At 43.3% G+C, this 288,358-nt stretch overlaps 3 protein-coding genes across 4 annotated transcripts; 1 reads left to right on the top strand and 2 right to left on the bottom strand.

Moving 5' to 3' along the window:
* Positions 1-99,041: 99,041 nt before the first annotated feature.
* On the bottom strand, positions 99,042-215,039 carry LOC128136180 (uncharacterized). Of its 2 annotated transcripts, none has more exons than XM_052775361.1 (2): positions 213,067-215,039; positions 99,042-99,105 (listed from the first exon to the last, which is right to left on the bottom strand). In XM_052775361.1, exon 1 carries the CDS (start codon positions 214,091-214,093, stop codon positions 213,230-213,232), a length of 864 nt encoding a protein of 287 aa, XP_052631321.1. In that variant the 5' UTR covers positions 214,094-215,039; the 3' UTR covers positions 99,042-99,105; positions 213,067-213,229. The 2 variants fall into 2 exon arrangements, with proteins under 2 accessions (XP_052631321.1, XP_052631320.1); XM_052775360.1 differs by lacking the exon at positions 99,042-99,105 and adding an exon at positions 212,280-212,482.
* LOC128136177 (endogenous retrovirus group K member 9 Gag polyprotein-like) lies at positions 167,113-182,838 on the bottom strand. Its single transcript, XM_052775357.1, has 2 exons — positions 181,432-182,838; positions 167,113-167,182 (listed from the first exon to the last, which is right to left on the bottom strand). The coding sequence occupies exon 1, from the start codon at positions 182,785-182,787 to the stop codon at positions 181,756-181,758; it is 1,032 nt and encodes a 343-aa protein (XP_052631317.1). The 5' UTR covers positions 182,788-182,838; the 3' UTR covers positions 167,113-167,182; positions 181,432-181,755.
* Positions 215,040-250,234: 35,195 nt separating the features above from the next.
* On the top strand, positions 250,235-261,641 carry LOC128136183 (regulator of G-protein signaling 7-binding protein-like). Its single transcript, XM_052775366.1, has 2 exons — positions 250,235-250,904; positions 261,412-261,641. Exons 1-2 carry the CDS (start codon positions 250,746-250,748, stop codon positions 261,580-261,582), a joined length of 330 nt encoding a protein of 109 aa, XP_052631326.1. The 5' UTR covers positions 250,235-250,745; the 3' UTR covers positions 261,583-261,641.
* Positions 261,642-288,358: the final 26,717 nt, after the last annotated feature.

Genomic DNA, 288,358 nt, shown 5'->3' with positions numbered 1-288,358 from the left:
CTAGCTGACACATTTCCCATCCTGCTGCACAGGTGATCAGTGATTTTCTGGCCAGTGTTGAAGGGCAGTGTAGACACCAGACAGCAGAGAAGAATTCTGTATGCCTTCGTCTCTGTTCTGAATTCAAGTTGGTATATGCTTTATACTCCCCAAATTTGTCTTTTCTTTCCTTATTTCCACCATGCTCCTTTCTTCTAGGCTAGGCACAGACTTTATAGCATTTTTCCAGTGTCTGTAATGGCACATCTGTATCATAAGCAATTTCCTTTCTCCTTTCAAATAGTTTTCTATCAAGCCATCCTGCCATAAACTCTTACTTGTATAATGAATTCATCCATTCTATATTCATCTTTTAACATATTATGATGAATGTTAGACTGCTTAGTTACTTGGGACAAGATCTAGGACACATTAGGCATACTTCATCAGCTGCCAGTGTGCAAAGACTACACAGCATTTAAGAAATACACATTATCAAGAAGAAACAAAAAAGGAAAACAATTATCTTTTTAATGTTGCTCACATGAAGAGAGTCCCTGTAGATGTGGAGTATTTAAGGCTGCTGGGCCACAAAATGAAGGCCCATTGCTAAATACACTCATAGGGTGGAGATCCTGTCCCCTGTGCATTTGTACAGGGTGCCTCATAGCTGTCTACTGGGAAAAGCAAGCTGTTAAGTAGTCTCAAGGCAAGTATCTCTTCTGCATAGGGTCAGTGTCATATCACAGAATCTACAAGCCTTGCAGGGGTAAAGCAAACCGCATCACTCAGCAGGATCCCTATCATAGTCCGTGCAATTTACACCTTCATCACCTTTTAAAAAGAAAGCCTCCTGACACAGGGAATTAGTTGTGCTGCTGCCTTCATGCCACCAGGAAAAGTCTATTATTTTTATCTATAGATATCATATCCACAAACTTCCAGAATACCTTATGTGAAACTCAAGAGGACAAAGTTCTCATATTAAATTCTGGCTCCACTGAATCAATAGGGAAGGGACTTGTGAGAGACTGAAAGAGTTAATGTCTCAAACATTGTGGTGGGGCAAGTTCTGCTTAAAGACAAACCCTGCACAGCAAGGAACCAAGGTGAAAAGCCCATCAGCTCAGACATCAGCAACAGGAGGGGGAGGGCGTGCTGGAGGGTGCACAGCTCCCTGTTCTGATAAGCTGTTCTGATACAAAGATCAAACAATGGCCATGTCTGCAGGGAAGGAGAAGTTACTCCACAAAGGAGCCCCAAGCCCAAAGGCTCACAAACTGTTCATTAACCTGACAAGTTCGGGTGCCCGCCCGAAGGAGGGGCAAGGATGATAAAAGGACACAAACTGAAGCCCTGGGTGTGCAAGCCCACCCGGGACTGAACCCACGCTGGACTGTATTGGCTTTGTGTGGCAAGGTTTTGGTAGCAGGGGGGGTTACAGGGGTGGCTTCTGTAAGAAGCTGCTGGAAGCTTCCCCTGTGTCCGACAGAGCCAATACCAGCCGGCTCCAAGACGGACCCGCCGCCGGCCAAGGCCGAGCCAATCAGCGATAGTTGTAACGCCTCTGTGATAACATTTTTAAGAAGGGAAAAAAGTTGGGACAGATGGAAACGGCAGCCGGAGAGAGGAGTGAGAACATGTAAGAGAAACAACCCTGCAGACACCAAGGTCAGTGAAGAAGGAGGGGGAGGAGATGCTCCAGGTGCCGGAGCAGAGATCCCCCTGCAGCCTGTGGTGAAGACCATGGTGAGGCAGGCTGTCCCCCTGCAGTCCATGGAGGTCCACGGTGGAGCAGATATCCACCTGCAGCCTGTGGAGGACCCCACGCCGGAGCAGGTGGATGCCCGAAGGAGGCTGTGACCTCGTGGGAACCCCGTGCTGGAGCAGGCTCCTGGCAGGACCTGCGGATCTGTGGAGAGAGGAGCCCACGTTGGAGCAGGTTTTCTGGCAGGACTTGTGACCCCGTGGGGGACCCATGCTGGAGCAGTGTGCTCCTGAAGGACTGCATGCCATGGAAAGGACCCATGCTGGAGCAGTTCGTGAAGAACTGCAGCCCGTGGGAAGGACCCACGTTGGAGAAGTTTGTGGAGGACTGTCTCCCGTGGGAGGGACCCCACGCTGGAGCAGGGGAAGAGTGTGATGAGTCCTCCCCCTGAGGAGGATGAAGCAGCAGAAAATAACGTGTGATGAACTGACCGTAAACCCCATTCCCTGACCCCTGTGCCGCTGGGGGGGGTTGGTAGAGAATCCGGGAGTGAAGCTGTGCCCGGGAAGAAGGGAGGGGTGGAGGGAAGGTGTTCTGAGATTTGGTTTTATTTCTCATTACCCTACTCCTGTTGATTTGTAATAAATCGAGCTAATTTTCCCCAAGCTGAGTCTGTTTTGCCCATGACGGTAATTGGTTGAGTGATCTCTCCTGTCCTTATCTCGACCCACAAGCTCTGAGATGGGGGGGCTAGAAATTTTAGGAGAAATATATCAGCATGGTTACTTATTTTAGATATAGGTAAGGGTTTAATGATTATGGTAAAGAATGGATTTGGGTAGGAGCTGTTTAATGACTATCTAACTTGTAATAGAGTTTTAATGGCAATAGACATAGTTCAAAGGGATGAGGGACAATGATTAACGTATATGTTGTTGTAATCAACTGAAGCAAGGGATAGTTCCTGATGAGAAGCAGGAGTCGACCCCAAGAACCAGCCAAGATTGGCCACGCGATTTGAACAAAAGCCAAAGGGCGACTGAGCCTGGGCAGGAGCAAGAGGTAAAGAGTTCATCGCGAGGAAGACATACAGCCTTCATCTTTACGACCACCACAAGGAGGCATTGCGCGGACTCAGTTAGGAGGGACTTAGGGAAATGACTTCTTGGAACTAATTTTAATATGAAGCGGGGATAGGTCATGCCTATGTATAGGCGTATTAGAAAATCTTATGTATATGTATCACTTGACTGTTTAAATTTGAAGTAAGTTGCCATGTCAGGCACGCACGACTTTGGTGGGACTACCCCCCGTGCTGCCCAGCGCTGAATAAACATACCTACTTTACAATCTCACTGATTGTAGAGTCTGTTTCCGCACGTCACGGGGGGTTGGAGTTCTATCTGCGTCTGCATCCTGTTTCTGTGGTCGAGGGGGAGGCTTAAACAAATTAATTAGATCTTGTTCTGGTGCCTGATGGATTTTATTTGTCTTTGTACATCTTTGTCCAATACTACATGCCGAACAGCACCGCCTCAGTTTACCTCTAAGCTCCTTGTTGTTCTCTCGCTCAAGTGCAAGCACCATGGGGTCCTGTGGGGGTACCATTCCACAGTTCCTTTGCCACTCCGGATGGTTTCGGAGGGTGAAAAACATGTCTGCATATGAAACCTCATCCCATTTTCCTTCTCTCCTTAAAAACAGCATTAGTTGTAATAGAGTATTATAATCTATTGACCCATTAAGTGGCCACTTAGCATCACCTTCTAACTTATACAACGGCCACCATTGATTGCAGTATTTAATAAGGTTCTTTTTACTTTCCGTACCTCCGGTCCCAACAATATCTTTCCAGTGGGCAATTACACAACCCAGAGGACTCTTCCTCAGTACTCATCCTTGATTGTTTCCCATTTTAATACTTCTCCTTTTAATAAGCTTCCATGCAAATCGTTTCTTACACTTCTTTATAGTCTTCTCCCAGTTTTCCTCCCACACGTCCCGAATTTCCGGGATTAAATTTTCCTTTCCACACACCAATTTCACTATTTCAGCTACCTTTCCAACCACAAACAATCTCAACTGTGTACGTAGCCCTTCCCCTCTTATCCCAGGGAGTCCAAACCCGACACTCAGGGCATTCAATATCCCCTCCACAATCTATTTGCAACCTCTGTTTACACCACACACATTCCAGGACATATGAGGGCATACACTCATTTCCTGGATGTAAAAGACACCATTCAAATACCCACATTTATACGATGCACCATACAGGGACTTTCTTATACCAACACCACAAAATGATTAAGATAATCAAACTCAAACTTACAATTACAACGCTAACATATAAATTCAAGTTCCAAATCATCAGGGAGTCGCACTTTGTTCGTCTCCAGCCGTACCCCTTGTGGAGTTACGAAACTGCGGATCAGAACTCCACACACGCTCCGCAGCTGAGCTGCGTCTCTTTTACTCAAACATTCAATTCACAGTTTTAGACATTTACACATTAACAAGCATATATACACATATAAATCTCAACATAACATTTCCACATACTCACACAAAATCTTTAACATTAAATTTCCAAACATTCACGTCATACAATCATCACTCCAGTTGACAACCTTTCAGCAGCTGCAAAAATGTACCAAGCGCAATTGCAAGAGGGTCCGCTTACCCCAAAAATGTACCAAGCGCAATTGCGAGGGGGTGCGCTTACCCTTCTCCTGCCTCTTATATACCAGTCATCGACAGGTCCGTCCTGGCTCCCGATACCGGGGTGCAGCAGTCACCCCGGATTTGCTCGATCTACCCCCAAGATCGCTGGCAGCCGCTCTATCGGTCAGCAAATCCCCCCCTTGTTACCATACAGGGTACCCTCCTCCCATATGGGGACTATGCTGCATGCCAGACGTCTCTGCGCTATTTACCAGCTGCCCCGGCCCGTACTTTTACAGGCTCCCTTTGTGAAACATACCGTTTGGTCTGCGGCTTCAGGAGGTTGTTGTCTGCTCCCGCGGTGAGCAGCTGGCAGTGGAGGCTCCACCGAGGAAAGTGCTCGGGGCGCGCCTAGGGACGTCCGCTCTGCAGTCGGTCCCGCAGCCGAGCAGAGAGTCTCCTGCCTGGCTCGCCAAAACTGACGTGCGGAAACAGACTCTACAATCAGTGAGATTGTAAAGTAGGTATGTTCATTCAGCGCTGGGCAGCACGGGGGGTAGTCCCACCAAAGTCGTGCGTGCCTGACATGGCAACTTACTTCAAATTTAAACAGTCAAGTGATACATATACATAAGATTTTCTAATACGCCTATACATAGGCATGACCTATCCCCGCTTCATATTAAAATTAGTTCCAAGAAGTCATTTCCCTAAGTTCCTCCTAACTGAGTCCGCGCAATGCCTCCTTGTGGTGGTCGTAAAGATGAAGGCTGTATGTCTTCCTCGCGATGAACTCTTTACCTCTTGCTCCTGCCCAGGCTCAGTCGCCCTTTGGCTTTTGTTCAAATCGCGTGGCCAATCTTGGCTGGTTCTTGGGGTCGACTCCTGCTTCTCATCAGGAACTATCCCTTGCTTCAGTTGATTACAACAACATATATGTTAATCATTGTCCCTCATCCCTTTGAACTATGTCTATTGCCATTAAAACTCTATTACAAGTTAGATAGTCATTAAACAGCTCCTACCCAAATCCATTCTTTACCATAATCATTAAACCCTTACCTATATCTAAAATAAGTAACCATGCTGATATATTTCTCCTAAAATTTCTAGCCCCCCATCTCACCCGGACAGCCCTGTATCTTCCCATACTAGGAAGAAAACTACCTCAACAGCTTTACAAGTACCTCTCCGAGAGGCGGTGGGGCCAGATGGTGGGACGATGTTAATCAAAGTACCCTTTTCTACTGCTGACCTAGGGGAATGGAAAAAGGTTGCAAAAGATTATAGGAGTGATCTGGTAAGCGTAACTAAGCATTTCCAATTTATTGTAAAACAGCATAACCCTGATTGGAAGGATATACAGCTATTATTGGAATATATGACTGAGACAGAGAAACAGCTGATTTTAAAAACAGCAGGGAACTTAGCTGAAGATCATTATAAGATTACAGGAGGGGACATTAAGGAATATTTCCCTCTCCAAGACCCAAAGTGGGATGTTAATAGATCTGCACATATGGAAAGATTGCAGGGGTATCAGGATTGGATTACAAAAGGAATGGAGAGGGCAATCCCCAAAATTATAAATTGGTCAGCTTTATATGCAGTCAAACAGAGTCCTTCTGAGTCTCCATCCGAATTCCTGGATCGACTGAGGGATGTAATGCGCCACAGCACACCGCTGGATCCTGGGTCAGAGGTAGGAGTACAACAATTGGTCTCCCTGTTTTTGGGTCAATCTACAGGGGCTATAAGGCGCAAACTTCAGAAATTACGGCCTACAGAGAGTAGGAATTTAGAAATATTGTTGGATGAAGCATGGAGAGTATTTAGTAACAGAGAGGAAGGATATAGGCAAGGGCAAAGGAAATTGATGGCTGTTATCCAGGAAGAAAGAGGAAGAGGGCCTAGACGAGACTTGCCCCGACTGGGCAAGGATCAATGTGCTTTGTGTAAGAAATTCGGTCATTGGAAAAAGGAATGCCCAAGGAACAAGGAGGATCAGAGGGCTCAAACAGGAAGAACGGTAGCCCATGTGAAGGGAGATTGACGGGAACCTGGGGAATCTACCCTAGCGGATCCACTGGTTATAATTAAGCTAGGGAAAACACAACAAGAGGTAGAATTTTTGGTAGATACAGGAGCAACATACTCGGTTCTGAACCAAGCTTTGATGCCCCTGGGAGATGATTATGTCATGGTGAAGGGAGCGACTGGCCAAAGTGAAAAGGCATATTTTTGTAAACCTTTAGAATATAAATTAGGAAAACAGTGGGGCATTCATAAATTTTTATATATGCCCAACTCCCCAAAGGCACTTTTGGGAAGGGACTTGTTGGAACAATTGGGAGCAAAAATTGTATTTGAAAAGGGAGAAATTACTCTGGAGGTAAAAGATCAGCAATATATTCAAATATTGGGCCTAACCTTAACCAGTCTCCCCCTAGAAGGAAGCATTAACGAGGAAATCTTAAACCAAGTGTACCCAGGGGTATGGGCTACCAATGCACCTGGAAGAGCAAAAAGTGCTCTACCTGTTGAAGTTAGGATCAAGGAAGGCCGAAAGCTGGTAAGAATTAAACAGCATCCCCTAAAGAAGGAAGACAGAGAAGGAATCCGGCCGGTGATAGAAAAATTTTTGCAGTTGGGATTATTAAAAGAGTGTGAGTCTGAATTCAATACCCCTATATTACCTGTTCGGAAGCCCGATGGGTCATATCAGGTGGTCCAAGACTTACGGGCGGTGAATAAGATAACTGAAGATCTTTACCCAGTAGTGGCGAACCCATATACCCTGTTGACTGTATTAACACCTGAATTGACTTGGTTTACTGTTTTAGATTTGAAGGATGCTTTCTTTTGCCTCCCTCTCCATGAAGCCAGCCAAAAATTATTTGCATTTGAATGGGAAAACCCCAAGAGTGGTCGAAAGACCCAGCTCACTTGGATGGTGTTGCCACAAGGATTTAAGAATAGTCCTACCATTTTTGGCAATCAGCTTGCGAAAGACTTAAAATCCTGGGAAACCCCGTCTGAGGAGGGAAAGCTGTTGCAGTATGTGGATGATATCCTGATCGCCACCAAGACAGAGAAAGATTGTATAATATGGACGGTGAGTCTGCTGAATTTCCTGGGACTTCAAGGGTACCGGGTATCCAAGAAGGCGGCACAGGTAATGCAACGCAAAGTGAATTATTTGGGCTATGAAATTAGTGCGGGACAAAGAACTTTGGGACAGGCCCATAAAGAGGCAATATGTCAAACTCGGAGACCTCAGACAGTAAAAGAGTTACGGACTTTTCTGGGAATGACGGGGTGGTGCCGATTGTGGATCTATAATTATGGATTGCTTGTTAAACCACTGTATGCGTTGACAGCCACTGAGCAGAAACACCTTGAGTGGAACAAGGAGACCGAACGAGCCTTTGAGCTACTGAAAAAGGCTTTGATGTCGGCCCTGGCCTTACGACTCCCAGATGTGAGTAAGCCGTTTCTTCTTTACTCCCACGAGAAGCAGGGCATTGCCCTGGGAATATTAGCACAAAACCTGGGTCCATATCGACGGGCAGTTGTCTACCTCTCTAAGCAGTTAGACACGACTGCAAAAGGTTGGCCTGGATGCCTGCGGGCGGTTGCAGCTGTAATACTGAACATACAGGAAGCCCGAAAGTTTACTCTGGGCCAGAAAATGACTGTTTTGGTGCCTCACACAGTATCAGCAGTACTGGAAGCAAAGGGTGGACATTGGCTCTCTCCACAAAGATTCCTGAGATATCAAGCTATATTGGTAGAGCAGGATGATGTGGAGATTGTAGTCACTAACATTGTCAACCCAGCTTCTTTTCTCAGCGGGAACACAGGAGAACCGGTACATCATGACTGTTTGGAAACCATCGAAGCAACATATGCCAGTTGCCCAGACCTGAAAGACAGCCCCATGGAAAATGGGGAAACTTGGTTCACCGACGGAAGCAGTTATGTCCTAAATGGTAATCAACATGCGGGATACGCCATTACCACCAGCCAAGAGTCTCTTACAGAAAAAACCCTGGAGCCGCAGTGGGAAGGACCATTCCAAGTACTACTCACCTCCTTTACTGCAATCAGACTCAAGGAACAGGACGCTTGGATTCATCACACCAGAGTGAAAAAGACACCCAAAACTCCATGGAAAGTCACCACAAAACCCGATGGACATTTAGTTTTTACGCGGTAATATGGGGAGTTGTGGGGACTCTGTGTAAGGCGTGGGATGAAAACCTGTCAGATATAACCAGGAGCTAGCAAAGGATATTAATGTATCAAGCTGTTGGATGTGTACCTTAATACCCAGACAAGGAGAAACCTTCCCGTTTATTGGTGTCCCCCTCAGAACAAACAGCACTAAACCACTATTGAATAGAACTGCCAACTATACTTGTTTATATGGAAATTGTTCCAGAACTATAGTGAAGTATAAACTTGATCTGGATAGCAGAGACCCACATGATAATGATCGATACAATTGGTCTTGGAGATTAAAAGACATGGAAAGAGGCAGAGGGGGAGACCCCGTAATGATGCGCCCCCATTATGCCAACACTTCTAGTTTTCTTGGGACACTGAATGGAACTTGCTTTCGATGTAATGAATCACACTCTACAGGGATAGCTAATACAGGATGGGGAAATCTAACGCGGAGTTGTTATCTTCCTCCTCCTCGGGAGCCGTCCAATTGTAATCTCCCTGACGGGCGTTGGTACCTTTGTGCAAACGGGGAGGCACATAAGAGTTTACCTATCGATTGGTGGGGAGAATGCACAGAGGGAATAATAATCCCACAAACACTCCCTATCTTAGGAAAATTACAGGGTATATTCCGATCCCCATGGCACCACATGAGGACTAAAAGAACCTCCAACCCTCTTATAGAACGAGGCACCACATTCCGCAGTGCGGTATGATGGCTTTTCCCAATGCTTGGAGTATCTGAATTGTAAAAAGCAATAGTCAACGTATCAGCGGTGGTCGAGACTTTAGCCAATACTACTGCTGACGCTCTAGGAAAATTACAAGCCGAAATTGACTCCTTGGCAAAGATAACGATACAAAATCGCCTTGCATTAGATATGTTAACCGCAAAGGAAGGGGGGGTGTGCGTATGTATAAATCAAAGCTGTTGTGCTTATTTAAATGAAAGACAGCAAGTAGAGACAGATATTGAAAAGATTTGGGAAATTTCTAAGGAGTTACATCTTATCACTATGGATGACACATCATGGGGATTTTCTGAGGTATGGGAAAAACTAACTTCCTGGTTGCCAAATTTAACATGGCCAAAACAACTGTTTGTGACAGCAATAGTAATCATTTTTCTGCTCATAATCCTTTGTACAACAATTCGATGCAGCTTATGGTGTTTCCAAAGCGCAGGAGATTCCTACAGCGAATGGAAAAAGAATCAGTTGCAACGAAAACTCGAGTCCAATAAATATTTTGAGAGAATGCTAGATAGGGAAACAATGCATTAGAAGTACTAGAGTTGGATATAGTAAAAGAATTTACTATTTTCTAGAAAAGGGGGGACTGAAACGGGGAGCCAAAGGAACCTTAGGAGATATAGTAGATATATGGATGTAGATAAGAACTGTTTAATAATTATCTAGCTTATAATGAAGTTAAAGAAATTTCAATAGAGGTAGACATGGCCCAAGAGGATCAGAAGTGGTGCTTAACGTTTGCATTGTTGGCCCAAGAGGATGAGAAGTGATGCTTAACGTTTGCATTGTTGAGGCTGGCTGGGGCAGGAGATAGTCCCTGATAAGAAGCAGCAGTCGACCCCAAAAACCAGCCAAGACCGGCCTTGTGACTTTTTGGAACTAATTTTAATATGAAGCGGGGATAGATCATGCCTATGTATAGGCGTATTGCGAAACTCCATGTATATGTAACACTTGACTGTATAAATTTGAAGCGAACTGCCGAGTCAGGCGCGCACGACTTTGGTGGGACTGTAATGAACTGGTTAACTTTGTTCATGAAATCGCATGTGGGGGTAGAGACATTCTTCGCTTATCTAAAACCACAGTATCCGGTTAAGTAAACAATTGCATACTGATGATTAACGGAGGTAAAAAGACGTTTTACAGAGCATGAGTGAGACTCAGGTCACCTAAAGGACAGCTGAGGAAGACTTCGGCCTTCATCCCCAGCGACCACCAGAAGGCAGATTACGACCACCTAGCAACTGACGGCGCAAGCGCACACACAATGCAGAAGATACCAGCCGCCACGTAGACAGGAACTAGAAACTGTATAAATAAAGGGACTCTTCCCCATTTTCGGCACGAGCCTTTGGCGGAGCACTGTCTCCCCGGCCGCCCAGCGCTGTTTTGCTCTCTTATCGCTTGCTAATAAATTCAATCTTGTTATTTAATACAAATTGGCTCCTCCAATTTGTCACGAGCGTCTATAACAGGACTACCCCCCGTGCTGCCCAGCGCTGAATGAACACACCTACTTTACAATCTCACTGATTGTGGAGTCTGTTTCCGCACGTCAGTATGAGGAGTTGAGTAGGAAATGTTTTTTGATCTCACAATTTTTGCAATTTGATAAATTTTCACATCAGGACAAACCTGAGTACTTCCTGTAAGGTTTGACAAAGAACAGTAAGAACAAGAACAGCTAATAGAATAGTGGTTATTTAGCCGATTTTTCTGGGACACTAGTGACTAAGGTTGCAGACCATGCTATATTTCTCTTCCATATCACAACTAAGTATCCCAGCTATCAGGCTTGTAACCTGTTGTGGTTTTTTTAAAACTAGAAATTCCTGGATCTTAAGAAACTCTTTTTGGGCAGGTTCTCTAAACTGTTGTATTCTGGTAAATTATTCTTTTGTTAAAAAAAATATTTCTTAGCTACTTGTCTGAAATGTCAAATAGAGATTACTTGCACTACAGAGGATATTTGCTTAATGTTTTCATTATCCTTTAAAGTCAGTAGGAAGCCCTTTTCCCTGCTTCCCCCCCACTAAGTCATCTAACTATGATTCCAAGAGATTGCATGACCCAACATAACAAGTTTATCATCTAAAAAAGAATGATGTCCTGTGTCCTTTCTCTGCTGCTTACTTTACTTTGGCATTGTGGTGGTGCAGCCCCCCCCAGGCCACCCTGATATTTCAGGATAAGCTATGCATGCTTTGGAAAAACTCCCATTGTGCTGTTATCTTGGTTGCAGATGCAGAGACTTATGGGTGCCAGGCACCCCCTGGCCACACCTGGGCCATCTGCTGCCTGAATTGTATATCAGAATGACTCAGCACGAATTGTGGCCAGAATATAAAATAATGACCAAAGCCAATCATCTTGAGACCTGATAGTTCTCAGGGAGTGCAGTGGGCTGTGTGACCCAGTATCTCCCCCTGAGCTGGGACGCCTCTCAGGGTAGATTTCGCGAGGATTGAAAGATTGTCTGTCAACAGTTTCGCGAGGACTTAAAGGCCTGATTTCGCAAGGTTCACTGCCCATCAGTTAATGAATGCCAGCACATAAAAGTAATTCATGAAACTCACAAAAGGGAAATTTTAATCATAGGTTAACCTCTGTGTGTATGGTTATCTGTGCATGTGCATTTGCAGTTTGGTTCGGAACTATTTGCCTGTCTCTGTGTGATTTTGTTCGGAACTATTTTGCCTGTCTGTGTGTGGTTCAGAACTGTTTTCTCTGTGCGTGTGTGTGATTTGATTTAACCTCCGTCTGTGTACAACTGTGCTGTAAGTTTTAGGTGATCCTTGCCATTTTCGAATCTTTAACTAAGTCACAAATTTAATTGTAACAAATTCCACTGAATTGCTCTGTTAAATTGGCTCATAATTAAGTACTGTTAAAGTTTTACAACCTAATCTTGTGATCTATCTCAAAAATATTAATAAATCCTAAATTGCTGCTAAACCAAAGCCGTGTAACAAAATCTCATTCGCGACAGGCATCCACTGATAACTTATGCTTTGCCAGATCCCTCTGTGAGTCACTTTAACCCATCAAATAGATTACCCCAACAAAAGGAAAAATAAAAGGTGAATAGTTTCCTGATGTTGCAGTGATTTAAGTCAGGTCAGTAAAGAACCTAGCATGTTCCAGAGCACGTGCCAGAGAAGGAGGTTGACCATATGGCCAGAAGCAGCGGAAGGGAGGAAGAAGTGAAGGCAAGATGGGGGGGGGGGTGGAGATAGAAAAGAAGGGATCAAGACCTGTCTGGTGGTAACAAGCTTTTATGCTGACTCAATTGCTTGTGTGTTGCCTCAAGCCTTCAAAAGACTGATTAACAAATAAGAAGGTGGTGATAGTTTAAAGAAAAAAAACCTAAAACACAGAAGTGTGGTATGTTTTCTATTCAAGGACTGTTTAGATTATGTGTACTCAAGGTTAAGCTTATCTAGTTTAAGATTCTACTTACAATACAGGATGCTTAAAGAGTCACAGACTTGCTAATTAAGGACATACATCCTCCTTTGGCATTGAGAAACGAGGGGGTGGCAAGAGAAACAAAGACCCTGGTGTCTTCAGATGACGCATGACCATAAAAGGACAAAAGGAGTAGGGGTATTCTTCCCCAAACAACCACCGAAGACCACCAGAGACCCCCGTGCAGGCGTAGAAGATTCTGGGATGATTGCTCAAGAGAACACCACGTCATGCTTGCTCAACATAATGAATATGCAATAGTTAGGCGGAACATATGTATTAGATAGGTGTGGTGTTTTAACTGTAGTGTATAAGTATGAACTGAAAACCTGAGTAGGTGTGCTCGATTTGTGGAAATCTTCCACCTTGCACCCTGTGTAGAATAAAGCAATGTCTCCTCTCTAAACATACTGTGTGTGTTTCAGCAGTTACTTTCTGATCAGGTAACAGTTTTGGTGACCCAGATGGGACTTTAAAAGTGGATTTTGATCAATGCTTGCTACCACCGGAGCAATCACAAGCCGGACTCCACTGCGCACCAGAGGATTTTTCCGGAGACTCCTCTTGTGATTCCCTGTTGGGTGGTAAGTGATCAATTGGAACCAGGGTGCTATTTGCTGGTTTGATATTATAAAGCGTATCTGTTTAAGGTACGAATTAGTGGATTAATTGCAGCTGCTGGTTGGAGGTATTTTATCTCTCCTGCATTAGTATGGTGACAACCGGAGCAGGTAGAGAGTTTGGTTTGGTTTGTTTCGGTGTACTTGTATTTTTGGTACTACTGGTTGTTTTAAATTGTTGTATTAGGTTATATTGGGAAACTCAGCTTCCTCTGAGGAAGCGGGAATAATTAAAGCTTCCCCATTGGGTTGTATTTTGAAACATTGGAACAAGTTTGGTGGGGATCCCCTAACAAGGAGGAAATTAAGAGTACTGTACTCAATGGTGGCTGGTGCATAAATTAGATGATGAAGAAAAATGGCCGGAAATGGGAACTTTGAATTATAATACCATTTTACAGCTAATGTTGTTTTTTAGAAGGCAAGATAAGTGGGATGAAATCCCATATGTGGATATGTTCTTTGCTTTAACAAATGATTATGAAACTAGAAAGAAATGCAAATTGTCATTATTTGATTCAAATGTGTTAATGAATGACAATATCTCAACTGATTGAGATTGCTTATAAGGTGTATAATAACAGAGAAGAGTTGAAAAAAAAATGAGAAAAACAAAAGGAGAAACTAAAAGATCAGAAGCAAAAGGCTGCTATTTTAGCAGCAGCATTTACTCAAGCACATCCTCCAGGGGAAGGGGTTTCCCGAGAGGATGGGGATGTGGAAGGGAATGGGGAGGAGGGGGAAACGTACTTGGTCTCCCCCTTCTGCCCCTATCTCTGAGGCTGATTTACTAATGATTGGTACAGAGGATTCTGATTGATGGGGACCGGGGGCTCAGCCCCAGCCGAGCCCCTGGTTCCAGGCAAGCTGGGGAATGAAATTGTTAAATTTTTGGTAGATACAGGGGCAACTTATTCTGTGTTAAATAGCTGTAAGGTGACGGGGGTGACTCAATCTCTCTTAAAAGGACTCCTAGTGAGTTTCAACTGATAAGGAAGGATGTGCTAGACCTTGCAAGCCGAGAGTTGCACAAGATATGAACAACTCAGCATAAAAGGCTCTGTACTGATAAGGGACAAGGCCAGCGAGCCCTTGTCAGTTGCACAGTAACAGGATGCAGTGGCCAAGGGATACGCGGAAGGGGCCGAGAGAAAGGGGAAGTAGTAATAAATCTTGTTGCTTAACTGCTAACCAATCATGAGCTCAGCTTTTGTAATATGTATTAGGTGATTAGCTGTTGTACCAATCAACTTAAGACACATACTGCTCATTGTTCGTCTAAAGATATAAAAATGATTGTTGTAATCAATAAAACAGATCCTGACTTGCATCAAGCCGGGTCTCCGTCTCTCAATCGCGGCAGTAAGGGACCTGTGAGTAAGTTCTCTATGTCGGTGGTTGGTGCCACGGGAAAGTGAGAGGTTAGGCCCTTTCTCTAACATATTATGTGTGAAATTGGAAACAGAACATTGACACATGAATTTTTGTATATGCCAGAATGTCCATTACCTCTTATGGGATGGGATTTGCTAAAGAAATTGGGAGCACAGATAACTTTTGAAAAAAAAAAACCAAACCACAAAATTCAAGCGCATATTCCTCAGAGTAATGCCTGGGGAGCACAAGTTTATATGTTACAGGAATCAATGGGAATCAAGGACATGAAGAATGCACAAGTTGAAATCCCCTCCGAAATTATGGATGCGGTGGTCCCCTTTGTGTGGGCAACAGAGGGGCCTGGAAGAGCTAAATCATCCGAACTGGTGAAAGTGGAATTAAAACAGGGAGCGAAGCCATTCTGGACCTAAATGAGGCCTTTTTCTTATTCCTCTGGAAGAACAGAGTCAAAAACTGTTTGCCTTTGAGTGGGAGAGTCCTACAACAGGATGCAAGATGCAGCTATGTTGGACAGTACTTCCCCAAGGATTTAAGAATAGCCCTACCATTTTTGGTAATGTACTAGAGAAGGAATTGGAACAATGGCAAGGTAAGAACTCGTTAATTACCTTGCTACAATATGTGGATGACATCCTGTTGGGGGCAAATACCGTTGAGGAGTGTAAAGAAGCAAATAGTAGTTTATTGAACTTTTAGGGCTAGCTGGATATCGAGTGTCTCAGAAAAAGGCGCAGATTGCACAGAAAAATGTGACCTATCTTGGTTTTGAAATTTCTCAAGGAGAAAGAAAACTGGGGATTGAGAGGAGGGAAGTGATTTCGTCAGATTGCCCCACCCAAACCAAAAAGAGTTAAGAGGATTTCTTGGAATGGCCGGGTGGTGTCACCTTTGGATACCTAACTTTGGATTGATGGCTAAACCTTTGTATGAGAGCATTAAAGGACCAGGAGAAGTGTTGGAATGGACTCTGGAATGTCAGAAAGGGTTTGATGATATAAAGGTTTCTCTTATGAGGGCCCCTGCACTAGGCCTCCCCAATTTGACAAAGCCTTTTGAGCTTTATGTGCATGAACGAGGACATCAAGTGATGGGAGTGCTTGTGCAAACTTTAGGGGACTGGAAAAGACCAGTAGCTTACTTTTCGAAACGACTGGATAGCGTAAGCTCTGGATGGCCAGGATGCTTGAAGGCAGTGGCTGCAGCAGTGATGTTAATACAGGAGGCACAAAAGTTAACAATGGGAGAGAGAATCACTGTTTATGTGCCACATGCAGTTATAGCTGTTTTGGAACAAAAAGGACATCATTGGCTGTCTCCAAGCAGGATAGTACAGTATCAAGCCATATTGCTTGAACAAGAGGACAGACTATTGAGCAAGTATATTCTAGCCGTCCAGATTTAAAGGACTCCCCTTTACAACATCCTGATTGGGAGCTATTCACTGATGGAAGTAGCTTTGTAAATAAAGGGGAACGGAAGGCCAAGTATGCTGTTATGACTTTGGAGAAGGAAATAGAAGTGGAACCATTGCCTGTCCTATAATGAAGGAGCTAATGGGAGTTGAAGCTTTGCTTGAGGCAACCAGACGATATGCTGTGGGAATTAATATGTTGTTAGTAGCTAAAAGGATTGTACAGAAATGTGAAGTTTGTTTAAAGAATAATCCTAAAATTCAGAAAAGGCCCCCCCTAGGAGAGGTAAGAAAAGGTTATACACCTGGAGATTACTGGCAAATCGATTTTTTTGAACTACCTAATTGTAAAGGATATAAATATCTACTGCTGATTGTGGATACTTTTTCGGGATGGCCTGAAGCTTTCCCATGTCGCACCAACAAGGCAAGGGAAGTAGTAAAGGTTTTATTGAAAGAAATCATTCCAAGATTCAGGGTACCGGGAGGGTTCTCCTCAGATTGAGGACCGCACTTTGTAGCAGAAATAGTCCAAGGGGTATCCAAATTTTTACAAATCAAATGGGACTTGCATATCCCATGGAGGCCGCAGTCTAGTGGGAAAGTAGAAAGAATGAACCAAACAATTAAGAGACAATTGAATAAAATTTGTCAGGAAACTCAGCTGAAATGGCCAGAAGCTCTCCCTTTAACATTGTTGAGAGTGAGAATTACACCAAGTGTCCTGGTTTCAGCTGGGATAGAGTTAACTGTCTTCCTAGTAGCTGGTACAGTGCTATGTTTTGAGTTCAGTATGCGAAGAATGTTGATAACACTGATGTTTTCAGTTGTTGCTCAGTAGTGTTTAGACTAATGTCAAGGATTTTTCAGCTTCTCATGCCCAGCCAGCGAGAAAGCTGGAGAGGCACAAGAAGTTGGCACAGGACACAGCCAGGGCAGCTGACCCAAACTGGCCAACGGGGTATTCCATACCATGTGACGTCCCATCCGGTATAGGAATGGGGAAGGGGGGGGCAGGGAATCGCCGCTCGGGGGACTGGCTGGGTGTCGGTCGGCGGGTGGTGAGCAATTGCACTGCGCATCATTTGTACATTCCAATCCTTTCATTATTGCTGTTGTCATTTTATTAGTGTTATCATTATCATTATTAGTTTCTTCTTTTCTGTTCTATTAAACCGTTCTTATCTCAACCCACGGGTTTTGCTTCTTTTCCCGATTTTCTCCCCCATCCCACTGGGTGGGGGGGGAGTGAGTGAGCGGCTGCGTGGTGTTTAGTTGCTGGCTGGGGTTAAACCACAACACCAAGATCTAAGGAAAAGGTTAGCCCTTTTGAGATATTATATGGGAAACCTTATCAAAGCATGAATCATGAGCCAGGATCTATAGAATTAATAGGGAAACAATATCTTAAAGAATATGTGATTTCTCTAGGGAAATTCTGTCTTCTCTTAACAGGTATCTACAATTAAAGATGCCTTTGGGCCTGGATACTGCGGTTCATGAATTTCAGCCAGGAGATTGGGTTTATTTAAAAACCTGGAACAATGAACCTCTGAAGGCATCTAAAATTTAAAAGGGTTAATCCATAAATTGTACTCGGGAGCAGGGCATAGTACATTTTTGTTTACTATTGTGATAATCTGTTCATGATTTTGATAGGAATATGGAATATGTTTCAGGAGTTACTTTCTGATCAGGTAACATGTGGAACAGCAGCCTAAGCCTACTTCCCAGATTATATGTTTTACTGTGTATCACCCTGTAAGTATAACTTCCAAATTCTATCTAGTTGTTAACTGCAGCTTATACTGTTATTTTAAGGTAGTTCATATTGTACAATTTTAATTGTTCATTTGTGTAAGCTTCATTATTCATTACTTTTCCCATTACAAGAAGCCCATAACACAATATGCTGTTACCAATATCTCACTTACCACTTTGTAAAAGAGGGTTGCCCCAGGGAAACCATCTAATTTGCCACTGATAGCACAAGATGTTATTGCTGGAACTGGGTATTAGTTAATTCTCCCATTATTTTGAAGTGTTATGTTGGAACTTCGACCTGACCTTTGGTGACATCCTGTGAAGAACAACCCTGTCTATAGATGTATCCTTCAAGGATGTGAAAAGTGATTAAATGGAAACAATAACAATACTAGATGAAATAACAGTAAAGGATCTTTTTCCCAACTTGAGAACAGAAGCACTGAGACTAACATTCTTTTTGTTAGCACAAAGGCAAGCTCTTGCAGATTTAGCAGAATGAATGGCACAGATTTCTTTTCAACTGAAAAGAGCTCTTTACCAGTAATTCTGTTGTATTGTGAACAATTCATGAAGCCTTCCTTGAATTTCAGAGCATCTGCTCAATCACCTGAAAACAGTTAAAGAGTCAGCTAAAAATAAAGGCTTTGCTTGAATAATGTATATGACTCAGGCTTAACATTTCTACTACATGGCACAGACTGTAGAGAAACAAAAGCTCTTTAATCTTCTCATCCTTGTAGTGGGGGTAAGGATATCTTTTGTATTACACATTCTTAAAATAGGGATATGAACCCTAAATTTTACTTTCAATTTATTCAGTGGAAAGACTTTCATTAATTTCAGTTGGAGTTTGATCATGCACACAGTGTTTTCAGAGGTGTCCACATTCAGTTGCTGTTCTTGCCAGTTGACTAGACAGAGGCTCTTTTTACTGTGAAATTTTAATGTAAAACTTGATGTATTCTTTGTCTTCTAGCCTCTAATTCAGCATATCTTTTTATTTTAAGAAGTGGAAAATGCCTTTGGTATGAAATTAAATTCATTGAATTAAATAATGCTGAAGATCCAACTTGAGTGACGATAAATAAGAGGGTAGAAAATGATCAATTCAGTAAGGCTGCATACATCACCTATGATCACTGTGCTTTATGTTCCCCACCTGTTGTGCTCCTTACTGCTTCTGTGGTGATCTCTGTATTTGCTTCTGTCATGCTACGCTATGCACCTACTCTTAATCATCACCTGCTTCCCAGAGAAACTTACATAATGAAAAAAAAAATCTATTATAGGTCCCTCAGAGCTAGTTAGATTTCACTGCAGATGAATTGGAAAGATCTTTGAGGGGAAAATTTAACAAAGCTGAGAGAACCCATCTCAAAAAGAAGGCAGCATTTGTATCAGACTTCTGGCAATTAAGGATAAATGCACAGCTAAAGTAAATGAAGAGGAGAACATAAAAAGGGGAATAGGAAAGAATCATGTAGAAAGTGAAAAAGAAACGTGGCAAATATGGCTAACAGTCTGATGAACTTCATTCCTGACTTACACTTGGGATCTGCAGAACTCAGATATTGTCTCATTGGAAGTATTATTATCAAGGAAAATGAAATGGGAACAAGAGTCTCCGGTGGAAATTGTGTTTTCCTCCTTCCATGCCTGTTTTTGTTCTATTCATTTTGGCCTCTTAGTGTCCACATGAGAATGGGTAATCCTCTAGATTTTTTAAGTGCTTGTTTCTCCACACCTGTGTGCTGCTTTTCTCTCTCACATCTTATCCCTCTTACTTACACATATCTACCAGTATTTAAATAGAATGCTGAGATTGTAGCACATCAGTTAAACAATCCTTCCTTTCTCCTTCAAAACTCTAAATAGTATGTAATTTAAACAAAGCCAAATAAAATAAAAATCCTTTCACTGAATTGAGGGTTTCTTTTTGTAATCTGTAATATAAGCTATCACAAGCTTTTAGGTACTATTTTAAGGAAATATACATTGTTTTCACAAAACGCATACTAGAAAAACAACAGTTATACTATGAACTTCTTGTATGGTATATGACACACAGTTATCTGTGATTTGATCATTCTGATGTACCAACAATGCAGGAATTAGTTCAGTCTGAATTTACATCACAAAAGCTTAATGTTTTCTGTCCACCTTATGTACACATGATTTTCCCATAAGACTCAATTCTTCCCTTTTTTACCTAAGTATTCAGGTACCTACCACTCTGGTTAATGCTGGTATCCGTCTGCCCTCTGCTATGTTTATACAAGTCAGATGGAGCCCACACATCTCAATTACAGTGATAGAACTGTAATTTTTTCTTCAAGGCTTCCAAATAGACTTGTGGTAAGAATAAACAATATGTAGGTTACAAGCATTAAAGTATTTTGCATCTTATTCTGAGAAATTATTCATGTATAAACACATCATTTAGAAAAAGACAGGAAAAAATAAAACTTTGAGACCATTTCATACAAAAAACCTGTAAGATTCCGGGAATCTAATATATCTTGGACTCAGTTTTTCCCATAGATATTCAAATTCTTTTAAAATGAGTAGAGCTATGTGTAAATAACTGAAAGCAGGAATTACCTCTCCTTGGTTGTACACTTCTTTTTTCAACAAGTTAGAAACAATATAGTAGGTTCACCTGATTCTGGACCATAAGAATAATATATTCTTATAACTGTACATGAGCAGTGACTTATTTTGTTCAAATTCAGCATAAATGGCTACCAGCTTCAATCCTTGTACTTCTTTGACAAGGTAGCTTTAACTATTTTTACAGCATGTTTTGAACTCTGGAAAACACCTCCAGTTCATTTTAACCTTCAAAATTTCTGTCCCCTCTTTTCTTTGATTTGTTATATGGGCTTCCTCCCTTAATTAGAAAAATGAGTGCCTTGCTCAAATGCTGCATAACTAGCTAATAGAATGATTACAATCTGCAATTTAGGGTTTTAAAAAACATTTTCTAATATATGTAATTATATAACCAAACAAGTCAATTATATCTATAGATGATCCTAAGAAATTAATGGTTTCTATGTAAACATGTATGGGCATTAAACTTCAGTAATGTGCACTTCCACAGTGACATGCTATAATGATCCAATGATAATAGTAATATTTTACAGTTCCTTACAATGAAAGGAATATATTATTATTGTGGATATATGAATCAGCAAAGCTCTTTTATCTGTTATGTTTACACATTCAAATGAAATGAAGTCCTTTATAAGGTATCAACTTTGACCCAGAAATATTTGTGATTGAATACAGCAATGTATGCTGAAGTGTACTTAAGAACTTTGAGGTAATTTTGGGTTTTCTCAGATCTTGAAAACCTCAGTATTAATTTGGAAAAAAAGGGTAATCACATCCAGCAGCTTCCATCGACAGAAATTATGTCAACTACTTCTTCTAATACTCTCCTGGGGAGGAGTGAGCGAGCAGCCACGTGGTGCTTAGTTGCCGGCTGGGTTTAAACCACGACAGTCCTTTATGGTACCCAATGTGGGGCTCGAAGGGTTGAGATAATGACAGATCTGACCAGAGTGTGTTAAAACAAATTTGTTATATGCATTTCTTATATTAGTTAAATAGTCGCTGGTCACAATGTTGGTTCATTTGTTCACATGGTGGCGTTGTTTAAGTTCTTATATGCTCTATGTATACCCTGCGGTTACGTTTATCACCTCTGGGAGAGGGATCAGGACTATCATTTTGCTATACTGGGTAATGTCGATTTATGATATGATTACATCACTGGTCCTGAGGTTAAACTGGTATTTGTATGTGGCATTGCTGTCATGTCGGTACCTCGGGCGCCCTCTCTCGGAATTTATTAGTAATCGCACCCAATCTATGGGGAAGATGGAGGGGGGGATACTTAATCCTGCTCTTTCACCTCCCCTTTCTCCTTCAGGCTAATTACAACAGCTTTTGAGAATTTTGAATATCCTTGGGACGTTCAAGCCAGCATGCTGTTATTGCTAAGTCTCCTGAATGCGTTTCAGGTCTTGTTTAGGGTTACACAAAATTTTTTTAAAAACGCCACCTAGAGATCTGCCCCAAGGCTGGATAGTCATGGGTGGCATGGTATGTGGGAGAATATGGGCAAGTATCTAGAGAACTTCTCACCTCCAATGGTTTGGAACTTAATTCCCAAACAACTACAGGACCCTGATGAAGTGAAAGAGTATTTGAAAGGAAAATGCTGTGGCTATTCCAAAGAGGCACAACTTACCGCACTGTGCTGGGCCCTGGCCAGTATCTACCAAACACTGCTCGATATTATGTAGCACCCTCATGGGGAAGGGAGGGAAAACAGACCGACAGGCACTGCAGCTATTCCAACCCTTGTGACAAGCACTGGGCCTACTCAAACCCCAGCAACAGACGCTGCAGCTGAACCAGAGAACCAACCTGTGCCGGTATCAGTCGCCCCCATACAGAAGAAAAATACAAAAAAATCAGTTTGCTTAGTGAGGGTTGAAGGTGAACCAGAGTCATCATGAGAACAGGAGGAAGAGGCAGAACCTGAAATAATCACCCGATCCCTATCCCTGAGTGAGCTGCGAGATATGCGAAAAGATTTTGGCCACCATCCAGGCAAGCACATTGTTACCTGGCTGCTCCGATGCTGGGACAATGGGGCTAATAGCCTAGAATTAGAGGATAGGGAAGCTAAGCAGCTGGGATGCCAGTCTAGGGAAGGGGGCATTGACAAAGTGATTGGGAAAAAGACACAAGTCCTCAGCCTCTAGAGGTGACTCCTATAAAGTGTGAAGGAAAGGTACCCCTTCAAGGAAGATGTTATATGTCACCAAGGCAAGTGGACCACCATGGAGAGAGGTATCCAGTACCTGAGGGAATTAGCCGTGCTAGAGATGATTTATAATGATCTGGATAATGAGCAGTTACCCACAGATTCAGACAAAGTCCAAAGCAAATGACCCATGTGGCAGAGGTTTCTACGAAGTGCACCACTGTTGTATGCCAACTCATTGGCAGTAATGAACTGGAAAAAAGGTGAGGGACAAACAGTGGATGAAGTGGCTGGCCAACTCGGGCAATATGAAGAAAGTCTTTCTTACTCCCTACAGGCCTCTGTCTCAGCTGTGGACAAACTGTCCTGGGAGTTCCAGCAATTCAAAGAGGATATGTCCTACTCCCTGCCTGTACGGGCCCGTATCTCAGGTATTAGGAGTAAGCGTTCTTCTACGCAAGACAGAGGATATAGAAGGTACACACCACAGGGTACCCTGTGGTTTTACCTACATGACCACGGAGAGGACATAAGTGTTACGGATGCACGACTAACCAACTTCAACAGGTGTTAAAGCTCAGATTTATTCTTCAGCAAAGTTAGTTAGAGGTCCGGTAACATTCTATAAAATCACAGGCTCAATGATGTAAAGAGAATTAATACTACACGGCCGACTTAAGAATTCCCAAGATTTAAAGTGATGGCTCAAAACGCGCGTATCACTCACCTAAAAGCTGAGGGCTCTCTCCCTCGAGGAGTTACCTCGGGCAGTGCCCCGACCCGAGGGGGAGTCCCCGACTGCAGACCCGCTGCTCCGAGGAGGACTGCCAACGTGTCCTCCGGCGGGACCCTGTTTATACCCCTGTCGAATCTGACCTGTGGTCATTTAATTCTATTGGCCAAGAGGGTCACCTCGACGTACCTGGCGCATCTCGATTGGCCAGTTCAAATTTCAACCTGCAGCCTCCAGGGTTTCCTTCCCCTTCTCCCTTCCTGGAGAAGTTTCATTTCCTGCTGGCAGGATGGGGGGGGCGGGATGTACTGCCACAATAAGGAAGTGGGATGGAAAACCTACCTTGAACCTAGAGGCACGGGTAGATGAGTTGCAAGGAAAACCAATCACAAAAGGGGATTCTTACTGGAAAAATGCCACTCCGGTATCCAATGAGCAGTTCCCCAGACAGAGTAGAAGGGCTGATCTTATTTCTGATCTTAATAAAGGGACTTCTGATTCGTATTTACAACAAGTGAGCAACAAATATTATAACCAGGATTAGAGGGGCCCTGCCTCCAGCCAGGTGGAGGAAGAGGACAACCGGGTTTATTGGACTGTGTGGATTCGATGGCCTGGCACATGAGACCCACAGGAGTATAAGGCTCTAGTAGACACCAGTGCACAGTGTACTCTAATGCCATCAAGTTATAAAGGGGCAGAACCCATCTGCATTTCTGGAGTGAAAGGGGGATCCCAACAGTTAACTGCACTGGATGCTGAAGTAAGCCTAACTGGGAATGAATGGCAGAAACACCCCATTGTGACTGGTCCAGAGGTTACATGCATCCTTGGCATTTGGTATAGCTGCCTTGGAGACGGAGGGCACGGAACAGCTGTCTACCCTGCCTGGTCTCTCTCAAGACCCTTCGATTGTGGGGTTGCTGAGGGTTGAAGAACAACAGGTACCAATTGCTACCACGACGGGGCACTGGTGGCAATATCGCACCAACCAAGACTCCCTGATTCCCATCCACAAGTTGATTCATCAACTGGAGAGCCAAGGGGTGATTAGCAAAACTCGCACACCCTTTAACAGCCCCATATGGCCCGTGCGAAAGTCTAATGGGGAGTGGAGACTAACAGTTGACTATTGTGGCCTGAATAAAGTCATGCTGCCGCTGAGTGCTGCCGTTCCAGATATGCTAGAACTTCAATACGAACTAGAGTCAAAGGCAGCCAAGTGGTCTGCCACAATTGACATTGCTAATGCATTTTTCTCAATCCCTCTGGCAGCAGACTGCCAGCCACAGTTTGCTTGTACTTGTAGGGGCATCCAGTACACTTGGAATCGACTGCCCCAGGGGTGGAAACACAGCCCCACCATTTGCCATGGACTGATCCAGGCTGCACTGGAACAGGGTGAAACTCTGGAACACCTGCAATACATTGATGACATCATCATATGGGGCAACATGGCAGAAGAAGTTTTTGAGAAAGGGAAGAAAATAATCCAAATCCTTCTGAAGGACGGTTTTGCCATAAAAGAAAGTAAGGTCAAGGGACCTGCACATGAGATCCAGTTTTTAGGAATAAAATGTCAAGATGGACGTCGTCAGATCCCAATGGATGAGATCAACAAAATAGCAGCTATGTCTACACTGACTAGCAAAAAGGAAACACAAGCTTTCTTAGGCATTTTGGGGTTTTTGGAGAATGCATATTCCAAATTACAGTCTGATTGTAAGCCCTCTCTACCAAGTGACCTGAAAGAAGAACGATTTTAAATGGGGCCCTGAGCAACAACAAGCCTTTGAACAAATTAAGTGGGAGATTGTTCATGCAGTAGCCCTTGGACCAGTCCAAGCAGGACAAGATGTTAAAAATGTGCTCTACACCACAGCCGGAGAGAATGGCCCTACCTGGAGCCTCTGGCAGAAAGCACCTGGGGAGACCCGAGGCCGACCCCTGGGGTTTTGGAGCCGGGGATACAGAGGTACCGAGGCTCGCTATACTCCAACTGAAAAAGAGATATTGGCAGCATATGAAGGAGTTCAAGCTGCCTCAGAAGTGGTTGGTACTGAAACACAGCTCCTCTTAGCACCCCGACTGCCAGTGCTGGGCTGGATGTTCAAAGGGAGGGTCTCCTCTACACATCACGCGACTGATGCCACGTGGAGTAAGTGGATTGCACTGATCACACAACGGGCTCGCATAGGAAACCCCAGTCGCCCAGGAATTTTGGAAGTGATCACGGACTGGGCAGAAGGCAAAGATTTTGGAATGTCGCCAGAGGAGGAGGTGACACGGGCTGAAGAGGCCCCACTGTATAATAAACTGTCAGAAAACTGCCAGAAAATGAGAGGCAATATGCCCTGTTCACTGATGGGTCCTGTCGCATTGTGGGAAAGCATCGGAGATGGACAGCTGCTGTATGGAGTCCTATACGACAAGTCACAGAAATTGCTGAAGGAGAAGGTGAATCGAGTCAGTTTGCAGAGGTGAAAGCCATCCATCTAGTGTTAGACATTGCTGAAGGAGAGAAGTGGCCAGTGCTTTATCTCTATACTGACTCATGGATGGTGGCAAATGCCCTGTGGGGGTGGCTACAGCAATGGAAGCAGAGCAACTGGCAGCGCAGAGGCAAACCCATCTGGCCTGCTGCGTTGTTGCAAGATATTGCATCCCAGCTAGAGAACCTGGTTGAAAAAGTACATCATGTAGATGCTCATGTACCCAGGAGTCGGGCCACTGAAGAACATCAAAACAACCAGCAGGTGGATCAGGCTGCCAAGATTGAAGTGTCTCAGGTGGACCTGGACTGGCAACATAAGGGTGAGCTATTTATAGCTCTGTGGGCCCATGATACTTCAGGCCATCAGGGAAGAGATGCAACATATAGATGAGATCGTGATTGAGGGGTGTACTTGACCATGGACACTATTGCACAGGTTATCCATGAATGTGAAACCTGTGCTGCAATTAAGCAAGCCAAGCGGTTAAAGCCCCTGTGGTATGGAGGGCGATGGCTGAAATATAAATATGGGGAAGCCTGGCAGATTGACTATATCACGCTCCCACAAACCCGCCAAGGCAAGCGCCATGCGCTTACAATGGTGGAAGCAACCACTGGATGGCTGGAAACATATTCTGTGCCCCATGCCACTGCCCGGAACACTATTCTGGGCCTTGAAAAGCAGGTCTTGTGGCGACATGGCACCCCAGAAAGAACTGAGTCAGACAACGGGACTGTCATGGTTTAACCCCAGCCAGCAACCAAACACCACGCAGCCACTCACTCACTTCCCCTCCACCCAGTGGGATGGGGGAGAGAACTGGGAAAAAAAAGTAAAAATTGTGGATTGAGATAAGAACAGTTTAATAGATCAGAAAGGAAGAAACTAATAATGATAATAGTAACAATACTAAAATGACAATAATAAAAGGATCAGACTATACGAAATCAGTGATGCACAATGCAATTGCTCACCACTTGTTGATGGATGCCCAGTTAGTTCCCGAGCAGCAACCCCCCCAGGCCAACTCCCCCCAGTTTATATAGTAGGCATGATGTCACATGGTACAGAATACCCCTTTGGCCAATTTGGGTCTGGTGCCCTGGCTGTGTCCCCTCCCAACTCCTTGTGCCCCTCTAGCCTTCTTGCTGGCTGGGCATGAGAAGCTGAAAAATCCTTGACTTAGTCTAAACACTACTTAGCAACAACTGAAAACATCAGTGTGTATACGGACGGGTTAAAAGATGGCATTTTGGTCCGTGGATGAACACTGGGGGAGAGGTAGATAGCCGAGGAAAACGCAGTCAGCACAGAAAATGGATGGTTTGTTGCCCATTGCTGCCGCACTTTCTCCGCTGCGACAATCTAGGGAAAACAACGCATCGCCAGGGACTCGCCCTGGGGAGAAAACGGACCAACACAGATACTGTGGATCAAACGGTTTCTCCGTTTATTAACTGCGCAACACTCGGTTATATATGTTTCTAATATCTACTCACACATAAGCCATTTGTTGATTGGTTAACATGTGCCATTCACACGCTTAAACAATAGTCTAATTGGATAAAGTCTTCTGATCACGCGAATAGTTCCTCCACCTGCATGCTGTCTTGCACCCTGTCTTCGGTCACGTTGCCCTCCCGTTATCAGTCACGTACGCCCGACCTTGTTCTACTTTTTGTGCTTACTTCAACAAACTTATAACAAAGAACAGTAGTGTCTTTTTCTAGCAAACAGAGAATAACAGTTGTGCCTTATGCAGTTTCCCTCGTTCTCCCACAAGTTCTCCCACACATTGCTTGGAATGCTGACCACGGAGATAAGAAAGCTGAGCAATACTGGGGGAGGATGTGCAGCAGGCTGTTGCACAGCACAGCTGTGTGCATGATTGGCGCATGACTGCTGGATTATGACAATATGCCGCATGTACAAAGCCCATGAACCAATTGACAGGGTGGCTATGGCTCGTGCAGCACGCCTGGCCAGCGAGCGCATGCATCATAGGCTCCCTATGTTACAACCGAGGCATGTTTTGGCACCCGCTGGCCACGTGTGCCAAAACCCATTCCTCCGCAAATGTATAAATACTGGGATTTTTCCAAAGAGCATCAGGCTGGTGTATGGCGAGGCCACCGTTGCCTCCGTGGGGACGCCCATGTAAAGCTGGCACCTACCGATTGCTGGGCTGAGCTCGTGACGCAAGACGGCACAAGAATGTACGGATGGTCCATCTTCCTCACGGTCCTCAGGTCGGTATGTTAATTTGCTTTACAAGATACCCTTAGCATTAACGCACATCTGTAGTTAATAAATGCTTGCTTTTTCCCCTTATAGTCAGTGTGTGTGTGTTCGCCTTCTCGGGAATCCTCGAAACCACCCTAAAACATAGTGTTATCAACATTCTTCTCATACTGAACCCAAAACATAACACTATACCAGCTACTACAAAGATAATTAACTATCCCAGCTGAAACCAGGACAGGGACTCATTTCCGAAACAACCTCATAGACACCTGGGCCAAAGAGCATGGCATTGAGTGGGTGTATCACATCCCCTATTGTGTGCCAGCCTCCGGGAAAATCAAACAATACAATGGACTGCTAAAAACTACACTGAGAGCAATGGGGGTCGTTGGACCTTCAAACATTGGGATACACATTTTGCAAAAGGTACCTGGTTAGTTAACACTAGAGGATCTACCAATCAAGCTGGTCCTGCCCAATCAAAACTTTTATGTACTGTAGAAAGGGATAAAGTCCCTGTAGTGCTCATAAAAAATATGTTAGGGAAGACAGTCTGGGTTACTCCTGCCTCAGGCATATGCAAACCCATTCGTGGGATTGCTTTTGCTCAAGGACCTGGGTGCACTTGGCGGGTGATGTGGAAGGATGGGGAAGTTCGATGTATACCTCTAAGTTGCTTAAACCCAGCTCCTCAAAATAATTGTTGACAAAGTATTTCTAATTCTCTGATTGCTCAACCCAAAGACTCTTTGCACTCAGCTACAACTGGAGCTACTGAGAAATTACTCTATAAACACATAAAGTACTGCATAAAGTACACTGCAATCTCAGATTCTAAATTAGCACTCTTTAGCTTAATCTCTCTTTGTTCCTTCTTTACAGTGGGCAAGATTGCAGTTTTGAAGACACTGTCATCAGTGTATGAGTTACTGAGAAAGGTCTGAGGAACAGAAGGATTCTGCCTTTAGAACAGAATTGTGTGCAATAAATACAACATATGACACTGAACAATTAGGATAAAAGAAAGATGAATGCCCAAGCAAATATTAACATGTGTAGTAATTAGCCAGGACTCTTGGGACTGTGGAAAGGAGGAGTAATAAGGTATATGATCAGGTAACCAAAGACTTAATATATACAAAAAACTTGAATTAAGGCTACTTGGGCATGTTTCATTCTGTCCTTTGCAAACTTTCTGAATGTTAAACTTTGCAATCATAATGTATTTTCAACACTGGGCTTTTTTGGTCTATGTATCTTTCTTAGAAACAAATTTATTAGAGAGCACTTACCTTAGTTTACTTACTGCATAACGCAGCTGGAAATATTTATGGCTTTTGGCCCCACTGTGACTGTTACATCTCAAATAACAGACTGACTGACTTTTCTAGCAGAGGTTGTATGACAGTAGTATATTAATCTGAAGTACTTTAATTATGCAAGAAATTTCTGTACAGGAAGCTTGATATATACTATACAGTATATGTAGGAATGTTTGTTCAGTAGAACAAACTGATAAGGAGATATGAGAAGGAGACATGAGAAGATCAGTGCTGTGAAAGACAGTGAAAATACCCAGAGCTCAGCCCTTCAAACTGTAATGTGGTGTTTCATAAAAGAGCATCTGTTTTCCAGTAGGGAGCATTGGCCGAGGTACTCTTGGGAAAAGAGCATCAGCATCAGCTCACTGCCTTAGCTTTATCAGTTCTGTAGTTTATTTGATAATGTCTGGTCAATATACCAGTACCCACATTATTATTTATTAGCTGTATGTTGGTGAGAACAGCCTGCATGTTATTCTACTTGAATCTCTGCTGGCTCCAAAGTAAGAACATAAATTGGTGAAATCTCATGGGAGATTTAAAAACTCAACAAACCACTTATCCAACAGGCAAGAGGACAAGAAAATGGAAAATATTACATCCAAATGAAAAAATATTACCTTCAAAAATTAACTTCAAGACACAGCAAGAAATTACATGCAGGGAATAACATCAGACATGCGCATTTATGAATTAAGCAAAGTTAATACATATTGGAAATGTTCACTGTTTCTAAGGTAGTACTCTTCGTAGACAAGGAAAACAATTTTTTTTTTTTAAATATCGTCACTCAGTGAAAAACTAAACAGTTAAAAAAAGTAAAAAAACTATATACTAGCAACAGCACAATATATTTTATAATGGTGAACTTACTGGCTCTTTCATGCCTAGAGATAAATTTATGCACTTTGCCTACACTGCAGTACCATTCTCCGTAAGTAGAGGAATTAAAGAAATGTATGGGTTCATTCTGCTCCTTGGAATATGTTCTGGCAGATATAGAATCATAGAATAAATTAGGTTGCAAGGTCATGTCGTCTAACCCTGTACTGAAAGCAGGGCCAACTTGCATCAGATTGCTCAGGGCTTTGTCCATTCCAGTTATGAATATCTCCAAGTACGAAGATTTCACAGCCTCTTTGGGTGTCTGTTCCAGTATTTGACTACCTTCACTGTGAAAAAATACTTAACATGTAACTGGAATTTCCCTTGTTGCATGATGCCTTTAAAATACTTCTAGGTGTTGTAAATATCCAAGTATTTAATATATAAGAACAATGCTCTATTGGCTAAGTTCCAAAATTCAATTTATTCAAATCCCTGTGATTATATAATTTTTGCCTATTATGAATTTTTCTCAAAGAATGTCGCAGAAACTTGGAGCCAAGTTACTGTGGTTATCTCTATATGGACAGAGGACAAAAATTATTCTATTTAGCAATGGCAGAATAGCTACCATGACTTTCTATGGTGAGATGAGGAACCAATGTATATCAAAAGTACTGCCAGATAGGAACTAAGTTGGCCCATACTATAATGCTGTAATTCATCTTATCCAATATTAGAAATCTAATAGTTTGATGTTTAGTTTAAGTTAATCATGTAGATTCCATCCAGAGGCAAAAAAGAGAGACAGACACATTGGGGTTACTCAGGTCACCTCAAGCTACTTTTTTTCCGCAATTACAGACAGTGGTTTGACAACTGTAGCCAATACTAGGAAATGTAGTACAGTCTGTCTTAAAAAATGATGATTCATTTTAGCAGCTACTGGTATCTTGGTATAAACAGCTCTATTAATTCTGTCTCTTCATATTTTATATATTTCTTTTCAGCTTGAGAAAATCACTGAGAAGCTCAATTGAGCAGTTATAAATCTCTAATTCTTAATTAAAAAGTATCACTGGCTGTAGCTGTATCCTCGGGAGAGAGGCTGACGCGGCGTGGGCTTTGCCAGGAGCAACCACGGGAGATTTAAACGGCCCTGGGGAGCGTCGGCGACCAGGGCGTGGTGCGGCAGTTCACGCAGGCAGGGAGTGCAGGCAGGGCGCGGCCCCCCCCTCTTCCTCTTCCAAGCTCGAGAAGGCTACTCAAGTGGTGGGCATCAGCCCAGAGGGAGACCCAGGTATGGTTGCCACTCGGGTGAAAGCCATTGTTAGGAAAAATGTGTCAACGCAGACAGAGCTCCCATGTAAACATGCAGCTGTCCAGGTCTCTGGCTGCAGGGAGTGCCTGAGTCTATCACTGATGACGGAGGGCAGCGGGGACACCTCTTGTGTGAGGTGTGACCAGGTGGATGATCTGCTCAGCCTGGTGGTAGAGCTGAAGGAGGAAGTGGAAAGGTTGAGGAGTATCAGGGAGTGTGAGAGGGAGATAGATTGGTGGGCCCACACCCTACCATCCCTGAGGCAGAGGCGGCAGATGGAGGCTCCGCAAGAATCGGAGGTTCCCCTGCCCTCTTGCCACCAGGCAGGAGGGGACCTAAGAGATGGAGGGGAGTGGATACAGGTCCCTGCTCAGGGAGGTAGGCGAATCCCCTCCTGGTCTCCCTCACCTTCCCAGTTGCCCCTACACAACAGGTATGGGGCTCTGGAACTTGAGGACCAGGTCAATGAAGATCAGGGTGTAGATGAAGCCCTATCTAGGGAGGTGCCTAGGCTCAGTCGGGCAGCCCCATGCTTTTTGACAGCCTCTGAAAAAAGAAAAAGGAGGGTAATTGTTGTAGGCGACTCCCTTTTGAGGGGGACAGAGGGCCCAATATGCAGACCTGACCCATCCCACAGGGAAGTCTGCTGCCTCCCTGGGGCCCAGGTAAAAGACATTACCAGGGAACTCCCTGGTCTGGTTCGGACCTCTGATTATTACCCATTGCTGGTTGTGCAGGTTGGCAGTGATGAGATTGCAGAGAGAAATCCAAAGGCAATCAAAAGGGATTTCAGGGCACTGGGACGATTAGTAGAAAGATCGGGAGCACAGGTAGTGTTTTCCTCAATCCCTTCAGTGGCAGGGAAATACACTGAAAGGAACAGGAAAACACACCTGGTTAATATATGGCTCAGAGGCTGGTGCCATCGGTGGAATTTTGGGTTTTTTGATCATGGGGAGGTTTACACAGCACCGGGCTTGCTAGTGACAGATGGCATCCAGCTGTCTCAAAGGGGTAAAAGAATCCTCGCTCGTGAGATGGCAGGGCTCATAGAGAGGGCTTTAAACTAGGTTTGAAGGGGGTAAGGGATAAAACTAGGTGCACCAGAGATGAGCCTGGGGGCAGCGTGCCAATGTTAGGGGTGGATTCGATAGGCCAGCTCAAGTGCATCTATGCCAATGCAGCAAGGGCAATAAACAGGAGGAGCTGGAAGCCATCGTGCAGCAGGATAGATATGACTTAGTCGCCATCACGGAAACATGGTGGGACGACTCCCGTGACTGGAGTGCTGCAATGGATGGCTACAAGCTCTTCAGAAGGGATAGGCAAGGTAGAAGAGGTGGTGGGGTGGCTCTTTATGTTAGGGAATGTTTTGACTGTTCAGAGCTACACGATTCTGATGACAAGGTGGAATGCTTATGGGTGAGGATGACAGGGAAAGCCAATAAGACAGATATTGTGCTGGGAGTCTGTTATAGACCACCCAACCAGGTTGAAGAGACGGATGAATCGTTCTACAAGTGGCTGGCAGTAGCCTCAGAATCGTGTGCCCTTGTCCTCGTGGGGGACTTCAACTTTCCGGATGTCTGCTGGAAATACAACACAGCAGTGAGTAAACAATCTAGGAGGTTCCTGGAGTGTGTGGAAGATAACTTCTTGACACAGCTGGTGGGTGAGCCAACCAGGGGAGGAGCCTCGCTAGATCTGTTGTTTACGAACAGGGAAGGACTGGTGGGAGGTGTGATGGTCGGAGGCCATCTTGGGCTTAGCGACCATGAAATGATAGAATTCTCTATTCTTGGTGAGGCAAGGAAGGTGGTCAGCAAAACCACCACTATGGACTTCCGGAGGGCTAACTTTGGCCTCTTCAAGGCACTGGTTGAGAGAGTCCCTTGGGAGACGGTCCTGAAGGGCAAAGGGGTCCAGGAGGGATGGACATTCTTTAAGAAGGAAATCTTAATGGCTCAGGACCAGGCTATTCCCATGTGCCGCAAGTCGAACTGCCGAGGAAAACGACCGGCCTGGCTGAACGGGGAGCTTTTGCTGGGAGTCAAGAAAAAAAGGAGAGTTTATCATCTCTGGAAGAAAGGGCGGGCAACTTGGGAGGAGTACAGGGATCTTGTTAGATCATACAGAGAGAAAATTAGAAAGGCAAAAGCTCAGTGTCCTGGTTTCAGCTGGGATAGAGTTAACTGTCTTCCTAGTAGCTGGTACAGTGCTATGTTTTGAGTTCAGTATGTGAAGAATGTTGATAACACTGATGTTTTCAGTTGTTGCTCAGTAGTGTTTAGACTAATGTCAAGGATTTTTCAGCTTCTCATGCCCAGCCAGTGAGAAAGCTGGAGGGGCACAAGAAGTTGGCACAGGACACAGCCAGGGCACCTGACCCAAACTGGCCAACGGGGTATTCCATACCATGTGATGTCCCATCCAGTTTAGGAACGGGGAAGTGGGGGGGGGCAGGGATTCACCGCTCAGGGACTGGCTGGGTGTCGGTCGGCGGGTGGTGAGCAATTGCACTGTGCATCATTTGTACATTCCAATCCTTTCATTATTGCTGTTGTCATTTTATTAGTGTTATCATTATCATTATTAGTTTCTTCTTTTCTGTTCTATTAAACCGTTCTTATCTCAACCCACGGGTTTTGCTTCTTTTCCCGATTTTCTCCCCCATCCCACTGAGTGGGGGGGAGTGAGTGAGCGGCTGCGTGGTGTTTAGTTGCTGGCTGGGGTTAAACCACGACAGTCCTTTTTGGCGCCCAACGTGGGGCACGAAGGGTTGAGATAACGACAAACCTGACCAGAGCTTGTTAAAACAAATTTGTTATAAGCATTCATTATATCGGTCTAATAGTCGCTGGTCATTATGTTGATTTATGTGTTCTTAGAGTTGTTGCTCTGGTTTTTAAAGTTCTGTTATGTATCACCTCGCTTGCTGTATGTAGTCCCTCTTCTGCTGCTTATCATCCGTGGGAGGTAGATTAAGGTTTTCGCTTTGATGTATTGTATAACACTGGTTTATGGTATGATAAAGTTGTCAGCTGTGGGATTAATCCGGTACTTGCACCCAGCATTGTCACCTTTATACTGTGGAAGCCATCTGTGGGAAACTATTAATAATTATACCATTTACCTTTCCTCCTTGGAAAAGCAGTCTATGGGTGGGGTACCTTTCTTCCCCTCTCCTTTCTCCTTCAGTCCAGTTACAATGGTGTTTGAGAATTTTGAAAAATTTGAATACTCTTGGGATGTTGGGACCAGCACGGTCCTAGCCCTACTGCTAGGAATTAGCATGCTTCTGAATGTGGTCCAGCTCTCGTTTAAGGTTAAACAACTATTTAAGAAAATCACCCAGAGATCTGCCCCAAGGCTGGATAATTATGAGTGGCAGGGTGTGTGGGGTAGTATGGGCAAGTACCTAGAAAAGTGGGCACCTCCAATGTTTTGGAAATTCACCCCTGAACAAGTGCAGAATCCAGAAGAACTAGTAAAATATTTGGAAAAGGTATGCTGTCACCCCGGCAGCTCCAGAGAGATACAAATTACTGCAACGTGCTGGGGCCTGGCCCATGCCTATCGAGCCCTGTTCGACACCACTCAGTACCCTCAAGGGGAAGAGAAGGTCTCTGGACCTAACAACAAAACGATGAGCACTGCGGTCACTCAAACCTCGGCAACGGGCACTGCGGCCCCTCCAGCCCCGGCGACGAGCACGGCAGCTACCCAAACCTTGGCAACAGACACTGCGGTTATCCAAGACCCAGCGAGCGGTACTGCAACTGAACCAGGGGACCAACCTGCACCAGTATCAGTTGCCCCAGGGGTGGAAACACAGCCCCACTATTTGCCATGGACTAATCCAGACTGCACTGGAAAAAGGTGAAGCTCCGGAACACCTGCAATACATTGATGACATCATCGTATGGGGCAACACGGCAGAAGAAGTCTTTGAGAAAGGGAAGAAAATAATCCAAATCCTTCTGAAAGCCGGTTTTGCCATAAAAGAAAGTAAGGTCAAGGGACCTGCACGGGAGATCCAGTTTTTAGGAATAAAATGGCAAGATGGGCGTCGTCAGATCCCAATGGATGTGATTAACAAAATAGCAGCTATGTCTCCACCAACTAATAAAAAGGAAACACAGGTCTTCTTAGGTGTCGTGGGCTTTTGGAGAATGCATATTCCAAATTACAGTCTGATTGTAAGCCCTCTCTATCAAGTGACCTGAAAGAAGAATGATTTTCAATGGGGCCCTGAGCAACAACAAGCCTTTGAACAAATTAAGAGGGAGATTGTTCACGCAGTAGCCCTTGGACCAGTCCGGACAGGACAAGATGTTAAAAATGTGCTCTATACTGCAGCTGGGGAGAATGGCCCTACCTGGAGCCTCTGGCAGAAAGCACCTGGGGAGACCCGAGGCCGACCCCTGGGGTTTTGGAGTCGAGGATATCGGGGATCCGAAGCTCGCTATACTCCAACTGAAAAAGAGATATTGGCAGCATATGAAGGAGTTCAAGCTGCCTCAGAAGTTGTTGGTACTGAAACACAGCTCCTCTTAGCACCCCGACTGCCAGTGCTGGGCTGGATGTTCAAAGGGAGGGTCTCCTCTACACATCACACGACTGATGCCACGTGGAGTAAGTGGATTGCACTGATCACACAACGGGCTCGCATAGGAAACCCCAGTCGCCCAGGAATTGTGGAAGTGATCACGGACTGGCCAGAAGGCAAAGATTTTGGAATGTCGCCAGAGGAGGAGGTGGCACGTTCTGAAGAGGCCCCGCTGTATAATAAACTGCCAGAAAATGAGAGGCAACATGCCCTGTTCACTGACGGATCCTGTCGCATCGTGGGAAAGCATCGGAGGTGGAAAGCTGCCGTATGGAGTCCTACACGACAAGTTGCAGAAACTGCTGAAGGAGAAGGTGAATCGAGTCAGTTTGCAGAGGTGAAAGCCATCCAGCTAGCATTAGATATTGCTGAAAGAGAGAAGTGGCCAGTGCTCTATCTCTATACTGACTCATGGATGGTGGCAAATGCCCTGTGGGGGTGGCTACAGCAATGGAAGCAGAGCAACTGGCAGCGCAGAGGTAAACCCATTTGGGCTGCCACACTGTGGCAAGATATTGCATCCCGGCTAGAGAATCTGGTTGTAAAAGTACGTCATGTAGATGCTCACATACCCAAGAGTCGGGCCACTGAAGAACATCAAAACAACCAACAGGTGGATCAGGCTGCCAAGATTGAAGTGGCTCAGGTGGACCTGGACTGGCAACATAAGGGTGAGCTATTTATGGCTTGGTGGGCCCATGATGCTTCAGGCCATCAGGGAAGAGATGCAACATATAGATGGGCTCGTGACCGAGGGGTGGACTTGACCATGGACACTATTGCACAGGTTATCCATGAATGTGAAACATGTGCTGCAATTAAGCAAGCCAAGCGGTTAAAGCCCCTGTGGTATGGAGGGCGATGGCTGAAATATAAATATGGAGAAGCCTGGCAGATTGACTATATCACACTCCCACAAACTCGCCAAGGCAAGCGCTATGTGCTCACGATGGTGGAAGCAACCACTGGGTGGCTGGAAACATATTCTGTGCCCCATGCCACCGCCCGGAACACTATCCTGGGTCTAGAAAAGCAAGTCTTGTGGCGACATGGCACCCCAGAATGAATTGAGTCAGACAACGGGACTCATTTCCGAAACAACCTCATAGACACCTGGGCCAAAGAGCATGGCATTGAGTGGGTGTATCATATCCCCTATCATGCACCAGCCTCTGGGAAAATTGAGCGATACAATGGACTGTTAAAGACTACATTGAGAGCAATGGGGGGTGGAACTTTCAAACATTGGGATACACATTTAGCAAAAGCCACTTGGTTAGTCAACACCAGAGGATCTGCCAATCGGGGTGGCCCTGCCCAGTCAGAATTTTTACATACTGTAGAAGGGGATAAAGTCCCTGTAGTGCACATAAAAAATATGTTAGGGAAGACAGTCTGGGTTACTCCTGCCTCAGGCAAAGGTAAACCCATTCGTGGGATTGCTTTTGCTCAAGGGCCTGGGTGCACTTGGTGGGTGATGCGAAAAGATGGGGAAGTCCGATGTGTGCCTCAAGGGGATTTAATTTTAGGTGAGAACAGCCAGAATTAAACTGTATATTAGTTGCTATATAACCCTGCTACTGTATGTTATCCTTACTATAATTATGTGCTATATCCATAGTACTATAGTAAGAATCACTTAGATCAAGCAAGAAAAGAACTGTGATAAAACTGAGCAAAGCGCAGTAGTGATGGAACCAGAACTGACTCCAGCATGCAACAATCCAATGGTACACACCATCCTCCTGCTGCGCCAAATGTCACCTGCTTGTCACACTGCACTGAAGCCCAATTCTGCTCTACCGACTGAGAGGACTTTGCACCATCCCTCCTGCCCAGAAAAGACTGGTATGACAGATGGAGCCCAGAGTCGGAAACTAAATGAACTCAATGAACATTTTATGAACATGACCCATGAACTAAAGGAATGATATCTCTGTGTGTGTATACATATATATATATCATTGCTCATATGTCTTAAAGGAATGGAAAGGTGATGATTGATCAGGATGTAACTAAAGGTATGGGAACTGTGCATGACGTCAATGGTATAGAATAAGGGGTGGATACTGTCCTGGTTTCAGCTGGGATAGAGTTAACTGTCTTCCTAGTAGCTGGTACAGTGCTATGTTTTGAGTTCAGTATGTGAAGAATGTTGATAACACTGATGTTTTCAGTTGTTGCTCAGTAGTGTTTAGACTAATGTCAAGGATTTTTCAGCTTCTCATGCCCAGCCAGTGAGAAAGCTGGAGGGGCACAAGAAGTTGGCACAGGACACAGCCAGGGCACCTGACCCAAACTGGCCAACGGGGTATTCCATACCATGTGACGTCCCATCCAGTTTAGGAACGGGGAAGTGGGGGGGGGCAGGGATTCACCGCTCAGGGACTGGCTGGGTGTCGGTCGGCGGGTGGTGAGCAATTGCACTGCGCATCATTTGTACATTCCAATCCTTTCATTATTGCTGTTGTCATTTTATTAGTGTTATCATTATCATTATTAGTTTCTTCTTTTCTGTTCTATTAAACCGTTCTTATCTCAACCCACGGGTTTTGCTTCTTTTCCCGATTTTCTCCCCCATCCCACTGAGTGGGGGGGAGTGAGTGAGCGGCTGCGTGGTGTTTAGTTGCTGGCTGGGGTTAAACCACGACACTCAGGTAGAACTAAATCTGGCCACTATTGTAAGGGACAACAAAAAATGTTTTTATAAATATGTTAACAGTAAAAAGAATCCCAAGGAGAATATCTATCCTTTAATGGATACAGAAGGGAACATAGCCACCAGAGATTAGGAAAAGGCTGAGGTACTTAATGCCTTCTTTGCCTCAGTCTTTAATAGTGAGACCAGTTATCCTCAGGGTACTCTGCCCCCTGAGCTGGAAGGTGAGGATGAAGAGCAGAATATACCCCCCCTTAATCCAGGAGGAAATAGTGACCTACTACGCCATCTGGACACTCACAAATCTATGGGACCTGATGGGATCCATCCAAGAGTACTGAGGGAACTGGCGGAGGTCCTTGCCAAGCCACTCTCCATCATCTATCAGCGATCCTGGTCAACAGGGGAGGTCCCAGAGGACTGGAGGCTTGCCAATGTGACGCCGATTTACAAGAAGGGTCGGAGGGAGGATCCGGGGAACTGCAGGCCTGTCAGCCTGACCTCGGTACCGGGAAAGATTATGGAACAGTTTGTCTTGAGAGCACTCACATGGCAAGTCCAGGATAAGCGGGGGATCAGGCCCAGCCAGCATGGGTTTACAAAAGGCAGGTCCTGCTTGACCAACCTGATCTCCTTCTATGACCAGGTGACCCGCCTAGTGGATGAGGGAAAGGCTGTCGATGTTATCTACCTTAACTTCAGCAAGGCCTTTGACACTGTCTCTCATGGCATACTCCTTGAGAAGCTGGCGTCTCATGGCTTGGACGAGTGTACTCTTCGCTGGGTGAAAAACTGGCTGGATGGATGAGCCCAGAGGGTTGTGGTGAATGGGGTGAAATCCAGTTGGCGGCCGGTCACAAGTGGTGTTCCCCAGGGCTCGGTGTTGGGCCCTGTTCTGTTTAATATCTTTATCGATGATTTGGATGAGGGGATTGAGTGCACCCTCAGCAAGTTTGCAGACGACACCAATTTGGGAGGGAGGCAGGGTCGATCTGCTTGAGGGTAGGAAGGGTCTACAGAGAGATCTGGACAGGCTGGATTGATGGGCCGAGGCCAATTGTATGAAGTTTAACAAGGCCAAGTGCCAGGTCCTGCACTTGGGTCACAGCAACCCCATGCAGCGCTACAGGCTTGGGGAAGAGTGGCTGGAAAGCTGCCCGGCAGAGAAAGACCTGGGGGTGCTGGTTGACAGCCGGCTGAATATGAGCCAGCAGTGTGCCCAGGTGGCCAAGAAGGCCAATGGCATCCTAGCCTGTACCAGAAATAGTGTGGCCAGCAGGAACAGGGAGGTGGTTGTTCCCCTGTATTTGGCACTGGTGAGGCCGCACCTTGAGTGCTGTGTTCAGTTTTGGGCCCCTCACTACAGGAAAGACATTGAGGTGCTGGAACGTGTCCAGAGAAGGGCAACCAAGTTGGTGAGGGGCCTGGAGCATAAGTCTTATGAGGAGCGGCTGAGGGAGCTGGGGCTGTTTAGTCTGGAGAAGAGGAGGCTGAGGGGAGACCTTATCGCTCTCTACAACTACCTGAAGGGGGGTTGTAGTGAGGTGGGTGCTGGTCTCTTCTGTCAGGTGGCTGGTGATAGGACGAGAGGAAATGGCCTCAAGTTGTGGCAAGGGAGATTTAGGTTGGATATTAGGAAAAATTTCTTTACTGAGAGGGTTGTTAGACATTGGAATAGGCTGCCCAGGGAAGTGGTTGAGTCACCATCCCTGGAGGTATTCAAAAAGCGCATAGATGGGGTACTCCAGAACATGGTTTAGTGGGCATGGATGATGGTTGGACTTGATGATCTTGAAGGTCTTTTCCAACCTAAATGATTCTATGATTCTATAGCTACATGTGAAAAATACATTATGGGATCTTTCAGCATGACAGAAAATACATAAGGTTAATTACAAGATCTTCATTACAGTTCATTACAGAACTTTGTCTTGTCTTTACCTGGTATATTATGCTGAGATATTATTTGGGAAAAGAGTAGTTACAATTAGCACAGATACAGTCCCAATCAGTGCGTGCCATCACAGAGTAATGAGGTTACTGAGTAACCTGTTCAGTAAATTATCTGCATTTCTACATCTTCCTTTCAGTAGATGGCTAATCAAACATGAAATTATTAGAGATGCATTTTCACTAAAGAAAGGCCATCTCCTTTGTGTGTAAACATACTCTGTGGGGTAGATTTCAGTTCTGAATCTAGTGTCTAGTTTTATAAAGGTGGGTAGCTTTTTAACCATAAGATGCTCTTAATATTTATTCGTCTATAAGCTGGAATTGCCGGATAAATAACAACAGGGATAGTAAGGAATCAGTTTAGTACTAAAACCCTGCCATATTGCTCCACCAAACACTTGCCCTCAAATATCTTACCCAACAAATAACCTCAGTATGGTCATTATGCTTAAAGTAATCAGTTTCTGCTAACTTAGCTGTTTCTTTCCTAGACTGAAAATGTTCACACCAATAGTTATCAGTGTGATCAGAATTGCTCTGTTTGCTCTGCTTATTTTAAAGAACTCTGCAAGTTATACCAGTTACTCCTTTTGTTCATCAGTAGCTTATTACATGTGGGCCTGTGAGAGACTGAAAGAGTTAATGTCTCAAACATTGTGGTGGGGCAAGTTCTGCATAATGATGAAATCTGCATAACAACGAACTCTGCATAGCAACAAATCACAGGTGAAAAGAAGCCGGATCAGCACAGGACAGGGAGGGTGTGCTGGAGGGTGCACAGCTCAGTGGTCTGATATGCGGAGCAGGGCAGCTCACCATATATGGCCAAAGATCAAACAATGTCTGCTGGGAGGGAGAAGTTACTCCCCAAAAGACCCCGAAGCCCACCGACCCATTTCCTGAAGGTTCTGAAAGCACAAACTGCGCATGACACCTAATTAGCCTAATGAGTTTGAGTGCCTACCTGAAGGAGGGGCAAGAATGATAAAAGGACATGAATTGAAGCCCCACATGTGCGTGCCCTCTGGAACTGGACCCTTAGAGTGGCTGGACCAACACTGGACCCAGGACTGGTGAAATCTCTCTCTTTTCTCTTCCCATAACCCCTACACTACATCCCTTTAGACACAAAACTGTTGACCAAGTCTGGGACTAGGAGTGGATCTAGCTGCCCCTAGGCTCCTCTCTGAGGAGTCTAGAAAGCAAGGGGGTCCACTCTGAACCTCGTGACTAAATGGGAGGGCTCTCCTTATTTTTGTCCCTGAATTGATATATATGTTTCCTGATTTCAGCTGGGATAGAGTTAATTGTCTTCCTAGTACCTGGTATAGTGCTATGTTTTGGGTTCAGTATGCGAAGAATGTTGATAACACTGATGTTTTCAGTTGTTGCTAAGTAATGTTTAGTCTCAAGTCAAGGATTTTTCAGCTTCTCATGCCCAGCCAGCAAGAAAGCTGGAGGGGCACAAGAAGTTGGCACAGGACACAGCCAGGGCAGCTGACCCAAAGTGGCCAACAGTTTATCCCATACCATGTGACATCATGTCTAGTATATAAACTGGGGGCAGTGGGGCTGGGGGGAATCGCCGCTTGGGAACTAACGGGGCGTCGGTCAGTGGGTGGTGAGCAATTGCATTGTTCATCATTTGTACATTCCAATCCTTTTATTATTTCTATTGTCATTTTATTAGTGTTATTATCATTATTAGTTTCTTCTTTTCTGTTCTATTAAACCATTCTTATCTCAACCCACGAGTTTTACTTCTTTTCCCGATTCTCTCCCCCATCCCACTGGGGGAGGGGGAGTGAGTGAGCAGCTGCGTGGTGCTTAGTTGCTGGCTGGGGTTAAACCACGACAATGTGGTTACCATGTGTTATACGGTTTACTGAAGTAGTTTCATGCCAATTCCTGTTGTGAGAAACCCCGCCACCTACTGTTATGCCTTCCAAGTTCAGGCTGCTGCTGCCATGAATAAAGGGTTCAACTGATCGTTTGGTGTTGCTTCACCTTAATTTAGCCCAAGGGAATTCGAACTCACCATGACCCCTCCCTGGTGTGTCCAGCACGGGTTGTGACAGGGCCAACCATTAAAAAAGGCAAAACGTACATACTGTGTGTTAAGGACAGTTGAGAAGCAGGATTTTTACGATACAGCTATGGTAGTTTCAGCCAGAAAGGCAGTGTGGCTAAAGCAGCTGAAATACTGACATCACAGTGCTGGAAACACAGCACCAGAGTCAGTTGCGTCAGAGATCACCTTACAGATTTCCTAGGAGCCCACTTGGGAAATGACACTTTACAGTCATCCAAAATATTTGAGAGACTCATTAGTATGAAATGTGAGGTGAACTTCCTTGCTACCATAAGTCACCTGTGTGTCCTCACACTTTCTTTGTCAGAATAGGAGGAGCAAATGCTGTGTCTGTAGTATACTCTGAGACTTCAGAGCACTTGAATTTGTGTAAAGTAAATGGCAAGCACAGTGACTTGATTAGACAGCCCCTAAAATGGTTCATTCAGGATATGCAAGTAATTTTTGGAAGCATAAATACATAATAATGGAACAAAACAAACTCTTATGCTGCAAAGAGAACAGTAAAAAAGAAAACTTTAGTTTGAGTAACAGTTATTTAACAATGATGTATCAAACAGAAGATAGGGACTTTTAAAGGGTTTTTAAATCTTTAGGCAGCCTGTGTTATAAGTCAAGCTCCTTGTTACCTTTTATTTTAATTACCGTCCTACCGACATCCTCTGACTACTGATCATGACTGGAATTACAGTCTGGCTAGACAGATTCTCCTATGAAGAAAAACATGGACATAGGGCATCCTGGCTGTAACTCCTATAAAGCTCATAACAAAGCAAACACATGTTAGTGTTGAAACCTGACCTAAAACAAAACACCACGATATGCATGAACTGAAATTTTTCAAAACCTTTCATTTTGCAGTAGTTACTCTAATAAAATGACTAAGATAGCTTGCTCACTGATCTGACTAATGACAGCTAAAACTTTTGGTTTGGGAACACTTTTAAAAAAAATTTCAGCCTTCTAAAATACAAGGACATTAGTGATACACGCCTAATATGACACACTTCTGTAAGAATGATGAGAATGGAATAGAAATACAACTTTTTTTCAGTAGCTGAAAAGCTTCGGTGGTATAGTTCATTTTACAGTTTGGTGCTTTGTCTTTCATGAATATCCATGCATGCTCCAAAAGACTCTTCTTTTTTTTAAATCAGCATCTGTATATTTGTGCAATTCAATACCTTTCTGATGAAACTGCAGCGATCCTAGCAGATATATGGACTTAAGCATTTCTGTTGTGTACATTTCTAAGCAACACTGCAACTGGATGTATAATCTACAGATTTCAGGATGAATTTCACCATCTTCTGGGCTGCAATAAAAGAGAAAAATTGTAGTTAGGAATGGGACTGGGAGGACCTGAGGGTCATCAAACCCACTTCCCTACTGTTTCAAGCAATCTAATCAGAAACAAGTCAGTTGTAGTCTTTTGGTTCTATAGTTTCTGCCTGAATTTCCTTTTCCCCCCTGTGTTTAAATTATTAGTCATGTGATACTGCACTGTGAGGAGAATGGAAGGTTCAAGAATTTTTTCAGAACAGTAATAACAATTTTGAAAATAAAAATTGAAATCAAGAGTGTTATGGGTTTGTGTGGCACAGGTTTTTTTTTGGTAGCAAGGGAGGGGCCGCAGGGACGGCTCCTGTGGGAAGCTGCTAGAAGCTCCCCCAGCTCCAAGTCGGACCGGCCTCTGGCCCAGGCCGACCCAATCAGTGACAGTGGTAGCACCTCTGGGATAACATATTTAAGAAGGGGAACCGGTAGTGAGTAGTGAGATTGGAATGTGAGAGGAACACCTATGCAGATACCGAGGTCAGTGAGGAAGGAGGGGGAGGAGGGGTGCCTGAGGAGGTGGATGCCCCTGCAGCTTGTGGTGAGACGGCAGGCTGTCCCTCTGCAGCCCATGGAGGTGAAGGGTGGAGTGGAGGCTCCTGAAGATGGCCGTGACTCCATGGGAAAGCCCGCGCTGGAGCAGTTTGTGACTGAAGATCAGCCCGCAGAAAGGACCCACGCCAGGGAAGTTTGGGAAGAACTGAAACCCGCGGAAAGGACCCACGCCAGGGAAGTTTGTGAGGAACTGCAGCCCACGGAAAGGACTCACATTGGAGAAGTTCTTGAAGGACTGTCTCCTGTGGGAGGGACCCCACGGTGGAGCAGGGGACAAGTGAGGAGTCCTCCCCCTGAGGAGGAAGGAGCGGCGGAGACAATGTGTGGCTAGCTGACCCCAAGCCCCATCCCCTGTTCCCCTGCACCGCCAGGGGGAGGAGGTAGAGAAAACCGGGAGTGGAGTTGAGCCAGGAAGGAGGGAGGGGTGGGGGGAAGGTGTTCTAAGGTTTGGTTTTACTTCCTAATATCCTTGGTTTGTTTTGATTTGTAGTAAAGTAAATTGATTTTGTTTCTTCCCCAAGTTGAGCCTGTCTTTTGCCCATGACCATAAGTGGTGAGTGATCCCTCCCAGTCCTTATCTTGACCCACGAGCCTGCCTTTATATTTTCTCCTCATCCCACCGTGGCCAGGGGGGTGTGGGGGAGGAGTGAGCGAGCGGCTGCGTGGTGCTTTGTTACCCGCTGGGCTTAAACCACGACAAAGAGTAATCTTACATCTCCAATTAATTGCTTAGGACACTAAGAAAATAATGTACCCAGATCCAGGAACCAATTCTCATGCCTGGTTGTAACATTGGACATCAAATCTCACTTCTGTAGGCTGAGAATGCTGCATGGGAATAAACATACTATTTTATAAACTTAAATGTTTCTGTGAGTGCTGAAGTGATTTACTCAGTCCTACCTGAGAATTAAGTTTTCAATGCCCCTTCCAAAGGTACTTTCAATAGGCAGTAAGTGGCAAGATTGAAGAGTTAAGATTTCAGCCATTTCATGTTCAGACATTCTTGCTATTGGTTTGCTACGTAATGATCTTAAATGGTAAGACAACCCCCAAAACTGGGTTTTATAACAACTAGAGAAACTTGCTTTTCTAAATAACCTGAACCTAATGGCATTTCTGAATACTACTGCTAAGAAACAAAACAAAAAAAATTTCAGCACACTTTCAGATTTCTAGCCTATGAATAATATAAATGAAGCTTTCACAGTAAAAGGTTGCTAGCATTCTTTACAGTGATCGAATTTCCTGTGGTTAAACTGATACTTCAAACGACCCTCCTGTATATGAAATAAAATTAGACTTGTGGATTTCCTCACAGGCACCAAAGCAACTTACCTGATAAATTATTTGCAGCAACACTAGATTGGGCTGCTATGCTCAAATAATTTCTTAATACCAATCTAGGCCAAACACTGCAAGACAATGTCTATTTAAACTAGTAAAATAGGTTCTTTCTGACCTAAGGTAAGAGGTCATTACTTATACCTAGATCCAGGGTCCAGTCAAAATATTAAGTCCAGCTCTTTTGTCAAGAACAAAGCTTAAACACTCTATTTTAAGGAAAATCCTATCAGTTTGTGCTAATATAATTTTACTGAAGTTCAGTTCAAATGAATACTGCATACTAAAACCTGTTAATTCTTGTATTTGAGATTCGCCATTATTTCTAACAAAGGAGACCATCCATTGCCTAGAAAGCATGTACCTTCTGCCACTGATTTCAGTGACACCAAGGAAGAATATGCTCAGTCATATCCTGGGGTAAGAAAACAGACAGGGCCAGTATAAGATAGGCCCTGGTTTATTTCTGTATGTGTTGCCAAAATCCGGAATAAAACTCCTTAACAGCAATGAGAAGTTAAGAAGCAGGCACTCCTTTATTGCAGCGCTGGGCACACGGGGGATCGCTCCACCTATCGTGTGCCCCTGTCTTGTCTAACGATACAGTTAAATACACACCTGTTATACATATTCACTAGATTTCTAAACAAAATGTTAATTCCTTTTCAATGATTGGTCTTTTAATCATACCACCTTATTAATATTCTTATGTTAAAACAATCATTGGTCAATTTCACTTAACTCTACTGATTGGAATCCTCGATACTCAAATCGAGATGGAGGAAGGGTAAGGGGGTTTCCAAGCAGCAAACTGGTGTCCATGACGGTTTCCTTAGTTTTTGAAACAAAACATAGAAAGACCAGTATCTTCCTGGTGAGGTTTCTATGGTTTGCTTATTTCAAACTTAACAATACTAAGGTTCCTATGGTCACACATAACACAGTTCCTAAAGTTTCTATGACTACATTTCAAACTTAACACTGCTATACATTATGCTTCACAATTTTCTACTTCTTAATCAAACCAAACTCTTATATATAATTGGATTTTAATTTCTTTATCAAAATATTTTCAACATATGTGTGGCTCAGTGGGCATGAAAAGGGAGCAATCTCAAAGGAATATTTGATGCAAGGACTTGCCATAATCTGTCTCCAATGAGGGAGAAACTGTGTGGTTTTCCAAGGTCCTCAAGGGTTCCTGTCCCTCCAAGTGACATCAGAAATCAAATGGGACCATGAAGGTTTCACAGAATTGGCCAGAACCTTCCTAAAAGGAAAGAACAACCTTAGCACTTCCACGGCATATCAAGGAAGGCTACTGATGTTTGTACGTGCCAATGAAAACCGGTAAGAATCACAGTAGTGGTAAGCTGTACAATCAAGAATGCTTAAAGAAGCAAAAAATGCAGCCAAAAAGGAAAAGAGACAGTTGGAAAAGACTGAAGATTGAAAAGAAATCATGCTGGACTTAGAAGGGACAAAGGAAGATCGATCTCACCTGCCAATCCATTGCAAAGTAGAACTCATTGAAAAGGCAGGAAATGACTGGAGTACAAATTGCAATTGCTGTGGTCTGTGTTACTTCAGGAGCAATACCATACACATGATAATAAACCTGCCTATCCTGGGAGCTCTATTTCTTTTAGCTAGGCTATTATATATTCATTTCTCTTAAGCCACATCTAGTTTCACTTTTAAAGTGAAGTCTGTATTTGTTGAAAAATTATATCATACATGATATGGTCTTTCCTGCATCTTAGTGTAAATACAGAATAAAGCTATGGTGGCAGAACAAAAAGGGTTCCCTCCCCAATACCTTAAAGATGTCTTTTTAGGCACTTGCTATAATATTTCTTCCTATTCTCAGTGATTCCAACTCTGAAAACATTTGATAGCCTTAAGTCCCTGCATATTTTTCCTGAAAAATTAGCTACCTGACAATTTTTTTTTATTCAGTCAAATCCTTAACTGCATATGAAAACACATATTTGCTGGAAATGGATCAAATCTCACATTCTTTTCAAAGGATATTTTTAGTGACTGCATAAGCAGCAGTATAACAGAATAAAGAACTCTAATTCTGAAACACTGAAAATTATGCTTAGAAGATACAACACAGCGATATAACACACATACATGCACACAAAATTACTTTGGGATAAACTAAATTTGAATTTTTAAAAATGTCCTGGTTTCAGCTGGGATAGAGTTAACTGTCTTCCTAGTAGCTGGTACAGTGCTATGTTTTGAGTTCAGAGCGAAGAATGTTGATAACACTGATGTTTTCAGTTGTTGCTCAGTAGTGTTTAGACTAATGTCAAGGATTTTTCAGCTTCTCATGCCCAGCCAGTGAGAAAGCTGGAGGGGCACAAGAAGTTGGCACAGGACACAGCCAGGGCACCTGACCCAAACTGGCCAACGGTGTATTCCATACCATGTGACGTCCCATCCAGTATAGGAACGGGGAAGTGGGGGGCAGGGATTTGCCGCTCAGGGACTGGCTGGGTGTCGGTCGGCGGGTGGTGAGCAATTGCACTGTGCATCATTTGTACATTCCAATCCTTTCATTATTGCTGTTGTCATTTTATTAGTGTTATCATTATCATTATTAGTTTCTTCTTTTCTGTTCTATTAAACCGTTCTTATCTCAACCCACGGGTTTTGCTTCTTTTTCCCGATTTTCTCCCCCATCCCACTGGGTGGGGGGGAGTGAGTGAGCGGCTGCGTGGTGTTTAGTTGCTGGCTGGGGTTAAACCACGACAAAAAACTGTACCTAATTGCAGACTCCTCAGATACTTAGAGGTTCTACTTTGTATATTACAATATTTTATACTTTTTTATCTTGCATTAAGTATCTAGTGCTTTTTATCTTGCTTTAATCCATAGTATCTAGTACTGGTTTAACAAGAGTTAAATCTTAACATTCTCTGCAGTTGTGTGAGACAAGGGGAGTCAAAAGAATCTCAGTAGACATCATAAAGGGGGATGAAAGATGATGTTTAGCGTTTACATTGTTGAAATTAGCTGAGGCAGAGACAGTCTTTGATAAGAAGAGCTGGTCCCAAGGACCAGCCAATGAGGTAGAGACAGTTCCTGATAAGAAGCAGGAGCTGGCCCCAAGAGCCAGCTAAGACTGGTCTTGCAGCTTGGGTGAATACCAAGAAACCACTGAGCCTGCGCAAGAAAAAAGGTTACTAGCGGTGACGAAGAGGAGTCATCTATCTTCATCTCTGCGACCACCAGACGACCACCATAAAGAGGCACTGCGCAAGTGCAGTTGAGAGGAGACTATGGAAATGACCTCTCGGAGCTAATTTTAATATGAAGCGGGGATAGGTCATGCATATGTATAGGCGTATTGTGAATATGTAACACTTGACTGTATAAACTTGAGACAAACTGCCGAGTCGGGCGCGCACGACTTTGGTGGGACTACCCCCCGTGCTGCCCAGCGCTGAATGAACATACCTACTTTACAATCTCACTGATTGTGGAGTCTGTTTCCGCACGTCATGTGTTTGCTGTTTCTTTCATTTTTAACCAATCTATTTGTTATATGAATTACAGCTGTTAGATCTGATTGCTTAGTTATTTAGAAATTGACTGTTCTCTGCATAAACAATAACCATAAATTTAACAGCATTTCTTTTCAAATTGGCAGATGGCAAGAAGGGTTTTTAATGTAATCATATTGGTATTAATCAAAGATAAAACACATATAGCTCAGATTTAAATTTAATTTGTTTTAATATAAATCAGGAGCAGGTCTTCAGAAGTAGACTGTTATTTCTAAATCTTACCAGCATATTCAAGACCAGCATCTAGTCCTTCATTTTGTATGTACTGCTCCTAATGATTTCAACATTTTCTGTAAAAGAATTCCTACAAAATTGGATTAATCTTAGAGCAGAATAGGATGCTGATTTTTGATGCAAGAGGCAGTCTCAGGAGTAGATGTAACCTTACAGAACTCATCTAACTAAATACAGCAAAAGTACAACACACCACATTTTCTTTGGAATAGTATTTTAACTTTCTGAACTTTGGATCTTATATACATCTTTTTATTTCTCTGATAACTAAATTTAAGAACCATGTGATACATATTTAGATAATACATGGCCTCTTGGAGGCTTTTGCCATCCTGATTTGTCTTACCTTTTAGCTTACAGATGAGATCTTTTTATACCCCTTAGTGTCACATATTCTTACATGTGCATTGAACACTATTCCCTAGTTCAGAACCATGGAATTACTGCAGTAGATGGGGATACAGCTTTTTTTTTTCCCCATCATCTACATCACTTACTGTTGCAGCTCTTGTTTCCCCATGAGCACACATACAGTAATTTCCTTTGAGCTATCCTTACCAATAAAGGGATTACAAAAAGATTTAAGAGTGTAGAATTCCATTTACTTTCCATATTTAGCACCCAGCTCCAAAATTTAGCTCTTAAAAATCATTACTCATTTCATGTAATACTTAAGTCCTTGAGCCCCACCAACATACACACAAGCACATTCAGTTTCTGCTTGATTTTCCTAGATGCCTAAACTTTTCTTTCTGAGCAGGGTTTCCTCTGTCCTTAAGACAAGCAGTTACACAACTAGTAATGGATGAGTCATTCATTTCCCTATTCCACCTGCAGGGCATTGCGCCATTAACATTCATGTGCAAAATGGAACCTGTACAAAATAAAGCCACCACAGATGGCAACAATGACCTTTTTCTGCTCAGTGATGAGAGCACTCTCTGACAGGGAGATACAGATCTACTCCACTTTCTTATCCGAGTATGAATCTGTCTGTTTCTTCTGAAAGCTAGGATTCTTTAACCACAAAACTCTCACTAACAAGAGTATGGAAACTTACATCATGAAAACATAATTTCCTTGTAGCAGATTTAGATAAAACTGGATTATTGTTGTCCTATTTTTCTTTGCATTGTTTCATATGTTAGAAATCCTTAGATTTTTTAAGAGTCATGGTCATTACAGGAACTTTATTTACAATGTTGAATGTATTTCTTCCTTTCTAGCTGTCACTGGCAAAAAGATTGAGGGTCTGCACACAGGTGTAAGAAAACATTATGTTCCTCATACAGCTATTTCATTTCTAAGAAGCAAAAATGGTGAAAACTTTTCTTTAAAACTTTTTTGGTCTTACTGACAGAATTTTTAATTGTGCAGACTAAGAAAGCAGCAATTATATACAAGAAGATTGGCTCATAAGCCAATTTGAATTTATCAGTGGGTTTCTATTCACAGATGAGCTGGAAGAGTATTAGAAAGCACAGTAAGAGGTATTTTAATTGACTTTTTTTGCTGTCGTAAATCTAATATATTTTTCTTGTAAACTCATATTTCTGAATAGCATGAGAATAAGAACTAAAGGAATCTCTGATATATGCATGTTCTGACCCATTCTTGGTTTTTTTTCAAGAATATGGAGCATCTGTAATTGTACTGTAGGCAAAATTTTTCTCTCATTTGCAAATCCAGAGTAACAGCAGTGACATCCAAGAAAAATATTTTTAATTATCCAAAGGTTGTCCAATGAGAATTATTTCCAGGCCACTACCCTCACTGATTGTCTCAAACTGTTTAATTAGTGTTTACTTGCAATAATGACCACAAGAATTCCATTAGCTTCCAACCAAACAATTTTCTCCTATGCATGTATATAGGCCTCATTTTCATCTCTGAAAGCCACATGCTCCGATGCCAACACACATAAAGATTTCTTTTATAATCCCTGATGTACATTCTGTGTGGTGGGCTTAAAATTTCCCTTCAAAGAATCATCAGTTTCACTTCTCTCTAATTTTCTATTCCTATATGTTCAGTGTCATGCCATGAGAAATGTTAAACAGGGGACTAGTACAGACATAACTTTCGGAATGCTGATTATGATATGTTTATTATTAAATAACTATATACCAAATTGGTATTTATTTACATAGAAAAGTTCATGCAAACTTGTATTATTACCCCCTAAAATCAGCTACCTCTGTTTCAGTTAGTTCAGCTGATTTCTTTATGAAGACCACTTAGATATTTAAGATAAATCTCATACAACTACTGTGATAAATCGTGTTGTCAGAGTTGTTTAATAGCTTAAATGCAGCTGAACATACAAGAGCTAGCACAGCACCAAGCACCTGCCCATGAGCCAAAGACCTCATCCCTGGCTTCTGAGCACAGCTGCCACAAGGCTGTGTGAATAGGAATTGTGCTCACTTCCTGCATCCATTGTGGAACAGAAATTTTCTTGCTTCTCCCTATCCGCTCAGGTAAGATAAAGAGGTACTGATAACCTTTAGAGGATTTGGATACATAGGTTGTGGCTTCTTGGGGATACTTCATCTGACAGGAGAGCACTACTGCCTTTCACAAGATGAATGCAATGAATGGCCCATGTAGGGGGGGACCAAAGATAGAATTTATGGAATTCTACTGCTCTGAAAAAGTCTCTTGATTTGCCAGTGAAGCTGCAAGACACACGTGTTCCCATACATGAGGAAGGGGAAATGGTAAGATGGGTGTACACATGCTTAAGCAAATATTTTGCATGTAGGGTAAAGTTTATAGGTCCATACAAGCTGGCATATTGCTTAATAACTATCAGGCTTCACTCCTGCCTGATCTTCAATAGAAAACTATACTTTGATTTTCAAATAGAATTAAGAGAATGGGTTCCTTCATACAGAGATTTTTTTGGTTTTGTTTTTAATGATAAAAACTCTGTATGAAAGAAAGCCAAATGGTTAGCTTATTACTACCAACAACCACATTTCCCATCATGAGGTCTGTAGGATTACTTGTTTGACCTAGAAACACTTGCTGATGTCTAGGGAAAACTGGAAGATCATTTGGCTCTGCTTTTCCTTTTTTCTCTCCCTGCTAAATTATGCCGATAGCTGCATATTAAATACTTTCAAATATCCTGTCTCTCCCTTACTAGGAATTTCTGTAGTTCTCACATGAATACTATACCACCAGGGTGCCATAAAGGGTAGAAGTCCTTATTCAAAGATGTGAATACTAATAAGTTGATGAGAAACTTGTACTGCTATGTGAGCCATACTTCTGCAGTTTGAGAGCTCTGATATCTACATGTATTAAAAGTAGTTACGAAAGAGAAAATGCTGGTTTGTTTCTTTATATAACGGTAGCTTAAGTCACACAGTTTATCAGGCTGCTATTAAAAGTAAAAGTATAAATTTTTGTAAATACAACTTAAATCTATAACATTATTATATTTTTTTCATACTTTAACCATTGGTAAAATTGATGGTTTTCTTTCCATAAAATCCTGCTTTTTAAAAATCAGGTAATGTTGGTCAACTGAATATGTTTATGAAGCACTGACAAGAGGTGGAATTTACTTTCCTTATATTATCCTAAGCTGATATTTAAAATAAAACCTATAGAGGGAGCTCTTATACCAACCATATACTACCTGCTATAAGTAAGAAAGGTGAATGCAGCACTTCGGATAATCATTTTAAAATAAAAGAATAAACATGATTAAAATGTCCCTCCTTAACATGAAAAGGTAGAGTGAAAACTCCATCAAAAATTTTTGATTTTTTTTCCAAAATAGTTGACAGATTATTTTATTGTACTGCCAAAATTTTGTTTAAAACTAAAAAACACCTTCAGGTTTTCCTGAATTCCCACCGGTGTCCAGCATTCATAGTTCCACTGAAATTAGTGAAACTTAAGGCTGCTAAAACTGAACAAAGCTTCTGGTTTAATTCTGAATTTAACTTAAAAATTTTAGTCACACATTTACAACAGAGAAGTATTTTACTATTACTGTCAACAACATTTAAAAATACATGTTGGTGTATTATCTATGGTTAAAAGAATGGCTAAGTTATATAAAAAGGGTTTGATATACCTTTTTGTAAAAGTACTTTTTTGACAAATTCTATGCTTAACTCTAAGGAAAAGTATCATTTTTATGAACAGCATCAATAGTTCTAAAATATTATGAGATAAAAGAACTATCTAAACATATAATGAAGACTGTTTATTTTAGATATCAGCTAAAGGAAAATAAACCTTTGGCAAATCAGAAGTGAAAATGAATTAATCAAATTCTGCTTTACGGCCCATATATGTACTTCCCATGAAAACTAATTGGAAATTGGCTTGATAAGTGGTGGAAAATCACTGTCCACAAATATTACCCTGTAGGTTGTCTTTTAATTTAGTATCAGAAACACTGCAGTTTAGAAATATATAGCAGCTACAAAAATACCACAAAAAGGATCTGGATACAAGACCTACCTCAGAGATTATGGTTCTTCTGCTAGAATGAAAAATGTGACAAATACTGCAGAGGAGATATGCTTAATCCCCTTAGATACTAAGGGCAAGAGGCCCCTCTGATTATGGCTCGGGTGCAACAGCCTAATAAACTTGCTTCTGCTTTTGTATCTTAAACACATCGTTTATTTCTTTATCACTTAATCTTTCATCTTTAAAGGTAACAAAAGACTTGCTGATTTATTTTGACCATAAGTAGAAAAGTCATCCAACTACACTGTTTTCTTCTAAACAGATCTTGAGAAAACATTCTTATTTGTGTTCCTCCCATCTGCTGGGTTGTGTTGTTTTATTCTAAAATATATGTTTCACACAAACTGCTGTCAGTTTCAGTATCATATGTTGGTTTTTTGTTCTCTACTAATGCACTGTAATACGGTGATACAACTGCTACACAACATCCCAGTCCAGCCAGAGGAAAAGCAGGGCTAGTTCTTTCTAGTAGACCTATAAATGGTTGCAATGTTGTTTTTATTAAATCAGATTGTTGTTTCAAAGCAGCTACAACAGCACTCTCAATAACAGAAGACGTGATCAGATTTTGTTTAGTTAGACCAGTGTAAATCTCCAAGTACTCTCATAAGGCTGATGGAGTCACTCTGGATATATGATAATACAAGTAGAATAAAACCACAATGCATTGACTCATATTTGTGATGGTCTGACAAATTCAATGTCTCAAACATCCGTTAAAGAGCTTTGCTGGAGAAAACGGCCTCTGTAAAAATGCTGGAGTTTTGTGAACACGACAATGTGGCCAGAGGAGAGGGCCCCACGGAGGGTGGGAACGCACTTCTCCAAAGCCCCAATTCCTTATCTTAAGTGACCAGGAGAAGGAAGACAATTTATGCCTTCCTGGAGGAAGAAGGCCCCACGGAAGTTGGGACTGTGCTTCTATCTTAAGCGGTCATGCCAGCAGGAAAAGAGAGGCAACTCTGCAATGAACCCCCCCCCCCAAAGCTCGCTGACCGATTCCAGTGAACCCCAGGTGTGGGAACTGCACATGTTGAGATCATCAACTAACACACTATAAAAGAAGAGAGAACGAGTCCTCAGTGCGCGCCCTCCGGAACTGGATCTCTACGCTGGCTGGACCAACGCTGGACCCAGGACTGGTGAAACCCTTCTCTTCTCTCTTTCTTTCTTTCTTTCTTTCTCTCATTCTCTCTCTCCCTCTTTTCCTTCTCTCTTTTCCACAGTCCCTACACCTCATCCTTTTAAACATAAACCATTAACCAAGTCTGAGAGTAGGAGTGGATCTAGCCGCCCCTGAGCTCCTCTTTGAGAAGGAGTCCAGAAAGCAAGGGGGTCTGCTCTGAACCTCGTGATTCAACGGGAGGGCTCTCCTTCTGACACAGTTTCATGTTCCTTTTTCCATTTCATTTTTCTATACTTCCCTCCTCTTCTCAAACAGCGGCTTAACGACATGTTGCAAGGTTCATATTGATAAGTTCACGTGTACTTGGGCAAGGTTAGCTAGGTTGAATAAATGTTGATTGTTGTTTGAACTCCCCTGGTGTCGTTTCACCTTAATTCTGACAAAGGAAATCCACGAACCTGAGTCGCTCCAACTTTGGGACGCGACAATATTGTAGAAACTTTTCTAACTCCCAAGTTGATGGCAGTTTAGATATTTCCATGCTAGAACAGTTTAGCTAGAACTATAACAGTAGGAAATATACTTTTCTTATCCATTCAAGAAAATCTCACGGACATCCATAGAAGGTATCTGATAATCCAAGGGCCATGTATGGTCTGCAAATTACAGTCATTTTGAATATACTGCTGCTTCCTTTTTCTGGCTGGCTCCCTCTTTCAGAAATACCTCTAAAGTTAAAAAAAAATAGCATAACTTATTTTATTGAAATCTTTGACCTTTTTTTCTGTTGAAGTTCTAAAATTCTTTTGGAAACTCACTATATATATGACAAAAACTCATATATATACAACAAAGTAACCTGCTCGGTTGATGTGGGGCGAGCGGTGGACATTGTCTACCTGGATTTCTCCAAGGCTTTCGATATGGTTTCCCACAGCCTCCTCCTAGAGAAACTGATGCGTTACAGTCTAGACAAGCGGTCCGTGCAGTGGGTGGGGAACTGGCTGACAGGCCGCACCCAGAGGGTGGTGGTAAATAGCTCCTTTGGAAACTGGCAATCTGTCACAAGTGGGGTCCCCCAGGGATCGATATTGGACCCAACGCTGTTTAATATCTACATAAGTGATCTGGATGATGGGATCAAGTGTACCCTGAAGAAGTTTGCCAATTATACCAAACTGAGTGGGGAAGTGGACACTTCAGAAGGGAGAGCCACCCTGCAGGAAGACCTGGATAGGTTGGAAGAGTGGGCTAACAAGAACCTTATGAAGTTCAACAAGGACAAGTGTAAGGTCTTGCACCTGGGAAAACATAACCCAGGAGTGCAGCACAGGCTGGGATCTACCCTGCTGGGGAGCAGCTCTGTGGAAAGGGACCTGGGGGTCCTGGTGGACAAGCAGCTCAATATGAGCGAACAGTGTGCTGCTGTGGCAAAGCAAGCCAACAGGATGCTGGACTGCATCAACAAGGGCATCACCAGCAGAGATAAAGTCGTCATTATTCCACTCTACTCAGTGCTTGTCAGGCCACACCTGGACTACTGTGTTCCAGTTTGGTCCCTGCTATGCAAAAGAGATGTGGACAGGCTGGAGAGGGTTCAGAGAAGGGCCACAAAGATGATCAAAGGACTGGGAAGCCTGCCATATGAGGAAAGGCTGAGAGAACTGAGTTTGTTCAGCCTTGAGAAAAGAAGGCTTAGGGAAGACCTTATCACCATATTCCAGTATTTAAAGGGTGGCTACAAAGAAGATGGAGACTCCCTTTTTACAAGGAATCACATGGAAAAGAGGAGGGGTAATGGGTACAAGTTACTCCTGGGGAGATTCCGATTGGACACAAGAGGAAAATTTTTCACAATGAGAACAATCAGCTATTGGAATAATCTCCCCAGGGAAGCGGTGGATTCCTCAACATTGGACACTTTTAAGATTTGGCTGGACAGGGTGCTGGGCCATCTTGTCTAGACCGTGCTTTTGCCAAGAAAGGTTGGACCGGATGATCCTTGAGCTCCCTTCCAACCTGGTATTCTATGATTCTATAATATGAGATAATTACTACAGATGCAGTAAGCTTGCCTTTAAAATGGATTAATTAATTACTAACTAATTAATACTGTGATTCTTCCACACCCCTGACTTCATGTTATCAGGAGAACAAGTACACTGTTTTTAAGAGCTGTACATGTACTTTGCAGCATATCCAGTAGTTGCAGGTGCTATTCAGAAAACGTTTTTTTGAAACGATCAGAATCACAGACTGGAATTTGCTAGATTTGTTCCCTCAGAAGCGAATTTTACTTGCTGAATTAACTCAAGCATGGGCAAGAAGTAAATTACCAGAGGATTATCCAAACTATTCCATTAGAGGACAAACCGATTACCACCACTTGGTAAAACTTCTTGAACTTGAGTCAAACAGCACTAATATAGGAAATTTTATTCAAACCCACTCCACTTTAGGTAAGACTAGGTGTATTGGGTGTAGGTGGTGTTGGGGAATTTTTATGGTACCCCTTGAGGTGAATTAATCACATGTTTGTGCTTAAATATAAAAGAAAAATTTAATGAACAATGCATTGGGCAGAGTCCTACTGCAATAAGTGGACTCTGCAAAGATGCATCACAAGCACATTCCTTATATACACTGGCACCAGCACCGATCCCCTGAGCAGTTGCATGGGGCACCTCAGCCTGGCCCTGGGTCCATCCCCCAGCTCAGCTCTGCTGCCCAAAGGTGGCCCCTGAGCACTCTGTCATTCTGTCTCTGGCATTCCTGCATCCAGCCAGTTTAACCCCTTCTGCAGTTGGGCCTTCTTGCCCTCGGTGCCAGATCATTTCTTGGTCACAAATTACCACTGCTGAGCAGTTACAATTTGAATTTCCCCTTCAGTGGCAAGGTTTTGGTAGTGGTGGGAGCTAGAGGGTGGCCTCTGTGAGAGGAGGTGAGGGGCTGCCCTGTGCTGGATGCAGCCAGTTCCAGCCAGCTCCGAAATGGACACATGGCAGAACACAGCTGAGCCCATCAGCCAAGTGTGTGGCACCTCTTTGAAAACTTATTTAAAAAAGGGCAGAAAACGTCACAGGGAGAGAGGAAGAGGGAACAAAATGAGTGAGAAACAAGAGAGGGAACATCAAGGTCAGAGAAAGGAGGAGGTTCTCCATGGCAGAGCAGATACTCCCTGCAGCCCATGGAGAGGAACACACCAGAGCAGATGGATATTCCCAAAAGAACTGCCACCTGTGGAGAGCCCATGCTGGAGCAGATTTTCCTGACAGGACTGCAGCCTGTGAAGGAGCTCACGCTAGAGCAGAGGAAAAGTGTGAGGAGGAAGAAGAGGCAGATAGGAGCTGTTATGAACTGATTGTAACCTCCCATTCCCCATCTTCCCTGCACTGCTCTGGGGGTAGGTAGAGGAGTCTGGAGTGAAGTTGAGCATGGGAAAGGGGGAGAAAAGGTGTTGTTTTAGTGTTTGTCTTCCTACTACCTGAATTAGTAATTATTTTAATTGGCAATAAATTAGGTTAATCTTCTCCAAGTCAAGCCTGTTTTGCCTGTGACAGTAGTTGGTAAGCAATATCCCTGTCTTTATCCTGACCCACAAGCTTTCTCATTCCTGTTCTTCTTATTTTCTCCCCAAGTCCCACTCAGGGGGGAGTGAGCAAGCAGTTGGGTGGGAGTTTGGCTGTTGGCCAAGGCTAACCCTCCACACTAGCTAAGCTTAAAATCCCTGACAGGATACTTCTAAGCACTCTGAATTTCAAGTGAAACTGCACATGTGTCTAATTATGCTTTTGAGTTACTATAACATTTTCAAAAAATAAATGCAGGGCTTGACCACCACACGTTTGCAGAAACTCTAAATCCACTTTCCATCATTCTTTTCTTCAGCTGACTGTCCCTTGCCTTTACTTTAGGGAAATCCATAAGACCTCTGCACTAGCCAAAGATGAGCTGAACAGGACCTTTCTCTCTGCACATTATCAGGCTCCCTATTGAGAAGAGGTGGTGTCAAGTTAGATGAAAGAAAACTTTGGGTGAGCTCTCAAGTTAGCCTTGCTTAGGTCTAGCCTCAGCTGGACAAAAAATCTGACTCACAGCCTCACTGCCTCAAATATGATAGGCAGTACTAAATAATAGATAAACCCAAACCACAGCACAGACCGTCCAGAAAAGATCTGTGCTAACCAAGAAGGAGGCAGTCAGATTAGTTGGATATGCAACAATTTTTAAGTTTCCCAAAGAAATTCCTGTTCAGCACCCTGCCTTGTCAGCATCTGCAAGTTGTTCTCAAATGAGTTTCTTTGATAAACAAGGAGTGAGAACACAGCCAACAGGCTGAAGCCCAGTATACCTCCATATTGCTTCTTAACTTGACTGCAGACATCAAAAACTCATGCTGCCTATGGATTTCCCCTTGGATTTTAATTAAGCTTCTAAGTTCTTTAAAATGTCCCTTAATTACTTACTACTCACTAATAAATTATTTATAAAATCTATCTTTCAAAAGTCTGCAAAATTTAAATGGTAAGAATTCATATCTACACTCCTGTATAGTTCCTTTGGTTAATAGTTGGAAAGAGAATGTTTGAAAACTATCAAAACAAGTATCTCGTGCAGGATAATCTATGAAATTTGTTCTGATCTGTGTGGACAAATAGGGTCAGACTTCCCAGAAAGGCTTGAAAATGAATTAAATACTTTGGGTATTTGCTGTTGTAGGATCTAGATCATAACAAACTACTAACATATGGGGTTTGGAAGGAACCCTGCTGCAGGCAAGTGATGCCATCTGCTGTTGACTATCCACAGAGTTGTCTTGGTTTAACCCCAGCCAGCAACTAAGCACCACGCAGCCGCTCACTCACTCCCCACCCATCCTGTGGGATGGAGAGAAAATTGGGAAAAGAAGTAAAACTCATGGGTTGAGATAAGAACGGTTTAATAGAACAGAAAAGAAGAAACTAATAATGATAATGATAACATGTAGACACATATTTAGCTAATGGTCGCAAGAGCATTCCAGATGCCTTTAGAAGACCTTGAACAGAATAAACAAGAAGACAAAAAAAGAAAGATGCCAATTAGAAGAACACAGGTGCGCATTCCACGATAAAGGGAACTTGGCACAAAGAACCTCAATTCGGCAGTTTATCTTGACCAATTAGACTGAGACAAGTTTCGCATGTTTTAGTATAACCAATTGTGTCCTATGTTTATGCGTGTGTACAGTGTTAGTATAACCAATTATATCTTATGTTTATGCGCGTGTACAGTGTTGATATAACCAATCATATTTTATGCTTGTGCGCGTGTACAGTGACTTTGCAGAATATGTGACTATAAGTATGTGTGTGTTTTAGCAATAAAGGGTCGTCTGTTGTCTGCTCTCAAGATTACAGGCGTCCGTCTACTTCAATCTCCTCAAATGGTGACCCCGACGTGATTGCGGGCCGAGAAAACGCTGGAATTGCTGGAAGTGTGTCCGGAGGAGACTCTAGCCGAACGATCATCTAGCCAGCTGGACTGAGCAGACAACCTTCTCCCGGGAGATCAATCACCCTGCTCGTTTGGAAGTAAGGTGAGTGGCTAGAAGGATTAAAATGGGTGCCCAGATGTCTGCAGAAGAAGGGGCAATTGTACGAATGCTTTCGCATATCCTTTCCGTGAGAGGGATTAAGTATGATTCAAATACTTTACGTATGATGCTGAAGTGGCTTAAGGACCATGGTGCCCCCACTTCAAATGTAGAAGTCTTTGAAGTTAAAAATTGGGAAGAAATGGGAAAAAGTAATTTGGGACTTTGTATTGCGTGGGGACATGAAGGCTCAGAAAATCTCCGCTACGTGGAGATTGGTGCTGGAAACGTTGAAAGCCCTTAAGGCAGAAAAGGAGGTGGCTGCCGCTGCAAAAATTTCAATTGAAGATACCCCGGAAAAAAAGAGAAGTGTGTGTGGCAAGGTGGTAAATAATTCAGACAGTGATGAGGAATTAAACACCGAGGGAGATGTCATTAATGGAGGCAACGATCAACCTTTAAGTAACCTGCCTCTCGAGCAGAGACCTATCCCCTCTGCACCTCCCTATGAGGCAGATACATCCCCAGGAGAAGCTATAAAAAAGCGATGGAAGGACATAAATGATAAAATGTTAACCAAAGGTCTAAATCCTGTGGCTTTTCCAGTTATAGTCAGGCAGAATGCCCCAAATGTGTGGCAACCTTTCAATTGGGATTTAATAAAAGAAGTACGGAAAACAGTAATGGCTAATGGACTGTCTGCTCCATTTAGTCAGGCGTTATTGGAGAATATATTTTCTGGTCAAATTTTAACGGGCTTTGACTGTACACAATTGGCTACAATGATTTTAACCCTGACTCAGCGTCTATTATGGAAGGCGAAATGGGCAGAATTATGTGATTTAGCGGCACTAAGAAATTTGGACCGCCCAGAAGGAGATCCGCAGTATATGATCACTTCTGCACAAATGATAGGGACTGGTGACTTTGCAGATGTTAATAGGCAAGCGAGGCTACCGGTGGAAGCATTACAAGAATCAGCTTCCTTAGCTCTGAAGGCAATGGTAACCTTGCCTGAAGCTGGAAAGCCACAACAATCATTTACAAGTATAAGGCAGGGTAATACGGAACCTTATATGTCCTTCATTGATTGTCTGCGAGATGCTATTGAAAAGCAAATAGATAATGCTGATGCCAAAGAAGCATTGATAATAAAATTGGCTGTGGAAAATGCAAATGCGGACTGTAAAAAAATACTACAATCGATGCCAGGAAGAGTGACGCTAGTAGATATGATAGAGGCCTGTAACAAAGTTGGGTCTTTGGAGCATAAAACTACATTAATGGCCAATGCTTTTGCTGTAGCCATGCGAATGGATACAAAAAATGTTAAGAAATGCTATAAATGTGGACAACCGGGACATTTGCAATTTCAGTGTAAAGAGGGGCAAAACAAAGTGGAAGCTGGGCCTAATATATGCCCTCGTTGTCATAAAGGGAGACATTATGCTAACCACTGTAGATCTCGTTTCACAAATGAAGGTGTAGCTCTGCCACCTCGAGGTACCCCATCTCCGGGAAACTACAAGAAGAGTGCGAGGAGCGGTGCGATGACCCCAACAGCTCCGAAAGGATCCCAGAACGGCGCCAAGAAGGATGTCTGGCAGAATTGCCAGCCCGAACAGCTGGAAGTGCCGGAGTGGATGTCTCAACAATAGAAACCATTCTACTATGGAACTCTCAGGTACACCGTGTGCCAGTAAACGCACAAGGACCATCAGGTAATGGGCTTAGTGCCCTGTTGTTGGGACAGTCTAGTATAACATTACAAGGAATTTTTGTGCTTCCCGGGGTGATTGATGCGGACTACACAGGTCGCATTTATGCTATGATTTGGACGCCGTCTCCACCAGTATCGATACAGGAAGGAAGCAGAATTGCACAGCTAGTCCCTTTTAAAGCAAATGTACCATGTAAGGTTAATCAACAGCGTGGCAATGCAGGGTTTGGATCTACGGGATTAGAAGCTCAAATTATGTGGTCAATGGAGATCAATAAAACAAAACCTAGTATATCAGCAGAGTTACAAAATGCAAAGAACAGGCCAGAAAAAATAAAATTACAAGCATTAGTGGATACTGGAGCAGATGTAACAGTTCTGTCGTGGGAGGACTGGCCTGTTACTTGGGAGCTTTCTGAGGTGGATTCGAAACTGTTCGGTGTGGGAGAATTATCAAAAACTCGACAAAGCAAATATATGATTCAATTGATTTGTCAAAATTCAGTTTCTTATATCAAACCTTATGTAACCAATATCCCTATGAACCTGATAGGCAGGGATGCATTAAGTCAAATGGGATGTGTGCTTAGTACAGGAGACAATTTTGTGGCGCGGCCATTGACGGGCAACCATGCCTAAAACTGAAATGGAAAACAGAGGAACCGATTTGGGTAGATCAATGGCCGCTGACTGAATCTAAGGTCGCCATCTTGAAACAGTTAGTACAGGAGCAATTGGAACAAGGGCACTTGGTGAATACCACGAGCCCTTGGAATACACCAGTTTTTGTCATTCCAAAAAAATCTGGGAAATGGAGACTGTTGCATGATTTAAGAAGTAATGGAAAATATGGGAGCCCTTCAATTAGGGTTACCCACGCCTACCATGATTCCACAAGGATGGAACATTTTGATTATTGATTTAAAGGATTGTTTCTTTACAATATATTTGGACCCGAAAGATGCGGAAAAAATTGCCTTTTCTATCCCCACCATAAACAAACAGGAACCCATGGAACATTATCATTAGGTAGTTCTGCCACAAGGAATGAAAAATTCTCCAACCATATGCCAATCCTATGTATCCCAAGCTCTAAAAGGGTTTAGACAACAAAATCCAGACTTGATTACTTATCACTATATGGATGATATCTTGATAGCAGGGAAAAGAGAGTTATCCGAAAAGCTCAAAGAATTGACTACACAATTGTCTGATTTTGGTTTAAAAATAGCACCAGAAAAGGTACAAAAAATGCAACCATGGAAATATTTAGGCTGGAAGATTTTAGAAAAAACTATAGTTCCACAAAAACTGGAAATTACAGACAAGATTGAAACATTGAATGATGTGCAAAAATTACTGGGGACAATCAATTGGGTTCGAACTCTGTTGGGAATAGATAATGAGCTTCTGACCCCTTTATTTGAAATGTTACAAGGCGACACTACCTTAATGGCACCTCGACAATTGACCCCTCAAGGTAAACAAGCATTACAAAAGATAGCAGATATAATATCCCAGAGTCAGGCTTTTAGGATTAAAGAAAATCTTGACATTAATCTTAGCATTTTAAAGCGAGAAAAACAACCCCTCGGGATCATATATCAATGGGAGGGGAGTCACAAAGACTTGTTAATAATAGAATGGATCTTTTTAGCTCACCAGGCCCGAAAAACCATATTTTCTTGAATTGAAATGATTTCAGAATTAATTATAAAGGGGAGACGTCAGATTATTGAGATTTGTGGACAAGAACCACACACGATTGTCGTTCCTTTGACTCAAGGATATTTACAATGGTGTCTACAGAATAGTCTAACTTTACAAATTGCTTTTGCAGATTTCGAAGGAAAGATAGATATTCATCTTCCTGCACACAAAATGTTTACCTTGCTACAAAATATACAACTAGAAGAAAAAGAATTGTGTGCAGAGTTACCTACTGATGGTCCTACAGTATTTACGGATGGCAGTGGAAAAACAGGAAAGGCAGTAGTAGTTTGGAAAGAAGGTCAGGTATGGAAAAATCACATTGTCACATGTGAAGGCTCCCCCCAAGTGGTGGAACTTCAAGCTGTAATAGAAGTATTTAAAAAGTGGCAGCATGTTGAGGTCAATATTATTGCTGATTCTTTATACGTGGTAGGTGTAGTAAAACGCTTGAGACGGGCTTATTTGAAAGAAATTGATAACATCACATTGTTTGAAAAATTTAAGATGTTGCTATTTCTGTTAAACCAACGGACAAAGTGTTATTATATAATGCATGTGCGAAGTCACACCAGTTTGCCTGGATGGATCACAGAAGGGAATAAACGAGCTGATTTACTAGCTAATCCTGTATGGACTGGGCCACCCCCCAATAAACTTCTACAGGCACGTGGAGCTCATAGTTTTTTCCACCAACCAGCAAAAGTATTAGCCAAACAGTTTCAAATTTCTATAGCAGATGCCAAAGCCATCATTCAATCCTGTGCTGAGTGCCAGAAATTATCTGGGCACGGAGATGGCGCTGTAAATCCTAGGGGTCTGCAATCCTTGCAATTGTGGCAGACTGATGTGACTCATGTACCAGCTTTTGGAAAATTGTGTTATGTTCATGTTTCTGTTGATACATATTCCTTGATGATATGGGCCACAGCACTTGCGGGCGAAACAAGTCGACATCTACAAACACACTTACGACAAGCATTTGCAGTAATGGGTGTCCCGGCCCAGATAAAAACAGATAATGGACCATGTTTTATAGCACAACGGACTCAGGAATTTTTTCAGCAATGGGGAGTTACTCATATTACCGGCATTCCTCATTCTCCCACAGGTCAAGCTATAATTGAGCGTACTCATAAAGTATTAAAAGATTTTTTGGAAAAACAAAAAACGGGGGAATTAGGGGAACCTCCTTCAAATAGACTCATGAAAGCAATATATGTGATGAATTTTTTGACCCTGCGTGGAGAGTCAGTTGTTCCCCCTGTAGTTCGGCATTTTCAAACAATGAATAGTGGGATTCAAAATATTGATAATGGGTGGAAAGTCTGGGTTAAAAATATTGAGCGTCAGCAATGGGAGGGACCTTTTAAGGTAATAACGTGGGGCCGAGGTTATGCTTGTGTCATTACAGAAAATGGGCTGAAGTGGATTCCAACTAAATGGATGAAACCTTATGCTGAGATTGATATGGAACACGCTGACAGTAGTAAGCAGCATGACAGTGGCACCGGTGATTGATCCACATCGTTTAACACCATGGGACAGTAAGAATGTTTGGGTGTGTGATGGGTTAACCCTGGCTGGACGCCAGGTGCCCACCAAAGCCATTCTATCACTCCCCCTCCTCCTCAGTTGGACAGGGGAGAGAAAATATAACAAAGAGCTTGTGGGTTGAGATAAGGACAGGAGAGATCACTCACCAATTACTGTCACAGGCAAAACAGACTCAGCTTGGGGAAAATTAACTCAATTTATTACAAATCAACCAGAGTAGGGTAATGAGAAATAAAACCAAATCTCAGAACACCTTCCCTCCACCCCTCCCTTCTTCCCGGGCACAACTTCACTCCCGGATTCTCTACCAACCCCCCAGTGGCACAGGGGGACGGGGATGGGGTTTACGGTCAGTTCATCACACGTTATTTTCTGCCGCTTCATCCTCCTCAGGGGGAGGACTCATCACACTCTTCCCCTGCTCATTTATTTTGGAAATGAGTCCCATTGATTCAATTCTTTCTGGGATACCATGTCACCACAAAATTTGCCTTTCAAGGCCTGAGATGGTGTTTTGGGCAGTGGCATGGTTTACAGGTTATGTTTCTAGCCAACCAGTAGTTGCTTCCACCATCGTGAGTATGCCTTGCCGTGTTCGTGGCAGTGGTCCTGTCCTGATCCAATGTCGGGGAAGGTTTCGATATGATCCCAAGAGTGAGATTAAGACACAAACGAGGTCAAATGCCATATACCCAAAAGAGTTTTTATTATCAAAAGTATCAAAAGTAGAAAATAGTAGCGATAGGATAGAATGGAAGAAAAGGCAGAAATCAAGCAAGCAGTCAGGATAGAGTTGCAAGGATAGTCACCACCATGGATCCAGCAGCGTCCCGTTGGTCCTCAGTCTTCAATTCTTCGGTGGTGGGTGCACACCATGGCTTGTCTCCACAGTTTTTTATAGGGCATATTTCGATGAGGTATACACATATGTATTGTTCATGCACTGTTCACACGTTGCAGGTTTTGTCTATCACACGACCTTCGCGTGATCAACACCAGAAACCAGTATCTTATCTCAAAGACTACAGTTTCCGTGAGAATGGTAGCCTCCACATTCTTGCATGCTTGTCGGCTTCAGCCCTTTCCTCTCCTGGATGCCTCAGTGGCCTAGTAATCGTCCTTATGGACAGAGGAATGTCCTGCTTAGACAGGCCATCTCAGAGACAAAGGGCTTGAGATAAACAGTTCACAGTTCCTTGAGGTGAATGGCTTGAGATGACAGTCCAGTCCCTCACACCAAACAATCTTTGAGACAAACAGCTCGAGATAACAATTCAGTCTCTCACAGGTATATATTTATGGACTTTTAGTTAAACCTCTATACGTACTGCTGAAGAATAGCCAGATACAATTAATATGGACTGATGAAGCTAAGAAAGCGTTCAAAGAATTGAAATTGGAGCTAATGAGGTCTCCAGCTTTGGGCTTGCCCGATGTAACAAAGCCCTTCTGGCTGTTCTCGTATGAAAGGCAAGGAGTGGCTTTGGGAATTTTGGCTCAGAAGCTGGGTCCTTATAAACGAGCTGTAGCTTACTTCTCCAAACAATTAGATGAAGTAAGTAAAGGATGGCCAGGATGCCTTCGGGCAGTGGCTGCTCTTGTTTTGATTAACCAAGAAGTGTGAAAACTCACTACGGGACAAAAATTGATTGTGTATACTTCCCATACTGTAACCTCTGTCTTGGAACATAAAGGAGGACACTGGCTTTTGCCATCAAGATTCTTAAAGTGTCAAGCAGTTCTGATGGAGCAAGATGATATAGAAATTGTCACATCTACTATTATTAACCCTGCTTCCTTTTTAAGTGATAAACAAGAAATGGAGACTGTTGTGCATGATTTTATAGAAACTATTGAGACTTTGTATGCAAGTAGACCAGATCTAAAGGAGGAATTGCTGGAGGAAGCCAATCACACATGGTATACCGATGGGAGCAGTTTTGTGAAGGATGGAGTTTGGATGGCAGGATATGCTGTGACCACTGCACACCAGCTGGTGGAAGCAAAGTCACTCCCTAAGGGCACATCTGCACAGTGGGCTGAAATAATTGCTCTAGTGAGGGAGGGCATTAGAGCTTACCAAAGGACTGCGAGTGAATATTTGGACAGATTCAAAATACGCCTTTGGTGTAGTCCATGCCCATGGAGCGATTTGGAAAGAATGAGGACTTTTAACTGCTTAAGGGAAAGGTATAAAACATGCTGATGTAATTTTGCGTCTTTTAGATGTGGTACAACTCCTGTCAGCAGTGGCAATCATGCACTGCAAAGGACATCAGAAAGGTAACACTGACAGGGAAGTGGGAAATAGATTGGCTGATCGTGAGGCAAGGCAAGCGGCGGAACAAGGTGAGGTATTAATTCCTGAAAAATCTTTGCCACTACCTGAGATAATTGAATATGATGAAAAAGATCAGAAGTTAATAGCTAACTTAGAAGCTGAAATTGACCCATCAGGATGGGCAGTGTTAAAAAACAACAGAATAATAATTCCCTTTAAAATATTATGGAAATTTATAAGAACAGAACATGATAAAACTCATTGGGGAACTGAAGCTATGTATAACTCTCTTATCAAACAAATAGCAGCTAGAAGTTTGTATCAAACTATAAAAACTGTAGTTAAGAGATGTGAAACATGTCTAAGGAATAATCCCAAGGGGGAAAATCATGTAAAATTCGGGAGTATCAATAAAGGAAAGGTTCCAGGTCAAAATTGGCAGATAGACTTTTCAGAACTCCCAAGAAAAGGGGGGTATAGATATTTATTAGTATTAACTGATACCTTTTCCAGATGGTCTGAAGCTTTTCCTTGCAGAACAAATAAAACCCGAGAAGTAACAAAAATTTTACTGAAGGAAATTATTCCCAGATTCGGAGCATCTTGTGTGGACAACAATCTCAATTGTATGAACCCTGCTTATTAGAACACTCTGTTAATACTTGTAAATGGATGATCCTATCTCCTAGTATGTTCGAAATGTTTGTAGAAGTTAATGTTAGATATGTGTGTTTGGTGACTAACAATCAATCAGTAGTTGAAGAATATAATGTAACCACCCTGTTTATAGGATGTCTCAAGAATATAACCCACCTAACTTGGCATGGACGAACATATTCATTTTTCGCATATATGGAGGAACAAATAGCAATGTTTTGGCACTATGAGAGCTTAAATCTAAGCCATGCAAGTTTATCTCTGAGAAGATTAAACAAGATCTTGAATCAATCTCAGGAACTTTGAAAGCATTTAAAAAGGTGGAATAAAATGCTAGCTGAGTCTATTATTAAGACAGTGATAACTAAGAACAAACTCATTGGATTGTCTAGTCAAATTGAATCCGATACTGCTCATCATTGGTGGGATATATTCTCAGGATACTCACCCTCTGCAGAGAAAACTTTGAATGTTTTAGTTCACCCACTCTTAATATTATTGGTGTTTGTTATGGTGCTAACAATTGGCAATTGCCTTCTGTGGTATAAACTAAAGAAACTAGACATGAGAGTTTGGGCTTTGCCTAAGGTGATAAAATATGAAAACTTAGAATCTTTGTAAAGGAATTTACAAAGTTTAAAGAAAAGGGGGGAATGAAAGGATTAAAGCTCCAAGGACAAGGGAGATGTTGTAAATACCTTAGCCACTCAACCCAAACATATGTTCCTCTCTGTTCCCTGAGAAGATGATAACCTTAAGACCTTTTCTCAGATAACTTAGCTTAGTTGCTAATATGGTTGATGCCAAAAGGATGTAAATCAAGGAAGAGTAGTCAGTAGAATAGCTAGCGAACATTACTCAGGATAAGCTGTCCCAAAACATGTAAAATGTGCCACTGCGCAGAATCATCAGAAAAAGGTCAACTAGCGGACAAGTGATGAAGACTATCGAAAACCACCAGAGGACCCCCAAAGACTACTAAAGAGGACAACTGCGCATGCGGATCAGACGTTTACATATATTAATGAGTTCTCTGAAATCTCATGTTTATGTAAATTAGTTCTCGGAAATTCTATGAATATGTGACGTGCGGAAAACAGACTCCACAATCAGTGAGATTGTAAAGTAGGTATGTTCATTCAGCGCTGGGCAGCACGGGGGGTAGTCCCACCAAAGTCGTGCGCGCCCGACTCGGCAGTTCGCCTCAAGTTTATACAGTCAAGTGTTACATATTCACAATACGCCTATACATATGCATGACCTATCCCCGCTTCATATTAAAATTAGCTCCGAGAGGTCACTTCCATAGTCTCCTCTCAACTGCGCTTGCGCAGTGCCTCTTTATGGTGGTCGTCTGGTGGTCGCAGAGATGAAGATAGATGACTCCTCTTTGTCACCGCTAGTAACCTTTTTTCTTGCGCAGGCTCAGTGGTTTCTTGGTATTCACCCAAGCCGCAAGACCAGTCTTAGCTGGCTCTTGGGGCCAGCTCCTGCTTCTTATCAGGAACTGTCTCTGCCTCATTGGCTGGTCCTTGGGACCAGCTCTTCTTATCAAAGACTGTCTCTGCCTCAGCTAATTTCAACAATGTAAGCACTAAACATCATCTTTCATCCCCCTTTATGATGTCTACTGAGATTCTTTTGACTCCCCTTGTCTCAGTCCCCCCTTTTCTAGAAAATAGTAAATTCTTTTACTATATCTAATCCTAGTACTTCTAATACATTGTTTCCCTATCTAGCATCCTCTCAAAGTATTTGTTGGTCTCGAGTTTTCGTCGTAACTGATTCTTTTTCCATTCACTGTAAGAGTCTCCTGTACTCTTACAGCACAAAAAGCCACATCGAACCACTATGCAAAGGACCACAGACAGGAGAATGATGATTATTATAGTGACAAACAATTGCTTCAACCATGCCAAATTTGGCAACCAGGAGGTTAATTTTTCTAATATGCCTGTCAAGCCCCAAGAAGTGTCATCTTGGGAAGCTTCATGTAGTATTTTAGTCTTTTCCCATATCTCTTCAAGATCTGTTTCAATTCGTTGGTTTTGATTGATATAGGTACAGCAAGTTTGGTTTATAACTACACATAAGCCCCCTTGTTTTGCTAAAAGCATGTCCAATCCCATTCTATTTTGGAGTACTACTTTACTTAGGGATTGTATTTCCAGTTGCAGCCCTCGAATTGCATCAATTGTAGCATTTTCTATAACCTCTAATGTAGCAGATATATTCACAATAGCTTTCTCCAACTCACTTACCCCTAAAGAGGGGATTAACCATCAGACAAAACTATGGTACCCAGTACCTCGAATAATTAGCGGGTTTTCAGTCCGTTTTACATGGAGCCAAGGTGTTCTCAAAAACCCTCGGGGAGGCGAAGCTCCCTCGAATATACTGATCTGAGGTGCAAGGTACCCCCGAACACAGTGTCCCTTCCAGTTCTGGGGTAAACTCTTTCTGGCCCTGCCATCCCCACAGAGCCACCAGTATCCAGGCCCTGTGTTGCATCTTGGACCGAGATGTGTCTCCCTTCTGTCTTGTTCTCGCCCCTCCTTTCCTGGCCCCCTCTTTGGTTTCCGGATATAATAGAAACTGATAGTTAAGTTCAGTCCAAGACGTTCTAATTTTCCTTTATCAAAAGTTCCCAGATTTTCTGCAAGGCTACAATTATCCATGTTTCCCCAAATATTATCAGTAATATTTAAGCAACAGCCAGTAATTAAGACCTCTTTAGGGTCAGGTACCTCCAGATCAAAGCTGGGTCCCCGCTGGGTATTTCCCTTTCCATAAAGGCATGATCCATTCCTGTCTGGCCCGTCCTTACTAAGAGATGTCCAATTTGTGGTTGGGACTCCTAAAAAGGGGAGTTCCATGTTCCCCCGAGGAAGGGGATTACATACCCAACAATCTGATAAATTTAGTACTTTCGAGATACTCTCTGTCATATTTAAATAAGTATTTCGATCCCAAGCCTGCCCCTTAGGCAAGGTCCAACTCAGGAGCATGACAATCAATGTCTCACAAATTTGAGCTTCAAAGGTCCCTTTTCTTGTGAAGTCCATTGTCCTTTGGGTGCCTTCTTCACCCTAGTGTGATGGATCCAGGCGCTCTGTTCCTTGATCCTAATCGCGGTGAAGTAGGTAAGTAATACTTGAAATGGTCCTTCCCACTGCGGCTCCAGAGTTTTTCTGTAAGAGACTTTATATACACATAATCTCCTGGTTGTATATTATGTACAGGCCCATCCAAACCTCTCCCTCGAGTCCCTACCACATGCTTCCTGATTTTATTAAGTTGCTTACCTAATGCTACCATGTAAGAAGTCATAATTTCATCCCCCGCTTGTACAGACACCCCTCTCTGTATCCCATAGGGTTGTCCATACAGAATTTCAAAGGGGCTCAGTCCTTCTTTCGCCCTTGGTCTTGTTCGTATACGCAGAAGGGCTAAAGGGAGAGACTGAGGCCATGTCAAATTTGCTTCTTGTCCTAATTTCACAATTTGCTGTTTGATTAAGTGGTTCATTTTTTCCACTTGACCACTCGACTGGGGGTGATATGGAGTATGAAGCTGCCAAGCTATACCCAAATGGCGGCTAATTTGTTGTACTATTTTTGAGACAAAATGTGATCCTCTGTCAGAGGATATGGTTGCTGGAACCCCAAAACGTGGTATTATCTCTTGTACCAGTATTTTAGTTAGCTCCCGAGCTTTAGCCGTTCTTGTTGGGAATGCTTCTGGCCAACCTGAAAAGGTATCAGTTAATACCAATAAATATCGATACCCCCCTTTTCTTGGAAGTGCTGTAAAATCAATTTGTCATTGTTGTCCAGGCCCATTGCCTTTTCCAATCTGGCCCATTTCCGCCTTGGGGGTATTCTTAGGATTAGTCTGGAGGCAAAGATCACACTGTTGTGTCATCTGTCTCACCGTGGTGTATAAATTTCTAGCCACAATTTCCCTTATCAAATGATTATACAGAGCCTCTGTTCCCCAATGTCTTTTCCTATGTTCCTCCCGTATCAAATGCCATAATAAGCAAGAGGGAACGATTAGCTTTCCCTGTGGGTATGAGCCCACCCCTCTTCATTATATGACCCTTCTAAATCTCTAATGAGCTTCTGATCTTCCTTGGTGCATTCTGGCTTACCTTCTAGGGAGATCTGCCTATCAGGAATTAAGGCCCCTTCTGTTTTTACCTTTGTTTTGGCCACTTGTTTTGCCCCTCTGTCCGCCAGCTCATTCCCTCTTTCCAAATCTGAGCTCACTTTCTGGTGTGCCTTAATATGCATAATTGCTACTTTCTTAGGGAGCTGGACAGCTTCCAGTAACTTCAGAATTTCTTCTGCGTGTTTGATATTTTTCCCTTGGGAATTCAATAGTCCTCTCTCCTTCCAGATTGCTCCATGTGCATGTACAACTCCAAAGGCATATTTTGAGTCTGTATAAATGTTCACAACTTTGCCCTGGGCCAATTCCAGGGCATGGGTCAGAGCAATTATTTCTGCCTTCTGTGCGGAGGTGTTCATGGGCAAAGCCCCTGATTCTATTACCTCTTGGCTGGTGGTGACGGCGTATCCCACATGTCGATTACCATTTAGGACATAACTGCTTCCGTCTGTGAACCAAGTTTCCCCGTTTTCCATGGGGCTGTCTTTCAGGTCTGGGCGGCTTGCGTATGTTGCATCGATGGTGTCCTGGTTTCAGCTGGGATAGAGTTAACTGTCTTCCTAGTAGCTGGTACAGTGCTATGTTTTGAGTTCAGAGCGAAGAATGTTGATAACACTGATGTTTTCAGTTGTTGCTCAGTAGTGTTTAGACTAATGTCAAGGATTTTTCAGCTTCTCATGCCCAGCCAGCGAGAAAGCTGGAGGGGCACAAGAAGTTGGCACAGGACACAGCCAGGGCACCTGACCCAAACTGGCCAACGGTGTATTCCATACCATGTGACATCCCATCCAGTATAGGAACGGGGAAGTGGGGAGCAGGGATTTGCCGCTCGGGGACTGGCTGGGTGTCGGTCGGCGGGTGGTGAGCAATTGCACTGCGCATCATTTGTACATTCTAATCCTTTCATTATTGCTGTTGTCATTTTATTAGTGTTATCATTATCATTATTAGTTTCTTCTTTTCTGTTCTATTAAACCGTTCTTATCTCAACCCACGGGTTTTGCTTCTTTTCCCGATTTTCTCCCCCATCCCACTGGGTGGGGGGGAGTGAGTGAGCGGCTGCGTGGTGTTTAGTTGCTGGCTGGGGTTAAACCACGACAGATGGTTTCCAAACAGTCATGATGTACCGGTTCTCCTGTGTTCCCGCTGAGAAAAGAAGCTGGGTTGACAATGTTAGTGACTACAATCTCCACATCATCCTGCTCTACCAATATAGCTTGATATCTCAGGAATCTTTGCAGAGAGAGCCAATGTCCACCTTTCGCTTCCAGTACTGCTGATACTGTGTGAGACACCAAAACAGTCATTTTCTGGCCCAGAGTAAACTTTCGGGCTTCCTGTATATTCAGTATCACAGCTGCAACCGCCCGCAGGCATCCAGGCCAACCTTTTGCAGTCGTGTCTAACTGCTTAGAGAGGTAGGCAACTGCCCGTCGATATGGACCCAGGTTTTGTGCTAATATTCCCAGGGCAATGCCCTGCTTCTCGTGGCAGTAAAGAAGAAACGGCTTACTCACATCTGGGAGTCCTAAGGCCGGGGCCGACATCAAAGCCTTTTTCAGTAGCTCAAAGGCTCATTCGGTCTCCTTGTTCCACTCAAGGTGTTTCTGCTCAGTGGCTGTCAGCGCATACAGTGGTTTAACAAGCAATCCATAATTATAGATCCACAATCGGCACCACCCCGTCATTCCCAGAAAAGTCCGTAACTCTTTTACTGTCTGAGGTCTCTGAGTTTGACATATTGCCTCTTTACGGGCCTGTCTCAAAGTTCTTTGTCCCGCACTAATTTCATAGCCCAAATAATTCACTTTGCGTTGCATTACCTGTGCCTTTTTCTTGGATACCCGATACCCCTGGAGTCCCAGAAAATTCAGCAGACTCACCGTCCATGTCATACAATCTTTCTCTGTCTTGGTGGCGATCAGGATATCATCCACATACTGCAACAGCTTCCCTTCCTCAGACGGGGCTTCCCAGGATTTTAAGTCTTTCGCAAGCTGATTGCCAAAAATTGTAGGACTATTCTTAAATCCTTGTGGCAACACCGTCCAAGTGAGCTGGGTCTTTCGACCACTCTTGGGGTTTTCCCATTCAAATGCAAATAATTTTTGGCTGGCTTCATGGAGAGGGAGGCAAAAGAAAGCATCCTTCAAATCTAAAACAGTAAACCAAGTCAATTCAGGTGTTAATACAGTCAACAGGGTATATGGGTTCGCCACTACTGGGTAAAGATCTTCAGTTATCCTATTTACCGCCTGTAAGTCTTGGACCACCCGATATGACCCATCGGGCTTCCGAACAGGTAATATAGGGGTATTGAATTCAGACTCACACTCTTTTAATAATCCCAACTGCAAAAATTTTTCTATCACTGGCCGGATTCCTTCTCTGTCTTCCTTCTTTAGGGGATACTGTTTAATTCTTACCAGCTTTCGGCCTTCCTTGATCCTAACTTCAACAGGTGGAGCACTTTTCGCTCTCCCAGGTGCATTGGTAGCCCATACCCCTGGGTACACTTGGTTTAAGATTTCCTCGTTAATGCTTCCTTCTAGGGGGAGACTGGTTAAGGTTAGGCTCAATATTTGAATATATTGCTGATCTTTTACCTCCAGAGTAATTTCTCCCTTTTCAAATACAATTTTTGCTCCCAATTGTTCCAACAAGTCCCTTCCCAAAAGTGCCTTTGGGGAGTTGGGCATATATAAAAATTTATGAATGCCCCACTGTTTTCCTAATTTATATTCTAAAGGTTTACAAAAATATGCCTTTTCACTTTGGCCAGTCGCTCCCTTCACCATGACATAATCATCTCCCAGGGGCATCAAAGCTTGGTTCAGAACCGAGTATGTTGCTCCTGTATCTACCAAAAATTCTACCTCTTGTTGTGTTTTCCCTAGCTTAATTATAACCAGTGGATCCGCTAGGGTAGATTCCCCAGGTTCCCATCAATCTCCCTTCACATGGGCTACCGTTCTTCCTGTTTGAGCCCTCTGATCCTCCTTCTTGTTCCTTGGGCATTCCTTTTTCCAATGACCGAATTTCTTACACAAAGCACATTGATCCTTGCCCAGTCGGGGCAAGTCTCGTCTAGGCCCTCTTCCTCTTTCTTCCTGGATAACAGACATCAATTTCCTTTGCCCTTGCCTATATCCTTCCTCTCTGTTACTAAATACTCTCCATGCTTCATCCAACAGTATTTCTAAATTCCTACTCTCTGTAGGCCGTAATTTCTGAAGTTTGCGCCTTATAGCCCCTGTAGATTGACCCAAAACCAGGGAGACCAATTGTTGTACTCCTACCTCTGACCCAGGATCCAGCGGTGTGCTGCGGCGCATTACATCCCTCAGTCGATCCAGGAATTCGGATGGAGACTCGGAAGGACTCTGACTGCATATAAAGCTGACCAATTTATAGTTTTGGGGATTGCTCTCTCTATTCCTTTTGTAATCCAATCCTGATACCCCTGCAATCTTTCCATATGTGCAGATCTATTAACATCCCACTTTGGGTCTTGGAGAGGGAAATATTCCTTAATGTCCCCTCCTGTAATCTTATAATGATCTTCAGCAAGGTTCCCTGCTGTTTTTAAAATCAGCTGTTTCTCTGTCTCAGTCATATATTCCAATAATAGCTGTATATCCTTCCAATCAGGGTTATGCTGTTTTACAATAAATTGGAAATGCTTAGTTACACTTATCAGATCACTCCTATAATCTTTTGCAACCTTTTTCCATTCCCCTAGGTCAGCAGTAGAAAAGGGTACTTTGATTAACATCGTCCCACCATCCGGCCCCACTGCCTCTCGGAGAGGTACTTGTAAAGCTGTTGAGGTAGTTTTCTTCCTAGTATGGGAAGATACAGGGCTGTTCGGGGGGGTCGGAGTTCTATCCGAGTCTGCATCCTGTTCCTGTGGTCGAGGGGGAGGCTTAAACAAATCAATTAGATCTTGTTCTGGTGCCTGATGGATTTTATTGGTCTTTGTACATCTTTGTCCAATACTACATGCCGAACAGCACCGCCTCAGTTTACCTCTAAGCTCCTTGCCATTCTCTCGCTCAAGTGCAAGCACCATGGGGTCCTGTGGGGGTATCATTCCACAGTCCCTTTGCCACTCCGGATGATTTCGGAGGGTGAAAAACATGTCTGCATACGAAACCTCATCCCATTTTCCTTCTCTCCTTAAAAACAGCATTAGTTGTAATAGAGTATTATAATCTATTGACCCATTAAGTGGCCACTTAGCATCACCTTCTAACTTATACAACGGCCACCATTGATTGCAGTATTTAATAAGGTTCTTTTTACTTTCCGTACCTCCGGTCCCAACAATATCTTTCCAGTGGGCAATTACACAACCCAGAGGACTCTTCCTCAATACTCCTCCTTGATTGTTTCCCATTTTAATACTCTTCCTAATGATTGTTAAGTTTGATTTTGGCTTCTCCTTTTAATAAGCTTCCATGCAAATCATTTCTTACACTTCTTTATAGTCTTCCCCCAGTTTCCCTCCCACACGTCCCAAATTTCTGGAATTAAATTTTCCTTTACACACCAATCTCACTATTTCGGATTCTTAGTGAGCTCTTTCCCAATCATAAAAGTGTGGAATTTGGGGAAAACACTCAAGGCAGTCTGGTTTCCGTCTGCTAGATGTACAGTACCACCTTCTCCCACAAGATTTACACTTCAACAAAACCCAGGCCAGATGCTAATTACTATATAGTCCAGTTACAAGCCCACATACAAAGCAGGGAATCACCCCTATTAATACGGAAAGACATTCACACATTAACAAACATACATACACCTATAGATTTCAACATATCATTTCCACACACCCACACAAAATCTTTAACATAAATTTCCAAACATTCACATCATACAATCATCACTCCACTTGACAACCTTTCAGCAGCTGCAAAAATAAACCAAGCGCAATTGCGAGGGGGTCCGCTTACCCCATAAACCAAGCGCAATTGCGAGGGGGTGCGCTTACCCTTCTCCTGCCTCTTATATACCAGTCATCGACAGGTCCGTCCTGGCTCCCGATACTGGGATGTAGCGGTCACCCCGGATTTGCTCGATCTACCCCCAAGATCGCTAGCGGCCGCTCTATCTGTCAGCAAATCCCCCCTTACCATACAGGGTACCCTCCTCCCATACGGGGACTACGCTGCACGCCAGACGTCTCTGCGCGATTTACCAGCTGTCCCGGCCCGTACGATTTACAGGCTCCCTTTGACTGACCTGGGTTCAGCTAGGATAGAGTTAATTTTTACAGGAACCTGGGAGGTGGGGGGGGGGCATAGTCGGGGCAGCTGACCTGAACTAGCCAAGGAGCTATTCCATACCATGTGACATCATGCTCAGTATATAAATGGGGAGCGGGCCGGGGGGAGGCCTCTCGGCTTTCGGTGGGGGAAGTGGCGGAGCGTCGGGTTCCGGGTGGTGAGCAGTTGCACTGTGCATCACTCTTTTTGTATTTTCTTTCATTAGTACCGTTGTTGTTGTTGTTGTAACCTTTTTTTGTGTTGTCCCAGTAAACTGCCCTTATCTCAACCCTCGAGGTTCCAGGGTTTTTTTCTTTTCTCTCCTCCATCTCCTCCCTATCCCGCCGGAGGGGGGCGGGAGGAGTGAGCGAGCGGCTGCGTGGTCCTTTGTTACCGGCTGGGCTGAAACCACGACAGTGACACATACCGTTTAGTCCGCGGCTTCAGGAGGTTGTTGTCTGCTCCCGCGGTGAGCGGCTGGCAGCGGAGGCTCCTCCGAGGAAAGTGCTCGGGGCGCACCTAGGGACGTCTGCTCCGCAGTCGGTCCCGCAGCTGAGCAGAGAGTCTCCTGGCTGGCTCGCCAAAACTGACGTGCGGAAACAGACTCCACAATCAGTGAGATTGTAAAGTAGGTATGTTCATTCAGCGCTGGGCAGCACGGGGGGTAGTCCCACCAAAGTCGTGCACGCCCGACTCGGCAGTTCGCCTCAATTTTATACAGTCAAGTGTTACATATTCACAATACGCCTATACATATGCATGACCTATCCCCGCTTCATATTAAAATTAGCTCCGAGAGGTCATTTCCATAGTCTCCTCTCAACTGCGCTTGCGCAGTGCCTCTTTATGGTGGTCGTCTGGTGGTCGCAGAGATGAAGATAGATGACTCCTCTTTGTCACCGCTAGTAACCTTTTTTCTTGCGCAGGCTCAGTGGTTTCTTGGTATTCACCCAAGCCGCAAGACCAGTCTTAGCTGGCTCTTGGGGCCAGCTCCTGCTTCTTATCAGGAACTGTCTCTGCCTCATTGGCTGGTCCTTGGGACCAGCTCTTCTTATCAAAGACTGTCTCTGCCTCAGCTAATTTCAACAATGTAAGCACTAAACATCATCTTTCATCCCCCTTTATGATGTCTACTGAGATTCTTTTGACTCCCCTTGTCTCATATGTATGAGCCTAATGTACATAATCTCTAAGAGTTTGTCAAATTGCTGGAGCACTCGTGGTGGACTCATCCCCAGTGCTGCGCAGTGCTGTAAAAAAGGATGCCTGCTTAATAGTAACTTTGTTGCTATTGAGTTTTATTTCAGGGAACTCTCTGATAACTCCGTTTCCCTTACGGGGAGATTCGGACCTGAAGGAGAGATATCCGTGAATTTTTGTTTCATAGGCTCTTCTCTGAGAAGGAGTGTAGAAAGCAAGGGGGTCCGCTCTGAACCTCGTGACTCAATGGGAGGGATCTCCTTATTCCCTGAATTGATGTATATGGTTGCCACGGGTTACACAGTTTACTGAGGTAGTTCCATGCCAATTCCTGTTGTGAGAAACCACGCCACCTACCGTTATGCCTCCCAAGTTCAGTCTGCTTCTGTCATGAATAAAATCTTTAACTGATCGTTTGTTGTCGTTTCACCTTAATTTAGCCCAAGGGAATGCCAAATTCAACACGACTCCCTGGTCTGTGCAGCCCGGGTCATGATAGTACCTCATCCCATTTTTCAGACCTATGACAAAACAACATTAATTGTAATATCATATTATATTTCAAAGATCCATTTTCTGGCCACTTCTCACCATCCTCTAATTGGTATTGTGGCCATCACTGATTACAATAATGTTTTAATTTATCTTTTGTCAGGGGATCCCCACCAAATTTATTCCAATTCTTTAGGATGCATCCTAAGGGAGAGCAGGAGGGTACTTCCTCGGAAGCAATAGCACCCATTTCAGTACTGAAAAGAATTTACGAGGTGTTGTGGACACATATTTAGCTAACGGTCACAAGAGCATTCCAGATGCCTTTAGAAGGCCTTGAACAGAATAAACAAGAAGACAAAAAAAAAGAAAGATGCCAATTAGAAGAACACAGGTGCGCATTCCACGATAAAGGGAACTTGGCACGAAGAACCTCAATTCGGCAGTTTATCTTGACCAATTAGACTGAGATAAGTTTCGCATGTTTTAGTTAATATAACCAATTATGTCTTATGTTTATGCGCGTGTACAGTGTTGATATAACCAATCATTAGGTGTAACTAGGCGTGTGGACAACACATGCTAACCAATCTTTAATCAGCTTATGCGTGAACAGGAACCAGAATGAGTATATAAACCGAACTATTTGGGCAATAAAGTGGCATCTGCTTGATCATATTGATTGTGTGCAGTGTCCGTGACTTCCGCGTCAATAACGAGGGACATCTCCCTTCGTCTTCTGCTGTGTATCCTACTTGATACATCTTATGCAGGATCTAAATGCTCACTGCTTTTCAGTACTATTCCTCTCCCCCCTTTTTCTAAAAAAATACCTCTTTTAAATAGCATTGCACTGTTGTGTCACTTACTGCCTGACCGCAGGACAGGAGCTGATGGAATCCCCGATCAACAGGTCAGTGCGCACTGGAGTCCACTCAGTTCTTTTCTCCCCATCGGATGCAGCAAGATGAATCAGGCAAGGCTGTCAGCGCTGTCCCATCTGGGTCGCCAGAAAACTGTTGTCCCACAAATGGGGTTCATTTACCTGGTGTGCAAGCCAATAACACACAGAGTCAAGGTATTTTCAAAATAATTTCATTGATGCGCATGAATGGGTGCCTGTCTCAAGACAGCACACCCTTGTCTCAAAAATTCTCACATTTATACACTTAACTAATACATATTCATTGTTATTTTCCTTGATGATTGGTTCTTTCTTCTTTGCTCCTCATGTAAATTAGTGCACAGACTCTGTCTTCTTCCTTCATTGTCTTCTTTTGAGTAGGTGGTATCATTTGAGTAGGTGGTCAATGAGTCGGTGGTCGCGTTCTCCCCCTGTAGGAATTACCTTTTGCCTACTTCTTCCCTAATCTTGGCAGTTCCAAGTGGTTCTTCAAGGTTTACTGACCAGCCCACAATCCATTACCTTTTCTGACATAAGCATTCTACCTATTTACAAAGCCCTATTGTCTAATAGTTAGTTCCTAAACCCTAAATCACGTCTAGTTACTGTTTCCCTATTTTAAATATTAACTGATGGGGGGGCTGTACACAGGACTTCAGCAGCTCCCTGGTTATTTCAATCATATTATACATATTAATTGGTAACAATTTTATGTTAGAAAAATAAAGCTTCAATGTCCTATCTCTGTTTTGTTTTTGTTATGCCATCAAATTGTAAATCCCAAGCACAACATAGCATTTGCCAGACCACAATTCTCAACTCAGAAACTGTGAAATATAAATAATCAACATAATTTTCCAAGAAGTAAAGCTAGAAATTACCTTAAAATTATTTATGTCCTCAAATGAAATTGATATCTGAATGAGGATATCATGCTCTGAGTGTAAGACAAGTAAGTTTTTCATAATTGAACATTTAAATTATGTAACTTAAACTGGAACATGTATGTAAACAAGCCAACTCCAAAGTAATTTATAGATTAATTTATTGCCCATTGATTTCTTCTTATATACTAGTTTTTTAGTTGATAAATTCCAGCAATTTAACAGGCTAAAAAGAGTTCAGAATGTCTTTAATAGAATATAAAAAAGATTTTAATACAACTGCAAAATCTGTGTAAATCATTATTTATGCAAAAATATTGTGTTCACAGTATATGTCCACTTAAACATGTTTTATAAAATTAATATTATTGATCTGTTCTCAAGGAGAATGCGATACCTTAACCTAGGGTGTCTTCTAAAATGAAAAACAGATTATACTGTTTTCTTCAGCAGTCAGATAACTTGCTTATTCTCTCTACTTCCTCTCTATTTAATATTTGCAAGATATAATATTAAATATATCAGGCATACATACATTTATATATAAGAAAAACACTGCTTAAAAGCTAAACTGATTTAATGATCCTATACACTAAAAATGATTTTCAGTTTAACAGGATAATTAATTTATTTGTAACTCAGCCTGAGAAGAAGCCTGTTACATGCAGGCATTAGTACTAACAAGTGAAAGAAACTTTCACTGCTTTCTACCAATTCCTACTTAAAAAGGGAAATTGATAATTCTAGAAAGGGAGTAAATTTCAGGCTGCTCTCATAAACTGTAACACTGGAATAAAAAAAATATCTGCAAAGATTTAATTTTGACAATTCTAAAAGCAGATGATGCTGGTGTGTCATGAAAGCTAAAACTTCACTAAATAGAAATTACTGTGCACAGCTGTTCAGAATGTTTGAATGACAGCAGCACTGAAAAAACCAAACCTCTTTATACCCCTTCTGAAGGATATACAAGATATTTTTACAGTTCTTAGGAAATTTTATTTTTGTATACATATTAAGCACTGACAAGGCATTGCCTCGCATAGGACTGGAAAATCAGGGCTAAGCACAGAGACACACTCAGTCAAGAGATAGCAAATTACCAAGGATAATATCCTTTTCCCAGAGGGTGTAAGATTTAAAAAAAAACAGCCAGAAGTGTAATAAGACAGGACTGGTGTCACGGTCCACTCGGTGGACTCGTGATGGTTCGTTTGCTACGATCTCGAAAGTGCAAAATTAAGGTGACCAACACCAAAGGGGATAGCAATAATCACACAGTAAAACTTTATTGTATTGCCTGTGAAGAGGCACACGATAGTTAGGGATGGGTGAAAGAAAGGAGAAAAGTAAAGTTAAGTTTAGAGAGAGGAGAAAGAGAAGTTATAGCTACCACCGCTGATCTCAAGACGTCCTAACGGTCCCGGGTCCAGCTAATGCTGCGTCGTCGATCGTCGTGGTCCTTGGTGGGGAAGCTTCAAATTTCCGTTGTTCAGAAGTCATCTTTTATGCTTAGTAACACACCTTGCTCCACCTCTGCCTCAGGAGTCTCCGCCCTTCTCGAGCGAGGCTATCACGCAGGCGCAGGGTCAGTGTCCGAGGCGTGGTAAGTCTTGGAGGCGGGTAGCCTTCGACCAGGAGGTGTGTTTTGGTATTATAATGAAGCAAAGTTCGTCTAAAGTTCATGATTTCTTCATCGATGTTATGGTAACAGTTGCAATCCATCCTTTTTGACAGTAGCTATGCGGTTATCTCTAACGGAGCCTTGTACCGCGCGTTCCGTTCTTGGGATCGGCCGCTGCGCTCCAAACAGGCCGTTGTCAGATAACGTACTGTTCGTGTTCCTGATGATGATGTTGAGACAATGCTGATTTTCTGACCGTACTGTTCATGTTCCTGATGATGATGTTGAGACAATGCTGATTTTCTGACCGACTCCTACAACTGGAAAGAACCTTCCAGATCTTCAAGTCCCACCACCAACTGCTGTAAGCTTCATATCATGCAGCTGTACTTCACCTTCGGGTTAGTTGGTGTTTTTCTCTAATACTTTTCTTAGGAAGGTCTTCCAGTAATCTCCCTGGTGGAACAGCTACAACCTTTTAATTTCCACCCTAAATTTCTTAATAGCCAATTCATACCTACTTTTTTACATACATCTTCTAGGCTATATAAGGCTGTTGTAATCTTTTATTTCCTCACTGATGACCTATCAAGAAAAAACTTTTCTCAACATTTGTTTTGCTGAACTGAGTAAGCAAAGCTCTTTCTGTCTTCCCATAAGATAGGCTCTATCCATTTTGATCATCCTACTATTACTTCTTTGTGTCTATTCTAGCCCCAATTTCTTTCTTGATAATGGGTGATTACAACTATCTGTATGTACTAGTTTTGGCTGGGATAGAGTTAAATTTATTCATAGTAACTTGTATGGGGCTATATTTTGGATTTGTGCTGAAAATAGTGTTGATAACACACTGATGTTTTAGTTACTGCTGAGCAGTGCTTACACAGCATCAAGGCCTTTTCTGCTCCTCTCACTGCCCCGCCAACGAGTAGGTTGGAGGTGCACAAAAAGTTGAGAGGGGACACAGTTGGGACAGCTGACCCCAACTGACCAAAGGGATATTCCAGACCATATGACATCATGGTCAGCAATAAAACTGGGGGTGGAGGTTGGCAGGGGGGCCACTGCTTGGGGACTGGCTGGGCATTGGTTGGTTGGTTGGTTGGTTGGTGGTGAGCAATTGTTTTCATTTGCATCACTTGTCTTTCTGGGGTTTTATTTCTCTCTCTCTGTTATTTTTTTTTCTCTTTTCCTTACAATTTTATTATTATTATTATCTCTTCTTAATTATTAAACTGGTTTTTATCTCAACCCATGAGTTTCCTTCTCACTTTTACCCTTCTGATTCTCCCCCCATCCTGCTGGGGGGGGGGGGAAGTGAGCGAGCGGCTGTGTGGTGCTTAGTTGTCGGCCGGTGTTAAACCACGACACTGTATTATTTCAAATAAAGAATTATCAGAGCATTGATATTCCCCTATATGTACTGGAAATACACCCACAGTCCAGGTCACAATTTGCCTTTTCAGGGCTACATCACACTGCTAATGCACAGACATCCTGTGACCAATTAGTATACTCCAATACTTCTTCTCTTTATTGCTTCCATTTGATGAGTCCTCAGCTGTGTCGTGGTTTAACCCCAGCCAGCAACTAAGCACCACGCAGCCGCTCACTCACTCCCCGCCCACCCAGTGGGATGGGGGAGAAAATCGGGAAAAAAAGTAAAGCTCGTGGGTTGAGATAAGAACAGTTTAATAGAACAGAAAAGAAGAAACTAATAATGATAATGATAACACTAATAAAGTGACAGCAGTAATGATAAAAGGATTGGAATGTACAAATGATGCGCAGTGCAATTGCTCATCACCCGCTGATCGACACCCAGCTAGTCCCCGAGCGGCGATTCCCCCCTCCCCCACTCCCCCCAGTTTCTATACTAGACATGATGCCACATGGTATGGAATACCCCATTGGCCACTTTAGGTCAGATGCCCTGGCTGTGTCCTGTGCCAACTTCTTGTGCCCCTCCAGCTTTCTCGCTGGCTGGGCATGAGAAGCTGAAAAATCCTTGACTTTAGCCTAAACACTACTTAGCAACAACTGAAAACATCAGTGTTATCAACATTCTTCTCATACTGAACTCAAAACATAGCACTGTACCAGCTACTAGGAAGACAATCAACTCTATCCTGGCTGAAACCAGGACAAGCTGATATCAGAAATTCTTATTAGCAGTCTCCAAGTGCATAACCTTGCACATTATTCACCTGAATCTCATTCGTTTTCCGTTTCTCTAATACCCAAGGTCATCCAGTTCTTTCTTAATATTCTTTGCAAGTTCAAATTCAGCTTCGATTTAAACAGTTTTTATTCTTGCTCTACATTCTAAGAAATAACTTTATTTGCTGATCAGTATTTTTTAATTCCTTTCTGTTCTTTTCTATTCCTTGTAGGTGTTCGTATATTTCTAAAATCTTTCTTTGAGTAACTATCAATTTAGATCTGGCATTATTTCTGAAAGTCTTTTCCTTGCTTGGATATAAATTCTTGGTATTTTAAATAAATTTAACTTCAACTCCAGATATCCTCTCCATTCAAATTCCTGGCCATTTAGACTAGCTGATTTATCACTGCAGTTTCTTTAGCTTATCTAAGCTCACTCTTCAAGTCATGCACCTGACTTTGTCTTTCCATTGAATATAAACTGAATCAACTTAATCAAAAGCCCTGATCAAAATTTACAATGACTGGCTTATCTGTAATGTCCTTATTATTTACCCAAACTAAATATAAAATAGTTCAAAACCTTCTTCAAAGTGTTGTTAATGTATTTTTACATGTCTGCTTAGTGTAAAACACTTAAGTTGGTCCTTAAAGATCCCTAAAATTCCCTTTCCCATGTGAGTACTATAATTCTTTGGGCACAGGCATGTTCTTTTACATCCCTTATAGTCCCACAGATCATCAATACTTTGAAGCTGTGCCACTGTGGAGCAAAAGAAAAAGTACTTTTATCTTTAGCTGGGTAACTAGTATGTTCTCCCAGGGTATGGGAAAAGTGGGATGAATAAGCAAGTTGTGGAGCGAAGTGACCTTAGGTCTCTTTTCTGTATGAGTACTTTCACTTCTAGGAACTAGTTCCCAACAGGTGATAAACAGAACACAAACTAATAAACTTCACTGATCTTACTCATTTGTAGAACATGTCTTCTTAATGGCATTTTCGTTTCCCTACCTCAAGATAACAGGATTCCTTGATCAGCAGGATTCTGAAGCATGGAGACGATCCTTGCATTTAACACGGTTCTGGATTCCATTCCAGGGAACAAATGACCACAAGCTAAGAAAATGGTATTAAGAATTACTTTATTAGATCCAGTCCTAAGTGACTTAAAAAAAGTTTACCCTAGCTCTAACACGGCCTATGACCATACACAGAAATTTTAGACTGATCTAATTGATTGTTTTTTGAAGAGAAGCAAAGGGAAAGCAAATGATTTGTTAAATGATGGATTTTCTGTATAGGCTTCAGATTTCTTATAGGAGTATGACAAGCTTCACAAATCAGATTTGAAAACTTAACTGCAAATATCTTCAAGGGAAAGGGGAAGAAATTTCATTTTCTTACAATTTACTTTGTAATAGGAAAAGTTCTCCAATGGTAAGTCATATTGAAAATCAGGGTGTATTTCTGAAAGGACAATAAAATGCAAGAAGATTATAATCTCCATGCAGTGAGATGTTATGCTTTATGATTACTGTAATGCCTAGTGTCACCAAAGTTTTTCCAACAATGAATCCTATAGTGAAGAGTGAAACAGGGCAGTGTTGCTCATTGGGCTTCTCCTAATACAATGCTGTTCAAGTATGCAAGCTGCTTTGAAAAAAAAAGGTAAAAGCAACAATAAATTTCCTCCTGTGCTCAGTATCAAGTCCTGGAAGTTCTGCCCAACAGCTTCTATTTCTTCATTCATTTCTCCTAATGTTCCCTCTCTGGCCATTTTATAATATACTTTCCTCCAGCGCAGATGACCCCAGCTGATGGGGACAGCCTAATGGGTCAAAGGACCAGGGATTACAGAACTGGGTTAATGCCTAGGGTAGTCATTAGTGCACTATTGAATATCTGGAGAAAATGTAATTTCTTCTATTGGAGAAGATGTATTTTGGTAAGGAAAGGAACTCTACATGAGTGAAAGTCAGGTCATCCTTTTTCCTAGGCAACTAAGAATTATTTTTTCCAGCTTCATCAACACTATTGGCAAGGAGAACGACGCATCCCTGCTTTGGCTATTGGAATACACCACCACTTGTTAGAAGTGTTCATAGAGCATCTATGAACTGGATACACTATCCACATGCCATGGATATGAAAAATATATGTGCCACTATCTATGCACTAATCACTACACCACTGCAGTGTGTTTCAGTGTTCCAATAATGCACTGCATACAGCCTTCACTATAGCCTTCTTGCTATCCCCCCTGTTTAGGGGCCTGGTTGACAGAGTCCCTTGGGATGCAGTCCTGAAGGGCAAAAGAGTCTAGGAAGGCTGGACATTCTTCAAGAAGGAAATCTTAAAGGCGCAGGAGCAGGCCATCCCTGTGTGCCAAAAGATGAGCCAGTGGGGAAGAAGACTGGCCTGGCTGAACAGAGAGCTTTGGCTGGAACTCAGGAAAAAAAAGGAGTTTATGACCTTTGGAAGAAGGGGCAGGCAACTCAGGAGGACTACAAAGATGTTGTGAGGTTATGCAGGGAGAAAATTAGAAGGGCCAAAGCCCAACTAGAACTTAATCTGACTACTAAGGTAAAAGACAATAAAAAATGTTTTCTATAATTACATTAGCAACAAAAGGAGGGCTAAGGACAAGCTCCATTTTTTATTGGATGCGGGGGGAAACATAGTGACAAAGGATGAGGAAAAGGCTGAGGTACTTAATGCCTTCTTTGCCTCAGTCTTTAATAATAAGACCAGTTGTTCTTGGGTGTCGTGGTTTAACCCCAGCCAGCAACTAAACACCACGCAGCCGCTCACTCACTCCCCCCCACCCAGTGGGATGGGGGAGAAAATCGGGAAAAGAAGCAAAACCCGTGGGTTGAGATAAGAACGGTTTAATAGAACAGAAAAGAAGAAACTAATAATGATAATGATAACACTAATAAAATGACAACAGTAATAATGAAAGGATTGGAATGTACAAATGATGCGCAGTACAATTGCTCACCACCCGCCGAACGACACCCAGCCAGTCCCCCGAGTGGTGATTCCCCGCCCCCACTTCCCCGTTCCTATACTAGATGGGATGTCACATGGTATGGAATACACCGTTGGCCAGTTTGGGTCAGGTGCCCTGGCTGTGTCCTGTGCCAACTTCTTGTGCCCCTCCAGCTTTCTCGCTGGCTGGGCATGAGAAGCTGAAAAATCCTTGACTTTAGCCTAAACACTACTGAGCAACAACTGAAAACATCAGTGTTATCAACATTCTTCTCATACTGAACTCAAAACATAGCACTGTACCAGCTACTAGGAAGACAGGTAACTCTATCCTAGCTGAAACCAGGACATTGGGGTACCCAGACTCCTGAGCTGGAAGACAGAGACAGGAGCAAAATGAAGCCCCTATAATCCAAGAGGAAATGGTTAGCGAACTGCTACACCATTTGGACATACACAAGTCTATGGGGCCAGATGGAATCCACCCAAGGGTGCTGAGGGAGCTGGCAGAAGTGTTCACCAAGCCACTTTCAATCATTTATCAGCAATCCTGGCTAAACAAGGAGGTCCCAGTTGACTGGAAGTTAGCAAATGTGATGCCCATCTACAAGAGGGGCTGGAAGGAGGATCCGGGGAACTACAGGCCTGTCAGTCTGACCTCGGTGCTGGGGGAGGTTATGGAGCAGATCATCTTGAGTGGCATCATGCGGCATGTATGGGACAACCAGGGGATCAGGCCCAGTCAGCATGGGTTTATGAAAGGCAGGTCCTGCCTGGCTAACCTGATCTCCTTCTATGACAAGGTGACCTGCCTAGTGGATGAGGGAAAGGCTGTGGATGTTTACCTAGACTTTAGTAAAGCATCCTTCTGTTCTCTCCATGACCCCTGCTGGGTTGGACCACTTCTCCTTTGCCCATTCCAGACCTGGGGGAGAAGGGCTGCAGCCGTGCTTCCATCATAATTCCTCTATTAACACCATCCTGCCAACTACACCAATTTAAAATGTTACAGAGGCACACACAATCAAATCCAACAGGTGTTAAAAGTCAGATTTATTCTTCAGTAAAAAGTTAGTTAGAACTCCCATAACATTAGTGAACTACAGGCTCAATGATGTAAGGGGAATTAGTACTACACAGCCAACTTAAGAATCCTTAAGATTTAAAAGTGATAACTCAAAATGCACGTATCACTCACCTAAAAGATGAGGGCTCTCTCCCTTGAGGGGTTACCTCAGGCGGTGCCCCGACCCAAGGGGGAGTCCCCGACTGCAGACCCGCTGCTCCGAGGAGGACTGATTCCCACATGTCCTCCAGCGGGACCCCATTTATACCCTTGTCGAATCTGATCTGTGGTCATTTAATCCCTATTGGCCAAGAAGGTCACCTCAGTGTACCTGGCACAGCTTGATTGGTCTGTTCAACTTTCAACCTGTGGCCTCTAGGGTTTGGGGTTTTTTTTCCTCTTCTCCCTGCCTGGAGAAGTTTTGTTTCCTACTGGGGAGAATGTACTGCCACAGCCTTTGACAGCATTCCCTACAGCATTCTCCTGGGCAAACTGGCTGCTTATGGCCTGGATGGGCATAGTCTTCGCTGGGTAAAAAACTGACTGGATGGACAAGCCCAAAGAGTTGTGGTGAATGGAGTTAAATCCAGTTGGCGAACAGTCATAAGTGGTATTCCCCAGGGCTCAGTATTGGGGCTGATAGCATATTTCCATACATTCTGTATGGTATGTCTAAATATTTTGATGGTTTTAATATTTTGTACCAGCCATGGAAACTGGTTTGCTGCTAGGTGACTGTAAAAGTGAGATTTGGTAAATAATTATTAGAAATCTTATACTAACACTATGATTGAAACAATAGACAAAAGTATAGCCAAGCAATTAACTAGCAGAGGTAGTTACTCATAAGTTTTGCAGTTCTTGGCTCTTGTGACTAGATGTTCCTGTACACTAGATGAGAACAATGTTGAAACTGACCACGTGTGATTGAAGCTGCATTAAGCTTCAAGATCAAAGAACAAGGACAAGAATAAAGACTTCAAGGACAGCCAACAAGAACTTCAAATGGGTCGGTGGTCGCAAAAGCAGCCCTTCAACTCAAATGGATCCTTCATTGCGCATGATTAGATGTAGGCAGTACTAAGGTAATAAGTTGCAATCATTTTTATGTATATGTATACTACTCTGATTAATATGCAATTAGTTATTCTATATAACCTGTTAGTGCTAAAGCTGTGGTATGCACGCTAGGTGGAACTATCCCCCGTGCATCCAGCGCTGCAATAAAGAATGCCTGCTTTCTAAAACTCCAAAACGAGTCTTAGAGAGTTTCTTCGACCGGCTTTTCAGTATCATTTTGGTGACCCAGATGGGACAAGGCTTCTGAGACTCGACGGACGTGGGATTGCAGGACCTCCAGCCGGCACCGAGATTTCTTGGGGAGACCCTTGATCCCCGTTCCCCGGGCTCACAAGCCAAGACCACTGGTAAGATTTTATTTAAAGGCATTCTTTTGATTAACCTGGTTCTGGTATTCTGGTCTGGTACTCTTACCTGTAAGCCTGACTAAGAGAGGTCAGCAAGGAAGAGATATAAAAGGATCCTTAAAAATCTGGTATTCTGGTAGAAGTACTTCTCTGGTAAAGGGTATTCGTCTTGCTGGTTGAAGGTGAAAATACTCATTTGGTTTAGTCTCGGTACTTTGATTAAGGCTTTGGGATTTGACTATTGATTTTGGATATGACCTTGGATCTCTGATTGATTCTGTTTGGTATTTTGACTTAGGCTCTGATATTTGACTTTCCGATTTCTGATTTTTGTATACTGAAGGTGTTGATAATGGGAACAGGACAGTCAAGTGAACTCCCTAAAAAATCACCTCTGGGGTGTGTTTTAAAGCACTGGAAACAGCTGGGGGGTGTCCCGGGTGGTAACATGCGGAGAGAAGATTTGATTAAATATTGTAATCATTGGTGGCCTCTGTATAAGCTTGATGAAGGGGAAAAGTGGCCTGTGAATGGGACACTAAATTATAACACCATGCTATAACTTATGTTATTTTTGAGACATGAGCAGAAATAGGATGAAGTTATGTATTGTGATTTGTTCTTTACCTTAAAGAAATCATCCTGACTGACAAAAGGATTGTGGAATTAATATGCCACCCAGTGATCCTTTTGTGCTATCTTTAGAAAAAGAAGGAAACAAAAAAGGTGACAATAAACTCAAAAAGTGTTGTTCTGCATGTAGTATTGGGCAAAGATGTTTCTATTGTGGATTTAAATAATTGGAAAGTAGCAGCTGGGAGCTATTGGGAAAACCCTGATCAAACAGCCCACGCTTTTGAAACAATGATTCAGACTCAGGATCCTGACTGGAAAGATATACAAGTAATAATGGATGTACTTTTTGATAGTGCAGAAAGAGATATGATCCAGAGGGTTGCTAAAACCCAGGTAAAAGCACAAGTGGCTTCTGGAGTATTATAGGGAACAGTGGAACAAAATTTTCCATCTACTGATCCCAAATGAGATCCTAATAATTTGGCTCAGAGAAGACTGCTGGATCAATATCAAAAATGGGTTCTATTCGGAATCAGAACTGCTATGCCTAAGGCAATTAACATGTCTAAATTATATGAAATTAAACAAGATAGAAAAGAGTCTCCCACTGAATTTCTAAGCAGATTAAAAGATGCTGCTAGGAAATATACTAATATGGATCCTGAGTCTGAAGAAGGAAAAGCTCAATTGGCTCCTTTATTTATAGGACAATCCTCTGATGATATCAGAAGGAAATTACAAAAATTACGAGGAGCAGATTCTCGAGATTGGGGAAAATTATTAGAAGTTGCTTGGGTGGCATATAGAAATAGAGATGAATTACAGAGTAAAATGAATGCAAGGTTAGTAGCTGCTCTGGAAGTAGGAGCTGGCATGGGACGAGGCAGAGGAGTTATTCCTCGATGAAGGGGATGTGGTCGAAGAATGGGACAAGGGAGAGGAACTGGATTGGGGTCACCAGTGGGATTAAACCAGCCCCTGGGACCGAATCAGTGTGCATACTGTAAACAAGAAGGACACTGGAAAGGGGAATGTCCCCTGAGACCTACAAGGTCACAAGTGATCCCAATTTCGACCGCACAATCTCAGCAAGTTCCCCCTTTCTTGGGAAAGTTGAGTGAAAGTATCTGACAGGGACCGGAGGGGAGTCTCCCAGCAGAACCTCTGGTTACAGCTAACCTGGGAGAACAGAAAATTGAATTTTTAGTTGACACTGGAGCCACCTTTTCAGTTTTAAACACCTAAAAGAGGGAATTAAGTTCTGAAGAAATTAGTGGTGTTGGTGCGACAGGTGAACGAGAGACTAGACCCTTCTTTAAACCTTTGGCAATGAAATTAGGAAAGCAATGGGTCACTCTTCAGTTTCTATATTTGCCAAATTCTCCTAAACCCCTGTTAGGGAGAGACCTACTTGAGAAATTGGAAGCAGAAATTAAATTTAAAAATGGAGAGATTAAAATTCTAATTCCAGAAACTAAACATATCGAAGCAGTGGCTTTGTTGTTACAGGACGGTCACCGAAAGCATAGGATCATACCAGTCGAAGTAAATAATGCTGTAATTCCAATCGTCTGGGCTGGGGAAGTTCCTGGTAAATCCAAAAGAGCAGAGCCTGTGAGAATTGATTTAAAGCCAGGATCGAGTCTGGTAAGAATTAAACAATACCCCCTAAAACTGGAAAGTCGGAAAGGGTTAGTACTGATAATACAAAAATTTCTAAAGTACTGTATTGGCTTTGTGTGGCAAGGTTTTGGTAGCGGGGGGGGTTACAGGGAGTGGGGAATTTTTATTGTTGTAATTGTGGTGAAGGGACGAGGGGTGGATTGTGTGTAAATTGTCCACTTTTTTGTCGGTTTTGTGATGATATTTTTTTGATTTCGGTGTGGGGAATTCTTTTTTGTTGATGTGAGTGAAGATTTTGTGTGATGAATGTAGATTTTAATGATAGTTCTTAAAAATGTGATGCACATAGGCGAGGGGTGGAATGTATTGGCTTTGTGTGGCAAGGTTTTGGTAGCGGGGGGGGTTACAGGGGTGGCTTCTGTAAGAAGCTGCTGGAAGCTTCCCCTGTGTTCGAGAAAAGCCTATACCAGCCGGCTCTAAGATGGACCCGCCGTCGGCCAAGGCCGAGCCAATCAGCGATAGTGGTAACAACGCCTCTGTGATAACATTTTTAAGAAGGAAAAAAGTTGGGACGGAGGTATTCGGCAGCCGGAGAGAGGAGTGAGAACATGTAAGAGAAACAACCCTGCGGACACCAAGGTCAGTGAAGAAGGAGGGGGAGGAGATGCTCCAGGCGCTGGAGCAGAGATTCCCCTGCAGCCCGTGGTGAAGACCATGGTGAGGCAGGCTGTCCCCCTGCAGTCCATGGAGGTCCACGGTGGAGCAGATATCCACCTGCAGCCCGTGGAGGACCCCACGCCGGAGCAGGTGGGTTCCTGAAGGAGGCTGTGACCCCGTGGGAACCCCGCGCTGGAGCAGGCTCCTGGCAGGACCTGCGGATCTGTGGAGAGAGGAGCCCACGGAGCAGGTTTTCTGGCAGGACTTGTGACGCCGTGGGGGATCCACGCTGGAGCAGTCTGTGCCTGAAGGACTGCACACCGTGGAAAGGACCCATGCTGGAGCAGTTCGTGAAGAACTGCAGCCCGTGGGAAGGACCCACGTTGGAGAAGTTTGTGGAGGACTGTCTCCCGTGGGTGGGACCCCACGCTGGAGCAGGGGAAGAGTGTGATGAGTCCTCCCCCTGAGGAGGATGAAGCGGCAGAAAATAACGTGTGATGAACTGATCGTAAACCCCATCCCCGTCCCCCTGTGCCACTGGGGGGTTGGTAGAGAATCCAGGAGTGAAGTTGTGCCCGGGAAGAAGGGAGGGGTGGAGGGAAGGTGTTCTGAGATTTGGTTTTATTTCTCATTACCCTACTCTGGTTGATTTGTAATAAATTGAGTTAATTTTCCCCAAGCTGAGTCTGTTTTGCCCGTGACGGTAATTGGTGAGTGATCTCTCCTATCCTTATCTCAACCCACAAGCTCTTTGTTATATTTTCTCTCCCCTGTCCAGCTGAGAAGGAGGGGGAGTGATAGAACGGCTCTGGTGGGCACCTGGCGTCCAGCCAGGGTTAACCCATCACAGTCCCACAATGAAGGGATCTTCCGAGAGGCCAGGCAGGGTAGATAGCTGTTTGATCTTCTCTGCGTTTACAGTGGCTACACCAAAAGCCCATCGGTACCCCTTTGAGTCCTTGAAGTACCCTCTCTTGAGGTAGTCTATGCCAAGGATACAAGGGGCCTCTGGGCCAGTCACAATGGGGTGCTTTTCCCACTTGTCCCCTGTCAAGCTCACTTCAGCCTCCAATACAGTCAATTCCTGGCATCCCCCTGTCACTCCAGAGATCCAGATGGGTTCTGTGCCCCTGTACACTGATGGTACCAGCGTACACTGTGCACCAGTGTCTACCAAAGCCTTATACTTCTGTGGGTCTGATGTGCCAGGCCATCGAATCCACACAGTCCAGTATATCCGGTCATCCCTTTCCTCCTCCTGGCCGAAGGCAGAGATTTTGGAGCATCGCCTGAGGAGGTGGCTCGTGCCCAAGAGGCACCACCATATAATGAGTTATCAGAAGATGAAAGGTGTTATGCTTTGTTTACTGATGGATCCTGTCGTGTGGTAGGGAACCATCAGAAGTGGAAAGCTGCTGTGTGGAGTCCCACACGACAAGTCGTTGAGGCCACTGAAGGAGAAGGCGAGTCAAGTCAGTTTGCAGAAGTGAAAGCCATCCAACTAGCCCTAGACATTGCTGAACGAGAAAAGTGGCCGGTACTCTACCTCTATACTGACTCCTGGATGGTGGCTAATGCCCTATGGGGGTGGCTACAGCAGTGGAAGAAGACCAATTGGCAAAGCAGGGGTAAACCCATCTGGGCAGCAGCATTGTGGCAGGACATTGCTGCCCGTGTAGAACACATGACTTTAAAGGTACGTCATGTAGATGCTCACATGACCAAAAGCCGTGCCACTGAAGAACATCGAAATAAAGAACAGGTAGACAAGGCTGCCAAAATAGAAGTAGCTCAGGTGGACCTGGACTGGGAGCGTAAGGGTGAGCTATTTGTAGCTCGCTGGGCCCATGAGACATCGGGACATCTAGGGAGAGATGCAACATATAGGTGGGCTCGTGATCGAGGGGTGGACCTGACCATGGAGGCCATCACACAGGTCACTCATGAATGTGAAACGTGCTGCAATCAAACGAGCCACCAGAGTAAAGTCTCCCTGGAACAGAGGGCGGTGGCTGGGCTTTCGATATGGCGAGGCCTGGCAAATTGACTACATTGGACCACTGCCACGAACACGCCAAGGCAAGCGCTACATACTCACGATGGTGGAAGCAACTACTGGTTGGCTAGAAACATATCCTGTAAACCATGCCACTGCCCGAAACACCATCTTAGGCCTCAAAAGGCAAATTTTATGGCGACATGGTACCCCGGAAAGAATTGAATCAGACAATGGGACTCATTTCTAAAATAACCTCATAAGCTCCTGGGCAAAGAAACACGGCATCGAGTGGGTGTACCACATCCCCTATCACCCGCAAGCATCTGGAAAAATTGAGAGATATAATGGACTGTTGAAGACTATGTTGAGAGCGCTAGGCAGTGGGACATGGAAGCATTGGGATACAAATTTAGCAGAAGCCACTTGGCTGGTTAACACCAGAGGATCTGCTAACCATCCTGGTCCTGCCCAAACAAAACCCCTACATACTGTGGGAGGAGATAAGGTCCCCGTAGTGCACATGGGGAAGTGGCTGGGGAAGGCAGTGTGGATTTCTCCTCCCATGGGAAAAGGCAAACCCATTCGTGGGATTGTCTTTGCTCAGGGACCTGGGTGTACTTGGTGGGTAATGCGGAAGGATGGGGAGACCCAGTCCTCAAGGACATTTAACCTTGGGGGAAAAATAATCTGTGATGTGAGTTGTATGTTGTAGGAAGTAATGTAGCAGGAATGACCTGAACTGCAGAGGAGTGAACTTCGTAAGGAACCAGACAAGTGCATCGGTGACCCAAACCAAGCCAGTGTTGGTGCCCAACGATCGAACATACTGCTTCTCCTGTCCTGACCACTCATCTTGACGGATGGGGCCCAAGTCATAACCTGTGTGTGAACATCTGGAGGAGTGGAAGAAGCCCATGGAATATCTATCTCTTAAAGGACAGGGGATAGTAATTAATAAGAATGTATAAATCTGTATGTTGGGTATAAAAGTGGTTTAAGTATGTAGTTTCAGTTGTAAGTGTTGGTAAGAAGGGATTTCAGTAATGAGAATTAAATACAATGGCATGGTTAGAAGATATCTGTATTAAATTATGTGGGACCTGAGCATGATGCAAATGGTATGGAATAAGGGGTGGAGATTGTATTGGGTCTGGCTGAGATGGAGTTAATACTCCCCATAGCAGCCCTCATAGCACTGTGCTCTGCATCAGTAGCTAGAAAGGTGTTGATAACACACCAGTGTTTTGGCCACTGCTGAGCAGTGCTGGCACAGCATCAAGGCTGTCTCTCCAACATTTTTGCCCCCCCCTCAATGGCAGGCTGGGGCAGGGTGAGATCTCGGGAGGGGACATAACCAGGACAGCTGACCTAAACTAACCAAACAGATATTCCATACCATATGACGTCAGCTCAGATATAAAAGCTAAGTAAAGGGAGACGGAAGGGGGGCATTTTTGTCTTCCGGAGCAACCACTACGCGTTCTGAAGCCCTGCTTCCCAGGAAGTGGCCAGACATCGCCTGCTGATGGGAAGTAGAGAATAATATCATTTGTTTTTCTTTGCTTTCGCGCGCAACCTTGGCTTTCAGTTTATTAAACTGTCCTTATCTTGACCCACGAGCCTTTTGTTATATTTTCTTCCCCCTGTCCAGCTGAGAAGGGGGAGTGATAGAGCGGCTTTGGTGGGTGTAATGAACTGGTTAACTTTGTTCATGAAATCGCATGTGGGGGTAGAGACATTCCTCGCTTATCTAAAACCACAGTATCCAGTTAAGTACCGATGATTAACGAAAGACGTTCCACCGAACAAACAAATGACGGCGCAAACACACACACAATGCAGAAGATACCAGCCGCCACCTGAAGACAGATTACAACCACCTAGCAACTGACGGCACAAGCCGTCACGTAAACAGAAACTAGAAACTATAAATAAAGGGACTCTTCCCCATTTTCGGCGCGAGCCTTTGGCGGAGCACTGTCTCCCCGGCCGCCCAGTGCTGTTTTGCTCTCTTATCGCTTGCTAATAAATTCGATCTTGTCATTTAATACAAATTGGCTCCTCCAATTTGTCACGAGCGTCTATAACAGTGGGCACCTGGCATCCAGCCAGAGTCAACCCACTACAATGTGTTAGCTCCTGATCAAGTCAGAGAATCATAAAAAAGGCCAAAATATTGAGGTGGAAACACAGTCCATCTGGTTTACCAGCTCTTATTCAGTACTGAAGTATAAACATTCACCAGTGATGGCCCATGATGCTGGTCTCTGCTCTTTGTTGCCCACAGTCTTCAGAGCAGTATGCCTGGATTTTCTCCCATGCTGCCCTGCAAGATTTACAGCAATTCCCTACAAAGGTTCACAAGTTCACTTCATTTTTCTCCATATTTCATGTAAAGCTGCTTCTTTGCTTTTGCTGCTGTCGTGGTTTCAGCCCAGCCGGTAACAAAGGACCACGCAGCCGCTCGCTCACTCCTCCCGCCCCCCTCCGGTGGGATAGGGAGGAGACGGAGGAGAGAAAAGAAAAAAAACTGGAACCTCGAGGGTTGAGATAAGGGCAGTTTACTGGGACAACACAAAAAAAGGTTACAACAACAACAACGGTACTAATGAAAGAATATACAAAAAGAGTGATGCACAGTGCAACTGCTCACCACCCGGAACCCGATGCTCCGCCACCGAAAGTCGAGAGCCCTCCCCCCGGCCCGCTCCCCATTTATATACTGAGCATGATGTCACATGGTATGGAATAGCTCCTTGGCTAGTTCAGGTCGGCTGCCCCGGCTATGCCCCCCCACCTCCCAGGTTCCTGTAAAAATTAACTCTATCCCAGCTGAACCCAGGACAGCTGCCTATTAAAAAAGTCAGGGGCTACTGGTGAGCTGATACCCTCCCTGCCCAGTATGTGATTGCTTGCCGGTGCTTGTCAGTCCCTCTGATGTCCCTGGCCCCACTCTTTGACTGTAAATTCTCTGGGTCAGGGCTTGTTCCTCAGGTCTGGAGAAACATATTTTTTTTTCTTCCCCAATTTTTATTGAAAACTTTTCATTCAGTTCTCTGTAATTCACTACCACAACTCTTCACCCTTGTCACAGCCTGCTGCCGGGGCTGACCTCACCCCGGCTCCATCTCTGCTAGGCAGGATGTTACCTGATCAGAAAGTAACTGCTGAAACATACAAAGTATGTTTAGAGGAGACATTGCTTTATTCTGCGCAGGGTGCAAGGTGGAAGATTTCCACAAATCGAGCACACCTACTCAGGTTTTCAGTTCATACTTATACACTACAGTTAAAACACCACACCTATCTAATACATATGTTCCGCCTAACTATTGCATATTCATTATGTTGAGCAAGCATGACACGTTGTTCTCTTGAGCAATCATCCCAGAGTCTTCTACACCTGGGCAGGGGTCTCTGGTGGTCTTCGGTGGTCATTTGGGGAAGAATACCCCTACTCCTTTTGTCCTTTTATGGTCATGCGTCTTCTGAGGACACCAGGGTCTTTGTTTCTCTTGCCACCCCCTCGTTTCTCAATGCCAAAGGAGGATGTATGTCCTTAATTAGCAAGTCTGTGACTCCTTAAGCATCCTCTATTGTAAGCAGAATCTTAAACTAGATAAGCTTTACCTTGAGTACACATAATCTAAACAGTCCTTGAATAGAAAACATACCATACTTCTCGTGTTTTAGTTTTTTTCTTTAAACTATCACCACCTTCTATTTGTTAATCAGTCTTTTGAAGGCTTGAGGCAACAAGGAGACGAGAGGACTTGTCACCCTCAGGCTTCGGCAGGGCGTAGGCTGGCGAGGCCGCTGCCCTCTTCCCCGGCGACAGCAGGGCTGTCCCTGCAGCCGGCGATGTGCCCAGCCTCCCGCCGCCCTCCCGCGGAGAAGAGGGACGCAGCAGCCACCTGAGAGCACTAGTCTGCCCTAGCGTGACTTCCACGGGAGGCCGGATTGGGCCGCAGGGGCGGTTGGGCGCCGCGCTAGCTGAGCGATTTCCGCAGCCGTTTGTCTCCCGTCTCTTCCCGTTCACAGGAGCAGCTGCTGCTGCGCAACCCCTTCACTACCCGCCCGCTTGCTCCAGTGGCGTTGCCTTCTCCTCTCAGCCTCGCACAGCGCGGCCTGGTAAGCGGAGCGGGAGGAGGCGCCGCCGCCGCCCGTTGTGCTGAGCCGGGCCCTGGGCGTGGGGGCCGTCGGGCAGCTGGGCGTTGGAGACGCGGAGTGAGCACTGAGGTGCGGACATCTGCCTGGAGCTAGGGGGGGCGGCGGGGCTGCCCGCCCCGGGGTGAGCCCAGCGTCTTCCTGAGGGGGTGCTGAAGCGCGGCGGCGAGAGCCCCGACTTCTCAGAGTTAACTTAGCGGTGCCGCCGTCGCCGGCTGTCAGCACCCGAAATGCCCCGGGAGCCGACCAGCGTCCGGGGCTGCCAGCCCAGCCCTCCTTGCGCCGCTCTGGGGGTGGCTGCCGGACCCGCCGTGGGCCCCTCCCGCCCAGCCGGAGGTGCGGTCAGGAGGCTGTCAGTGCCCGGCCGTGGAGCAGACTCGCCTCAGGCGCCGCTGCCCTGCGGCGGGGCCTTGGGGAGCGCAGGAGGTGTCTGGGAACCAGTGGAGCCGACCGGCCGGGGGCACGTGCTTGTTTAGTCCTTCATTTTGTGCAACAGCTAATGTTTGTTTGTACGTGCCAGAGCATGAAACAGGCAGTACTGGTCTGCGGGATGTCATGCAAGGAAGAGGTTATGCGCCGATCCATGCTTTTCCATTGACCTGTTATGTGTGTTCCCTGTCAAAGCGATTTAAACATTCGACATTCTCTTGCTGTATCTTGTAGACCTGTTGACTTCGGCAGCATGCAGTAGGATTTTTTAGCAAGTTAAGTGTATTGGGTTTGTGTGGCAATGTTTTGGTAGTGGGGGGGGTTACAGGGGTGGCTTCTGTGAGAAGCTGCTGGAAGCTTCCCCTATGTCCGACAGAGCCAATGCCAGCCAGCTCTAAGATGGACTCGCCACCAGCCAAGGCCGAGCCAATCAGCGATAGTGGTAGCACCTCTGTGATAACATATTTAAGAAGGGAAAAAAGTTGCAGGAGGCACAGAAATGGGAGCCAGAGAGAGGAGTGAGAACATGTAAGAGAAACAACCCTACAGAAACCAAGGTCAGTCACTTACCTCCCTCACAGTGAGATGGGGGAGAGAATCAGAAGGGTAAAAGTGAGAAAACTCGTGGGCTGAGATAAAGACAGTTTAATAGGTAAAGCAAAAGCCGCGCATGCAAGCAAAGCAAAACAAGGAATTCATTCACTACTTTCCATCGGCAGGCAGGTGTTCAGCCATCTCCAGGAAAGCAGGGCTCCATCACGCGTAACGGTTACTTGGGAAGACAAATGCCATAACTCCAAATGTCCCCCCCTTCCTTCTTCTTCCCCCAGCTTTTAATTGCTGACCATGACGTCATATGGTATGGAATATCCCTTTGGTCAGTTGGGGTCAGCTGTCCCAGCTGTGTCCTCTCCCAACTTCTTGTGCACCCCCAGCCTACTCGCTGGTGGGGTGAGGTGGGAAGCAGAAAAGGCCTTGACTCTGTGTAAGCACTGCTCAGCAATAACTAAAACATCCCTGTGTTATCAACACTGTTTTCAGCCCAAATCCAAAACATAGCCCCATACTAGCTACTGTGAAGAAAATTAACTCTATCCCAGCCAAAACCAGCACAATTTATCACAGCGAAGTGATACACACTGCTTGTAAAAATCTTTCAGTGTGAATTTGCTTTTTTTTTTAAGTCATTCATTCATAGAGAGGTCTAGCGTTTTTATACGTTCCACTTTCAAAATGTGTCTGGTACAGAAAATATCAGCACTGACAGAGGGAGGTTAATAAAAATTTGAGAGAGATTCTGCTTAAGTTGAGGCGTTTGAATCCTCAATTTTTTGTCACGAACAAGACAGACTTCTAGTGTAAATTCTGCCTTTTCTGTAAGTGTCTCTTCCATGATCTTTTCCTTGGCCATCTTAACTTACATTAGCTACTTCTGTTCGTTTATCTAGAAATGAAGAAAAATGGAATCTTTACAAAAAATCATTTTAATTTATTGTGACATTGCAAGAAAAGATTTAATGTTTGTCTTAATTTCACTTTCTAAGCTTACACTTGAGTTAGGAGTCTAATGTTGCTTTAGTTCTTCCTTGTCAAACTATATTTCAGACTCTTTACATATTTAGAAAAAGTAGGAAATCTGCTGAAAGATGACCTCAGATATAAATGAAAAAAACAATGAATAACCGATGTGTGTGTGTCTTTCATTCATTCAGAAAACAAGGCAGAAGAGGGAAAGGTTGAAAAGGGGAAAATGCAAAGGTCTGTGGCTCAATAAGCCAAACTGCTGTACAGATGACCTATGTTGAGGACCTCAGCGTATCTTTAGTTAATGAAAACTAAATAAAAATGAAGTTGTTGCAAGAACTGCAAAATCAGATGTTTGGACTGTGGAAGAACAGAGATTCTTTTAATACTGGTTTTAAGTTTTGTGCCCCAGCTTCCCTGTCAGTAAGTGCTGTGCACATTAGCACTGTTAGTAGGCATAACCCTAGCATAATGATTGAGTTGAGTGTGTAGATGTAAAAGATCATCTTAGTTTTCTCATGTAGCTAGCACAAGGGGGTAAAAACAAGCAGGTAGAAAGAGGAGTTGGAGGACCTTTGGAGAAAGCATGGTGAAAAGGGAAGGCTTTGGAAACAGATTAGAGAAGAACAGAGAGACATTGGAACATGGTTGATGGTTGGACTCGATGATCTTGAAGGTCTTTTCCAACCTAAATGATTCTATGATTCTATGATTCTATAGCAAGGCACAAAGAGAAAAAAATATTTGTCTTGTCCTTCTGGTTGTCTTAATTTAGGTCTCTGTTTTACAAGGAGGTCGATTTTCCCCTGTATTTGGCACTGGTGAGGCCGCACCTCGAGTACTGTGTTCAGTTTTGGGCCCCTCACTACAGGAAAGACATTGAGGTGCTGGAACGTGTCCAGAGAAGGGCAACCAGGTTGGTGAGGGGCCTGGAGCATAAGTCTTATGAGGAGCGGCTGAGGGAGCTGGGGCTGTTTAGTCTGGAGAAGAGGAGGCTGAGGGGAGACCTTATCGCTCTCTACAACTACCTGAAGGGGGGTTGTAGTGAGGTGGGTGCTGGTCTCTTCTGTCAGGTGGCTGGTGATAGGACGAGAGGAAATGGCCTCAAGTTGTGGCAAGGGAGATTTAGGTTGGATATTAGGAAAAATTTCTTTACTGAGAGGGTTGTCAAACATTGGAATAGGCTGCCCAGGGAAGTAGTTGAGTCACCATCCCTGGAGGTATTCAAAAAGCGCATAGATGGGGTACTCCAGAACATGGTTTAGTGGGCATGGATGATGGTTGGACTCAATGATCTTGAAGGTCTTTTCCAACCTAAATGATTCTATGATGCTATGATTCTATGATTCAGGTCTGTGAAAAGCTCTGTTGCGCCAGTAGCACTGATCCTCCCACACAAAATAATTTAAGGGAGCACACCTCCAGGAGCACGTTGAGAAAACAGTCTTTGTTTTCTTTGGGTTTATGTCGGCGTTCATTTTTGTTATGTGGCATTGCATATATATGTGTGTGTGTATTTAATGTGTAGGATAACGATGACTTATTTTTATGGACATATTCTGGGAAAACTGGAGTTCTCTTGTCTTTTGTCTAAACATTGAGGAAGTTGGTTTATTTTTTTTATTTGTATTTTTTTTTGTTGTTGCTTTCTAGTTCTGTATGCAACCTGGAAATAAAAACAGACGTTTCGCTTTGCTATTTAAAATGTCTAGGTGGCATGCTATAAAAGATCAGAGAACGTTTGTAAATAAAGTGTTAGTCTCCTCTATAGTGAAGAGACTACTGATAGACTTTGGAGTCACAAGAGGAAAGCATGTGTAATTTCAGCAGGTAACTGAATTGTATGTTTTTGTGGTCCTTACAGATAGACTTATACAGAGCTGAAGAATCACAAGTTGAAATGAGTTACCAAGAGGCTGATGTGCTATGTTGCTGGAGATGTAGAAAATATATAGCAAATTCTGTTTGTCTTGCAAAATGTCATAGAAAAGAACCATCCGAAGTAAGTATAGTGTCTGGAGGGGGTCTGTAACTTTTTCTGGTGTCATTGGTTTTAAATAAGGGAGAAGTATTAGACTTACCTTTACTTAGTAATTTATATCCTGTGGAGATAAGTACTAAAATACAGACAATTCCACAGAGAGTAATGTAAGCAATAATGCTGCTGAAGCCAAGTAGGCAGCGATCACCTTTATGTTGTGCAACATGAAGGCTGGGATTCATGATACATTTGTCTACTAGCTTGTGTAAAGTATATAGTGTTACCATTCTTTATATAAAAATGTGTTCTATTTTTGACAGTTTTAATACAGTCATTTTTTGTTTTAATGTCTCTTAACAGAGAACTCTTGTTTCTAAGGTGTGTTTTAAATACTGATACTAATTTCCACTGTGGTGGTTAACCGTATCAAATATTCCTACATCAGATACTTTTGTTCTTAATTTTGAAAAAGTGGGGGATAGTCTGTGCACAAAAATAGTTCAGAAGATTAGCCTGCCCTGAGGGGGATGATGCCCTGCCAGGTTAAAATACCACTTAGTAATTTACATCATCTTCATTAATATAAACAGAAAAATAATCATATGGAATAAAACAATGACAGAGTATTTCCTGCTGCTTTATAATGGCAGTCAGTCATCATAAAGAGTTAGAGTCTTTCCAAATATGCCAAGAAGACTGTGCTTACATCCTATGATGTTAAATCAAAGTGAAAAAGCAAATAGAAGGAAAGGTGTTCTTTTTTCTTTTTTTTTTTTAATGCACTAGAAATGCAACAACATTCTTTTTGGCACTGGTGAAGGGTATGACCAATAGAGGTAGAAATAAAGTTGTTATTTTTTAAGATCCTGATATAATTAGCATTATTAATAAACCCCATTTTAATAATCTGTATTTATTTAGTTCAGTAGTCGGAAATCAAATGTTTTCAACATGTTTGCAGAAGAGCAGGACATGCCCCTCGCCTGATGTACATCTGTAACATGGAGCATTTTCAGTAGGCTACCTTTTAACAGCAGTATCTTTTTTTTACCATGGGCTATGACTTTCTCTCATTAAGCTTCTGGAGTCTTAATGGAGTTTGTTAGCTGAATATGAGCTTTAGACTACCAGGTACATCCATCTTGGGACTCAGCAAGAAGAAAATCTTTTCCTCATCTTTTTGTTTGGCTTTTTTCTAATGTTACCTTAGTTTTCTTGGGGATGTAAAGAAGTGAAAGAAAGCCTATCTCACTTAACTTAAAAACCATTTCTAGTAGAAGACTAAATATTAATATGAAAAACAATAGAAAACCTATTTTTGCATTGGTTTTAGGATCTGCATTTGGGGTTTATTTCAAAGTTAAAAAGATCCATTTTCTTTAAGTGTATTCTGCCCCTACTCATGATGTACTTCTCCTACAACATGAAAGTTTTAAAATGGCTTTATAAAATTTCTGGAACAAAAGCGTATGTGGTGGGTTGACCTTGGCTGGCCCTAAAATTGAAAAATACTCATATGAAAATGAGTACAGCAGGACAAGCGGTTCTCAATGCCTTTTTGTTCAAAAGTCATCTGTGACCCCTTCAGGACACTGCAGCCATGAAGATTACAATAATAATTAGGTTGCAGCAAGAAATTAGAGCACAGAAACTTGAACATTATTTACTGGGAGTCTTGAAAAAATAGTAGATGAGTAGCAGCTTTGAAGGAGGATGACAGAGAGAAGCTAGATAAGCTGTCCTAGCCAACAAGTGTCCATACCAGAAGTTCCTGCTCCTAGAAAGGGAGGAACTGACACTGCTGGACAGAGAAACAATCATGGAAGGTATTCAGATACACATAAAAACTTGCTGCTAGCTTCTCATCTCCAAAGTATTTCTGCTTAGAGACACTTGTAAAAGCATACTTAACCACCATTTCTCAATAAAGTAGCACTTAGATGGGGAGACAGAAAAGAAAGTTTAAAGATCTGCCTCCAGGCTGCCAGAGAAGCTGTTAGGAAAATCTCACTCCCTAACTACTGTACCAGTTAGTCTTTATAGTATGAAACTGTATGAACTTTCTTAAGAGATATATATATATAGTTTACATTGTATACTGCAGGGAGACAGGGAATGGGGGTTGTGGTCAGTTCATCACATATTGTCTCTGCCGCTCCTTCCTCCTCACTCTCTTCCCCTGCTCCAGCGTGGGGTCCCTCCTGTGGGAGACAGTCCTTCATGAACTTCTCCAACATGGGTCTTTCCCATGGGCTGCAGTTCTTCACAAACTGCTCCAGCATGGGTTCTTTCCACGCGGTGCAGTCCTTCAGGAGACCACTGCTCCAGAATGGGAACCCCACAGGGTCACAAGTTCTGCCAGAAAACCTGCTCCAACGTGGGGTGCTCTCTCCACGCGTCTACAGGTCCTGCCAGGAGCCTGCTCCAGCATGGGTTTCCCACGGGGTCACAGCCTCCTTCAGGGCACATCCACCTGCTCTGGCGTGGGATCCTCCACGGGCTGCAGGTGGATACCTGCTCCACCGTGGACCTCCATGGGCTGCAGGGGGACAGCCTGCCTCACCATGGTCTTCCCCACGGGCTGCAGGGGAATCTCTGCTCCAGCGCCAGGAGCACCTCCTTCCCCTCCTTCTTCACTGACCTTGTGTCTGCAGGGTTGTTTCTCTGACATATTCTCACTCCTTTCTTCTGGTTGCTGTTGTGCAGCAGTTTTTCCCCCTTCTTAAATATGTTATCACTGAGGCACTACCACTATCGCTGATTGGCTCGGCCTTGGCCAGCGGTGGGTCCATCTTGGAGCCGGCTAGCACTGGCTTTATTGGATATGGGAGAAGCTTCTAGCATCTTCTCACAGAAGCCACCCCTGTAGCTCCCACACTACCAAAACCTTTCCACGCAAACCCAGTACAGTGTATCAGTAATGTTATTCCTTTTTGATAAATAATGAAATCAATGTGTTTCCAAAGTCAGCAGTATTTGGACCCAAGAAATACTAAGTCTTAGATACTACCTGAAAACTTAAATATCTAAAAATGTTGATATTTCTTTACAAGAATAATGAGAAGCTTTTCATCTTTAATCCATTTAAATCAGTTGTTTGATCTTGTTCTTAAATATTGTATTTCTAGTGCCTTATTAGTGGACTTATTCCATTTGAAATTCAAAGCCCAGATTATGGACAACATGGAGACTTACAAATTTAGAAGGAACAGCTCAGTTGCAGTGTATCATTGTTCTTTCAGGGATCGTACATGTCTGTGGTTGACATACTTGCCTGTTATTACAAGAAGGCAAAGTTTGTCCTCTCCCTTACATATTAGAAATCTCTCCTTTCCTATACAAGTTTTGAGGATGTGTTGTTAAATTAGCTGAATATATTCTTGTCTTTCTCACAATGCAAAGTGCACAAATATTTTTTTCATTTTCAATTATTGTTTCAAATGATTTTTTTACATGCCATTTTGTTTTGTAGAAGGGGTCATCTTTGTGAAATCAAGCCTAATGCAGATTTCCTAAGCCAGCATAGGTCTGCTGACACATTCAGTTGGGTCTAGCAGCAGTACAAATGTATCCATGCGGTCTGTGACACTGCATCCAACTAGTAAGACCCACCTTTCAAGCAGAGGTGTAAATTCAGTACAAACATGCCTTTAATACTTCTAGGTCCAAGTTGACTTTGTTTTCACTGAACTGTGCTCTCCTGTATTTCAGAATCTAGGGTTAACATGGATGGAGTTAGCTACCCATAGTACAGGTGTGATCTTGATCTCCTAACATATTGTGGTGGGTTGACCCTGGCTGGGTGCCAGGTGCCCACTAAAGCCGCTCTATCACTCCCCCTCCTCAGCTGGACAGGGGAGAGAAAATATAACGAAAGGCTTATGGGTTGAGATAAGGACAGTTTAATAAAGCAAAAGCAAAGGTCGCACGCAAAAGCAAAGGAAAACAAAAGATTTTATTCTCTACTTCCCATCAGCAGGCGATGTCTGGCCACTTCCTGGGAAGCAGGGCTTCAGTATGCATAGCGGTTGCTCCAGAAGACAAACAGCGTAATAACCAATGCCCCCCCTCCTCCTCCTTTCTCTTAGCTTTTATTGCTGAGCAGACATCATATGGTATGGAATATCTGTTTGGTTAGTTTGGGTCAGCTGTCCTGGCTATGTCCCCTCCCGAGATCTTGCCCAGCCCCAGCCTGCCGGTGAAGGGGGGGAAATGTTGGAGAGACAGCCTTGATGCTGTGCCAGCACTGCTCAGCAGTAGCCAAAACACTGGTGTGTTATCAACACCTTTCTAGCTACTGATGCAAAGCACAGCACTACGAGGGCTGCTATGGGGAGAATTAAGTCCATCTCAGCCAGACCTAATACACATATATATACTGTTAGAAAGGAGATGAATTCCTTGGTAGTATTTTTTACCTTTTTTTTTTTACGATTAGTTTTCTAACAGTGCAATCCGCTTAGAGAGCTTGAGGTTCTGGAATATTTTTCATGCTTTATACTTGAGGGGTTTTTATTTTGTGCATGGTTTAAAGGTTTTTTTAGTGTGTGCATGTAGAAAATTTCAACTTCTTTCATGGAAAAACTGTAGGAGTTATCTTTGTCCATTACATGAATGCCCCATGGTGGAGCTTTCAATTGCTAGTGGCGGTCCAACTTCATTGCGCACAAGAGTGAAAGAGCTCCTTCTCTAATTATGTAGGTAGCAGATAATTAAAAAAAAACTTAATTGAACGCTACTTTCCGAGACACTGGGAGGCAAAGATTGTACTAAGATGAGAAGAGCAATGTTTTCAGTATGTCTGCTTTCCCTGTTGAATTTTAGACCTTCAGTCAAAGACATAGCTGAAATGTAAGTAAAAGAGAAAAATCTTAGAACAAATCTTAAAACCAAACGTTGAAGTTACGAATGCAGTATAAACACTTTAAATCAGAATTATATCCAAGTTGAAGTACGGGTACTCTCCACAGATAGGAGGAAGACGATAGCATAGACATGGCAAACACATCTATCTGTCTGGTGTCATTACTTGGAGAACTTCTAAAAGCTTCTATCTTCTGTGTATAGCCCCACTTTCAATTTTCAGCATAATAAAACTTTTATTCCCATGAGTTTCATAGCATAAGAGTCAGTGATTTTCCATGTTCATAACTTTTATAACTGATTTTAAGACTTTTATCACTCACCAGAATTTCCTCATATTTTAGCCATTTTTATAACTTTACTGACATTCTAAACCATATTAAAAGATTTAATTACACTTATATCACTTCTGTGCTAAAGGGTAGTTAGGTAATTGTATTTTAGTATCAGTTAGTGAAATGCTACAATTTTGAAACTCAGCTAAAATCCAACGCTATTCTTAATTATGAAATATTTTTTTAGATTTTATTTTCTCTTCAGTTGGTCACATCATTGCAGTAAAAACTCAGAAGTTACTACGAGTCCTTGGTTTCTCAGCTAGTTATTCTAACAAGCATTGGAAAATGAATTTAAAACTATTTGTGGCATAGTTGTGCAATATTGACCACAGTCTTCATATGAATTAGAACTTAAATTTGTCCTGTCTTTACTGGAATATTGTGCTAGCTGATAGTGCTTGTGAAATCAGTTTCCTAATATACTTAGAAGATCAGCAAACTTTCTGTTCTTGTAAACAAAACAAAACCACCTCCAAATGCCTCCATCTCCACAGTGGAGTCTGTCCAATGTCCTTTGATTCAGAAATAGAGCATTATTGACAGCATCTACCTGATTTTTAGCTTAAAGAATGTACCAACATCTCTGAGTTTTATCATTTGTTAATAAAATATTTACTGAATTTGGTAACTGACTTCTGGCTGTATTCAAACAAAAAAAGCTTACATGAATGTTGAATATTGATATAATATTTCTTTTTTTAACAGCCATCACAAACTTCAGCTGCTGCTCAAGACTCTTGCAACATATGGCATGTTAACTTAGAAGCCATTCCAGAGTGGGTGAAATGCACCATTGAAAAGGTAGATCTTTTTTCTTGTATCTTTATCATTCAACAAAATGTGAAATAAGGGGAACAAATTTCAAGGGTACTTTTCTGACAAGGTCCATATATATCACAGAGACCTTCTAATTTCTCAGTAACTTCTATCATTACCATTTGCAGAGGCTTTTTTTCCTCTTAAATGGTTTTTTTTTATGTATGCACAAAACCTAGAAGTGATAAATTCTGTTCCTGCCCATTTATAGATGGATGTATTTACATTTCTCCAAATAACTGTCATGGGCACCTCTGCATATTTTGTCAATGCTTAAAATTATATTAATTATCTAGGCTTTGGGTTTGGGTTTGTCTTGATCATCGTATCTTGCAGTATCAACGCATATGTTGACAGTAACTCTAAGGAGAATGTTTATCCATAAAACTGGACTGAGGGTTTATTACAGATCAGTTGTTGGAATATGATGTGATGTCTTTTACATTTCATGTCCTATTTTGTCATACGAAGTTGCCTTCCTGCAAATTCAAAGGTCTGATGACAAGCCAGTGTCACTGCTTTTGAGTTTTAACTGCCCATTTGAAATTACAAACCATCTCACAACTTTCCTGTTGTAATGATTGCTTCAGTTGAGTATTTTCTTTAAGTTATTTTAGGTCTAGAAGTTAATGTTATTGCATAGATATATTAAGCAGAAACAGTGGTTTTCTTTTGCCCTGCAGTTTTTCTCTGATTAGTCTTTGATTTTGAGAGGCAAATGCTATCTGCATTCCTTTCTGCTCAGACTTCAGTGTCTAAGTTTTACTATATTGCAAGTAACAACTTCTGATCTAAGCAAATACACCCTGAAAATGATGCAGAAAAAATTGTTCTGACTGTAAAACTAAGCATTCAAATATTAAGAAAAATTGTTTCATTTTCCTTCATTGTTTTGCTCTATGTTTTATTTTGTTAAGCAGTAATTAAACTCTTCTTAAAATTAATGATCTCTTATACTTCAATAGTGCATTCATTTTGTCCTTTAATATCTTGGGAACTCTTGCCTCATTCACTTCTGACTTCTCTGGAATATCCTGTGGGTTTATGGATAAATGTGTGGGTTTTTTAAACAATTCTGACTTATCCCCAGATCCTCCTGGGCTCCTGAATCAAAGGCTAAATCATTTTACATAAGCACAAAGTCTATTTGCAGGCTGTAACAACCCATTTCTTCCCAGCCAGTTTTTTTTTGCCATCTGTCCCTTTTCTTAACCAGTCTCATTGGGTTTCATGCACACATTAGTGTATAGATAATCTTCAATAATTATAAATATCTAGTTAGTGCTTTTAGTGACCTTTATTGACCTGCATTTTCTTTTCCTCATCACTTGGTTTAGCTTCTTTGGCTAACCCTTCCCAGTTTTTCCTCTTTATGCAGGCCATCATTAAATCTGTGTACCCTCAGCTCCTTTTCAGATCTTGCTGATTTTCCCCCTACCACCTCCTCCACTAGTAGGCTGTTACTTCTGAGTCAATGCTTCTACAGTCCATTGCCAAGCTCATGCTAAATCACTCCCAGACTCCCTTGTACTGCACCTCATCCCCCAGTCTCTGTGCACATAGGACATAGAGATGTCCTTTTTCTTCCCTACCATCTCTTGCTTTCCCATTTTTGTCAGGCTCCTAGCCTTCTTCCCTAACCTTCATGGATCATTCCTTGTCTCCATTTGGAGATCCAGGTTAGTATTCCATAGTGCCTGAGTGCCAGCAAGACTCACTAAAGGCACTAGAAAGTGCTTTTCCTGAATTTAGTGCCTAGCCCATGGCATCTAGGAAATGGAGTGTGGGAAGCATAGTAAATTTCTGAACCAGCTTAATTATTCTTTGGGAATGGCATATGCACAAGTTGATCAGCCTTGTAAACTGAGAGAGACTCTGCATGTGTCACAACCTGTGCTGGACAGGCCAGGGAGGGGTCATGGTGAGTTCAGAATTCCCTCGGGCTAAATTAAGGTGAAGTGACACCCAAATGATCAGTTGAACGTTTTATTCATGGCAGAAGCAACCTGAATTTGGAAGGCGTAACAGTAGGTGGCAGGGTTTCTCACAACAGGAATTGGCATGAAGCTATGTCAGTAAACCATATAACACGTGCTAACTATATGTATCAATTCAGGGAATAAGGAGAGCCCTCCCATTGGGTCACGAGGTTCAGAGTGGACCCCCTCGCTTTCTGGACTCCTTCTCAGAGAGGAGCCTAGGGGTTGCTAGATCCACTCCTAGTCCCAGACTTGGTCAATGGTTTTATGTCTAAAGGGATGAGGTGTAGGGATTATGAAAAAGAGAAAGACAGAGAGAAAGAGAGAGACAGAAAGAGAAAGAGGAAAAGAAAAGAGAAAGATTTCACTGGTCCTGGGTCCAGCGTTGGTCTAGTCAGTCTAGAGGTCCAGTTCCGGAGGGCACGCACACATGGGGCTTCAGTTTGTGTCCTTTTATAATCTCCTTGACCCTCCTTCGGGTGTGCACTTGAACTCATTAGGCTAATTAGGTGTCATGCGCAGTTTGTGCTTTCAGAACCTTCTGGAAATGGGTTGGTGGGCTTGGTGGTCGTTTGGGGAGTAACTTCTCCTTCCCTGCAGGCATGACCATTGTTTGCCCTCCGGCCATATATGGTGAGCTGCCCTGCTCAGCATATCAGAACACGGAATTGCGCATCCTTCAGCAGGTCCCATTGCTGATGTCCTGTGCTGATTGGCTTCTCACCTGTGGTTCGTTGTTATGCAGAACTTGCGCCACCACAATGTTTGAGACATTAACTCTTTCAGTCTCTCACAGCATGTGATGGGTTAACCCTGGCTGGACGCCAGGTGCCCACCAGAGCCGTTCTATCACTCCCCCTCCTTCTCAGCTGGACAGGGGAGAGAAAATATAACAAAGAGCTTGTGGGTTGAGATAAGGACAGGAGAGATCACTCACCAATTACCGTCACAGGCAAAACAGACTCAGCTTGGGGAAAATTAACTCGATTTATTACAAATCAACCAGAGTAGGGTAATGAGAAATAAAACCAAATCTCAGAACACCTTCCCTCCACCCCTCCCTTCTTCCCGGGCACAACTTCACTCCCGGATTCTCTACCAACCCCCCAGCGGCACAGGGGGACGGGGATGGGGTTTACGATCAGTTCATCACACGTTATTTTCTGCCGCTTCATCCTCCTCAGGGGGAGGACTCATCACACTCTTCCCCTGCTCCAGCGTGGGGTCCCACCCATGGGAGACAGTCCTCCACGAACTTCTCCAACGTGGGTCCTTCCCACGGGCTGCAGTTCTTCACGAACTGCTCCAGCATGGGTCCTTTCCACAGTGTGCAGTCCTTCAGGCACAGACTGCTCCAGCGTGGGTCCCCCACGGGGTCACAAGTCCTGCCAGAAAACCTGCTCCAGCGTGGGCTCCTCTCTCCACAGATCCGCAGGTCCTGCCAGGAGCCTGCTCCAGCGCGGGGTTCCCACGGGGTCACAGCCTCCTTCGGGAACCCACCTGCTCCGGCATGGGGTCCTCCACGGGCTGCAGGTGGATATCTGCTCCACCGTGGACCTCCATGGACTGCAGGGGGACAGCCTGCCTCACCATGGTCTTCACCACGGGCTGCAGGGGAATCTCTGCTCCGGCGCCTGGAGCATCTCCTCCCCCTCCTTCTTCACTGACCTTGGTGTCCGCAGGGTTGTTTCTCTTACATGTTCTCACTCTTCTCTCCGGCTGCCAAATACTGCCGTCCCAACTTTTTTCCCTTCTTAAAAATGTTATCACAGAGGCGTTACCACTATCACTGATTGGCTCGGCCTTGGCCGGCGGCGGGTCCGTCTTAGAGCCGGCTGGTATGGGCTCTCTCGAACACAGGGGAAGCTTCCAGCAGCTTCTTACAGAAGCCACCCCTGTAACCCCCCCCGCTACCAAAACCTTGCCACACAAAACCAATACACAGCATTTCATTTTTATCTTTAATTAAAGCTTTTCTGGGGAGCAGTCTGAGAGAACAGACCTGTTCAGACTTTGGACTTTCTTTGCAAATGCATAGGCTGCTGTTCTAAGTTTATTTTGTAGCGTGATAACTTTATTTGTCAAGTTGTTTTCTGTTTTTCAGTAAGCCAAAGTATGTCCATAAATGTTGTGTTGTGGCAGAATGCACACTATTATTAAGTTGAAGTATATAAACCTTGGATTGTAAATAGGAGCAATTCTGTGAGCTCCTGGCCTGCACTTGCCCCTGGAGGCCTGCACTGATGCAGGCTCTGTGGAGTAGGTGTGGGACTGAGCTATCCTGCTAACAGCAGAGGGACCCAAGCTTCCTCTGTCTGTTCTGCAAGGGAAAGCTCTTAATGCCTGTGAAGAGGATACCTGCATTTTGTGTATTTGTGTGTGTATGCACGTTTGTGTTCGTGGGGGATTTTTAGGTTTCTGGTTTATTGTTAGGGTATGATAATAACTACTTAAGTCTAGGAATTGCCAGTGTTAATAATGGTTCTTGTTATTGTTGCTGTAGCTAAGAAGAAGTATTTCTGTTACAAATTCCCTTTTGTATATATGTTGTTATACATTTGCATTGTTTGCTAACATCTGAAGCTGATGTACTTAAGCCACCTTTAAAAAGGCCACAAAGGTCTTGTGAAACAGGATACCCTTTGTATAACCAATGCATGCCTTGCTAACAACTGTGCCCCTGAAGAGGAACTAAAAGACTGATAAGAAGGGAACATCCTACCCCAGGAGGCACCAAAAGTTGAATAATTTCTAATTGGCATGAAGTCAGCAAAGGTCTTCGATAACTGGAGGAAAGGTAAAGGCGGCAGGGGGAGATCATGACCACCGACTCAATTCAAGACCAAAAAGACTTACCCCCCACTCTCCTTGAGCATGTGCTGTAGAATAAAAGAACACTGTACCTTTAATTCAAAGCAGGGAAAACTTTAGCCCAATAGAAACTATGGTAGATAAGCAACTAGCAGTAGTTTTGGGGAAGAACTTTGGAAAGTAAATAACTGAGCTGTATAAATTGCTTGCCCGTTTAGGTATAAGGTGTGCTAGCTTTGTGGATTACCACCTAGCCCCCATCTTTGTGAAACATGAATTGGAATAAAATACCTCTGCTCTGTGTGTACATTGATGTTTCACACACCAGGTAAACGACCCCACTTTTGGGACAACAAAGCTTGTAATAATTTTCTGAAAGATCTCAGACAGAAATACCATATGTTGCTCCTCCTGATACTGAAAAGCCGGTCAAAGAAACTCTCTAAGACTCATTTTGGAGTTTTAGAAAGCAGGCATTCTTTATTGCAGCACTGGATGCACGGGGGATAGTTCCACCTAGCATGCATGCCACAGCTTCAGCACTAACAGGTTATATAGAATAACTAATTGCATATTAATCAGATTAGTATACTGTCGTGGTTTAACCCCAGCCAGCAACTAACCACCACGCAGCCGCTCACTCACTCCCCCTCCACCCAGTGGGATGGGGGAGAAAATCGGGAAAAGAAGCAAAACCCGTGGGTTGAGATAAGAACGGTTTAATAGAACAGAAAAGAAGAAACTAATAATGATAATGATAACACTAATAAAATGACAACAGCAATAATGAAAGGATTGGAATGTACAAATGATGCGCAGTGCAATTGCTCACCACCCGCCAACCGACACCCAGCTAGTCCCCCGAGTGGCGATTCCCCGCCCCCACTTCCCAGTTCCTATACTAAATGGGATGTCACATGGTATGGAATACCCCGTTGGCCAGTTTGGGTCAGCTGCCCTGGCTGTGTCCTGTGCCAACTTCTTGTGCCCCCCCAGCTTTCTCACTGGCTGGGCATGAGAAGCTGAAAAATCCTTGACTTTAGTCTAAACACTACTTAGCAACAACTGAAAACATCAGTGTTATCAACATTCTTCGCATACTGAACTCAAAACATAGCACTGTACCAGCTACTAGGAAGACAATTAACTCTATCCCAGCTGAAACCAGGACATATACATATACATAAATATTATTGTAACTGATTATCATAGTACTGCCTACATCCGATCATGCGCAATGAAGAATTCATTTGAGTCAAAGGGCTGCTTTTACGACCACCGACCCATTTTAGATTGTTGGCTGTCCTTGAAGTCTTTGTTCTTGTCCTTGTTCTTTGATCTTGAAGCTTAACGCAGTTTCAATCACATGTGATCAGTTTCAACATTGTTCTCATCTAGCGTACAGGAACATCTAGTCATAAGAGCCAAGAACTGCAAAACTTATGAGTAACTACCTCTGCTAGTTAATTGCTTGGCTATACTTTTGTCTATTGTTTCAATCATAGTGTTAGTATAAGATTTCTAATAATTATTTACCAAATCTCACTTTTTACAGTCATCTAGCAGCAAACCAGTTTCCACGGCTGGTAAAAAATATTAAAACCATCAAAATATTTAGACATACCTTACAGAATGTATGGACATATGCTATCACTCCAGTTTTATTTTATTTCTGTTCATAATCATTTTACATAGAGGGAGACTATATAGCTAGCTTCAAAACTGCAGTATCCTCTTGGAAATGATCCTGATCCACCTGAAAAAAAATATTATTGACCTTTTTGCTTCATTTTATAACTTGACACATCACCAGTTGTTTTGTATCTTTTCTAAAACATGAAAGCGTCTGTTTTACAAAGGTGACTAGTGGTCGGTTTCCATGAAGTGAGTTTGCTTTCATGCTCCCAGTGTTAATCTCAACTCAGGATAAACAGGGGGGTGAGATACTGCATTGTTTATCCACACTGTCTGGTGCTGTTTTCTTGCCCTGCAGCTTTTTTCAAGTCCATACTGATGTTCTCTAGCAACTGACAGTCTTGTAGTGAAGGCACTAGGATTCAAAGGTTTAACTTGTGATGTTGGTCAGTTCACTTAATCTATGTTTGTCTCTTTTTCATGTGCACATTGGTTTATAATTATTTTTCTTGCACTGTCATATTTGTATTTAAAAGAGTAAACACAAAGGAAGAGGGAAAATCCTAATCCCATACTCTGAGATCTGTACCAAAAGATAGTGGATTTAATATAAAGTAATATTCAGTTGTAGTGACTGACTTGCTGTGAATCCCCAGGATTAAGATTGAGGGATGCAATACTGGAAGAGCATTTTGACTACCTGATATAGTAAAAGTTGAAAGATCAAGAAAATGAGAATGAGCAAGAGGGAGCCATGAGCAATCACAAAGCTTAATTAAATGTTTGATGAATTTACAGTCTTGCTGAGAAGGCACAAGCAGAGGCCTTGCTTGAGAGATAGGGCCGGAAAAGATAAGAACTCCTGCCTTTGTTCCCGTCCTTGTAGATAATTTAGCTTAAACTAGCCATATGGTTTTACATCACTAATGAAAACTTAGATAAGAGCACTAACAAGCATTTTTTAGGGACTAACGAGCATTCTTTAGGATAAGATGTACCAAAACATGTTAAGGACCATACTGCGCAGAATCACCTGAGGAGGGTCAAGTAGCGGACAAGTGAGGAAGACTATGGAAGACCACCAGAGGACTCCTGAAGACCACCAGAGACCTTCAATGCACCTGCGTAAAGGACATTTGCATATGCTAATAGTTTCCTGCAAAACTAATGAATATGTATAACATTTCTCGGAAATCTAGTGAATATGTATGTAGAACGTGTACTTAACCTGCACAATTAGGCCTGACGGTGTGCACAATAGGTGGAGCAATCCCCTGTGCACCCAGGACTGCAATAAAGAATACCTGCTTTCTAAAACTCCAAAATCGAGTCTTAGAGAGTTTCTTCGACTGGCTTTTTCAGTATCAGTTTTGGTGACCCAGGTGGGACTTTGCTTCTGAACCTTGACAGATCCTGGGATCACAGGAACCTCAGCCGGCACCGGGATTTCTCGGAGAGGGGCCTTGATCCCCAGACTGAAGAGCTCGAAGCAAGAACTACACTTTGTGAGTAAGGCATTCTTTTTGGGTTTTTGGTATTGGTATCTATCTGTAAGTCGCAGGCGTTTTGACCGTGCAAGACAGACGTGGGGAAAGGACCCTACGGAAAAGGGATATGTCTCCCTAATTGGATATGAAAAGGATATGAATCCTTTATAGGTACTTATTTCTTGGACTAATGAATGTAACTGCTATTGTGTATATATGCTTGATTGTTTTAGTAGTGATTTTATTTATAGTTATATTAAGTTGTAAGAAAGTCAGTATTCTGTGTATAGTGTAATGTATTGGGTCTGACAGGGGGATGCCAGGAATTGACTATATTGGAGGCTGAAGTGAGCTTGACGGGACAAGTGGGAAAAGCACCCCATTGTGACCAGCCCAGAGGCCCCTTGTATCCTTGGCATAGACTACCTCAAGAGAGGGTACTTCAAGGACCCAAAGGGGTACCGATGGGCTTTTGGTGTAGCCACTGTAAATGCAGAGAAGATCAAACAGCTATCTACCCTGCCTGGCCTCTCGGAAGATCCCTTCATTGTGGGATTGCTGCAAGTTGAAGAACAGCAGGTGCCAATCGCTACCAGGACAGTGCACCTGCAGCAATATTGCACAAACCGAGACTCCCTGGCTCCCATCCATGAGCTGATTCATCAACTAGAGAGCCAAGGAGTCATCAGCAAGACTCATTCACCTTTTAATAGTCCTATATGGCCAGTGAAAAAGTCTGATGGAGGCTGGAGGTTAACAGTAGATTATCGCGGCCTGAACGAAATGACACCGCCACTGAGTGCTGCTGTACCAGACATGTTAGAGCTCCAATATGAACTGGCATCAAAGGCAGCCACGTGGTATGCTACAACTGATATTGCCAATGCGTTTTTCTCCATTCCTTTGGCATCAGAGTGCAGGCCACAGTTTGCTTTCACGTGGAGAGGTGTCCAATACACCTGGAATCGACTGCCCCAGGGGTGGAAGCACAGCCCTACCATTTGTCACGGACTAATCCAAACAGCACTGGAACAAGGCGATGCCCCTGAACATTTACAATACATAGATGACATCATCGTGTGGGGCAACGAGGCAGAAGTGGTGTTTGAGAAGGGAAAAAGAATAATTCGGATTCTTCTGAAAGCTGGTTTCACCATAAAGAAAAGCAAGGTCAAGGGACCTGCACAGGAGATTCAGTTCTTGGGAATAAAATGGCAGGATGGACGCCGTCATGTCCCTATGGATGTGGTTAACAAGATAGCAACTATGTCTCCACCAGCTAACAAGAAAGAAACACAAGCTTTCCTAGGCCTTGTGGGGTTCTGGAGAATGCATATTCCAGGTTATAGTCAGCTTGTGAGCCCTCTCTATCGAGTAACGCGGAAAAAGAACTATTTTGAATGGGGCCCTGAACAACAACAAGCCTTTGAGCATATCAGACAGGAAATAGCTCGTGCAGTAGCTCTTGGGCCTGTCCAGACAGGACCAGATGTACAAAATGTACTCTACACTGCAGCTGGGGAGCATGGTCTCACCTGGAGCCTCTGGCAGAAAACACCAGGAGAAACCCGAGGTTGACCATTAGGGTTTTGGAGCCGGGGTTACCGAGGATCAGAAGCCCACTACACCCTGACTGAAAAAGAGATACTAGCAGCATATGAGGGGGTTCGAGCCGCTTCAGAAGTTGTTGGTACAGAAGCATATCTTCTCTTGGCACCACGACTGCCCGTGCTACACTGAATGTTCAAAGGAAACATCCCCTCTACACATCATGCAACCAGTGCTACATGGAGTAAGTGGATAGCATTGATCACGTAACGGGCTCGACTGGGGAAATCTAACCGCCCAGGAATTCTGGAAGAGATCATGGACTGGCCAGAAGGCAGAGATTTTGGAGCATCGCCTGAGGAGGTGGCTCGTGCCCAAGAGGCACCACCATATAATGAGTTATCAGAAGATGAAAGGTGTTATGCTTTGTTTACTGATGGATCCTGTCGTGTGGTAGGGAACCATCGGAAGTGGAAAGCTGCTGTGTGGAGTCCCACACGACAAGTCGTTGAGGCCACTGAAGGAGAAGGCGAGTCAAGTAATTAATAAGAATGTATAAATCTGTATGTTGGGTATAAAAGTGGTTTAAGTATGTAGTTTCAATTGTAAGTGTTGGTAAGAAGGCATTTCAGTAATGAGAATTAAATACAATGGCATGGTTAGAAGATATCTGTATTAAATTATGTGGGACCTGAGCATGACGCAAATGGTATGGAATAAGGGGTGGAGATTGTATTGGGTCTGGCTGAGATGGAGTTAATACTCCCCATAGCAGCCCTCATAGCACTGTGCTCTGCATCAGTAGCTAGAAAGGTGTTGATAACACACCAGTGTTTTGGCCACTGCTGAGCAGTGCTGGCACAGCATCAAGGCTGTCTCTCCAACATTTTTGCCCCCCCCTCAATGGCAGGCTGGGGCAGGGTGAGATCTTGGGAGGGGACATAACCAGGACAGCTGACCTAAACTAACCAAACAGATATTCCATACCATATGACGTCAGCTCAGATATAAAAGCTAAGTAAAGGGAGACGGAAGGGGGGCATTTTTGTCTTCCGGAGCAACCACTACGCGTACTGAAGCCCTGCTTCCCAGGAAGTGGCTAGACATCGCCTGCTGATGGGAAGTAGAGAATAATATCATTTGTTTTTCTTTGCTTTCGCGCGCAACCTTGGCTTTCAGTTTATTAAAGTGTCCTTATCTTGACCCACGAGCCTTTTGTTATATTTTCTTCCCCCTGTCCAGCTGAGAAGGGGGAGTGATAGAGCGGCTTTGGTGGGCACCTGGCATCCAGCCAGGGTCAACCCACTACATGTAATTAGTGTAATTAAGTTTGTATACAATGGGGGCTGGAAGCTCCACCGGTGGAGTAATAAAGAAATCACCTTTAGGGTGTATTTTACAACATTGGAAACAAATTGCTGGACCCCCGGGAGGATCGGTTAAAAAAATCTAATTTGGTGAAGTATTGTAACCAATGGTGGCCTCTTTATAAATTGGAAAGCGGGGGAAAATGGCCAGTAAATGGAACATTGAATTATAATACATTGTTACAATTGATGTTGTTTCTGAGAAGGGAAAAGAAATGGGATGAAGTGATGTATGCAGATATGTTTTTCAAGTAGCGTCAGCACCCTGAGTGGCAAAAGGAATGTGGAATTAATTTAGCTCCTTCTGATCCTTTTGTGTTGGCATTGGAAAAGGACCAGAATAAGCATAATGGGAAAACTTTGAAAAGATGTTGTTCAGCCTGTAGCATTGGACAGGTGTTTAAAATTAACTCAGGAGGAAATGGAGGAGGATTTAGAAATGCTGGTGGCACCAGGGTTAAGGACTTTAAGACAGGAGGAGATGGAAAGTCGGGAGGAAAGGTTTGAAGAGGGAGAGGGTGATTGTGTGATTGAGGGAATGGGGCGGACTCCGGTAGCTGGTCGAACGAGAAGTAGACAGACAGCCTTGCAGGCTCCGCTGCAACAGGCTGTGGGAAATGATGGACCAATTACAGTAAAGGTTCCTTTTTCAATATCAGATGTAAATAATTGGAAAGTTGCCACAGGAAGGTATCGGGATGATCCAGAGAAGGTGGCAAGTGCTTTTGAAATGATGATTAAAACTCAGAATCTGGATTGGCAGGATATCGAAGCTATTTTACAAGTGCTGTTTGAAAGTACGGAGAGAGACATGATACGGAGAGCTGTAAGAACACATCTGCAAGCACAAATAGCTTCAGGAACTTTACGAGGGCAAATGGAAGATCATTTTCCCTCTGTGGATCCTAATTGGGATCCCAATGACCCGGATAACAAAGAGATGATAGCCCGATATCAGAGATTGGTATTATTCGGAATTCAAAATGCGACTCCGAAGGCTATAAACTGGTCTAAATTGTATGAAATTAAACAGGATAAAAAGGAGTCACTGACTGATTTTCTGAACAGATTAAAAGAAGCAGCTCGGAAATATACTACTTTAGATATCGAATCCGAGGAAGGGAAAGGCCAGTTGGCCACCCTATTTATCAGGCAATCATCTGATGATATTCAGAGGAAATTGCAAAAATTGCAGGCGGCAGAAGCTAGGGATATTGGGAGAATGTTGGATATTGCTTGGATGGTATATAGAAATAGAGATCAACAGAAAGAGAGAGGAAATGCAAAGTTAATAGCAGCCCTTGAGAATATACAGGTATATCAAAAGGGAATGAGGGGGATTTCTAGAGGAAATATGAGAGGGAATGTACGTGGAAGGGGTAGAGGATGCAGACTGCTGAATCCAACTGTCGGGCAGAATCAGTGTGCATATTGTAAGAAAGAAGGACATTGGAAGAGAGAGTGCCCAGCTTTATTGGAAACAAAAGAAGGGGGGATACCGGTAGTACCCTTAGAGGAGGAAGACTGAAGAGGACCGGAGCGCTCTTCCCCAGCGGAGCCTGTGATTATAATTAAGCTGGGGAATGAGGAAGTAGAATGTTTAATAGATTTGGGGGCAACATATTCGGTTTTAAACACTAAAAAACATTAATTAGGAACTGACATGGTGAAAGTTATTGGTGCGACAGGAAAAGCAGAACAAAGGCCATTCTTTAAACCCTTAAAATTTAAAATTGGGAAGCAATGGGTCACTCACGAGTTTCTTTACTTACCAGGTGCACTGAAACCCCTGATAGGTCGGGATTTATTAGAAAAATTAGAAGCAGAAATAAAATTCAAAGAAGGGGAAGTAGAAGTTTTAATACCGGAATCTAAATATATCCAGGCTTCAGTGTTTCTGTTACAGGAAGACAGACAAGGAAGCGAAGATATCCCTAAAGAAGTGGAGGAGGTGGTAATTCCCTTTGTTTGGGCTGGAGAAATACCCGGAAGATCTAAAAGACCTGAACCTGTGAGAATAGATCTAAAACCAGAATCGATACCGGTAAGACTGAAGCAATACCCTATAAAAGTTGAGGCTAAGTTGGGGTTATTACCATTAATACAAAAATTTCTGAAATATGGGTTACTGAGAGAATGTGAGGCTAAGTATAATACTCCAATTCTGCCAGTGAAAAAGGCAGATGGGAAAACATACAGATTAGTTCAAGATTTAAGATCTATCAATCGGATAGTGCAAGATATACATCCAGTAGTTGCAAATCCGTATACCTTGTTGACAAGCTTGACAGAAAAACAAGAATGGTTTACAGTGTTAGACTTAAAAGATGCCTTTTTCTGCGTCCCGGTTGCACTGGAGAGCCAAGAAATATTTGCTTTTGAATGGGAGAATCCTGAAACGGGGCGAAAAACTCAATATACCTGGACTGTGTTACCACAAGGATTTAAGAATAGCCCCACCATTTTTGGAAATCAACTTGCTAAAGAACTTGAAATCTGGCAAGTGGAGAATAGAGAAGGTGGTGTACTACAGTATGTGGATGATATTTTGCTGGCAGGGGAAACCCAAGAAGAATGTTTGAAGCTGACAGTAAGCCTTTTGAATTTTCTTGGAATGAGTGGTTACAGAGTATCACGAGAAAAGGCTCGAATAGCTCAAGAAACTGTAATGTATCTGGGGTTCGAAATTTTTGAAGGACATCGGCAGTTATCGCCAGAAAGAAAAGAAGCCATCTGTCGCCTCCCAGAACCAGGTACCCTCCGAGAACTACGAACCTTTCTCGGGATGACAGGGTGGTGCCGTTTATGGATTGATGAATATGGACTGATGGTAAGACCATTGTATGAAATGTTGAAAGCTTCTACAGATACCTGTTTAGAATGGACTGAGGAGGGAAGAAGTGCTTTTAGAAATCTCAAACAAGCACTACTGAAGGCACCAGCATTGGCATTGCCAAATTTAGAGAAGCCTTTTGAGCTGTTTGTTTGTTCATGAAAAACGAGGAATAGCACTGGGAGTGCTTACCCAGCTCCTTGGACCTTTACACCGAGCGGTGGTGTACTTTTCCAAAAAATTGGATACTGTAAGCCAGGGATGGCCTGGATGTTTGAAAGCCGTGGCAGCTACTGTAATTTTAATACAAGAATCACGGAAGTTTACCCTGGGTCAGAAGATTACAGTATATGTACCACACATGGTGATTACAGTATTGGAACAAAAAGGGGAACACTGGTTGGCCCCAAGCCGAATGATAAAGTATCAAGCGGTCCTGTTAGACCAAGATGATACACAGCTCAAAACTACCACAATATTGAGTCCTGCTACATTTTTGTCAACGGAACAGATAAAAGAGGGGGAGCAGAAATTAGAACACGACTGCTTACAGACTATAGAAGTATATGCCAGTAGGCCAGACCTTAAGGACACCCCCTTAAGTAACCCGGACTTGGAACTATATACTGACGGAAGTAGTTTCGTCACAAACGGAAGATGCATGTCTGGGTATGCAGTAACCACTATAACTGAAGTTATGGAAGCAAATGCCCTATCATCGAAGGCGTCAGCACAGAAAGCCGAACTAATTGCCCTGACAAGAGCACTGGACTTAAGTAAAGGAAAATGCATAAATATATGGACAGATTCAAAATACGCGTTTGGGGTGATTCACGCTCGCGGGGCTATATGGAAGGAAAGGGGCCTTTTAACTACACAAGGCACAACCATAAAACATAAAGAAGAAATTTTGAAACTCTTGGAAAGTGTTCAAGCACCTGCTGAAGTGGCTGTGATGTACTGTAAGGATCATCAATCTGGATCAACTGACCAACATTGGGGAAATAGATTAGCCAGCTGGGCTGCAAAAAGGGCTGCAGAAAAAGTCATACAAGCAGAAGCTTTTGCAATAACCCCAGAGCGAAAGATAATATTACCAGAAAAACCGGTGTATGACAAACAAGATTTGAAATTGATCGAAAACTTGAAGGCAGAAAAATGAGAGGATGGATGGGCAGTAACACCCTTAGGCCTAGTAGTAGTTCCTTACACTCTCATAAATGAGATAGTAAGGAAAGAACACTATTCTGTTCATTGGGGAACTGAAAACTTGTTAAAACATTTGCAGAAATCAATTATTAGTAGAAATATGGTGGAAAGTATACGATCTGTGACTGAGAGGTATGAAGTGTGTTGTAGGAATAATCCGAAAACGCAAAACAAGATACATTTTGGAAAAATAACGGAAGGTAAAGCACCTGGTGAGTATTGGCAAGTTGATTTTACTGAACTACCTAGAAAAAGAGGGATGAAAAATCTGTTGGTTTTAGTAGATACGTATACCGGATGGCCAGAAGCTTTTCCCTGCCGTACCAATAAAGCCCGAGAAGTTGTCAAGGTTTTGTTAAAAGAAATAATTCCCAGGTTTGGAATACCTATAGGAATGTCATCAGACAGAGGTCTCCATTTTGTGGCAAAGATAGTTACAGAGCTATCTAAAATATTGAATATAACTTGGGACTTACATACTCCATATAGGCCACAAGCTAGTGGAAAAGTTGAAAGAATGAACTATACCCTTAAAACACAAATAAGTAAACTGTGTCAAGAAACTTCTATGGATTGGATACAGACTCTGTCTTTGGCCTCATTGAGAATTAGAGTACAGCCCAGAGGTAGACAGCGTTTGAGCCCTTATGAACTGTTATATGGAAGACCATATCAGACTCCTGGATTGCCAGGAGAAATGAGAATACAAGGTGAAAGTGATGTAATTCATTATTTAATCGTCTTGGGAAAAGTATTGCAAGATCTAAATAAGTATGTGGTGATGAATAAATCTTTGAATCTTGATTCGCCAGCTCACCCATTTCAGCCTGGAGATTGGGTCTACCTCAAATCTTAGACATCGGAGCCACTACAGGAGAAGTGGAAAGGACCATATCAAATTTTATTAACCACATACATGGCAGTAAAATTGAACGGAAAGGGCCCTTGGATTCATTATTCAAGAATTAAGAAGGCAGCTCCTCAATGGAAAGTGGAACAAGAAACGCCACTGAGGTTGAAATTAGTTAAGAGTTAAGGGTAAAATGTGGTGGTCATATGTTTTTATTTGTTTCAGTTTGATGTTCACAGGGAATCTAGGTATTTGGGATATGAACCTACACTTGAAACTAATTGGAGGAATAATGAAAACCATTAACCAATCAGATTGCTGGGCTTGTTCTCAACTCCCTGAGCACACAGAAAAGGGTGCAAATTTAGTGGGAATACCAATCCCCTTCAACACATCCTGGAATAATTTGTGGATAAGGCCAAAATTTACCTAGGAAAATGAAACTGATCTCCAAGTATGGGATGTGTATGATCCAAATGTTTCTGAAGTTAAATGTCTAACAACAAACAAAACCCTTAGAATTGGCAACAATACCGTGGGTCACTACCCTTACAGTAGTGTTGCACTGACAGTGCAATGGTTTAAGGGCCATTAAGCAGCAAGGCTGCAGGGTGTTACACTCCCATCTTGTTTATGGGAAAAGAAGAAACATACCTGTCTGGGTTATAATGTTGTCGGACATTTTCTCTCATCAGAAGGGGGAGCATTGGGTTCAGCTTTTGCAAAGAATGCTCTGCTCACAGGGCTCTCAGTGGGCCCATATCCATTACTCAATTGGTGAAGTACTTCCGAAAGTCAAGTGTCCCACTTGGCCTCATGTGTCTTAAGGCTCTTTTTCAGCAGACCATTGGCTCTTTCTAGTAACCCATTTGATTGAAGATAATAGGGGGTGTGAAATACCCATTGAATTCCTTCCTGTTTTGCCCACTCCTGAACCTCTTTACATGAAAAGTGTGAGCCATTATCACTCTGGATTACATCAGGAGTAGGTAGACCTGAGAACCAAGATGATAGCCCTTGTACTGTATTTTGTCCATCTGCTCTCTGGCATTTAGTCGCTGTAAGCAAGCCAGAGACTACTTCCACTCCTGTGAGGATATATCAATATCCTGCAGAGGGTCTGAATGGCCCTGTTGTGAGGAACTGAGAGACTGTGAGAGACTGGCAACCATTTTGTCTCAAACAACCAAGCAGCTAGCCGCAAGCAGCCGAAACAGGACGTGCCCTGCGGAGGTGGGGTAGTGAACTGTTTCTGGGAGGCTTTCTAGCGGTTGTGCCTCGAAGAGGCTTTCTGGCGATTGTCTTTCTGGGAAGTTTTCCAGTGGTTGAGCTTCGGACATTTTGTCACAGGCTCGGAGTTTTGCCACAGGCCCTTACCAGAGCAGTTGTGTAAACAAGTTAAATGGGATAAGGGGGCATCAACAACCCCCCCTCACTCCCTCCTCAAGAACTTTTAAGAAAACCCCAGAATGCATGGGCGAAGGAGGGTATAAAAGAGGGGAAGACCAACCCCCAGGCCCGCACCCACTGCCTGAGGAATCCAGACAGTTACTACCGAGACTCTTTCCTCGCTGGATCCAAGGGTGGTGATACTTACCTCTCCTTTTTTCTCTTTCTTCTCTCTCTCTTATCTCTTCTCTTCCTCCTACCTTGTTGTTAGGAATATTTTGCTACGGCTGTTAGGTGTCAAGTTTTCTATTCGAAATATCTGCTACACCAAATTTAGCCACACTTGTGTTATAAGTCAACGTTAAATAGAACATATTTTGAGCATTTAGGAGCCATTGTCGTGACTCCTGCCCTGGGATTCACCAAGCGAAACAGGGTGTTGAAATTTTCCCTGTCCCTCCTGAGTCATTGTCGTGACTCCTGTGTGTGGCAACGGACTATCTAAAAGATCACCTCCCCCGAGCCCACTGAGTGGGACGGGACACCCTATATAATCAATTTGCCATGTGGACCACAAAGTTTTCCCTTCATTAATGTGTAGAGGTGGTGCTTTAGCAGGGTGTCCTGTTTGCAATTTCAGTCTACATTGGGGGCATTCTGTAAGAATGGTTTCACACGTTTTCCTGTTTAGAGGCCAACCTCGACTTTGGGCAGCGAAATAAAGTGCTTCTTGACCTGTGTGTCCTAACTTTTGATGTAACCATTCCTCTAGTTGGTACCATTCAGTATCTATTGTATTTTCTAATTTTATTTCCCTAATTCTGGCTAGTTCATCTACTTGTTGGTTCCAGTTTGTGGCTGGTTTATTGTCTTTGGCATGAGCTTTCACTCATCCCATCGTGAATGGTGTCTTTCTGGCTATGTTTAGTAATAGTTGCCAATCCTTGGTTCTCCAGACTGATGACCCATTTACTTCCCAGTAAATGTGCAGGGGCTGCACGGAGTACACGCACTGTAGCCTCCTGTTTTTTGTCAGGGTTGGGGTTTGAACTGAATGACCACACACTACCATCCAGCAGGTGCCAGGTTCAGCCATTCAAAACATCAAAACCCAAAATATTTTCAGTGTGATCTTTAATTGCAAAGCGAGTAGACGACACGCGCTTCTCACTCAGGAGCCATAAATTAAGTTTCACAGTTGAGCACACAACACTTGCTCTGTTTACTCCAGTGATTTTAACTCTTTGCCGGCTGGGTTGTACACCCAGCTTCTCAGCATCTTGTTGTGTTAAAATTGAAAATTGCGCTCCCATATCTATTAGGAATGTCACTAATTGTTGTTGAGGACCAATTGGAATCAAAATGTATGGGTCATTGTTATCTATCCATTGATAGGATTTCACTTGCTGGACCAACACACCCAATTGTGGTCTGGGCGCTACTAGTTTTTTGTTTCCGAATCTTTGGGAGAAAAAGGGTTATTACTCCCTGTTGTGGTTTCAGCCCAGCCGGTAACAAAGGACCACGCAGCCGCTCGCTCACTCCTCCCGCCCCCCTCCGGTGGGATAGGGAGGAGACGGAGGAGAGAAAAGAAAAAAAACTGGAACCTCGAGGGTTGAGATAAGGGCAGTTTACTGGGACAACACAAAAAAAGGTAACAACAACGGTACTAATGAAAGAATATACAAAAAGAGTGATGCACAGTGCAACTGCTCACCACCTGGAACCCGATGCTCCGCCACCGAAAGTCGAGAGCCCTCCCCCCGGCCCGCTCCCCATTTATATACTGAGCATGATGTCACATGGTATGGAATAGCTCCTTGGCTAGTTCAGGTCGGCTGCCCCGGCTATGCCCCCCCACCTCCCAGGTTCCTGTAAAAATTAACTCTATCCCAGCTGAACCCAGGACACTCCCTCTCAGAGGAGGAGTCAGTGTCTGAGTGTTTGGAGCATTTCCTCTCTGATTGTCATCATCATTATGTTTCTGAAACACCTGAATTAGACTCTGGATAACACTGGCATTTTGTTTTTGAATTGCAGTTCTAGGAATATCTAGTGACAGCGCTTGGTTGTATAATTCTCTCCATCTCTGAGTTCTGGATTGACGATCAATGGATTCTGGTTTTTGGGAACTATTTTGGGTTGATTGTTTAATTTGTCTGACATTACGACCCATTTTTTTGGTTTCATCAGATAGATTATCCCATCCCATCTCTCGTCCATGATTTATGATGTCATATATCAGTTTTGCCCAGGTAGGGAGATTTCTAAACACTAGGGCTTCTTCTGCATCATCAGTGACTTCCCTCATGGCCAAAAGGGCATTAAAGTCTGTGTCTTTCCTGATTTCATCTCTTTTTGCAATGAGGTAAGGTTTAAGCAAAGCAGGGGCTCCCTTAATTAGAGGCTTTAGCATGTCAGGATCCACAATTGCTGATATGGGAACATTAAGAGGAGTGTGTTCATACATGGCCTGGGTACAGGCAGCTTTTATAATAGCTGTAGAGAGCTCGTTCAAGGATTTGATAGGTATTAACAGAGGTTCTCCTCTCTCTAAAATATCTATTCCACCAGCCCAGTATGCCACTCTACTTGTAATCAAGTGGGGATTGTCTGGGGGTATGGGTCCAGCATTTAAAAAGCCACCAGGTGCCCAAAATCCATTGGCTTCATCACCATTGAGTAAGATTCTATGTCCCCCAGTTAGACACACTCGCCATAGGTATTCAGTTTCAGTTTCACCTGGCTTACAGCTGTAGAGTTCTTGTAAATTTGCCATCTGAATTGGATCAAATGGGGTTGTTTTTCGGATATGATCTCCTGCTCCACCCCGAGGTCCAGTGGTTTCCTCCATTTCTATAATGGGCCTAGCCTCACATTCAGGGGGATTTAAAGGAAACGGAGGATTATTTCCCCTTGGATAGTTATCATCAGGATCACCCCATATGTTTCCATCCCATTCTTCAGGGGATACAATTAGTTTTCTAATTTGCATGATGTCAGGGGGGTGGGGAGCTTGCATAAGCATAATTTCAATCCTTTCCTCTAGCTTTTGTTTTTAGTCTTTTTCTTCCTGTAACTGTTTCTGCAGCTGCTCAATTTTCAAGGATAGTATTAATTCATCTGCTTTTCTGCCTTCTATTTCTTCCTTAAAGTCCAATTCCCTTTTAGTGTTATTCTCCCTAAACTGACAAGCAGCTTCTAGACAGGTACCTAACATTTTGCAAATAATTCCCTTTCCTTTTCCATCCTTTACATGGTGCCTGGCTAACTTTAGCTGTTCTTCCACAGATTTCCAATCATGCCATTTATCATGAGCCCATTCATCAGAAAATTTGGGACTCAAACTAATTCCATGTTTTTGTAAGTAATCAGTGATACTACTTGCCATCCTGCTGACTACACCAATTTGTCGTGAAATTGAGTGGTTTGGACCGCTTAAAGAATCACTTCTAATGGTATCAGAAAAAGAAAAATTATTTAATAGGAATTTATATAAAAGCGCGACTTCACAGAATTCGATGGCAAGGTTCACTCTATTAGTACATGGAAGAAATGTACACAGGAAAATTAAGTTAGAATCAGACTAAAATTAGGTATACAGAGACCGAAAACGCAATAGGTTAAAAAAGAGAAATATACAAAGAAAAACTGAGTTAGAATTGATTTCTCGTGATTTGTACAGAGATCAGGAATGTAAAAAGAGTAAGGGAGACCCTCCCATTGAGTCACGAGGTTCAGAGAAGACCCCCTTGCTTTCTAAACTCCTTCTCAGAGAGGGGCCATGGGGTGGCTGGATTGACTCCTACTCCCAGACTTGGTCAACGGTTTATGTCTAATGGGATTATGAGTGTAATAACAGCCTGAGATTCATTCACAGTTGAATAAAATTCATGACAGTAATTTAAGTATAGATTTAAAAAGCAATAACTTGTAATATATGGTATGGAATATCCCTTTGGTCAGTTGGGGTCAGCTGTCCCAGCTGTGTCCCCTCCCAACTTCTTATGCACCCCCAGCCTACTCGCTGCTGGGGTGATGTGAAACGCAGAAAAGGCCTTGACTCTGTGTAAGCACTGCTCAGCAATAACTAAAACATCTTAACTTTATCAACGCTTGGGCATTATCAAGGCTTGGGGAAGAGTGGCTGGAAAGCTGCCCAGCAGAAAAAGACCTGGGGGTGCTGGTTGACAGCCGGCTGAATATGAGCCAGCAGTGTGCCCAGGTGGCCAAGAAGGCCAATGGCATCCTGGCCTGCATCAGAAATAGTGTGGCCAGCAGGTGCAGGGAGGTGATTGTTCCCCTGTACTTGGCACTGGTGAGGCCGCACCTTGAGTGCTGTGTTCAGTTTTGGGCCCCTCACTACAGGAAAGACATTGAGGTGCTGGAACGTGTCCAGAGAAGGGCAACCAGGTTGGTGAGGGGCCTGGAGCATAAGTCTTATGAGGAGCGGCTGAGGGAGCTGGGGCTGTTTAGTCTGGAGAAGAGGAGGCTGAGGGGAGACCTTATCGCTCTCTACAACTACCTGAAGGGGGGTTGTAGTGAGGTGGGTGCTGGTCTCTTCTGTCAGGTGGCTGGTGATAGGACGAGAGGAAATGGCCTCAAGTTGTGGCAAGGGAGATTTAGGTTAGATATTAGGAAAAATTTCTTTACTGAGAGGGTTGTCAAACATTGGAATAGGCTGCCCAGGGAAGTAGTTGAGTCACCATCCCTGGAGGTATTCAAAAAGCGCATAGATGGGGTACTCCAGAACATGGTTTAGAGGGCATGGATGATGGTTGGACTCAATGATCTTGAAGGTCTTTTCCAACCTAAATGATTTTATGATTCTATGATTCTATAACACTGTTTTCAGCCCAAATCCAAAACATAGCCCCATACTAGCTACTGTGAAGAAAATTAACCCTATCCCAGCCAAAACTAGCACAGCGGGTTACTGCGAGTTGCCAGCATCTGGAGACCTTCCCTGGGAGGAATATGATGTTCATGTTGATGGTTTCTTTTTCTTTACTGCAGGGTCCACTTCGGGTTATTTTTATGTGTTTGGTAACACAATTTTACACCTCTGCTCTTTCTTCTCTGGTAGAATAGAATAGAGTAATTTCAGTTGTAAGGGACCTACAGTGATCATCTAGTCCAACTGCCTGACTAATTCAGGACTGACCAAAAGTTAAAACATTATTAAGGGCATTGTCCAAATGCCTCTTAAACACTGACAGGCATGGGGCATCGACCACCTCTCTAGGAAGCCTATTCCAGTGTTTGACCACCCTCTCGGTAAAGAAATGCTTCCTGATGTCCAGTCTAAACCTCCCCTGACACAGCTTTGAACCATTCCCACGTGTCCTGTCACTGGATAACAGGGAGAAGAGAACAGCACCTCCCTCTCCACTTCCCCTCCTCAGGAAGCTGTAGAGAGCAATAAGGTCGCCCCTCAGCCTCCTTTTCTCCAAACTAGAGAACCCCAGAGTCCTTATCCACTCTTCATAGGACATGCCTTCCAGCCCTTTCACCAGCTTTGTTGCCCTCCTCTGGATACATTCAAGGACCTGAACATCCTTCTTGAATTATGGGGCCCAGAACTGCACACAGTACGCAAGGTGAGGCCGCACCAACACTGAATACAGTGGGATAATCACCTCTTTTGACTGGCTGGTTATGCTGTGTTTGATGCATCCCAGGATGGGGTTTGCTCTCTTGGCTGCCAGGGCACACTGCTGACTCATATTGAGCCTGCTGTCAACCAGCACCCCCAGATCCCTTTCTGCAGGGCTGCTCTCCAGCCACTCCTCTCCCAATTTGTACTTGTGCCCAGCATTATTCGGTCCTAGGTGCAGAATCTGGCATTTGGACTTGTGTCCTGGTTTCAGCTGGGATAGAGTTAATTGTCTTCCTAGTAGCTGGTACAGTGCTATGTCTTGAGTTCAGTATGTGAAGAATGTTGATAACACTGATGTTTTCAGTTGTTGCTAAGTAGTGTTTAGACTGAAGTCAAGGATTTTTCAGCTTCTCAAGCCCAGCCAGCCAGAAAGCTGGAGGGGCACAAGAAGTTGGCACAGGACACAGCCAGGGCAGCTGACCCAAAGTGGCCAACGGGGTATTCCACACCATGTGACGTCACATCTAGTATATAAACTGGGGGGAGTGGGGGTGAGGGGATCACCACTTGGGGACTAACTGGGTGTCGATCGGCGGGTAGTGAGCAATTGCATTGTGCATCATTTGTACATTCCAATCCTTTTATTATTGCTGTTGTCATTTTATTAGTGTTATCATTGACGTGCGGAAACAGACTCTACAATCAGTGAGATTGTAAAGTAGGTATGTTTATTCAGCGCTGGGCAGCACGGGGGGTAGTCCCACCAAAGTCGTGTGCACCTGACACGGCAACTTACTTCAAATTTAAACAGTCAAATATTACATATACATAAGATTTTCTAATACGCCTATACATATGTACGATCTATCCCTGCTTCATATTAAAATTAGTTCCAAGAAGTCATTTCCCTAAGTCCCTCCTAACTGAGTCTGCGCAATGCCTCCTTGTGGTGGTCGTAAAGATGAAGGCTGTATGTCTTCCTCGCGATGAACTCTTTACCTCTTGCTCCTGCGCAGGCTCAGTCACCCTTTGGCTTTTGTTCAAATCGCGTGGTCGGCCTTGGCTAGCTCCTGGGGTCGACTTCTACTTTTCATCAGGAACTATCTCTTGTTTCAGTTAGTTACAACAACATATACATTAATCTTCGTTCCTCATCCCTTTGAACTATGTCTATTGCCATTAAAACTCTATTACAAGTTAGATAATCATTAAACAGCTCCTACCCAAATCCATTCTTTACCATAATCATTAAACCCTTACCTATATCTAAAATAAGTAACCATGCTGATATATTTCTCCTAAAATTTCTAGCCCCCATCTCAATCATTATCATTATTAGTTTCTTCTTTTCTGTTCTATTAAACCGTTCTTATCTCAACCCACGAGTTTTACTTCTTTTCCCAATTTTCTTCCCCATCCCACTGGGTGGAGGGGAAGTGAGTGAGCGGCTGCGTGGTGCTTAGTTGCTGGCTGGGGTTCAACCACGACAACTTGTTACATTTCATCCCATTAATCATAGCCCAATGCTCCAATTTATCTAGATCCCTCTGCAAGGCATCTTGTCCCTCAAGAGAGTCAACGTCATCTCCCAGTTTGGTATCATCAGCAAACTTGCTAATGGTGCATTCAACTCCTGCATCCAGATCATTGATAAATATATTGAACGGAACTGGCCCTAGAATTGAGCCCTGAGGAACACTGCTGGTGACTGGTCACCAGCCAGATGTAGCCCCATTCACTACAACCCTTTGAGCTCTGCCCTTCAGCCAGATCTTCACCCAGTGCACTGTGAACCCGCTCATCCCACAGTTGGACAACTTGTCCAGAAGGATGCTGTGAGGGACATTACCAAAAGCCTTATTAAAATCCAGAAAAACTACATCCACCACCTTCCCTTCATCCACTAGGCGGGTGACCTTATCATAGAAGGATATCAAATTAGTTAAACAGGACTTTCCCTTTGTGAACCCGTGTTGACTGTGATGATTGCATTATTCTTTAAACGCCTTTCAATAGCACCCAGTATTATCTCCATAATTTTTCCAGGAACTGAGGTTAGACTAACAAGTCTGTAGTTTACTGGGTCTTCCCTCATGCCCTTAAAAATTGGAATAACGTTGGCTAGCTTCCAGTCAGCAGGGACCTCCCCAAACTCCCAAGACCTTTGTTAGATGATCGAGAGGGGTCCTGCCATAACATCCGCTAGCTCCTTCAGTACTCTGGGGTGAATCCCATCAGGCCCCATGGACTTGTGAACATTCAGCTGATACAGCTGGTCCCTTACAATTTCAGTGTCCACAAATGGAAAGTCACTGTTCCCGCACTCGTGGTCCTCTGACTCGGGGGACCAGGCAGCCCAAGGTCTGTCAGTATTATTAAAGACTGAGGCAAAAAAAGCATGGAATGCCTCTGCTTTTTCTTCATCCCTATTAGTCAGATGGCCATCTTCAACAAGTATCAGTCCAATGTTTTCTTTAGACCTCCTCTTGCTATTACCGTACTTAAAAAAGCCCTTCTTGTTGTCTGACACAACACTGGCCAGTTTCAACTCTAATTGAGTTTTGGCCTTTCGCGTCTTCTCCTTGCGTATACGAACCACAGCTCTGTAATCTTCCTGCCAAGCCTGACCTCGCTTCCAGAGATCATAAAATTTCTTTTTCCTCTTGAGCTCCAAGAGGAGTTCCCGGTTCAGCCAAGTTGGTGTTTTGCCCCGCTTGCTTGACTTACAACACAGTGGAATTGCCTGCTCCTGTGCTTCTTTCTGAAAGGTGGTTCTTAAAGACTGACCAGCACTCATGGACTCCTAAGTCCTCAAAAGCAGATTCCCAGGGTACTCTACCTCACCTGCCCTGCCTCTCCCTCCTGAACAGCCTGTAGCCCTCTGTTTTGGGTTTGTGTGGCGGGGTTTTGGTAGCGGGGGAGGGGGCTGCAGGGGTGGCTCCTGTGAGAGGCTGCTAGAAGCTCCCCTGGCTCCAAGTCAGACCCACCTCTGGCCAAGGCCAACCCAATCAGTGATGGTGGTAGCGTCTCTGGGATACCATATTTAAGAAGGGGAACCTACAGTGGGGGAGGAGATTGGAAGGTGAGAGAAACACCTATGCAGACACCAAGGTCAGTGAAGAAGAAGGGGGAGGAGGTGCACTGGAGGAGGTGATGCCCCTGCAGCCCGTGGTGAGACGGTAGGCTGTCCCCCTGCAGCCCATGGAGGTGAACAGTGGAGCAGATGCCCACCTGCAGCCCAGGGAGGACCCTACGCCGGAGCAGTTGGATGCCCCCGAAGATGGCCGTGACTCCATGGGAAAGCCCGCACTGGAGCAGCCTGTGCCTGAAGATCAGCCTGCGGAAAGGACCCATGCTGGACAAGTTTGTGAAGGACTGTCTCCCATGGGAGGGACCCCACGGTGGAGCAGGGGAAGAGTGAGGAGTCCTCCCCCTGAGGAGGAAGGAGTGGCAGAGACAATGTGTGGCAAACTGACCCCAACCCCCATTCCCTGTCCCCCTGCGCCACTGGGGGAGGAGGTAGAGAAAACCAGTAATGGAGTTGAGCTGGGAAGGAAGGAGGGGTGGGGGAAAGGTGTTTTAAGATTTGGGTTTTACTTCTCATTATCCTTGTTTTGATTTGATTTGTAGTAAATTAAATTGATTTTGTTTTTCCCCAAGTTGAGTCTGTCTTTTGCCTGTGACCATAAGTAGTGAGTGATCCCTCCCAGTCCTTGTGTCGACCCACGAGCATTTCTTTATATTTTCTCCTCCTCATCCCACTGTGGCCAGGGGGCAGGAGTGAGCGAGCAGCTTCGTGGTGCTTTGTTACTGACTGGGCTTAAACCACGACACCCTCCATCCCAGTACTCCAATCATGGGACTCATTCCACAAAGTCTCACTAATACCAATGATATCATAGCTGTGGGAGCTGACCAAAGCTTCCAGTTCATCCTCTTTGTTTCTCATACTGCGTGTGTTGGTGTACAAGCATTTCAGATATGCTCCTGAGCCCTCCGTGCTCCCAGGAGCAGTGAAAATGTTCCCACTAGCATTGCAACCCTCAGGCGATGCTATGCCAACCTTTGGCTTATCTACTGCAGTCCTGTTGGCATCCCCTTCCCCCACTGATTCTAGTTTAAAGCTCTCTCAATCAGTACCGCCAGCTGTTACGGAGGCATGCACAATCAAATCCAATAGGTGTTAAAGCTCAGATTTATTCTTCAGTAAAAACTTAGTTAGAACTCCGATAACATTTGTGAACCACAGGTTCAATGATGTAAGGGGAATTAGTACTACACAACCGACTTAAGAATCCTTAAGATTTAAAATGATGACTCAAAATGCACATATCACTCACCTAAAAGATGATAACCTCAAGGAGTTACCTAGGGTGGTGTCCTGACCCAAGGGGGAGTCCCCGACTGCAGACCTGCTGCTCCAAGGAGGACTGATTCCAACATGTCCTCCAGTGGGACCCCGTTTATACCCTTGTCAAATCTGATCTGTGGTCATTTTAATCCCCATTGGCCAAAAGGTCAACACTTCCGTGTACCTGGCGCATCTTGATTGGTCAGTTCAATTTTCAACCTGTGGCCTCTAGGGTTTGGGTTTTTTTCCTCTCCTCCCTGCCTGGAGAAGTTTTGTTTTGCAACGAGCGAGGGAAGTCAAGCAGTCGACTCAATGTGAGTGATAAAGCAAGCTTCAGCTTTACTGCAAAACCTTCACATACTTATAACACAAAGTTACCTCTTATACATACTTGTCTTACAATCATTGGCTTAGCTCTAAAAGTTACATTATCATACTCCTCCTACTTGCAGTTACTGCCTTCGTGCCTGGGCCCGCGTTCCATCCTGTTTTTCTCATACAGTACCTCCTTATCTACACAATACAAGGTCAGTATGACCTTCTTTTCTTCCTTGTCAGCATGACTTGGAATTTTCCATCGCGGCCTAGTCTGGTTTTATGTCCAGATTGGTAGAACAAAACTCCTCCATGGAGCCATGACCGCGCTCCCTCAGCCATTCTCCAACAATTCCCCCTTTTTCTTTTTGGACCATCAAGGCACTGTGGTTCATTTGTGCAACATTATTCAGAATACAGTGATATGCTATTTTTACTATGACTACGAGTGCTACTAAAATGCCAAGCCAGCGCAATCCTTCTTTAACCAACAACAACAGCCAAGGAGACAATCCTCCAAATATAGATTTGAGCCAATCATCAAAAGGATTGTCGCCTTCGGTAACCCTTTTTGTGTGGTCGCGCAGCCACCGTAGTTGCTTCTGAATAGAGTAACTGTGATCTGTGAGATTAAAGCAACACATACCATCTACATCTTCACAGCCATGTCCATGTGCTAGCAATAGAAAATCAATAGCAGCTCGATTCTGCAACATTGCATGCCGTCTTGCACCGCAAACTCAGCCCAGCAATCGATAGGTGCCAGCTTTACATGGGCGTCCCCATGGAGGCAACGATGGCCTTGCCGTACACCAGCCCGATGCTCTTTGGAAAATCCCGGTATTTATACATTTGCAGAGGATCGGATTTAAGCACACGTGGCCAGTGGGTGCCAAAATCCGCCTCGGTTGCAACATGGGGAGCCTATGACGCATACGCTCGCTGGCCAGGCGCGCTGCACGAGTCATAGCCATCCTGTCTACTGGTTCATGGGTTTTGTGATGCGGTTGCAATGCACAGAGAATCTTGACCTGTTATGTTGGCCAAGGTAACCTACAAGATCTGTGAGCACAATTAATTAAACACAGTAAAAGCAACATTATACCTAATAAAATACATAAGAATAAAAGAAACCCCGATTTTTAACAAAGATACAAACCAACTCCTAAGTCCCCATCCTGCAGCTAAATGCTGTAAGCTGAAATGACAGCTTTCTTAATTCCGTTAAAGCTCTTGCAGCTCCTTCTTGCCTCTGCAGTTCTGTTATCTTGTTTATTAATTGCTCCACTGTCCAAGTTCCTCATGTCCGTTTTTTTTTCTGGTGGTTCAAAGTCCGTTTATACTGCAGCTGTCACGTACTCCGGCCCACTCATGCTAACTGCGGCCTACTTATGCTAACTCTAAATAATCAGGCTCAAAGAAATGTCCCCCATTTTCCATGAAATCTCCCACAATTCCCCCCCCCCTTTTTTTTTTTTTTTTTGTGCAAGCCAAGTTACATGAAATGCTTTTGCACTCATACGTTCAACTATTTTTATAATATATGGTACAATCATTACAACTGCTAATATTACAATTAAAATAACTAAGCCATGTATAAGCAAATCTTTCAACCATCTCATAATTCTTAAACTTGTTAGTCATCCACTTAACCCTGTGTTAGTTATCATGAGTCTTTTACTGTGAATCATATTGATATCGGGTGTCAGTAACGTAAGTCGTCCGAGGCTACATGGCCTCCCGTTAAGTTTCGATGGAATTCACCCCCACGCTCTATCCCCACAAATTAAAAACATCCCTGCAGGTAAAGCAGCTGGAATAGAAAAAAAAAAAAGCGTGATATTCTGGAATAGATATAGTTACACCAAGCTGTAGCATTTCTATATACAGGCAAAATAGCATTTACATTCTGACCCTTTCGAGTGGTGTTATAGGTGTAATTAAACATCACACAGGCATTCATGATGACTGATCCTGACAACTCTAACTCTCGAAGTTCTTGCATTACTTGAGGCAGGTGTGCATACACACCGTCCCAATTATCGACACAGGATTGCGGGTTAGTACAAAGGGAAAATTCAGGCATTGGATCTGGCCAGGTGTCTAGAGGTAACCCCACCAAAGAGGCAGAAAAAGGGTTTTCAGGGGTAGCGACAGAAAGATATATAGTTTCTTGATGCGTAATGTTCGTCAAAGTTACCCATACATTCTGTTTTGGTTGTTGGATCATCCATTCTTCACTTATGTGTGTCACCCATAACAGGCCAAATGCAGCAAGGAGGAGGAAAGCGGGGGGGGGGGGGGAAGGGGGGTGCATCAAAGGATACGGTTGGCGGTTTTTCTTGCTTCACAGCAGCCTCCTGATTCTGTAGGGTTTCCTTTAAGCATACGGTTAGGGAGGGTTGGGAACTGTCAGATGGCTGATTAATATCGGCAGTCCCAGGGAGTGGAGCAGAAGTCAAGGGCACAGGAGCAGGCAGACAAGCTCCAAAAGTCTCTCTCGCTGCATTATGTTTTTCTCCCTGCGTTTCCCCTTCGCTTGTGGTGGGAGAGAGAGCAGCAAAAGCAGACGCAGCCGCTTTACAATCTGCTTTCATTTCTTGCAGAGTTGTCTTAATTACTTTTCATAAAGTTGCAAGACCTTTAACTTCTTTAGACCCGTTACTAATTTCATCCCATAGGGAGGTTCCGATAGCTTCCCAGGTACTAAGCTCAAAAGCTGTACCCACAATAATTAAAAGGTTTCTGTCCTTGCTCCATTGTAAAAGCCGCTTTAAACAAGCTTCATCATATTTTATGCCTCTCTTTGAGAGTATATGTTGGAGGAGCTTAACTACTGCTTCTTCTTCTTTGGAAAGCGTGGACCCCATCTCCTCCCCCGACCTCTCGCCATTCTTGCGGGCTTTGCAGAGGGTCACTCAGCTGCGCGAACTCCAGGCTCCGACGCTTTACTTTCGGCTCGTGCCCACCTCTGCTTCTCACGTCCCCAGCCTCCCGGTATCGCTGTTCTGCGATGCTTTGGAGGTTCTAGCAAGCTGTCGGTCCCAGCCATTTTCTTTTCAGCTTTATATTTTTTCATGCAGTTAATAACATCTCTCCAAGATTTCATCAATTTCTTTGCTGATTTATCATCATCAATTACTAAATCCCACAAACAATCACCATAAGAACGCCACTCATCTACTTCAAACATACTTTTGGGGTCCTTAAAAAACCCTTTCACTTTCCCTAACGCGATTAATCCAGCCAGGTCTTTTAATTGGCTTACTCCCCGCTTTTCTAAAAAGCATTTTAAAAGTTCGAATGCTACCTCGTTTTCCATTGCGCTCTATGTCGACCTTCTTAATTATCCGGTCAAGTGCAGCCTTTTTTCCCCGGGTAGCCTTCTGTCGGACGGCGAACCCCTTCCTTTTTGTCCTGGGTTCAAGCACGGATCAGGCGCGCCGCGACAGCGTCCGCCGATCTTTTGCTCCCTGGTCACTGCTACCAGTGCTTCTCCGACCTCGCTGTCCGGTGAACAACAAGGATGGGGTCCCTGTTCAGGCGCCACTTGCGACGAGCGAGGGAAGTCAAGCAGTCGACTCAATGTGAGTGATAAAGCAAGCTTCAACTTTACTGCAAAACCTTCACATACTTATAACACAAAGTTACCTCTTATACATACTTGTCTTACAATCATTGGCTTAGCTCTAAAAGTTACATTATCATACTCCTCCTACTTGCAGTTACTGCCTTCGTGCCTGGGCCCGCGTTCCATCCTGTTTTTCTCATACAGTACCTCCTTATCTACACAATACAAGGTCAGTATGACCTTCTTTTCTTCCTTGTCAGCATGACTTGGAATTTTCCATCGCGGCCTAGTCTGGTTTTATGTCCAGATTGGTAGAACAAAACTCCTCCATGGAGCCATGACCGCGCTCCCTCAGCCATTCTCCAACATTGTTTCCTGTCGGGGGGGTGGGTGTACCTGCCACACAATCCACCCCGTGACCACAGTCATGATTCAACTGGTTTCCTTGGAGTGGCGGTACAGTCACCTCTTGCCTCGAAAGTTAAAAGGTAGCGCAGTTTGGTGAATTTGATGCTCATTGTGGGTCATCATTTTGTTCTGGTCTAGAATTAAAGTGGAATATCTGACACAGGAATATGCAGTGCACGAACAGGTTTTAAGGGGGTATACTTAACTGTTAGTACAGACTTCACTACCGTGTGTTTGATACAACTTATTGCAATACAGATAACAATAATCATAACTACAAGCATTATTAAAGATTGGAGAAGGCTGGTCATCCACCCCGTCAAAGAAAATCCAAACATATCAAAACCTTTCCCAGCCAATAAGTCTCTGGTGCCTCTGAGTCTCTTGCCACTTTCTTTTGTTGATTTGATCTTGAAGCTACATTGACACATTTGGAGTGAACACACCAGTCGTCCATCGACAGGTTCAAAACTCCACAAACACCCTTCTCTTTCAGTAGCATCGAAACCAATACAGCTCAATTTTGGATAGTCATTTTACCAGTATGTTTAACTCATTGTTCAGGAGTCCCAAACTGTCACATGTAACATTGGCTAAGGTTGACAGTTGTAAACTCAGTTCTGGAATGCTCTATCAGTGTTCCCTTGGGTGCCATACACAGGCGCCCCCATGGATTTTCAGGGCATGGTGTAGTACCATTCCAACTCCACCCCGTGGTCTCATGGGTTAGTTGGAGGATATAGTCACATCTGGTGTTCCATACTGAACTAGCATTTACTGCACCTGGTGACCAACTATAAACAACATGAGTATAACCTCCTCCCCTATCCAATCTGAACCTCCAACTATAATTGTTACATTGTTCCCATGTGAGCTCAAGGACTCGCGATATATTGATGTCCATCATTTTTGCCATGACATTATCATCCAGATCTTCACCATCCACGCCTGCCATTGTCATCACTGCTAGTAGAAGCACTGGAATGGCTCGTTTCTTCATTGTCCTGTAAGAGAGCACAAACTAGGCCTTGTTCTTAAAACTGGGTCACGGGGTTAGAAGTCCGGGATTATCCACCGGGCACTGATGCGGTGAGTCTTTCCACTCCCATCTAAGGCTTCCCAGGCATACAGGCCTCTGGGTTTTGCTAAGGTCATAGGAACAATGCCAATGGAGGGCAGTTTCACCATGACAGGTTGGCTCATGTATGTCTCCATTGGGAACTGGTGTCTCTGATCATCTGGTATGGAGTCATTGCCCGTTAATGGTCCCATAGGACAAAATGCTCAAATTGTTGGACTTCCATAATTTCTTCATCAGTTATTAACAGTAAAAACTGCCTGTGGTAATCGTGTGTCCTAGTTATGGCACGAGACATCAGCATGTTTTTTGATGAAGCCATTGGTTCGCTCAACTATACTATTAGCTTGGGGGTAATATGGGGTGTGAAACACCCATTTGATGCCTTCCCCTTGCACCTAGTCTTGTACCACTGTGGCTGTGAAATGCGACCCATTATCACGTTGAATACATTCAGGAATAGGTAGAATACCAAACCATTCTCGCAAAACGTGGACTGCCTGGTCTCCAGTAGCTGTGCCAATGGCCATTGCCATATACGATCTTGATACTACCTCCACTCCTACCAAAATATATTTCCTCCCATGGGATGGTGTCCTGGGTTCAGCTGGGATAGAGTTAATTTTCACAGGAATCTGGGAGGGGGCACAGCTGGGACAGCTGACCTGAACTAGCCAAGGAGCTATTCCATGCCATGTGACATCATGCTCAGTATATAAATGGGGAGCGGGCTGGGGGGGGGTGTGCTCTCGGCTTTTGGTCGGGGAAGTGGTGGAGCGTCGGGTTCCGGGTGGTGAGCAGTTGCACTGTGCATCACTCGTTTTGTATATTCTTTTATTAGTACCGTTGTTGTAGTTGTAACTTCTCTTTTTGTGTTGTCCCAGAAAATTGTCCTTATCTCAACCCACGAGGTTCTGGGTTTTTTTTTTTCTTTTCTCCTTTCTGATTCCCCTCCCCATCCCACCGGAGGGGGGCAGGGAGGAGTGAGTGAGCAGATGTGTAGTCCTTTGTTACTGGCTGGGCTGAAACCACGACAGATGGTTTCAGAGTACAAATGTAATCAACCTGCCATGTGCTCCAAAGAGCCTTGCCTTGTCTGATATGCTGGGCAGGGGCTTGATTTGGATGATTAGCCTTAAGCCTTATTTGGCATTGTGGGCAAGCTGTGAGGATTGCTTCACAGGTTTTCATAGACACTGGCCAACCCCAAGATCGGTGGGGGTTTTTTTCCCAGTGTTTATTCCATTATTCCAAGTATACTTGTTTTTTTAATTTAGTCTTTATGTGGCTGCTGGTTCTGTTTGACTAGTGAATTCTCCAGATACTGGCTAATTGGTTAATTGAATATTAAAATTATTTGCTTTAATTCTCTGTCTCTGTGTTGCAGCCAGAAGTATGAGCACTGTTTTCAACTTCTATTTATTATTATTTTGTATCAGCTGTATTTTTTTCGAGTGCTAAAATTATGTTTGAGCATTTCCTTCTTATTCTTTTTTTAGCTATTTCAGATATCCTGACACTACAGCTGTGCTTGACAATTTGTTGCTTTCTTTATTCTTAATTAGAAAAAAAGTCTTCCCTGTATGGTCTCGTTGACAGTAATTTTCTGTAAGTATTAGGGAGGTCAGTAAGTGAAATGGGATCCCCTGAATACCTTTCTAAAGGACCTTAAAGAAGACCTAACCAGTCTGAATGACAGCTTCAGCAAAAGCTGATGAAGATTTCTATGGCAATTTAATTAGCTATAGAAATTGTCACTATTTTAGAATTTATCCATTGAGGTTTTTCTAACCTTTTTGTAGGTGATCTTTTATTATTGACTGTCCTTTACCAAAATATTTTTGTTCTTTTTATTTTAATTTTGCAGTTTTGCTTTAATCTTCCTGTATGAGTGTGAGCCTTGTAAAGAAAGTTTATCATTTTAATTATTTGTGTATGTAAGCAAAAAGGGAAGAAAAACAGGGAAGCAAGTTAGTTGGAGCTCTACTGGGAGATGAACATAGATGAAATGTATTCATCACATAAAATTACAAAGAAATTCTTCAATTAGAATGTGTTGGAGTAGCTTCAGTTTCTGGAGATGATGTGATTAAAATACTGTAATACAGTTTCTGTTACAGCCACCCCTGTAGCTCCCCCACTACCAAAAACTTGCCACGCAAACCCAATACAGATACACATGCTACTCTGCTAATTATTATGCCATAAGTTTCTGTTTAAACATCATGTTGCTAAGAGACTAGACTTTCGGATTAAAACACTCAAAAGAACAGTGATGCTAGATTTTCTTTTCTGCTTGCATTGCTGATGAAATTTTATTAGCAAAGGAAACAAGCACTTAACTACATTTGCACAGGAATATTTTTTAAATCAAACTTTCTCTTGTCTTTGTGTAAAGGAAATATGGCCATGTAGATGACATAGAAGTGACAGAGACTTTTTTATATATGTATTGGGTTTGCATGGCAAGGTTTTGGTAGTGGGGGGAGCTAGAGGGGTGGCTTCTGTGAGAAGATGCCAGAAGCTTCCCCCATGTCTGACAGAGCCAATGCCAGCCAGATCCAAGACAGACCCACCGCTGGCCAAATCTGAGCCAATCAGTGACGGTGGTAGCACCTCTGTGATAAAATATTTAAGGAGGGGAAAAACTGCTGCACAACAGCAGCTGGAAGAGAGGAGTGAGAATATGTGAGAGAAACAACTATGCAGACACCAAGGTCAGTGAAGAAGGAGGGGGAGGAGGTGCTCCAGGTGCTGGAGCAGAGATTCACAGAGGTCCATGGTAGAGCAGATATCCACCTTCAGCCCATGGAGGATCCCACGCCAGAGCAGGTGGATACGCCTGAAGGAGGCTATGACCCCATGGAGAGCCCATACTGGATCAGGATCCTGGCAGGACCTGTGACCCCATGGAGAGAGAAGCCCATGCTGGAGCAGGTTTGCTGGCAAGACTTGTGGCCTCGCGGGAGACCCACACTGGAGCAGTGGGCTCCTGAAGGACTGCACCGTGTGGAAAGGATCCATGCTGGAGCAGTTTGTGAAGAACTGCAGCCCATGGGAAAGACCCATGTTGGAGAAGTTCATGAAGGACTGTCTCCCACAGGAGGGACCCCACACTGGAGGAAGGGAAGAGCATGAGGAGGAAGGAATGGCAGAGACAATATGTGATGAACTGACCACAAACCACATTCCCCATCCCCCTGTGCCGCTTGGGGGAGGAGGTAGAGAATTTGGGAGTAAAGCTGAGCTTGGGAAGAAGGAAGGGGTGGGGGGGGAGGTGTTTTAAGACTTGTTTTTATTTCTCATTTTCCTACTCTGATTTGATTGGCAATAAATTAAATTAATTTCCCCAAGTTGAGTCTGTTTTTCCCATGACGGTATTTGGTGAGTGATATCTCCCTGTCCTTATCTCGACCCATGAGCCTTTCGTTATATTTTCTCTCCCCTGTCCAGTTGAGGAGGGGAGTGATAGAGCGGCTTTGGTGAGCACCTGGCATCCAGCCAGGGTTAATCTGCTACAGTATCATAAATAAAACTGTGTATAACAACTTTATGCCAGTTAAAGAGATGGCACATATGATGCCTATCCCACAGCTAAGAGGTGAGATTTCTGTACAAGTGAGGGGGACAGCTGGCAGATCTTATCAAAAGATCTCCTTGTCATCAGTCTACTGCTTAAAATTGAGAAAGCTTCAATTTGTGGACCATCTAGACCTTTTGTAAGGTTTGTGTTTTAAATAAGTTATTGCAAAGGAAATGGTGTTTGAGGAATGATGGACAGGGGTAAATGGTCTGGGGTTTTTTTTATCTGTAGGCTTTTTCACAGTTATCCGTTACTTTGAGGTTGCTTTCTTTTTGCTACTAATCCTATTTATAGTCAGTTATAGACTTCAGCACAGTAATTCTTAAATCCTTCTGTTGGTGAGTATGTTGCACCAACATTAATAGTTGCATCCTACTTTAATAATTTAGGCAGAGAAATGTGAAATAGCAGATGTTCAACTCCATTTTTCTTTTTCAGTATCCTGTCACTCCAAAGAAAAACTTTGAACTCACTGATTTGGGGGGTTGGGAATTTTCATATTTGGTTTCTGAGAAGCATTGTGACACACTTTACTGGAAGGAAAATCTGCAATATTAAACTATAGCAGAGAGAAAAGATTGAAATCGTCAGAGGTTGTTATTCAGTCCCCTCAAGGCTTTTAAAGGAAGGCTGTCGTGGTTTAACCCCAGCCAGCAACTAAGCACCACGCAGCCGCTCACTCACTTCCCCCCCACCCAGTGGGATGGGGGAGAAAATCGGAAAAAGAAGTAAAACTCATGGGTTGAGATAAGAACGGTTTAATAGAACAGAAAAGAAGAGACTAATAATGATAATGATAACACTAATAAAATGACAATAGTAATAATAAAAGGATTGGAATATACAAGTGATGCACAATGCAGTTGCTCACCACTCGCCGACCAACACCCAGTTAGTCCCCGAGCGGTGATCCTCCCACCCCCACTCCCCCCAGTTTATATACTAGATGGGACGTCACATGGTATGGAATACCATGGCATAAGAAGCTGAAAAATCCTTGACTTGAGACTAAACATTACTTAGCAACAACTGAAAACATCAGTGTTATCAACATTCTTCTCATACCGAATTCAAAAACATAGCACTATACCAGCTACTAGGAAGACAATTAACTCTATCCCAGCTAAAACCAGGACAAAGGCTCATGAGAAATGTTTTGTTTCAAAGGAGATCTGTAATGCCAAAAAGGAGGAACAATACTCTCCTTTTTTTTTTATGACTTCTGTAAAAAAAGATTCTTATGTTTTCTCTGCATGGAATTCACACCAGAGGGGCCAACACAACCTTTTATCTGTTATTTAGGCATTGTGTCAAGGCTCTTGGAGATTCATAATATTTTTTGCAGACCTCTGTAAATGAATTTTCCCCCTCTGTTTGAACTACTGGTTACAATAAAGATGAATGATTATCAATATTTGCTTTATTGGTAGGTGTAGTGACACTAATAGCTGTGCCTGGATGCTCTACTCTGCATATTTATTTTTGGTGTGAAGCTTCATTTGCCAACTTAGCTGTAATGTTCATTTCATTCTCTTAAATGCCTGAATAAATAATGTGTGTATTTTATTAAATGCAAAATCAAAACAAAAATGAAGATAGGCTTGTAACATAGCACTTATATACTAGTTCAAGGGTGGGTATAAATATTAAGGCATTAAGATGATTGTGATTCAGGTACTTTGAGTAATATTTATTTCAGTCGCCTGTCTCTGAATTAATCTTGATAATTAAATTATTTTAATAGAAATAATACTTTATTATAATTGAATGAAGTAGTTGCCATCATCTTCAAGAAATCTTCATAAGATCTGTGTTTACAGGTGTTCCTTAAACAATAAATACAATTCTTCTAAGAGAAATTTCCAAGAGAGTAATAATATCTAGAGCTGCCAGTTTAGATGTATATTCCAAAAGCTTAATGGCTCAATTACTCCATAGAAGGAACTGTAGAGATTAATGAAGTTACATAACAAAAAATGCTTAAATAATTTCAAATCCATCATAACAAGAAACTGAAATATATAAGATGCTTGGGAAGAAAGGGGATATGTGTATAATATCCATGTACAACATCTAGCACAAGGGATATTCACTTCTGTGTGGCCTATTTCAACCTGATGAAAACAGTATGAATTAGTAATACATTAAAATAGTCATTATTCTAGTTCTGCGAGGTGTACAGGAATAAAAAGAAAATATATTAGATAATTTTCTTCTCCTTTACCTGTTTTTGTAAGTTTTGTTTTTCACTTTTTCCACAAAATAAGCCTTTATCTCCTGACATAAATAAGATTAAAGATCTGCTGAAGTAGAAATAGTTCAGTGAGACAAATTGGTTAACTTTCCATATATCAAGCCATTTTATAAATTTATTTTTCTTAAGGTACTCTAGTAATGTCCTCAAATTGTCCTTTTACTTAAAAGAAAGCATATTAATAATGCATTTAACTAATATTAAATAATGTTTCTCGGTAACAGGCTACTGAGGTTATTACAGTTCTGTAACTCTGTATTAGCTCTGTGTGACAATGTTTTGGTCGCGGGGGGGGTTACAGGGGTGGCTTCTGTAAGAAGCTGCTGGAAGCTTCCCCTGTGTCCGACAGAGCCAATACCAGCCAGCTCTAAGATGGACCCACCGCCGGCCAAGGCCGAGCCAATCAGCGATAGTGGTAGCGCCTCTATGATAACATTTTTAAGAAGGAAAAAAAGTTGCAGGACAGACAGAAAAGGCAGCTGGAGAGAGAGTGAGAACATGTAGGAGAAACAACCCTGCAGACACCAAGGTCAGTGAAGAAGGAGGGGGAGGAGATGCTCCAGGCACCGGAGCAGAGATTCCCCTGCGGCCCATGGTGAAGACCATGGTGAGGCAAGCTGTCCCCCTGCAGCCCATGGAGGTCCACGGTGGAGCAGATATCCACCTGCAGCCCATGGAGGACCCCATGCCGGAGCAGGTAGATGCCCGAAGGAGGCTGTGACCCCGTGGGAAGCCTGCGCTGGAGCAGGTTCCTGGCAGGACCTGCGGATCTGTGGAGAGAGGAGCTCACATTGGAGCAGGTTTTCTAGCAGGACTTGTGACCCCATGGGGGACCCACGCTGGAGCAGTCTGTGCCTGAAGGACTGCACGCCGTGGAAAGGACCCATGCTGGAGCAGTTTGTGAAGAACTGCAGCCCATGGGAAGGACCCACATTGGGGAAGTTCATGGAGGACTGTCTCCTGTGGGAGGGACCCCATGCTGGAGCAGGGGAAGAGTGTGATGAGTCCTGCCCCTGAGGAGGATGAAGCAGCAGAAAATAACGTGTGATGAACTGACCGTAAACCCCATTCCCTGTCCCCCTGCGCTGCTGTGGGGGGTAAGTAGAGAATTTGGGAGTGAAGCTGTGCCCAGGAAGAAGGGAGGGGTGGAGGGAAGGTGTTCTGAGATTTGGTTTTATTTCTCATTACCCTACTCTGGTTTGATTTGTAATAAATTGAGTTAATTTTCCCCAAGCTGAGTCTGTGTTGCCTGTGATGGTAATTGGTGAGTGATCTCTCCTGTCCTTATCTCAACCCACAAGCCCTTTGTTATATTTTCTCTCCCCTGTCCAGCTGAGGAGGGGGAGTGATAGAATGGCTTTGGTGGGCACCTGGCATCCAGCCAGGGTCAACCCACCACAAACTCACAATGAATCTCTAACCTGAAGTTTAAAAAATGCTCGAAATAATGTTCATCAATTACTTTGGTAGGAAGAGTAAAACTTAATGAAGTGTGCAAAAAGGACATGGTTCCTTGAACAATCAGACTAAATAAATATACCCTGTAAAACTTTAAATTCATTCTGGGTATGTCATGGTTTTTATTTTTTCTTTGTAATATTTTTAAGTCTATGAAAGTCAGATATTGTCAGATCACTTTGATATTTTTTGAAGATAACTGCTTCTCCAGAGAAGAAAAATGCAGGCTGAACCTACTTAGATTCCAGTGAAGTGCTCATGTATGAGGATGGGCTTGATGTTCCGTAGATTGCTGAATTAATACAGCCATTTCAGTGCTAGTACCATCTCATAGTTAACTTCTGCCTGCAGCTGGGCTGTAGTAGTTATCCACTTATAAATAGCCTCCTGTAGGCTTTGCACTCAGTGTCTTATACCTACTCCATTAATTTATAGGCCATGAGATTAGCAATTCTGGAAAAAATAGTACGCAAATGTAGCCTGTAAGTGGTGGAGAGTTTGTCACACTGATATTCCATTTAAAATGTTATTGTTCTCACTTAAAATTTGTGGCTTATTTTCAGTTTGAAGTGTCAATTGCATATGTAAGATGTGGCATCTTATTCCTTTTTACTGTAGATTTTAAAAAATCAAGTTGAATTCCTTTGCCTTCTGTTGTAGGATGTATTTTAGGCTTTTATATGTTTTTGTTGTGCCCTCTCTGGTTTTCAATGTCAATCTTAAATTGTAGATGCTCAAACTTATGTATGTTATTCTAGAAGAGAATGTGTACAGAATTTCAGGAGAGCCTTTAAAAGCAACCTGTGTAGGCAGCAAGAGAAGAAATTCCTTTTGGGCAAGCATAAGCTATATTCTTCAAATGGTTTTCTATATCCACATTTACCCTGTAGGTATGAAGGCATCCTGGCATTCAATACTTGAAGAATTTTTTGGCCTTATGTCCTGGTTTCAGCTGGGATAGAGTTAATTGTCTTCCTAGTAGCTGGTACAGTGCTATGTTTTTTAGTTTGGTATGAGAAGAATGTTGATAACACTGATGTTGTCAGTTGTTGCCAAGTAATGTTTAGTCTCAAGTCAAGGATTTCTCAGCTTTTCATGCCCAGCCAGCAAGAAAGCTGGAAGGGCACAAGAAGTTGGCAGAGGACACAGCCAGGGCAGCTGACCCAAAGTGGCCAACGGGGTATTCCATACCATGTGACGTCACATCTAGTATATAAACTGGGGGGGAGTTGGCATGGGTGACGGATCGCTGCTCAGGGACTAACTGGGCGTCGGTTGGCGGGTGGTGAGCAATTGCATTGTGCATCACTTGTATATTCCAATCCTTTTATTATTACTATTGTCATTTCATTCGTGTTATCATTATCATTATTAGTTTCTTCTTTTCTGTTCTATTAAACTGTTCTTATCTCAACCCACGAGTTTTACTTTTTTTTCCCCGATTCTCTCCCCCATCCCACTGGGTGGGGGGGAAGTGAGTGAGCAGCTGCGTGGTGCTTGGTTGCTGGCTGGGTTTAAACTACAACACCTTACAAGGCTCCATAGAATTGACAGGTTTGTCATTTCCCTACATCTTCCATTGGTGAGACCTCTGCTCTGCTGATGATATGAATGGCCTCATCAAAGGGGCAACATCACATGGGTTAAATGAAATGCATAATTCCTTGGCTCTGGACACTTGACTTCTTGCTTACTAATCATAAAGAATAGTTTCCAGTACAGCTGCTTGTGGTGGGTTGACCCTGGCTGGACACCAGGTGCCTACCAAAGCCACTCTATCACTCCCCTCCTCAATTGGACAGGGGAGAGAAAATATAACAAAAGGCCCTATAAGGACAGGGAGAGATCACTCACCAATTACCACCATGGGCAAAACAGATTCGACCTAGGGAAAAGTAACTTAATTTTTTACCAATCAAACCAGAGTAGGGTAATGAGAAATAAAACCAAATCTTAAAACACCTTCCCCCCACACCTCCCTTCTTCCCAGGCACAGCTTCACTTCTGAATTTTCTACCTACCCCCCACAGCAGTGCAGGGGGAAGGGGAATGGGGGTTGCGGTCAGTTCATCACACGTTGTCTCTGCCGCTCCTTCCTCTTCAGGGGGAGGACTCATCACACTCTTCACCTGCTCCATCGTGGGGTCCCTCCCACAGGAGACAGTTCTCCACAATCTTCTCCAACGTGAGTCCTTCCCACGGGCTGCAGTTCTTTACAAACTGCTCCAGCATGGGTCCCCCATGGGGTCACAAGTCCTGCTAGAAAACCTGCTCCAATGTGAGCTCCTCTCTCCACAGATCCACAGGTCCTGCCAGGAGCCTGCTCCAGCGTGGGGTTCCCACGGGGTCACAGCCTCCTTTGGGCATCCACTTGCTCCGGCGTGGGGTCCTCCATGGGTTGCAGGTGGATATCTGCTCCACCGTGGACCTCCATGGGCTGCAGGGGGACAGCCTGCCTCACCATGGTCTTCCCCACGGGCTGCAGGGGAATCTCTGCTCCGGTGCCTGGAGCATCTCCTCCCCCTCCTTCTTCACTGACCTTGGTGTCTGCAGGGCTGTTTCTCTTACATGTTCTCACTCCTCTCTCCGGCTGCAGTTTCCTTTGCGCAGGGTTTTTTTTTCCCCCTTCTTAAATACGTTATCCCAGAGGCGCTACCACTGTTGCTGATTGGCTCGGCCTTGACCAGTGGCGGGTCCGTCTTGGAGCCAGCTGGCATTGGCTCTATCGGACATGGAGGAAGCCTCTAGCAGCTTCTCACAGAAGCCACCCCTGTAGCCCCCCCCCCCACTACCAAAACCTTGCCACGCAAACCCAATAAACTGTTCCAGGTGGTGTTGATAGCATATGTCCATACATTCCGTATGGTTTGCTTAAATTTTTATGGTTTTAATATTTTGTACCTGCTATGAAAACTGTTTTGCTGCTAGATAACTGTATAAGTGAGATTTGATAAATGATCATATATTAACATTATGATTGAAACAATAGACAAAGGGTAGCTGGGGAGATAATTACAAAAGTGTAGTCAAGTGATTAACTAGTAATTACTCATATGTTTTGCAGTTCTTTGCTCTTATGACTAGATGTTCCTGTACGCTAGATGAGAACAATGTTGAAATTGATCACACGTGACTGAAATTGTGCTAAGCTTCAAGATCAAAGAACAAGGACAAGAACAAGGACTTAAAGGACAGCCAACAAGAACTTCAAATGGGTCGGTGGTCATAAAAGCAGCTCTTTGACTCAAATGGATCCTTCATTGCGTATGATCGGATGTAGGCAGTACTGTGATAATCACTTATAATAATTTTTATGTATATGTATACTATTCTGATTAATATGTAATTGTTATTCCATATAACCTGTTTGTGCTGAAGCTGTGGTATGCACGCTAGGTGGAATTATCCCCTGTCCATCCAGCGCTGCAATAAAGAATGCCTGCTTTCTAAAACTCCAAAACGAGTCTTAGAGAGTTTCTTCAACCAGCTTTTTGGTATCAGTGTTTGTAAGCACTGAAGCAAGGCCCTGTGTCCATGCATATCAGTTGATCAGCTCCTAGTTCATAGTTATCCTAAGTCTTTCCATCTGGGACCAAAAAAGTTTTTGGATACAGTGAACATTAAAAACCTGATACTTACTTAATTTTCTCAACTATGGCCTATGCATAATAATTCAGTGAACTTCAACTAGATAGGAAATTTAACTTGCCTGTGTTGTTCCTTACGAGATCATTCAGGATTAAGAAAAGATTGTAGTAATACTATTGTAGCCATCATTACCTAAAGATAAAAACAATTAAAGTTCGATAGAGAGAAGTTAGTATGTGTTACATATATTTGATTAGACAAATCAAATAAAGCATATTTGATTAGGCAAACTGCTAGAGTGTGGAAAAAACAAATTTTGGAGGGTCAAAAAGTCTTTTCAGGTCTGAAAAGTAGAACCCTTCATGAATAAACATGGCCTCAGAAAAACCTTTGATAACTCAAATCGAGAGGGAAAGGGAATTAGAGTGTTAAGGAGCATATCTTCTCTGAGAAGCAGGAAGATAGGTAATTTATTTTCTCTGGAACATGGAAGAGGCTAACTAGAGGTTAGAGTTCAAATATCTGTTAAGAATATTCTGATTTTCACTTTCATTGTTTATTCTATTCAATTACTGGTGTCTCTTTAGAGCCTCATATACTAAAAGTATAGGAGTCCTATCAGTAGTTGCCTTAGAAGTCATGGTCTGCAAAGCACTTTATCACAAGATAAACAACTCCATTGCCTAAAGCTACTTCTAAATGACACAAAATAAAAAAAAACCAAAACAACCCCAAACCACTGTTAACTTTAAACAAAAGTTCTCTCTGAAGAAAATGTCCTTCAGCTGTTTCCCCTTGAGCAATTTATCCAACCTAATTGCAGCAGAGAGAGTCTGAAGGGAGGACGTGGCTCCTGGCAGTAGGTAGCTCCAGAGAGCTGCTTAGGCCGCTTTTCTCTGTTTTGAAGTTTTTGGCTTACCTTTGGATTTTTCTGAAATGTTGTATGGGAAGAAATTCAGACTGCAGGTAGTTCAGAATTAATTATTGATTTGTACAGGTATTTAAGCTATAGGCATTGGCACCTCTGCCCTATTATGATTTATATGTTTCAAGCTTAGGTTTGTGTCCCGATCCAATGTCGGGGAAGGTTTCGATATGATCCCAAGAGCGAGATTAAGACACAAACGAGGTCAAATGCCGTATACCCAAAAGAGCTTTTATTATCAAAAGTAGAAAATAGTAGCGATAGGATAGAATGGAAGAAAAGGCAGAAATCAAGCAAGCAGTCGGGATAGAGTTGCAAGGATAGTCACCACCATGGATCCAGCGGCGTCCCGTTGGTCCTCAGTCTTCAATTCGTCAGTGGTGGGTGCACACCATGGCTTGTCTCCACAGTTTTTTATAGGGCACAGTCGAATGCATGCACATACGATCTTCGTGTGATCAACAACAGAAACCAGTATGTTATCTCAAGGACTACAGTTTCCATGACAATGTGTGAGAGACTGAATTGTTATCTTGAGCTGTTTGTCTCAAAGATTGTTAGGTGTGAGAGACTTCTCAAGCCATTCATCTCAAGAATTGTGGACTGTTTATCTCGAGCCCTTTGTCTCTGAGACGGCCTAAGCAGGACATTCCTCCGTCCATAAGGACAATTACTAGGCCACTCAGGCATTCAGGAAAGGAAACAGGCTGAGGCCAACAAGCATGTAAGGATGTGGAGGCTACCATTCTCATGGAAACTGTAGTCTTTGAGATAAAATTTGGTCACGTAAAGGTCATGTGATAGACAAAACCTGCAACGTGTGAACAGTACATGAACAATACATATGTGCATACCTCATCGAAATATGCCCTATAAAAAACTGTGGAGACAAGCCATGGTGTGCACCCACCACCGAAGAATTGAAGACTGAGGACCAATGGGACGCCGCTGGATCCATGGTGGTGACTATCCTTGCAACTCTATCCCGACTGCTTGCTTGATTTCTGCCTTTTCTTCCATTCTATCCTATCGCTACTATTTTCTACTTTTGATAATAAAAGCTCTTTTGGGTATACGGCATTTGACCTCGTTTGTGTCTTAATCTCGCTCTTGGGATCATATCGAAACCTTCCCCGACATTGGATTGGGACACAATGGTAGTCTCCGCATTCCTGCATGCTTCGAGCTCCAGCCCCTCTCCTCCCCTGGATGCCTCAGTGGCCTGGTAGTCGTCCTTATCGCATTCAGCGGCCAGAGGAATGTCCTGCTTAAACAAGCAATCCTTGAGACAAATGGCTTGAGATAAATAGTTCACAGTTCAGTCTCTCACAGCAAACAATCTTTGAGACAAATGGCTCAAGATAAATAGTTTTCAGTTTCTCACAGTTTGCCAGAAGCCTGAAAAGATGCCCTTTTGCATTCATTATACCAGTCAACCAAAACAGAGTGCTCAAAGGCATACAAACCCCAATGGACCTTATGGCCTGATTTGGAAGAACTTCTGCTAGTTTAGCTAGTAAATATTTTTGATAGGGTTTTTCCTACATTTTAAAATTGGACTTGAGTTTGTTTTCTGAGTTTCCTTTGAAACTCCATAAAACATCATGAATTTAGTCTGCAGAAATTAGGCTAGATAAATTCTGTTCAAAGCAACAAAGCACCTGCAGACTTTCCCATAGTGATGGCACTCATTTCAGTCTCTCTATTCAATCTAGCTGTCAATTTTTATTAAATTTTCAGGAAGCCAATATACCTGAGGTCTCAACACTTCTGTCAGATTTGCTTATAATTGACTAATGGGTTCAAAAGCTGTTGTGGGACCACCTGACAGATGGATAGACATGGCACTCTCATAAGCTGCATTTCTGTAGGAAATCAGGCTAAAACCACTGATTTTTTTTTTCCCCAGCAGCAATCAAGAAGTATTTATTTCTTCTTGGTCCATTTCTGTACAAAATAGGATCTATATTCATTCTTTCAAACTTTTTCTGACCTGGGGTGTGTGGTTCTGATTATATAGTATAACTGAAGGCTCAAAGTCTATTTTAGAGCTGCAAATCATTGTAGATTTATTTATGTCCAGCTTACGAATAGCATGGAACAGACTACCAGGAGGCAGTTTCCAAGAGAACAAAGGAGAATATGCATACTGCTCTCTTTCAAAATGTGAGGTATGCGAATGTGCAGCAAATCAGATCTTCCTCCTGGTTTGTAAGGGTGAAAATGTGGCTTTATGTATTCTTGAGCCTCCCACACTACTGCTCCCTTTTTGAGGTACTGTTCATGTAAGAAAGCAGTGAAAGAGTTGCCTCTGCAAAGAGACTACAATTTTATCCACCTTTACATTAAGCGTACAAGGACAGAAAGAGATTTTTCCCCTCCTAACTAGCCTATGTAACATCTAACAGAATATGTATTCTGATCACCACATATGTCAGTATCTTCTAGTAAAGAATTATTGAAAAAGATTATCATTGTCCAGTGGAGCATGTAATCACTGCAGTCTGGAATGGGATCTCCACAGTTTTATGGCAAGGATCAAGAATGTTTCTCGTTTTAAGGCAACTTTTAGATGTATTTGGTGGGCCACACACTAATAATGCATCCATCTTGCTTCCCCAGTCTCTGTTCCACAGGGCGCTCTATCACTCTTTTACACAATTTTCTGCACCATCTCGTGCTATTTAACGCTCAGCCATTTCACAGTGCGCATTACTACTCAGGCCAGCACCTCACTCTGCGAAGTGTTCCTCTAGTCCTCCATACTGCACAGCACTATGTTGCTTAGCACATCCCATCCCAGAATATACAGATTATTTCTCATTCTTAGTACCACAACACTGCAAAGCACTCCCCTGAAAATGGCATGTCCATGCTGAATGGCTTATCCATGATTCTGCTTTCACACTAATTTCATTTAGATGGGAAAGAAGAGTCCATGGTATTCTTCTGTTTCAACTCTTGGTTAGTAGAAGAGTTAGAGAATGTAGCCCTATGAGGCATTTATATTCTTCTGCTATCATTTCAGAGTAATTTATTGGCACAATTATTATGCACTAATAATAAGTCAACTACTGATTAACTTGGAGTTGTGTTTGCATTAACAAAGCATACACAGATATCTTTAGGCTTATTTCTTCTGTTTAAAAAGTGAAATATATGGAAAACAGTCTCTAATGTTTACTTAAATTCAAGGCCTTTTAAAAAATTCTACCTTTGATCATTAATCTTTGCTGGGTTAATGTTTCTATGAAGTACAGTTTTATGTATTTTTTTCCAAGTTTTATTTCAGGCAGTTATCTTTGCAAGATAATCTTTTGAAGTATAGAACTGATTTTTTTCTCAGTCATCATTCCCTTTAACTGTGGACATTTTTGAGCTTACAAAGCATTCTAAATTAGTCAGTTTAAAATGAAGGTTTTTTTCATAGTTTGGCATCTTGGGGCAAATGTTATGTGTGCTTTATTTAGTTTTATCACTGTTCTGATCATACTCCCAGATTTTACTCTGAACCTCCTTTTACTGGGAGCATACATATAGAATCTTTTCTTGTTAGTGTCTGCGTCCACTGGTTCTAGGTCTTTCACGTGCTTACAGGTAAATCTTACATTAAATATCATGTTATTCATTGGTGCATGTGTTCTGTCTGAATGTGGGACTGAATCAAATACTTTCATGTAGTCCAGCCAAACTGTGTTAGACTCCTTATGTTAGTTAACATTCTTTATAGGCTTTTCAAGCAGAAGTTGATCCTTTGTTCCTCTCTTTTTTTTTGTTAACATCCTTCTGCCATCCACCCAGTGAAATATCAGTGATTATAGTCAGGTGATACAGTCAGTATTAGCAGTTCCAAAGTGACTTGGGAAGATTGAAACTTTTGAGGGCTCTTTCCTTTCTTTCATTTTTTAGGAGTAATAGTATTGTTTTGCTTTCAAGGTTTTCCTGTTAGTATTTGGCAATCTTTTACGCCCATCACTGTCCTTGATGTCTACAATTTTGTCTGTACTATAATTCTACAAGAACGACATTCTTTTTTATGCTTGTAAAGCTCTCAAACACTGAAATTCTGGCTCTAGTTGGAACATTTAGGCACTGCTTAATTGCAAACAAAAAATAATGTCTGTTTAAATTATTTTGCATTAGCTTCTTGCATAAGGAAGTTGCTCTGATTTTAGCTTTGCAGTACTAAATGATGCAGTGTGCATAGATAGGTCTTTTGAGAAGGGGCACAAAGCTGTAGAAAAGACAGCTCTTCCTCTAATCCACTAAGCAAATTAATCTTAACTAGAGTCTAGTTTGCACATTAGAATAATTTTAATCTGCTTTCTAATTGCAATTGACTGAGATTCTTCTGTCTGTTCATCTTACCCTGAATACAAACCTACCTCAGAACCAACCATTACCCATGAGTACTCAGCCATTTTGCCTCTAGCTCCCTCATTTGCTTAATTGGCTCATGCAAGATGTTTAACTTGCAGCCGATGAGACAGGCAGCTCCTCTATACACATTATATATTTCCTTTCTGATCAGTGCTTACCAAAACCAGTCAGCAAAAGCTTGCTTCCGCACCCCCATCTTTTGGTTTCATGCTAGCTTTTAATTATGATTTTGTCCTTACATGGCTGAGTTGGGGGGGGTGTTATTGTCACAATGTATTAGTGTTTCCTAATTTCTGCTGAAGTCATCTCTGTCACATATTAAGTTCAGACTACTTTCCTCACTTTCTGTGACAAATTATTTTCCAATTTTTGTCAAAGAAACCATGTTATGAGGCTTCCTTCATTCTAAAATTACCTAGCTGTAGTCAACTCTCAATTACCTTTTGCCATTCTTTTCTGGTGTGGGTTGTCTGTGCTGTAAGCGTAGAGACAGTCTGGGTTAAACAGTATTACTGATTAGTTGTAATCCAGTGCTGTTCTAACACTCTTTCCTACAGCATAGAGCTAGAAGTAATAGTGCCAGCTATTACTGGCTGGGACTAGCTTCTATAGAAGCTAGTCCCAGCCAGACCTATACTAGCTGCATGTCAGTAAGGCCTACTTGCCTCTGCAGTAAATTTCAGTACACACTGAAGTTTTCTGGACTCATCTCAAATCTGGCATGGAGAAAATCAAGCTGAAGTAATAAGTGCTGAGGTAAGAGCCACACAGGTGTTGATGCTCAGGGTTGCACAAGAGCTTACGCTTGGACACAGTGCTAAACCCAAGCTGTCTCCATGTGTTGGTGTCACAGCAGGCCAGAATTTATAAACCCTCTTGGCACCTGGCATTCTGGAAAGTGTGATGCTAAGGCTGGGAGTTTAGAACAAGGGGCATGAGAGAAGAGATTTGACACTCAGCAGTGTCTGATACCCTCCTCTGTCTTGGCTCTTTCTTGGTGGGTGTTTTAGGGTGGTTTCGAGGATTCCCAAGAAGGCGAACACACACATGCTGACTATAAGGGGAAAAGCAAGCATTTATTAACTACAGACATGCATTATGCTAAAGGTATCTTGTAAAGCAAATTAACATACCGACCCGAGGACCGTGAGGAAGATGGACCATCTGTACATTCTTGTGCCGTCTTGCGCTGCAAGCTCAGCCCAGCAATCGGTAGGTGCCAGCTTTACGTGGGCATCCCCACGGAGGCAACGGTGGCCTTGCCGTACACCAGCCCGATGCTCTTCGGGAAATCCCGGTATTTATACATTTGCAGAGGAACGGGTTTTGGCACACGTGGCCAGTGGGTGCCAAAACATGCCTCGGTTGTAACATAGGGAGCCTATGACACATGCGCTCGCTGGCCAGGCGTGCTGCACGAGCCATAGCCACCCTGTCTATTGGTTCATGGGCTTTGTACATGCGGCATATTGTCATAATCCAGCAGTCACGTGCCGACCATGCTCACAGCTGTGCTGTGCAACAGCCCACTGCCCATCCTCCCCCAGTATCGCTCAGCTTTCTTATCTCTGTGGTCAGCATTCCAAGCAATGGGCAAAAAACCCATCTGTTTTCTGTGCTGACTGCGTTTTTCTCGGCTATCTACTTCTCCCCCAGTGTTCATCCACGGACCAAAATTCCATCTTTTAACCCCTCCGTATACAGTGGGTCTCTTGGATATTGGGCTATGTTGGGTTCTGTTAGCTGTGAAACAGAGAGTATGGATAGAGGAGTTAGAGCAAAGTCAGTCTCTCTTGTGTGGCTCTCATAGAGATGAAAAAAATATTCTTTTTTCCTTAAGTCAAAAACCCTGCATGCCATTAGTATAAAATCTTCAGATTACATGGAAAGGTTTAGTCATCTTATAAGAGCAAAGCAGGAACCTGGCAATATACACAAGTTCTTATGCTCATATGGCATGTACACCATATGGGAAGTCCAACTATATCTCCCTACAAATATATCAATGCATGGAAATTCAGAGCATGCGTGCTGGCAAAAACAAGTACTTGCCAAAAATGTTAGAGGTTCCTAGACTTTCTACATTAAGTTTAAGATTCTGCATTGTAGTAATAAAGCTGTGGCTTGTTTCAAACTGTGCATCATTATTCTTGCTGAAACATGCCCTTCACAAATTACCTTTCAAAGGCAGAACAATCCACAGGTTATTTTTAGGGATTTTTGTTTTGTTTTGTCTGTCTTGGGAAAGTAACCAGTTATTTTGGTAATTAATAAAGTTACAAATAAATTGTTAAAATTTGTTTTAAAAGAAGAAATCTGACCATAGTACAGTTTTAGTCAGCCTTTTTGGTTTTCTTATTTCCTTCTTTTACTGTCTCATATGATTTTTGTTCTCCTTTCCCACAGAATGCTTGTTGTGACATTCCTGTCATGTTTCATCATCTCATTAAAAGTAACCTGTATTAAAAATTAATGATATAACCAGTGTGTACTGACGACTTAAGCATTATTTAAAGTCACCTTCCTGCCAATTGTTTTATCCAAAATAGTTATGAGCTGAGCTGTGAAGAGATGTTTTCGTTTTCTTTTTCTTCTTGCAGACTGCAAATGATAACCTGCATACAGATTATGAGCATGAACTCAGAGGAGATAAAGCAAGCTATCTCTGTGCAGTGTGCCTGGATGTTTATTTCAATCCTTACATGTGCTATCCACGCCACCACATCTTTTGTGAACCTTGCTTAAGGATGCTTGCCAAAGACAATCCAGCCAGCACTCCATGTCCACTGTGTCGAACTATAATTGCCAGTCTTTTTCCAAACAGGTATAAAAATGAAAGTTTTTACAATACAGAAAAATATTTGTAGCTTTTCCTTCCTGTATTTCTGGTCTGAATAAATATGTAGTTGAAAAGATAGTAAAACCTGCTAACCAAATATAGTCATAAAAATAGTCTCTTGTCCAAAGTAATAATAATATGCAATAGGGTACATCCAAAATCCATGCAGAGCAAAATTTGGTCATGTTATCCATTGTGAGGTTTTCTTTGCCTTTAACTCTTCCTAAGACTATTCGATGCAGGCTTTCTTAAATGGCAAGAAACTATTCTGCATGCATATTTTAAAACTTTTTTATTTTTTAAGTGAGGTTCTGATATTTTGCATTTCTTTGGTTTCCTCTTGCTAAATAATCACAAACTCTAAACATTATAAACATTTTTCTCAAAATATCTCGCCAGAAAAGCATTTTAAAAATTACTAACTTAATGACAAAAAAATATGCTCTTTTCTTGTTTTTTTTACTTTAATTTATGTACAAGTGAAAATAAAGGCTGGCAGAACTATAGAATTCTCCTGACTAATATTGTTTTAAAATTCTTCCTTCCTGGCCTCTTTCTTACACCCTCATCTCTAGTGTTCCTGACTTTTAGCAGTAGGAAAACATGGTGGGTAAGTAGTGTTTGATGTCAGAAAGGGTACAGGGATAAGAGAGGGTAAGTAGTGCTGTAGACGGAATACCTGGAGCAGCATGAGTCAGTCTTTTATGCCTGGAGCTTAAAAAGGGAAATTCAAGCACCATGGATAAAATTCCACTATGATATCTGGAGCTAGACCCTTTACTGCACTTAAAACTTCGCATAGACAGATCACAAAATAATGAAAATGACAGCCATGCAGGAATGCTTGTTTATTCTTGCATGCTGCAGAGATCATGCAGCCATCCTGTTTAAACTGGGAGAGTGCAGTGATGATGACAGACTGGGGATGCAGATTAAAGTATGATTTCACATTGATCAGCAGAGCTGTCCAGCTTCTATTTCTGGTTGTGCGCAGACTCTTCCAATGCACAGGTACAACTTTATATATTTTGATGGCAGACCAGTTCGAGGTACTGACTGGGCTAAATAAGAACTCATTTGGGTGGGAAGGAGGCACTTTTCAGACAAACTAGTTGCCCCAGGATGGTTCAATGGGGAGTTGCTGGTGGCCAGGGATAGGGACTAACTATGTCAGCACTGCAGCAGAGAAAATGGATGGAAAGCTGAAGGCTGAACACTCTCAGCACCCTGCCTGGCTAGTGTATAGAGGCTTCAAGCTGTTCTCATTTCATTTGCTTAATGTTTGATGCTCCTTTGGATTTGATGTACACATGAAGTGTGTTTCACCAATAGAGAATTCCTTTTAGTTGTTGTAGGGCTATTTAAACAAGGAAAAGCTATTTAACAGATTTGCTGCAGTAAAATATTACTGTGAGAGCACAAAGAGAGAATATGGATGCTTGCTAAAATGTATTTGCAAATCTTTTCAACACCTTTAAATGACTGTCATTTAAGTGAAAGATTACCAGCATTATTTGTAGCCTTTGAGTATTTAATGTACAATGTGTACAAATACCTGATGGGAGGAAATGAAGAAGAGGGAACCAGACTCTTCTCAGTGGTTCCCACTCACAGGACAAGAGGCAATGGACACAAAATGAAACACATGAAATTTCATCTGAACACAAGAAAACACTTTTTCACTGTGAGGGTGACAGAGGACTGGAATGGGTTGCCCAGAGAGGTTGGGGAGTCTCCATCTGTGGAGATATTCAAAATGTGACTGGACATGGTCCTGGGCTGCTGTAGCTGACCCTGCTTGAGAAAGGGGGTTGGACTAGTTGATCTCAAGAGGTCCCTTCCAACCTAACCCATTCTGTGAAAATATTGAAAAGGCATGCAGTTTTATTGAGGAAATGGATTTGTGTGGCTACAGTGTCATAAATATGTAAACAGTCTACTGTAAATAGAGTCATAACAGTATATCAGATGTGTTTAGTATAAACAACGTCAGATGAGAGAAAACCATATGGCCTTACAGCAGCTATTTCTATATTGCTATTCAATATATAGCAATATATGCTTGACTTAGCAATATATTTGAAAATATATACACTAAATTCACTTTGTTTTATTATACATAAATTAAGAAAAATATTTTGTAATTTCCCAGTGCATAACATGTTGAGCAGCTTTGTGGTGGGTTGACCCTGGCTGGACGCCAGGTGCCCACCAAAGCTGTTCTATCACTCCCCCTCCTCAGCTGGACAGGGGAGAGAAAATATAACAAAGGGCTTGTGGGTTGAGATAAGGACAGGAGAGATCACTCACCAATTACCATCACGGGCAAAACAGACTCAGCTTGGGGAAAATTAACTCAATTTATTACAAATCAACCAGAGTAGGGTAATGAGAAATAAAACCAAATCTCAGAACACCTTCCCTCCACCCCTCCCTTCTTCCTGGGCACAACTTCACTCCCAAATTCTCTACTTACCCCCCCCAGTGGCACAGGGGGACGGGGAATGGGGTTTAGGATCAGTTCATCACACATTATTTCTGCCGCTTCATCCTCCTCAGGGGCAGGACTCATCACACTCTTCCCCTGCTCCAGCGTGGGGTCCCACCCATGGGAGACAGTCCTCCATGAACTTCCCCAATGTGGGTCCTTCCCATGGGCTGCAGTTCTTCACGAACTGCTTCAGCATGGGTCCTTTCCACGGTGTGCAGTCCTTCAGGCACAGACTGCTCCAGCGTGGGTCCCCCACGGGGTCACAAGTCCTGCCAGAAAACCTGCTCCAGCGTGGGCTCCTCTCTCCACAGATCCGCAGGTCCTGCCAGGAGCCTGCTCCAGCACGGGGTTCCCACAGGGTCACAGCCTCCTTCGGGCATCTACCTGCTCCGGCATGGGGTCCTCCATGGGTTGCAGGTGGATATCTGCTCCACCGTGGACCTCCATGGGCTGCAGGGGGACAGCCTGCCTCACCATGGTCTCCACCACAGGCCGCAGGGGAATCTCTGCTCTGGCACCTGGAGCATCTCCTCCCCCTCCTTCTTCACTGACTTTGGTGTCCACAGGGTTGTTTCTCTTACATGTTCTCACTCTCTCTCCAGCTGCCGTTTCCGCCTGTCCCAACTTTTTTCCCTTCTTAAAAATGTTATCACAGAGGCATTACCACTATTGCTGATTGGCTCGGCCTTGGCCAGCGGCAGGTCTGTCTTAGAGCCAGCTGGTATGGGCTCTCTCGAACACAGGGGAAGCTTTCAGCAGCTTCTTACAGAAGCCACCCCTGTAACCCCCCCCGCTACCAAAACCTTGCCACACAAAGCCAATACAAGCTTTTAAATCAACCAAGAAATATTGATGATGATATCATATCCCTAGAGAAATTAATAAAATCAACACATTAGGAAAGATGGATGGTGCCAGACCAATGTAAAGGGTAGTAAATATTTTTTTTTAACTGAGGACATTTATTAAGCCTTTTAAAAGTTATGCTAAAGTCACTGCTCTTATAGGTTTCTGCAGCCAACGAAGCAGAATTGCTAGCATACTTTACATATTTTTCTAATCCTACAGCCTGGATGTCTTATTTCCCTCACTAATTTATTCTGGATACTTTCTGCAGCTTTCCTTTTGTATAATTGCATTTTATAAGGATATCTCAAAAAAAACCCCATTTAAGGATATATTCATGCGGGAGCATAATAATGGACTCAACGACAGATCAATATGATCATAGTCGAAGACCCTTTACTAGAGCATCAGACATCATTTTTATACATTGGTTACATCCATACATGTGTTTAGCTATTTTACTATTGGTTACACACATTATTCACGTGCTGTCCACGCGCCTAGTTACACTTAATGATTGGTTATATCAACACTGTACACGCGCATAAACATAAGACATAATTGGTTATACTACCTAAAACATGCGAAACTTGTCTCAGTCTAATTGGTCAAGATAAACTGCCGAATTGAGGTTCTTTGTGCCAAGTTCCCTTTATCGTGGAATGCGCACCTGTGTTCTAATTGGTATCTTTCTTTTTTTGTCTTGTTTATTCTGTTCAAGGTCTTCTAAAGGCGTCTGGAATGCTCTTGCGACCGTTAGCTAAATATGTGTCCACAATTCCCCCTTTTTTGTTTTCCGTCAATTAACACAGCCTTACTTGATCTATCAATTAATTTTTAAACACATTGCAACATACAAGGCACACAAATTAAAGTACAAAAAAACCACTACGAGATAAATCAAAACTATCTTAACTAATGATTTAAGAGCAGCTCTATTTTGTAAGGTTGTGTGTCTAATACTATCTACATCTAACAGTAAATCAGATAATACTACACCAATCTGTATTCAGGAACCCCAGAATTTGTGATTCCTGGGGTGGCAATGAGGGTGAATGCCCGATCCGTGGAAACCAGGCATTCCCATCCATTGAGTCCATGACCTGCTGCACAGGGGTCTCCATCAGTAAGTTCTTAAACTTCGTTGATGCCAGTGGAACCCCCTATTAAACCTGTGAAAAAGGGATTGCTTGGTGTTGCTGTACGGAGGCATAAGCAATCTTGTCCGGTCACGTCAGCCAGGGTCATCCAGATGTTTTCTTTGGCTTGCGGCGGTATCCATGACTACGTCCATCCGAGGACTGTGAGGAAGATGGACCATCCGTACATTCTTGTGCCGTCTTGCTCCGCAAACTCAGCCCAGCAATCGGTAGGTGCCAGCTTTACGTGGGCGTCCCCACGGAGGCAACGATGGCCTTGCCGTACACCAGCCTGATGCTCTTTGGAAAATCCCGGTATTTATACATTTGCAGAGGAACGGATTTCAGCACACGTGGCCAGCGAGTGCCAAAATCCGCCTCGGTTGCAACATGGGGAGCCTATGACGCATGCACTTGCTGGCCAGGCGCGCTGCACGAGTCATAGCCACCCTGTCTATTGGTTCATGGGCTTTGTGATGTGGTTGCAATGCACAGAGAATCTTGACCTGTTATGTTGGCCAAGGTGACCTACACATTAGTTTTTGGCTGAGGTGGTATTCATATTGCCACACCATCTAGGATGTTCCAGATGATGATGGTCGTACAAATCGAGCGGGAGTCCATCGTGGGCCTGTATCCCTAATTTCTGGCCGCTCCTGATATGTGGATAAAAAGTGTCTAAATATCGGTGGACCGCCTGCATCAGACCAATGATTTAGAAAATTTAAAACATAAGTGGCTTTAGCTAACTTTTCTTGTGGAGAGAGATTCCCTACTCCCTTTTTTGTTTTTCATCAATTAACACCTGCTGTATTGCCCTTTGCAAAGATCTATGAACACAATTAATTAAACACAGTAAAAGCAACATTATACCTAATAAAATACATAAGAATAAAAGAAACCCCGATTTTTAACAAAGATACAAACCAACTCCTAAGTCCCCATCCCGCAGCTAAATGCTCTAAGCCGAAATGACAGCTTTCTTAATTGCATTAAAGCTCTTGCAGCTCCTTCTTGCCTCTGCAATTCTGTTATCTTGTTTATTAATTGCTCCACTGTCCAAGTTCCTCATGTCCGTTGTTTTTCTGGTGGTTCAAAGTCCGTTCATGCTGCAGCTGTCACGTACTCTGGCCCACTCATGCTAACTGTGGCCTACTTATGCTAACTCTAAATAATCAGGCTCAAAGAAATGTCCCCCATTTTCCATGAAATCTCCCACAATTCCCCCTTTTTGTTTTTGTGCGAGCCAAGTTACATGAAATGCTTTTGCAATCATATGTTCAACTATTTTTATGATACGTGGTACAATCATTACAACTGCTCATATTACAATTAAAATAACTAAGCCATGCATAAGCAAATCTTTCAACCATCCCGTAATTCCCAAACTTGCTAGCCATCCACTTAACCCTGTGTCAGTTATCGTGAGCCTTTTACTGTGAATCATATTGATATTGGGTGTCAGTAACTTAAGTCGTCCGAGGCTACATGGCCTCCCGTTAAGTTTCGATGGAATTCCCCCCCCACGCTCTATCCCCACAAATTAAAAACATCCCTGCAGGTAAAGCAGCTGGAATAGAAAAAAAAAAAGCGTGATATTCTGGAATAGATATAGTTACACCAAGCTGTAGCATTTCTATATACAGGCAAAATAGCATTTACATTCTGACCCTTTCGAGTGGTGTTATAGGTGTAATTAAACATCACACAGGCATTCACGATGACTGATCCTAACAACTCTAACTCTCGAAGTTCTTGCATTACTTGAGGCAGGTGTGCATACACACCGTCCCAATTATCGACACAGGATTGCGGGTTAGTACAAAGGGAAAATTCAGGCATTGGATCTGGCCAGGTGTCTAGAGGTAACCCCACCAAAGAGGCAGAAAAAGGGTTTTCAGGGGTAGCGACAGAAAGATATATAGTTTCTTGATGCGTAATGTTCGTCAAAGTTACCCATACATTCTGTTTTGGTTGTTGGATCATCCATTCTTCACTTATGTGTGTCACCCATAACAGGCCAAATGCAGCGAGAAGGAGTCCTTTTAGGTTCAGCGTTTTTCCTTTTCTCCTGGCTTTTTGTTTTTAGCAGAGGTCGCACTGCTGCGGCAAATGCAGAAGCAAAAAGAGCAGCTTTCCCTTGTTCACCCATACGGTCGCAAGCTTCTAACATCTCACTAACAGTAACACCTCGAGGTAACGTGCACAATACTCGCTTTGTTTTCGCATTTGCATTTTCAAATGCCAACCGATCAAGCAACTTAACCTTCATGTTACTATCAAGATCTGCGTGAGATTCCAATGCGGTATGCAGTCTGTCTATAAACTGAGCAAATGGTTCAGATTCTCCCTGCCGAATAGTAACATAGGAAGGAGAAACCTTTCCTTGCTCGGATATGCTTTGGAGAGCTTTAAATGCCAATTCCTGTGATTGCATTAAAGCTTGAGTATCAAATTGAGCTTGCCAAGCGGCGTTTGAAAATGGTCCAGAACCCATCAACATTTGAGCAGTACATTGAAATAAGGGATTATTTTGTTGACGTCCCCTATTTCCTGCCTCTGCATCATCGCAGAGTTCCTGCCGCCTATGAAAAAAACTATAACTGTTGTGACGGCAACAACAAGGTTTTAGCAAGCATTCGCGAGTCATGTGGAGTTAAGGTTGACCCAGAAAATATATGGGACAAAACTGCCTGCGTAAAAGGAGATTTTAAACCATACTGAGCAATTGCAACTTTTGCTTCTTTTATGATTTTCCAATCAAATGGAACCCATTGATTAGGTCCACCCCCAGCCCCAGCAATAACCGGAAACGCTGTGGGAGCTGCTATGATTTCTCCCTCAATTAAGGCAGCGCGAATAATTCCCTGCCATTTATTCCGGGGGTCTGTTGTTTCTGGAAAGGTGGGGATCGGTTCCCTGGGAGGTGGAGAAGGCAGAGGTATAGGTGTAGGACAAGGAGGGGGCAGAGGTAAAAAAGGGTTTGAAGGAGGGGGAGGAGGAAGAGGGCGGGGGGGGGGGGGGAAGGGTGCATCAAAGGATACGGCTGGCAGTTTTTCTCGCTTCACAGCAGCCTCCAGCTGTGCCAGCTTTTCTATTACTGACTGCAACTGCTGCGAAGTGAGCTCCGGCCCCTCTTCATGCTCTTGAGGTGATCCAGGCGTAGACGGAGGCAACGGAGGGTATATGCTAGGTATAATTTGTTCATGTTGAGCGGCGATATCTGGGGGCTGTTTTCTCATAGGCAGATTTTTACTCGCTTCCTGATTCTGTAGGGTTTCCTTTAAGCGTACGGTTAGGGAGGCTTGGGAACTGTCAGATGGCTGATTAATATCGGCAATCCCAGGGAGTGGAGCAGAAGTCAAGGGCACAGGAGCAGGCGGACAAGCTCCAGGGAAGCCAAAAGTCTCTCTTGCTGCATTATGTTTTTCTCCCCGCGTTTCCCCTTTGCTTGTGGTTGGAGAGAGAGCAGCAAAAGCAGACGCAGCCGCTTTACGATCTGCTTTCATTTCTTGCAGAGTTGTCTTAATTACTTTCCATAAAGTTGCAAGACCTTTAACTTCTTTAGACCCGTCACTAATTTCATCCCATATGGAGGTTCTGATAGCTTCCCAGGTACTAAGCTCAAAAGCTGTACCCACGCTAATTAAAAGGTTTCTGTCCTTGCTCCATTGTAAAAGCCGCTTTAAACAAGCTTCATCATATTTTATGCCTCTCTTTGAGAGTATATGTTGGAGGAGCTTAACTACCGCTTCTTCTTCTTTGGAAAGCGTATGCCCCATCTCCTCCCCCGACCGCTCACCTCCTTTACGGGCGAGTCCTCACCTCAATGGGTGAAAAAACGACAGCGCTGTCTTATCTGCCTCTATGGGCACACCAGCCGGGGCAGCCAGTCTTTCGGTCAGGATCCTCCCGTCCTCCTCTTATCCTGCCGTTCGTTCTCCAAACTTGTCTCAGTCTAATTGGTCGAGATAAACTGCCGAATTGAGGTTCTTTGTGCCAAGTTCCCTTTATCGTGGAATGCGCACCTGTGTTCTTCTAATTGGCATCTTTCTTTTTTTGTCTTCTTGTTTATTCTGTTCAAGGTCTTCTAAAGGCATCTGGAATGCTCTTGCGACCGTTAGCTAAATATGTGTCCACATATTCAGAATTTTACTTTTTAGCTTGTACAGTTTTGCAAACTGAACATAACTGCAACAGAAGGCTGCATGTAACACATCAAAAAAAGGTGAAGTCTAACAGCTCAATTATCCACCAATTATGAAGAAAAAGAGTGTTTAACCCAGAGCTAGGAAGCTGGATGTGACACACAAGTATACTTCCTCTGGCCTGTTGCCCCCTTCAAGTGAGCCTTTTCCACTGGTTCCCTTGAAAGCGAGTTCCAGTCCAGACAGGTTTCTCTGGTGGTGTCTGCCATACATTCCCATCTTTCTTAAAGGCTTTCTTAAAAGCCCTTCCCCCATCAGCATAAACTCATAGCTGGTCAGATGATAGAGTGCTCAGGTTTTGAAGAGCAACCCACTTCAAGTAATTCTGTCTTTTAAATGCCTCTCATATCAGGTGAAAGAATGAGCCAGTGATTGGCTTGCACACTTCCATTCATATAAAGTTTCATTTATGTTAAGTGTTTCCAAGAAGGGCCAGATCTGACACTCACGTACAATAAATCCACCACTTCAGAGGAACACAGATTCAGTGTACTGTTTGTGCACAAGAGGTCCAGGCATGTAGCAGGGAAAGGGTCACATACAGAAAGATAGGTGGTCTGGCCAGCCTGAAAGGTTCTTTCATTAAAAGCCTAACCAAGCAACCTTCTATAAGCCAGTAAGAGTTGTCACCACCGCCTTTTCTGAAAAACAGGAATTTGATGCCTCACCAGAGGTTTCAGTGTTTAAATTTGGACGATAACGTTGAAAGAACTGAGTCAATTTTTATGGCCTCTAGAAAGAAACTAAAATATTCTCTTCAGTTGATCCTGTGAGCTGCAAGCAGAGTCTCATCAGAGGCTATTTCTCTGAATCTGAATAGTACTTAATCCAAATATGTTCAGTAGCATATAAAGCTCTTATATAAAAATTAAAAACCGCTAGTGAAAAATACACAGCTTGTTCCTTTTACATTTAGGAGAAAAAAATGGCCTCTTTACCTTCACTGACAGAGGTTTATAGGTGCAGTAGCACTGTTCTCACATAATGAGATAGAAGGATTTGGGGATTTTTGTACTCTGCATATGTTGTATAGCCTCATTCCACCTGTGTTCTGACATGGTGAAATACAGGATAATTTTTAGAATAAAACCAGCATATTTTTTACTTCAGATCTGCTATCACCTTCCTCTTAAATAGAAAGAGCTACTGCAACCAAAGGGCATTTGGATTTTTTTCTCCTTTCTAGAGCCTGCTCACAAAAAGCTTAGCTTTCTCAAATTTGCCAGAGAAAAAGATTTGTCCCTTTCATAAAATATTGATTATTGAAAAAGTATGTAAAATTGCAATGAACCAGGCAAAGTAATAATACATAAGCCTTTTCAAAGATCTGTGAAGGGCCTTTTCTTTCTTTTAAGGTATAGAAGGAATTGTGGTAGCAGCTGCTATTATTAATATTTATCTGGAGCCATGATGGTTTGAAGGGCCAAAATTGGGGGGGGGGGTGAAGTTTTCCCTGTTAACTACTAGCTTGGCAACTCTGTTATCAGCAGATCACTTCTTTTCTGTGGTAGGAAAATACGGTTATTTTTAAGCTGTTTCCAATTGTTGTATTGCTATGGTTAGGTTAATTTTGACAGTTTTGAGTTGCAGTCCATGTAGATATTCCCCCAATTATATCCTGAAGAGCTAATGATTTCTTGAGATTAATAAGTTATGTCAACTCTTGCAATGTATCATTAATCATTCTACAAATGTGTTCTTAATTCTTGTTAATCCACAGCATTAAAAAAAATCTCCAAAAATTTTTTCAGACTTTTCCCCTTTCCTTGCATTACTGGCTGTTACTGAATGATGATGTTAAAACAAAAAACAACATGAACTGACAATTAATACCACAGTCAGTTTGATAGATGTCATTTTCATTCATAGACGTCATCATAGGTTTGTAAGTTAAATAGCCTGATTTATTATGTAATTCATTTTGCTAGAATTTGACATCATCTTTCCTAAATGCTTTAGTTCAGAGGAATAGAATCAAAACAGTGTGTTTAAGACTTGTTCTTGCTATATCTGGAAATGTTTGGTTTTATGTGATTTTAAAACCCTTTAAGAGATGTTATAATCAGAAAAAGGATTACATAGCAGATAAGGCATTTTTATTTTGTAGTATAGATGTATGCAAATTATTGCTGTATTTACATCATTGATGTATACATTCTTTTCCATTGATTATTGTAGAATTAAACAACTCTACCAAATATTTTTTCCCTATGGAATATTTGAAGTTAAAAGAAAGTTTTCAAAAATCAAATTCTTCAAAATGGCCTCTACCAAGCTGCAAGAAAGCCTTCAGAGTTACTGAAGGTAAGTTTTTTAACTTTTCCCTAAACTTCACTCAGTCTTGAGTACAGTATTTGAAAAAAAGTTTCTAGCTAATCCATGCCATAGGAAATCAGAGATGGATGATTATAAAAGTAGAGCTGAGTTAAATTCTCCTTGTGTGACTCGTACACAATGCTTTGAATCTAAAAATGAACTGGAAATTGTAAAAAGACAATTTGTGTGTTGAGGAGATTGAAGTAGACGGACGCCTGTAAAGTTGAAAGCAGACGACAGACGACCCTTTATTGCTAAAACACACACATATTTATAGTCACATATTCTGCAAAGTCACTGTACACGCGCACAAGCATAAAATATGATTGGTTATATCAACTCTGTACACGCGCATAAACATAAGATATAATTGGTTATATCAACTTAAACATGCGAAGCTTGTCTCAGTCTAATTGGTCGAGATAAACTGCCGAATTGAGGTTTTTTGTGCCAAGTTCCCTTTATCATGGAATGCACACCTGTGTTCTTCTAATTGGCTTTATTATCATCTTTCTTTTTTTGTCTTCTTGTTTATTCTGTTCAAGGTCTTCTAAAGGCGTCTGCAATGCTCTTGCGACCGACGTTAGCTAAATATGTGTCCACAGTGTGTGTACCTTTTTATTTATTCTTAAATCTTTAATTTTGTGCACATTACTAGGATAATTGTATGTAGTTTCCTGTTTGGAAAAATTTGTGTCTGCATAGTGGAATAAAGAAAATGACTCTGGAAAAAAAGTTACCAGTTTTGAGTGTGGTCAATAAAGACCTCTCCCCAGCCAGCAACTAAGCACCACGCAGCCACTCACTCACTTCCCCACCACCCAGTGGGATGGGGGAGTGAATCAGAAGGAAAAAGGTAAAACTTGTGGGTTGAGATAAGAACAGTTTAATAGAACAGAAAAGAAGAAAATAATAATGATAATGGTAACACTAATAAAATGACGATATTAATAATAATAAAAGGATTGGAATATACAAAACAAGTGATGCACAATGCAATTGCTCACCACTCGCTGACCGATGCCCAGTTAGTTCCCGAGCAGCAATCACCCCCAGGCCAACTCCCCCCAGTTTATATACTAGGCATGATGTCACATGGTATGGAATACCCTGTTGGCCACTTTGGGTCAGCTGCCCTAGCTGTGTCCCCTCCCAACTTCTTGTGCCCCTCCAGCCTTCTTGCTGGCTGGGCATGAGAAGCTGAGAAATCCTTGACTTGAGACTAAACATTACTTAGAAACAACTGAAAACATCAGTGTGTAATCAACATTCTTCTCATACTGAATCCAAGACATTACACTATACCACCTACTAGAAAGGAAATTAACTCTATCCCAGCCGAAACCAGGACAGCTAGTTAACAGGAAACCTGAATCACATAGCTGTCTGAAACTTTGTCTTTGCCTTCTTAAATACAAGTGTCGCTGCCGTGTCTCTTTCCTCTGACTTTTTGAGTAAAAGCTGCTGCAGGGTTTGTGTTGGTTCAAAACACAAGTGTATAATATTTTCTTCCTGGATTGCTTTTTTGGGCTTGCATCTAAATTGTGTTTGGCACCATCTAAAGTTCCATATTTGGTATTCTTAACTTTGCTTATGTTCCCTGCCTCAGGGGGCTCCCAGGGACTTTACAGGCATAGAAGGTGTCCCGATCCAATGTCGGGGAAGGTTTCAATATGATCCCAAGAGTGAGATTAAGACACAAATGAGGTCAAATGCCATATACTCAAAAGAGCTTGTATTATCAAAAGTATCAAAAGTGGAAAATAGTAGCGATAGGATAGAATGGAAGAAAAGGCAGAAATTAAGCAAGCAGTCAGGATAGAGTTGCAAGGATAGTCACCACCACGGATCCAGCGGCATCCCGTTGGTCCTCAGGCAAGCAGTTGGTGGTGGGAGTTGCAAGGATGGTCACCGCCACGGATCCAGCGGCGTCCCGTTGGTCCTCAATCTTCAATTCTTCGGTGGTGAAAAAGCCCCATGGCTTGTCTCTATGGGTTTTTATAGGGCATATTTCGATGATGTCACGCGCTGCAGGTTTCGTCTATCACACGACCTTCGCGTGATCGACACCAGAAACCAGTATCTTATCAGCTCCAGCCCTGTTTCCTCCCCTGGATGCCTCAATGGCCTGGTAATCGTCCTTATGGACAGAGGAGCGTCCTGCTTAAACAGGCCATCTTAGAGACAAAGGGCTCAAGATAAGCAGTTCACAGTTCCTTGAGATGATAGTCCAGTCCCTCACACCTAACAATCTTTGAGGCAAACGGTTCGAGATAACAATTCAGTCTCTTACAGAAGGCTGAGCATACTGGCAGCAAAAGACTTCTGACACTGTAATAGATGCCCTCGCAAATGTAAACCCTAATATCACTGAGAGCAGTAGGGGAAAAGAGGCTACTTAGATTAATTTTTGTTTAATTAGGAAGGTAACAGCCTAATAAGACATTAGAGTTGCAGAAGGCAAAATATAAAGAATGTGAAGAACAGAGTGGGTGACATGAGTGGAGTGACTGGACTGAAAGGGGATATGATTACAATGCTTAGAAAGTGATAAAAACATGCAGGTTTTTGTGGAGGACCTCAGCTGGACCGAGGGGCCTGGGGAGGATATTGACCTTGACAAGATTACAGTGTTCCCGTGAGAGAACAAGAAAGAATGAGAAGCATGCCTGGGAAACTAAGTTTAAGGAATGTGTTGACCGTTTGCAGTTGTGATAAGGAACCTGAAAAAGTCACCCAATGAGGGGTGAGAAAAACAACTTCTGACAACTTTTTGACCAATAAGGGACAGACATATGTACAAGGTAACAAGTATAATGGGTATAAATTTGCTGGCTTGTAGTAATAAAAAAACCTTCTTTGCTTGTACTATAAGAATGCGTACTTGTCGTTTGTCCGTCTCGACCGCGACAGGTTTTGAATATGAGAATAACTGCCTCTTTATAAGACAGCACTGCATTATCAAAGAAGAAATTCTGTGGCTCTGTTAGAAATGCATGTGCTCTTTTGTCTAGTTCATATCCAGGAAGTGCAGTGGTCACTGAGAATCTGGCAGTTATTTTCAAACTTCATATGATTCAAGCTTTCCATATGACAAAATCTCTTCCAAAATATTGTTTTAATACTCTGGACACAAAAATGGTAAACTTTGAACATGTAAACCACTCATTAGCGATGCTAGACCTGATAAAATCAGACCTCAGAATTAGACTGGGCTGCAAGGAGAGAAATATGGCTGTTGAGAAGCTTAGATTATATTAAAGATTTATCAGTTTGAACTAATTTAGACTTTCTTGTCCTGGGTTCAGCTGGGATAGAGTTAATTTTCACAGGAACCTGGGAGGGGGCACAGCCAGGACAGCTGACCTGAACTAGCCAAGGAGCTATTCCATACCATGTGACATCATGCTCAGTATATAAATGGGGAGCGGGCCGGGGGGAGCTCTCTCTCTGTGGGGGAAGTGGTGGAGCGTCGGGTTCTGGGTGGTGAGCAGTTGCACTGTGCATCACTCTTTTTGTATATTCTTTTATTAGTACTATTGTTGTTGTTGTAACTTCTCTCCTTATGTTGTCCCAGTAAACTGTCCTTATCTCAACACTCGAGGTTCCGGGTTTTTTTTCTTTTCTCCTTCCTGATTCTCCTCCCCATCCCACCGGAGGGGGGCGGGAGGAGTGAGTGAGTGGCTGTGTGGTGCTTTGTTACTGGCTGGGCTTAGACCATGACATTTCTGAACATTGCAGCACTGCTGGATAAAATCAACCATCTCTTCTTTTTCCTTACTTTTTTCCTGAACTGATTAACTGAGCCAAACAAATTTTCTAATCAATACGTGAGGCTTCTTTCATATGAGAATTTCCACAAGGAATTTTTAATTATCTTCTAAGTAAAAAAACCTCAAAACTTCCATAGCTTCTGAGTTTTTATACAAAAGACTTCAGCACTGTAGCACTTCTGTGCTTTCAGCTGATGAAAATTGCTCCAGAGTAGTTTATCCTTATACCACACTGGTTTTTTTTCCAGTTAAAATCAGTAACAGAATTCCCATTTGTTCCATAAACATTACATAAGCCATTGCTCTGTATATGGTATGCTCTATTTGGTCAATAGGTTAATGATAAAACAGAAATGCTATTCAAGAATGAAAGCCAACCTTCTTTTACCTTTCAGATTTTTAATATATGTGAAATTTAACAAGCTAATTTAAAATATTCCTCTAAAATGTCATTTGTTTTATACAAGATAAACAAAGATGTTACATTAGTTATTGTTTTGAGTATTGGTAACTTTTAAAAAATATAATTGCACAATAAAAATAACATCTCAAATAACAGTTTCCTTAGATGTAAAAATAAATAAATAGCATAGTTTAGATAGCATAGTTAAATAGCAAATATGCTTGACTGGATCCTGTTATCTAATATTTATAGTTTAATAACATCATGAGTGTAGCCTTTGTATGCCATTAAATTGGAGTTGTATTCTACACACACTGTACAATCACTGAAAGTTCACAAAGGGTAAGTCTCCAAAAGTAATTTGAGACCAGAAATGTGGATTAAAAGAAGTGATAAAGATCATTTAAATTGAGAATACAATACTTAATTTGACAGTGACTTTGGTGTAGCCAAGTGCAGGAATTCGAAAACCAGACTGAGACAATTAGTACACTGTGCCTAAAAGTGTTATTTTAAAAGCTTTTGCATAAATCTGAGATATTCACCAAGCCTTCACTTCTGCACCTCAACAAGCAGAAATGAATCTGAAAGAAAAAAACAATAAAAGGGAAGGGGAACTTTAAGTTACAAAGGTCAGTCTTTGAGATGCCTTTAGCTTTAGCCCTGTTAGCGCTGCCACTTTCTATCCCTGCTGTTTTCCCAATGGCATTAATACAAAGCATTGTGTAGCAATAGCCTTGTTCATCTTTTGAGCTGCTTTGCAGAGGCTGTTCTTTAAGGACTTCAGAGCCACAGTCCCATTGGAAAAGATATTTCATAGCCTTTTCCCAATCCTGAAGACTGCATCCAGAGCTAGACTGTGTAGGAGAGTGATATGCCTCTCAGAAATTATGGCTGCTCAGTCACCTCTATTGGTTCATCAGTGTATTGAAGGGAATCAAATTCTAGCTAATCTGTATGTGTTGTCAGGATTGCTTGTTTCTGTTTAACTGCGATATTATAAGACTGTCCATTTCTCATATGGCCCATTTCTCCATGCTCTCATCAAGTCTGCAGATGACAACAAATTGGAGGACTGGTTGGTAGACTCAGTGGCAGGGCTGCCATTCAGAGAGACCTAGACAGGCTGGAAAAACGGGCTGAAAGGAACCTTATGAAATTCAACAAGGTGTCACCTGACACTAAGGGGATAGACAGGTTCTTTTAGGGATCCTTGGCAGAATGATGATGGCACTAAATCGCAATTACAATTAAAGCTTTATTTTCTTAACAGGATATTATGATTAGTATAGCACAGAATTTATTATTAGAATGGCACAGGATTTCTACAAGCAGAATCAATATAGTACAATCTATAATTAGCATAATACAGAATTTATAATACAACTTAACTTATGATTTCTAATCACCTGGACCTTCTGCAGATTGGGTCAAATCTTAACGCATGGTTTGCTGTATCAATATAACAATCATAATCTAGACTCAAAAATCATATAAAAGAATACAAGTTACTCAGTCCTTGGAGGAAGCAGATGACAGTGGAGGCATCCCTGGCCACTGGGGGGTCACGGGTCTCACTGTCCAGCAGCAGCTCTGGTCCAAGTTCCCCACTTAGGACTTGTAACTGCTTGATTTTATAGACAGTGCTCTGTGTGCTGTTACGCTTCCCTGTTCTGTGACAGGGTCATCAACAACACCTGTTTGGCTGGGTGCCTGGGACCTTCAAGGCCAGTAAGGAAGGGAGTATGTCGTGTCCCAAAGTTGGAGCGACTCAGGTTCGTGGATTTCCTTTGCCAGAATTAAGGTGAAACAACACCAGGGGAGTTCAAACAACAATCAACATTTATTCAACCTAGCTAACCTTGCCCAAGTACACGTGAACTTATCAATATGAACCTTGCAACATGTCGTTAAGCCGCTGTTTGAGAAGAGGAGGGAAGTATAGAAAAATGAAATGGAAAAAGGAACATGGAATGTATCAGAAGGAGAGCCCTCCCGTTGAGTCACGAGGTTCAGAGCAGACCCCCTTGCTTTCTGGACTCCTTCTCAAAGAGGAGCTCAGGGGCGGCTAGATCCACTCCTAGTCTCAGACTTGGTCAATGGTTTATGTTTAAAAGGATGAGGTGTAGGGACTGTGGAAAAGAGAGAAGGAAAAGAGGGAGAGAGAGAATGAGAGAAAGAAAGAAAGAAAGAGAGAAGAGAAGGGTTTCACCAGTCCTGGGTCCAGCGTTGGTCCAGCCAGCGTAGAGATCCAGTTCCGGAGGGCGCGCCCTGAGAACTCGTTCTCCCTTCTTTTATAGTGTGTTAGTCGATGGTCTCGACATGCGCAGTTCCCGTTCCCGGGGTTCTCTGGAAGCGGTCGGTGAGCTTTGGGGGGAGGTTCATTGTGGAGTTGCCTCTTTTTCCCTGCTGGCATGACCGCTTAAGATAGAAGCACAGTCCCATCTTCCGTGGGGCCTCCTCCTCCAGGCACATATGCTGTGCTCCTTCTCCTGGTCACTTAAGATAAGTAATTGTGGCTTTGGAGAAGTGCGGTCCCACCCTCTGTGGGGCCCTCTCCTCCGGCCACGTTGTCCTGTTCACAAAACTCCAGCATTTTTACAGAGGCCGCTTTCTCCACCAAAGTTCTTTAATGAATGTTTGAGACATTGACTATAATTTGTCAGACTGTCACAGAGTAATTGGCCTGGCGCCCAGGAATCTTGAGGCCAGTAGGGAGGAGAAGAAGAAATCTGTTTGGTTTGTCTACTTGTTTCACGGGACCTTCAGGGCCTGATAATGAGGCAAAGGGAACGAATATGTGACCCACTCGGTCACAGAGAATGGCTGCTTGCCTCATAAAATGGCGTTGGTTATGCTAACCATGTTACCAGGGGTCCAGGAGCAGAGGGTACTGGTCACACCAGGACAAATGCTAAGTCCTGCACTTGGAAAGGAAGAGCCCCTGGCAATGAGACAGGTTGGGCACTGACTGCCTGGAGAGCAGCTCTCTGGAAAGGACCTGGGTATCCTGATGGAGAGCAAGCTGAGCATGAGCTAGCAGTGTACCCTGGCAGCAAAGGTGGCTGACAGCATCCTGGGCTGTATGAACAGGAGCATGGGCAGTAGATGAGGGAAGTGATTACCTGCTACTCAGCAGACCACATCTAGAATACTGCAGTTCCCCCCCCCCCAATACAGGAAAGATGTTGATAAATTGGAGCAGGTTTAGCGGAGGGACACCAGGATGCTCAGGGGGCTGGAACACCTGTGAGGAGATGCTGAGGGAACTGGGCTTGTTCAGTCTGGAGAAGGATAGGCTTTGGGGAGGATCTCAGGGCAGCCTTCCTATAGCTATAAGTAGACCACCAAGAGGACAGAGCCAACTGTTCACAGTGGTGCATGGCAGGAGGATGAGTGACAATGAATATGAGAGATTCAGACTGCAAATAAGAAAAACGCTTATACCGTGAGGACAGTCAAGTGGTGGAGCAGTTGCCCACAGAGGCTATGAAATCTCCATAGTACATAATATTCACTATGATTGTTGCCAAAATCCAGAATAAAAGTCCTTAACAGCAATGAGAAGTTAAGAAGCAGGCACTCCTTTATTGCAGCGCTGCGCACACGGGGGATCACTCCACCTATCATGTGCACCTGTCTAGTCTAACTGTGCAGGTTAAATACACACCGGTTATACATATTCACTAAATTTCTCAAAAATGTTATACATAATCATTAACTTTCTGATAAATCATTAGCATATGTAAATGTCTCTTCACGCAGGCGCAGTGAAGGTCTCTGGTGCTCTTCAGAAGCCCTCTGGTGGTCTTCCATAGTCTTCCTCAATTGTCCACTTCTTGACCTCTCTTAGGTGATTCTGTGCAGTACGATTCTCACCATCATCTGAGGAGACTGAAGTAGACGGACGCCTGTAAAGTTGAAAGCAGACAACAGACGACCCTTTATTGCTAAAACACACACATACTTATAGTCACATATTCTGCAAAGTCACTGTACATGCGCACAAGCATAAAATATTAGTTATATCAACACTGTACACGCGCATAAACATAAGATATAATTGGTTATACTAACACTGTACACGCGCATAAACATAGGACACAATTGGTTATGTTAACTAAAACATGCGAAACTTGTCTCAGTCTAATTGGTCAAGATAAACTGCCGAATTGAGGTTCTTTGTGCCAAGTTCCCTTTATGCGCACCTGTGTTCTTCTAATTGGCATCTTTCTTTTTTTGTCTTCTTGTTTATTCTGTTCAAGGCCTTCTAAAGGGGTCTGGAATGCTCTTGCGACCGTTAGCTAAATATGTGTCCACAATTCCCCCTTTTTTGTTTTTTGACAATTAACACCTGCTGTATTGCCCTTTGCAAAAACCTATGAACACAGTTAATTAAACACGGCAAAAGCAACATTATACCTAATAAAATACATAAGAATAAAAGACTGTTCAGGTAATGCCAATGACACACAAAAAGAGGTTTGATTAATAGCTTTAGCCAGTGTCACCCAAACATTCTTACTGTCCCACGGTGTTAAACGGTGTGGATCAATCACCAGTGTCACTGTCATGCTGCTTACTACAGTCAGTGTGTTCCATATCAATCTCAGCATAAGGTTTCGTCCATTTAGTTGGAATCCACTTTGGCCCATTTTCTGTAATGACACAAGCATAACCTCGGCCCCACATTATTATCAGTGCTTCTTTGGCATCAGCATTATCTATTTGCTTTTCAATAGCATCTCACAGACGATCAATAAAGGACATATAAGGTTCCGTATTACCCTGCCTTATACTTGTAAATGATTGTTCTGGCTTTCCAGCTTCAGGCAAGGTTACCATTGCCTTCAGAGCTAAGGAAGCTGATTCTTGTAATGCTTCCACCAGTAGCCTCGCTTGCCTATTAACATCTGCAAAGTCACCAGTCCCCATCATTTGTGCAGTAGTGATCATATACTGCGGATCTCCTTCTGGGCGGTCCAAATTTCTTAGTGCCGCTAAATCACATAATTCTGCCCATTTCACCTTCCATAATAGACGCTGAGTCGGGGTTAAAATCATTGTAGCCAATTGTGTACAGTCAAAGCCCGTTAAAATTTGACCAGAAAATATATTCTCCAATAACGCCTGACTAAACGGAGCAGACAGTCCATTAGCCATTACTGTTTTCCGTACTTCTTTTATTAAATCCCAATTGAAAGGTTGCCACACATTTGGGGCATTCTGCCTGACTGTAACTGGAAAAGCCACAGGATTTAGACCTTTGGTTAACATTTTATCATTTATGTCCTTCCATCGCTTTTTTATAGCTTCTCCTGGGGATGTATCTGCCTCACAGAGAGGTGCAGAGGGGATAGGTCCCTGCTCGAGAGGCAGGTTACTTAAAGGTTGATCGTTGCCTCCATTAGTGACATCTCCCTCAGTGTTTAATTCCTCATCACTGTCTGAATTATTTACCACCTTGCCACACACACTTCTCTTTTTTTCCGGGGTATCTTCAATTGAAATTTTTGCAGCGGCAGCCACCTCCTTTTCTGCCTGAAGGGCTTTCAACATTTCCAGCACCGATCTCCACATAGCGGAGATTTTCTGAGCCTTTGCGTCCCCACGCGATACAAAGTCCCAAATTGCTTTTCCCATTTCTTCCCAATTTTTAACTTCAAAGACTTCTACATTCGAAGTGGGGGCACCATGGTCCTTAAGCCACTTCAGCATCATACGTAAAGTATTTGAATCATACTTAATCCCTCTCACGGAGAGGATATGCGAAAGCATTCATACAATTGCCCCTTCTTCCGCAGACATCTGGGCACCCATTTTAATCCTTCTAGCCGCTCACCTTACTTCCAAACGAGCAGGGTGATTGATCTCCCGGAAGAAGGTTGTCCGCTCAGTCCAGCTGGCTAGATGATCGTTCGGCTAGAGTCTCCTCCGGACACACTTCCAGCAATTCCAGCGTTTTCTCGGCTCGCAATCACGTCGGGGTCACCATTTGAGGAGATTGAAGTAGACGGATGCCTGTAAAGTTGAAAGCAGACAACAGACGACCCTTTCTTTATTGCTAAAACACACACATACTTATAGTCACATATTCTGCAATGTCACTGTACACGCGCACAAGCATAAAATATGATTAGTTATATCAACACTGTACACGCGCATAAACATAAGATATAATTGGTTATACTAACTCTGTACACACGCATAAACATAGGACACAATTGGTTATACTAACTAAAACATACGAAACTTGTCTCAGTCTAATTGGTCAAGATAAACTGCCGAATTGAGGTTCTTTGTGCCAAGTTCCCTTTATCGTGGAATGCGCACCTGTGTTCTTCTAATTGGCATCTTTCTTTTTTTGTCTTCTTGTTTATTCTGTTCAAGGCCTTCTAAAGGCGTCTGGAATGCTCTTGCGACCATTAGCTAAATATGTGTCCACAATCATCTATATTAGTTTACATAAAAATGCATACTATGTCTATTCTTAAATGTAACCTTTCTAATAATTGGTCCTTCAGTCACACCATCTTATTAATATTCTTATGTTAAAACAATCATTGGTTAATCTCACTTAACTCTACTGATTGGAATCCTCGATAATTAGATCGAGGTGGGAAGGGTAAGGGGTTTCCAAGCAGCAAACTGGTGTCCATAACGGTTTCCTTGGTTTCCTTAGTTTCCTAAAACAAAACACTACAAATCAACAAATCTTTGTCAAAGTTTCTGTGGTTAACTGATTTTAGACAATACTTGAATTCTTATGGTTACACATAGTACATTTTCTAAAGTTCCTAAGTTCCTATGACTACATTTCAAACTTAACACTCCCATACCTATGCTTCACAATTTTCTACTTCTTAATCAAACCAAACTCTTTTATGTGATTAAATTTTGATTTCTTTACCAGAATATTTGCAACATGATGAGCTGTAAATTAGCTATTGCCACTTAAGAAAATATATCTGTGTAATACTGTGATTAGTTTTCTGAAAACATTCAGTGCACAGCCATAGTCAAAAAGTAAACAGGAATTATTAGGATCATAACAAAATGGAAAACATTATGTCATTGTCTAGATTTGTGGTGATCCTACTTCTCCAATTTCGCATATAATTTTAGATTACATCATCTCAAAGGATAGAGCAGGGTGAAGCATAATGCGGAAAGGATGATCTGAAGTATGGAAGCTTTTCCATACAAAGGAAGTTTACAACACTTTGGAAAGGATCTTACAGAAGACAGATACAAGAGGTCTGTAAAATTATGAATAGCATAAAGATGTTTTAGGAAAGATTGTTTGCTGTTTCTCAGAAGCATTCTTACATTAGCAATTATATCAGCCATAATTGATAGGGCAAAACAATTTGCACTGAGGACCAGATGTCCACATTTGCATTTTAGGGACCAGGGGCAACTTACTTCCAATCCCAAGGGCTGAATGCCCATTAGTGGTTGGAGCACATTACTGGAGCACATTAGAGCTCTTGGAACTCATCTTCTGGTTTAGTTTCACCTGAAATTAAATCAGTCTAAGACTACTCCACCAAGGGACACAAAGCACAGTAAGTGGGGGCACTATGAAATCTGGTTCAAAAGTATGCACAGACACATGTAAGAAAAGAAAGTCCTGTCAATGCCATTTTAACACATTGTTCTGAGCACAGCTTCCAAAGCACCGGGGTCCTAAGCTGCTGGTTGCTGCAAGGGCATGTATGGGAAGGTGTCAGTCTGTACTTGCCTTTTTTCTTACAGTCTTTCAGCAGCTCATATCAGAAAGAAGAGACTGGGTCAAAATGACCTTGGTACATGTGATAAGCTAATTTAATCTTACATAGGCACTTATAATGTAAATGGTTATTATAGCTTGCATATTATTCATTCGGGCACATTTTTAGAGTAAAATTTTCCATCTCTCATCTTACATTCTTCAGTCATAGTAAAATGAGGTCAATTTATAAAATTGGGAGAATATATTATATTGTTTGGAGTCTTATGTTGAGCATTGCTAGTACCTCAACAGGAGGTTGCAAAAGCTTTGGCAGGGACACACGCAACAGATGTGGCTATTCATGCTCTGGTGAAAATCCTTTTTGATTTGCACACTTTTATGGATATAAAAGTGTGATTTGCACACAACATTGTTTTTGTTATCTAGTAACAGGTTTCTACTAAGTCTGCCAGAATCCGCTGGCACTGTGCATGCATATTCATGTGATTTAAGTGAAAGTTCTTGTTCAGAGTACAGCAACACAGTCATGCACAAAAAAGTTAAGTATATGTTTTAACAAATTCACGCCTGTGTAGAAATTATTTAGGGACTGTATTCATCAAATAAGATAGGGTTTCTTTTTAAAAAAGGAGCAAATACATTAAAAGGGATTTGGAGCTCCCTCAGCTCTTCTGTTTCATAATTCAAATCCCTACTCCATGTTGCTATACAGTTTTTTAGGAACTCCACAGCTCTCAGTTTTTATCTGCAGATGGCTGGAATCACATGTAGAGACACAGCTTATTTCCACTCTAGCTGGACAGATAGACATCTAAAGGTATTTCTCATGTCAGAATTTACTAAAGACAGTAGTCACAGTATGGATCATAGAGTCTGCAGTAACCTTTGTGCATGACCATGTAGGGTTTCTAAATCTGATCCTCAGTTTCATTACTGTACCCAAATTTATTTGATAATATACTTCAGGGTAAAGAAACAGTTCTTGTTCTTTGTTAGCCTCTGTTAAGTTCTAGAATTCAGTTTACAGAATAGTTGTACTATTGACATTTTCAGCTGAAGCTTTATCAATTTACAGATGGTAAAAAAGACACTATTTCAACAATGGAATTAAAATCTATTCACACTCAGGGAAGCCACAGGGATTGCACATGTTGTACAGTAAGCAGTTCCTGATTGTATACATACCTTTAATACAGCACCAACAATTTTTCTGTGGCTTTCTATAGCAAGAGCAATTAGAGAATAGCTAGTTTGTATACTGAAACTGCTGCTCTTGAATGTAGAATGATTACATTACAAAGTCTAATCCATGATAAATTCAATGCAGATTTGCAGACATACAAATCAAGGATAATATTTGTCTAAATCCTCTAGAAGGTGAGAACTATCAAGACAAAACTAATGCAGTTACATGTTTGCATAATTCTCTGAGTAGAAGATGTTCTCAAACTGTTGATCCAAAAAGCAGCCTCTAGCATTTTGTGTTAGATTTACTCTAAGTATAGAAATAAATAAAAAGAAATCACAGGTAGCAGTCTTGACTAAGACCCTCCAGAGAGGATAATATACACTAAGGAAAAGTGAATGATACAGCGTTAGTGATAAAATTACTGTCATTTTCAAATTAAATTAAAACAATAGAACATAACAAAATAAATCCAGGATTCATAGAATCATAAAATTATAGAATAGCTCGAGTTGGAAGAGACCCATAAGGATCATCGAGTCCAACTCCCTGCTCCTCACAGGACTACCTAAAACTAAACCATATGACTAAAAGCATCGTCCAGATGCTCCTTGAACTCTGACAGGCTTGGTGCCTGTTTTGGGTTTGTGTGGCAGGGTTTTTTGGTAGCGGGGGAGGGGGCCGCAGGGACGGCTCCTGTGAGAAGCTTCCAGAAGCTCCCCCGGCTCCAAGTCAGACCCGCCTTCGGCCCAGGATGACCCAATCAGTGACAGTGGTAGCGCCTCTGGGATAACTTATTTAAGAAGGGGAACCTGCAGTGAGGAGTGGGATTGGAATGTGAGAGGAACACCTATGCAGATACCAAGGTCAGTGAGGAAGGAGGGGGAGGAGGGGCACCGAGGAGGTGGATGTCCCTGCAGCCCATGGAGGTGAACGGTGGAGCAGATGCCCACTTGCAGCCCATGGAGAAGCCCATGCTGGAGCAGTCGGATGCCCCCAAAAATGGCCGTGACTCCATGGGAAAGCCTGTGCTGGAGCAGTCTGTGCTTGAAGGTCAGCCCATGGAAAGGACCCATGCTGGAGAAGTTTGTCAAGGACTGTCTCCCGTGGGAGGGACCCCACGGTGGAGCAGGGGAAGAGTGAGGAGTCCTCCCACTGAGGAGGAAGGAGCGGCAGAGACAATGTGTGGGGAGCTGACCCCAACCCCCATCCCCTGTTCCCCTGCACCGCTGGGGGGAGGAGGAGGTAGAGAAAACCGGGAGTGGAGTTGAGCCAGGAAGGAGGGAGGGGTGGGGGGAAGGTGTTCTAAGGTTTGGTTTTATTTCTCAGTATCCTTGTTTTGATTTGATTTGTAGTAAATTAAATTGATTTTGTTTTTCACCAAGTTGATCCTGTCTTTTGCCTGTGACCATAAGTGGTGAGTGATCCCTCCCAGTCCTTGTCTCACCCCGTGAGCCTTTATATTTTCTCCTCATCCCACCTTGGCCCGGGGGGGAGGAGTGAGCTAGCAGCTGCATGGTGCTTTGTTACTAGCTGGGTTTAAACCATGACAGTGCCATGACCACTTCCCTGGGGAGTCTGTTCCAGTGACCAACCACCCTCTCAGTGAAGAACTGTTTCCTAATGTCCAATCTAAACTTCCCTTGACACAGCTTCATACCATTTCCTTGTGTCCTATCGCTGGTCACCAGAGAGAGATCAGCACCTCCCCCTCCGCTGACCCCTTGAGAAAGTTGTAGACTGTGATGAGGTCACCCCTCAGCCTTCTCTTCTCCAAGCTGAACAAACCAAGTGACCTCAGCTGCTCTTCATAGATCTTGTCCTCGAGGCCTTTCACCATCTTGGTCTCCCTCCTCTGGAAACACTCTAATAGGTTTGTATTTGACAATAATGTTTAACAAGTGTTGGACAAGAAATTAAGAAGAATATAGGTTTGAAATGGAGGTAAGTTTTTTAATGACAATTTTTCAGAATTCAGTTACTGAATTAGTAATGGTTTTTTTCAGTAATCAAAGATACTGTTTTAAATTAACTTAATTTAAAATTAACATAATTTAAAGCATAACATAAAAAACAAGGGGGTCCATATCATACTTTAAGCAGATCTTTAGCATCTTTAAGCAGATGTTTAGCTCATGCACTTGCATAAAATTTTGTGGTATTGTAATCTAAAACTCTTTTAAAGCAAATACCTGGAATTTTTTACTTTTTTTCCTAGAGTCAGCATAGCATAATTAGCTGTGAGGCAAATCTTAGCCCCCTTGGAATCACTGAAAACCATCATAAAACATCATCACACTCTTCACTAGCATGAAGATTTCATGTATAGTCTGCAAAATAAGATAAATAATGCTAGAGAGATTCTGATGTATACAGATCTAGAAGCTTAATATCTGTACATGACAAACTGATCCAAATTGTCATTAAAAAATAATAAATGTGATGATATCATGTCCTGGGTTCAGCTGGGATAGAGTTAATTTTTACAGGAACCTGGGAGGTGGGGGGGGCATAGCCGGGGCAGCCGACCTGAACTAGCCAAGGAGCTATTCCATACCATGTGACATCATGCTCAGTATATAAATGGGGAGCGGGCCGGGGGGAGGGCTCTCGACTTTCGGTGGGGGAAGTGGCGGAGCGTCGGGTTCCGGGTGGTGAGCAGTTGCACTGTGCATCACTCGTTTTGTATTTTCTTTCATTAGTACCGTTGTTGTTGTTGTTGTAACCTTTTTTTGTGTTGTCCCAGTAAACTGCCCTTATCTCAACCCTCGAGGTTCCAGTTTTTTTTTTCTTTTCTCTCCTCCGTCTCCTCCCTATCCCACCGGAGGGGGGCGGGAGGAGTGAGCGAGCGGCTGCGTGGTCCTTTGTTACCGGCTGGGCTGAAACCACGACATATCATGATGTCTAACCATCAGTGATTCTCCAAAGGAAGAATTACTGTGTTTCAGTAGTCTAGTCAAATTTCTAAATAAAGCAGTCATTAAATGAATACAGGAGGACCAGTTTACCTATGTTATTATGAGTCAAAAGGTCTCTATTGAACTATCTAAAAAAGATACCAAAGAGAAAAAAATACTTTTCTTTGGAAGGCATAGAAACAATTGTGCTATAAAAGTTCTGGACAAAATTTTAATTCAGAAAAAAAAATACAAAGAAACAGTCAATATCCACCACTGAAAAGGAAAATAGTGAAATTCCAGCAAAGTTCTGTATTAGGACACTTTTTAAAAAATATATTTCTCAATTATCTTGAATAAGGTCTGAGAGTATTAAAATGAAAGTATTAACATGCAAGTATTCTGCTCCTATAGTACTTCTCTTACTACATAGAGAAGTCAGGGGAGGAATGGAGAGGAAGGACCTTTTGGCAGGGTGCTACACACAGGCCTTTCTTGGAGTCACAGGATTTTTACTTTCACTTGAAAGGCTGTGTTTGCATCTGCCTATATTTTTAAGATATAAACAGTAATTTAAAAACTCAATTTTAACCCAGTATGTATCATATAGAGACATAATATTAAAGCAAGCAGGATTTGTTTAGAAGAGAGTTCTGAAAAAAAAATCAAATACTAGAAATAGGAATTAAAATATATTTGTGCTGTTGAATTATGTGTGTACACATACGAATGTGTCTCAATTACTGAATAATTCAGATGAATAGACTTAGGGAATACAGAGATTAATGACTTAAGAGATTAATTACAGTATATGAAGCCTTTCGCTTCTAGATCACTGAATTGAATTCAGTGGAAGAAGGCATCAAAAGAGAGGCATTCATAGATCTGGATGACATAAGCAGATAGCATTACTTTGCTATAGTAGAGAGTGTCAAATCCAAACAAACAAACGCATTATTTGCCAAACATGGAAGACAGTTAGTTTTTAAATCTTTCAAAATTAAGTCCACAGAGAGCTTCTTGTCCAACAAAGTGAGGAAACCTAGCAGCAAGGTGTGAGATTTCCTGCTTCCATTTGTCCTCTAAATAAATGGGGGAAGGAGGGTTAATTTTTTTGGTACTCAATCTAGTTGCTTTTATATTTTTATCTCCTGGTCTGTTTTTCAGGAGGTTTTCAAAGACGCTCAGATACTATAACAAGGAGGCATTTCCCACATGCTGCTCACAGGGTCTGGCTGAGATGGAGTTAATTCTCCCCATAGTAGCCCTCATAGCACTGTGCTCTGCATCAGTAGCTAGAAAGGTGTTGATAACACACCAGTGTTTTGGCTACTGCTGAGCAGTGCTGGCACAGCATCAAGGCTGTCTCTCCAACATTTTTGCCCCCCCTCAATGGCAGGCTGGGGCAGGGCGAGATCTCGGGAGGGGACATAACCAGGACAGCTGACCTAAACTAACCAAACAGATATTCCATACCATATGACGTCAGCTCAGATATAAAAGCTAAGTAAAGGGAGATGGAAGGGGGGGCATTTTTGTCTTCTGGAGCAACCACTACGTGTACTGAAGCCCTGCTTCCCAGGAGGTGGCCAGACATCGCCTGCTGATGGGAAGTAGAGAATAATATCATTTGTTTTTCTTTGCTTTCGCGTGCAACCTTGGCTTTCACTTTATTAAACTGTCCTTATCTTGACCCACGAGCCTTTTGTTATATTTTCTCCCCCCTGTCCAGCTGAGAAGGGGGAGTGATAGAGTGGCTTTGGTGGGCACCTGGCATCCAGCCAGGGTCAACCCACTACAGTCCTTTTTGGTGCCCAACGTGGGGCAAGACAACGGCAGTTTTGCATTAAACATGCCATAGCTAGTTATTAAGTGGCAAGCTCCTGTGCAGGTCACGGAGCTTGTTGGCTGCTTGCTTATCTCTACCTTGCTGAGTTTGGGAACATGGTAACGCAAATAATGGCTGTGTGCTTTGCCCTGGCACTGATGGCTTTGTTGTGCTGCGGGAGCTATCTTGTGGGGAGAATGAAGGAACTCGGGAACATACTAATACAAATAATATCTATGTGCTTTGTCCTGGCACTGATGGCTTTGCTATGTTGTGGCAGCTATCTTGTGGAGGAGATGAGGGAACACATCTCCCTCTCCCTACCGGGCATTGATGTGAATGGTTTTATTATGCAGGCTCCTGAGGTCCTTGTTCACCCTTATGTGAGTTGTTCAGTACTAATAATTAATACTGGTGGTATATTATGGGTATTGTGGAATCTGGTCTCGTCCTGGTATAAGAGAAGACAAGTTTTGGGTGAGGCAATACTGAAATGTGCCCTCAAGCGACCGGTCCCTGGGTGGCAGGGTATATGGAAGGATTTGGGCAGATTCCTAGGACGGTTATCACCTCCCATAATCTGGGACTTTACACCCGAACAGGCAAGTAACCCTGGCAAACTGGCACGCCACCTGATAGAAGGGTGCCTTGCCTACCCCAATGAAAACCAGCAGCTTCTCGCATTGTACTGGGGCCTGGCCTATGCCTACCGAGCCATAGTTCAACACTCCCAGAGGACCACGGTTGAGGCAGGGACCCAGACTGCATCTGAGGACACCATGCTCGAGGCAGGGACCCAAACAACAACAACAACTACAGGAATTGCCCCAATAGTGAAAAAGAAACAGTGGACAAGGAGATCAACAGGTCCATACCATCGATTAGTGAGGGAAGAAGAAGAAGAGGAAAGGCTTAATCTAGAAGCTGGTCCTTCGATAAAGAAATTGGAGGAAGGAGTGAGGGAACTTAAACAGGAAGCGGAAACTACCCGGTCCCTGACGTCCTCAGAACTTCGGGACTTGCGGAAAGACTACAGCCGCCAGCCAGGTGAGCGGATTGCTGCCTGGCTGCTCCGATACTGGGATAACGGGGCCGACAGTCAGCAACTGGAAGGCAAGGAAGCCCAACAGCTGGGATCCCTCTCTAGAAACCGGGGAATTGAAAGAGGAATTGGAAAAGAGGCAGCAATTTGCAGTCTCTGGAGCCAGCTCCTCTCAAGTGTGAGGGCAAGATACCCATTCAAGGAAGATCTTGTGAATTCCTCAGGAAAGTGGACTACCGCAGATGAAGGCATCCAGTACCTGAGAGAGTTAGCAGTGGTGGAAGTCAGCCACAGTGATCTAGATGATGAGGAGGTCTCCAAAGATCCAGAGGATGTCCTGTGCACACGGGCCATGTGGAGAAAGGTGATTCAAGGTGCCCCAGCGTCGTATTCTAACAGCTTGGCAGCAATGTATTGCCCAGATATGGAAACACCAACTGTGGAGAAAGTGTCGTCTTGGCTCCAAAACTTTGAAGAAAATCTCTGTGTCTCCTCATCCCTACAGGACAGTGCCTTGGCTGTTAGGGACGCTCCAAGAAATCAGTCCTCTCCTGCCCCGGTCAGAGGGAAAGGGAGCCCAAGGCGTATGCCACGTGGTACACTGGTTCTTCCTGCGTGACCAAGGGGAGGACATGAGGAAGTGGGATGGTGAACCCACCTTTAAGCTGGAAGCCCGCGTACGTGAACTGAGAGGGAAGACAGCTGTTAAGAAGGGGTCACCTAAGAAGAAGGCTGTCAGTGTCGTTGCTGTAGAGGCCCAAGAAAGCAATCAGCGATCCTCCAGGCATAGAAGAACTGAAACGACCTCCCTTGACTCTGGTGAGGGGACTTCTGGTCTGGCACCGCAAGGGTCAGACAGTGAATACTCTGATGAGGAACAGCAATAGAGGGTCCCTGCCTTCGGCCAGGAGGAGGAAAGGGATGACCGGATATACTGGACTGTGTGGATTCGATGGCCTGGCACATCAGACCCACAGAAGTATAAGGCTTTGGTAGACACTGGTGCACAGTGTACGCTGGTGCCATCAGTGTACAGGGGCACAGAACCCATATGGATCTTTGGAGTGACAGGGGGATGCCAAGAATTGACTATATTGGAGGCTGAAGTGAGCTTGACAGGGGACAAGTGGGAAAAGCACCCCATTGTGACCGGCCCAGAGGCCCCTTGTATCCTTGGCATAGACTACCTCAAGAGAGGGTACTTCAAGGACCCAAAGGGGTACCGATGGGCTTTTGGTGTAGCCACTGTAAACACAGAGAAGATCAAACAGCTATCTATCTACCCTGCCTGGCCTCTCGGAAGATCCCTTCATTGTGGGATTGCTGCAAGTTGAAGAACAGCAGGTGCCAATCGCTACCAGGACGTTGCACCTGCGGCAATATTGCACAAACCGAGACTCCCTGGCTCCCATCCATGAGCTGATTCATCAGCTAGAGAGCCAAGAAGTCATCAGCAAGACTCATTCACCTTTTAATAGTCCTATATGGCCAGTGAAAAAGTCTGATGGAGGCTGGAGGTTAACAGTAGATTATCGCGGCCTGAACGAAATGACACCGCCACTGAGTGCTGCTGTACCAGACATGTTAGAGCTCCAATATGAACTGGCATCAAAGGCAGCCACGTGGTATGCTACAATTGATATTGCCAATGCGTTTTTCTCCATTCCTTTGGCAGCAGAGTGCAGGCCACAGTTTGCTTTCACATGGAGAGGTATCCAATACACCTGGAATTGACTGCCCCAGGGGTGGAAGCACAGCCCTACCATTTGTCACGGACTAATCCAAACTGCACTGGAACAAGGCGATGCCCCTGAACATTTACAATACATAGATGACATCATCATGTGGGGCAACGAGGCAGAAGAAGTGTTTGAGAAGGGAAAAAGAATAATTCGGATTCTTCTGAAAGCTGGTTTCGCCATAAAGAAAAGCAAGGTCAAGGGACCTGCACAGGAGATTCAGTTCTTGGGAATAAAATGGCAGGATGGATGCCGTCATGTCCCTATGGATGTGGTTAACAAGATAGCAACTATGTCTCCACCAGCTAACAAGAAAGAAACACAAGCTTTCCTAGGCCTTGTGGGGTTCTGGAGAATGCGTATTCCAGGTTATAGTCAGCTTGTGAGCCCTCTCTATCGAGTAACGCGGAAAAAGAACTATTTTGAATGGGGCCCTGAACAACAACAAGCCTTTGAGCATATCAGACAGGAAATAGCTCGTGCAGTAGCTCTTGGGCCTGTCCGGACAGGACCAGATGTACAAAATGTACTCTACACTGCAGCTGGGGAGCGTGGTCTCACCTGGAGCCTCTGGCAGAAAACACCAGGAGAAACCCGAGGTCGACCATTAGGGTTTTGGAGCCGGGGTTACCGGGGATCAGAATCCCACTACACCCTGACTGAAAAGGAGATACTAGCAGCATATGACGGGGTTCGAGCCGCTTCAGAAGTTGTTGGTACAGAAGCATATCTTCTCTTGGCACCACGACTGCCCGTGCTACGCTGGATGTTCAAAGGAAACATCCCCTCTACACATCATGCAACCAGCGCTACGTGCAGTAAGTGGATAGCATTGATCACGCAACGGGCTCGACTGGGGAAATCTAACCGCCCAGGAATTCTGGAAGAGATCATGGACTGGCCAGAAGGCAGAGATTTTGGAGCATCGCCTGAGGAGGTGGCTCGTGCCCAAGAGGCACCACCATATAATGAGTTATCAGAAGATGAAAGGTGTTATGCTTTGTTTACTGATGGATCCTGTCATGTGGTAGGGAACCATCGGAAGTGGAAAGCTGCTGCGTGGAGTCCCACACGACAAGTCGTTGAGGCCACTGAAGGAGAAGGCGAGTCAAATCAGTTTGCAGAAGTGAAAGCCATCCAACTAGCCCTAGACATTGCTGAACGAGAAAAGTGGCCGGTACTCTACCTCTATACCGACTCCTGGATGGTGGCTAATGCCCTATGGGGGTGGCTACAGCAGTGGAAGAAGACCAATTGGCAAAGCAGGGGTAAACCCATCTGGGCAGCTGCATTGTGGCAGGACATTGCTGCCCGTGTAGAACACATGACTTTAAAGGTACGTCATGTAGATGCTCACATGCCCAAAAGCCGTGCCACTGAAGAACATCGAAATAAAGAACAGGTAGACAAGGCTGCCAAAATAGAAGTAGCTCAGGTGGACCTGGACTGGGAGCGTAAGGGTGAGCTATTTGTAGCTCGCTGGGCCCATGAGACATCGGGACATCTAGGGAGAGATGCAACATATAGGTGGGCTCGTGATCGAGGGGTGGACCTGACCATGGAGGCCATCACACAGGTCACTCATGAATGTGAAACATGTGCTGCAATCAAACGAGCCACCAGAGTAAAGTCTCCCTGGAACAGAGGGCGGTGGCTGGGCTTTCGATATGGCGAGGCCTGGCAAATTGACTACATTGGACCACTGCCACGAACACGCCAAGGCAAGCGCTACATACTCACGATGGTGGAAGCAACTACTGGTTGGCTAGAAACATATCCTGTAAACCATGCCACTGCCCGAAACACTATCTTAGGCCTCAAAAGGCAAATTTTATGGCGACGTGGTAGCCCGGAAAGAATTGAATCAGACAATGGGACTCATTTCCAAAATAACCTCATAAGCTCCTGGGCAAAGAAACACGGCATCGAGTGGGTGTACCACATCCCCTATCACCCGCAAGCATCTGGAAAAATTGAGAGATATAATGGACTGTTGAAGACTATGTTGAGAGTGCTAGGCAGTGGGACATGGAAGCATTGGGATACAAATTTAGCAGAAGCCACTTGGCTAGTTAACACCAGAGGGTCTGCTAACCGTCCTGGTCCTGCCCAAACAAAACCCCTACATACTGTGGGAGGAGATAAGGTCCCCGTAGTGCACATGGGGAAGTGGCTGGGGAAGGCAGTGTGGATTTCTCCTCCCATGGGAAAAGGCAAACCCATTCGTGGGATTGTCTTTGCTCAGGGACCTGGGTGTACTTGGTGGGTAATGCGGAAGGATGGGGAGACCCAGTGTGTGCCTCAAGGACATTTAACCTTGAGGGAAAAATAATCTGTGATGTGAGTTGTATGTTGTAGGAAGTAATGTAGCAGGAATGACCTGAACTGCAGAGGAGTGAACTTCGTAAGGAACCAGACAAGTGCATCGGTGACCCAAACCAAGCCAGTGTTGGTGCCCAACGATCGAACATACTGCTTCTCCTGTCCTGACCACTCATCTTGACGGATGGGGCCCAAGTCATAACCTGTGTGTGAACATCTGGAGGAGTGGAAGAAGCCCATGGAATATCTATCTCTTAAAGGACAGGGGATAGTAATTAATAAGAATGTATAAATCTGTATGTTGGGTATAAAAGTGGTTTAAGTATGTAGTTTCAGTTGTAAGTGTTGGTAAGAAGGGATTTCAGTAATGAGAATTAAATACAATGGCATGGTTAGAAGATATCTGTATTAAATTATGTGGGACCTGAGCATGATGCAAATGGTATGGAATAAGGGGTGGAGATTGTATTGGGTCTGGCTGAGATGGAGTTAATTCTCCCCATAGCAGCCCTCATAGCACTGTGCTCTGCATCAGTAGCTAGAAAGGTGTTGATAACACACCAGTGTTTTGGCCACTGCTGAGCAGTGCTGGCACAGCATCAAGGCTGTCTCCCCAACATTTTTGCCCCCCCCTCAATGGCAGGCTGGGGCAGGGCGAGATCTCGGGAGGGGACATAACCAGGACAGCTGACCTAAACTAACCAAACAGATATTCCATACCATATGATGTCAGCTCAGATATAAAAGCTAAGTAAAGGGAGACGGAAGGGGGGGCATTTTTGTCTTCCGGAGCAACCACTACGTGTACTGAAGCCCTGCTTCCCAGGAAGTGGCCAGACATCGCCTGCTGATGGGAAGTAGAGAATAATATCATTTGTTTTTCTTTGCTTTCGCGTGCAACCTTGGCTTTCACTTTATTAAACTGTCCTTATCTTGACCCACGAGCCTTTTGTTATATTTTCTCCCCCCTGTCCAGCTGAGAAGGGGGAGTGATAGAGCGGCTTTGGTGGGCACCTGGCATCCAGCCAGGGTCAACCCACTACAATGGACTACATGGACTTTGAGGATGATAGCCATGGATGGCAGTTTGATATGGACATGGTGATAATCTACATTTATTCAGTCAACTGGGTAATAGGATTTGTTGTGTTCTGTTTTCTTTGTTATTTCTTTTTCCCTTTTTAGTCTGTAGTAATCACAGTTAAGGAAAACAGCAGTCATGTAAAGCACAATAATATAATAGAAAAAAACCTGAAGGTGGCAAAATGTTTGTTTAATATTGCGTTTTTATCATTCAGAATTGTAATAGACTGCATCAAGTATGCTGTGAGGCTATTTGATACTTCTGCTATGTGTGACAAAGTAGTCGAGTTTGGTTCCAAATATAATGTGAAATCCAGATCATAATTCATTCAATGGTAATTTTGCCTTGATTTTGATGGGAACAGGGTTCACTCCTAATGTATAAAATAATTACTCTGTAGAAATATACAGTACTGTTTGTTCTTAGGGGAGTTCTGTGTACTACAACAGAATATGATCCATAGAGTCATTTGGGAGTTTGACTCTATATTGACACACTTTGCTCATTCATTGGTGCTTCAATTCCTCATATATAAAAAACAATAAAGATGCTTCCCATTTATAGTCAGGTCTTTGGGGGACAGTAGATTATAAGCACTGCAGTGCTGCACCATGCTTTATATAGACATTTTTAAGAGCTATTTCAATGGCATAATCCAAATCCTGGAAAATTGTGACAATTTATAGGCCTGTCAGCATTCTACTGTGGGGATGTGCTGTACTCAGTGCCTGAAATTTTGAGCCTATTAACCATGTGAGAGACTGAATTGTTATCTCGAGCTGTTTGTCTCAAAGATTGTTTGGTGTGAGGGACTGGACTGTCATCTCAAGCCATTCACCTCAAGGAACTGTGAACTGTTTATCTCAAGCCATTTGTCTCTGGGATGGCCTGTTTAAGCAGGACACTCCTCTGTCCATAAAGACTATTACCAGGCCACTGAGGCATCCAGGGGAGGAGACAGGCTGGAGCTGGCGAAGCATGCAGGAATGTGGAAACTACCATTGTCATGGAAACTGTAGTCTTTGAGATAAGGTACTGGTTTCTGGTGTTGATCAGGCGAAGGTCGTGTGATAGACGAAACCTGCAGCGCGTGAACAGTATGTATGTGCATGCATCATCGGACTATGCCCTATAAAAAACCGTGGAGACAAGCCGTGGTGTGCACCCATCGCCAAAGACTTGAAGACTGAGGACCAACGGGACACCGCTGGATCCGTGGTGGTGACTATCCTTGCAACTCTATCCCAACTGCTTGCTTGATTTCTGCCTTTTCTTCCATTCTATCCTATCGCTACTATTTTCTACTTTTGATACTTTTGATAATAAAAGCTGTTTGGGTATATGGCATTTGACCTTGTTTGTGTCTTAATCTTGCTCTTGGGATTATATTGAAACCTTCCCTGACATCGGATCGGGACAAACCAAAAAGAGAAATGATACTGTACAATATGCTGACAGTTTATCTTTTCAGCAAATGGCAATTGGAAAGAATTAACTAACAACCCCAAGTTCTGCACGTTGAAGGCACCCTTTTTGAGCAGATTTCCAGAGTAGCACTATACCTTTTTTTACCCGTCCAGATGAGTGCGTTTGGATCCAGCAAGACAGCTAATGGAGGTGTCCCAATCCAATGTCAGGGAAGGTTTCAATATAATCCCAAGAACAAGATTAAGACACAAACAAGGTCAAATGCCATATACCCAAAAGAGCTTGTATTATCCAATGTAATATTGGCCCCTTTTGTACATTTACAGCAAGAATTGATGGCTGAGGGTGGCAGCATTTTCCTAAATTTAGTAGAAGTGACAATTTTGTATGGTATTGCTAAGTGTGTAGCTGTACCTTTCTTTGAGGTCTAAAAAGTAAACTGTTTCTTGGGCTATATTGTTTTAATTTTATTGGTTGTTATTAATTCCAGGGGACAATTAGTTTTAAAAGATTACAAATGCACATAATTAAGACTGTTGCAACTTTGAGAGACATCCTCCATAGGAAAAAACCTAGAAAATATAGAGAGGAGGTACTTTTTTTTTTTGTCCTTTATTGCTTTTTTAAGATACATACTTTTGTAAAAATACAATAACAATTCAAAGGCTCAAATTTCATTTTCCTTGAAGTCTGCCTGTAAAATGCTGGTAATATCTGTGGGAGCAAAAGCAGGTCCTTTGTAAGCAATTCCTGGTTAAGTTGATCTTGCTCTGCAAGCTTGTCTTTCTTATCTACAATAGTATTAAAATGTTTGCAATAAAATTTGAGTTGTTTGTAATATTTTGCAGACATTTCACTAGATTTTGCTTGGTGGAATTTAATTTTAATTTTTTTTTTCAATCAAAGTCTTGTTTGTTATCCTGTCTATTCTTTTTCTGCTTGGGGTGCAGCTGGGGTTTGTTGAATTTTTTACTACAATTATTACCTCTTTTCAAACTAGCAGCCCTTTATTTGTTTCAGTTCGTTTCCAGGGAAGGGTCAGCTTTTGTCAGAAAGCATCTTGGGTAAAGGTGTGGATCTTAACACATTCTGATAACAAAGAATACTTGGTGCTGGTGCTGTTAGTCCAGACCGATTAATTGTTAAAGACAGCTCTCAGAAGTGTGTGAGTTTCTTGCCTAGCAGTGGATATGTTTGTAGCTCATCTACTTGCCAAAGGTCCAGTTATCTTGCTTTCCTTCTGTCGTGGTTTAAACCCAGCTGGTAACAAAGCACCATGCAGCTGCTAGCTCACTCCTCTCCCCCCCAGCCATGGTGGGATGAAGAGAAAATATAAAGGCAGGCTCGTGGGGCAAGACAAGGACTGGGAGGGATCACTCACCACTTATGGTCACAGGCAAAAGACAGGATCAACTTGGTGAAAAACAAAATCAATTTAATTTACTACAAATCAAATCAAAACAAGGATACTGAGAAATAAAACCAAACCTTAGAACACCTTCCCCCCACCCCTCCCTCCTTCCTGGCTCAACTCCACTCCCGGTTTTCTCTACCTCCTCCTCCCCCCAGCGGTGCAGGGGAACAGGGGATGGGGGTTGGGGTCAGCTCCCCACACATTGTCTCTGCCGCTCCTTCCTCCTCAGTGGGAGGACTCCTCACTCTTCCCCTGCTCCACCGTGGGGTCCCTCCCACGGGAGACAGTCCTTGACAAACTTCTCCAGCATGGGTCCTTTCCATGGGCTGACCTTCAAGCACAGACTGCTCCAGCACAGGCTTTCCCATGGAGTCACGGCCATTTTTGGGGGCATCCGACTGCTCCAGCATGGGCTTCTCCATGGGCTGCAAGTGGGCATCTGCTCCACCGTTCACCTCCATGGGCTGCAGGGACATCCACCTCCTCGGTGCCCCTCCTCCCCCTCCTTCCTCACTGACCTTGGTATCTGCATAGGTGTTCCTCTCACATTCCAATCCCACTCCTCACTGCAGGTTCCCCTTCTTAAATATGTTATCCCAGAGGCACTACCACTGTCACTGATTGGGTCATCCTGGGCCAAAGGCGGATCTGACTTGGAGCCGGGGGAGCTTCTAGCAGCTTCTCACAGGAGCCATCCCTGCGGCCCCTCCCCCGCTACCAACAAACCCTGCCACACAAACCCATAACACCTTCACACAATTTAAAAAAAAATTCTCAAGCAATAGCTTCACAGGGAGTAGCTGCTGTGAAGCACAACGGATTCTTTCACAGCCACGTACCTGCCCACAGAAGCTGAGATCTAAGTTAAGCCTTTACCAGTACACTACATACATACCTGAAATATTTACCGTATGTCAACAACAGCATTACCACAGTTATTGATACTGGGATGGAAAAGGATGATTAAGAAGCAGAGTTTAGGTTTATTTTGTCCGTTTTAGAGAAAAGTAGTGGTGATAACATTAACCTCTGGGAGGAGCAGTCACTATTGTAGCTATCATATGACAAGTAACTATCTCAATGGTGCATAGCATTGCTTTTGTGGATTTGTTTTCAGCATCTTTTGTCCTCGGCAACCCCAAGCACTTCATAACTGTGGGTTGCACAGTCCAACTCTGTACATGGGGAGTCGCAGGCTGCCAGAAAAGACAAAGGTAGGGCATCGAGAGCATTCTGCTGGTGTTCAGCCCTGCACCCAGGCAGATGCTGAGAAAAAGGAGGCAAGATATGCTGTGGATTGCTCTGGGCTATATGTGGAGCAAGACAACAGGCTCTCCTTGGAGATACCCTTTATTCAGCAGAAAGTGCTAAGACAGACAGTATTATCAGACAGTGACGTGGATTTAAAACTGGCTTAACAGCCAAGCTCAGAGGGTTTTGATCAGTGGCACAAAGTCTACCTGGAGGCAAGTAACTAGCGGTATACCCCAGGGGTCAAAACTGGGTCCTGTCCTGTTCAACATCTTCATTAATGATCTGGATGATGGGGCAGAGCATACCCTCAGCAAGTTGCAGATGACAAACCTGGGAGGAGTGCCTGATACACCAGAGGGTTGTGCTGCCATCCAGAGGAACCTCTACAGGCTGGAGAAATGGATCGACAGGAACCCCATGCAGTTCAACAACGAGAAATGCAAAGTCCTTGTCCTGGTTTCAGCTGGGATAGAGTTAATTGTCTTCCTAGTAGCTGGTACAGTGCTGTTTTGGGTTCAGTATAAGAATGTTGAGTGGTGCTTAGTTGCTGGCTGGGGTTAAACCATGACAGTCCTGTATCTGGGAACAGCCCCAGGCACCAGTACATGCTGGGGGCTACCCAGCTGGAAAGCAGCTCTACAGAAAAGAACCTGAGGGTCCTGGTGGACACCAAGTTGAACGTGAGCCAGCAGTGTGCCCTTGCAGCAAAGAAGGCTAATGATATTCTGGGCTGCATTAGGAGGAGTGTTGTCAGCAGGTCAAGGGAGGTGATTCTTCCCCTCTGCTCAGCACTGATGAGGCCACGTCTGGAGTGCTATGTCCAGTTTTGGGCTCCCCTGAGCAAGAGAAATATAGAGCTACTGGAGAAAGTCCAGCAAAGGGCCACTAAGATGATGAAGGGACTGGAGCATCTCTCATATGAGTGATTCTGTGAAGTCATCACATAAGACTTATCAGGTTGAGGACTAGAAAAAGTGGATCCTTCAATAATGGGCAAATAAAACAGAAAGTTCTGAGTAGAACATCATGTTTTCCTTTAATAATATAGGGCAGTACAATGCTGGAAGAACTTAGCCTACATTTACATTCATTTCTGTTCTTTTCTATACATATCTGTAATTCTCTGGCTGGAAAAATTCAAGATTTTTTTTTTTTTTTTTTCCCCTCACTGGTACCTTGAGTCAATACAACCAATCTCTCTTTGGGTACCAGTTCAAACTTGAAGGGGTTATCTTTCCTCATACTTATTGAAATCGGTGGTTGTTGCAGTCCTCTAATGGTAAAGTTTAGAAGAGTAGCAAGGAAAGAATCACAAGAAATCTAGTTGTATTATTCTGGTATGAGTCATCTTACTGTCAGAAATAGCTATTCAGAATTTATTATTTAAACTGTCTTTTTATTATTTTTAAAATTTTAAAGTCTAAAATCTAATTTCTTACAGGTAAAGGTTTGAATTCAAATTTCCAAAAGCACCTCCTAATTTTGGGTCCCTCAGTTTGGCATTCCGAACATGAGGTCTTCCTTATAAAGGGTCCTGATACAGAAGAACTGAGGATCACCTTTCTCCAAAATAAGTTCTTTAGGATTTCTTATGTTGGGAGCCAAAGCCTGATAAACCTTAAATACACCTATTTATGATGGACTTCAGCAGTGATTCAGATCCCAGCAGAATCAATGGGAGTCATCATTGTAAAGATCTAGTTTCTCATTGTCCTGGTTTTGGCTGGGGTAGAGTTAATTTTCTTTCTAGTAGCTGGTATAGTGCTATGTTTTTTAGTTTGGTATGAGAATAATGTTGATAACACACTGATGTTTTTAGTTGTTGCTGAGCAGTGTTTATACCAAGTCAAGGATTTTTCAGCTTCTCATGCCCAGCCAGCAAGAAGGCTGGAGGGGCACAAGAAGTTGGCACAGGACACAGCCAGGGCAGCTGATCCAAATTGGCCAAAGGGATAATCCATACCATGTGACGTCATGCCTAGTATATAAACTGGGGGGAGTTGGCCGGGGGGGGGGGGGGGCGTGGATTGCTGCTCGGGAACTAACTGGGCATCAGTCAGCGGGTGGTGAGCAATTGCATTGTGCATCACTTGTTTTGTATATTCCAATTCTATTATTATTATTATTGTCATTTTATTATTGTTATTATTATCATTATTATTTTCTTCCTTTCTGTCCTATTAAACTGTTCTTATCTCAACCCATGAGCTTTACTTTTTTTTTCTGATTCTCTCCCCCATCCCACTGGGTGTGGAGGAAGTGAGTGAGCAGCTGCGTGGTGCTTAGTTGCTGGCTGGGGTTAAACCATGACACTCATATATATATGTGCAGCTGGGTTTTTGTCTTACAAACTTTTTCCATTAATGTAAAATATATTCTGATGGAATTTCTGAAATGAGTTTTCAGAACTTCCTGCACCACAAGCAAGTTAAAATTTTATATTTACTTACATTTGATTACCCTATGATTGAAAGTAAACTAAACCTCCAGTATCATGTTAGGATTTCTTTCTTGCTGTGGTGTAATCCTGGAAAGTACATACTGTCAAAATGAATTTAATAAAATAACTTAGGTAAAAATAACTTAATAATTATCTATTTCATTTTCCAGCAAACATTTTCTTCAGTTGAAATATTTCTACATTTCCTGTAAGGCTTTAAAATGTAATCCTATTTGAAAGTACTTTCCATTGTTATGCTGTGGAAGTTTAACCGTAAAATGCAATCTTTAATTTAGGACATTTCACTTTTCACTTGATTATATTTGTACAGAGTGATTTCTTATTAAAAAAAAAGTGTTCCTAGAAGACGACTGAAGGTATGTGTAATTCCATATTGTGATTTCACTAAAATTATTTTATTAGAAATTAACACACAGATCCTTCAGTACAAACTTCATCTCTGACACACACTGGAGAAAATGTGCTGAATAGGCTGACAAATCTGATCTGAGGAATGGTTCTGGGCAAGTCAGAAGATCGACACTGTAGAACAAAAAGCACAGGGATCCCTTCTCAAGGAAAGGCTCTCAGCAGGAAAGAGTTACATAGGAAACCAAATGGCTTTTCTTGCCCTTTGAATGCTGCACAGGGCACTCTCTACATATTCAGATACACAGTCTCCACTGGCACTTTAGGGTCAGCTTTTGTCCTCTAATGCACAGGTGTCCCATGAAAGTCCTTGAGAGTTATCCAGGGCACCTGGTGGCAGACATTGATTTTTCCTTTTCTTCTTCATTAAAACATTCCGGAATATTGCCAGTTTTCTTAAGGTCTTTTGCTTGATTTGTGACTGCTGAACTCTACCCAAAGGAGACAAGATGATGTGCTACTATTTTTCATTACTATTTGCCCTTTGGGGCTGCTCTGCCATTTCAATCAGTTGCTGTGCTGAGGCATGACATACGCCCCTGAAACTCTGAACTTATACCCAGGTAAGAATCTGTGACCTAATTTATTTTACAGCCTTTAATGAAAATTGTGGCAAATGTAAACAGAAGGAAAATATATACCCTGCCAAAGAACTCCACAAAACACTTTGTAGCACTAAATATAAACAAAACCCAAAGATCTTTTCAAAGTGACTTCTGGGTCCCTATATAAAAGTTCCCTATAAAGGTTTCCAGGAGCCAGATCATGGTTAGTTCTTGCAAGGAACCAACCATGAAGGTGTGCAAAGTAGCAAATAAGCAAAGGACAGCAAAGCAGCTGCTGCCACGGAGGTACTGGATAGCAGTACTGGGTAGCAGTGGCAGGTACTGGATGTCTTTCAGCCTGGCCTAGAAAAAGGAAAGTCAGTGTTAACAGCACAAAGCTATTTTACTGACCACTGTCTAGAAAACAACTGACCATTCCCTCAGCTTTCTTTGAGGCTGGTAGGAAATGAGAACAGGAACAGAAGAATGGTTTATGAACCTCATCATATCTGAAGATGAAAGCCCTCAAGGTCCTGGCTCAGCCTGCCTGGACTTGGTTTCCTAAGGGCTCTCAGGGGCATAAGGCCTTTACACATTAATCCTTGGGAGGGAAAGCATGCTCCTTCATTCAGGCTTGCTTATGATGCATGAAAAATGTTACTACTGAAAAAAGTCCCACAGGATTGTTTGAAATTTCAGATGTATCTTCCAGCACTTCCTTTAATATTGTAGCAACAGTCAGTATCCTGTGTGTACTTAAGTAATTTTTAAATTGAAAAATATTCTAGACCTTAGTACTACAGCATATCCTAACCAGATATTCCTATGGCACCCATCAACAATGTTGCCTTCCCTCAGCCACGTTTTTTAATGTCCGTTCTACTTTACAGAATTTGGAAAAACTCCTTCAGCGTCATGCCCTCCACATCTCAATAATAATTTAGAAGTGAAATAAAACTCTTCCCATGCTTTCTAGATTGATGTTATACAAGTGATACATATCACTAAGATACTGTATTAGTGATTGTCGCGTCCCAAAGTTGGAGTGACTCAGGTTCGTGGATTTCCTTTGTCAGAATTAAGGTGAAACGACACCAGGGGAGTTCAAACAACAATCAACATTTATTCAACCTAGCTAACCTTGCCCAAGTACACGTGAACTTATCAATATGAACCTTGCAACATGTCATTAAGCCGCTGTTTGAGAAAAGAGGGGAGGTGTAGAAAAAGAAATGGAAGAAGAAACATGAAATGTATCAGAAGGAGAGCCCTCCCGTTGAGTCACGAGGTTCAGAGCAGACCCCCTTGCTTTCTGGACTCCTTCTCAAAGAGGAGCCCAGGGGCGGCTAGATCCACTCCTAGTCTCAGACTTGGTCAACGGTTTATGTTTAAAAGGATGAGGTGTAGGGACTGTGGAAAAGAGAGAAGGAAAAGAGGGAGAGAGAGAAAGAAGGAAAGAGAGAAGGAAAGGGTTTCACCAGTCCTGGGTCCAGCGTTGGTCCAGCCAGCGTAGAGATCCAGTTCCGGAGGGCGCGCCCTGAGGACTCGTTCTCCCTTCTTTTATAGTGTGTTAGTCGATGGTCTCGACATGTGCAGTCCCATTCCTGGGGTTCTCTGGAATCGGTCGGAGAGCTTTGTGGGGGGGGTTCATCGCAGAGTTGCCTCTCTTTTTCTGCTGGCATGACTGATTAAGATAGAAGCACAGTCCCATCCTCCGTGGGGCCTCCTCCTCCAGGCACATATGCTGTGCTCCTTCTCCTGGTCACTTAAGATAAGGAATTGCGGCTTTGGAGAAGCGCGGTCCCACCCTCCGGGGGGGCCCTCTCCTCCGGCCACATTATCCTGTTCACAAAACTCCAGCATTTTTACAGAGGCTGTTTTCTCCACCAAAGTTCTTTAAAGAATGTTTGAGACATTGAATTTGTCAGACCGTCACACCACCCTGTGGCTCAAACAGTCGCTGGACTTTGATTCTCGTTCATATCATCTTCGTCTGTGGTGATTTTAATATAGCGGACAGTAGGAGAAGAGAGAGAGACAGCTGAGGATAGCAAGCGGCTAATCATACATCTTACTATGGCAAGGCCTGTTATTAAACATATAAATCCAATTAATATCATAAGTCCAATATTTACAAGCCATTTTCCCCATCCTGTCAGTCCCAAGGATCCCAAAATGGAATGTAGCCATGAGTTTGGACTCCAGCCATCAAACCAGTCCGCTGGTTGCATTGCATGGAAGAGTTCTCTCGTCTGGTCAGCAATCTCCTTCATCTTTGCCCGGGCTTCTTCAGTTGAGGTCGTGGCATTATGAATGGTAATACAACATTCACGATTCTGTAATGCCATTTTTGATACTTGTTGCACTTGCAGATTTAGCTCCCCAAAGGCATATCGAGTCCAATTACTTAATACATGTACTTGCCAAGTTAGGTTTTCTAGCACCCATTGGTGCCGAACAATATACCCAGATGGTGCAAAGAATGCTTCTAGCTCTAACGATACCTTCTGTCCCCAGGTGTAATAATCGGGTTTTAGAATGCTTTGAATCCACTTCTGGGTGCTACTTGGGTCATCAAGTTCTCGTTTTTTCCTGTGAATAGGTGGTGTGGTATATTCAAAGATTCGCCTGGGACACATAGTAGGAATTCCCAAACCACACCGCAATCCAGCCTGTTTGATAACATTCAAGTGCGAGTACATTTTCCCATCTGAGCACCCCCAGACGGTCCCCTTAGGGGCAGCATACAAAGCGTTTTGACAAGTAGCTGCATCTCCCCGGGGTATTTGATTATCCTCCCCCACCTTATGTCTTGGGAAGTGGTTAATGGGAATTCCACATTTTAGCCAGATATTAACATTATTGGTGATCTGATTACATTGGCTATCTCGGTTTCGGTATCCAAAATTAGGATATCCCCAACAGGTGCACGTATCTTGAATTAAGGTTCTAACTTCCAAACTGATCCACGTTTCAATGGGATTGCCAGCACCTGTGGTACAATCTATAATATGGGTACAGTTTAACAAATGGGCATTATTGGGGTTGGGTGTGCCCACAAATTCTTTCTTTAATAAGTGAAGAGTTTGGGTTTTTAACATGTGTTTCACTGACCATCCCCAAGCAGTGTGGACATTATTCATTAAAAGATATTGTCCCTTCCTGTCAGGTATGTGAACACACCAAGCTGAATCCCATCTTACATTATATTGCAATTCAAAAGGGGTAATTTCCAGGGAAGCAGGCCAAAAGGGCACTAGATTACAAGATATATTGTGATAGGAAGGGCAGCCTGTTATTCTCCACCAGGATGGAGAAGGTGGGAATCGTCTAGAATAGGCTTCCTTGAATCCTGGAGGACACGGCGGGCTATGACTAATACCAATTTCGCGACTGACCTCCAATCTCCATCGCTTACAAGTTTTGTTTATTAAGTCAGGCCACCCCGTGTTCCGAGGGATCCCATAGAAGGCTGCTTCATCTCGCCACCATCTGCCAGAAAAGGTATAATCACTTCGATATTGATACTCAAACGGAGCATCTACTAACCCTATAATGCCATTGCTCATATTATATTTTCCAATATTGAGCCTCATGGGTATCAAACCGAATCTAATCCCCTGCTCGGCAGAAGTAGGAATCTGAATACAGATCCCCTGATCTGTTCTATTCCAGACATGTATGAATCCTTGTATCACTTCCCAAGCCAAATTGGAGGCCCTTTCTCCTTGTCCGGATGCACTAAAGGTAAGAAAGGCAAGGAGGAAGGAGTTCCAAACCATCTTTCCCTGTTGTACCATAAAAATATCACAAACAAAATCAAACAAACAATACAGATAATATAGCCCACTCATCAAGTGAAAACATAAGTCCTGCTGTGGGCTTCTGATAACCTGCAAAATATATGTAAAAATAAACAATGATTAGAGGGATGGGATTGGAGGAGGTGTCAAGCAGTGCTGCTAGTGGTTGGGATCCATTCGAGAGGCTGAGGTGCACCCTCCAAGGCGCTCATGCAGCTTCTGTAAAACAACCTCATACAGGCCATGTGCAGGATGTGTTACTTATTGTAGATGCACACAAACTAGCCTTAAACTTCAAGCTCTCTTGACTGGAATTGCTCTGATTAAAGCATCCGTAGATCAGCAGAATGTGCTCATTGTGCGTAAAAAGGCTAATAAGTTTATAGCGACCTCTTGCTCTTGCGTGGCATAGGTGTCGCTGCAAGGACTCCAACGCGGTCTGCTGCCAAGCTCTCTGTGTCCTCCCCCCAACTCAGGAATCCTGAGAAGTCAATATAGCATCACTAGTCAGAAATACAAAAGTAACAAAAACATAAGCAAGCAATCAAGCAGCTATGGTCTTAGCACTATAGCAGAGGGTTGGGCTTATATTGTGCATCTTAACTGATATGCTTGTTAGAATCCAGCTAGTGGGATACAGAAAAAACATATTCCCATCAGCTATTTAACATCGGAACAACTTTAATTCAGGACATGAAGGCCCACTTAGAAGGATGGGACAATCCATCGGGTATTGATACGATGCTCCTTCCCATGGGCATCTGTGGCCACCCAGGAATAAAGGTTAAGGGGCGTCTTTAGGGTTAGGGGCACTTGCCCCACAGTGGGCAGTTCCACTAATACTGGTTGTCCAGCATAGTGGAGCAAGCGTACAGGGTCTTTGCCACCTTTTGTCCCTGGAACAATAGAAGGAGGTGTGGGACAGAACACCAGGAGTCGGGGGCAGCCATTTGCCCCCCACCAGCTATTGATTCGGTATGCTGCTTCTGGTACTCGCGAGGCCCACCCTGGGTCATGGGGCCTCAGAGCTCGTTTTAGAAGTCTGTTTGTTCTCTCCACAATACCATTAGCTTGAGGGTAGTAAGGGGTGTGAAAAACCCACTGGATTTTCTCACCCTTAGCCCATTCTTGCACTACTCCAGCAGTGAAATGGCTCCCGTTATCAGATTGAATTGATTGAGGCTTGGGTAAGCAGCTAAACCATACTTTAAGACTTTTCACTGTATTTTCTCCTGTTGCTCTGGATACAGCTTCAGCTTGTGTTAGTCCTGATACTACCTCAACTCCTACTAACACATATCGTTTTCCCTCTGATACCCGAAAGGGGCCAATATAGTCAATTTGCCACGTTTGCCATAAACCTTTGTTTGTCCTTAAATGCAGGGGTTGCTCTTTTAAAGGGTTATATTTTTCCAAACGAACTCGACATTGACCACATGCAGAAATAACAGTGTTACATAATTCTCGTGTAACGGCCCATCCTCTACTAATAGCCTCTTTGTACAGGTCTTTACTCCCTGAATGGCCACGCTTCACGTGCAGCCACTCCAGAAGGTGTTCCCGTTTTTCTGCTTCACCATCGATGGCAAGACTGGCTAGACGTGTTAAGGAATCTACTTGGTTATTTAGGAGGTGGGCCGGGTTATCTCCTGCCTGGTGTGCAGCAACCCAGCCTACCAAGAAAGATCTCTGCTTGGCAATATTCAGTATTTCTTCCCATTTGTCTCGTTGCCACACTGGCACTTGGTTTACTTCCCATTGGTTTTGTTCCCAAAACGGTAACCATTCAGTGCATCCTTTAAACACCGCATAGGAGTCAGTATAAATGTATACTGGTTCTGTTGTCTCAGCTTCCTTAACGACTACGCTCCACACAGCAACTAACTCCCCTACTTGGGCACTACCCTCTCCCTCAGTTATTATATGCTCCCCCGAATCAATATGTAATGCTACTGCTCGATACTTCCACATCTTTCCTTCTCTTTTTGTGGAAGCATCAGTGAACCACACATTTGTTAAATGGGGTTTAAAATGAGGAGCCACTTTGATGTACGATGGAGGGGGTTCTGTATCTGGGTGATCAGAAGGGGTATCCTGTATTTGGAGCATTTTGGGTGTTCCCTCCTCTATCTGTCTAGTGTGACAGTAGTGGTCTAACTGGGCATACCACTTCCTTACTGTTTCTCGTTGAGCTACTCCTGCGGGGGGAGGAGTTCCAGCCAATATTGGTTTCAGGATCTTAAAGGGTCCTCATAAGATGATGGGCTGCTGTCGTATAATTCTCTCGGCTTCCTGTAAGGCTACGTTAACCACAAAGAGTCCTTTCTCCCAAACTGAATACCGTTTTTCAGCATCCTTAAAGCTACGCGAGAAAAACCCTATAGGACGAGTAGGACCTTCAGGTCCACGCTGCCACATATGTATAGATAACCCATGAATTGCAAAACCCCATTCTATGTGGAGTGGGTCTGTTGGATGTATTGGCCCTAGAGCCTGGTAAATCCCTGCTTCAAAAATTAATAATTTCAGAGCCTCTTCATGGACAGGTGTCCAGTCCCAAGCAGTTCTTTTACGGGTTAAATCATATAAAGGGCAAGCTATGATAGAAAAGTCGGGGATGTGTTTTCTCCAAAACACTAACAAGCCTAGGGCATGCTGCAATTCTTTCTTATTTTCAGGCATTTTAACTTGTTCGAGGGTGGACAAGGTTTCGGGAGGTATACACACAGTCCCTCCTTTCTACCAGATACCTAAAAATTTTACTTCAGGTGATGGGAGTTGCACCTTTTCAGCAGGAATTTGGAGCCCTAAATTCTCTAAGTGACTAATGATTTCTCTCTGGGTTTGCCCCACCACAGTGGCATCTGGGCCTCCAATTAGCACATCATCAATATATTGATATACTTTTACTCCATCTTTAGGAGTGATCTGATTTAGTTCCTGGGCCAATGCATAGTGGGCAATGGTTGGTGAGTGGCAATAGCCTTGGGGAAGCCGTGTAAATGTATATTGTACACCTTCCCAGGTAAAGGCAAAGCGGTCCCTATCTGCTTCTTGCAAGGGAACCATAAAGAACATGTCTTTCACATCAATGGTTGCTAAAATCTGGTGACCCTGTTCTTGTATGGTTGCAATTAATTCTGCTATATTGGGAACTGCAGCTGTTAATGGGCCAGTATTGGCGTTCAGGCGTCGATAGTCAATTGTCAATCGCCACTTCCCATTTGGCTTGCGGACCGGCCATACTGGGGAATTATAGGGTGAATGCGTAGGAATAACTATCCCCTGTTCCCATAACTCAGTTATCACTGAAGTGATCCCTTCCCTTGCTCCCAAAGGCAAAGCATAAGGTTTGACATTAACTATCCTTGAAGGGGGAAGAGTTGGTGCAGACTGCAAAAGCCTCACAGAGATTGCGGGACACCCAAATTTCCATTCTCTTCCCTTAGAGTCTACCCACAATCGGCCCTTTAAGAGGTCGAGTCCTAGAATATTGGTGGGTAGAGGACCTAGTATCATAGTAACCTCAACAGGGGACGAATCCCCTGGCAGCCAGCATTTAACTTTAGCTGTCGGCTGCGGTTGGGAGCTTCCAAAAACGTCTGTGACCCATATCTGCTTCTTATCTGCAATTATTCCATTGCGGTTAGCAACATCCGCCCGGAGTGCTGACATCTGAGCACCCGTATCAACTAAAAAAGTTACTGGGGTCTTAAAGGGACCAAGGGGAAAAGTGATCAACAGGTCTCCTGTCTTATTTTCAGTGAGCCTCCTTAAATAAACCCACTGGCCATCCCCCGGCTCACTTACTGGGGATGGCCTGTCTAGTTTCCCATCCTGCGGACAGTCATACCTTCCTCTGGGACAATAGGCGTTTGGGGAGTGGGAGATGCCAGCAACTGCGGATTCGCCCCCTTATAGTCTCGAATGTTTAACTCAGTATGGGGAGGCTCCTTGTTCTTGTCTTTCCATCCTAGGACCAACTTTTCTAGGACAGAGGTGGGCATGCCGTCCATCACATCCCGGGGAATTCCCTTTTCTATCCCTTCTGCCCACAACAAGTTCCGCTGACCCCCATATGGCTTTTTGGTGTTTACAGTCTTAGATGGGGGAGGTCGGCCAGGCCCTTCTATTCAGGGGATAGCAGGCTTAGCCCTGCTTTCTTCCCTTGTGAGACCCATTCTCCGGCCGTAGTTAATCAATTCCTGTGCCACTTCTCCCCAGGTCAGGGCCCCTCCTGCATTGCGCCTGCCTCCTCTAGGTACTATCGCATCACATAGTCTATCTTGCAGCTGGACAGCATATAATTTCAAAGAATCTGGTAAACCTCGTGTCGTGGTTTAACCCCAGCCAGCAACTAAACACCACGCAGCCGCTCACTCACTCCCCCCCACCCAGTGGGATGGGGGAGAAAATCGGGAAAAGAAGCAAAACCCGTGGGTTGAGATAAGAATGGTTTAATAGAACAGAAAAGAAGAAACTAATAATGATAATGATAACACTAATAAAATGACAACAGCAATAATGAAAGGATTGGAATGTACAAATGATGCGCAGTGCAATTGCTCACCACCCGCCGACCGACACCCAGCCAGTCCCCCGAGCGGCGATTCCCAGCCCCCACTTCCCAGTTCCTATACTAGATGGGACGTCACATGGTATGGAATACCCTGTTGGCCAGTTTGGGTCAGCTGCCCTGGCTGTGTCCTGTGCCAACTTCTTGTGCCCCTCCAGCTTTCTCGCTGGCTGGGCATGAGAAGCTGAAAAATCCTTGACATTAGTCTAAATGCTGCTGAGCAACAACTGAAGACATCAGTGTTATCAACATTCTTCGCATACTGAACTCAAAACATAGCACTGTACCAGCTACTAGGAAGACAGTTAACTCTATCCCAGCTGAAACCAGGACACCTCGGATTAGAGGAGTCATTCTATCGGGATTGGCATTTAACAACATTGGAGAGGGCTGTTGTGGCACTAATCGCCTATCATGCATTAATTGGAGACAAGCAGTTTTCTGTAAGCTCTCAGTTAACTGATTTATAGAAGGGGTGTCTATCCTTGTTGGTTCTCCTCATTCCATTTGGTCTATTCCCCCTGCCCAGTAAGCTGCCCACTGCGTCAGAGACCACGGTTCCCTAGGATCATCGGTAGTTAGGAACACTCCAGGCCCCCAATATCCTTGGGCTTCATCTTCTGACAATAAAATCCGGTCGCCACCGGTTAATGACACCCTCCACACATATTCTGTTTCGGTCTCCTTTGCTAGTCGGATATACTTTTCCTGAATTTTAGATAATTCAGTGGCAGAATATGGTACCGTCTTAATGGTCACGTGTGGTGCTCTGCCATTTTGGCCATTGTCTATGGTTTCTGTTTTAATTAATGGCCTCATTGCTATCCCTTCATCCTCAGGGTAAAAAACTTTTCTGGTACATTCTAACTCTTGATTTGGGTATAAAGATTTTTGCTGTTTCACCTGAACTACCTCTAGACCTTCCAGGTCTAAGTCCGGGTCAGATCGTTCATCCGCCTCGGCTCGTAAAATTCTTTCCTGATCTAATGCATCAGACAAGGCGGCATGAAGCCGCTGCGTTGTATTACGCTCAGCAGTTAACTGCTCTTGCAGGACTTTAAATAAATCCTGCAGGGACTGAATCTTCTCCTTATCTGCCTGCTCAGCTCTCATTGTTTCCTGTCTGTCTTCCTGGGCTGCTACGAGTGCGGCCCCTAACACTGCACACACTACAGCCTTCCCTTTTCCCAGGCGAAACCTGCCTTCTTTTGCTAGCTTCTCAATTCTTCCTACAATGGCTTTTGGGTCATGCCAGTGGTTTCGTGCCCAGGCTACTCCTTGTGGGGAAGGGTGGGCTTTATATGCAATTAGCTTCTCTAAAACAGGGGAACAGTCAGACACAGATATTTCCCGGGTCACCATGCCTGCCACTGCTCGGATCCCTCCCGACTTATTGTTGAGACATCCTTCCCAGATCCTCCCCGCTCGTTCTCTGAGTGGAGGTCCGGTATCCCGTTAGAAACTCCCTTCCAACAAGGGAAATCCTGTCCGTGACGCCAATTAAGATGTCGTGTCCCAAAGTTGGAGCGACTCAGGTTCGTGGATTTCCTTTGTCAGAATTAAGGTGAAACGACACCAGGGGAGTTCAAACAACAATCAACATTTATTCAACCTAGCTAACCTTGCCCAAGTACAAGTGAACTTATCAATATGAACCTTGCAACATGTCATTAAGCCGCTGTTTGAGAAAAGAGGGGAGGTGTAGAAAAAGAAATGGAAAAAGGAACATGAAATGTATCAGAAGGAGAGCCCTCCCGTTGAGTCACGAGGTTCAGAGCAGACCCCCTTGCTTTCTGGACTCCTTCTCAAAGAGGAGCCCAGGGGCGGCTAGATCCACTCCTAGTCTCAGACTTGGTCAACGGTTTATGTTTAAAAGGATGAGGTGTAGGGACTGTGGAAAAGAGAGAAGGAAAAGAGGGAAAGAGAGAAAGAGAGAAAGAGAGAAAGAAAGAAAGAGAGAAGGAAAGGGTTTCACCAGTCCTGGGTCCAGCATTGGTCCAGCCAGCGTAGAGATCCAGTTCCGGAGGGCGCGCCCTGAGGACTCGTTCTCCCTTCTTTTATAGTGTGTTAGTCGATGGTCTTGACATGTGCAGTCCCATTCCTGGGGTTCTCTGGAATCGGTCGGAGAGCTTTGTGGGGGGGGTTCATCGCAGAGTTGCCTCTCTTTTTCTGCTGGCATGACTGCTTAAGATAGAAGCACAGTCCCATCCTCCATGGGGCCTCCTCCTCCAGGCACATATGCTGTGCTCCTTCTCCTGGTCACTTAAGATAAGGAATTGCGGCTTTGGAGAAGCGCGGTCCCACCCTCCGGGGGGGCCCTCTCCTCCGGCCACATTATCCTGTTCACAAAACTCCAGCATTTTTACAGAGGCCGTTTTCTCCACCAAAGTTCTTTAAAGAATGTTTGAGACATTGAATTTGTCAGACCGTCAGAGTGATGGCTTATTTAAATTTGCAGTTTGGTTTTAGAATGCAGTAATTATATTCTGACTTTTCTCTAGATATCATTTTAACTTAATAATAATCTATTTCATTTTCAATCAAACATTTTCTTCAGTTGAAATATTTCTACATTTCTGGTAAAGCATTAAAATGTAATCAGGTGTGGTGGGTTGACCCTGGCTGGATGCCAGGTGCACACCAAAGCCGCTCTATCACTCCCCTCCTCAGCTGGAGAGGGGAGAGAAAATATAACAAAGGGCTCATGGGTCGAGATAAGGACAGGGAGAGATCACTCAACCAATTATCGTCATGGGCAAAACAGACTCAACTTGGGGAAAATTAACTTAATTTATTGCCAATTAACCAGAGTAGGGTAATGAGAAATAAAACCAAATCATAAAACACCTTCCCCCCACCCCTCCCTTCTTCCTGGGCACAACTTTACTCCCGAATACTCTACCTAACCCCTGCAGCAGCACAGGGGGACGGAGAATGGGGGTTACGGTCAGTTCATCATATGTTGTCTCTGCCACTCCTTCCTCTTCAGGGGCAGGACTCCTCACACTCTTCCCATGCTCCAACGTGGGGTCTCTCCCGTGGGAAACAGTCCTCCACGAACTTCTCCAATGTGAGTCCTTCCCATGGGCTATAGTTCTTCACGAACTGCTCCAGCGTGGGTCCCTTCTATGGCGTGCAGTCTTTCAGGAGCACACTGCTCCAGCGTGGGTCCCCCACAGGGTCACAAGTCCTGCCAGAAAACCTGCTCCAATGTGGGCTCCTCTCTCCACAGATCCACAGGTCCTGGCAGGACCCTGTTCCAGCGTGGGCTTCCCACAGGGTCACAGCCTTTTTCAGGCATCCACCTGCTTCAGCGTGGGGTCCTCCATGGGCTGCAGGGGGACAGCCTGCCTCACCATGGTCTTCACCACGGGCTGCAGGGGAATCTCTACTCTGGCACCTGGAGCACCTCCTCCCTCTCCTTCTTCACTGACCTTGGTGTCTGCAGGGTTGTTTCTCTTACATGCTCTCACTCCTCTCTCCAGCTGCAGTTTCTGAGCTGCCACAACTTTCTTCCCCTGTCTTAAATATGTTATCACTGAGATGCTACCGCTGTCACTGATTGGCTCAGCCTTGGCCAGTGGCGGGTCCATCTTGGAGCTGGCTGGCATTGGCTCAATGGGACACAGGGGACGCTTCTAGCAGCTTCTTATAGAAGCCACCCCTGTAACACCTCTGCTACCAAAACCTTGCCACAGAAACCCAATATATCAGGCAATCACTTAAAACATACTGCACGTAATCTTTTATCCTCAAATGAGTATGAAGCAGAAAAAGTAAATGCCATCAATAAAAAGGTCATGGTAAGTCATTTGATATTGATAGAAGCATTACAAATTAATTATATAAAATCCTTTTTACTCTGTCATTAAAAAATGAGTATTAAAATGCTAATCATGTAATGTAATCCACTGTTTCTAAGCTGGAGAATGAAATTCACACTGAGCAGAAAGGAAATATGCTTGTAGCCTCACTGTATTACCTGTATAAAATAAAGGATGTTAGATATTGACATAAAAATCTAGATGACCATCCTGTTCAATGAAAAGTGTAAAGTAATACTTTAAAGAAGCCTACATAATCCAAATGTCCCTAAAATAATCCCTGGTTTGGGGGTATTAACTCTTCATATAATTAGGTTGCTATCCAAGAAATATTGTTTAGACTTACAATCAAAGTGTGATAATAACTAAAATTCACAAAAGCCTGTCCTTAATCCATGCAAATTATAAATCCTTGGGGATGTACATGAATCCAGAATTCATTACCAGTCACAGCATGTGTTTTGGGTTTGTGTAGCGGGGTTTTTGGTAGCGGGGGAGGGGCTGCTAGAAGCTTCCCCGGCTCCAAGTCAAACCCACCTCTGGCCAAGGCCGACCCAATCAGTGACGGTGGTAGCACCTCTGGGATACCATATTTAAGAAGAGGAACCTACAGTGGGGTGAGGAGATGGGAAGGTGAGAGAAACACCTATGCAGATACCAAGGTCAGTGAAGAAGGAGGGGGAGGAGGGGTGCCAAAGGAGGTGATGCCCCTTGTCCTGGTTTCAGCTGGGACAGAGTTAATTGTCTTCCTAGTAGCTGGTACAGGGCTATGTTTTGAGTTCAGTATGAGAAGAATGTTGATAACACACTGATGTTTTCAGTTGTTGCTAAGTAATGTTTAGTCTCAAGTCAAGGATTTTTCAGCTTCTCATGCCCAGCCAGCAAGAAGGCTGGAGGGGCACAAGAAGTTGGGAGGGGACACAGTCAGGGCAGCTGACCCAAACTGGCCAACGGGGTATTCCATACCATGTGACGTCACATCTAGTATATAAACTGGGGGGAGTGGGGGCAGGGGGGATCGCCGCTTGGGGACTAACTGGGCGTCGGTCAGTGAGTGGTGAGCAATTGCATTGCGCATCACTTGTACATTCCAATCCTTTTATTATTTCTATTGTCATTTAATTAGTGTTATCATTATCATTATTAGTTTCTTCTTTTCTGTTCTATTAAACCATTCTTATCTCAACCCACGAGTTTTACTTCTTTTCCCGATTTTCTCCCCCATCCCACTGGGTGTGGGGGAAGCGAGTGAGCGGCTGCGTGGTGCTTAGTTGCTGTCTAGGGTTAAACCACGACACCCTGCAGCCTGTGGTGAGATGGTAGGCTGTCCCCCTGCAGCCCATGGAGGTGAACTGTGGAGCAGATGCCCACTTGCAGCCCGTGGAGAAGCCCATGCTGGAGCAGTCGGATGCCCCTGAAAATGGCCGTGACTCCATGGGAAAGCCCGTGCTGGAGCAGTCTGTGCCTGAAGGTCAACCCATGGAAAGGACCCATGCTGGAGAAGTTTGTCAAGGACTGTCTCCCGTGGGAGGGACCCCACGGTGGAGCAGGGGAAGAGTGAGGAGTCCCCCCCCCGAGGAGGAAGGAGCGGCAGAGACAATATGTGGGGAGCTGACCCCAACCCCCATCCCCTGTTCCCCTGCACCGCTGGGGGGGGGAGGAGGTAGAGAGAACCGGGAGTGGAGTTGAGCCAGGAAAGAGGGAGGGGTAGGGGGAAGGTGTTCTAAGGTTCGGTTTTGCTTCCTAATATCTTTGTTTTGATTTGATTGGTAGTAAATTAAATTGATTTTGTTTTTTCCCCAAGTTGATCCTGTCTTTTGCCTGTGACCATAAGTGGTGAGTGATCCCTCCCAGTCCTTGTCTTGCCCCACGAGCCTGCCTTTATATTTCTCCTCATCCCACCGTGGCCGGGGGGGGGCGTGGGGGGAGAGTGAGCGAGCGAGCGGCTGGGTGGTGCTTTGTTACCAGCTAGGCTTAAACCACGACACCTCCAAAGGTCCTCGGCACCTAACTCCCCTTAGAATAGCAGTATCTGTTATGTATAATGATACATGTGCTTATCACTGATCATGGTAATCTTTTTCTACAGTTTAATGGCCAGAGCACTTCCAGGAAAAGGATTTAAACATATCTTCCTAGAACCAAGAAGCTTCCTTTGTTCAGAGCAAATGCCCTAAGTACTAGGTGATTATGTAAGCATGTGAGGGTGCAGCAACACTTTACTGTCAAGTGAAAGAAAGATACTATTCTCTAAATTTAAATACAATATTAAGTGCAGAAGATGGGGTTTCTAAGTTCCTATTTCACAGTAATTTAAAGTTACATACTTTACTTGGAGGTATGTGGGAGAAGGGGGAAAGGGGCAAATGCTTGTCTTGGATACGCCTTTTGCATTTTAGGGGCTGTTTCGCCAAGTCAGCATATGACTATTGTGAATCCCATTCTCCTGCATCTAATCTTCTCTCTTCTAGATAGAGGGAATCTAAGTCCTATTTTGAATTTCAGTTCCCTTGGTAAATGCCTAACTTGAAGATGTGAGTATGTTGATACCTTGAGCCCTTTGGAATCATGATCCTTCATGAATCCAGCTCCTAGAAAGCAACTGTTGTTTGTACTTCTGAAAAAAATCCCATTTCAATGTTCTAAAAGCAGCAACAGCTTGATGAGGCTACATTCAGTACATTCTGTGATGCCCTATAAAAATGAAATAGAGTTAAATGCAAATAAAACTGCTGTCTTTTTGTTGCAAATATTCTGGTAAAGAAGTAAAAATTTAATCACATAAAAGAGTTTGGTTTGATTAAGAAGTAGAAAATTATGAAGCATAGGTATGGGAGTGTTAAGTTTGAAATGTAGTCATAGGAACTTTAGAAAATGTACTATGTGTAACCATAAAAATTCAAGTATTGTCTAAAATCAGTTAACCACAGAAACTTTGACAAAGATTTGTTGATTTGTAGTGTTTTGTTTTAGGAAACTAAGGAAACCAAGGAAACCGTTATGGACACCAGTTTGCTGCTTGGAAACCCCTTACCCTTCCCACCTCGATCTAATTATCGAGGATTCTAATCAGTAGAGTTAAGTGAGATTAACCAATGATTGTTTTAACATAAGAATATTAATAAGATGGTGTGACTGAAGGACCAATTATTAGAAAGGTTACATTTAAGAATAGACATAGTATGCATTTTTATGTAAACTAATATAGATGATGGTGAGAATCGTACTGCGCAGAATCACCTAAGAGAGGTCAAGAAGCGGACAAGTGAGGAAGACTATGGAAGACCACCAGAGGGCTTCTGAAGAGCACCAGAGACCTTCACTGCGCCTGCGTGAAGAGACATTTACATATGCTAATGATTTATCGGAAAGTTAATGATTATGTATAACATTTTCGAGAAATTTAGTGAATATGTATAACAGGTGTGTATTTAACCTGCACAGTTAGACTAGACAGGTGCACACGATAGGTGGAGCGATCCCCCATGTGCCCAGCGCTGCAATAAAGGAGTGCCTGCTTCTTAACTTCTCATTGCTGTTAAGGAGTTTTATTGCGGATTTCGGTAACATTTTTAAAAACTTTTTAAATATGTAATGAATGCAATAGTATATATGAATGTGCTGGTTTTTTAAAATATTTTACTATATGTAGGGAGAAGGTACAATTATAGTACTAAGCATATTAAAACCATAGCATATCAAAGTAAATACCTGATTAAAACTCTGGAGATACTTTTCTTTCCCATTAAATAGTCATAAGGAATAATATTTGAAGAAATGTTTTCTCTTTCTATGTCAATTTATACCAGTTGTCTAAGAATCCTTTTGCAATCATTATTATAACCTAGGTAAGAATTGTTATGATTTTGCCAGTTATTTTTATATTGGAAACCAGCAGGTTTCTCATATATTGATAAATAGTTTTCTAATTTATTATTATAAACAAATAGATTTCTTGCAAGCTAGCACATTCAAGTAGTAGACTTCAAAATTAATTGAAATTTACTCCAATAATACATCAAAAAAAAAAGGAAAAAAATAGTTTAATAAAACCACCAACAGAAGTCAATTACTAAATATTTAAACATTTGTTTCTCAAGTTTTTAAAAACCTTTTTAATAAACAAGAAAATACATTTCTCTTGTCAGATATTTGATGAATGCAAAAAATGTTCAGTATTGTGAGAGACTGAAAGAGTTAATGTCTCAAACATTGTAGTGGGGCAAGTTCTGCTTAAAGATGAACTCTGCATAACAACAAACCCTGCACAGCAAGGAACCACAGGTGAAAAGCCATCAGCACAGACATCAGCAACAGGAGGGGGAGGGCGTGCTGCAGGGTACACAGCTCCCTGTTCTGATAAGCTGTTCTGATACAAAGATCAAACAATAGCAGTGTCTGCAGGGAAGGAGAAGTTACTCCCCAAATGACCCCCAAGTCCCAAAGGCTCACAAATTGCTCATTAGCCTAATAACTTCGAGTGTCCACCCAAAGGAGCGGCAAGGATGATAAAAGGACACAAACTGAAGCCCCAGGTGTGCAAGCCCACCGGAACTGGACCCCTCGGCTGACTGGACCCCTTGGCTGACTGAACCAACGCTGGATCCAGGACTGGTGAAATCTTTCTTTCCCTTTTTCTCTGTCTTGTTCTCTCTTTCCTTTTCCATAATCCCTACACCTCATCCCTTTGAGACATAAACCCGTTGACCAAGCCTGGGACTAAGAGTAGATCCAGCCGCCCCTAGGCCCTTCTCTGAGAAGGAGTCTAGAAAGCAAGGGCATCTGCTCTGAACCTTGTGACTCAAATGGAGGGATCTCCTTCTTCCCTAAATTGATGTTGTATTGGGTTTGTGTGACAAGGTTTTGGTAGCAGGGGGGGTTACAGAGGTGGCTTCAGTGAGAAGCTGCTGGAAGCTTCCCCTATGTCCGACAAAGCCAATACCAGCCAGCTCTAAGGTGGACCTGCCGCCGGCCAAGGCCAAGCCAATCAGCAATAGTGGTAGTGCCTCAGTGATAACATATTTAAGAAGGGAAAAAAGTTGCGGGGCACACAGAAACTGCAGCCAGAGAGAGGAGTGAGAACATGTAGGAGAAACAACCCTGCAGACACCAAGGTCAGTGAAGAAGGAGGGGGAGGAGGTGCTCCAGGCGCCGGAGCAGAGATTCCCCTGCAGCCCATGGTGAAGACCATGGTGAGGCAGGTTGTCCCCCTGCAGCCCATGGAGGTCCACAGTGGAGCAGATATCCACCTGCAGCCTGTGGAGGACCCCATGCCAGAGCAGGTGGATGCCTGAAAAAGGCTGTGACCCTGTGGGAAGCCCACGCTGAAGCAGGGTCCTGCCAGGACCTGAGGATCCATGAGAGAGGAGCCCACATTGGAGCAGGTTTTCTGGCAGGACTTGTGACCCCATGGGGGACCCACGCTGGAGCAGTGTGCTCCTGAAGGACTGCACCCCGTGGAAGGGACCCATGCTGGAACAGTTCATGAAGAACTGCAGCCCGTGGGAAGGACCCACATTGGAGAAGTTCGTGGAGGACTGTCTCCCATGGGAGGGACCCCACGGTGGAGCAGGGAAAGAGTGATGAGTCCTGCCCCTGAGGAGGAAGGAGTGGCAGAGACAACATGTGATGAACTGACCGTAGCCCCCATTCTCCATCCCCCTGCACCGCTGGGGGGGTTAGGTAGAGAATCCGGGAGCGAAGTTGTGCCCGGGAAGAAGGGAGGGGTGGGGGGAAGGTGTTTTGAGATTTGGTTTTATTTCTCATTACCCTACTCTGGTTGATTGGTAATAAATTGAGTTAATTTTCCCCAAGCTGAGTCTGTTTTGCCTGTGATGGTAATTGGTGAGTGATCTCTCCTGTCCTTATCTCAACCCACAAGCTCTTTGTTATATTTTCTCTCCCCTGTCCAGCTGTTGAGGGGGGAGTGATAGAATGGCTTTGGTGGGCACCTGGCGTCCAGCCAGGGTCAACCCACCACAGATGTATATGGTTACCCTGGGTTACACGGTTTATGGATGTAGTCTCATGCCAATTCCTGTTGTGAGAAACCCCGCCACCTACTATCACACCTCCCAAGTTCAGTTTGCTTCTGTCATGAATAAAATGTTTAACTGATTGTTTGGTGTTGTTTCACCTTAATTTAGCCCAGGGAATTCCAAATTCAACACGACTCCCTGATATGTCCAGCACGGGTTGTGACATTTTTTGGCATAGTTGATAGGATTCCCTCGGTGTTGCTAAACTGATCATTGGGACCAGGTCCTTACTGTGGCCCCTCTCTGGGAGGAGTCATACACAAGGGGAGACAGTCCTCAGGGCCTCAACCTCATTTCTTTGCAGTCTTCCTGGGAGGTCCGACTGTAGAGATAGTCCTCAGAGGACTAATGTAATAAACTGGTTAACTTTGTTCATGAAATCGCATGTGGGGGTAGAGACATTCCTCGCTTATCTAAAACCACAGTATCCAGTTAAGTACCGATGATTAACGAAAGACGTTCCACCTAACAAACAAATGACGGCACAAACACACACACAATGCAGAAGATACCAGCCACCACCTGAAGACAGATTACAACCACCTAACAACTGACGACACAAACGCACACGCAATACAGAAGATACGAGCCGTCACGTAGACAGAAACTAGAAACTGTATAAATAAAGGGACTCTTCCCCATTTTCGACGCGAGCCTTTGGCGGAGCACTGTCTCCCCGGCCGCCCAGCGCTGTTTTGCTCTCTTATCGCTTGCTAATAAATTCGATCTTGTCATTTAATACAAATTGGCTCCTCCAATTTGTCACGAGCGTCTATAACAAACTTGGTGCCGTGACTCGGATCCAGGTTCTTTGGTGCGGACCCTCGCAAGCGGGGAAGCGCCCTATCCCCGGATAGCCCCGTCTTGAGGAGGTGCCGCCACCATACCCTGGACCCACGAACTCCCTTTAAATTACGATAATTGAGCAAAAGAACCTGCAGGACCCCTTAAATTTTGTGCACGAAGACCAAACGAAGACCCCAGGAGCGGGTGAGTATATAAACTGTGAGCCGTTTGGTTGGGGTGGTTATCCCGAGGTGCGACTGTGTGAGAGGTCTCTCTGAGATCATGCGAGTGCGGACCCTCCAGTAGTGCAGTTCTCGTAGCCCGCGAGGGAGCGAGTCACGACCAAGGGGAAGTGTGTGCGTGTGGATAAAGGCACCTCGGAAGATGGGGCAGAGGAAAAGCAAGCCCTCTGGACCCATGGGGACGGGGAAGACCAGATATACCCCCAGATAGTCCCCTAGACCTGATGATAAGATATTGGAACAGTTCCCCAAGGAGAAAGGATAAGTCTAAGGAAAAGATGATTAATTATTGTATTGAGATTTGGGGTGGGAAACCCCTCAACAATCCTCATGTACTCTGGCCCGTGTTCAGGTCCTCTGAGGATTGGGTGTGTCAACAATTAAATATATGGATAAACAATAGGAGACCACCAGCCGGCCCAGAGGAGAGTGAATATGCTGCCTTATGGATCCCCCAATCCTGGGAACCATCATTCCTCTTTGCCTTAAGGAAAAAAAAAAAAGACCGGAAAAACCTCAAAAAGATGATGAGGACCCCCTTTGACCCCCTCCCTATGCCCCTCAGGCCCCTCCGCCTCAGGACCCACCCCAAGGCCAGGAAATAGCCCAGGCCCAGGAGGGGTCAGATTCGGAACCTGATTCCCCGACACCGGCACCCCCTCCCAGAAGGTCTGCACGTAATAGAATAAGGCGAGGAGAGGAGAGATTGTTTCCTCTTCGGGAAATGTTAGTGCCTGGTGGGGATGGACGGGGGGGACCGGGAACGGGGTATGTGGCAGTTCCCCTTAATACGGGGGATGTAAGGGAATTTAAGAAGGAAATGGGGAGTTTGTTAGATGATCCCCTGGGGGTAGCCGAGAGGCTAGATCAATTCTTGAGACCGAATTTGTACACGTGGGATGAATTACAGTCTATCCTGGGCATACTATTTACCGTGGAAGAGAGGGACATGATTAGAAGGGCTGGAATGAGAGTGTGGGATCAGCAACATCAAGCTGGCCCGGCTGTGGATCAGAAGTGGCCTTTAAATCGGCCAGACTGAAATAACCAGGATCCGGCTCATAGGAATAATATGTCGGATCTGAGAACAACTATAATTCAGGGGATACGAGAATCTGTTCCCCGAGGTCAGAATATTAATAAAGCCTTTAGTGAACAACAGAAGAAAGATGAAACCCCGACAGAATGGCTTGAAAGGCTAAGAAAAAGTTTCCAGTTATACTCTGGGGTGGACCCTGCTACCCCTGTGGGACAGGAGTTGCTGAAAACTCAGTTTGTGGCAAAATCTTGGGGAGATATTAGGAAGAAATTGGAAAAGATTGAGGACTGTCAGGAGCGGGGGTTGGATGAATTACTTAGACTCAGAAGGTGTATGTAAGGCGAGAAGAGGAAACTGAAAAGCGGCAGACTAGGCTACTGGTTGCAGCGGTAAGAGAAGGACAGAAGGGTGTGATAAGGAGACCTGGTAGGTCTAGTGGGGGAGATAAGGAAAGAATCGAGAGGAGAGGAGATAAAGCTGTAGAATGTTTCTATTGCGGGAAAAAGGGACACATGAAGAAAGAATGTAGAAAAAGGATTCAAGATGAAAAAACGTTCCGGGAGGATTAACGGGGTCAGGGGCTCTATGTGCTGAGGACCCCTGGTAAGAAAGAGCCCTTGATAACTTTAAAAGTGGGTCCTCAGCGCCAGGAGGTGACCTTTCTTGTGGATACTGGAGCCGAAAGGTCTACTGTACAATCATTACCTCCAGGATGTAAAATATCCGGGGATAAAGTTAATGTAATTGGAGCAAAAGGGGAACCATTTAGGGTCCCCGTTATAAAAGATGTGGCGGTGGAATCAAGTTGCAGGTACGGAACTGGGACGCTGTTGTTAGTACCTAAAGCGGAATATAACCTATTAGGTAGGGATTTAATCGTAGAAATGGGGATTCGGGTGGACGTGGAAAAGGAAGAGTTAAAAATCAGGCTTCATCCCCTTACAAAGGTGGACGAGAAACAAATTAACCCCTAAGTGTGGTATACTCCCGAAACAGTTGGAAAACTGGATATTGAACCGTTTGAAGTGGTTATTAAGAACCCCGAGATTCCAGTGAGAATTAAACAATATCCCCTTTCTAATGAGGGGAGAAAGGGACTAAAACCTGAGATCGAGAGACTATTGGGAAAGGGATTACTCGAACCCTGCATGTCCCCTTACAATACCCCGATTTTACCAGTAAAAAAAATCCGATGGTAGCTATCGGTTGGTGCATAACTTAAGGAAAATCAATAAACGGACTGTCAACCGGTTCCCGGTAATGGCAAACCCACACACCCTGTTGAGTCAATTGGGGCCCGAGAACCAATGGTATAGTGTAATAGATCTTAAAGATGCATTCTGGTCATGCCCTCTAAAGGAGGAATGTAGAGATTATTTTACCTTTGAGTGGAAAGACCCAGACACTCATAGGAGACAGCAGTTAAGGTGGACTGTACTCCCCCAAGGGTTTACGGAATCCCCAAACTTATTTAGACAAGCCCTAGAACGGATTCTACGGGAATACCGACTACAAGATGGGGTCGTGTTAGTACAGTATGTGGATGACTTATTGTTGGCAGGAGAAAATCAGGAGGCAGTCAGAAAAGAAAACATACGGTTGTTAAATTCCTTGAGCCTTCAAGGCCTCAAAGTATCACGGTCGAAACTACAGTTTGTGGAAGAGGAGGTGAAATATTTAGGAAAGAAGGGAATGGTGATACAGAGGCCACCCCTAAATATATCTATACATTCGGTGAAACCAGGTGATATGGTATTAATCAGAGCCTGGAAAGAATCCTCTCTCACTCCTAGGTGGGAGGGGCCCTTTCTTGTTTTGTTTACTACAGATACTGCAGTCCGGACTGCCGAAAGAGGGTGGTCTCATGCAGGCAGAATCAAAGAACCAATTCAGAGTTCTCACTGGGAGGCGACCAGAGACCCTGATAGCTTAAAAATTAAGTTCTGAAGAAAAGCGGATGAGTGAGACTATCTTTTGTAAAGATCCTAACTGTATATGTTATCCTTTTGTATGTTACAGGTGTAAACTCTGTAGAGAAAAGTGGTGGGATATCTTTGCCAAAGGCATAAACCCTGAGAAGTGTTGTTTCCATACAAATGAGCCCTGTCCAACAAAGGCCGAAATCGTGCATGTAACCTGCAGACGAACCGTGGCCAGAGTGAGGTGTGGAGTTTAGGAGGTGAAAGATAAGAGCTGAGAGAGCTATAAGTCAAGGTTGACTAAATATGACAAAGGAGGTTCCCCTGAAAAATACGACTGCTGCCGAGAAGATGATACACCTCGCTGCTCTAAGCAACAGAGTAGGCGGAGGAGAAGGCAGAGGCGTACTGCTGTGGGGATTGAGGTTGATGAACCACCTCCAAAAATGACACACGAGGCCCCTTGACTCACAACTCCCAAATCCGATAACCTCAGGGCCACCCCAAAGTTTCTTATCTCCCTCGGGGAATAAAACCACAAACCAAATTAAATGTCAAAAATTTGGAAATGCTTATAGAAAGGACAAAACCACACCACTTTTCTCAATCTTATATCTAGGTATGTGGATAATAAGTCTGTTACCGATGCTGGCGAAACCTGCCTGTGGGGACGAGAACCCCCATCAGCCCTATAGGTGAACCTTGACCAGAGTAGATGATTCAAACATAATAAAAGAAAACATCACGGCGGGTCCCCCGAGGTTTGAAGTAACGGTTTGTGATTTATTAAGAATCTATATGACAGATACCTGTAACAACAATTGGGGAAAACCTAACCAAAGAGCAGTCTACTGGTACCCAAGCTCTAACCCTGGACGAGAGTATTGCAATTACCCTGGTCACTTTTATTGTGGATATTGAAGCTGTGAGACAATAACTACAGGATATTGGACTGTTAAGAATCCAGATAAATATCTTTCTGTGCAATGGGGAACCCTCGAGGTGCATTCAGCCGACGCATTCTTTAGACGGAACTATGATAACGACAGGAATTGTAACCTATTACACCTAACAGTATTGAACCAAGACCAAGCTGTGTGGACAATTGGGAAAACTTGGGGGGTAAGAGTCTGGGAACATGGATTTGATAGGGGTGACCTATTTCAAATAAGAAAAAAAACAGCCAAATTTTCTCCTCCTTCAACGATCAGACCAAATCTAGTCATAGCAGAGGAAGATGATAGTAACAGTATTGTACATACTGTTACAATCTCTCCTAACATAAACGTCACTGGAAATAACACTCTGGACGTATCAACAAAAAAAAAAAAAAAAAAAAAATCAAACCCTCGACTCTTACACCCGAAGTCAGCCCATTGTGAGATATACTTCAAACCAGTTATCAGGTTAATCGCTATTGTTAAAGGGCGCTTAGAAACTACACACTTAATGCTGCTCCGGAAGCAATACGAACAAATCGGGGACGGAGGAATTACTCCTATCCTCGGGTGGGCTAAAGAAGCATTGGATCGATTTAATGAACAAAATCAGGATAAAATAGAAAAGGGGGGATTGTAATAAACTGGTTAACTTTGTTCATGAAATCGCATGTGGGGGTAGAGACATTCCTCGCTTATCTAAAACCACAGTATCCAGTTAAGTACCGATGATTAACGAAAGACGTTCCACCTAACAAACAAATGACGGCACAAACACACACACAATGCAGAAGATACCAGCCACCACCTGAAGACAGATTACAACCACCTAACAACTGACGACACAAACGCACACGCAATACAGAAGATACGAGCCGTCACGTAGACAGAAACTAGAAACTGTATAAATAAAGGGACTCTTCCCCATTTTCGACGCGAGCCTTTGGCGGAGCACTGTCTCCCCGGCCGCCCAGCGCTGTTTTGCTCTCTTATCGCTTGCTAATAAATTCGATCTTGTCATTTAATACAAATTGGCTCCTCCAATTTGTCACGAGCGTCTATAACAACTAATAATAAGTATCTGATCCCTGTAATTGTGTGTTCATTATGGCCTCCCTGGGAGGTCAGACTGTAGACTGTACACCTCTCCTGAAGAGATTAGAGGACTACAATACCTGGCCCTCTCCCCCTGGTATGACTCGGGCCCATAACAATTGGCATTATCTGCAAGCTGTAGCAGACAGAATTTTTGTTTTGGCTAAAGAACAAAGGTTGAAGCAAGGAGAAGGGAAGGCATTGGTTTGTGCAGTTTTAGGAGCCACTTTGGTGGCAGCACAACAGGACAAATGTGTGGCCCGACAAGCAGAAGGGGAGATGATAAAATCCCTTCAAGACCTGGTGAAGGCTTTGCAGGAGCAATTGAAAAATGAGATAAGGAGCCTCTCCGACCAACTCGCCACCGAGCGAGTGACTAACCAGAGATTACATACTGCTTTGACTGAGATTCTGGAGTGGTGTCCTGATCCAGTGTCGGGGAAGGTTTCGATATGATCCCAAGAGAGAGATTAAGACACAAACGAGGTCAAATGCCGTATACCCAAAAGAGCTTTTATTATCAAAATAGTAGCGATAGGATAGAATGGAAGAAAAGGCAGAAATCAAGCAAGCAGTCAGGATAGAGTTGCAAGGATTGTCGCCACCATGGATCCAGCGGCGTCCCGTTGGTCCTCAGTCTTCAATTCGTCAGTGGTGGGTGCACACCACGGCTTGTCTCCACAGTTTTTTTTATAGGGCATAGTCCAATGATGCATGCACATATGTACTGTTCATGCACTGTTCACGCGCTGCAGGTTTCGTCTATCACACGACCTTCGCGTGATCAACACCAGAAACCAGTGCCTTATCTCAAAGACTACAGTTTCCATGACAATGGTAGTCTCCAAATTCTTCGCTGGCTCCGGCCTGTCTTCTCCCCTGGATGCCTCAGTAGCCTGGTAATCGTCCTTATGGACAGAGGAGTGCCCTGCTTAAACAAGCCATCTCTGGGATAAGTGGCTCGTCACAGCAAACAATCCTTGAGACAAATGGCTTGAGATGACAGTCCAGTCTCTCGATCTTTGAGACAAATATCTCGAGATAACAGTTCAGTCTCTCACAAGCGGGAAAGGGTATTAAGAGAGCAATTAGATGAAACCCGCTCCCAGATCACTGTAGAAAATGTGGGTGCAGACTCTGATGGGGAAAAGGAATCAAAATCATACCCTTATGAAGACCTAGGACAGATAAGGGAAATGTTTCCTCTTGGGACGGGGGAAGCCACGATGCAGCCTTTGATTAAGACCGAGACTGTGGATGGTGGTCAAGGAGGAGCCCAACAAGTTACCACCTGCACCGTACCCTATTCTCCCATTGATTTAGCCAAAATTCAGGAAAAATATTCCCGGGGACCCTGAGAAACAGAAACTGAGTATGTGTGGAGAGTATCCCTTACCGGAGGTGACCGTATCCTGCTAAGTGAGGACAAGGCAAGAGGATATTGGGGTCTGGGGATTTTCCTAACTACAAATGACAATAGAGAGCTGTGGTCCCTGACCCAAAGAGTAGCATATTGGACAGGTGGATTGGACCCTATGGAGAGGGGAGACCCCTTCTTGATTAAAACGCCTAAGGTGGGTCACCTTTTGGAGACCGTACAAAAAGCTGCGTGTCTCCAGTTGATGCATGTTCAATTCCTGGTTCTGCAACAGTCCTTCCCCATGCAATGTGTGGCAGACTCCAAAAGGTTGCATCCTCTTATAAGGGGACTGCCCGATGCCTTGAAATTGTATGTGGTACAATTACAAGATCGCTTGAGAGCACCCTGACCCCAAAGAAGGGGAGGCCCCCCAGAGATGACATGGGGAGAAGTAGCACAGGAATTGATTAATTATGGGAGATGGATGGAATTCACCACTCGGGGAGAGACAAAATCCAAACCAGACCTTAGGAGGGTGGAAGGGAATGGAGAAACAAAAATGAGGTCTGCACACAATTCTCAATCCCCTCCTCCAGGCAGACCGACACGGCCTCCTGACAATAAAAGATATGCACTGTGGACAGAGGGTATCTCAAAGGGAATCCCCAGAGAGGTGATGGATGGGTTGCCTACTCCCAAAATGGAAGGACTGGTGAAAGGCTGGGACAAAATAAAAGGGGCCCTATCTCCCTGAAACTTTAAAGGCCTTTCTCCCCCATCCCGGGAACCCAGGGACAATGATACCGAAAAGCTGGTCAAAGAAACACTCTAAGACTCGTTTTGGAGTTTTAGAAAGCAGGCATTCTTTATTGTAGCGCTGGATGCATGGGGGATAGTTCCACCTAGCGTGCATACCACAGCTTTAGCACAAAGAGGTTATATAGAATAACTAATTGCATATTCATCAGATTAGTATACATATACATAAAAATGGTTATAACTGATTATCATAGTACTGCCTACATCCGATCATGTGCAATGAAGGATCCATTTGAGTCGAAGGGCTGCTTTTGCAACCACCGACCCATTTGAAGTTCTTGTTGGCTGTCCTTGAAGTCTTTATTCTTGTTCTTTGATCTTGAAGCTTAATGCAGTTTCAATCACATGTGGTCAGTTTCAACATTGTTCTCATCTAGTGTACAGGAACATCTAGTCATAAGAGCCAAGAACTGCAAAACTTATGAGTAACTACCTCTACTAGTTAATTGCCTGGCTATACTTTTGTCTATTGTTTCAATCATAGTGTTAGTATAAGATTTCTAATAATTATTTACCAAATCTCACTTTTACAGTCACCTAGCAGCAAACCAGTTTCCACGGCTGGTACAAAATATTAAAACCATCAAAATATTTAGACATACCATACAGAATGTATGGAAATATGCTATCAACACGGCCCTATCTGCTCCTCAGGTGGCTGAATTGATTGATTTGGACGTCCCTGAGTCGGGAAACCCCCTCCGCTGTCCCCAACAAGTGAGCCAGGGGACGGCCAGTGGGTCCATTTGAGAAGGCTCACAGAAAGTGATAAAGGGGACCTGTTAATTACCTTTCCCCTAGGCGCCTTTAAGACCCCAGTCACATTTTTGGTAGATACAGGTGCTCACGTGTCGGCACTCCAAATGGATGTCACCAACCGTAATGGCATAGTTGCTGACAAGAAACAAATTTGGGTAACAGATGTTTTTGGAAACTCTCAGCCCCAGGCAACTGCCTGGGTCAAATGCTGGTTGCCAGGAGATGAGACTGCAACAGAAACTATAATGATATTGGGACCACTACCAACAAACATTTTGGGTCTCGACTTATTGAAAGGAAGAGCGTGGATAGACTCCAAGGGGAGGGAATGGAAGTTCAGACTCCCTGTGGCTTCAATGAGGCTTTTGCAGTCAGCGCCTGCACTCCCACCTTCAAAAATAGTCAATGTGAAACCTTATGCCTTGTTGTTAGGGGTGAGAGAGGGGATCGCCCCTGTAATAACTGAGCTACAGGAACAGGGAATAATTATCCCAACCCACTCGCCTTACAATTGTCTGGTGTGGCCAGTCCGCAAACCAAACAGAAAATGGCGGTTAACAATTGACTATCGGCGCTTGAATGCTAATACAGGTCCCCTAACAGCTGCGGTGCCTAACATGGCCGAGCTGATTGCAACAATACAAGAACAAGCCCACCAGATCCTAGCCACCATTGATGTGAAAGATATGTTCTTTAAGGTCCCTTTGCAGGAAGCGGATAGGGACCACTTCGCTTTTACTTGGGAAGGCGTGCAATTCACTTTTAAACGTCTCCCCCAGGGATATTGGCACTCGCCTACAATTGCTCATTACGCATTGGCTCAAGAGCTCGCCAAGATCACTCCTGCAGAAGGGGTTAAAGTATACCAGTATATTGATGATGTATTAATTGGTGGCCCTGATATCAAAGTGGGACAGACCCAGAGATCATCGCTCACCTAGAAAAATTAGGACTCCAAATTCCAAACAAAAAGATACAACTCCCATCTTCCAAAGTGAAGTTCTTGGGTATCTGGTGGAGGGGTGGGACAGTGTGCATTCCCCCCGAAACCTTGACCACCCTTGAACTAGTGAAAATGCCTGCAAATAAGAAAGAACTCCAACATGCCTTAGGCCTGCTGGTGTTTTGGAGGAAACACATCCCTGACTTCTCTATCATAGCCCAACCCCTGTACAATCTAACACGCAAAAGGGTCTCTTGGGATTGGACCCCAGTCCACGAAGAAGCCTTGAAATTGCTAATTTTTGAAGCTGGGGTGTACCAGGCCTTGGGTCTGATTCATCCAGCAGACCCACTCTGCATTGAATGGAGTTTTGCGATCCATGGGCTATGAGTACATATGTGGCAGCGCGGACCCAAAGGCCCGACTCGTCCTATCGGATTCTATTCACGTAGCATTAAAGATGCAGAGAAACAATACTCAGTTTGGGAAAAGGGCCTCTTTGTGGTCAACCTAGCTTTGCAAGAGGTGGAAAAAATTATACGGCAACAACCAATTATCCTAAGAGGGCCCTTTAAGGTTTTAAAACCAATATTGATGGGAACCCCACCCCCTGTAGGAGTCGCACAGCGAGAAACCGTAAGGAAATGGTATGCACAGCTAGATCATTACTGTCACACAGGCTAAATAGAAGAGGGAGCACCTAAAATGCTCCAAATACAAGAACTGCCTGTCACCCAATTAACTCAAGAACTTCCTCCCTCATATATAAAACCTGCCCCTCCATTTGAATCTCATCTAAAAAATGTGTGGTTCACCGATGCATCTTCTAAAAGAGAGGGAAAGATCTGGAAGTACCGAGCGGTAGCCCTGCATGTTGACTCAGGGGACCGAATCGTAACAGTAGGTGAGGGAAGTGCCCAGGTAGAGGAATTGATAGCGGTTTGGAGTGTGATAAAAAGAGAAGATGAAAACAGAGAACCAGTACTCATTTATACGGATTCATATGCGGTGTTTAAAGGGTGCACTGAGTGGCTCCCCTTCTGGGAACAGAATCAGTGGGAGGTTAACCAGGTACCCGTGTGGCAAAGAGAAAAACAGGAGGAGATTTTGAATATTGCCAAACAGGGAACTTTCTTGGTGGGATGGGTAGCCGCACACCAAGGGGGCAATCACCCGGCACACATCTGGAATAATCGGGTAGACTCTCTAACTCGCTTAGTTATGATGGCAGCAGGAGCTGAAGAAGAGTGGGGACACCTGTTAGAGTGGTTACATGTGAAGCGTGGTCATTCAGGGGTTAAAGATCTTTTCAAAGAAGCCAGTGGCAGAGGTTGGCCTCTTACTCGGGAATTGTGTAATATGATCATTTCTGCTTGTAGTCAGTGCCGGACCCGGCTAGAAAAACATCCCTTACAAGAACCCCCTCTCCACCTACTAGACAGGAAAGGACTCTGGGAGTCTTGGCAAATTGATTATATAGGACCCTTCAAGAAGTCAGACGGGAAGCAATATGTTCTTGTCGGGGTGGAAGTGGTGTCGGGACTTACCCAAGCGGCAGTGGTTGCAAGAGCAACTGGGGACTATACGGTGAAGGGATTAAAGCTATGGTTCAGTTATCTGCCTAAACCCTAGTCAATCCAATCAGACAATGGTAGCCACTTAATTGCCAGGGTGATGCAGATATGGGCAAAGGGTGAAGGAATACAGTGGGTATTTCACACCCCCTACTAACCTCAAACTAATGGGATAGTGGAGAGGACAAACCGGTTGCTAAAGTGTGCCCTTAGGCCCCACGATTCCTGATGGCCTGCATGGCTCCCCGATGCCATAGCGAAGGTGAACAGTCGCTGGGGAGCAAATGGATGTCCCAAACTCACTGCATTTTTCCCCAAACCCCCCTCCCTACTCCCGGAGGAAAGGGAAACAAAAGACCCAGTAAAACCCTTATACTACCCAGGACAACCCATTCTGGTGGACCTCCCAACAGTGGCAGAGGTGCCTCTGATCCTTAAAACTTGCATGCGTGGATAGCAACCGATGCCCATGGAAAAGACCACCAAATCCACACGCGATGGATAATACCCTTGTTTTAATCTATATATGCTTTATATTTGCACTTTGTAGAACCAAAGAGAAATGGAGAAAGACTGCAAGGGACCTGTATTAGTCCTAACTATATTAATTGTTATTTGTGTTATCAGTTTATTGTTATTTGTAATTTTTGTCTGTTATTATAGGGAAAGATGATTTGGGGAACCTTCTCCCTCATCCTGATCCTTTCCACTGGAGGACAGGGAAAAGATTCTCCAGATTTAGCTTGGAGTTTGATTCAAAGGTTTCATGCACCTCTGGAATGACACCAATCGAGGTGTTTGTACAAAGGAATTCAATTCGGCCTCATTAATCTAAATATCGCCAATCTTGTGAAAAAAAAGCTGGTAAACCAAATTGCTCCTGGAACAACACTTCCGGGGTACCTTTCATGGCTCTAAAAAAACCCCAAACCAAAAAAACCTCCCTCTGACTATTCAAAGATTTATCTTCTTCCCTGAGGAGGAAACCTTGAATCTTGTGATGTTGTTGTTAAAAGAACACGGGGTATATGGCATGTTAAATCTCACCAACAGAGAATGCTGTCTCACCATACACAACGCAACTACCTCCTTAGAAGAAGTGTGAAAGAAAATGAGAGAAGTTACAGACAAGACTGGAGAACTTTTCCAACCGATGCAACCAAGAGACCAGTTTAACAGAGGATCGTTGCTGACCTCTCTCCTAACGTCCTTGGGACTCACGGGGTGGGGAAAATGGCTTGTTAGCATTGGACTCATGTTGTTATGTGGATTTTTGTTCTTAATGCTTGGCTTTGCATTTGTTATACTGTTGCACTGTTCAAAGTTTATACCATTTTGTACTGTTTGAAATTTTGTACTGTTTGATGTTTCGTACATGTTCTCTCTCTCTCTCTCCTTTTCTTGCTTTCTCCTTTCTTTACATCTAAATCACCAGCCTGGGAGAAGACTATGGAGAATCCACAAAGATTATATAGACAATGTTTGAGCCACGGGGTGGTGTGAGAGACTGAAAGAGTTAATGTCTCAAACATTGTGATGGGGCAAGTTCTGCTTAAAGATGAACTCTGCATAACAATAAACCCTGCACAGCAAGGAACCACAGGTGAAAAGCCCATCAGCACAGACATCAGCAACAGGGTGGGGAGGGCATGCTGGAGGGTACACAGCTCCCTGTTCTGATACAAAGATCAACCAATGGCCAGGTCTGCAGGGAAGGGGAAATTACTCCCCAAGCCCAAAGGCTCACAAACTGCTCATTAGCCTAATTAGCCCGAGGGAATTCCAATTTCAACAGGACTCCTTGGTCTGTCCAGCCGGGGTTCTGACAAGTATTTATTTCAAATAAATGTTTATAACAATGAAACTTTTAAACTTTAATGGAAAGAAACAGCAAAATAACACTAACATAAGTATGCTGAGCATTTCTTAAGAAATTGGTGTTTGACATTACCAGTTTATAGGAGATGCAGTTTTTAGATACTATATTGGACTTGATGCTTTTTATGACATTCAGTCAGAGTTGCTGCAGTCCTTGCTGAGAACTGTGGGGAACGTGCAAACCCTCCTCTCTCGCCATTCCAAGTTGTCATCACTGTTCCTTCACTTTCTGGGAAATGTGAAAATCCTTCCTTTTTGTCATGACCCGTGCTGACCAGGGATTCGTGTTGAATTCGGAATTCCCTCGGGCTAACCTAAGGTGAAATGACACCAAACGATCAGTTAAACATTTTATTCATGACAGAAGCAAACTGAACTTGGGAGGTATAACAGTAGATGGCGGGGTTTCTCACAACAGGAACTGGCATGGAACTACCTCAGTAAACCGTGTAACCCGTGGTAACCATATACATCAATTCAGGGAAGAAGGAGATCCCTCCCATTGAGTCACAAGGTTCAGAGTAGACCCCCTTGCTTTCTAGACTCCATCTCAGAGAAGGGCCTAGGGGCGGCTGGATCCACTCCTAGTCCCAGGCTTGGTCAACGGGTTTATGTCTCAAAGGGATGAGGTGTAAGGATTATGGAAAAGGAAAAGGAAAGAAAGAACAAGGCAGAGAGAGAAAAAGGGAAAGAGAAAGATTTCACCAGTCCTGGGTCCAGCGTTGGTTCAGTCAGCTGAGGGGTCCAGTTCCAGTGGGCTTGCACACCTGGGGCTTCAGTTTGTGTCCTTTTGTCATCCTTGCCCCTCGTTTGGGAGGGCACTCAAACTTATTAGGCCAATATAGGTGTCATAAGCGGTTTGTGAGCCTTTGGGACTTGGGGGTCATTTGGGGAGTAACTTCCCCTTCCCTGCAGACGTGATCTTCTGTCACGCATGGTGAGCTGTCCTGCTCAGCATATCAGAACAGCATTATCAGAACATGGAGCTGTGCACCCTCCAGCATGCCCTCCCCCTCCTGTTGCTGATGGGTGCTAATTGGCTTCTTTTCACCTGTGATTCCTTGCTTGGCAGAGTTCATTGTTATGTAGAGTTCCTCCTTAAGTAGAACTTACCCCACCACAATGTTTGAGACATTAACTCTTTCAGTCTCTTTTATACACTTTTATAGCAGGCACTGCAGTTACTGATGTTCTTTTAACTGTGCTTTCTTCAAAGGCTTGTGGCAAATTCAAAACATGTTATAATGAAGTAATAAATATATATTATAAAATAATAGAATAAAGATTATATTAACTACTGATCATTTAATCAACTTAAATGTTAATCTGATTTTTGGTAACTACGGTATATTCAATAAACACTTTAAACCCCTGTTTTTTATTATAACCTATAATTCAATAAATAATCCAAACTTCATAATTTTCTATAATTTTGTCTTTTGCATACCTCGAACACAACACTGTACTAGTTCAGATACCAACAAATGAGCCAGACACCACTCTCTAACTTCCTGAACCTATGTCAGAATCCAAGAAACTGCTACAAAAACTAAAATAAAAAAGACTACAAAGAAATAAATACAAAGACTATGATTGTGGAATCAGCGGTTGTTCAAATTTTTGTAGGGTGAACTATTCTTCATTACCAGATCTCTACTTTCAATCTCATGCAGATGAGTTGAGGCTAAGTTAGTACTATTACTGCTTTTTGCTAGCGATTTTGTCCTGGTTTCAGCTGGGATATAGAGTGAACTGTCTTCCTAGTAGCTGGTACAGTGCTATGTTTTGAGTTCAGTATGAGAAGAATGTTGATAACACTGATGTTTTCAGTTGTTGCCAAGTAATGTTTAGACTAAAGTCAAGGATTTTTCAGCTTCTCATGCCCAACCAGCAAGAAGGCTGGAGGGGCACAAGAAGTTGGGAGGGGACACAGCCAGGGCAGCTGACCCTGAGACGGGGAGCCAAAGGAACCTTAGTAGATATAGTAGATATATGGATGTAGATAGGAACTGTTTAATAATTATCTAGCTTATAATGAAGTTAAAGAAATTTCAGTAGAGGTAGACATGGCCCAAGGGGATTAGAGGTGATGCTTAACGTTTGCATTGTTGAGGCTGGCTGGGGCAAGAGATAGTCCCTGATAAGAAGCAGAAGTCGACCCCAAGAACCAGCCAAGACCGGCCTTGTGATTTGGATAAATGCCAAGGAGTGACTGAGTCTGCGCAGGGACAGAAGGTTAAGAGTTCACCGCGAAGAAGACATACAGCCTTCATCTTCACGACCCCCGACGACCACCATAAGGAGGCACTGCGCAGGCGCAGTTGGGAAGAACTTATGGAAATGACTTCTTGGAACTAATTTTAATATGAAGCGGGGATAGGTCATGCCTATGTATAGGCGTATTGCGAAACTCTATGTATATGTAACACTTGACTGTATAAATTTGAAGCGAACTGCCGAGTCGGGTGTGCACGACTTTGGTGGGACTACCCCCCATGCTGCCCAGCGCTGAATGAACATACCTACTTTACAATCTCACTGATTGTGGAGTCTGTTTCCGCACGTCAACCCAAACTGGCCAACGGGGTATTTCATACCATGTGATGTCACATCTAGTATATAAACTGGGGGGAGTGGGGGAGGGGGGATTGCCACTCGGGGACTAACTGGGCGTCGATCAGCGGGTGGTGAGCAATTGCACTGTGCATCATTTGTATATTCCAATCCTTTTATTATTACTGTTGTCATTTTATTAGTGTTATCATTATCATTATTAGTTTCTTCTTTTCTGTTCCATTAAACTGTTCTTATCTCAACCCACAAGTTTTACTTCTTTTCCCCGATTTTCTCCCCCAGTGGAGGGGGAGTGAGTGAGTGGCTGCGTGGTGCTTAGTTGCTGGCTGGGGTTAAACCACGACAGATTTCTAACGTGCCAATTATATACAATGCTGTTTTAAGACATTGGCCCCCAAATCCCCAGCTTGAAGGAAGATCTTAACAGTAGTACTATATTGCCTATCTGTCCCTCCAGAAATACCATTAACACATCATGCAGTGAATGCACTAGAGTTCTACATACATGCCAAGTCTAACACATAGGGTGTGCATGAGCATGTAGTGCCCAGGAGCTTTTCAAAGATGAAAACTCCTGCTTATGCACAAACTAAGAACAGTCCACATATTGTGGAAAGTGAATATGACCATCGATTATTCTAATAGAAGTAAGTCATCAGTGAGTTTGAGTAGTATGACAACAAGAGGAGAGAGGGAGCATCGTGAAAAAGAGTAATTTATTTTGAATTTTCTGTGTAAGGAAAAAGAGTTTAAATATGATGTGGTGATAATGAGGGAGACAGTATGGGATTCAAAGAGGGAGAATAACCTGGCTTGACCTGTATTCATGTATCAGGGAGCCCATTAGAGAGACCCAGCCCACTGTTCTCATGAGCTATTTAAAGTAATGTGTGGGCTGTATTAGCTTTATACAGGCTGCGAATAGGATCTTTCCTGCACTCAACATGCCTGCTGCAACAAGATCAATAAGGAAAGGTAAGGAAGACATCAATTAGGCCACTTTTATTACCCATTGAAAGATGCTTGTGCTAGGAGTAGGTCCAGCAGAAAGAAGGCTACATTTTTTCACTGGCTTTTTAAAAAGAGGAAAAATGGGAATAAAGCGATTCACACGGCTGTAGGGAGATAAAGAGGCACAGCCAGTGAACCTAAGGGAGGACAGTGAAAGATTTAAAAGGAAAATGAGGAACTTCTGTTTCTCACTGAACTTTAAGACATCTACTTTCACCAGAAATTAGATAATCATTGCATTATCTTGAGCTCTCCATTGTGAAATGCTAATAGTGTTTCTAGGTTTTGTTCTGTGGCTTTGACCCGATTTCTTTCATACTTTCTCAAAATAAAGCCATCTACTCCCAATGGAATTTCTGAAACCTTTGGGGACATAGGGTTATAAATTACTTTGGCAAAATTAAAAATAGGTTTTAGCTAATGTGAATATTTTGAGACAGAATTTTTTGTGCTTTTCAGCACCATTCATAGGAGCATGTGACCCTTTGTCTGGTTTATGTAATTTAGATCTATGAAAATGCTTTCAACTATCTTCGCTTTTCATACCATTCTTAGGATCAAAAGTATTTATGTGACAGCTGCTTATCCCAGAATGTCAGGTAGACTTCCCTATCCTATTCTGGAAGAGATTAAAACATATTTGATAATGCATCTACTACAAAGTGATTTCTCTGTCCCTCAGTACAGTCAGTTTAAAAAAACATATTCTGAATTTCCTGTCTATGAAGCAATAAAGATTCTAAATAAGAGTCATCATTGCAAGTACACAAGGTGAGACATGATACAAATAAAATACAGCATTTTATTCATAGTCTTTTGGGTGTAGGGAAAATTGAACAAGATGCAAGATAACCAGTATTAGAACATGCCATAAACTGTTCATTTAAGTGCAAAAATGTAGATGACAAAGGATAATGCCTCACTTCTTGAGCGTTTTGAATGTCCTTGACTAAAGGAGAAATGCTTTCTGGACTATTAAAAGGATTTTACTGACTGTCTTGAACTGCCTGTAATTCTGTTTTTCAGCTTTTTCTTCTGCATTTCAAACTTGGGATGGGGCACAGTTTATTGGTATGAAAATAAGAGGAGCCTGTAAAGTTCATTAATAGATTGCAGAAGTCTCTTACAGAGAAGACCTTTAAGTTATTATTGCAGTCATCTAAAGCATCTGTCCCTTCTCGTAAGTAAACAGTGTTCTGAAAGAAACAGCTTTATTCAAGTATCGCTGGGAAGAACCTAAAAAAACCCTGAAGGAACATATTAATGGCTGTAAAGAATAAAATTTTAGGTGGGATTTTTCAGACCTGCCCAAGTAAATCAGGACTTAAAATCCACATATCCCACTTTAATCTCAGGTATACCAAAGCTAAATGGAGTCTTCCAATAGCAATATGATCTTAGCTGCCTTTAAAGCCTTCTTTTTTGGTACTGATGTTATTTTAAATTAATTCCAACTTTTGTAACCATGGAAAACCCAGTACAACACAACTTCTGCCACTGGTGCCTGGAGGACATAGAGCAATGCAATCTTTGCTCTCCAGATGTTAGTACTGATGTCTATGAGAGGCAAAGAAAGAAAAGGAGATAGATGGTGACAGTGCCAGGATGTATCAGTAGACCTACATCCTGCAAAAACAATTTCGTCACAGACTCTTTGCAAGGGTAAAGAGGGGACTTTATCAAAAAAGCTTTTGTCCCTTGAAAGCCTTATATGCTAAATTAAAAGCCTCCATATGTTAAATCCACTTCCCTACAAGGGGACTAGAATTACAAAACAGTTTTACCTCTTTAACAGTGTTTTCTACTTCCTCCATTTTCCTGTACCTTCAGAAACCCATCTCTACATACCTGCATGAGTGATCCCCCCAAAACAATCAACTGAATAATCTGTGAAGCAGCTCGTATCTGAGGAAGTATTACCATATTCATAAAGTAGCAGTTCTGTGGACTTACAGGATTGGGTACTCAGAAGCTGTCACAGATCTTTTCTTCCTTTTCTCAGTTCCACTCTGGTAAAGTTTCCATAGACTAATGTCCTTATATATTTTGTATTTTGTGTATTTTATAGCTTTATTTGCATTATTCAAATTCCCAATAAACTGGATGATTAAAAGATGACCATAGAAAACAAGTCTACAAGAGAAATAAATAGTCCCATTCTCATATATGACAGTTCTGTAAATGTACACATTTAAATGCCTATTTCAAAGTTATTTTGAATTATAAGGTTGCAAAAGCATTAGTAATCAAACTACTTTTTTTTGTTTTATTATGAATTTTTTATTCATGGGAAAAGTAAGTTGAAATTGCTTGGAGCCACCTCCTTAAATAACTTCCAGATTGTGCATGAACATTTTGCATGCAAATAGGACTGAGAGATTGTGGCTACAAATAGCTATACTTGATTTGAATATGAAAAATAGTATTTGCATATGTGAACTTCACTAGAAGACGAGTAAGAGTTTAAAAAATAGGCTTGATATCTGTGTTTTCTAGTCTTCTGCAGGATGGCAGGAATATTTATCAAACTAAAGACACATAGGAATCAGGAAATTAACAAATTTGAAAACTGATGGAGGAAAAAAGGGAAAAGAATCAAATTATAATCCAGTATACTCTCATAAATCAGCAATCAATCAGATTGTACTTTATGGAAATAAAGCTTCAGAAGCATGAATAATTCTCAGAAACAATAAACGTATCACAACTTACATTAGCCAAGTATTTCTTAAAGGCAAGTTGGTAGACCTTGCTTTCCTTCAGATACAGTCCTCGATTTTTTACTGAGTCTCTGCGATGGTTTTGGCTGGGGTAGAGTTAATTTTCTTCATATTAGCTAGTATGGGGCTATGTTTTGGATTTGTGCTGAAAATAGTGTTGATAAGGCCAAGATGTTTTCGTTACTGCTGAGCAGTGCTTACACAGAGTTGTCGTGGTTTAACCCCAGCCGGCAACTCAGCACCACACAGCCGCTTGCTCACTTCCCCCACACCCAGTGGGATGGGGGAGAAAATCGGGAAAAGAAGTAAAACTCATGGGTTGAGATTAGAACAGTTTAATAGAACAGAAAAGAAGAAACTAATAATGATAACGATAACACTAATAAAATGACAACAGTAATAATAAAAGGATTGGAATATACAAATGATGCACAGTGCAATTGCTCACCCAGTTAGTCCCTGAGCGGTGATCCCCCCTCCCCCACTCCCCCCAGTTTATATACTAGATGGGATGTCACATGGTATGGAATACCCCGTTGGCCAGTTTGGGTCAGCTGCCCTGGCTGTGTCTCATCCTAACTTCTTGTGCTCCTCCAGCTTTCTTGCTGGCTGGGCATGAGAAGCTGAAAAATCCTTGACTTGAGACTAAAGATTACTTAGCAACAACTGAAGACATCAGTGTTATCAACATTCTTCGCATACTGAACTCAAAACATAGCACTGTACCAGCTACTAGGAAGACAGTTAACTCTATCCCAGCTGAAACCAGGACAGTTGACAAGCTTGGTGAATGCAGGTTGATAACTTCTGATTAAGGAAAAGCATAACACAGGCAGTTGCTGTATATGTTTCCATTAAAAATGGCTTGATTTCAGTGCAGTTACTCAGAGCAGCAAGGCTAAAAAGCTTGTAAGGCAGAAGAAGAGCTCAAGTTTCCCCACTGAAATCATTGATCATTTGATTCAACCCATACTGCATTTTCCTGCAAAAATGAACTGTGCTGCACTTGCCATGTACCAAAAGTAGATTAAGTCATTGTTTGCAGTGTGCTGTTGTCCTGGTTTCAGCTGGGATAGAGTTAACTGTCTTCCTAGTAGCTGGTACAGTGCTATGTTTTGAGTTCAGTATGAGAAGAATGTTGATAACACTGATGTTTTCAGTTGTTGCTAATTAGTGTTTAGTCTAAAGTCAAGGATTTTTCAGCTTCTCATGCCCAGCCAGCAAGAAGGGTAGAGGGGCACAAGAAGTTGGCACAGGACACAGCCAGGGCACCTGACCCAAACTGGCCAACGGGGTATTCCATACCATGTGACGTCCCATCTAGTATAGGAACGGGGAAGTGGGGGCGGGGAATCGCCACTCGGGGGACTAGCTGGGTGTCGGTCGGCGGGTGGTGAGCAATTGCACTGTGCATCATTTGTACATTCCAATCCTTTCATTATTACTGTTGTCATTTTATTAGTGTTATCATTATCATTATTAGTTTCTTCTTTTCTGTTCTATTAAACCGTTCTTATCTCAACCCACGGGTTTTGCTTCTTTTCCCGATTTTCTCCCCCATCCCACTGGGTGGGGGGGAGTGAGTGAGCGGCTGCGTGGTGTTTAGTTGCTGGCTGGGGTTAAACCACGACAGCTGTAATGACACTTATATAGAAACCACATCATTTTCTGTGTGATTTAAGCTTTCATTTAAAGAAAATATGAAAATGTGGTTATTAAAATAATCTACTAAATGTGAAAATTTATTGAACCTGCAGAGTAACAGTCCAGATGATAGTTCTTAAGAGGATGTGATCTGTTTCTGTTCGTTTCAATAAAACATTAATTTCTAAGTGAAGTAATGATAATTTAAAAAATCAATGTTGTATGTTTTCTGACCATTTAACAGAAATATGCAGCAACACAGTAACTGAAATTTAAGTCAAAGTTTGCTTTGTAGGGCTACAATATCTTTCAGACATGTAGCTAGTGAATAGTTATCAGGACAGGTAGAAGAGTGGAGATATAAAGTAGCCCATAAAGGCTTTTTCACAAAGGCGAAACACACATAGCAGACAGAAGAGGTTTCAAAGTACTGCTGCCTCTAACAAGTTTGCTAATTTTGAGTTGTATTCTCATCTTCATATAACTGTCCTGGTTTCAGCTGGGATAGAGTTAACTGTCTTCCTAGTAGCTGGTACAGTGCTATGTTTTGAGTTCAGTATGAGAAGAATGTTGATAACACTGATGTTTTCAGTTGTTGCTAAGTAATGTTTAGACTAAAGTCAAGGATTTTTCAGCTTCTCATGCCCAGCCAGTGAGAAAGCTGGAGGGGCACAAGAAGTTGGCACAGGACACAGCCAGGGCAGCTGACCCAAAGTGGCCAACAGGGTATTCCATACCATGTGACGTCCCATCTAGTATAGGAACTGGGGGAAGTGGGGGCGGGGAATCGCTGCTCGGGGACTAGCTGGGTGTCGGTCGGTGGGTGGTGAGCAATTGTGCTGCGCATCATTTGTACATTCCAATCCTTTTATTATTACTGTTGTCATTTTATTAGTGTTATCGTTATCATTATTAGTTTCTTCTGTTCTATTAAACCATTCTTATCTCAACCCACGAGTTTTACTTCTTTTCCTGTTTTTCTCCCCCATCCCACTGGGTGGGGGGGAAGTGAGTGAGTGGCTGTGTGGTGTTTAGTTGCTGGCTGGGATTAAACCACGACAATAAAGCAAACAGAATCTTGCCAAACTGACTAAGCCTGATTTAAGGAATACAGTAGTTCTTAAATAGCAAAAATCTCACTGCAAAATCTCTAGCATTCTTAGGGCATGACTTAAGTGTCACAAACAGTCTTTTGCAGCACTTCTTACAGAGAAGGCAAGTAGAAGCAGAATAAGCCATTTTGACATTTTTGCTGCCTTAAGCATGTTGTTTCACGTGTTCATTACCAGGAGCAAAATGCCTATACTGGGGCTGACAGCTACAGACAGACTCACTAATGAATGCATTTTTTTAAAAACTTCCAGTGACTGCAAGCAAAATAAGCCTCTTCCTCAGCATCTCCACTTCTAATACACCACGTGTACATTAGTTTCCTAAGTAAACTTGGAAATTGTTGAGACTGACACAACAGAACTTAGAAAAATGTTCATATTTTCTTTACAATCTCATCTAATATGTTGCCAGTCTTTGTTGAATTGTGGCTATAAATTTCACAGGACAGAGATGTTTTTTGTCTGCTTTGAGAGGTATCTACGTAAATTATTTTTAGACATATAAAAAAAGATTCAATTACTGTATTTGGGGTCCAAAACACTGTACTGACTTCTAAAGAGACTGAGTATAATATTTTTCTATATCTTGTTATTAGACTAATAGACACTAAAAATATACTAATGTACAATCTTTGCTACAAAATGATTTGACTTGGTAAGCCCTGCACTGAGCACAGGCTGAGGAGAAGGGGTTCAGGGAGCTGCCACTGCTGGAAGAGCTCTGAAATCAGGAAGGCTAATGCTCAGTGATGGATCCATAAAAGACTTATTTATGGCATTGGGCCAGAATAGTGCCTCCTGTGGCACTCCTTTGCCTAACTTCCCAGCCTGGAGGAAATGGTTAATAAAAAAGAAATGGCCACTGAAGCTGTGATTCTCAAATGCATTATTACATTGTTATTTATGAGGGTTAAACAGTTTTACTACACGGGAAGCCTGGTACAAAAATCAAATACTTTACCTCCAGACACTGATCTGACTCTGCATTTCCAGGGAATAAATTTGTGCTCTGTTTAAAATGTACCATATTTACTTAGAAAGACAATCAGTTCACTTTCATTAAAAAAAAATAATTAAAGAAATGTGAAAAAAGTCTCTGTTGTTATTCTTAAATTTTCATTTTCAGTCTAACTTTAAAACTTATTTTTTGTTTTTCTGCCCTAAGGAAATCATGCAGAATTACTTTCCTATGTTTTCTTCAGTACCTGTTTCTTCTTCTCTCTCTGTATCTCTTTCTACAGAAATGGCCTTTTTTGCCTTCTCTATTCCTTTGTCTCTTTTTCACTTTCTTTTTTCCCTCCAAAGGCATCTCGTATTTCTCAGCTAATCAGTGTCTCTTTCATAACTTATCTAGTCCATTACATTCTACTCACCCTTGGGAAATATTACCAGAAACCAACGACCAGAGAAATAAATGGATTAGACAAAGATTACAACAAAATGGAACAAGAGATACTCTCAAGTAAAAAGTTCATCTCAGTTCATTTTTTAGAATTACAATACAGGCTAGGTATAGCTGTATTGGGTGTGGCTGAGATGGAGTTAATTCTCCCCATAGCAGCCCTCGTAGTGCTGTGCTCTGCATCAGTAGCTAGAAAGGTGTTGATAACACACCAGTGTTTTGGCCACTGCTGAGCAGTGCTGGCACAGCATCAAGGCTGTCTCTCCAACATTTTTGCCCCCCCCCTCAACGGCAGGGTGGGGCAGGGCAAGATCTCAGAAGGGGACATAGCCAGGACAGCTGACCTAAACTAACCAAACAGATATTCCATACCATATGACGTCAGCTCAGATATAAAAGCTGAGTAAAGGGAGATGGAAGGGGGGGCATTTTTGTCTTCCGGAGCAACCACTACGTGTACTGAAGCCCTGCTTCCCAGGAAGTGGCCAGACATCGCCTGCTGATGGGAAGTAGAGAATAACAGGATTTGTTTTTCTTTGCTTTCGCGCGCGACCTTTGCTTTCACTTTATTAAACTGTCCTTATCTTGACCCACGAGCCTTTTGTTATATTTTCTCCCCCCTGTCCAGCTGAGAAGGGGGAGTGATAGAGCGGCTTTGGTGGGCACCTGGCGCCCAGCCAGGGTCAACCCACCACAATAGCAAAACCTACATATTTACTTTTATTTCATTATGAGCTGTGGATTTGCTGAAGAATTTGACTATGTAATGGGCCAAGTACTCTCTGAACTTATTTCAAGGTCACCTCCCCATGCTCTTTAGAGGCTGCTGCAGGAGGGAACAGCAAGCCCCTGCTTGTTGTAATCCATTAAACACCAGGAGATGAAGCTAGAATAAGGCCATTTGCAACAGGAACTCTAGTTCAGAGAAGAGGAAAGAATCATGTTTCTCTCTTTTCAGGAAAGTATTGCAGCATATATACCTCTGTTTTCTCAGGAGAGCATTTTGTTTACTGGTGGTATACATTTTCAAACTGAGTCTTATTGCTCCCAGTGCTCCCCCACGACAGCATTTGGTGGCTTAGCTTAGAGCTCTTCCTCCCAGCCCAAGAACTGGGATGCCTACAAAAATCATTGTTTCTTTTGCATCCCAGACTGACTTGTTCCCTGTCACTTCTGCTTCTCTAATGTAACCCTGGGGTGCCATCAAATTCATCATGTTCCATGATGATTTCAGAGGTCAGCTGGAAGAATTAAGCAAACATGAGGTCTTATAAATTACCAAAAGAATCACCAGATCCACTTCCAAATGTGGGCATACTGAAAATATAAACAATCAGGAGTGAACACGCTGTAGGTCACTGGGATTTCAAAACTGTTCTAGATGTTGGCTGAAGGGCAAAATTCAGCTCTGACTCAGTTTTATACAGGGCAGATTTATCGCCAGGAACTAAATTCTAACCTTTTTTAAAAGTCAGTGGGACTTCTGCCATTGACTTCAAGGGACCAGGACTTCAGCCAAGACAGGTAATGTACAAGCAAACATGCTGCAGACTTTAGTAGATTTATTGTTGTTGGTTTTAGTATTAGTATTATTTCATTATTGGTATTATGGTAGCTCTTAGAGACCTGAAATAAGACTAGAACATATGACTAAAATGATACATGATCAACAATTAAAACACTAGCATTAATGTGGCATAGTACTACATTTTAATTTCCCTTTACAAACATATATGTTTTGTTCTATATAGATGTGAGGAGAAGATGTGTTCATTTTGCTTTTTGCCAGTATTCAAATATTTCCTTTGTCATTAGGTAATGGTTTGTGTGTGTATGGAAGTAATATGATGTCTTGGCTCAAAGCTTGTGTTCATGCAGCACCAAATTCAAGCATTTCTTTCCTATGAGTAATAGAGTTAAGTTTAATATGAAAAGAAAATGTGGTGTCCTTAAAATAGCACTTGCAAACTGCAAGTTCTTGCTGCTCTGGATGCTGAAGATCTAGTAGTATGTTTACAACGTAGCATTATAATTACAAGGTCAGTTTTGTTTTACCTAAAGTGATGACAGTGCTTGCAAGCACTGCAAACCCATCAACACTAACACACATCCAGTAGCTTCTGTTTCTGGGAAAATAGCAGGAAATTTCTAAAAAGAGTTTCAAAGTAGACTAGACAGATAGGCAATGTCCAGACTCGGGTAGATACCAGGGTGTCTGTGTTACAATAATGCTCAGCGAAGCCTGAAAAGAGGTCCTCAACCTGTTGCAAATACAGGAATGTGAAGTTTGCAATGTAGTTATAGAGACTTAAGGAACATTACAAAATGTGCTAGGTATAATTATAAGAATACAAGTATTGTTGACAGTCAGTTAACCATAGAGTTTTAACACAGATTGGTTAATTATAGTGGTTTGTTTTAAGAGATCGTTATGGACCTTAGTTCTGTTGCTTAGAAACTCTACTTTGATCAAAGTTCTGGTTAATGGATTATGTGAGATCAACCAATGATTGTTTTAACATAAGAATATTAATAAGGTGGTATGATTAAAAGACCAATCATTGAAAAGGAATTAACATAGAATGTACTTTTGTGTAATCTAATATGATGGCAAGTATCGTACTGCGCAGAATCACCTAAGAGAGGTCAAGAAGCGGACAAGTGAGGAAGACTATGGAAGACCACCAGAGGGCTTCTGAAGACCACCAGAGACCTTCACTGCGCTTGCGTAAAGGACATTTACATATGTATAACATTTCTCAGAAATCTAGTGAATATGTATAACAGGTGTGTATTTAACTGCAGAGCTAAACCAGACAGGTGCACACGATAGGTGGAGCGATCCCCCGTGTGCCCAGTGCTGCAATAAAGGAGTGCCTGCTTCTTAACTTCTCATTGTTGTTAAGGAGTTTCATTCTGGATTTCGGCAACAAACCTGCCAGAGTGCCATTGCTGGCATATTCATGCTCCTTGGCAAGACTGGGTTTATGTGTGTGATGTGTTTGGCGTTCTCTTGGTATCAAGAACATTACTGAAACATAAAAAACTTCTATTTAATGTCCTGAATAAAATTATACCACAAGTGAGGTAAACTCCTAAACGGCCATAGCTACCTGGCTACAGACAGGAATAGGACCAGCCCTGGAGCTGAAGCTGGCCCAGCCCATAGCTTGCCCCAGGGCAGTGGGGTCCCCGAGGGGCCCTGGGGAAGGTGGCTGCAGAGACAGTGTGGGCACAGCCCTGCAGCCATCTGCATCAGAGGGGCAGGTGCCCAAGGCCTCTGGGGACTGTGAGCCTGTTGAACTGCAACTGCACTGTTGTGCTGGAGCACAGAGGGACCAATTTCTCCAATCGATTATTATTTAATCTTTTCTACGATGAACAAATACAATCTACAGTGCAGTTGCATCACACTCTCCAAACATTTTTCTTAGAGCCCCAAAATAAGATTTTTTTAGTGAAAGAAAACAAATCTGAGCAGTGAACCAAGTCTTCGTTAAATAGAGAAATATTTTCTAAGTAAGCTTCTTGAGGATTAGTATCAACTTCGGCAAAAGCTGGACGGGTGATGTGTTAACGTCTGTAGGAAAACTGCCCCGGCGGCCCCGGGGCGGTTCCCGCTGAGGCTGCGGCCACCCAAAGGGAAGGCGCTGCTCAGCTTCTTCCTGGAGCACGCATTGGGAGAGCGCTTCGCCCCGAAGCTGACCCACCTCCCATGGCGGGCGGCCGGCCGGCCGAGCGAGGCGCCGCCGCCACTGGCGGGCTTGGGAGGGCGGCTGGGCCAGGCGGGCTGACGCCATCAACAGCGCACCGCCCCCACAGGGAGGGAGCGCGAGCGGCGGCCACTCCCCGGGCCTCGCCGCCCCTCCGAGCGGCTCCCGGCGGGCGCCCCGGCGAGACACGCCGCGGCGGGGCGGGCTCCCCCGCTGGGATCATCGGGCAGGTTTCGGCGGCCGCTGGATGGGAGCCCTTCTCCGCCGGGCACGGCCGCTCTCCGCCCCCCACCGGCTGCGGGAAGGAGGACGGCAAAGCATGCCACCGGCGGGACGGTTCCGCAGGGACTGACATGCTGTTGAAGGAGGAAAGGCGCCAGCCCCTCCGCCTCTCCCCGCGGTAGCGAAGGTGATGCTGCAGGGCGCTCCCCGGGGTCTCCCGCAGGTGCCAGGCTATTACCCACAGCAGCCGCGATCGCTGCCGTGACCAGCGCGGCCCCGGGCGAGCCGAGGCGACGAGCGGCGCGGGCCTGCACCCCTCTTCGGGGCGGCAGCGGGGGAAGGCGCTGACTGCGCCCGCGGGGCCCTGCGCGGCGGGCGGCTCCGCGCGGCGGATGCGTTTGCATGAGCTCTGCACCGAGCTGGCGCAGGAAGCGCCTCTGCTCCGCCGCCTCAATTTTCCAGGTCAGCAAGACCTCGCCGCACGACCGCGACGGTGAACGCCGGAGCAGCGGCTCCGACAGCGCCTACCAGACCCAGAGCGCCCTGGATGACTGCAAGATGGTGCGTACCACAAAAGGGCTTGCCTTAATTTTTATATTTTCCGAGTGTTCTCGTCGCTGGTGGCGGTGCCCCTCCTCCCGCCAACTTGCCTATTCCCATCACATGCAGTTGCACTATTTTTAAAACTTCAGTCCCTGTCGGGGGTGCTGCCCTTTAGCCTAACTCGTAGCGGTTCAAACACGGGAGAGGGGAGGGAAAAACGAAACCTGTGGGGAGCCGACTGGGTGCTGCAGGATAGGTAGGGTAGGGACTGGAGCCGGGCACCTGGCCCTGCAGGAGCAGGAGCCCTTGCCCCAGCACATGCTGCCTTCGAGGCGCTGCCAAGCAGCTGGAGTTGCATTCTGCTAGATCTGGCCAAATCTGTCCCCAGACTTGCGCTCACTGCAGCCTAAATAGGTAAATAGTTGCCTCCACTGCATCAGTGTGCTCTGTGCTTGCTGTCTTGTGTGCAGCAACCACACTCTTGCCCTAAAATCTTTCTAAAACAAGATTCAGAATTTGAGGCCCCGAAATTCTGTCCCTGACATACATGGTACCTGTTTCCAGCCTCCCCGGAGTAGCTGATTGCAATTGTAAAATCCCATATCAAGCACCTGCATCCATGTTATTTTTGGACTGTCACATTATGGTATGACATTTTTCTCCATTCATGCTCAAAATGTTTGGATCTGGACACTTTCCTCCAAAACAGCACCATACACCCCATATCTGGCTCCTTGGGCTACGGTCAGCTGGACATTGGGCCCCAAAATTGCTCCTCTCACCAATGACAGAAATAGAAAACAAATGAAGTTGCTGCTACTTTACTTGAAAAATCTGGATCTTGCTACAGCTCTGTCCAGTAGCATTGGAAATACATCATCTGCTACTTCTGCTGGATTCTGGCATTTTTTTTTCCTCTAATACTGCAAACTGTACTGGCAGATACCCACTCTGATACTTCAAAATCGAGAGCAACTCCCAGCGCGCCAAGGAACAAAAGCTGCCACAGTAGCTCTATAAATACACCCAACAAGTGGATCCTACTGGGTCCTGCCTTTTTTCTCATTCCCAACAGCATAATTTGGTTAGTTAAACAGAAATACTAGCTTTGTTTCTTCACTGTTTATCTGGTAGAATTCACTGATTAGAAATAAAATATGATTTACAGATGGATTGTCAAGATGCAGTAAGATTCAGGAGATAAAACCAATGTTTTTATTCTTTTTCTCTCTCTCAATGCTGCAACATCAGTATGGTTTTGTTTTCCTTGGCAAAGCTGAGGTGGCCAAATGTGTCCTCAATTTAGACAGGGGATATCAGGTGAGAACTGGCAACTGTCGTGGTTTAACCCCAGCCAGCAACTAAGCACCACGCAGCTGCTCACTCACTCCCCCCGACCTGGGGGGAAAAAAAGTAAAACTCGTGAGTTGAGATAAGAACAGTTTAATAGAACAGAAAGGAAGAAACTAATAATGATAATGATAACACTAATAAAATGACAATAATAATAATACAAGGATTGGAATATACAAAACAAGTGATGCACAATGCAATTGCTCACCACCCACCGACCGACGCCCAGTTAGTTCCTGAGCGGCAATCCCTCCCACCCCCACTCCCCCTAGTTTATATACTAGACATGATGCCACATGGTATGGAATACCCTGTTGGCCACTTTGGGTCAGCTGCCCTGGCTGTGTCCTGTGCCAACTTCTTGTGCCCCTCTACCCTTCTTGCTGGCTGGGCATGAGAAGGTGAAAAATCCTTGACTTAGTATAAACACTACTCAGCAACAACTAAAAACATCAGTGTGTTATCAACATTCTTCCCATACCTAACTCAAAAACATAGCACTATACCAGCTACTAGGAAGATAGTTAACTCTATCCCAGCTGAAACCAGGACAGTATCCACCCCTTATTCTATACCATTGACGTCATGCTCAGTTCCCATACTCTCCATTACATCCTAGTGAATCATCATCACCTTTTCCTTCCTTTGAGATATAGAGAGATATATGTATACACACACAGTGAATCATTCCTTTAGTTCATGGGTCATGTTCATAAAATGCTCGTTGAGTTCATTTAGTTCCCGACTCTGGGCTCCATCTGTCATACCAGTCTTTCTGGGCAGGAGGGATGGTGCAAAGTCCTCTCAGTTGGCAGAGCAGGATTGGGCTTCAGTGCGGTGTGACGAGCAGGTGACATTGGACGCAGCAGGAGGATGGTGTGCACTGTTGGATTGTTGCATGCTGGAGTCAGTTCTGGTTCCATCACTACTGCGCTTCGCTCAGTTTCATCACAGTTCATTACTGTAGTACTATGGATATAGCATATAATAATTATAAAAATAACATACAGTAGCAGGGTTATATAGCAACTAACATCATACAGTTTAATTCTGGCTATTCTCACCTAAAATCAAATCCCCTTGAGGCACAGATCGGACTTCCCCATCTTTTCGCATCACCCACCAAGTGCACCCAGGTCCTTGAGCAAAAGCAATCCCACGAATGGGTTTACCTTTGCCTGAGGCAGGAGTAACCCAGACTGTCTTCCCTAACATATTTTTTATGTGCACTACAGGGACTTTATCCCCTTCTACAGTACGTAAAAATTCTGACTGGGCAGGGCCACCCTGATTGGCAGATCCTCTGGTGTTGACTAACCAGGTGGCTTTTGTTAAATGTGTATCCCAATGTTTGAAGGTTCCACCCCCCCATTGCTCTCAATGTAGTCTTTAACAGTCCATTGTATCATTTGATTTTCCTGGAGGCTGGTGCATGATAGGGGATGTGATATACCCACTCAATGCCATGCTCTTTGGCCCAGGTGTCTATGAGGTTGTTTCGGAAATGAGTCCTGTTGTCCGACTCAATTCTTTCTGGGGTGCCATGTTGCCACAAGACCTGCTTTTCAAGGCCCAGGATAGTGTTCCGGGCAGTGGCATGGGGCACAGGATATGTTTCCAACCATCCAGTGGTTGTTTCCACCATTGTAAGCACATGGCGCTTGCCTTGGCGGGTTTGTGGGAGTGTGATATAGTCAATCTGCCAGGCTTCCCCATATTTATATTTCAGCCATCGCCCTCCATACCACAGGGGCTTTACCTGCTTGGCTTGCTTAATTGCAGCATGTTTCACATTCATGGATAACTTGTGCAATAGTATCCATGGTCAAGTCCACCCCTCGATCACGAGCCCATCTATATGTTGCATCTCTTCCCTGATGGCCTGAAGTATCATGGGCCCACTGAGCCATAAATAGCTCACCCTTATGTTGCCAGTCCAGGTCCACCTGAGCCACTTCAATCTTAGCAGCCTGATCCACCTGTTGGTTGTTTTGATGTTCTTCAGTGGCCCGACTCCTGGGTACGTGAGCATCTACGTGACGCACTCTTGCAACCAGATTCTCTAGCCAGGAAGCAATATCTTGCCACAGTGGAGCAGCCCAAATGGGTTTACCTCTGCGCTGCCAGTTGCTCTGCTTCCATTGCTGTAACCACCCCCAGAGGGCATTTGCCACCATCCATGAGTCAGTACAGAGATAAAGCACTGGCCACTTTTTCAGCAATATCTAACACTATCTGGACGGCTTTCACCTCTGCAAACTGACTCAATTCACCTTCTCCTTCAGCAGTTTCTGCAACTTGTCATATAGGACTCCATACAGCAGCCTTCCACCTCCGATGCTTTCCCACAATGCGACAGGACCCATCAGTGAACAGGGCATATTGCCTCTCATTTTCTGGCAGTTTATTATACAGCGGGGCCTCTTCAGCACATGTCACCTCCTCCTCTGGCAACATTCCAAAATCTTTGCCTTCTGGCCAGTCCGTGATCACTTCCACAATTCCTGGGTGACTGGGGTTTCCTATGCGAGCCTGTTGTGTGATCAGTGTGGCCCACTTACTCCACGTGGCATCAGTTGCGTGATGTGTAGAGGAGACCTTCCCTTTGAACATCCAGCCCAGCACTGGCAGTCGGGGTGCTAAGAGGAGCTGTGTTTCAGTACCAACTGCTTCTGAGGCAGCTCGAACTCCTTCATATGCTGCCAATATCTCTTTTTCAGTTGGAGTATAGCGGGCCTCGGTACCTCTGTATCCCCGGCTCCAAAACCCCAGGGGTCGGCCTCGGGTCTCCCCAGGTGCTTTCTGCCAGAGGCTCCAGGTAGGGCCATTGTGCCTGGCTGTGGTGTAGAGCACATTTTTAACATCTTGTCCTGCTTGGACTGGTCCAAGGGCTACTGCATGAACAATCTCCCATTTAATTTGTTCAAAGGCTTGTTGTTGCTCAGGGCCCCATTTAAAATCATTCTTCTTTCGGGTCACTTGATAGAGAGGGCTTACAATCAGACTGTAATTTGGAACATGCATTCTCCAAAACCCCACAACACCTAAGAAGGCCTGTGTTTCTTTTTTATTAGTCAGTGGAGACATAGCTGCTATTTTGTTGATCTCATCCATTGGGATCTGATGACGTCCATCTTGCCATTTTATTCCTAAAGACTGGATCTCGTGTGCAGGTCCCTTGACCTTACTTTGTTTTATGGCAAAACCGGCTTTCAGAAGGATTTGAATTATTTTCTTCCCTTTCTCAAAGACTTCTTCTGCCGTGTTGCCCCATACAGTGATGTCATCAATGTATTGCAGGTGTTCCAGAGTTTCACCCTGTTGCAGTGCAGCCTGGATCAGTCCATGGCAAATGGTGGGGCTGTGTTTCCACCCCTGGGGCAGTCAATTCCAGATGTACTGGACACCTCTCCAAGTAAAAGCAAATTGTGGACAGCACTCTGCTGCCAAAGGGATTGAGAAAAATGCATTAGCTATGTCAATTGTACTGTACCACTTGGCTGCCTTTGACTCTAGTTTGTATTGAAGTTCTAGCATGTCTGGCACAGCAGCACTCAGCGGCGGCATGACTTCATTCAGGCCACCATGGTCAACTGTTAGCCTCCACTCCCTATTAGACTTTTGCACTGGCCATATGGGACTATTAAAGGGCGAGCGAGTTTTGCTGATCACTCCTTGGGTCTCCAGTTGGCGAATCAACTTGTGGATGGGAATGAGAGTCTCGGTTGGTGCGATATTGCCGCCGATGCACCGCTGTAGTAGCAATCGACACTTGTTCTTCAACTCTCAGCAACCCCACAGTTGAAGGGTCTTGAGAGAGACCAGGCAGGGTAGACAGCTGTTCAGTGCCCTCCGTCTCCAAGGCAGCTCTACCAAAAACCCATCGATACCCCTTTGGGTCCTTAAAATACCCTCTCCTGAGATAGTCTATGCCAAGGATGCATGGAGCCTCTGGACCAGTCACAATGGGGTGTTTCTGCTATTCATTCCCACTTAGGCTTACTTCAGCATCCAGTGCAGTTAACTGTTGGGATCCCCCTTTCACTCCAGAAATGCAGATGGCTTCTGCCCCTTTATAACTTGATGGCATTAGAGTACACTGTGCGCTGGTGTCTACTAGAGCCTTATACTCCTGTGGGTCTAACGTGCCAGGCCATCGAATCCACACAGTCCAATAGACCCGGTTGTCCCTTTCCTCCACCTGGCTGGAGGCAGGGCCCCTCTAATCCTGGTCATAAGATTTGTTACTCACTTGTAAATACGAATCAGAAGTCCCTTTATTAAGATCAGAAATAAGATCAGCCCTTCTACTCTGTTTGGAAACTGGAGCGGCTTTTTTCCTGGTAAAATCCCCTTTGGTGGTGGTTTTTCTTCGCAACTCACGTACCCGTGCATCTAGGACCGAGGTAGGTTTTCCATCCCATTTCCTCATGTCCTCTCCATGGTCACACAGGTAAAACCACAGGGCACCTCGTGGTGTGTACTTTCTATATTCTGTCTCTCGGGCAGAGGAACACTCACTCCTAATAGCTGAGACATTGGTCCTTACAAGTGGGGAAGAGGACATATCCTCTTTGAATTGCTAGAAATCCCGGGCAGCCTCTCCACAGTTGAAATTTAGGCTTGTAGGGAGGAGGAGAGATTTTCTTTGTATTGTCGGAGTTGGTGAGCCATTTCATCCACCGTTGGTGCCTCTTCGTCTTTCCAGGTCGTTATTGCCAGTGAGTTGGCATAGGACGATGGTGCGCTCCGTACAAACTTCCACCACATGGGTCGTGTGCATGGGACTTTGTCTGGATCTTTGGGTAATTGTGTTTTTTCTGGGTCATAATAAATCGTATCTAGCACGGCTAATTCCCTCAGATATTGGATACCTCTTTCCATGGTGGTCCACTTGCTTGATTGACATATCTTCCTTGAAGGTATATCTTTCCTTCACGCTTGACAGGAGTCGCCTCCAGAGGCTGATGGCTTGTGCCGCTTTTCCAATTGCCTTGTCAATGCCACCTTCCCTGGCAAGCGATCCCAGCTGCTTGGCTTCCCTACCTTCTAATTCCAAGCTATTAGCCCCATTGTCCCAGCATCGGAGGCGCCAGGTGATAATATGCTCACCTATACGGTGGCCAAAATCTTTTTGCATATCCCGCAGCTCACTCAGGGATAGGGATCAGGTGATTACCTCTGGTTCTGCCTCTTCCTCCTGTTCCCGTGATGACCCTGGTTCATATTCATCCTTCGCTAAGTTAACTGATTTTTTTGTATATTTCTTCTTGTGTATGGGGGCAACTGATACTGGTGCAGGTTGGTCCACTGGTTCAGCTGCAGTGCCTTTTGCCGGGGTTGGAGGGGCTGCAGGGCCAGTCGCCGGTGTTGGAAGGGCTGCACTGCCTGGTGCAGGGGTTGGAGGGGTTGCAGTGCCTGTCATCTTGTTGTTAGATCTAGAGACCTTCTCTTCCCCTTGAGGGTACTGAGTGGTGTTGAACAGGGCTCTATAGGCATGGGCCAGGCCCCAGCACGTTGCAGCGATTTGTATCTCTCTGGAGTTGCCATGGTGACAGCATACCTTTTCCAAATATTTTACTAGTTCTTCTGGATTCTGCACTTGTTCAGGGGTAAAGTTCCAAAACACGGGAGGTGCCCACTGTCCTAGGTACTTGCCCATACTACCCCACACACCCTGCCACTCATAATTATCCAGCCTTGGGGCAGATCTCTGGGTGATCTTCTTCAATAGTTGTTTAACCTTAAACAAGAGCTGAACCACATTCAGGAACATGCTGGTTCCTAGCAATAGGACCATGCTGGTCTCAACATCCCAAGGGTATTCAAATTTCCCAAAATTCTCAAACGCCATTGTAACTAGACTGGAGGAGAAGGGAAAGGGGAGGAAGGGTGTCTCGCCCATAGATTGGCTCTCCGAGGAGGAAAGGTAAATGGTGTAATTATTAATAGTTTCCCACAGATGGCTCCCGAAGTATAGAGGTGATGACAATGCTGAGTGCAAATACCGGATTAGTTCCACGACCGATAACTTTATCATACCATAAGCCAGTATTACACAATACATCAAAGCGAGAACCTTAATCCACCTCCCACGGATGATAAGCAGCAGCACAGGGACTACATACAGCAAGTGAGGTGATACATAACAGAACTTTAAAACCGAGAGCAACAACTCTAAGAACACATAAATCAACACAGTGACCAGCAACTATTAGACCAATATAATGAATGCTTGTAACAAATTTGTTTTAACAAGCTCTGGTCAGGTCTGTCGTTATCTCAACCCTTCGTGCCCCATGTTGTGTGCCAAAAAGGACTGTTGTGTTTTAACCCCAGCCAGCAACTAAGCACCACGCAGCTGCTCACTCACTCCCCCCCCACCCAGTGGGATGGGGAGAGAATTGGGAAAAAGAAGTAAAACTCGTGGGTTGAGATAAGAACAGTTTAATAGAACAGAAAGGAAGAAACTAATGATGATAATAATAACAATAGTAAAATGACAATAATAATAACAAAAGGATTGGAATGTACAAAACAAGTGATGCACAGTGCAATTGCTCACCACCCACCAACCGACGCCCAGTTAGTTCCTGAGCGGTGATCCCTCCCACCCCCACTGCCCCCAGTTTATATACTAGACATGATGCCACATAGTATGGAATACCCTGTTGGCCACTTTGGGTCAGCTGTCCTGGCTGTGTCCCCTTCCAAATTCTTGTGCCTCTCTACCCCTCTTGCTGGCTGGGCATGAGAAGGTGAAAAATCCTTGACTTAGTCTAAACAGTACTTAGCAACAACTGAAAACATCAGTGTGTTATCAACATTCTCCTCATACTGAACCCAAAACATAGCACTATACCAGCTACTAGGAAGACAATTAACTCTATCCCAGCCAAAACCAGGACAACTGATTAGAAATAAAATATGATTTACAGATGGATTGTCAAGATGCAGTAAGATTCAGGAGATAAAACCGATGGTTTCTTTCTTTTTCTCTGTCTCAATGCTGCAACATCAGTATGGTTTTGTTTTCATTGGCAATGCTGAGGTGGCTAAATGTGTCCTCTATTTAGACAGGGGATATCAGGTGAGAACTGGCAAAATGTGTCTGGTGCAACCAATTACCATTTGCAGGATGAGACGCTTTTCTGTTTTTCTTAATGCAGAATAATTACACTATAACAGAACGTAGTACAATTTTTTTTTCTCCATTGCTTTCATGCATCCTCTACAGAATGAGAGAGTTGAAGCCAGGTTTAGCAGAGTACAAGTATTGTGCCTGGGACTGTTTGGTGTGTGCTTTTTTGTTTGTTTGTTTGTTTGTTTTGGGGGTGTTTTTTTGCAGATGTATCAGAATGCATTGGGATTGTTTTGCTGCTCCAGAAGCAGAGGAACCTATTTGCTACTGTTACAATGAAATTTAAGAAAGCATGGCCCAAAAATGAGTCCTGATACTATTCTCAGTTATACAGAGTAATTACAGTGGGATGCATGAAGAGCCAGAATGTCGCAGGAGAAGTGACTCATTTATTTTCTGAGTATGAGAATTTGAGGGCTTGACTTTATAATTTGGTAGATCTGATAGAATCCAGGTGCCAGATCCAGGTTTTTAGCATGCTTGTATGTTGGGATATGTTGAATTCTTGGTGGTAATGAAAGCTGCAGAATTATGAGCAGTTACTCTTGTCTGTTTTTATGTAGTTTGGAAATTGAGGTCAAATTAGCAAAACAAAGATAAATAAATATTCTGTTCTATTCCTCCCTGCCTTCCACCCTCGCCACCATGTGGAGCAAGTGGTCTGATGTGCTTTCTTTCAGAAGACCGCAAATGCTTTATTTCCTTAAAATATAATCCCACTGTAGTGGGTTGACCCTGGCTGGATGCCAGGTGCCCACCAAAGCCGCTCTATCACTCCCCCTTCTCAGCTGGACAGGGGGGAGAAAATATAACAAAAGGCTCGTGGGTCAAGATAAGGACACTTTAATAAAGTGAAAGCCAAGGTCGCGCGCAAAAGCAAAGAAAAACAAATGATATTATTCTCTACTTCCCATCAGCAGGCGATGTCTGGCCACTTCCTGGGAAGCAGGGCTTCAGTACGCATAGTGGTTGCTCCGGAAGACAAAAATGCCCCCCTCCCTTCCGTCTCCCTTTACTTAGCTTTTATATCTGAGCTGACATCATATGGTATGGAATATCTGTTTGGTTAGTTTAGGTCAGCTGTCCTGGTTATGTCCCCTCCTGAGATCTTGCCCTGCCCCAGCCTGCCATTGAGGGGGGGGCAAAAATGTTGGGGAGACAGCCTTGATGCTGTGCCAGCACTGCTCAGCAGTAGCCAAAACACTGGTGTGTTATCAACACCTTTCTAGCTACTGATGCAGAGCACAGTGCTATGAGGGCTGCTATGGGGAGAATTAACTCCATCTCAGCCAGACCCAATACACCCACATAGGTGGAACTAAACAATAATGATCTTTCCATCACTGTAAAAGTTACCCATTTATCCAATAGCATCCATGTGTATCTGCTGGACATTAGATTTCTGTGAAAAGGTTGAAGTGTTTATTTACTTCTTTGTTTCACCCCCCCCACACATAGGAAAAAGTGCTTTCTGGAATCCTAACTGGAAAGTGCCTATCATCTGGTACATCTTCTCAGCTATTAGCTTTTGATCAGTTTTAAGTCTGAAAGTTGGGTTAGAGGCCAGTGACAGAACAGAAATCATTACAAAATGAATTAACAAAATCTCCACTGTAAAAGCAAATGCTACATTACAATCCCTAAATGTGCTGTTAATCAGGAAGCAGGAGGAGCAAAGGCAATCATTTCTGGAGATATTTTTGTCTCTTATGATAGCAAAAAATAACCCCATGCTACTAGTAAAACAGATGTTTTTTTGTCTGCTTAATATTTAAGACTAATAACTCAAACACTTTCAGAGATTAAAAGCAGAAACACTACTTTCCTGCAAATGAACATTTATAGCTCACAGAAGAGGCAGCTGGCATGGAGGCCCTAATCATTTACTAAATCTTAGGGACTTGATCCTGTATGCCATGAAATTAGGAGCAGCAGGAACAAACCCTAGATTGGGCATGTTTTTTAAAAACTTGATTGTTTTTATCAGTGTAGTTAAATGTCTCATGTAAGTAAATCCTCTTTGTTTTTCAGCTTGTCCAGGAGTTCAATACCCAGGTGGCTCTATACCGGGAGCTGGTCATTTCCATTGGGGATGTCTCAGTCACCTGTCCATCTCTGCATGCGGAAACGCACAAAACTCGAACCCGAGGATGTGAGATGGCCTATCAGGTTCCTCAAAAACTAGCAGCAGTTTCTGGGTAGGAGTCTACTTACATTTAATTAAAGCTTTACTCATATGCACATCTTTAATAAATACTACATTGAGGAAACTTTCAGCAAAAGCATTAACTTGTATTTCTGTTTTAGGCATAGAGATGTATGACCACAAATCCTACATGATGCTCATATCCTTATGATAGTGCAATTTTGGGTCAAATCCTGGTCCCCTGTGGCGGGTTGACCCTGGCTGGATGCCAGGTGCCCACCAAAGCCATTCTATCACTCCCCTTCCTCAGCTGGGTGGGGGAGAGAAAATATAATGAAAGACTCATGGGTTGAGATAAGGACAGGGAGAGATCACTCAGCAATTACCGTCACGGGCAAAACAGACTCAACTTGGGGAAGATTAACTTAATTTATTACCAATCAACCAGAGTAGGGTAATGAGAAATAGAACCAAATCTTAAAACACCTTCCCCCCACCCCTCCCTTCTTCCCGGGCACAACTTCACTCCCGAATTCTCTACCTCCTCCCCCGAGCGGGAGGAATGGGGGTTGCAGTCAGTTCATCATACGTGGTCTCTGCTGCTCCTTCCTCCTCAGGGGCAGGACTCCTCACATTCTTCCCCTGCTCCAGCATGGGGTCCCTCCCGTGGGAGACAGTTCTCCACAAACTTCTCCAACGTGAGTCCTTCCCACGGGCTGCAGTTCTTCACAAACTGCTCCTGCTTGGGTCCCTTCCAAGGGGTGCAGTCCTTCAGGAGCACACTGTTCCAGCGTGGGTCCCTCGCGGGGTCACAAGTCCTGCCAGCAAACCTGCTCCAATGTGGGCTCCTCTCTCATGGATCCTCAGGTCCTGGCAGGACCCTGCTCCAGTGCAGGCTTCCCACAGGGTCACAGCCTCATTCAGGGTACATTCACCTGCTCTGGCGTGGGGTCCTCCACAGGCTGCAGGTGGATATCTGCTCCACCGTGGACCTCCATGGACTGCAGGGGGACAGCCTGCCTCACCATGGTCTTCACCACGGGCTGCAGGGGAATCTCTGTTCTGGCACCTGGAGCATCTCCTCCCCCTCCTTCTTCACTGACCTTGGTGTCTGCAGGGTTGTTTCTCTTACATGTTCTCACTCTCTCCGGCTGCAGTTTCTGTGACCACCACAACTTTTTTCCCTTCTTAAATATGTTATCACTGAGGCACTACCACTGTTGCTGATTGGCTCGGCCTTGGCCAGCAGCGGGTCTGTCTTGGAGCCGGCTGGTATTGGCTCTGTCAGACATAGGGGAAGCTTCTAGCAGCTTCTCACAGAAGCCACCCCTGTAGCCCCCCCTGCTACCAAAACCTTGCCATGCAAACCCAATGCATCCCCTTACCAAGATGGTATCTTACTAATTTCACTGGATGCTTTTATGTAAGATGAACAGGATTTTACTCTGTATCACTAGACAAAAAGATCAAGGGAGAAGCCTTGCCTTTCAGGGGTGAAATAGCAATAGATTTCTGCCCAATCCTTCATTGAGTATACCTAATTGAACAGTTAGAGACAACTAATTCAGCTTAACTGGAGACTTAGCCAAATTAGAGGAAAAGAATTAGGTGAAAATTACGGAAGCGGGGGGAATACAAATACTATTGTGAAAACTTGTATTTACATTCTACACGTTTTTAAATCCTTACTTGTGTTGAAATGAGGATTGAAGCTTTGCCAGCATAATGTTTGAATTTATTCTTTGTCGGACTTAGTGTATTACATTATATACATTCCTTTCCATGGTGACAGAATGTATCATCACATATTTGAGACTATGCCTCAGTACAAGATAAACCAGGATAAATAGCTGTATCGTATAAAACATGAATTCATGCTGCTTACATGAAGTCTAATTATTTGTGGGTTCTTCACAGTATGGTGACTGAGGCATTTGTATTAACACATGTATCTCCTGTGTTTTGTCTCTCTGACCACACTTCATCAGAGCTTTCTGCACCTGCCTTATCCAACATAATCCATTGTGTGCCACTGGAAAAAATCTTTTCTTTTTTTGCAGCTCTGCCTAATCCCCATTGAAGTTTTTTCATCAGTTTAATGTATATGAGAAATCTGTCATAGGTTTAGTATATAAGGGAAGGCCACACTAAAAAGCTAAACAGAAAAAAACACTGGTTGGTCATTTTAGTAGAACTTTTAACATTTTCAGATGTGATTTTGTGGAAAGACTCTTAAGTTGATATTACAGCCTCTGATTTGTTCCTCAAACAAAATACATGCTTTTAAGTTACTAAAGTCTGTGAGAATTAAAAAAAACCAGACCAACCACAAGATACAGTTCTTTTTAACCAGCGTACACTACCTCAACACTGTAGCACTGAAAATGTGGAAACAAACAAACAACAGTGAAATTGATCTTGTGCACTTTCAGACTCAAAGGAGAGACTAATACAAACCAAAATAATACATCTGAATAGCAGAACCTAACTTGGATTTTTTTTTTTTCCCCCATAAAGAAAACCATAGACACATGCTCATTTAGAAGTATGGAGTTTTTTTAAGTAATCATTTCACAGTTGGGAGTCTGTCATATGTACAAAGATGTCCTGAAGGTTGTGCAGATGCTACGAGATTGACATTTAGCTAATCTAAACCTGTTTTAAATAACTATGATAATAATGTGATATTCATAACAACTGGTAGGTGTTAGAAATCCTCTGGAAATTACTTGTTTAGTTTGACAGACATTTTACAAGATGTGCTTCACATCCTCACCCTCCTATAGCTGAGGAAAGCCATGTGAGCCAACTTAACTTTTTTGGTGTATCTGTGAGGAAAGATGGGAGATGAAGGTGCAGTAAGGTTTCAGTGTTGAAAACAAATAGAAGGAGAAAAGAAATAGTCTCAGAGGTTCAGTCTTTAATTCAGCAGGAAGAGCGATGCAGTGCATATGGCATAGGATCTGGAATGGGAACCTAATTTGGTAGGAAGAAAAAGTATCAGGAAGAAAAATATTTAGGGACATGAATGTATTAAATCATCTCCAGTATTAAATAGTCAGGAGGATAGTCAGGAGGGTAGTGTATTGCTCAGAAATCACTGGTAGTCAGCAGATGGGACAGACTCATTTAGTTCACTGCTTTAGTTCAAAATGCATAGCACTGCACTGTGCGAACTCCTGGGTAAGAAGACAACCAATTCAATTTTCCAAAGCTTGTTAAAGAAAGTCTATTACTTTCCCAGCCAGAGAGAATAATAACAATTAGCTAATTATGTTACTAGACTATAAAATTTCATTACAGATCAGCATTCTATTAGTTAAGGTCATCAATAATATTCAGTTAGTCTCTAAGTGACCTGAGCTGTTGCAGGGCACTGAGTTTCTTTCAAGAAGTTGGCATTGCTGTCTCAGACAACATTAAGTTCATTAATCTTGTTTGTGCTGATGTCTTCCTTGGAAAATTAGCAGACAGCTTCATTTTATGCTTCCTGTTTGAATACATCAGGATTTGAGACTCTTAAATGCACTTCTGATTCAGGCAGCTACAAGAGGCAGCTATTTCCCTTCATAACTCACCTGTTCTACCAGACTAGGGAAGATAACAAAGAGGAAAGGTGCAAAGACTCAGAAGGAAAGAAACAGGAACAGATCCACTAGTGCTGAGAAAGGCAGCTCTGGAAGAAAATTTGGGAACTGTGGGAAGGGAAAGAAATGCTGAGGTGGAGATAATACATTAGGAACTGAACAGGATAGAAGAAGTTATGAGGAGGAAAAAACTTTGATCATGGGCATATCAGTTCTGGAATATTAGATGGACATCAGAGTAGGACAGTGGTGTCATATGAACAAGAAGAGAAGACTGCAGTTGTAGCTGTAGAAAAAGTATACACTGATAAGCCATCAAAAAGAAATTCAGCTAGGGAAATGGAGGGAGTGAAAGCCACACTTACATTTTAAAAACCGAGAGAAAGAAAACCAAAGGAGATGATGGTGACAAAGATAAGGAAGTAGCAAGGAAACATAAAACCTTACAAAGTCTGTACTGGATTAGACCATATTACCCCAGCTAGCCCAAATCTGACAGCTGCCAGTAGCAGAGATTTTGTAAAAAAGCATATAAAAACCAGGCTGTGCATAGAATGATGCCTTCCCTAGTATACTTGCCACTTCCCAGCAAACAGTAGTTTAGGGGTTTTCTGAGCCAAAGGCTGCATCTGAACAATTTGTATCTGACAAATATGAGCTCTCACAGAAGATTTCAGGATTTGTCTAAATATGAAGGTCTTTTACTCAGAAAATGCTGAGGATGAATAATGACATATTTACACTGTGGTGTGTTTAAAAATGTCACAAATCGATTAAAAAGATTAAGTTTATTGAGAAGGGAAACTTCAGATTCCATCTCTAGCCTAATAGGGCCTCATAGCTATTATACTCTCTTCTTAACTTGCTCTCTTATGTATTTTTCTTGTAGAAATAGGTGAAGTTTTATCAAAGAGCAGATGCATGCCTGAGATTAACAACGCTATCATGGCTTTCAGGGAATAAAGATTAGAAATAAAAATATTTTAAATTGAAATATTCTAGTTCCAGCTGATGATCTTTTAAGAATGCAAGTCAAATTAAACTCTTCTTTCAGTGTTGGTATTCTCAGGACTTCAGGTCAATTCCTGCTCAACACACTCATACTATAAATTCTTAGTGATTTTTAATGAGACTGTCTCTGCGGCGACTGAATCAAGTGCTCAAGCTCTCTGTGCAAGATTCCCTTTATTTCACAAAAGGATCAAACTTATATATGTTTCAACAAAGATCTAGAAAGAACTAACAGCATACAGCCAATACTACTAACACAGGAGGGCATATCTGGCCCAGCTGGGATGTTTGCCAGTCCTCAGAACAGTTAAAGATAAAAACATTCCATACACATACTCGTGACTGTCTTCAGCCACATCTTCCCAGGCCTACACAAGGCCATCCTCCAACCTGACCTTGTGAAACTAGTTCTTCAAAGGCTTGGCAAACATGCAGCACAACAACTTCTAACAGTCACTCTTGAAAACAAATGCCAGGTGTTCTGAGCTGCTCCCACAACTGTCTTCTGAAGAAAGTGAGCAAGGTTTGGTTCTTTCGTTACATTTTCTGCTGTATTCATTTATCAGAAATTGAATGTCTTGAATTACATTGTGCACCCTTGCAGTATCAGAAGTCATGGTCAAAACCGGAGAAAGTAAAGCAGCAAGAAAATGCGTCGGCATGATTTTTTTCCAAAGGAAAAGAAAGGAAAAATACTTGGAACAACAGGAAGATGAAAACAAAATGTGCAAATCTCTGTTTTGAAAGAGGATCTGCTTTATGGGATGATAAAGACTGGTGATATTTTAGAAGTCATCAAATAGAGAGACAGCTTTATAGATGAAGTACACTATGTTTGGGATGTAAACAGAAAGATAACTCAGAACTGTATTTTAAGATACAGGTCTGCACAACTGTGTACACACTTTTGTAAATGTCCCTTTCATATTCTCAAGCACTTGATATGCTTACATAATGCAAGTACTTCTGTGTGCACTTGGCACAGTGAAACCAGAACTGGCAGTGTCTTTGTGCCAGTCTGATATATATGTTGACAGTGGCTTTTTTTCATGAAATGAAACTGTGTGAGGAGCCCAGGGGTGCATGGCAATGTACATCTGTGTGAACCTAGCTTTGAAAGCGGTTGTCCTCTGTTGTTCAGACTGGCATTGCAAAGTCCTGACTCTAGGGAGGAATAAACCCATATGCCCATACAGGCTGAGGGCCAAGCACCTGGAAAGTAGCTTTGCAGAAAAGAACTTGGGGGGTTCTGGTGAACACCAAGCTGAACATGAGCCAGCACTGTACCCTTGTGGCAACGAGGGCCAACAGCCTCCTATGCTACATTAGGAAGTGTTGCCAGCAGGTCAGGGGAGTTGATCCTTCCCCTCTACTCAGCACTGTTGAGGCCATATCAGGAGTACTGTGTCCAGTTCTGGGCTCCCTAGTAGAAAAGAGAAAGGGACATACTGGAGCGGGTCTAGTCAATGGCCATGAAGATGATTAAGAGCACGCAGCATCTGACATACAAGGAGAGGCTGACGGACCTGGGATTGTTTAGCTTGGAGAAGAGAAGGCTTGGAAGGGGGATTTTATCAATGTGTATAAATACCTGATGGGATAGCATAAAGAAGACACAGCCAGACTCTTCTCAGTGGTATCCAGTGATAGGACAACAGGCAGTGGGCACAAATTGAAATACAGGAAATTTGATTTAAACATTTTTAAACCCCCTTCTTTTACTGCAAGGTTGGTAGAATATTGGAACAGGTGCCCAGAGAGGTTGTGGAATCTCCTTGGAGATACTCAGAACTCAACTGGACATGGTCCTTAGTGACCTGCTCCAGTTGACACTGCTTTGAGCAGGGGGGTTAGACTAGATGATTGGCTCTAGATGTTCCTTCTAGCCTGTGACAAAAGTTACTGTAAATCTTCTCATTGGGAAAATTCCAAGATAAAGTTTCCTTATTTTACATTGGGGTGCATCTGTTACTTTTATAATACAGTTGTTACATGTAACTTCCCTTGAATTCAAGAAAAGTTAAAGAAGTAGACCTAAAAATCACATCCTGATTGCATTCCCTTCTTTGTTGCAGTGCACAGAAATGTTACCATAGTGCTGCTTTAAGTATGTAGTTTCAGTTAATTTCTACTTTTGTTTTCCTTTGCAATCTACAGTAGATTTCTGATGTTTTCATTAAGCAATAGAGGGTAATTTCTCAGACCTAATTAATATTAGATCAGTTCCTAAGGTTGTTTTAAAACACTCTATTGACACACAGTTGTGGCCAAATTTTTATTAAAATGTCTGAATTTTCCCCAAATTATGACACTTTAAAATGATTATCTGCTTTCTAAAGCACACAAGCAAACAAAAAAGGCTGCTCCAAAATATTTTACAAATTAAGAGAAAAGGAGACTTCAGGCTTATAACATAATGAGAGCTGCATTCAGACAGACATAATAGAAACCATTTTCACTGTTTAACTTAAGATGTTAAATAAAGCACTGCTGGCAGGCAGTATAGCTGAGCAGAAACAAAACATAGCAACACTTAGCTCAACAGGGAAGAATTTTTATAATCATGAATCAAAAACAAGGTAATGCCAGCAGATAGAGCAACAAACTAGAGCTCTGCCCAAGCTAGATACCAAACATGCAGCATGTATGGAGATCTCTGCCCTCCCTAGATGTCTTTGCAGTCACTGCTATTGTACTCCTCTAACCATGTGTGCCAGAGGTGGGGAGAGTGATGTTAATGTTGATCCTTAGAGTTCTGAATTACAGGCACTGCCCCTGTATCCTATCTGAGTTACAGTTAGCATTGTTTCAACAGCCAGATGAAAAGTTAAAAATAAGGTAAAAGTGCTTCACAGAGGTTGCACCATGATAACCAGAATGTGGCCTGTTGAGAGTATAATTAAATATTAAAAATAATGTAATGACATGTAAGAAAACAAAGCAAGCAGTCAATATTCACTGCAAGAATCGATACTGTTATACGTGGCATACCAACAGCATAATGCTCCCTGAATTCATATGGGTTTTTTTTGCCAAAATATTGCAGATATTTAAAATATTAAGAACTTAAAAATCTGACCTTAAAAATCCTATTAAGTAAGTACAAAATGTTGAGATTCTGCACTTGTGAAAAGTGCGGGAAATATAAAACTTCCCATTTGCACTCACAGGCGTATACTACAACTCATCTCAGTAAGTTGTTCCAATCTGGCAGGCCAGATCCCACAATTCTTACAGTCAAGGCTTACCTGCAAGTTACCTTACTCAGCAAGTTGTCCTGACGACTTGACTGGGACTGTTCAAAATGAGAAAAGTCAGTGAGATCATTTTCTCCCTCCAGAGAAGAGTTTTCAGGATCTGGAGCAAGTTCATTACTGAGCATTCTTATCATATAAAGTCTCATTTTCCCTCAACCTTTACATTCAGCTTCTGTAAACAATTACTGTAACTTTCCTAAATGCTTACAATTTTCTTGTGATTTTGAGCATATCAGATTCTAGGGGCAAATTCTGACTGTGTTTTTTCTACTCTGTTTGGAATATCTTCACTGATTTCTTAGTCATGAAGTGACTCCAGACTTACTACTGTATATCAGAGATTGCACCTATTCCAGTGACTCAAATCCTATTTTTGACTAATGGGAGTTGGTCTACATGGGAATGTTTTGGGAAGTAAGCTCAGATACAGATATTTTGTGAACATACTCTTTATGGACAAATTAGTGCACGATAAGTATACCATAGCTTACTCTTTTCTCAAGAGGATAAGACACACATACATTGCTCTCACTAGTTTCCTTTGCAAAAAATTCTCTAATTATACAAGCTATGTGCATCTAAAATGATGGAAAGGGACATTGAAATACTAAGACCATTTTCTGTGGAACTGAGTTAAGGTGGGTTCTGTTGTTGAGAATAAAATCTATTTACTCAATTTAAGTTGCAAGTAGAAAAAGAAATCTTTTAAGAGATGCCTCAAGTTCTAATAGGTGAATTCAGAAAGCAAATAATGGAGGAGAAAACAAGGTTACTTACTAAAACTAGAGTTCTCAAAATAGCTAATTCCACAGACTCACTTTTGCTTTGTACCTTTGTCTTTGGAACTGTGCTCTAATAGGCAGTTGGGACTTAAAGATACAAGGTATTTATATCTCTCTTTATAGATCTGTCTTTCATAACTGGGGGCCAGATTTAGTAAAGGGCAAACCTATCTAAATTTGAATTTAGCATTTACTTTTCTATGTCCAAAACAGCAATTCCGAAAAGCCTGAAAGTTCTACATCTGCAGTGACACCATGTAACTTAGTTTTGACAGAGTGAAGAGCTTAGCACCTTGCTTAATGGTAAATCTAATCAGCAGGCAGAAGTGAGGCATTCTTGCTTGTCCAAGCTCTAACGAGCTTGATCCCATAGGCGCTGCCAGAGCATCCTCAGAGCCTAACACACACTGACAATTTTGAACTCCTCATAAAACACAGTGGCACCTGCCACTTTCTTTTAAACCAAAGCTGAAGGTAAGTCAACTTAATTTCTAGAGCACTTGCACCTACCTCCCATAAAAATGCCCTGACTTCCAGACTACAGTCGGGGGGAAGTGGGAGATAAAAGCAAGATGGACATCATCTTTGTCAGTCACTTATTTGTCCCTTTCTTCCATCTCACACTCAACCAGCACATTCACAGCACCTCCCAGTGCAGCACTGCCACTGCTGAGACACTCAAGGACTGCACATGCTGGGTAAGGCAGGCAGGTAAGCCTGCCTCTTATGTGAAGGGTCCTCTGACAGAAGAGAAGCTGTGTCCCAGCCCAGCAGCCAGGGACTCTGCCCCATGCTCAAGGATCACCACAATTAGGCATATTCTCCCTGGCAGAAATAGAGCACTGTAGCTTTTCCTCTGTGACATGACCTGAAACTGTGAGGTAATTGCAGTGAAGGAGGGGGCACATTGCCATCATCTGACCCAGTGGGCAGAGTATTGTGCACAAGGGAGCAAAATGGTGTAGAAGTCTGCAGTCTATTTGTGTTTCAAGCAGTGCCAGTGTGGGTAAACACTGAAGACTGTTAAGGAACTTCCTTGGTGGTAAGGAGAACTTGTATTCTAGTCCTTGCTCCAATGATTTTTTCTGTGTTTTAAGCAGATAAACCACATAAAGATGCAGGGGAGCAGAGATCCAGAACTCACATGAGTATTTTTCAGCATTCTTCATCTTTAGCCTGGTGAACTGTAAATTCATCTACACAGTACCTTGGTCTAGGGTTGTAGTAGGCTGCAGGTTTAGGGTGGTTTGGCTTCCATTTTGACATGGCTTCTGCATTCAGCACTCCATTCTGGGTCTCAAACTCCAACCTGGAAGAGGATACCAAAAAGTAAGGTGCTGCTGTATTTTAAGTCCTCCACTGGAACTCTCTTCTCTGCTATGCATGAGCAGCATTCCACTATGGTTAGATTCCAGGGGGTTTGTCTCTCTAAATCTAACTTGGGGAGAGTGGAGTATTCTGGCCATAGGTGAGACTATGTATCTGTAGCAATGGTTGAAATAACTACTGTTTTACACTCTTGTTTTGAGCTATACAAACCTTTTACATCACAAAACTGAAGTTAAGGAAAACAACATATGTAGCCAGAGAGATTTGGGGACTGAATTAGTTTGGCAGGGTCCCTTTAGAAATGCTGTAGCATCGGAGCTGACATTGTTCAGACAATTCAATGTTTCTGCAAGCATTCTCTAACTTCATGCCCTTCTCTTGCCCCATTTTGTCCTTCCTTCAGAATACCTGCTATCACTGTTGGACATAAAAAGCTTTTCAGACTTCTATGAAAGCAATTTTCTTAGGGAGTAATCAGCCAGAGGATCCAGCTGTTAGGTACATATATAGAAACAGGAAATGTGGGGATTTTGAAAAGCCTACAAAACTTAAGTGTTGACTCTTTTTTTGACAGTTGCTGTTACCTTCACTTCACTCCAAATTTTCTCATACCCTCTTCTCCCTTGTCATCCTTTTCTTCAGTGTTTCTGATTCTTGCTTTTTTTTCCCCATAGCCCATCTCCAAACAGTAATGAAATTAATAACACATTTGCTGCTGTCATATTAACTATTTGGAAACTTTTCAGGGCAGAGACCTGAATGTACTTTATATAACAACAAGCCCACTGGAATCCATTTTCCTTTAGATCTGTGGCATTACTGTAATAAACGTGATTAACAAGAATAATGAATGTTTTGAATATTTTTTTTTTTTCTGTTTTGGGAAAAGTTTTGAAAATCTTTCATTCAACCTCTGCCTGATCCTTTAGGTGAATCACTTATTAAATAGGTGTACCAGTACTTATTATCTCTGAAAAATACTGTGTATATTATTTAATGCTTTTACATCATATTTCAGTCTTTCAAGGGAAGGCATAATATTTAAATATCCTATTTTATTGTTGCTATAGTGTTTCCTAAATAAAGCATGTGAAAATTACATTTTTATCATATCGTTTTCCTAAATTATTTCTTCAAAATTTTATTTTAAATGATCAATTTCCTGGAATTTTAGGCCCTAACACATAACAGTACAGAGCAACTCCTGTATGTATCTTGGCATGTCACAAGTGGAATCAGTCAATAAGCTCTTCCTGAGCAAAAACCTGAGTAATACTAACTTATATCTGTAAATAGTGCTTTATAAAGGGATTTAGAACTAAATTTTTAAAGGTATTTAAAGACTTACAAATGCAGCTTATTATGAGTCTTTCATGTCATGATAATGACCCTATGCCCACGAAAATTAGGGGCACCACATAAGCCTAAATGGGTTAAAAATTAATGTTAGAACAACCCAAAATATTTTTTTTCATTTCAGTATTTTTGAGAGAAAATTTCTTTCTTGGCAAAATTTTGCAAAAAACACATTTGTTGAAAAAAAGTTTACTGAAGCTTCATGCTTAGCTTTACAGATGTGACTGAAAGTTGCAGTTGCACTGGTAAAGAACTGTCCCTATAACCAAGACAGTCAAGAAGAGTGCCTTTATGTCCCGTTTAGGCCCACTGCTTTGAGCTCTGTCTCACCATCATATTTCAGTAATTTTCTTCTCCAGATTTCTACTGAAACACAGCTATGGCCAAAGCTGAGAATTTAGTAATGAGTTTTAAGTGGTGCTTTCCTGATAATTTTCTTAAATACTATTTGTGGTGGGTTGACCCTGCCTGGACTCCAGGTGCCCACCAAAGCTGCTCTATCACTCCCCTCCTCAGCTGGACAGGGGAGAGAAAATATAACGAAAGGCCTATAAGGACAGGGAGAGATCACTCACCAATTACCATCACGGGCAAAACAGACTCGACATGGGGAAATTAGTTTCATTTATTACCAATCAACTCAGAGTAGAATAATGAGAAATAAAACCAAATCTTAAAAACACCTTCCCCCCACCCCTCCCTTCTTCCCAGGCTTAACTTTACTCCCCAAATTCTCTACCTCATCCCCCCGCAGTGGGACAGGGGGATGGGGAATGGGGGTTGCGGTCAGTTCATCACACGTCTCTGCTGCTCCTTCCTCTGCAAGGGGAGTGTGAGAGACTGAAAGGGTTAATGTCTCAAACATTGTGGTGGGGCAAGTTCTGCATAACGATGAACTCTGCATAACAACGAACCCTGCATAGCAACGAACCACAGGTGAAAAGAAGCCAATCAGCACAGATCAGCAACAGGGTGGGGAGGGCATGACTGGGAGGGTGTGCCAGAGGGTGCACAGCTCTTTTGTATTAAAGGGTAAAGGAATTTGGCAGAAAATAAACCCCCTTGCATTTCAGCTTATCCTCAGATGTCAGAGGGGCTGGGGGTGGCTAGGTTTAGTTTCTGAGTAATGTCCAATTCAGCGCTATAAGTCCGGTCATGTAACTGTCACGATGACAGATGTACTTATAGCGTACTGCACTCTCGGTTTAGCCGGTTCAACGCACGAGAATTACCAGACTTAGGGAGTTTGGTTGCGTTAATGAACTATCATGACTAGATTAATGAGCAGCGCAGTTTATTAAAGCAACAGTACAGGTTCTTTTGGATTGCCGGTGATAAATACACTGTCTGCAAAGCACGTGCAAATATTGAATACAGCACGTGAAATCAAAAAAGCAAGCAACTCTATATAGAGATTTCTAAGTTTCCCGAGGAAGCACTCAGTACAGCTGAGCATTCGAATCTCACCCAATAGGCATCCCTATGGGGGGGGAAGAGAGGCTCAGCCCGTCGACTGGTCCCAGAAGTCAGCGATGTCCTCCCAACTTGTCTATGATGGTATCTTCCCTAATAGTCCCCCTCTCTTTGGACCTTTTTATCCTGTTTTTCTTTTTAGGTGGAGCTTGAGTGAGTCTAGTCATACATACCTTTACTTTGATTGGTATAAAGTTCTCTTGCTTTGCTTTTAAAGGTATATGCTAGAAAAAATTCAGAGCACATGCTCCGTGGGGGGGTGGTTGCACCTCGGAGGTGGGTAACTTTTGGGATAGAGGTGTGTTTTGGTATTATAATGAGCAAAGTTCACCCAAAGGACATGATGTTGCATGTCAGTTCCCCAGAACTGGGCACGTGTGATATAAATCAGAAGTAGGGCATTAGGTTGACAGAACACCCATTATTTTACCTCCTTGCTTCAGTGGATTCAATGCAGGGACCAACCGTTCTTGTTCCTATCATTCCAGTGATCACAGAGCCTGGCCATGGCATCTCCACTCCGCTCCACCCTGTGTGTTACTTTTCAGAGTCAGCACACCAAGTTCCCCTGGTATTGCCAACATCTAAAAGTTGCAGGTTATGTTGCTTAGGGAACTACCATGGAACAGACTCTTTACGTGTCCACTGTATTCCACCCTGGAGGTTCACCTTCCCTTGAGGGGGGAGGGTGTAATATCGATAAATCACCTCCAGCAATCATTCCACAAGCTCCCTGTTCTGGTATGCTAAGCAGGACAGCTCACCATGCATGGTGAAAGATCATGTCTGCAGGGAAGGGGAAGTTAATCCCCAAACAAGCCCCAAGGCTCACAAACTGCTCATGACACCTAATTAGCCTAATGAGTTTGAGTGCCTGCCCAAAGGAGGGGCAAGGATGATAAAAGGACACAAACTGAAGCCCCAGGTGTGCAAGCCAAAACCTTGCCATGCAAACCCAATACACTGTTTGATTAAGAAATCCCACATTGCTGCAATTTTTAGTGTTATACATTTTGCTTAGTTTGGTTCTGTATAGCTTTGATTAATTGTTTTCACAAAATTGCTTCTGATTCTCACTGAAGTTCTTATAAATCCAGACTATTTTAGCAATATATTTTTATATCTTCAGAGAAGGACATAAGATAATGAAGTTTTGCATTAGAAAAAGAGTTTAACATGGGCTCTTAGAATTCCACATATACTGGGTTTTTGCTTCTGATTTCTTAACTCCTTTTTAAGTTTTAGACTGAAATTTCCCTGTTAAATATTTTTACTAATTCTCAGTACTTCTCAACATTCTGAAACACTAATTAGAAAAAACAATTTTGATTCTGTGACCCTCACTGAAATCAGCCAGTGCAGTTGCTAAGTAAGTCAATTGTGCAGGACCGTGCAGTTAAGTACATGTGCTTCTCATTACCCATGTTCTGTCATGCCCCTTCAAGTGCTAGACTTCCTGCAGAGTCATCTAAGAAAAGTCTTCGTATTTATCGTGAGCTTTGGTGCATGGAGATTTGCTCTAGTAAGATGCCGAGTACCAAACAATAAAGGATAACTGCTCTCAACAGCATCATCAGTAACTTGTAAGATCGGTCTCCAACCAAGGGAGATCTCAGATCTGTCAGGCTTACACAGGAAAAATTCCAGCCAAATCCAAATTTATTATAAGGTGTGTAAAATCTGTTCTAGTTTTTCTAATTGCTTTATAGTTCTGTTTCATAATAATTAAATATTTGAAACCATTATCTAGGCATTAAGGTCTCATCTGAACGAAGCATTAAATTAAGCATTCCTTAATTAAGAATCCTTCCAGTACTATCAATTAAATGATGTTTAAATTCCTGTTTTAAAATTAATCATATACTGAAGTGCTGGCTCTTATTGAATACTATTTCCTCTTTGCTGGATACATTTGCAGATCTACATTTAGGTTTTCTACATAATTTTTAACTATAAGAGAAATAATACACTCAGTTATTTGTACATGAACAATTATTCACTGTAGTTCTTCCTTTTCTCTCTTATGTTCCATTTTTTACCTTGCTGTTCTTATCTTTCATATGAATACTTTCTGCATGAACATTTCCTGCCAGCAGATTTGGCATAAGAATTCAAATACTGTCATATTATATTAAATGATGTGCTCAAAGTTGTTGCAGAAACTGTCTTCCCATTGCAGAAGAAAACAAGTTTGCATTTATTGGTGAGCAAAGAAAAGCTGACACTTTGTATCTCTGTCTATCATGGCAAGACAGATCATTGCAAATGTACTGTTGGTAATCTTGTCAGTGTGGGAAATGGTTAAGTGGCAAAATATTAATAAGTGCCTTGTTTATACAGTAGCCTCCAATTATTTCCACAAGTTCTGGAGCTCTTATTGTGGTGAAGCAGAACTATCCACCCATATGCATTTACACCCCCCTCCAAAAAAAACCCAACAACGAAACAGAGATTATGGTACTTTGGGATAGTATGACAACTGCAACCATAGCCCTGTACATAGGATGAGCAATGTGAGGCTGTGTGCAGAGGGAGCAGTCCTTTCATGCAGGTTGAAGAACACCAGGACCCCAAAGCTGTGGGCATTCCAAAGTCTGGGCATTTAATTTAGTTGCAGACCTACCCAAAGTAATGTGTGTACAGCCTTGCTATTCGTTTTACATCATTCAAGATGTGAAAATGAGTAGTATGTCTGTATAGCTGATAATACAGGATACTGGATGCCCAAGGAAGGCTTTCTGGAGGCACCCTTGCTTCCCAAGCAGAAATAGGCATTTCAAAGAGGAAAAAAAGTAACACCAGTTCACAAAGTCGAACAGAGACTAGAGCAGGATTAAAAAAAAAAAAAAAAAGGGAAAAAATGCAAAGTTCTTGCAGGAGGTAGAAATACACGGACGCCTGTAAAGTTGAAAGCAAATGACAGATGACCCTTTATTGCTAAAACACACACATATTTATAATCACATATTCTGCAAAGTCACTGTACACGCGCACAAGCACAGAATATGATTGGTTATACCATCTCTGTACACGCGCATAAACATAAGGCATAATTGGTTATACCAACTCTGTACATGAGCATAAACATAAGGCATAATTGGTTATACCAACTAAAACATGCGAAACTTGTCTCAGTCTAATTGGTCAAGATAAACTGCCGAATTGAGGTTCTTTGTGCCAAGTTCCCTTTATCGTGGAATGCGCACTTGTGTTCTTCTAATTGGCTTTATTATCATCTTTCTTCTTTTATGTCTTCTTGTTTGTTCTGCTCAAGGTCTTCTAAAGGCATGTGGAATGCTCTTGTGACTGTTAGCTAAATATGTTCCTACAACTCCCCTTGTTTGTTTTTGTGCAAGCCAAGTTACATGAAATGCTTTTGCAATCATACGTTCAATTATTTTTATAATATATGGTACAATCATTACAACTGCTAATACTACAATTAGAATAACTAAGCCATGCATAAGCAAATCTTTTAATCATCCCATAATTCCCAAACCTGCTAGCTATCCGCTTAACCCTGTGTCAGTTATCGTGAGCCTTTTTACTGTGAATCATATTGATATCGGGTGTTAGTAACATAAGTCGTCCGAGGCTACATGGCCTCCCGTTAAGTTTCGATGGAATTCCCCCCCCCCACGCTCTATCCCCGCAGGTAAAACAGCTGGAATAGAAAAAGAGCATGATATTCTGGAATAGATATAGTTACACTAAGCTGTAGCATTTCTATATACAAGCAAAACAGATAGCTTCTTGATGCGTTATGTTCGCCAAGGTTACCCATACATTCTGTTTTGATTGTTGGATCATCCATTCTTCCCTTATGTGTGTCACCCATAACAGGCCGAATGCAGCGAGAAGGAGTCCTTTTAGGTTCAGCGTTTTTCCAAGGATGTAACGACTGTCCAGGGTTTTACCCACTTTGCTGGTACCCATCTTGTTCCGTGATCTGTAACAACACAAGCATAACCTCTTCCCCAGGTTATTAATTGAAATGGTCCTTCCCATACATTTTTCTCAACTTTTTTAACCCTAACTTGAACATTGCTATTAATGTCAAACAAATCTATCATGCCTTGCACATGTTTTACAATTGGTGGTACACTTTCGCCATCTGTCAATCTCAAGTAATTCAACACATATACAACTTTGTTCAATCGTTCATGAGGAGTAGCTATCTGCTCTCCCCCTTTTTGTTTTTGCAGTTGGCGTTTAAAAGTCTGATTCATGCGTTCTACAATTGCCTGGCCTGTAGGGGAAAGTGGTATACCTGTGGTGTGTACAATACCCCATTGACTAAAAAACTTTTGAGTTGTCTGTGCGATGTAGCACGGCCCATTGTCAGTTTTTATCTGAAGTGGAATGCCGTGTGCTGCAAAAGCTGAACGCAGGTGTCGCTGGACGTGTCGACTTGTTTCTCCTGTCTGCGCTGTTGCCCATACAGCTGCAGAAAAACAATCCACAGACACATGAACATATTTCAATTTACCAAACTCAGGTACGTGTGTTACATCCATTTGCCACAATTGTAAAGAATGCAAACCTTGTGGATTTACGGCTCCAGGTGAATTTGTTCCCACAAGTTGACACTCGGAACATGTCTGTGTAATGGCTTTTGCATCTCCAATGGTTATTCCAAATTGTTTTGCAAGTACCTTTGCTGATTGATGAAAAAACCCATGTGAGATTCTAGCTTGTCCTAGCTTATCTGGTGAAGGTCCCGTCCACGCATGAGCCACCAACCGATCTACTGTTGCATTTCCTTGTGCTATTTCTCCTGGCAGATTCGTGTGACTTCGAACATGACTCACAAAATAGGTGTGTAACCTGTCATTTAACAGGTACCACAATGTTCTAAACTGTTGGTATAAATCCTCTTGTTTACAGTGTTTCAAAATAGCTCTTTCCATTCGTTGTACTACCCCAACAACATAAAGCAAATCGCAAATAATATTTACAGAAACATTCGACCATAATTTAAACGCTTCAATTACAGCTTGCAACTCTACTTTTTGCACCGAGCCTTCACAATGAACCACGCGAGTCTTCCATTCGTTGCCTTCTCTCCACACTACACCAGCCTTTCCTGATTTGCCTCCTCCATCGGTAAATGCTGTAGGTCCTTTAACAGGGTGCTGACTAAGTTTAGGTATTGATTCTAGCCCTGTGTTTTTCCAAAAGGTGAACATTTGATGACTCGGGTAGTGAATACTTAGTTTCCCTGTGTAGCCCTCTATTGCAGTTTGAAGTGCTACAGAATTCTGCAAACCCCATTCGCAATAATCTTGTTGTAAGGGAATTAACAATTTCCCTGGTTCCTCACCAGCTATTTCAATTATACGTGATCTTCCTTTGATTATTAACAATGAAAACATTTCCAATCTGGTGGTAATTGTCTTTTTGGGCTGGAATGGTGCAAACACCCATTCTAAAATTCGTAAAGGATCTTTTTCAGCTTCCAACCACTGCAATATAATAGCATACGGATGTTGGTCATGATTTATTATGGCTAATTGAAGTTCAACATCTCCCACCCGTCGATCTCCGTATGCTGTTTCTAATTTTTTGGTTATCCCCTGTAAAGCTAATTCAGCTTCCTCTGTTAACGTTCGAGGGGAATGTAAATCGCCCTCTCCTGTCAATAATGTTAACAATGGACTCATTTCCTCATTTGTAATGCCACAAATGTTTCTCACCCAATTTAGGTCTCCTACCAACTTTTGGACATCATTTAATGTCTTGATTTCTGTTCTCAATTGCAGTTTTTGTGGGAAAATAGCTGTTTGCGTAATTTTCCAACCCAAATAATTCCAGGGAGATTGACATTGAACCTTTTCCGGTGCAATCTGTAGCCCTACTTCTTTTAGCTTAATTGTTAACTCATTGATCAGTTCAGGTTTATTTAATTGGCTTCCAGCAAGCAATATATCATCCATGTAATGATATATTATATACTGAGGCCATTTCTCTTGTACTGGTTTTAATGCCCAATCCACAAAAATTTGACACATCGTTGGGGAATTTTTCATACCTTGTGGCAATACCGTCCAATGATATCGTTTCATTGGTTCAGCTTTGTTAACAGATGGTACTGAAAAGGCAAATCGTGTTGCATCCTGTCCATGCAAAGGAATGGTAAAGAAACAATCTTTTAAATCAATTATCAAAATGTCCCAGTCTCACGGAATCATGCTCGGGGATGGCAACCCAGGCTGAAGGGCTCCCATGTCTTCCATAACCTCATTTATTTTTCTTAAATCATGTAAAAGTCTCCACTTTCCACTTTTCTTTGGGATTACGAACACAGGTGTATTCCACGGACTCGTTGTTGGTCTAATATGTCCCTTTTCCAATTGTTCCTGTACCAGCTCCTGCAGTTTAGCGACCTTTTCCTGGGTTAGCGGCCACTGATCTACCCAAACCGGATCATCAGTTTTCCATTTTAATTTAAGGGTTGGTCGCTCTTCAATGGCCGCTCCACAAAATGCTTAGGATTGCTGACAATGGTACAACTCATCTGCCCTAATACATCCCGCCCCAAGAAGTTAACTGGTATAGGAGCAATGTAGGGACGCACTGAGCAAACATAACCATCAGGATTTTTGCATTTTAATGTTACTGCACTTTGCATGGTGCTTGATGTTCCACCCACCCCCACGAGTCCATGGGCTGGATTGACCAGCTGCCAACTTGATGGCCAGTCTTTGCTTGAAATTATTGTCACATCTGCTCCTGTATCAACTAATAGCTGACAAGTCCAGAATTTGGGTTGATCTTGAGGGTGTAAAAACTGAATTTGCAAGGTTGGCTTTCTTTGTCCAATATCTAGAGCCCAGAAAATCTCCGGTTCTCCCGTGGAACCAAAACCGTTTGTCCCCCTATGTTGTTTTAGAGCATTGGGAACCTGCGCTTGAAAAGGAACGAGTTGTGCAATTCGGCTTCCAGCTGGAATGTTAACCGGTGGCATAGGTGTCCATACCATAACTTGAATTTGTCCTGTAAAATCAGAGTCAATTACTCCTGGCAAAACAAACAATCCTTTCCTAGTTGTTGATGATCGCCCTACTAACAACACATTCAGTCCAAACCCTAATGGTCCACATGCAGTTGTTGGAATACACTGCACGGTTGTATCAAAAAGCGTTGTTTCTACTGCCGTGTCCAGGTCCACTCCGGCACTGCCTGCTGTCCGGGCGGAGAGGCTTGCCAGGCAGCCTGAGTGGCCGGTGCTATTTGTGTCGTCGCGCGGTTCACCGGCGCGCTCTGCTGGCCGTTTCCCGCCATAGGTGGTAGTGGAGAGCTATTCTTAGGATATTTAGAACGGCAAACACGAGCCGTATGGCCACCCTTCTGGCATCTTGCACAAACCTGAACTGGCATTACAGTTTGTTGTTGATACTGCAAATGATTTTGTCCCGGTTTCCCTTTAGCCCGACATTGTGCTTTTAAATGGCCGGGCTTTCCACAATTGTAACATTTTTTTATCCCCTCTAAGTGCAACTGCAAACGCTTCTGCTAATGCATTCATTTGGAATGATGTAGTTCCAATCTTGTTACATGCCTCGACCATATCGACAAGGCTGGCATTTCTGGTTAATGCCATCAAAAGCTTTTTACAGTCAGCATTTGCATTCTCTACTGCCAATTTTAGCGCCAAAGCATTCTGAGCCTCCACACTCAATACTTGTTTAGTTACTGCATCTCTTAGTCTGTCAATGAAGGACGTGTACGATTCCTGGGGACCCTGCTTAATCTGCGTGAACGACATAACATTTCTACCCTCTTCTGGCAGAGTCATCATTGCTTTAAACGCCATTACTGAAGCAGTTCTCAAGGCCTCTATGGGAAACTTTGCCTGTAATCTTGGATCAGTAAATTTGCCAGTCCCAATAAGGTGATCTATCCCTATTGCCTTCATGGGGTCATCATCGGGTCTATCCAAATTTTTTATAGCAACTTCTTCACACAGTCCCCTCCATCTGTCTCTCCACAACATTTTCTGAGTTGGCTTTAATAGCATGCTGGCTAATTGATCGCAATGCTACGGAGTCAAAAGTTGAGCTCCGAAAATATTGTCGAGCAGCGCTTCAGTGAAAGGAGCCGTCAGCCCATAATTAAGGACTGACTTGCGCACTTCTTTTATCAAATCCCATGAAAAGGGATTCCATTCATTTGGATTATTTGCCCTCACTATAACAGGATAAGCATGAGGAACGACTACTCCCTCGCTTGCTGCTTTCTTATGTATTTCTCTCCAGTAGCTTCTCAAGTCACAGCCCAAGCCTTCAGCTACATCGTAACTTGGCGGCGGTTTTTCTTTTTCTAAAGAAATATCATCTCGGGGAGGTTCTGACCAATTATCATCATCATCAGGTAAAGGTGGATATAAACCCGTAGACGGCTTAATCGGGTGTATTTCTTTCTCAGGGTTTGGTGGTAGAATAGGTGGCGATGCCTTTTTTGGCTCCGGTGTATCTTTTACTGAACCATCCGGTAATGTCATTTTATGACAAGTACAGTCAGAGGGACAATGCGAACAAGATGACTCACTGGTATCGTGTCTGTCCTCATCGCCATTTACTGACACCGATACTTTTGGATTCAAAATCAAATTTGCCTTCGCTGCCACCTTTCTTTCTGCCTGTAAGGATCGTATATTGTCAAAAAGCAACCGCCAAGTAATAACCAGGTCTTCAGCGTGTTGATCCCCTTTAGAGACCGCATCCCGTAATTTTGTTCCAATTTCTGCCCAAATATCAGGCTCAAATGCGGTAGCCGTTTCAACAGGAGAGCCCTGAACTCGGCACTATTTCAATAACCCTCTCACGGAGGATTCAGCACATTGAATTCCTCTCTTAGAGAGTATATGCAGTAGGAGTCTGACTACTGCCCTTTCCGCTGAGGACAAGTTCTGCCCCATATTGCCCCTGGTTGCTCACCTTCCTTTCAGGTGTCTTCTTAGCCTAGGCTCAGCTTCCCTGCTTCGGTCCCGCCGACAGCAGTACCTCCAACCAGGGCTTCTCCTGCCGCGTCTTCTGCACTCTCAGGGCCACACTGGGGTCACCATTTGCAGGAGGTAGAAATACACGGATGCCTGTAAAGTTGAAAGCAAATGACAGACGACCCTTTATTGCTAAAACACACACATATTTATAATCACATATTCTGCAAAGTCACTGTACACAAGCACAGAATATGATTGGTTATACCATCTCTGTACACGCGCATAAACATAAGGCATAATTGGTTATACTAACTAAAACATGCGAAACTTGTCTCAGTCTAATTGGTCAAGATAAACTGCCGAATTGAGGTTCTTTGTGCCAAGTTCCCTTTATTGTGGAATGCGCACTTGCGTTCCTCTAATTGGCATTATTATCATCTTTCTTCTTTTATGTCTTCTTGTTTGTTCTGTTCAAGGTCTTCTAAAGGCATGTGGAATGCTCTTGTGACTGTTAGCTAAATATGTTCCTACAAGTACTTGTATTGGATTTGTGTGGCAAGGTTTTGGTAGCCGGGGGGGGTTACAGGGGTGGCTTCTGTGAGAAGATGCTAGAAGCTTCCCCTATGTCTGACAGAGCCAATGCCAGCTGGCTCCAAGACAGACCCACCGCTGGCCAAGGCCGAGCCAATCAGCAATAGTGGTAGTGCCTCAATGCTAACATATTTAAGAAGGGAAAAAAGTTGTGGTGGTCACAGAAACTGCAGCCGGAGAGAGTGAGAACATGTAAGAGAAACAACCCTGCAGACACCAAGGTCAGTGAAGAAGGAGGGGGAGGAGGTGCTCCAGGTGCCAGAACAAAGATTCCCCTGCAGCCCGTGGTGAAGACCATGGTGAGGCAGGCTGTCCCCCTGCAGCCCATGGAGGTCCACAGTGGAGCAGATATCCACCTGCAGCCCGTGGAGGACCCCACGCCAGAGCAGGTGGATGCCCAAAGGAGGCTGTGACCCCGTGGGAAGCCTGCACTGGAGCAGGGTCCTGGCAGGACCTGAGGATCCATGAGAGAGGAGCCCACATTGGAGCAGGTTTGCTGGCAGGACTTGTGAACCCACGGGGGACCCACGCTGGAACAGTGTGCTCCTGAAGGACTGCACACCGTGGAAGGGACCCATGCTGGAGCAGTTTGTGAAGAACTGCAGCCCGTGGGAGGGACGCACGCTGGAGAAGTTCATGGAGAACTGTCTCCCATGGGAGGGACCCCATGCTGGAGCAGGGGAAGAGTGTGAGGAGTCCTGCCCCTGAGGAGAAAGGAGTGGCAGAGACAGCATGTGATGAACTGACCATAACCCCCATTCTCCGTCCCCCTGTGCTGCTGCAGGGGTTAGGTAGAGTATTCGGGAGTGAAGTTGTGCCCGGGAAGAAGGGAGGGGTGGGGGGAAGGTGTTTTGAGATTTGGTTTTATTTCTCATTACCCTACTCTGGTTGATTGGCAATAAATTAAGTTAATTTTCCCTAAGTCGTGTCTTTTTTGCCCATGATGGTAATTGGTTGAGTGATCTCTCTCTGTCCTTATCTCAAGCCCTTTGTTATATTTTCTCTCCCCTCTCCAGCTGAGGAGGGGAGTGATAGAGCGGCTTTGGTGGGCACCTGGCATCCAGCCAGTGTCAACCCACCACAGTTCTTTATGCTTCCTGAACACATTTTATCAACAGATGGTTTTAAAAATTTCTTTCACCATATATGATTTTAAACATTTCAGGAAGCTAATCTATTTTTTTTCTTTTTTTTTTTTTGACACATTAAAGTTTTCTCACATTCTCTCAGCTGTGATTTTTAACTTTACTCATACAATTTTGATCTGTGAAATATGTGGTGGAGCTGTGTGAGATACTTCTACTGACATTATACCACAATTTCTTTTTCACTTGGAAGATTTTATGTGGAGATATTTGGATATTTGTTTTTAAAAAGTTAAAAAAATACTCCAGGGCATAAGAATGACCTGTTCAAAGCACTCCTAGATGCATTTGATACATCCAGAATCCCAAATATTACCTTATTCTGAGCAACCTAGTAATGATCTGCTTGGTGGACTGTTTTCCTTCCAGTTTAGAATGGTAGTAGTCACATTGCTTGACTACAGGAAAAAAAAAAAGGATTGAGAATATATGGATCTTTTCAGTTATTGTTAATGGATTATGGAACTTATCCAAACTCCAGTGAAGCTAACAGAACATTTTCCCTTTAGTTTGAATAGTCCTTAGACCACAGCATTTTGTCATCTTTTTTGAGGAAATGCAAATACATTGTTCCTTACCGCTTCTCATTTTACCTTCTCTTCACATCTGCTGTGTTTTTCTCATTTTGATATATGGAAAACCACAAATTTATGTTACAAACAGATAACAGGTATCCAGATCACACAAGTGCTTTATGGAATGCCCTTTGAAAAAATCTTAATATTCAAATTTATATTCAAAGTAGGTACTAGAGACAGAAAAAAAGGGAAAACAGAAGTGTCATAAATCAAAGCAGTCATCTGGTTTAGTGTCCTGTTGTCCTGGTTTCAGCTGGGATAGAGCTAATTGTCTTCCTAGTAGCTGGTACAGTGCTATGTTTTGGGTTCAGTATGAGAAGAATGTTGATAACACTGATGTTTTCAGTTGTTGCTGAGTAATGTTTAGTCTCAAGTCAAGGATTTTTCAGCTTCTCATGCCCAGCCAGCGAGAAAGCTGGAGGGGCACAAGAAGTTGGCACAGGACACAGCCAGGTGTTAAAGAATTTTCAAACGTGGGTTTCTCTAGGTTTGCTTTATTAACAACTCAGGGCTGGGCCACCGCCACAGTGAACGGCATCCTTCCAAAAATTTCCCAGTCTTATATACCTTTTTACCACCCATTGTCCCAGTCCAAAGTCTTTGTAATTTTCCAGTCGATCTCGGTTCCCATGTCATTATCATTCATCAATTTATCTCATCAATTCTCGTGTCCCAGTTCTTCTGAAGTTAGTGGTCGTAGGCAAAAGGTCTTGGGTCACCATGATCACTTATCTTCTTATGCATCAAAGATTACGTTTGAATTTCTGGAAATCACTCAGGCTATTCTATTAATTTATCTTGTTCTAAAGTTAATCACTTACTCCCATGTCTTAGGTCTAAGATGTATGATCCTTCTTCTGTTGATTCAGCTTGACTGGGTTTCAAGCCAGCCATGGAGGGGGAGACACATAGGACAAATAAGCAGCTTATGCATATTGTTTTATAAGCACCTGCATTCTATTAATCATATCTAAAACAATTTCTAATCATTAGTTATATGTCTAATATGAATAGTCTTAGAAACAATAAGGCTTAAGGCCTAGTTCCTGAATAGTCTTAGAAACAATAAGGCTTAAGGCCTAGTTCCTTTTACACAGAGCAGCTGACCCAAACTGGCCAACGGGGTATTCCATACCATGTGATGTCACATCTAGTATATAAACTGGGGGGAGTGGGGGCGGGGGGATCGCAGCTCAGGGATTAACTGGGCATCGATCGGTGGGTGGTGAGCAATTGCACTGCGCATCATTTGTGCATTCCAATCCTTTTTTCATTACTGCTGTCACTTTATTAGTGTTATCATTATCATTATTAGTTTCTTCTTTTCTGTTCTATTAAACCGTTCTTATCTCAACCCATGAGTTTTACTTCTTTTCCCTGATTTTCTCCCCCAACCCACTGGGTGGGGGGGAGTGAGTGAGCGGCTGCGTGGTGCTTAGTTGCTGGCTGGGGTTAAACCACGACAGTCCTTTTTGGCGCCCAACATGGGGCACGAAGGGTTGAGGTAACGACAAACCTGACCAGAGCTTGTTAAAACAAATTTGTTACAAGCATTCATTATATTGGTCTAATAGTTGCTGGTCACTGTGTTGATTTATGTGTTCTTAGAGTTGTTGCTCTCGGTTTTAAAGTTCTGTTATGTATCACCTCACTTGCTGTATGTAGTCCCTGTGCTGCTGCTTATCATCCGTGGGAGGTGGATTAAGGTTCTCGCTTTGATGTATTGTGTAATACTGGCTTATGGTATGATAAAGTTATCGGTCGTGGAACTAATCCGGTATTTGCACTCAGCATTGTCATCACCTCTATACTTCGGGAGCCATCTGTGGGAAACTATTAATAATTACACCATTTACCTTTCCTCCTCGGAGAGCCAATCTATGGGCGAGACACCCTTCCTCCCCTTTCCCTTCTCCTCCAGTCTAGTTACAATGGCGTTTGAGAATTTTGGGAAATTTGAATACCCTTGGGATGTTGAGACCAGCATGGTCCTATTGCTAGGAACCAGCATGTTCCTGAATGTGGTTCAGCTCTTGTTTAAGGTTAAACAACTATTGAAGAAGATCACCCAGAGATCTGCCCTGAGGCTGGATAATTATGAGTGGCAGGGTGTGTGGGGTAGTATGGGCAAGTACCTAGGACAGTGGGCACCTCCAATGTTTTGGAAACTCACCTCTGAACAAGTGCAGAATCCGGAAGAACTAGTAAAATATTTGGAAAAGGTATGCTGTCACCCTGGAAACTCCAGAGAGATACAAATCGCTGCAACGTGCTGGGGCCTGGCCCATGCCTATAGAGCCCTGTTCAACACCACTCAGTACCCTCAAGGGGAAGAGAAGGTCTCTAGATCTAACAACAAGATGACAGGCACTGCGGCTACCCAAACCTTGGCGATGGGCACTGCGGTTCCCCCAGCTCCGGTGACGAGCACTGCGGCTACCCAAACCTCAGCAAGCGATACTGCAACTGAACCAGTGGACCAACCTGCACCAGTATCAGTTGCCCCCATACACAAGAAGAAATATACAAAAAAATCAGTTCGCTTAGCAAAGGATGAAGAGGAGCCAGGATCATCACGGGAACAGGAGGAAGAGGCAGAACCAGAGGTAATCACGCAATCCCTATCCCTGAGTGAGCTGCGGGATATGCGAAAAGATTTCGGCCGCCGTATAGGTGAGCATATTATCACCTGGCGCCTCCGATGCTGGGACAATGGGGCTAGTAGCTTGGAATTAGAAGGTAGGGAAGCCAAGCAGCTGGGATCGCTTGCCAGGGAAGG

The sequence above is a fragment of the Harpia harpyja genome, chromosome W, assembly GCF_026419915.1.
Source record: "Harpia harpyja isolate bHarHar1 chromosome W, bHarHar1 primary haplotype, whole genome shotgun sequence".
NCBI lineage: Eukaryota > Metazoa > Chordata > Aves > Accipitriformes > Accipitridae > Harpia > Harpia harpyja.
The sequence above is the reverse complement of the archived record's forward strand: the minus strand, read 5'-3'. Positions and strand labels throughout refer to the sequence as shown.

Coding starts and splice junctions, on each gene's coding strand:
- LOC128136180 (XM_052775361.1), bottom strand. CDS start 214,093: ATGGTGACCCGGGAAATATCTGTGTCTGACTGTTCCCCTGTTTTAGAG.
- LOC128136183 (XM_052775366.1), top strand. CDS start 250,746: ATGAGCTCTGCACCGAGCTGGCGCAGGAAGCGCCTCTGCTCCGCCGCC. Junction 250,905..261,411: donor CCCTGGATGACTGCAAGATG/GTGCGTACCACA, acceptor TTTGTTTTTCAG/CTTGTCCAGGAGTTCAATAC.
- LOC128136177 (XM_052775357.1), bottom strand. CDS start 182,787: ATGCTTTCGCATATCCTCTCCGTGAGAGGGATTAAGTATGATTCAAAT.